Source organism: Poecilia mexicana, unplaced genomic scaffold (assembly GCF_051168715.1).
Source record: "Poecilia mexicana isolate PSO_F unplaced genomic scaffold, ASM5116871v1 scaffold_20, whole genome shotgun sequence".
Classification (NCBI taxonomy): Eukaryota; Metazoa; Chordata; class Actinopteri; order Cyprinodontiformes; family Poeciliidae; genus Poecilia; species Poecilia mexicana.
Genome location: NW_028263389.1, coordinates 10,332,261 through 10,620,618, shown reverse-complemented (window position 1 = coordinate 10,620,618; position 288,358 = coordinate 10,332,261). Strand labels below are relative to the sequence as shown.

The window sequence follows — 288,358 nt, the reverse complement described above, 5'->3', positions numbered from 1 at the left end:
CTCTTCCTGTCCAATTTTTTATGTCATATTTCACCAACACGGGACACTAAAACAATCAGTTTTATGCTGTGGATCATCTTTATAGGAGGCCTTGTTTTTTTATCAGGGCAAAGTTGAGTTTTGAATTTTAACATGCTGTATACAGTACTGTGGCTCTTTTAAAGATAGCTAAAAATGTTGCCGTAACGTTTTGCTTAGAAGTTCTATCTTACCTGCAGTAGAAATCTGTTTTGGCGTCATCGCTTAGCGTAAATGTTGAACATCAAACCTTCCTCCTGGCTCTGATTGGCTGTTTCCTGTGTATTCCTGCAGACAGCTTGTGGCTGCAGGACCACAGGGAGGAGGCAGAGCTTGATTTTGTTCAGACTGTCTGCCTCATGTTATACTGTGATGATATAGTGACAGTTTTTAAACATATTTTTGATACATACTTACAAGTGACATACTGTAGCAATTTTCAAGTTGACATTTAATGTTTTTTAGTAATTTTTTGTAAAAAGAAAAAAAAACATTTTGTTGATCATACTGATCTGAAAAGGCAATAAAATGGATGAAACATGCAAGGGGATGAATACATTTTAAAGGCGCTGGACATAATCTTGTCTAGATTAAATGTGTAAACTCACCAGAGCAGACTACAGCAAATTCAAAAATTTCAAAGAGATACTCTTGGGAAATTTGATAAAGTCTTGTAACAATGAGCTCCTCATAAATGTAAGAAGGTGATGCAGGGGTCAAAGAGAACGGTCGCTGCACTGGGAGACTTGAATTATGTCTGCAGTGTCAGGCTGGGGTGTTTGAAGGAGTTGTAGGAAAGGAAGCTTGAAATATGGAGGAAGGTAAACACAAAGTAAAGGAATAGCACTGAATCCCATAAATGGAGGAAGAAAAGCCAACACATGGCAGACATCTTCACAATGTATTTTTATTCTACATAGTTGACAAATGTTGGTATAAAAATCAGACAGGCTGTGTAGCTACTGGCAGATTACTTGCTGTCTACTAAATCGAGATCATACAATTGTATTTGTGATATATTTTGCATTTTACCATGTGTCGTATTAATTCAGACTGTTGCTATTTGTCTAATGTCATCAATAGCTTAAGACAGTAGAAGGACAATTGTTTTCTGTCTCTCTGTGAAATCAGAACTCTGTCCCTTCCCTCTTTCATCATCTTTTGACAAATATGCAATTATATAACACAAAGTTTGCTTTAGGGAGCAGAAAAGCAGGCAACACAGTAAAAACTGCTGGGTTAAAAATAACCCAATACATAACCCAGCGCTGGGTCAAATATGGACCGACCCAACGCTGGGTTGTTTTAACCCAACTGGGTTGGGTTGAGGGTTTGACCCAGCACATTGGGTCATGGCAACTAACCAAACGTTGGGTTAAATTGACTTGTTTAAATTGGTTAAACTGACCCAAAATTGGGTTGAAATTCATAACCCAACACAAGGGTTATTATACCACTATAGTTGGGTTAAAAAAAATTATTTTAAATTTCACTATATAAAAACAGGATTAAAAGACATATGAATTTAAAGCTTCTTTTATTTCCACATGATACATATATAGAGCCAGCAATTTCATTTACAAAAGTTACAAAACATAAGTAGTTAAATCACTTCAATTCATTTGGCTACAACTCCAGAAGTATCTGTTACTCCATATTAGAAAACATTTAATGAAAAAAAGTCTGTTTTAAAGCAAACTACAAGTAAACCTTTCAGCCATTAAACAAGGAGCATTTTTAACGACACTTTAGCATTTTGCCTGTCTCCCTGCATGAGGACATACAGGTTGTCACATTTTGTAGATGCACCACCAGGTTTGTCCCAACCTGATGGAGAGAGAAGACAGAAAAAACAGGCCATTAGTGATGAACTTATATAAACAGCAAACAATTTGAGCATGATTCAGAGATGAATGTTGACTTACAGGCTGGATATCAATGAAACCCTCTGAACTTCCAGGTTGATGGATCTGAAACTCTTCTCCCAAATGTGTAAGTAGGGAGGAGAACTGGCAGCAGCTGCAGGGCTACATCATCTTGTCTGCATGGGAAACATAAGCTTGTGTTAAAATGTTAAATGTTAACAGTTTATAAACATCTCTTGAGCTTCAATACCTTAAGGGAGAAAATTCATGTTGTTGAGAAGATGGCCGCTCCTTTCTCTTCTTGGCCATACAAAAGATCTTCGTTGAGAACAAGAGAGAGAAGCACAAAAACAGGCCTTTAGTGAATTTAAAGGTAAAGGGCTACATTCTCAAAAACTAATTTCTGACTGATTCTAGTTTAACACAAAACCTCACTATTGAATGTGATGCACTTAAACAATCTGAGCATTATTCAGAGATGAAGGTTGACTTACAGGCTGGATATCAATGAAAACATCTGAATTTCCAGGTTGATGGATCTGAAACTTCTCCCAAATTAGTAAGGTGGAGCAGGAAGGGGTACTGGCAGCAGCTGCAGGACTACATCATCTTCTGTATCAAACATAAGTTAGTGTTAAAATGTTACAGTAACTAAAAAGCATGACAACATTTTAGAGAACATTTCTTCTGAGCTTCAATACCTTGAGGGAGCAGACTCATGTTCTTGGTCATGCAGAAGGTCTTCGTTGAGAACGAGGAGTTTGGGTTTCGCTTAATTCTCCTGAAGATCCTGGATGTAAAATTACAAAATCTATCAGAAAAGACAAAATCACAAATCAAACTTTAATGACTGAATTAAATCTTATAGCTGTCTCAACTGCAAATAACTTGTAATTAGCCAGCAATTTCAAATGTTCAGAGTAATTTTATGTTCCTAAAAATAAATATAGCACTTAATAAAATAAAATGACATATAATTTAATTTAGAAGTAAAACTTAACACAAACTTAGTGCTGAATAACTTTCAGCACCAACTTTAAATAAATGTATTTGTAATTAATACCGTAGTAACAATAATAATAAAATGAGCAAACATTAACATTAGATATTGTCTTAGTTTTGCTTTTAATTCGTTGCCTAAAACCAGCGGGAGTTTGAAAGCAATGTGCCGGGAGACGGTCGTTCTCTCTCGGCTTAACGAGCCGCTCCGCCCGGTCAACTGACAGAGGGCGAGACGAGCCGGCGGCTGGAGGGGAGCGATAAGTGCGAACACGTCCGAGCATGTTTGTAATTAAGCTATATGTTAATAAACCGAGCGCATAATTCAGGTTTACACAACTAATTTATCGCCTAATAACTTTGCAAAAGTTATTTTATTTTCAAAAAGCATAATATACCCACATTATTAAAGCTCTGCTCGCTCTCCTCCGCCATTACTGCTGGTGTTCGAACACGTAGCCTCAGCCCGCTAAGGATGCGCGCGCATATTGCAAAAATCAGGGGACAAACCGTCAACTACCTTTTCTTTTAAAACTAAATCGATTTTTAAAAATTTGACTATGTTAAGTTACGAACAAATATGATTGAGGTTATATTAAAAACTGAATTTAATTTACTTGACAAATTGTGCCCTTCCCCTTCATCTATTTTTTCCCCAACATCCGTATTGTAGCAACACCGAAGCTCTTTGTCAGAGGAACCTACCGTAATAAACATTTTAAATAACCATAAAAATAAATATCAAACATGTTTGAAATAAATTCAATTTATGTATAAAATTCTATAAACGTTGAAACTTTATCTTCTTTTTACTTACCATGTCTTATTTCAAAGTAGAGGAGAAGTCCGTTATGCAATGTTCACAGTCATGTTGAAAATGGAGGCTTGTGAAGAGGGGCGTGGCTTCTTCCAAGTTTCATCTTTAACCCAACCGTTTGGGTAAATCTACCCACCCAACTCCTGGCCCAACAGAAGTGTGCAAGATGTAGACTTCCGATAAATTTCTGACCCAACTCATGAGTTATGAATTTTGACCCAATATTTGGTCAAACTAACCCAACCTATGACCCAACAGCTTCAACCCAGAAATTGGGTTATGAAAATAACCCAGCATTTTTTACTGTGAAGGTTTTGAAATACGGCTGTTTTCTATTGCCCCGCCATGTCAGAGAGAAAAGTGCCTACTGTCAAGATTAAATCTCTGTTTTGCATCTTTAGACGGTACTCTTCTGTTTAAGATCAATAAAGACACATTATGACAAAAGGTCTTGCCGTTATCATGGCCATGTGCAGCGTTTTTGGGAACACAGACAGCTTGTGCAGCAGCGGCAGCCTCTCTTGATGAGTCCCCCGTAGCACTTTGATATTCAAGGGGAAGCAGGGACAGGAAATGTGCATTGGCTTTGGGGAGGCCAGGATGCATTGCTCACACTCGCTGCTGAACAAACCAGAGGTGAAATCCAGCAGCCGGTCAGATTTGTTTTGGCTCAAAGTTGATCAATCTGAGGTCTACCAAGACCCAGACAAATTTCCTGGTTGATAACAAGTGATTCCTGTCAGAGTGAGCGCTGCAGTTTAGGGCAGATAGACCTTAAATTATCCATAGACATATTGTACGAAATTTGACTTGGATTTTGGGATGTTTCATCATTTATAAATTCCTAAAAACACACAGCTTTATGATAAAACTCAATGTGGTCTGATATGTTTCCTTAGGTGTGATTTTATTAAACTACTTTGAATAATTAATGGAGCTTACGCTGCTGTAGGATCAACTGGAATGCATGTTTGATTGGATTGACATACATTTTCTGCAAAGTGCCTCAAGATGATATCCGTTGTGAGTTGGTACTGCTGTAGAAATAAAACTGAATTGAATTGAATAAAAATAATAATAGAACAAGTTGTTCAGGTCAGACTAAAATATAGGAGACATCTTTTGTTACGCAACGCTGATGTAACGCTCCCCTTTTCCGATATAATGAACTTTGGATGTTCTCCTCTACTGCAGAAAAACAGAGGGATATCTGCCTCAGTAGTTTTCTAGTTTCCAAAAGATCCAGATTCTCTGTTGGCTGAAAAGTCTGCTATCTGATTATCTCTACAGGTGCAAATTCAGGACAAACTGAAACAACTCCAACATTTTAAGTCAATTAAGCTCCAGCGTCATTGAAGCCAGGAATACGGTTGGAACCAACGTCAGTATACCTGAATGAATGGAGAAAAATCAAAACAGTCTTATGCAATGCAGCTTGAAACAGCTACAGAAATTCACAGCAGCCGGGACACAACGTCTGCAAGTTCATAGTGGATGGCTTAAAGGGTCATGGAAACAAAGGAAAGGTTTACGATGCGGAGAGGCTGAAAAATAGTAGAATTTCAAAACATTTCATGTGTGACGCCTGATTGTGAATGAGCTTTTGGCAGCACTCGTCGATATAAAAAGCCAAAAGTGAGTTCAAGGAGATGCTGATTGTGCTTTCCTTCAGTGTGCGTTCATTTGGAGACTTATTTTCTTGGAAAAAGTGGGACGTTACAGAGTTAATGCTGGAGGTGATTTGAAAGAGGAACAAAACAACCTGAGATCATTTATCTCACTTTTGTTGAATATGAACTGTTTTGTTTGACCTATTTCTGTTTGAATTAAATTGACCATAAAGGCTAATGTTGGGCAACTACACAGAAGTAAAAAAAAAAAGTGGTCAAAACACATTATTCCAGTTAAAAACCTTGCAGCATTTAACCAACTCTGTGTGTTTAAGTTTGTGAATATATACAGAATAGAACAGAGCATTCCTTTATTACACAGTGGGATTGATCACTTACTATGGCAGCACAGTAAAAAAACAACTAAAAATAACATAAACAACTGTAAATTAATTAAGTGCTTACAGAAAAAGACAATAAAATACAATGAAATAGAAACAAAAAAAAAATCTGGAATTTTTTTGAATACAGATTATCTTATATGTTGCAGAATACAATTTGTGAAAAACGAGACTTAATTATATATAATAATGTTTGTTTATAGAATGCCTTACAAAGAAGAAGTTTGCATCTAGGTAGCAACTTGTGGTTGCCATGGATGCCTGCCCCCCTATTTCAATTATTAGCATGTTCCTAATCAGGTCTAAGTGATGATCTATTTTCTTGCAACAATCTCCTGACTTACAAAGGTCGATTTAATGACTTTTTTCCCTTGTCTTACCCATTTTGAAGTACGACTAAGCAAAAAAAGGCCTGCGTGTTAAGTCACACCTTTGACCTGGAGTGTTTTATAATACTACTTAAAGACTTTTGGACACTATGAGCAAATGTGAAATGTAACGAAGTTCATTTGTAACTATTGTTCTTTTTTAAAGGGGCAGTTTTATGTGTTTTCCAGGCACATTGTGCCATTTTATGTCACAAGCAATATGTTACCTTCAGATGTTTTAAAAATGCTGTACAGATGACTTAAAAGAAATTTGATTTTGCAACGGGGGATAGCAGCTATCCAATGTCTCTTTAAGAACCTCCTGCTCTTTCTGACACATCACAACAATGCTTCTCATTATGCCATTAATCAAGCAATGGACTGGAGAGTTCACGATAAGCTCAGCTGACTCGTAGTTCCATCTAATTGGAGGACCTGAACAGGGAGGCGTCATTTATCTCCTGATGTTTACATGCCTCTACAACTCTCCTGAAATAATCGTAATACGAAGCACATGTGAGTCTCGCAACACGGGACTGAACCGTGGCAAAAAACAGAATGTGATGAGTATTTTGTCTGGATTGAAAAGTAAAAGCTGAAATATGCTTAAGAGGGGAAAATGCATTCTTAAACCGCCACAAGTCATCTGAAGAGATATTTTCTGCCATGTCCTCGTTATTTATCAGCAACACTGAGTAGGCCCTGGCAAGCCTGGTGGGAAATACTCAGAGATTAAGACCAGTCACGACTACCTGGAAGGACCTTGGAGAGTCAAGTGCAGGACTGACGAAGACGTGGGGCTAAAAGAGGGAATTCCCAGAACTCCTCGGAGACCCTTCTTTCGTCTTAACTCAGAATCCGTCATTGGTGTGGATCACAGGCGGCGCGAGAAAGCCTGAGCTGAACTGATAAGTAGGATCCAAGACAAACTCTGATACCATTATAAATATGACCTTGGCAAGAGCCAACTAATGCTGGATTGATGATTCAACGTCACTGATCCGAACTCTCCCAGAGATGAAGGAGATGAAGACGCAAGAAGCCAGTCTAACACTAAACATCCTGTGTTTCTTTTACGGTGCAGAGTTACTCATAAAAATCATAAGAGAGTGAAAAATGTTTTGATTATTTGTAATATCCCTCTTTCGGGAAGCAATATGCTCAAGTCGAGCTGGACTTGGACTTTAAAGATTTTGAATGACTGAATTTATTTGATCAATTTCAAAGCATGAAATTACTGTAAAAATAGACTTCTAAAACAATTTGCCAAGTTATTGCTTTGAGACAAAGCTCTAAAAGCGATTGCCGTTGAGCAGAAGTCAATTAGCACAGAACCTCAGAGTGGAAGGACTGTATTTTCCTAGCAGCTATCCAATGTTTCCATTTAGTCTGATATTAATCAGCTCAAACAATTCATGAAATATGGCAAAGCGTAAGTTTGATCCTCAGCTGCGATCTCTCTGAGTCTACCAAAAATAGTCCAGAAATCCAGACTTAAAGCGACGTACAATCAAAACTTATGAAAGAAACGGTTTCTACCTAGAACATGTGAGAAGTAACCAGCTGTGTAACAATGGTGTCACTCGTGTTATTGTACTTTGTTCCACGGGTTTGCTGGCAGGAAGCTACATGAATGACCTCTAAGAGGATCAAGGAGGTAAGTGTGACATAAAAAAAAAAAATAATCCAACTTTACAATTTGCATAGCCTTTAACAGTGAATGGTACACTTCACCAAATGTCACCGCTGCACTCTGAACACAAGAGCTACAGGTGGCAGGCATCGCCTGTGCTTCCCAGCACTCAAAAGCTCTTAGCATGTGCCAAACAACCAAGGGTCAGGGCTTAAATCGCCCTCACAGAGTTATAGGCTCGGGTTGTTTCTTCTTACCGTTGAACATTAACATATAATTGATTTTACAACAGTAAGCAATTATAAAGATGGCCTGATTGCGTATGAATCAGACATGATCACAAGGTTGGAACATATCTGCAATGCAATTACATATTATAAGAAGTCTGAGTCCCGGAGGCCGAGATCATAAGAGTACCAGCCGGTCTACCAGGACCCAGCTTATCGCTCATCTCCTGTCTAGACTGCCTGTAGGGTCTACGCTGGCACTGCCAATCATAAAGTATCACAACACCCCACCTGGCTTTAAATGGCTTCAAAGAATCAGTTTTTTTGTTGTTGTTGTTATAAAATTACACTGTGCTTACTTTCAGAGAAAAGACTGAGCTTTTGTCAGTACAGCCACCTGCCAAAATGTTAAATATTTATCCAACACAGACATAGTTTCTCAATCCTTTTTTTCTTTTTTCAGGATGAGCTCTACTGAATGCTTCTTTTGGGATCTGTAGGCATTATTTATAAAAGTTAACTGGTACTGGTATGTTGGAAAAGTTTTTGTCACAGAGGCCATTGATTAGCTAAAATATATTTACTTAACTTTCTAGTCCCACTCAAAGAAATACTGCTAATTTTAAATATCCAAAAATATTTCAAATTAGTGGGCAAAAAAACGTCTGTGTATTTTTTTTTTTTTTTTTTTTTTTTTATTAAGGTCCGTATTGCTTATTTTGGCTTCTGCATCTCACTCTGGTTTCCCTGGTGACAGTTTTTGTTTCTCCCTGTTAAAAAAAAAAAAAAAAAAACACATCATAAAAAGTCTTTGCTCCAACGTTAGACCCTGTTGGATTTTTCATGTTTGCCTGTCTCTCTCAGGTGACATCTGAACCTCTTGAGAAACGTCTGAGTGTGACCGCAGCCGCGTCTCTGTCCAGTTTAACAAGGCGCTGGATTCAAAGATGGCCGTAAATGTCTTATAGATGGGTGAGAATATGTGGGAGCAAAGGAATGTAACATGTTAAAAATAGATACGTACACACACCGAGTGACTTATTCCAGAAAAGTAACCTTTTTCTTCCTCACTCTGCCCCACCTAGCGATCCTTTAGTGTTTTCCTCCATATTGTAAACAGCGTTATGAAAGAAAAAAAACAGAAAAAAAAAACTGAGTTTCATTGTGTGTGCTCTGCTGACACTGTGGCTTATGGTTCTCTGAAGTACTTTACAGGTTCTTGTGTGAAATTAATGGCGGAGGGGAATACGTTATTGGTTCACACTTGTAGCCAGAAGACCGGCAGTCTGTACAGGTCGTACCCCAAGTCTTTCCCAATGACAGCTGGAGTTAGCTGTCCTTCAGAGCTTGCCTTTATTGTCTTCAGGCCTGTTTCCTCAATGTGACAAAATGCCGGGGAGAAAGTTGCCCAATCCGAAGAGCAGTCAAACAGCAACCAGGCTCACAGCTTGGTCTCTCCTGACAACAGCACGGAGAAACATCCAGCGCGCAGTACATCTTCGACAATCATGTTTGTGGAAGGTGCTGTTCTTTAAACACCCAAATGGTAGCTCAGAGTTCAAAAAACGCCAGCTGTGGCTAGTCTCTTGCCAATCTAATTTTTTGAAGAAAAAAGTTATCATAGCTTCAATATAATAACCAGCAGCTAGTTGTTAGTAGAAGTGTATCGCTTTATGCACGGCTCAAGCTGAAATAGTATCCAAACTAAGGCTCACAAAGGCTTCAATTAGAGAATGTTTATTGGCCAAATTACTATTATTAATTCTTGGACAGCAGCTTACTACTGAACTTATTTCAGGGATAAAGAGCTGAGCTATTTTCACACAGTTTTTTTTTTTTTTTTTTTCACCGTTCAACCTGCTGTGAACGTAGTGCAGACTGTGTGAAACTTACGGGAGTTGCTGTGTAACTATATATTCAAAAGATAAAATGTTTAACAGATGTGTGTGGATGAAATCAGCCTGGCTGACCTGATGTTAGAAACTGGGCTTCTTACCAATGTAAACCCCTCTGTTAGCCCCTCTGCCAAAACAAAAAGACATCACTATTCCACTGTACTAACCGTGGCTTCGCGGTTACCTTTTAAGAAATCTCAGAACACTAATCAACCCTTTGTTGGAGGTGACAACTGATGCACAAAAATAGTGTATTTAGTAAGTGTACGTCCATCACAATGAGTCGGTTGTTGCATATATGATCTCCTTAAATTATACTACCTTATTGTTGACAGAAATTTAAAAAGACAGGAAACCCCTTAAAGTCTTGACCCATCAAAACAACATTGTGACATAAAAGTTACTATAGTAAAATCAATATTCGAAGCATAAAATACATGGTGTGTGTACTTGGTAGAGAGATAATACCAGCACTATATATCCAACTCTAATAGTCCGTTTTCTCTCGAAAACTGGAGATGATGGATATTTTCTTCTTTCCACTGTCAACATGCAGAAGGGCTGAAACTGTATAAAATTCAGCCCACAAACTCCACATATTAACCTGAAACCTCCATCCAGGTGTCATTTTATAATGCTCATCTGGTCTCATTGAGATCATCAGAAAACAATACTAATATCTTAGAAAGTTAATTATTGTAAAAATCAGTCCCGTCTATACTTTGGTACCGTTCTGTCATCCTTCTGAAGCAAATTCATTTGATACCAAGAAAGTTTGCATTTTTTTCATGACTTCTTTAGGAATGAACAGGATGTTCATAGAAAGTTGAGTGGAAGGAAAAAAAGTGCTCCAGCATCAAGGGATACAGTCTTAAGACAATTGACTGGTAAAATGAATTTAAGACTCTGGGAGACCTTCACAAGGAATGGACTGAGGCTGAAATCAGCTCACCAAGAGCCACATGGGTGACAGATGTCACTTTCTAAAAAAAAATGGTCCAAGTCATTTTGTGCTATTTTTTTGTCCTTTTGACAAAAAAGACTTGAGGATATCCTACCTATACTTTATCTTTATGTACAAAATGCAAACAGTGTCCTATTCTTTTAAAATCTTGTCCATTCCATTTGGTTTAAATCCTTCCTGCATTTCTTTTTTTGTTTGTTTTTTTTAACCACTCTTGCCATCGAGAAAACTCACGCTCACCACTGCACCTCATTCCCTCTGCTGTATTGGCATTGACTCTTGTATTCAGGGAGGCCACTGGAGGGGGGAGAGCGCAGAGGGAGACTTGAAACGATATATTATAGGTAAATAAATGCTCTGTCTGAAAAAGAATGCCTTCTCAAAACACACTCAAGCCTTTTCGGAGAAGCATGCAACCCAAATAATGCTCTAATTACTCCTCTGATAATATGATAACAGCTCTTCGGCCCCTCTTGGAGTCACTGGGTTCACCAGAGAAACGAGGAGCAGCCATCTGAGACAGACGGAGGAGATCATCTGGGGCCTCGGAGAGACTGCACGTGAGGATTTTGTGTGTGTCCATCTGTTGGAACAAAAGAGGGAGAAATGCTCACTTTTGATGTACAGTATTTCTGCTTCCAGCTTTTCCAGCTGTAGGTGAACTTATTTCACAGCTGTTTTAATCTTCAATCTGAAGCCACTGTCTTTGACAAGGGCTGGGAAACAGGTGTCCTTTCAAACTTGCAAAGGAATTCATGCCCTTGAAACTTTTTCTTTTTTTTTTTTTTTTAACCTTTTTGGAACCACTCTGTTTAATACAGGTTATTGTGATTTTAAGCTGTAAATCTCTAAAAAAAATAAATAAATAAATAAATGGGGGAAAACAACCCGACACGGTCTACAAATGAATTCATAAAAGTGTGATATATATCACGAATGGATTAGGCCTGGACTGCGACTAAAAATGATTCGAACTAAGCAGTTCTTTGTAGCTGTGGCTGCGTGTTCAAAGATGTTGCCCACACTGTAAATACAGCTCTGACCAGTTCCCTGTCCCTGCCAAAGAATTAACGTCTCCACAGCATGATACTGCCACTGTCATGTTTTCCCAATTTGGGGATGGTTTCTTATGGAGATAATCAGATTTCCAACAAAGTGTTTCATCAGTCAAGACGTTCAACTCTGGTCTGATCTGAGAAGAACTCTTCTCTCCACACGTTTGCTGTGTCTCCTGCGTCGCTTGACATAAACTAAAACACGTCGTCAGTAAGTAAGACTAGCTTGGTATAGATTTCCATGCGGTGATCAAACTAGTGGGTCAGATTTGTGCATCTGCATATTGGGCTGGTGGTTGATTATTGATCCCAGATGAGAGGACCAGGCAAAGTTCTGAGCAGATGCGGTGTTTGCACAGGTACACAGAGAAACGTGGAAACACAAAGCTCCTTGAGTTGTTGGCAAAAGCTCTTATCAATAAGTAAAAACACTGACAGCTAAGTCTGAAACTTTTACTGTCTGCAATCCATTAAAAACACATTCATCTACTACTATCCTAGTTATCGATATTTTCATAAATAGTTTTAAACGATCTTTGACTAAAGGACATCACTGCATCATATCAAACAAAGTCTTTGGTATTGGTTTTAGGAGTAAGCGTATTCAAAACATTTTGTCATGATTTATGCTCCGTCTGCATGTGAAATTCTTAGCAAAGCCGAGATGTATAGAGGGAGTGAAACCGAGGAGAGAAGTCTTTGCCCTGCTCCACCCTTGAGTGATATATATTCCCCTCCACTGCAAATCCAGCACCTGAAAAGTTCATCACTTCCAAGAAGGTTTTTTTTTTTCTTTATTATTATTTGGGATGGTTTTCTCTGTATCAAGAAAGAAAGAGAAAAGGAGAAAAGAGAGAGCAAAAAAAAAAAAACAGTGGGGAGGGAACGTTGCTTCTGCGTCACGTTACTTTAATTTCTTCTCCAGCTGCCAATGAAAACCATGAGAAGGGTTTTTTTTTTCCTTCTTCTTCTTCTTCTTACTTGGCTTAGCATCCTTGCCTTGGCAAACGGCACAGCTAAAACCACACTTTGAACAAGTGTAATCTTTATACTGTACGGCATGTGACAAAGAGGACTTGCGTTGATTCTACTTGTAAAATAACTTCCTTCCATTTCCACATCCTGATCAATCTAGGTGAAAACACTCACTAATTTATACAAGGAGCTTGTGTGCAAGGACGAAACCTAACCTGCATCTACATGATAAAATGTTGACACGCAGCCTTTTGTGATACCTTATTCACATAAAGTATGGTCAAGATGGTGAGCAGAGTTGCGCCACAATGCAGTTAAAGTAATGTCAGTTGTCCTGTTTGTTTACTTGCATGTTCAGTCAGTGGCAGTCTACCGATGTGGTTTGCACATTCTGAGCACTCTGAGAAATTTATGGCTCTTCACATGTTGGATGACGTTGAAGTAGAGATTCATGGTTCACAGAGCTCATAATTTCCAAATCATTTAATGGGCTACCCCAGTGTTTCTTTTTGGAGTCCAGACTCCATTCGACCTTGTCTGGCTGAAAACTTTAAATGTTGGGAGTCATTTGATTTGTATAATTCTGCATCGGATAGAGTTTCTTAGAACCACTATCCGTTATTTTCCACCAGCCATCCTTTTATTGTCTATACTCACTTATTCTTGGGTTATGGGGGACTTGTCAAGCAACCCTATTTCTTTATCTTAGTCTGTTACTTTAGACAAAAAAAAAATGTTGAGTAATCAGGTTTTTTTACGCTGTACATTATTGGAAATGACCAAATATGTGACCATATTAGTTATCAAGATATAAATATACATATTACTTTAGGGTTTTCAGTCAGAATAGAATCGTTAGTTTGTTAAACCCACACACATGTTCACCTGAGTGAAAATGTGAAACCAAATATATATAAAAAAGGAAGGAAGTAAACTTCATTTCCGTGCCTAACGATGACTGAAAACGCAACAAGAGTTGAAGAAAGGCATTACAAATCAGATTAGTTTAATGTTTCAGTTATAGCTTGTGCCTGTAAACCTAATGAACCAAACCAAAGGATCAAGTTGTGCACTATTAATGTTTGTCTCTGTGAGCTTAAGCAACACCCCTTTTGCTCATTTTCAATAAAATATCATTTCATCACCCAAAACAAGTTTTCTTGGGGAAAAAAAGGAGAAAAACACACACACACACAAAAATGATGTTGCGTCTCATGTGACAAGGAGGGGCTGTGCGTTTTACCACTGAGGCAAGCGCACTTCCTCCACTGTCCACTGCGGGAATCGACTATATAAACCCGCAAAAACGGACTCTTCCTGAAACACTTACAAAGTCTGCAAAGAAGCAATCCATCGCTGCTTTGTCTCTCTACTGCGATCCGTCACAGAAGCTTTAGGAGTGATACTGCCCTGCCAACGCTGGCAAAGCCAACAGGAGGTAGCGACGCTCTTTAAAAGGTAAAAGAGTTTGAGTTTTTTTAATGTTCTTTGCCATATGGCAAAATAAGCTTGTCTGGGTGCCTCAGATTAAAATATTGCTTTGTGGGTTTGTTTTTCAGAAACACTCCATCTGCAGTTCCCTTGAAATCGAACATGAAACTCCAGTTATTTGCCACAGATCTACTACTTCTGTGCATATCTTGGGGAGCAAGTGCGCTGGCAACGAGCGTGCCTGCTCCGTCAGCGTCCGCGCCAGGTGCCAACATCACTGGGCTTGGCGCGGCGCGCGGCCACGGAGAAGGCGAAACAGTTTCCAAAACCAGAAGGAAGCGATATATTAGTCAGAATGACATGATTGCCATCCTCGATTACCACAACAAAGTCAGAGGCAGAGTGTTTCCTCCCGCCTCCAATATGGAATACATGGTGAGTCAAAGCTTTCATTCAAACATTTTTTTTTCTTTCTTTTAGTCGAAACAGGTCCTGCTTGGACAAAACGGCAGTGATAAATTGGACATTACAGTAAAAAACAAAAACAAACAAAAAAAAAGTGTAGTTTCAATGCAGATGTTATCGTACCTGGAAACATTTCTTCACTGTTCCATTGTCTGCAATTGAAATATAACAGTATTTGCCTTTTCCACTGTTTGAAATTCTGGTATGTTCTCCAAATCATTTTTCAGGCACTATGGCATTGCTTTAAGAATGCGTCTAGAGAAAACCCTGCTTGATTATTTTTGGATTTCTATAATTGATTTCTTTGCCTCCAACGTGTGACTCTGTGTTTAGGTGTGGGATGAGACTTTGGCAAAAACAGCAGAGGACTGGGCACATGCTTGCCTTTGGGAACACGGACCTCCTCATCTGCTCAGGTTCCTGGGTCAAAACCTCTCAGTCAGGACAGGACGGTGAGTGACCTTAGACTTCTCTTTGCTCACATCTGCTGCTCCTCTCAGGATGGAACGCTTTCTCAGCAGCAATGGTCATTTTATCGTTGCCTCCTTCTTGGTTCTCCTAAAGGTTTGTGAACTGTGACCTGCAGGCTGCCATAGGAATGCTTCTGCGACCCTTTCTATAAACAATAACAACAACAACAACAAAATGTCATTTTAGCCATGACCCATGAAGACGAAAAGCCCAGGCCTGTAGTAGGTCTTGAGTTTTCATTTGGCTCCCTCCATGTGAGCCTAAACTTTTATATTTTATTGAAATGCAGTCCAGAATTTTAAGTAAAACATAAAGTCAACAACACCTTTGTGCCATCTGTCTCTACACACCAAAACACCAGATAAAATTTAAAGTGACAGTTATCACATAGACTTTCTGAATGATATTTTATTTAAAGAAGTAAAAAAACCCAGAAGCATTTGTATTGTGTTTGGGACACTGGCTGGGGCAGGAGTGGCTAAAGTGTAAAACACACCTGAACTGATTTGGCATCCGACCCAATTTTTAATCGGACAGAATGACATATTAGGACATGTTAGAGTTAAGGCCAAGACACATTGTTTGGATCCAACTCTTCACATTCTGATCTGATTTTTTTTTTCCTAACATGCAGGCTCCGACTTGATCACTGGGGACTGTTTTTGGTTGGACAGTCAGAGACAGAGTTTCGAGGAATCACTAGTGGTCTGCGAACCTCTTTTAACTTGAATGTTTTCTAACTGCTGCATACATCCATAACAATTTTCTTTTGGATGTGGTGCCAAATCAGAAACCAGGTCTATCTTGGTCAGAACTACACAGCAGTTTGACAGGAATGTCATGAGGGTCAAAGGAAGTGAGACAGGTGGAAAAGCAAAATGCATATGCTTTATGTGAATGTACAAAGTCAAATCTTTTACTCCCATAAAATCAGCGTACTGAGTGAGAGGAGCTCAAAAGTACAGAAATAAATTTAGGGGTGAAACGGCGATCTTGCTTGAGGTTGTTCAAATGGCAACTGTTGGACCAGCTTGTATTTATGCTGTCTGGATTTTTGGTATATATTCTTGTGTGAATACTCAATCTTGCAAGTCTGATCAAGAACGCTCCATCAAGTCAGAGCGTTTTTATCAGGATCAGAGCATGGAGAGTCGGATGCAAGTGGTGTATCTTGACCTTAGGCCACATGCTCTCTCCTGTTCGACTTCTTTCCATCAAAGAACATTTAGACATGTTTGCAGTTCAATCATCTCTACTGCATTAACCATAAACATTTGCACAGTTAAGCTAGAGTGTTCTATCACCCCATGACACAAGTTAAACATTGTGAGATGTCAAGGGGACTGACAGCATCTTTTCTAGTTACCAGCAGTCTACACTAGCAGTTCACTTTGTTGTTCATGTTGGACGCATGCGGTGCTGTGATTTGTCTAGGTGGCCAGGAAAACTCAAAGTGGAGTTTTAGCTGGATAAGTATTCGCAAATAAATCAGATCCACTTGATCAATAGAAGCAATAGAAACAGCATGAGGGAAGCTATATTTTATTGTAAATGAGAGGGGCTCCTAAGGTATGCATTTCAGATGTGAAGGGGACACGTCCATGTATTAACCATGAAACCACAAAGTCAGTGTTTGTTGACATGAAAACAATAAGGTAATGTCTCAGATCAGGTCAGATTAGATCATATGTGACAGGATGGGATTAGATGGGATGAGATTAAGTGGTTTGGGAAGAATGGGATCAAGACCACAGAAAACACAGGAACCAAAATATTTGTCATTTACAAACACTCTAAAACGCTAAATGATCACACATTCAGTTTGTCTGTAATCTGCTTGCAGCTATCGGTCCATCCTCCAGCTGGTGAAGCCCTGGTACGATGAAGTGAAAGATTACTCATTTCCATACCCCCGTGACTGCAACCCACGGTGCCCTCTTCGGTGCTATGGGCCCATGTGTACCCACTACACACAGGTACAAAGATATCCATCATTCTTTTTTCTTTTTTTTTTTACTAATAAAACCCCCTTCAGCTATGATTTCACTCAAATTCTTGTTGCTTTTTGCAGATGGTATGGGCAACATCTAACAAAATCGGTTGTGCTGTTCACACGTGCCACAATATGAATGTATGGGGTGCTGTGTGGAAAAGGGCAACATATTTAGTCTGCAACTATTCACCAAAGTAAGTACACTGTACATCAAGTAGGAAAGGGGAGGAGGGTATATTTCATAATCTGATTTAGCGTTTATTCACATGGCAGAAAGTCTTTTTGATTTGTGAAGCATGCCCATTATATTCTGTGCTGCGTTACAAAAATGCCACCCAAGCTGATGAAGGGTAACCTGCATTAGCAGAGGAAAATGAAGGTTCCTGAACAGGATCCTACGCAGGGTCAAACTTGTGACTCACTCATGATCTGGTTTGAAACATACAGTACAGAAGAGCTATTTCATTTAGATGCAATCCCACTTTCCTGTCAGCAGAAGTCACTGTTGTCACCTTTAAAAGGTCCGACGTTTGTGAATAATTCCTGCTTGACATGTATATAATGAATATGAGAGGTATTAGAATACATTTCCATTTTATTTTTAGTTGGGCCTTTTTACTAAATGCATGGGTCTGCAACTCAAGTCCTTGAGAGACACTGTCCTGTGACTTTTGGTTGCTTCCTTGCTCCAAGATGCCTGGATCAAATTAATGTTTCTTAACTAGACCCTTGACAAACTTGCTGACATGTCAAGAAGGTAATTTCGGTTTGCTGAAAAAGTGACGGATCCAGACAGTTACATATTAATTGGGGGAAGGAGGTGGTGTTGCAGCATGGGCTTTCTGATGATTGTAACAACACTGTCAGCAACATAAATCTTCCTAAAAAGATCACAATTATGACTGTTAGAGTTTGCAACAAATAATCTTTCTTTATCAAAACTGCATGAAGAGCAGAACACGTGCAGCATTTCTGCTCACAATAACTGCTAGATTGAGATAACTGATCTAAAATCTTATCTTCTTGTTTTTTAAACAACCTTTTTTTGTATATTTTCTGCTTACATTTTCTGTTCCTTGTAAGCGTTTCATACAGGAAGATCTTTAGTGTTCATCACCTCCTTCCTTTGCTTCTAGCGTAAATACACCTCTGTATCTTTGTAAGACAGATACAGCAGGTAGGATATCATATATTATCAGAACCTCACTAGAAAAACAAAATCAAGTATACATTTTATGAAGATAGGGAACATCTTTTTTGCTACAAAAGGTTCTACTCTTAAAAAAAGGCCTAACTCTTTTGGCAAAATATTAACATTTTTGCTTGTGTATCTAATAAAAATGTAGCTTTTTAAGAATGTTTTCAGTCTTGTTCATTGAACCCTGTCTATTTTAACCATTGACTGTACAGTTGTTTGATTCATTAAAATTATATATTATTCAAACATACTTGCAACAAAGGTGCTATAGGCAACACAAAGCCTTAGGTAGTGGTGATAACTCAATGTCTGATGCAATATCAGCTACTTTTACACACTACTTTTATTGCCTTTTCCTAACTGTGAGTGTTTTTGGTTTTTTAGGGGTAACTGGATTGGAGAAGCTCCTTATAAAGTTGGCGTCCCATGTTCCGCCTGCCCTCCCAGCTACGGGGGATCGTGCAGCAACAATATGTGCTTCCCAGGCATCAAGACCAACTACCTGCACTGGTTCAAATAAACACAAGCTTCCTTACCAACATGAGCCGACAACCCACAGTACCACAAAGACATTGTTTTTTTGTTTTAAATCAAGTAAGGATTTGCACAACAGTTGAGCAAAAATGCTTTTCTGTATATATGGGCTTATTTAAGGAAAGACGTACACAACTGAAGGCACCTGATGATTTTAGTGACTTGTTAATCTGTAAATGAGTCACGCTCTCTTTTTGTCAGTATCCTATGTAAATTAGAAATGACGACATACATAAATATATTTATATGACAAATGGGTCATTTCAACAGTGCTTACTTTATGTGGTATTCAAACCCATTGACAATGTGATAATTAAGGACATAGCAGCCATCACAGCTCCTCATTTCAGTTCACTTTGGTGCTACAGGTATCAAACCTTCACGGTGTGTGCTCTGCCTACACAAAAAAATTGTTTTGATCAAACAGGATCAAAGCGCTTGACCTTAGAGGGGAACCTCCACTTGCAGCGTTTTCATGCCAACTACGACTTGCCAAGTTCACCAATATATCACGACTTGCCGACTTAAGGTTGAGTCGTCTCGGCTGGGCCTGCGTTTTTTGTCACAATCCAGCTCTGGCTTCAGTCTCTTGTGACGATGGTGCATGCATTAAAAATAAAGCTGACTGGAAAGGCATAGTTTTTGTAGGCTGATGTCAGCACAGGAAAACACTTGTGTTTTGAAAGACCTCCTGGAATACCAAGCAGTACGTTTTCGGTTTTAATCTGCACTAATTCACCTCAATGTCATATCAATGACAATCCTTCGGGGCATTTCACAGATTTTATTCACATATTTTGTATTTATGTTAGACATAAGTTTGATACATATCTGCTCTGTGATAACACCTACGTAATTATATCACCATGTAAGTTTACTGGTTTATTACATTCCTTCATGTGTATTGATGTTGCTTATATTTTGATATGATCACTCATTTAGGATTCAGGCACTCAAGTGCACCTTAATTGTTTGTAAATTTCTAAAATAGCAAAAAAAAAAGTGTTTTGTTTTTTTTAATGTGTACATAATCATACCTTGACTATGTTAAAAAAAAAAAAAGTTAAACCGTAAGTTATTCATTTTTGTATGTTTAAGTTATATTAATTTTGTGTTGTTTTGTAAAATGGTAGCATATATTCGACATACTGAAGAGTACAAAAATAGGAAGAATCACATTTTCAGCACTGACAGTTTTGAAATCAGCGATGATATTAATGCTGTAAAGTCCGTTTTAAGTGTTGGACTTGTATTAAAATGTTTAATTTTATTGTTTCATTTCTTGTCTATTTTTAGCAATGCCATAGGGTTCTGGCTTAATGTTTATTATGAAGTGTGTTCAGTATATTTATATTTAAAATTGGGATGATACTGCATTTTGTGTGAGTTTTTCCTGTTTTCCTCTTTTTTTCTATGGAAAGAAAGTTATAGTAAGTTAATAGTTTATAGATTGTTTGAGAGAAATTGATTTAAAAAACAAAACAAATGAAAACCATCTAACACAACAATGTGGATGGGTTTTTTTTATGCCCTTTGCTAGATTTATACTCTTACTAAACTGAATGGCAGCAGACAGATCAAAACCAATAAGAAATCATTTCAGCAACTATGGACACAATTCCTGTTTCTAAGAAACATCAGGATTGCTGGACTGCCATAACATCTTCCGTTCTGTCGTGAAAGTAAATTATCATTGTTATACTCATAACCATCACCATCAACTTTATTTTTATAGCACATTTCAGAAACAAGGCAATTCAAAATGCTTTTTATGATAAAAACAAAAAAAGGAAAAGAAAATAATATTACATTATAGTGGCAAAATAAAGAAGTGACGAAAAGTTGCAATCTTGACTAAAACTATTCATGTTCCACTTACTATTCAAAATCAGCTCTAAGCAAGACTAGATTAGTGATCATCGGCATTGATTTAAACAACTTCGGAGTTCCAGCACCTTTGCATGTTTTTTTCTGGAAGTTGTAGCATATTAGTGGAGCATAAAAACTGAGTCCTGCCTCAGTCCTGGATGAAGAGTAGACTGATCTGTTGAAGGCTGATACAACAACAGTGTATTTTGGTGCTAAGCCATTAAGTGATTTATAAACCACTGAAAGCATTTTTAAAGGCTGTCCTCTGAACTTTAGGGAGACAGTGTAAGGACTTTAGATCTGGGGTGAAGAGGAAACCTCAGGTATCCCGCTGATGAAAAGTTGCCTTCATCAGAAGAAGTCACTGATCTTCTTTGTCCTCTTTTTCCTTCTCCATTTGCCATAGCAAATGGAGAATATCGGTGTTGCTGGTTGGATGATGCCAGGTGGAAGGACGATTACAGCATGACTGCATCCCTTTTCGAATGTCACTAACATTTTGGTTGGTTGGGTGGTGACGATTGGTGGTGTTTGCAACCGGGCTGATGTTGCAGAATCAATGATGTATGTTTTTATGGTGGTAGGGGCGGTTGGACCCTGGGTGCATGCCAGCTGCTTGGGGCTTCTTAGCTGGCAAGTTTATCCTGTTTTTAGTGTTGGGACGGGGATCCAGTGTGCTTCTGTGGCGTGTGTTGTGTTGCATTTGTGTGCAGTGACCGGGGTAATGTCATGCATTACACTGAAAAATCCAACCAAAAGGAATAGCATTTTTGAAGGAACTCACATAAAGACCAAGAAACAGTTAATCACTCAAGGAGAAATGGTGAAATACAGCACATTTCCAGCCGCCAGTACCTGGAGCAATAAATTCAAGTGGACCATGTAGTGCTGTTACCTACTTCCAGCATTTACAGTGGCAACTGTCACACATCTGTACACTCTTGAGGTAAACGTCTTTCCCTGATAGCTCATCTGACTCACTGACCTGTTTTTGTTGAACCAGTTTCCCCTGAAGTAAGAACGTGATGAAATGTTTATTTGAAAAGAAGACCGAGACTTCACATGGGTCATGGCAGACTGACAGACAGCAGTGGGTCATTTTAGGGTGGTTCATTTCCAAGTCTGCAAGGGGTTATTACATTCCAGTTGTGCTGAGAGGACAGAGAAGTATAGTTTCTAGCAAGCAGCGATTAATAACAATGGGATAATAAGTGAGGAGAAGTTTTTCTCTGACTATTTTAGTCAAATGTTTCGAATTTTAAGAACGCTCGAGTATCGTCAGTAATTTCATTTTCAACTTGTGTAACGAAACTTTATCATAGATTGGGAATGACGCACAGCACCATTTTGACGAGGCTGATATTCTGTTATCAACTCGAGAATTCCTAGGATCTAGAAAGAGAGTGGAATGTTTTGTCTACAACATCAATGCAGTGAAGATAGACTTTAAAGTTTGACTAGTGAAAACCAGCAAAATATTCAGAACTTTTGTGTGATAAAAAAAAATACCCTTGTTGCACATGGCCCAGAAACTATCAGAACGTAAATAATGGAAGTTTGTTTTAGATTACTGCTTCCTCTAGATCAGGGGTCCCCAAACTACGGCCCGCGGGCCGCCTCCACATTTGGTCCGGGCCCATGAACAATACCAGAGAGCATCCAGATTTTTTTTATTTTCATTTATTGTATTTTGTGGATTTTTCTTCAACCACCAGGGGGCTCTTTAGCAGGAAGCGTGTCCTGTAAATTGTGGGTGTTTTGTTTTGCACATTGCTGCCATCTGTTGGACTTTAGGGAACTGCTTGACTTTTATGTTATTTAATCAGTACGGTTGTTTGCTAGCGGTAGAGCAGATGTACACACGTGTCTGTTATGAACGCAGCATTCCAGGTTGAATTCTTGGATGCGATGCCTGTAAGTAGCAGCTTATACTTCAAAACGAGCCTTTATGTTAACATATGAGAAATTAATATGTCATATATACTAGTCAGTCCCAGTCACCGTTTCACTCATGGTTTTTGCCCATGTGCTTTCTGGGTAAAAATCAATCCAGAAACGCATCCCCCCGCCCTCCCCCCCCTACCCCACTTCCCGTCAACAATGTCCGGCCCCCCACCAGAGAAGGGAAAAGTTATGTGGCCCTCACAGGAAAAAGTTTGGGGACCACTGCTCTAGATCATACCTGTAGAATATGAAAGACATCAAATATAGAGAATATGAACATATTGGGATAATAAAGAGATGGACATTATCAGACTCAATGCTCAACTGGCTGAGTTGTTTATCTGTGCTGAACTAAGTTGACAGAAAAAAAAAAAACCTCATCTCACCATTTTACCAGGATTAGTTAATGATTTTATGTTGATCATGCCAAATTGTGACCCTTCCTTCTGAGGGTATAGAAGCTGAAATGCAGACTCATCAAAACAGGCAAGATTTCTCCTGTATTTAGCTGACAGAATGGGTTTGATGTGTTTTGTGATGAGTGAATATTTGAGCTGCAACACAAAACCCCCCACCCACCACATAACAATTATAACGCCTAATTATCACAGGGGGCTGCCAACTTCTTATATGGAAAAAAAATGCAACATGAACTCTATCAGGGCGTAACAGTGGACAAAGATTAAAAAAAAAAATAATTGGTGCTTGTGCAACCCTCTCCAAATGCCACCCTTCTCCAAATGCCGCCCTGGGCATCTACCCTTGTTGCCACAGCTGCTCTGCCTCTTTGATAATTCAGCTGTGTTGACACAGAGCAAAGGGCTCCCATAGAAAATGCTGGTGCCCTCAAGACCAGGAATAAATTATGTTGATCTGAGTTAAATGTTTAGGCCATATCATAATAATTACAATGTTTACACATGTTATCAAGTCAGTCAGCATGAACATATGATTTTTTTGTTTGTTTTTGTTTTTGGGGAGGGGCTTAATCTAATAATAGAATTACGACTACCAACATTTCACTTTTACAAATCATTGTTCATGCACTAACAAAAAAACAACATGCTGGCACTTTGGTCACCTACAGTGGGACATTTCTCTGCTGATTGTTGCACAGCTGCATCAATTCTTCTCTTATTCTACTGTAAGTGTACTCCACAACCTCTCTGCCCTCCGTGACTTCACAGAATGCTTCAGAACTTGGCTTCGCTGTGCCTCCGGAGGGTTATTGGAGGAGATTTCTCTCTAATTCATTGTATTTTTTCTCTTTTTTTTATATATATATATATTCAGTCCCCTCTTGGAAGCAACAACAGCAATGTTTGTTTAGCTCCCTCTTGCAGCTCAGCCAGCGGAAATGCACCCAGTACCCTGAGCAAGCCTCACTTTATAACCCTCCCATATCCTTCTTTGGCAAAGCAGCTCTTGCAGCATTAAATAGAGCGATAGCATTCAAAACCTCTCAGTGTTTGGAAAAAAAAAAAAAAAACATATGTTTGCTGTAGAAATATGTTGTATTTGCGTCGTGACACCTTTTCTGACTTCTGCGCAGGTCAGGTTGAGATTAATGTCTCCCAAAATTGGATCTCAGCTTCTTGAATAATGTAATGAGATTTTTGTTAAATAAATGTATGTGCATGTGAAACTTTTACTGCTGTTAATATATAATATATAAATGTACCTTTCAGCAAAAAGTAAGCTGTTTTTTTTTTTTGGTTGGTTTTTTTGTATCTGTTCTTGTAAATTGGGTGCCGTTACCTCAAACAAAGAGTAAAAAATAAAAAATGTTCAACTACACAGATCATCTTGCGGTCTTTCTGGCTCTCCGTTGTCTATTTTAGTTTTTGATGCTGTTTATTTAGGATGAGGTTTTTATAATATGTGGGTAATATGGGTCATTTCGCTGAGCTTATTATGGCTAGATTTATATGGACTCTGTGTGCCTGAAACACGCAAGCATCTGACGGCGTTTCTCGCAATCAGCCACAATGAAATGGGATACAGTTTAAGCTCAATGGCTTATGTTATGGTCTCGTTTCTTGTCTAGTGATTTTCCTTCGAAAATGCTCCAGTAAAATATACATAAAGCATATCTGACATACTTCGGTGTAGATATTGCTTGCTAGAGCAGAGAATGTAAGCTGCTCTTATGTCATAAAGGTGTACAGTTTATAATCGACCTCACATGTGACATTAATGGTAATCGTATGTTGTGAGCCTAACACATTAAGAGAGAGCCTCAGAGGAAAAGAATAAACCTAAAACATGACTTACGCTGAAATAAAACTAGATTTGACCCCCTGTGGTTTATAAGAACCCAAACTAAAGCACATTTGGCCCACGTTCAGTTGTTGCCCTCTTGCAGTGTTTCTTGTGGACGAGCCCATGAGGGGCCTCCTTGCAGGGACTTCGGCAAAGCGACATCCTGCAGCTGCGAGATCCCAGCCAAAATCAATGTCCTCTCAGAAGCACAGTGCTGGGAAACTGGTGCTTAATCAGATGGGCTTCGTCCTTTTTTGCTCTCAACTCAGTTTCATGCCAAGCTCAGAGAGACTTTGAACCTGCTCACTGATTTCAGTGCTCCTATGTCTTGTCCTCGGGACTTGCAAGTGTATGAAGTCTGTTTCCTCGTTCTTCTTTGTCAGCTTGGATCTCTGAGCATCAATTTTCTTCGCAAAGATTCTTCATCAGATTTCTTAGCATGATTTGATTTGAACCAGCCTACTGTAGCTTTTTCCAAAACACTTGGACCTGTCAGAGAGTAAGTTTCTGTCATCAATCACTTGCAAACTAAAAAAAAAAGTCTTCTTCTGGTATGGCTCTGTATTTGCCTTCCCCCACCTTCACATGAATGCTAATCAGCTTCACTGTTTATGCTAAAGTCAAAAAGATCCCCCACTGCATGATCCTGCCACTATCAGCTTTCCTTCTACTTCTACACCTATCTGCCATGTTGTAGGTTGCTGGACCCGATTGCAAGCACAAGGCGGCGGGCAGAGTCATGAGAAAATCCTGGATTTGATAAATACTCCCAAAACATACATAAATAAGAGTGGCAGGAAAGAAATCTAAACCATAAGACAAAGAGCACGGAAACATGACAGAAACAAACGTCTCGCAAGGAATCAAAGAAAGCGGGAGCATAAATATACTGGAAGGATTAATTAGGGGAACAAAGAGCTGGTGAGTCCAATAAACTAAATGACTAACAGCTGTGCGGGAGCATGAACTCATTTACAGAGGGAGAATCGCCAGAGATGAGATGTGAAGACTGTTAAAGCAGAAGATGAGGAAGAAAGATGATAAGCGCAAGAAGGGTGGGTAAAATAATGACTGAACACATGAGGGGAAAAAAAAAACAAAGAACTCATAAATGGCTCAAAGCCATTAATGTGACAAAAAAGTATTTTTAGATCGTGACAAAAGCACCGTGTATGCAGGCCAACAATGTCAACTTTGGCCTCATCTAAAAAGAGCATTGACATTGTTTATTGTCCCATACGTGGCTTGCTGTGGCAAACTATAAACTTCTTGTGGTTTTCTTACAACACTAGCTTTGTCATGCCCATTCTTCCATAAAGGCCAGATTGCGGAGCGCATGACTGGGCTGTTACCCGTCATTCTCCCACCTGAGCCGCGGATCTCAGCAGCAGCTCCAGAATCCTGACTGGAGGATCAACGTGGGTCTGCACTGGTAGTTTTAGGTGGAAGTCTGCGTCTCGGTTGCAGTTTTGCCATTATCTACCCGTGCTTTGATGATGAATTAAACAATGCTACGTGAAATGTTCAAAGTTTTGGAATATTGCTTATAACCCGAGGATGCTTTGACCTCCACGACTTTATCTTTGATATTTCTTGTGTTTTTTGTTTGTTTGTTTGTTTGTGAAGATGCTGTTTGTTAGCTGATGTCTGACAAACCTCAGAGCTTCACACAACAGCTGAATTTTTACTGTAAGTGGCACAGTCGTATAATTGGTGAACTCTATGACTCCTGAAGAGATCTCATTTAGGGTGAAAATGGCTAAATAAGCCGCACATTTCCTAATTTTTGTTTAGAAAAGAAATCGACACCCCCCTGAATCGTTTCCTTCTACTTGCACATATGCGACGTTTTGTGTTGGTCAGTTCAGTCAGTTTTTGTTTATTTTGCGGAGAGATTTTCAGCAAAGAAACACAAGACGGTTCCATTCCACCCAGAATACGTCAAGAGACGTCAAAGGCGTCACGACGAGATTTCTTTGCCTTTCGTCGTTTTGTAAACAAGTTGCAACACTGTCAACGTGCATTTCAGTTCCCCTAAAAGCAAACTGGGATGCAAAATTAAATCTATTGCTGAAGTTTTATGATTTCTCGCATTATGGGAATACACGATTTTTCCCAGGTCCCAAATCTCCGATGGGTTCTGCCTTACTTGGTAAAAAGCTGTGGGAGGGCGGCAGCAGTTTAATTCATCACAATGAACTAATATTGATCTGGAACTCCAGCTTATTCCCATCGTCTGACCTGCTGGTTTCCAGCAGTGTTTTATCGTGAAAGGACACTGACACCTGCTGGTCAGGGGAACCTTTTGTCCCTTTTTGTTCCTATAAAAATCCAGATGTTTTCTGAGAACTTTCCTTGAAAGTTTAAGGTTACAGCAGTGCAGTGTGGAAACAATTAAAGTTATCAACACCATTGTTCAGTAAGTGGAAAAAAAAAAAAAAAAAAAAACCTCACAACTTCAGTTTAAACGCTGTGTGCTACAAGATAAGGTTGGTTGAAACCAAGATGATGAAGCCTGTCTTTTCTGTGAATTTGTAGGATCCGTTTTTGTCCTGGTTTCCTCTCAATTGCTCATAAGTCAACATTTGTATATAATTATGCAATATTATTTTTGAATGGCTACAATAATTAACAACAAACTAGTGAAAAAACATTCAATCCACAAAGGTCTAAAAGGCAATTAAAATGCCTAGAAAACTATCGAGCAACACTTGAGCGACAGTTCTCCATCCACAGCTTTCTTCAGGTTTGACAAGATTCACAGTCCAACTCACAAATAAAATGTCTCTTTAGCTCCAGTTATCAGGCTGACATCTTAAGATTTTTGGGTGAAAACTGGTTAGGTATTAGAAGTACTTATGAATTCATTCAGCTTAGCAAAAACTCTAAATAAAATTAACCCTGAATCACGATGCTTTCACTGGCATATTTTACTGAAAGTACGGTTCCGTTTCGATGATGTTCTGTGGGGCTTTTTGTGCCAAACATGCCTTTTTTCTTTGTGGCCCAGAAGTGCAAGTTCGGGTTAATCAAACTGTGTTATATAGATGGAGGTCCGGATCTTTTCCTTGGAAGAAACAACTCCTGAGCTGAGACATGTGGGGGGTAAAGGAGACTATTCTCACATTCACATCTAGAACAAAACCAGCACCAGAAATTCCAGCAGCTCCTTCGGTGTTGCTGCCAACCAGACTCTTGGCAGACTCTCTGGTCCATTTCCATCTCGTCTTTTCAGCCACGGTGGCGAAACATCTAGTTTAATTATGATCCTATTCTGAATAGGATAGTTTTTATCCTTTGCAACCTGTCTGCATTTTTTTTTTTGTTAAAGGATATACAGTTACCCAAATCCATTTATTTAATCAGATTGACTAAAAACCAATGGCAGATGCTTAAGATGACTGAATGCTAAAAAAAAAGAGAAATAAATAACCAAAAGGTGCTTCATCAAAATATTGTACCCCTGTTATTGCAGTTTCCTTGTGTGTTATTTTCCTCTCCAACAGATTTGCTTGTTTCTTAGTTTAATAATAGGAAAAAAAAGGCTTGCAAACTTTTGGAAATCTGCTGTGTGCAGCCTGTATTTTATTTCACCAGTATTTTATGAAAAATAAAACTCTAACTACAAAGTACAATAACAAATCAAGTAAAAGTGCTGTTAAACATCTGCTGTTTGGAAACATTGAACAGAAACAATGATTACATCTCTGCCTACTAAGACACCGCAGGTTCCTCACCTTTTCTAGCAGATGCACTGGCTTTTTCACACCACGAGGGGGTGCAGGTGAGTAGCCTGTGCTCTGAGATGCCCAGCTCTTAGCGGGCTATGTCAGGCAGCCTTCTGCTGAGCACAGCTGATAGAGTCACAGAAGCAGCGAGGTTTTGAACATCTGCCAGATGAACTCGGTGCTCTTTACTCCCCGTCTTCACCCTGACGCTGTTCCAACAATTTGACCCCGATCCAGCTCTACCAGAACCATTAGGGAGTAATGAGCTGAATAACATTGGCCAACAAAAAGAAAATGTGATTTTGAGTGTTTGTGTGGTTTGCGGCTCTGTCCAAAAGAAGGGCTGTGGATGCAGGGGCCTGGCACCGTTTCTAACATTCTGCCGGTTTTCGTGGGGGATGTCGCAAGACATCACACTGATGAATACAGGAAGTGAAGAATGGAGCGTCCCGGGCTTGGTGCTTAGCCGAGACTGGGTTGGTGAGATATAGGAAGAAAAGCGGAATGAGAAATGACTGTGCACAAGTTTATAACACTATAAGTAACGCAAACCAGACTTCTAAGTAAATAAGTTTGTTGTTTGTTTATTTCCTGGCATTGTGATTCAAGTCAGCAGGGAGTTTGGTGTTACAGAGTGCTTGACTTAAATCACCACTCTGTAAATCACATAAATCCCCTCAGCAGTTGGTCAATTTTTCCTCTAGTTGCTTTTTACATTTCGTTTTTTCTTTTTACTTGGAATTGAAACATTCCTCTCTCATAGTCAGTGTTTGGAATACATATTTTTCTTTACATTCACAGATTTCCAAACCGTCTAACAGTGCTGAGATAATTGTATCTTTTTTTTTTATTTTTTATATCGAGTCAGTACATTTTTGAAGAGCTGTGCAAAAACATTCACTCCTGTAGCCTCTTTCTCATTTTGCAGTCTCACATTGTCACAGACACTTTGTCTAAACGCAGTTGCAGCATTAATTCCACTGCAGTTTGAATGAGTGTTGCTTTCCTCATGGGACGTGTCGGCAAAGGTAGAGTGTTGCTATTTCAGCTGTGTTGAAAGAGGAGGAGTCGGGTTGGGGGTCCTGCCAGGCCTTACCGCAGAGAAAGGAACGGTGCCGGGGCCATGGCCCAGGCCCGTGCTACTGACCCAAAGAGCAGACGGTATAAACACTGGCTTTATGGACATTCTGCATGCGGTGGGTCTCCAAGAGTAAGAGTTCTTGTATTACTAGAACTAGAGAGTAGGTTAAACAGATCAATGACTGGAAGGCAGCAAATATCTTTAGTTTTTCTGTCTTCATACACGAGATTGAGCAGCAGATTCAGGATTTAATGAAGTTTAAAGTTGGACGCATTCTATAAATTTTGTTTTCCTACAGTGCAACCTCCAGTTTTGTCTTGTGAATTCATCTTTTTTTAATTTTTATTAAATCACTTTGTCAATTATCCAGTCTCATCCCTGTGTTTATTTGTGCTCAAATAAGACTTAATATCCAGCAGCATTTATGGCTCAATATTTGCCAAAACTTGTCTCTCATATTTATTTATCAAGGGAACAGAGGCAAAGCTAATGTGTCTGCTTCCAAGTCTCAATCTCTCCTCTTAGAGCGAGCTAGCAGCAAAATACACCACTGCATTTTTGTACTAATCTTCATCCCTTAGAAACAAAGACAGAATGTTTATAACTGCTAGTAAACACACAAACTGCTGTGATTTGTGTTTTGAACAGCTGCAAAAGGAGTGTTTCTTATTTTGGCTGGACACGCTAGCTGTGCTAAAAGCTAACATACTTCTACCCAGACAAAGTGATGGGTCTATCTATTGACACTGAAATGTATTTCCTAGTTACATCATGAAGCTAACAAAAGTGGAAGAGACTATTGTCAACCACCGGATAGAGCAACGATTGGCTACCATGAAAACTTTGACAAAACTCAAGACTTTTGTGCCACATATTGTAAAATAGACCCTTGGCTGACCTGTGGGATAAGTCTTGCGTATGCGCTAATGAGGAATTATGTAAACAACATGAACATTGACCAAAACGCTCATCGTCACTTTGGTCCATGTTTGACTTATGACGTAGCCTAGGTGAAACAACAGTACGCTGGGTTTTCCCCCTTATGGGAGGAGGGAGATGCATTCTGGTGCCCCTCACTTGTTTCTACATGTACCATAGCAACCAGTGAAAGTGACGAAACAACCTGCTTGTTTCCATAACGGAGTTGGGACCACATTACAGCAAAGAGCGGGGAAATAGTGACGACAGAATCAGGTGACAGAAAGACTTGGATTGAATTTTAATACTTCCCAGAACACTTTGGACCAGTGCTTCCCAGGGTAAACTCTTTATAACGTTTCTACTCTGAAAATACTTGGTTCTCCAAGTTCTACAAAGAAGTTACCCAAAACAAATGCACAAATGAAAACATCTATGCGTTTAAGTTTTTTGTTTGTTTGTTTTTGCAATCTGAACTTCTATCCAAGTTCAGAACTAATCTTTTTGACTGCTATCGTTTATCAGGTGTATTGAATGTATTTAGTAAATAACTTATGACTGAAAAAAAACGGCTTGAACTCACAACTCAGTATTTTATTGCTGGGATCTGAACTGGTTCTGTCTCCCTGTGCCATAAAAGTTCAGTTTTGACTTTCTGGGAAGAGAGAATGAAGAGATACTCCTACAATAAACCACTCCATGCACGAATGATATCAGCGCACATGAGCCTTGACAGGAGGCGTGGTCAGGGGCGGCTCTCGTGGAACAGCAATACCGAGGATAAAATGTGGACAAGTGATGCTTTACCGGCTTTGGCGCACAACACCCGCAAGAAGCAAGGCCGGTTTTTATTGCTTTTTTTTTTTTAAGCTGCAGAAAACGAGAGAGGAGACCCTATTGCATACTTCTATTTCGTGCAAAAAAAGAAAGAGGAAAAAAAAAGGGCAACACGTCGGTCCAAGTTACACCTGAGCTGTGCAACTTTGACTTTTTGTTTTCTTCTTGCAGCTGAAGATTTCCTCGGTGCCAAGTTCTTCCCCGAGATTTCAGCAACTGGGCTCCTTTCCAGTTCATTCAAGGTAAATTACCTCCACTGTCTCCATAAATTTATTCCAATCACTTTCTGTTCCAATACGTGTTCACTTCTATTGGCTCTTTATATCGTCATGTTTTCTGCATACTAAAAAGGCTTAAGTTAATAATGGCTTTAGAAGTATACGAGCTTCAGTTTGCTGGACTTTGTTGAAATTACTGCGTGCCTCTTGCAACCAGCATTCCTTCCGAATCGTTTAAGATCATTTAGGTTGTTTGGGATTTAAAAGTCAGTTGTAAAACTTTTCAAGGACAGTTTAAATTACTTTATTCCAGTTATTCTCAGTCTGCCAGTTTACCCTCGCTGAACTCCCATTAGCTTTTTCCACAGCACTTCCCCAGATCGTGTGTCTGCAAGCTAATGCACTGTCCCTACCAAGTTCAATATTGACATAAGTTATTCAGCAACTCTTGTGGAGAGCACTAATTCTTCCAATGCATCTGCACCCTCACCCCTGTGCAGGTAAAGAAAGATTTGTGCTTATTGTCCTCCTCCCGTCCCTCCTGGTGGAGTTTGAGAAGCCCACCGCCTTTCCTTATCACCATTACCTCCAAGGATGAGGTGTCTGAGAGGCGTGTCCGTGCTCCTGCTGGTCCAAGCCTCCATGTCCATGGTGATGCTTCCAAACTCCACAGGATGGGAGCGGATGCTGGGCAAGTATCTGGACGAGGACGGAGACTGGTGGCAAGCCAAGCAGAGGGGGAAGAGGGCCATCACCAGGAGTGACGCTCAGCTCATCTTGGACCTGCACAACAAGCTCCGAGGCCAGGTCTACCCCCCTGCCTCCAACATGGAGCACATGGTAGGTGCATGAAGCAGGCATGGGCGGATATTAGATTCTAACGAAATAAGATTTCTAAAAAGATGTAAAATTAAAATGTATGAATATGTGATTGAAATTGTTTTAAGTCAACATGCAAGATCGCCATTTTCTCTACTTTAGCACCAACAGCTAAACTCAGGAGTGTCTTGGCACTATCAGTCAGCCTCATGTTCTTGCTGCTAAATGAGCAAGTGGCAGAGAAAAAACTAACCGTTGCAAGAAAACAGTTTATATGCTGTCATTAGTACCCATGCTAACTAGCCTGAGCATTAATGATAGGATGTGCCAGCTGCAGTGTACCAGAAAGATTTAAAAACATTTTAAAACCTCAGCGTACCTTGATTCTGGTAATTGGCCAATACCTACTCAGATGTGACATTTCTATGTTTGATATTGTAAAGATGTTTACATATTGGGGGTACGCCAATAAATATGATAGAGGCTGGAATTAGCCAGTATATATATATATATATCTATATATATATCTATATATATATATATATATATATATATATATATATATATATATATATATATATATATAGATATATATAGTGATCAGCAGTGGGGGGAAAAAAAGATTATTTTTGTATTCCGTGAATGCATGTAGTTCTAAAAATAAGGTGTGGAATTTATGCTTTGATGCATAAATATAAATAATCTTGTAAATGTTTTTGTTACGTGCAGCGTCATGATCAGAATCAGCAGAAAATACGCTTTCTGACTGTTGAAAAGCTTTGTAATTTGGTGAGCTTGAAACCAGTCACCAGACCACTTGGCACCACGCAGTCTAACTTTGCTCAAACGTGCAAAGTGCCAGCCTCCAAAGCACCTTTGCACATGAATCCATAACTTTTTACCCCCATGACTTTGCGGGCTGCTTTGCAAAAACAGAAGAATTTCACCAACTTGCCAATAATCACATTTCTGTTGCGTTTCTGCCCCTCCTTTCAACCCCAACACTCATGCCTGGAGATTTGTTTGACTTTATCCTTTGGCCATCACTTGAGGGTGCAGCGCCAGATTGCTTTTCACAGTGCAATTAGAATTAAGAGTGCAGCACAGAGGGCCTTGTTTCACCAGCTGTCTAACTACCCTGGCTAAACACGCAGGCGTACACCACACCTTGGGCGCAGATCTGGATTTTTTCCAAATCACATACTATGTGCGGGCACAGTTTGGCCTCCGCAGCACACGGCCATCGACAAAACATCTCAGGTGGAAGAAAAAAAAAAAAGAGCAAAATCAATACAATGTGGAGACAGTAATGTGGCTTTATCACCTTTTCTTCCTCACTTAAAGAGAAACAGAACAAAAGCTAGCATTATTCTCCAGTAAAATAAAATAAACAGTTCCTGCTGAGGGCATTTGCCGGACTGTGTAATTGTGTAATTGAGAGGTTATGCTCAGGGACCATTCGTACGTCTGTACAGAGGCACACGGGTGTGAACAACTGCTGAGTTAGGCAGAGTGTAGCTCTTTTCACCATCTCCAGTTACAGTAGGCATTTTTTTTTTTTGGCTGGGGGTGGGAGGAGAGGGCACAGTCGGGTTAAGCATGTAGAGGTATGCAACAAGAGGATGTGAGGCGTGAGACAGAGTGAAAGATAACTGGGGATGAAAGGTAAACATTAAGTAGCGGGAATTAAAAAAAGAAAAGGAGGCAAGACGGAAAGGAGAAGAAAATGGTTTGATGAGTGGGAACCCCAGATCAAAGGAGAAAGTTCCTATTTAGATGTTGGCTAGAGCTGGTGAGAGAGTGTTGTTAAAGAAGCGGCTGTCCCTTGATCTGGTGAAACTAAAAGTGAAGCGTTTGGTCAAAAATGACTATCATTGTTACATCGGGAGGAAAATGTTTTGAGTATTCAATCCTAAATGTGAAGCTGTGTTGGATGACGTGTGGACGTATTGCTGCAGAGTTGACCAGTGTACTTTACAAAACAGATGGCATCAATAGAAAATGTCAAAGGACATCAGTCAGCATGCTGCAGCTTGGGCACAAGAAAGTGGCTAAAGGAGAACAAATGCATTTCTTGGTTTTTGCAGAGTACGTGCAGGCTTTAGGTCTGACATCTTTCTTTCCGAGGCGAGTCTCAAGTCAGATCCTAACCATTTAACTTTGAATTTTGAGTTTTGAGTCACGCCACCAAGTATTTAATTTAAGTGAACTTTTAAAAGGATAAGACATTGACATTGCTTTTCAGTGTAAATACTCAGTCTGGCAATTGTTTAGGCATTCCCCATATCTACCAAACTTAACCTGTCTCATTTTGAAATAAATGCTAAAAACAATTTAATATTGATAATCGCCCAATGTGTATTTGAGATAGGCGGACAGAGAAAAGACAATATTCTGTGACTATGGGAAATAATATTTGCAGTTGTAGTTGTCAATATTTGAGGGACTGGTCAGTTTTACAGGTCGTATCCTTTTGTGACTGATTTCTACTTTATTTCAGAATGACTTCCCCCCCCCCCCCAACTGCTGTCACTTTGCAGAAAGCTCAAAGCTTCACTCTGCTGGAAGACTTCGTAGATGTGCTTGGCTGTGCTCCAGTTACACACTCATGCATGCAGAGATGCATAAAACCGCACGCGCAGAGAGAAACGTTTGCCCATCAGCTCTCCTATTGTCCTCCATTGTATTAGACCACAACCCCAGTGACCCTCTGAGGCAATCATTGAAGATAACATCAGTTTAGATCCGCTGCTTTATCTCCCCCTTCATCTGCCTGTTTTTTTTCTACTTTCCCTCCCTCCCTTTCTCTTTTTCTTTCTCCCTGCTTCTCCCTCTTCCATATCCCTGTGGCTCCGTTCCCATTCTGTCATTATGCACCACAGAGGCCCCAAAAATTCCCTGAATAAGCATTTGCGCTTTACAATGGCTTCAACACGGGGACAGCGATTTTGCCTCTCACCCAGATGTTGACCCACATGTATAAAAGGAAAGGTGTCAGTGTTTGAAGCAGGGGAAGACAAACAAGATGGCATCTTGGTGTAGGAATGGGGGGAAAGGGCCCCACGTTTCCTGATGTTTAACTTGGCCTTTGCTGCACCACACTCAGGTCTGTGGTGGTGGTGCTGTTAGTGAATTATGACAAAGCTCTATTGATTTTTTTTTTTTTAGTCTATGTGGAATGCAGTCAAACAATATCTAAGCCCAGGCTTTTAAAGCGATCTGGCAACTACTGATTAACTGTGGCACAGAATATTTCTGCACCCTAAAAGTCAGCTAAGAGATCCAGTAGTTCCAGTATTTTAAGAACTCTGGATTGATGAGTTATACTCAGAAGATCTCCACAGGGGGGTGCCAGAGTGCATTCAGAACAGGTGTTCCCAGTTTATCCACTGACTCCACACCTGGAAACTTTGATTTTAAAGATTACCCACTGTGCACCACCTGGACTCCGCATCACATCTTAGGCTCCACTGAAACCTGAAGGTCTGGATCTTCGTCCCCTTTGACTTGCTGCATCCTCTTTATGCAACAGCTTGTATGACTGCAAAACCTTTATTTCCCTAATTTTGCTTTCGCTCTAAATCCCTGGCCACAGTTCTTATCGTCAGTGTGTCCAGGGATCATCACTGGCACAGATCCTTGAAGAAACACAGTGGGCACAAAAAACACAGAACAGCTCATAATCCCTTTGACATAGCATTTGTTGGCTATGAAAAATCCTGTTGTAAAAAAAAAACATCTTAGTTGACATTATTGCTGGCAAACATTCATTCCGGTCTTTCTTTATAGAACACTTTAGGATGTGAGTAAAAATGTCAGGGTTTCAGGAAGTAAGCAAAAATTAGGAACACGATCTACAGCTGTTTTAGGCATTGCAGCTTGTCTTTGTGTTTCTAATCAACCTTTTCCATACTGCAAAACTACTCAGAATACATCCTTCTTACAGTCTACCACCTTTTTTTGTTTTTTTTCCTGAGATGAGTTGTCATTTCCTCCTGATAAGCAAGCATCGTATTAACTCAGATCAGATAGAATGTTACTGAGACAAACATAAATTTGATTTCCATGTGAAAAGTTTTAAAGTTTGACTGGTTGCGCAATCTTTTCATTTGCCATTTTCAAACCATTTAGTGGAATTTGCTAGAAGATTGTGCTTGAAAAACTTGAATGGAAATTCACACATGTAAATTACTTCACAATATATATGTTTTTTTATTTGTTCTATTTTAATTTCTTCTTTCTTTTAAGGTTCATGACAGAAAGTCAACCATTTTTATCTTTGCATTTTCTCAAACTTTTCTTTGTATCTTTGCGTTATTTTCCCAGTTCCCATATCTTTCCTTCGCCTCTCAGTACGGTCCATTGATTATACACAGGAAACTCATACTTGCAAAGGAAGTATCTTGTGAGGGCAGCCAGACAAACACAAAGTGAAAAAGAAAATACAAGAAATCCAGACCGCAAATGAAGTGTTAAACGAAACAAACAATGCCATGTGAGCGGCGCTGAAAAATGTTCGGAAGGGAGGGGGCACTTATGTGGTTCTTTATGGTTCTGCTGACAGGATCGGGCTTGTGGTTACGAGGTTCCTCCTCCTGTGCAAACAACAGCATCTTGACAGCCTGGCCGTACACTGTACAGATGCAACATCTAAAAGGAGACGTGAAAATAATTTGAATGGCAAATCTGAGTGGTTTCCTCTAGCAGTTTTCCCCTCGTGATGACCATGCACTACTCCTTGCCAAGTAACTAACAGAAAACATTCGCTTTAGACCAATTTCATTTTTAGAAAGCTGTTGGATTCTTGACTGCAAGAAATTGGAAAGCATCTGCTTTTTAAGAGTGTTTGGACAAAGCCAACAGCAATTTGAGCCCCACAAAGCAGAACATTTGTGACAATCTGTCAACCTAATGCCATGAATATATTCAGAGACATGCAGAGAAGTGCTTTTTTTTTATATATCATCAGCATTCAACATTATTCCCTGACACCCCACTGCAAACTACCATCAATGGCATCTGAAGATGACCCTCTTTGAGTAAATAATGCTCCAACATCACATTTCTGCATCTATATGTCACACATTGGTGCCACAGAGGGAGAATTTGAGCAACTCAAAAGTTCAAACCAAATTTGTTAGTTTTAACACCAACTTGCCAGTGAGAATAGAGTTGGTCATTAGCCACATAGTTTTAATTTCATGTATTTAAGTCCTAATGTTTGTTAATATATATTTACCCATTTTTTAAAACAAACTGGTCTTAAAACATTTCATAGCAATGACTAAATGATAAGATTATGTAATCTCATCCTAAACTATGCAGGTGCACTGTCGGCACTGAAGAAGATTCATGCATTTTGAATGGTTGCCAATTCTGCCTTATAACTAGAGAATACTCACAGGGTATTCATGGAGCACAGAGCATTTACCCCCAAAAAATCTGGTGATCAATGAAAATGCTGAAGCAACAATTATTTAATTATTATTATTTATTGTTTACTCGGTTTTGATGGAGTAGCACACTGTACATCTTTCTTCATTCCAATACACAGGCACTAGAGGGCACATCGCAGTTGAATTCATAGGCAGCCCTTCATGTTTCACAAAAATATTTTTAATTTCTTCATGTTTAGACAAACAAAATGTGTTTTTAGATACGGGGGAAAATGTGTCAAGTTGAGAAATTGGTGTGACATTGGCTTTAAAATGCCAAAACAGATGTCAAAGCAGATGATAATGCTGACATTTCAGTCAGCGCACCGCAAATAGAGGTCGTGTCAGGGCAGTGCGGTTTTGAGTTGAACAAATTCTCCTTATTGCTTTAACCAACACTCAGCAAGTCATTATAAAGCATGGAACAGCTCGACCTTATAGGCAACTTTAAATGGCATCAGCTGTGATCTGCTTCCTGCAGGGATACAAGCATTTGGTGGTTCTGCATTTTACGGGCTTGGTATTTACGTCAGCTGTGTCAACAATTAATTTTAGAGCAGGCTTAAAAACACATTTTTGACACCTTTTACTATTTTTTTTTAAAGTAAAAGGTGCACACAACACATGCACACACTCTTGTTGATTTTACAAACACAAGTCACCCTGAATGTAAACAAAAAGGTGTGTAATTAAATTACTTATAATTTCAGACTTATATTTTTTATAAATGTATGCTACTTACAGTTTATATATGTATTTGCTAATATTTAACATTTTGGACAGAGTAGCTTGTCAACAAATAAGCAATTTCCCCTTAAAGTATATTCTGATTCTAACTCTGATTAGAGGAACATACTGTTCTTGAGAGAAATTTGACTATACATATATATATATATATATATTTTTTTTTTTTTTTTTTTTTATTAGAACATGGAGTAGCTGCATGGGGGTTCTCTTCGCATTCCCAGAACTTGACACAGAGTGGAAATCGCAAAGCAGTAAAACGAAAGAAATGCTCCAGCATTCTTTTTTTTTTTTCATTTTTAATTAATTTAGAAACAATTCAGAAAAGGCCTGTTGAGGGTGAAATTGCTGGTTAGCATACATAAAGTGAATAAATCTCCACATTGACATCAGTTTTAAGATACAGCTAACGTGAAGATGATGAAGCTGCTTAGCACTTCATCATTTGGATTTAGCACATCGCTGCCCACAGAAAAAAGCACATATGGCTGTAAATGTCTTTGCTCATTACCAGCTGTCTAACGTGACATTGATAAACCTCATGTTCTATCATCAGCTCTCTGTCTAATTGGCTTTGGATAACGTTTTGTCAACTTTCCAGCTTTTATTCAAAAAATATTCTGCAACCTGATGCTATTTGTTATTGTCTGTCTTGTCCCTCTGGTCAGGTGTGGGACACGGAGCTGGAACGTACTGCTGAGGAGTGGGCAGAGACCTGCCTGTGGGAGCATGGTCCTGCGGGCTTACTCCCACAGATCGGGCAGAACCTGGGTGTGCATTGGGGAAGGTAAATAAACTTTCAATAAAAAGTTAGAGTCTTCTTAACAAGTTAGCAACTTTTTCAGTTTTCTCCTTTCCTTGTCATTCCTCCAGAAGAGAATGAGGACATTGACATTTCTTCTTTTACAGTATATGACGGAATGCTGTCTTACTTCAGCATTTGGATTTGATTGTCCCATTTTCTTCTAAAACACAAAATTTAATAATGCGGGACTTTGAAATAAAACTAACCACCTTATTTCAAGTCCAAACACGGGAGATTCTAACCTTAATTTTGACCAGCTCCTTCTTTGTCCAATGTGCAGCACAAATTACTGGGTTCACAAAAATTGAGTTTTATATATTTTTTTAATTTTAACATGTTTTCTGTGTAAAGTTTGTCAAAGAAGAACTATTCACTTTAGTTTTGACCAGTCTAAATGACTATGAATTGACTCATTTCATTTCCTGACACGAAAGGATCCACGTGCAAGTTTAAATACTGACTTATTATTATTTAGAAAGTCTTCCCTGTCCCAGCCACTGGGGCATAAAACAAAACAACTGCTGGCATTGTTTACCCATTGTGGATGAGTACCTGACCCCACACCGCAGCCCAATAGATTTACACAGCACAGATTCTCTCACTTGGTTCTGTTTTTCCATTTGCTTACTCGCGCCCCTTTCAAAAAAAAAAAAAATCTCTGGAAACGTCAGTGCCTCACATAAGAAAATCTTGTTTTTGCATCTAATCAGTTCACCTCGCCGTCAAGATGCTTAATTTTAATCAAATTATCCTTCAGCTCCTGGTTCCAGGCTTGTGGCCTTGGTAACGTACCAGCGCTTACCAATTAGAGCCATCATAACAGGAGTGCCTAAATTGGCGTGTTTATCAGTGGTTGGCAATTATACATGGTGGAGGTGTATTACTCAGAGCAATGTGTTTCCCTGCTAAGCTTGTAAGTGCATTTAATTAATCATTACAACTTTGAGTATATGTATTTATGGAACTCTTTTGCTTCTTAGACTCACTACAAGACAGAGATCACAGTTTTTTTTTTAGCTTCGTGTGACTTGTAATACTCGCTGCTGTTATTAGGTATCGGCCCCCTACGTCCCATGTGCAGGCCTGGTACGATGAAGTGAAAGATTACTCCTTCCCTTATCCTCAAGAGTGTAATCCCTACTGCCCGTTCAAATGCTCCGGACCCGTTTGCACACATTACACACAGGTAAAAAAAAAAAACTACCTTGACTTTACTTATTTGTCTCAGCTGTTTTCGTTGTGTAGTGAGCTGTATCATCATTTTGTAGCTGGTCTGGGCCACGAGCAGCCGGATTGGCTGTGCCATCAACCTCTGCTACAACATGAATGTGTGGGGACAAATTTGGGAGAAAGCTGTATATCTGGTCTGCAACTATTCACCAAAGTAAGTACAGCAGAATAAAGTCACACTAGGAAATTTAAATAAAAACAAGAACCATGTTTCGTTTTCAATGTTTGATCAGTTTTACTGAATGTCGATTAAAACAGGGGGAATTGGTGGGGACATTCCCCCTACAAACACGGGACTCCATGCTCTTCTTGTCCTCCAAGCTTCGGAGGAGGATGCAAGGATAATCTTTGCTACAAAGGTATCCCACGAGTCGCACTGGAAAAAGGCAAAGAACCCAGACAAAAGTGAAATGAAACGACACATCGTTCTCCTGTTTCTGTATCTCCAGTTGAAGATGACAGATCTAACCCACCGCTGGAGGAAACAGAGGAGAGCAACTTTATTGAGCCAGAGGGCCCTCGAGGAACGAACCCCTGGTCTCGGGCCTCCGAGCCCTCACCTCCCAGCCTTCCTGCCCCTGCCCCGGCCCCCACCGAGCCCCCCACAGAGGACCTGCAGAAGAATGAAGTGGTCATCATTCAGCAGATGTGTAAGTTGCCATTTCACTGTTTGTTCTGGATCAAGTTTCAACTTAAATTCGGGGGCTTTTGGACTTGGTTTAAGGGGTGGGACCAGCAGATCTGGGAAGTGCAGTACGGTATGTACTATAAAGAAAAACGTCTGGAAGCTGGGTTAGAACCAGAGAATCAGATATTTGTGTGTGTGTGTGTGTGTGTGCGTGTGCGTGTGTGTGTGTGTGTGCGTGTGTGTGTGGAAGCAGCGGAATTGGATTATAGAAAGAAAAACAGATCATAACTGAACAATGCTTTACTTACAGTTTATGTAAGATTTCTTTGATGCTTTGTAGCCTTTACTTGTTATCCACTTGATCGACTCTGACAGTCTGTAAACCCGGCCCAATACTGCAAGTCACTCTTTGGAGGAGGGGGTCTTTATTTTAGCGTGATCCCCTGAGGACATGTTTGTTTTTGGCTTGCTGAGTGGGAGTGAAAGGGGCTCGCTGTCGTTTTTGAACGGCTTCCTCCCTGCAGTGCAAGGGCCCTAAGAAATGTAAGATGAGACACTTCCTATAGTACTGCTGACCACCCTGAAATATGTTGTGGCATTTTTTGTTGTTTTTTTGTTGTGTGTGTTTTGTTCTGGAAGCAATGCACCAATCCCTTTCCCTTGGGTTTCTCTCAGCCTGGGATTTTCAAGTCTAGTTATACTCAGTTTAAGGACAGATGATTTATGGATGCAGTTTCGTGCAGGAGCGTTTTCTGAGAAGTCACAATGTTTGTGTTTCAGCTCAGCTCGTCACCTGTGACACCAAGCTGCGAGATCAGTGCAAAGGAACGACGTGTAATAGGTAAAACGGAGATCAAACAGTGACACATAAAGAGGAATGAACAGTGTTTTTAAACTATGGCTTTTTTCCATGTCGACGTACAGGTACGAGTGTCCAGCTGGATGCCTGGATGCAGCAGGAAGAGTGGTTGGAACAGTGTACTACGAAATGGTGGGTAAACAGGTTGATATGCAATTTTAAAGTCTGAACCATGCTAAGATCAAAGTTTGCAATATTTTTGACTGAATACCAATAAAGTCTTTGTGAAGGTATTTTGTTGCCAATATAAACCTTGTGATAATGTATAATTTTGCTATGAGATAAGCCTACTGGCCTTTTTCCATTTGAGTCTACTCATCGTGGCTCGATTATGCTCTACTGGCTTTATAATATCTAAGTGTCGTCTATTGAATGAAGTGGTAGTTTACCAGTGGACCAAAAACAAATATTTAAAACAACAACAAAAAGAACATGTAGCTAGTCTTTCTGTCATTAGGTACCAGTTTTAGCTTGGTCAGTCAACTTTTAAAAAGGTCAAAAAGTAGATCGAAGAAAACTTTATCTACTTGTTAAGAAGATGCCACTGTTTAAGAAAGAAACAGCACAATAAACAGACCGTGTAATATTTATTAACAAGAATAATTGTTGCAGAAAGGAAGAAATAATTAGAAAAAACACAAACTTCCCACATTTTTTCTACCACTGTTTGAAAACTTTTGTAAGTTCTAACTGCTGTGTCAGCAAAATGTGCACAAAAAGTATCTCTGGTTTGTGCAGCAATCGAGTGTGTGCAGAGCCGGTCTGCATGCCGGTGTCATAGATAACGACGGGGGCTGGTTGGACGTGACAAGACGAGGCAGAAAGAACTATTTCATCAAATCCAACAAGAACGGAGTCCAGTCTCTCGGGTGAGGCGGTGATTTTAGAAACAAAATTGCCTTTTATGTATGTAGCACACCTGAGATACTCGGTAGTGACCTCATTACGATCCAATCGAAGCTGAAAGGAAAAGAGGAAATCTAACGGTGTGCAATGCCTTTCCTTTGGACAGAAAATATCACAGTGCTAACTCCTTCACAGTTTCCAGAGTGGCAGGTATGACACACGTTACGTATTATACACATATAGAATCGCTCATTATAATGTGTGCTGCTGCATCAATATTTGTAGACATTTTCTGTGTGTGCTTTTTTTTATATATGCAGTTAAAGCCATTACATGTGATACCACAGTTGAACAACTGTGTCCATATGAAAAGCCTTCGAGACACTGTCCCAGGTTTGAACTTTAATGTACTTACTGTTTGACCACCAAAAACATTTCCAACCTTTGGTATCCAGTATTGTTCTCAAATCCTGAAATGATTGTATTTTTAGATTATATTGCCCAAGGAACTGTTTAGAGGAGAACCCTCGCCTGTGCAGAGTCATTGGTACCAAAATTTACTCCGACGTAAGTTCCTGTTTTTTTTTTTAAAGATGTGCAAAAGCCGACCTTCCGCAAAGTTTTAGTTCATCGTCCTTTTTCTTCTTGCTGGTCCTTGTAGAAGTCCAGCGCATGTCGGGCAGCTGTCCATGCCGGAGTCATTAGGAACGGTGTGGGTGGATACATAGATGTGATGCCAGTGGACAAGCGGAATCACTATATTTCCTCATACCAAAATGGGATTTTCTCTGAGAGGTATGGCAGGAATTATCTGTAAACACGTGTAGTGCGCAGACAAATGTGCATATGTGTGTGTGTAGGTATGTGCATTTTCAGTTGGAGATTTTGTCCTCATGAAGTTAAACTGCATGCTTTATTATTTCACAACATATGATTTTTACTTGCTTTGGACTTTTAGCCCATTATGCTCATTCCAAATATTTTGAAAACCAATCGAAGGGTGACATTTATGTTTTCAGGATTTGTATACTTTCTGGAATTTGCTCTTCAAACAGACGCCTAATTTAACAAGTGGAGCTTTACTGCAGCAACATCCAGAGTGATAGAAAAACCCAATGTAAAGAATTACAGTCGACGTGGTCTCTGTTATTGGACTGAATGAACGGTTCCCAGGTTGAGAGAAATTCAAACGCTCTTTCCTCTTTGAGGCCCTAACCTTTTCATGATACAGACACTTTATTAAAACTCTGATACAGGGTGCCTCAGAGGGCATTTAGCATGATTTGAATTGGACATGATTAAAAGCTGGGCAGTTATTGTTGAGAAGATGAGTGTAGCATCTTCATGTGTCTCTGAGTGAGAGTTACCTTAATTGTTTTTTATTAGTTTTGAGAAAACAGTCAGCATTACCTGAGCAAGATAGCATCCTTTACGTAATCATCCCACAACCTGAAAATACCACTATTTTAAATTTGTAAAGACAAAGCTTTTGAAGTTTGGAGCACATTTGCTAAATTGTCTGGTACATCCTTCCTCATGTCACTACTTACCCCATAGAAAACCCTCATTGCAAGATGCTGTTTAACAACAAAGCATTTCCTCTATCTTGGGACTTGCTGTCGCCCCAAAATGTGAGATATTGTTGAAAAAAAAAAAAAAACTAAAGCATTTCTTTCAGTCTTTACCAAGCGTAAAGTGATAATAATTGTCTCCAGATTGTTTTTCAGTCCTGTGGAGATAGCTCTTATATTGCTCATATTTTTTTTTCTCACGCAGTACTCAGGAACAGACGGTGTAATGCGGTTAGAGCAGCAATAAAGTGTTGGGAAAATTGCAGCTGCTTAAAATGTAGAATCTGAGGTGAATCCTTCATCAACTCATCAAGTTTTTTTTTGTTTTGTTTTGCAGCTTCACACTTTGTTCATTCCCAGCCCTACCTGGAATGTTTGTTGTCAAAAAGCACCAACTTAGTTTTATCTGACCTCTAAACATGCTGGTCATCACCCCAGTTCAAGTTCCATTGAGAAAACTTCGCACATTTTTTTGGTTTGTGATGGTGGGAAGGAAAAAGCTTTTTCTTGCCAACTAGTTGGCAGGTGTATTGCCTCTAAAGTTTGTTTGTGGAATTGAACATACCGCTCTGTGAGTTTTGGATTCATTTAACAGATCTTCATTTTTGCTCAGACTATAGAAATGACCAAATATAGACAGCAGCTATTTCTGACTAATAAAGATCAATACTTTGCCTTACTTCAACAGCATACTCTCTTGTGTTGCATATTTTGATGAGCGACTCAAATAAGTAAGGCTCTGTCATGTGGCATTTCTACCCTAAAGTTTTAATGAATTACTCATTAGAAGTTACTCTGATTAACTGAAAAATATAAATAATAATATAAAAATTATGCAGCTGCATCTATTATGTAGCATTTGCCAAGGTGAGAATTAGAGTGCCGTTGGTGATTTAGTAAGAAAAAGAAAATTAACAACTAAGTAAAAGTATTCAAATTAAACAATTGGATTTTTCAAAAATATATGTAACAGATTATGCTACAACATAATTAGATTTGTTCTTATCTTTAATAGTAATGAGAGTAGACCTCTCATTTTTTCTCATTCTTTAATGTTTTTTAAGGCAAGTGTCAGGTCTGTGTGATATTTTTTCAGTCAGCAGTGGTTACGAACTCTCCCCTGGATGTTTTTTTTTTGTATAAATGGCGATCCACCCGTGAGGTAACTTTTTTTTTTTTGTCGACTTTGTAATCATAATTTTAGACACTTACAGTGTCATACCAACTGTGGTTGAATGGTCCTATCAATTATGTCTAGGTGGATGTTTGAAGAGAGAAAAAAAACACAGCACCAAGACTGATTACTCTTCTTGTCCCTCTCTTCCCCTGCAGCCTTCAAAACCCTCCTGGAGGGAAGGCATTTCGGATCTTCTCTGTGATCTGAGCGGCGAAGGAGGCGGTTTAACCAAACCATTCGAGGCACTTGGGAGCTTTTGACGAGACAAAAATCGAGCCACGTTATCGGAACACAATCGCTGAAATCATTCAGGCTCTGCCGTGTTTCAAGGGTGAGAGGTTGTTACCATTGACAACGCAAACCCAGGAGAAAAAAAAAAAAAACTCAAAAAGATCCCACCTCTTTAAAATGTTGTTTTTCTTTGATGGTAAATTGTAAATATAGCTGATGTTTTTGCTGTACATATTTGTACATATATTTTTTTTTATTTCCATTGACTTACCTGTTTACCAAGTACACTATATTTGTCTAAATATGGATTTTAAAACATGCTCAATCATAATGGCGCATACAAGAGAAATCCCATTTTATTATATTATGTACAGCATATTTTTATTGGTGCTTTGGAGCAGTTCTCTTGGTAGTTTTTTAATAAAGTGAAAATTGATATGTATTTTTTTTTGTACATATTTATCAATATAACTTGTATTGGATGCTGCTGAATGTGTTGTGTGTTGTATTCTTCCACCTGGCTGCTTTTGTTTTTATTTTCCAGAATAAGGAACTTAATCTAAGATTTCCTGCAGGTCAGGATGTCCACCCAACCCACAGAGTGGTCTTATGCTCATCAAAATATTTGTTTCTATATGTTGCATTTCCTTTGGCAGGACTCTTAATAAAATCAGATATAAAGCAATGTAACAGCTTTTGCAGTTTTTACCGTACTGTTATCGATCACGTCGTACATGCATCAAAACGTACACATTTCTTTCCTCTGGAAGAACAACGAGGTTTTATTTTCAATAAAACATATGGAAAAATGTTAAATCTCGATCATGTGTTTGCATTAAAAGTATTCACAACCCTTAAACCTTTCTACATTCTTGTGCCCAGACCAACAGCAGGGCAAAATCGTAAAGGAAAAGGAAAATGACTCCTCAGTTTCAAAATGTTTTGCAAACATTTGTTGTCAATATGTTGACAACATACTCTCAGCTGGGTTTAGGTTTGAACTTTGACTTAGCCATTCTAACACATGGATATGTTGCCAACTAAATTATTCCCTTGCAGCTCTGGTTGCATGTTTTGGGTTGTTACTCTGCTAGAAATTCAACCAGGTTTATGGTCTTTTCTCTTTCCGTTAAACTAAAGCATCCCCACAGCATAATGCTGCCACCACTATGTGTCACTGTGGGAATGGTGTTTTCAGGGTGAGCTTAGCCTCCTCCACACATTTGCTCCATACCCTACTTTACATTTGGAAACTTTACCGCTTCATCTGAACAATGCTCTTTCTGTCACATTTCCATATAAAAAGGTTTGTGGAGTTTATAGCTACTAGTTGTAACGTTGACAGATTGCCCACTCTGAGCTGCGGATCTCTGCATCTTCTCCAAAGTTACCATGGAGCCTTTGGCTGCATTTCTGGTCAAGGCTCTGCTTGGCTGGCCTCTCGGTTTAGGTATACGGTCATGTCTTGTTAGGTTAGCAGTTCTCTCATATTATTCCCAGTCACAGGTGATGGCTTGAACTCTCAGACAGGTCGCCACAACTTATTTGTTTCTGAGCAGCAGTGCAAAAAAAAAAAAAAAAAAAAGCGACCAGTGCATAATGGGTTCCAATATTTACATGTCCATGAGTGTTATGATGTCTGTAAGACTGAAATAAGCTCGGACTCTAGTTGTCATTCTTTGTTATTCCACAGAGAAGTGCTGCTAAATTCGACCATGTAGGCTCAGGGTGTACTAACACCGCTGCAGCAGTATGAGAGAAATATGAAAACTGCCCTGCTGAGTTAATAATCTACATGTTGGAGATTTAGACCTCATAATACTTAATAGATGGGGCTAATGCTCTTTACCTTTACAGACTTTTCTCATTTACTTTTTGACATCCAAACTTGGTTGGAAACCGGAGGTATTCTCCAAATTCAAAAATATACGCACAAATTAGTTTGCATGCATTCCACATTCTTGGAAATGAACAACAAGTACGTACGTATAAAACTTTTTTACAATAATGTTAGCATATAAGTATATCAAGTTTTTATCAAACGGAATCACTTGGCTCATGATTGGCTGTGCTCTGCAGGGCGCTGGGAGACGGATGGGCCATTCCTGCACACCCAAAAGTAAAGAGAGGGATACATGAAACAGGTGTCAAAATTCACAGCAGGGTGAAGGGATAGGTGGTATGAGGCTCTGAGAAATGAAAGGCAAGAAGGTCAGCAGAGATAACTTGAAGGTTAGGGGAAAAACTACAAAGTTTTGATGATCTCTTGGCTTTGTGAGCGTGACTTTGTGTGCTCAGTTCTCCTCTTCAAGATTCTTCAGTTTATAGAAAAAATAATAATTAAAGAAAAAGTGCAACACATCTGTGGTATTAAAAGATTGTTAGATGCTTTTTCACAAAGTCAATAAGACCCTCTGTTGGGAGCTTGCCAGACAGACAAGGATGTATTAGGAGCAAAAGTGACGGAGTGAAAGCCAAGGGGGCCATTAGGACCAAGGAGAGTGAAGGGAGTGAAGACAGATGGGATGAAAGACAAGCTTGTAGCAAGCAGGGTCTGCATGGTGCCACCAGTGTTTTTAGACTGTCGTTTGAAATAAAGAAGGCCATTAATAACCTCCTCACTGTGCTGTGCTCTGCTGCAGTTTGGCGCTTGTTGCAGAGCTAAATGTGGCGTTGCATGGCAGCAGTCTGGCAGGCTGTGTCAAAGGGACCATCTATACCTAAGGAAGACAGAGAGAGAGTGAGCGAGTCGATGTGTCTGGATGTGCTCGTGAATTTGTGAAGTCAATATGGATGTGATTACTCAAATTATTATTAATTTTTTTTTTTTTTTTTTACATTTACTTACCTGTTTGTTTATGGTCTTGGTGCTGTCTGGGGCCGGTGTACAGTTGGATGGGAATCAGATGGAGGTGATACAGTCAGAAGTGAAGTGAGAAGTTATGGTTGCCAGTGCTAATGACTATGTTCCTCCTTGTCAAACCTTTACTTTGGCAGATGAACAAAACATAACACTTGACAGGGAGTGGGTTTGCGCTGCCCTCGTGATCCAAAAATATTGCATGTGCACAGCCACACTGTGAAGAAGGGTTCTTTTTATTTATCTATTTTTTAATTTTTTTTTTTTTGCATTGACGAAGGGAGTACTTTGGTGAGGGAAGAGTAAGCTTTTCTTGAGTGGCAAGGTGACTCATGTAATTATTGAGCTATTTTAAGCCTCCATAAAATCTTGGACACTTGATTTATAGTAACCAGTCATGACAACACACTCAATTTAGAAACATGTAGTGTGTACTAAAATTGCTGCTGCCGCAAACTACTTGAATTTGATGGTGAAAAACAAGTTAATTTGGGTGACTTTTTTAAGCGAATTGGCAGGTGACAAAATTATTAGAACAACATGGGACATTATGACACCGGTTGTTTAACTGCCTTTGTCATGAGCTATTTATTTACTTGACCAAAACGAAGACTCTATGTAAAGAAGCATTGAAGAAAGCCAGCGCAAGTTAGCAAAAAGTTGTCGTAAAGGGATGTTGTTTGGAACGTTTATTGTGGGCACCTGTAATTAATAGACCCTCACACCATCTTCTGGAGAGAAGCAGCGAGGCGCGCACGAAAATGACGTCACAGGAGCGTGCCGCGAAGCCCCTCCTTTGCGAACTGAGGTCTAGGCTGGTCTGGGCTAGTTGCACTGTCCGGCATTTGGGATTGTGTTTTTAAAACCACCACGAGCGTAAAGCAGTGATATCCCGCGACAAAAATGAATAACATTAACATTTTGGAAGCATTCTCAGATAACCGTAATTTCTCCCTGTCCTCTGACCACGTGCTGCGGTTATGAAAGTCTGACTAAACTTTCATGACCGCATAACTAAAATTTAATTACAACAGTAACCCAGCTGTCAAAACTCCACTTTAAATCTACAAGTCAGTCCGCAGTTAGTTTTATTCACATTTGGCCTTGAGTCTTACTTCAACCATGTGGTGGGTGGAAAGGAAATTAAATAGTGATCTACAAACCAACAAACTTTCTGCTCACAAACAATACCCTCTGTCTTCACGGTGGTCCGGACGATTACCCCTGTGTTGAGCTGCATGTAGTACCTGTAGTATAAACTATGTTGTGTCCTCTTTTCTTGGGTTTGGGTTGTGGTATCTCCAGTGCAGAAGCAGTATTTTATGATCGAGGAGAAATCTATCATTTTCATCTGTTTCTTCCCATGGAACTTATACACACTTCCTGCATAGATGATAAAAATTACTTGGTTGTTATGAAAAACAACAGAGGGGCTGATTCTGGTTGCATTTATGTATCAGCCTTTTGAGGTTTTTAGGTTTTCTGTTTCTAAAATATATGTCCACTTTAAGTGCAATTGGAGTACAATTGGAAGGAGCTGACGTCTCAATAGCTGTAATATAAGCAAATCAGAGTCGGCACATGTGTTAGCTAATTGCCGGGGGCTCTTTGATCAAATATTTGTGCTGTTCCAACACAAATAAAACACACCGTTGAGAAGAAAAGTTTCCTCTCTTTGATGAAAATTGTACAATGTTGACTAATGTTGCAGCAGTTAGCCACAATTGGTCAGAAAATATACAAAACGCCATATGATTTATCAAGGTATATTTACAAAATTGGTCTCAGGTGAGTTTCACCTCTCTCGCAGTGCTCGAACAGTGATTAACATCTCACTTAACTACTGGCAAGGCTACAACTATATTTTTGAATATTTCAAGAGCAAAACTAGGAGAGGGGGAGAAATCAGACACGAGATGATTTATTGTCAACAGATTGCGCACATGTACCACCACTGCTGACATTTGTCCCCTGTATAAAAAGGTGTCAGTCAGACTGCTTTTACACCGTGAATACAGATGTGGGCCACATGTCGAAGTCTTCCTAAAACAAGCAAGAGGGGAAAGTTTTGCTTACGGGACCTCTCCAGGAGGGGCTGGCTGCCTCCCAGACTGCACTGCTGTTAGTTCTGCTACTGCAAATAAATAAAGTGAGGTCTGCATCAGATCTAGGCATTAAAAAAAAGAAAAGAAATTATAACATGTTCTTCTCAGTGAGAGGAATTGGAACCATACAGTGCATGGCGATACAAACAAAAAGTATCTTTCTCACTGCAATGGTGTTTGTTTCTGGGTGTTTGTCACTGACCCAACAATCATCCTCCTCTGGCAACTTTTCTTTTATGTCTTCATGTTGCATTTAACAATGGTCAGAATTGTGCTCTAAAGCCAACAAAAATAGCATTTTGCATAGGAAATCATTGTGGTGTGATCTGGGATTTATTACATGCTTGAGGATTAAGGAATAAATCTTCAGCAACATACAGTAGAAATTTGACTTTGTGTCTATAAATGCAGCTTGTCTAAGGTTTGGCATAGTTATCTGAAAATATTTATCTGTACAAATTAAAAATAGAATCTGAAAAGCTAAATACAACCAAGATTGAAAAATATCGCTAAAAATCAGGTCATATGTGGCAAATGGAGACATTCTGCTCTTTGCCTTCACATCGGATGAAACAAAAACAGTGCGACATGCTGATGTCAAATTCTGTTGGTCAGCGATAGAAATGTGACAAAAGCACAACATAAAGGAGTACAAACTTAGAAACTGCAATTGTATTGTTGGTCAATTAAAACAGCCCTAATTTATAGCAATACAAATAAAAAAATTGGATCATTTTCCTGTTTCTTGGAACATAAAGAGCTACAACAAACCTGAGATGATCTGCAGAATCCTGCCGGGCCGGGGCTGGGACAAAAATTGCTGACCTTTCATATATTTATGGAAGAGGTTTGATTTCCACTAGTTTTTCCATGCTCACACACACACGGGACGTTGTGACACCGCCCCGCTGGTAAAAGGAGTAGCTTTGTCCCGACCTGGCCGGTGAGCTCTGGACTCATGTCCCCTTGCCAGTTCTAAAGTAGGACCGAAAAGCCACAGGGGCCGAGAGAAGCACACAAAACCACCTGTTTTATATAAAACCTGTCAGAATAAACACAGAACTCAATAACCCGCAGGGACTCAAGATGCCACCACTGCAACGCTGAATATAGTTTTATTTATTTGAAAAGAGTTCAGCGAGAACCATTTTTATCCAGTGCAGAACCAACTGAATCTAGCCTTCCAAAATCTAGAGTAGGAGAGATTACAAAGAAAATATATTAATAAAATCTTTGCATGCTTTATATTTTTAAGAAGGTTAAAAATGAATTTGACCTAACTTGTTCCGTTTTTTTATGAAAAGGAAAGACGAGAGCGCCTCATTTCAGCTTCACTTGTTTCTCGTCGCACTGCAGACAATGTTGCCCTCTGCAGGGCGTAGGTATTAGTCACGCTTCCCCTGTTGCACTAAAGTAATGCTGTGGCAAGGTATGTTCAAATAAAGAAACAATGTTCACATGCTATGATTTTCTACAGTTTTAGCTCATCTTAATGAGAGCACCATACATTATCCCACCGGTCACAATTGTGACTGGTCATAAAACACACTTTTTCATATATTCTTCCACAGTTTTTTAAATTACTTACCCTTGATTAGTTCAAAGGGCTATCAATGACGTGTGATTTTAATATTTTCATGTCTGAGAAAAAATTGGGATTAAATGGGTTAATTCAGCCATTTGTTCAGCTTACCATTTTGAGTCGATCAGATGTTTATTTACATTTCCCTGATCCTCCAAATTATTCGTGACGCAATGCGATCCAGCAAGGTTCTCAGATACAAGAAATAAACCAACAGCCTCTCGGACCCTCTTCTATACCTTTATATCTGGCATTTACACATATTCGCCCTTTGTTTCAAGTTGAAAACCCCTATGTTTTTATGTTTTATGTTGTTTTTTTTATCCCCAGAAAGTTCAATCTTAACCTCATCTGACAAAATCACACAGTTAAAATCTTAGTAGAGTTCAGCAAGCGAAACTCACTCAAAGACTCCAGAGATCTCGCCTTGGGTTTAGCCTTGTTGTGACGCAGAATGGACCCCAATTTAGGAGACAAAGGCTGGGTCAAACCAACGGGAGGTGTAGCCTTTGCTTTCCTGAGAGTGATCAACTTCTCTTTTGTGTTTCTATACATGATCTTGCCTCTCTGGTTCCTATTTTTTTTCTATTTTCCGCTACACTTCATTCTGGTTTGTGTTTATCCTTTTTTTTTTTGGTCTTCTTTGTCTTGCTACGTGTCAGGCTGTGCTCACTGAGTTTAGCTTTTTTGTCAGACTAATGTGCTCATTTAAAAAGATGGACTTCAGCGTTTTGCATCAAATCAACCATATAATTCTACATTTACAGCTGTGTTTATCTGACAGTGATGAAAGTTTAAATACTTGAGCAATGTGGTCATTACTTAAGTGAGTCATTTTTTAGCTGTTCCCAAAGGTTGCAGTATCATAGTGGAGGGTTGGAGAAGATGTCAATTTGATACCTTTTATCTTACGTTTTGTCTGACACTGTAGCTTCAGCTAGATCATAATCACACAACGTTGTGATTACAAAATCATCTAATAACATAACAAATATTAATCTTCCACAATATATGCTTAAATTGATTTCACGACAAAAGTTGGTTCCTATCATCCTACAGTCCTTAACAGGATAATTTAGACACGTAGAGTGAATTGAGTTTCTTTAAAAAACTAAGCAGTATATTCGGATCCTCAGCAACTTTCAAGAATGACTGTCATGTGATTTTATAGAAAAACTGGCCACGCGTCATGTACCTCTACGGCTTGCTTGCTGCATGAAATCAGTCCTTAAACGCCCATATCCATCATTAAAACAATTGTGTGATCAATGATTGTTTTAGCAGACAATGAAAACAAAACAATTAAAAGGTGGCACAAATTAAGAAAGGTATGTTGAAAAAAGTATTTTGAACATCATGCACCTGTCGTTGTTGTACCATTTGAAACTCTAGCAGACAGAATTCCATCACTACAGATTTTTTTGACATGTAAAGAAAAAAGTAAAACATCCTAAATATAACACAACCCTTTTTACACCGACTAGAATTCATGTGTGTGTGTATCTTTTACATAACGTTAGAGCATTCAAAACCAAGCTCTTTAACGATATGAGGAATCACCTCTGGCTTTATTTGCAACTTGTATAAGTGTGCCCTCCGCAAGAAAAGAAAAAAAAATTGTCAAAAGCGTTCAGGTCCAGAAGCTCAATAATTGATTAAATTGACAGAAAAATGGTCCAAATCATTTTTGAATGCAAATGCGTTCTTTATTTCAACCCTGACGGGATGAAATTGAAAACTGAAGCTCTATCTACTAAATCATCTCGCAAATTAATTCACAGAGGCAGACATGACATGCTGCTACAAATTTAATCAGACCCTTAGTTCTTTTTCTGAGTGTTAATCTGGTAATATGAGGAGCCCTTGTGAAGGCTTATACACTCTGCTCATTCATTGACTGAAGTAAAGGACCCTCTTGGTTCACCCACTCTCATGGTTCACCTTCTGCAGAAGGACAGCGAAGCCCTCCAACCACTTCAACATGTAATGGGGGTGAATGGCACACATACCGTAGCCTGATCCCATGAGACTCCATGCCACGCATGTAACCTGCATCATTCTTGCATGGCTAAGGACCCGCACTGCACAGATCTAACTATTTCTGCTATTTGAAGAAATGTTTTGCCTTTCTCCACTCAAGTTTTCCTCCTCCAGGCTTTGACATTTAATCAACCCCAAGTCCCAGTGTGACTATTAACATATCAGGCTGATACGAGTTGCTCTAAAAAGCTTGAGTACAGGCACCCAAAGCAGAACATTAACATAATGTGTGATCTCTATTTTCTTTTCATCGCCTACATGTAAAAATGCTTACCTGGCACACAGAGTTGAATTTCTCCCTCACTTCTGCTCTCTCTTTTCTTTTTTCTTCCTTGCTTATCTTTTTAGAAAGTGTTAATTATTTAGCTGTTTGTGTTCATGAGCCAAGGAGCGCTCAGGCAAACTAAGCATTTAATGCAAAAGCGGTTTTAATATTTTACCAGGCAATTAAAATCATCTTCGCCCCTGTAGCGACTGAATAAACAGATCAGGTTGTGTGTGTTTTTTTCCTAAAAGGAATGCTTGCTTCTTTAATGGATGGTATGGCTTCTCACTATCAATCATCATAGACAGGAAGGGACTGATACATGATGTGAGACGAGAGTGAAAAATGGCAATGATTATGAGATTCGGGGCTGATAAGTTGCCATATTGGACGTGGATTGGTTTCCACAGCTCAGCAGAAATTGGCTGCTTTGCATGTGTCCTTGGTGAAGGTCTACTTGCTCTTGAGTGAGCCTCAACACATCTGACCCCACTGGCAAGCACCCATGCATGTCAGGGCCATGTGTTGGTTTATGTGTCAAGTCAAGTCAAGTCTAGTCGATTTGTGTAGCACATTTCAGGAGAAAGTGTTTCAAAGTTACATGGTAAACACATATGGTTAGTTATGAAACATGCAACAGACAAATCACCAAGAATAATCATAATCAAATATACACTTCCAGTTATTAATCAAAGGCAACTCTAAAAGTGGATTTTTAGATAATAAAAAAAAAGTTAGTGTTTCGGCTGTTTTGCAGTTTTCTGGAAGCTTTTTCCAGATTTCTGGTGCATAAAAATTGAATGCTGCTTCTCCATGTTTGGTTCTGACTATGGGGAAGCAGAGTAGTCAGTCTACTTGGAGAGTTCAGCTAATTTACCTGAATCCAACAGGAGCCCAAACTGGTTGCTAGGGTTGTTTTCTGGGAGGTAACGACTTTTCTTAAAAACTGGGATGACAAATGGCAGTAGCCAGAACTATGTATTTGGCAAAAATGGATAAAAAAAAAGAGGTTCTTGTCAGCTTTGTTTTCTTCCTGAGAGGATGTCAAGGCAGTAGGAACGGAACAGGGCCATGTTGAACAAAGAGGATTATGGAGACAAAACAACGCTGACAAGTCTGATATTTGAGGACACGTCCAGGGAGATGCGAAAAAGATCAAAGTCAAGCCATTCGTTTCAAAGAGGTTTATTCTTTACACCATGGTGACATTATGAACGCCAACACGAAAACAGAAAGCGAGAGAGAGAGAGAGAGAGAGTGAGATTTACCTGCAGTCTCAAAAGCTGACACTTGGCAGGATAACGCTTCTCAAAGTGGCACCTGTCAGGGGCAGACTGGATAAAGCCTCCTCTCAGCAGGAGGGATTGTATTTTAGTAAAATGAAAAAAAAAAAAAAAGTACACGAATTAGTGAGAGGGAAACAGTAATTGTGGATAGATTGCTCTACTTGCTGAAACAGACGGCAATTAAACTTCCTCCCTTGGTCCTCAAAAGTCAAACTGCCTTCTGTTCAAGAAATTAGAATTACTAAGAAGCTGCACTCATTTAATTGGTTATAAAAAGACAGGGTAAGATGAAAATGAGTTTTCATTGTTTTGTTCAGAGAAAAGTGTCAAAGAAATAGTCAGTTTGATGTCCTGGATTTGAAAATCCTCAGTTATCACTTAGATCCTATAGCTACTGTACTCCAGTACAACATGACACATTTTACTTCAGACAGTGAGGGAAAAAAATGTACAAAGGTCTTTTTATTTGGTGCATGTAAATATCTGGTTTCAACTGCAACATTGAATAGTCATTCATACCCCTGGAAGTTTTAGGTTTAAGGTAGTAGTCTTTAATTTTTAACTAGTTTCCTCTAAAGCCAAGTAATATCACCTTTTTGGGCTCAGCCAGAGGGACGTAATGATTAGGATGATGCCAAGATTCCAACCTTAAATGCTTAAAGTTCTTCAACAAAGATAAATTTTCAAAATGTCAGTGGAAGCGTCACAACAACAATCTCCACTTCCGAAACTAGAATTAGAAATCCTTTTTCCAGAACTGCCTGCTAACGATGAAAAACAAAGCCAAAGTACAGCGGTGGGCTAAAATTGTATTCACTTAGCTGTGTGCTATCTGTCAAAAAAAAAAAAAAAATGCAGAGATAATATCCATGCTCAGACAGGTAGCAACAAAATGGCAAAGAACAAAGCAAGGAATGAAATGTTCCAACCACCATGTTGTTTAAAGTATTTACATCCAACCTATTGTTGAAGAAGAAGGAATGGTTTCTTTAGTTAGAGGATGATGAAAATTCACAGAAGACGTGCCTGACTCAAACCCTCAAAGTGTTGTCAGTGGTGGTTCTTGCATTAATGCTACCCTGGTTGAACCCCTTTGTCTGCCATCTGCCAACCAATCAAAATGTAGGAAATAATCACAGATTTGGGGATAAACGCAGTGCAGTCTAACAGAAAGCTTCCCCATTCGCCGCAGTAAGAAGGGTGCCAACTCCACAGTGACTCCAAATGCACAATAAGCAATATTTGTTCAGGTGCAAGTGACAAATAAGCTACATATTTTTATCTGCTGGCTGTGACATCCTTCCAGGGGAGTTACGGAGTGCTATAAATAATGAAGAGGTACTTGATCAAATATGTTGGCAGGCAAAGAATCTTTTTTTTTTTTTTTTTTCCCAGTGAACTGAGACAGCGCCATGACATAAACTGTTTTGAACATTCACAAAATGAGATTGTGGTAATTCATATTCATCTTTTGGTTCTGGATGAAGGAAACACCCTGGAAGAAGCAGACATTAGCCCCCCATTCAACCATGTTCAATGCATTTTCCAGTGAATATCTCTAGCTGACGCTGAGTCACCAGTCAATGTTTGTGTTTTTGTGGCAAAACAGAGACACACAGAACATACAACAAAACACACATAACTCATAAAGAGGTGGAAGCCTGAATTATTTTGTTTTTCAACTGAGGGAAGAAGAAAGTGTGATAAAACCCAAAGAATAAGGAGAGAACATGCATTTAGAAAGACCTGGCAAACGCAAGGCCTTACTGCTGCAAAGCAAAAATGGTAAAACTACACCACCATCCAAGCATCTTATTGTAACCTTTATGCACATTTGGTCACTGATCACTGAATTAGCTGAAACCAAAATGATTTCACCAAGCAGATAAAATGAGAAATCCACAGACTCTGGACAGAGTGTACCCCTCTCACACTGAGAGATCCACGTAGGTTTCACCTGTGGACTCGGTCCTCATTGCTGGAGACAAAAGCACACACACCTCCAAATTGCACATTAGCTTTTTGGTCTTTTTATGTGTCCTGTCCAGTGGTGTAGCTTTAGTCAGTTGCAACACAGATTTAGAATTTTCTGTGCATGATTCAATCTTCTTGCACACAGTGAGAAAATAGAAGCATCATGTTTGTCTTTACACAGAAATGAGGCTATGAAAAGTATCCACAATCCAGATCAATTGAAATCACATGGAAAACTTGGCGATGTTAAAGCGGTTTAACCTGTATGTTATGTTTCAGTCGGGAGACTAACAAAAACAAAATGTCAAAGGTTGAAAGAGAATGGCTCTCATTAAAGAAAAATAAAGCCAAATGCACCTTATAATCAGTAGTGTTAAGGTTTTAAATGCCATACATGTAACTCAACTGTGCATGCCTTAGAATGCACAAAAAAGAACAAAACTTGTGAAAGTAAAAACTTGGCAGCAGAAATTATTTATAGGCTACAATATCTATTAAAGATGCTGGCACTCATACTAACCATGCATACTGCCCAAAGCGTGAGTCCCTTCTGTTTAAAAGATGAAAATGAAAAAGTAATATTATTTGAAAAATGTATGATACATCCACAACTTATGCCTTCCAAGAATGAGGTCATCTTTTTACGTACTTATCTATTCACTTAAGAGTCCATATAATATTATTATTAGCATGCAGGATGATGAAAAGCAGAAAAATTCTCACATCAAAGAAGCTGAAGGCAGCAAAAAGACCTATTTCTAAGAAGACTTGAGTTATTATTTAAATCAAACTGGGCACAGTTGCTATCCTGCGATTACACTTTTTGAGAAACTATCTTTGCACACTTATGATGAACCAACGTAGCCTCACTGATATCCCTTATGCTGCAATAATTTAAGCAATCACTGGCAGTTGAGCAGAAAACATACATACATAACTAAGACTGGTACTCTAGCCTTCTACTTTGACATTTTGTACAGAGAAACAGACCGCTGACATTCCTTTTTGAGCATTCGACATCAGTCTAGGACCCCCTCGTATGTGCTACTGACACCAGAAAACTCCACAGATTCTCTTCAAGATTTACAAGAAGGTTAATATTATGTCTATCTATTTAAATAGATAATATGATAAAAATCAAAACAGAAATATATTTCTGTTTTGATTTTTATCATATTTTGTTGATCTTAATCCTGTTAAAAACCACAAGACCTTTTTCTTAAAATGTTCACTCTGCATTAAAATGATACAAAAAAGGTATTTTAAAGAGTCAATGATGTCACGCAGCAACTGTGTAAGTTAAACATGTTCAATTTTTGTCTTTGTCAGTCAACTCTTCTTTTTGTGAAAAAGACATATATTTCAGACTTATTTATCATGGGTGTTGTCTATAATATGCTTCTGCGAGATGGATAAGTAAAGGCTCTGTTAAGGCAGACTGAAATAAGTACATATTTATTAAGTAATCCAAAATTTTCAGATTAAGAAAGCCAAAATTTAGGGACTGGTCGCAGGCTCTAAGCCAATAAATATCGCCCCCGAAACTACAAATATTCTGTCTCTTTGTAGAAAGCTGTTCACAGCACATGAACAGCTTTCTATATTTGGGATCATTTATATCACCCATCACTTGTGTACACAAAAAACAAAACAAACAAACAAACAAAAAAACAAACTTGAAACTGATCTTCCCTGGAGCCCATCTCCATACGTCTGCCTGCAGATGTGGAAAGTCTATGTCCCTCCAAGCACAAAGGGTTTCAAGCTTAGATGTGTTAATGTGTTAGCAGGTTTTCAGATACTGTAGTAACTATTAAGTATTTGCATACAACCTAAACTGCTGTTGAATGTAGATTAAACATTTTAAAATGATTTTTAATATTGCCCTTGGCCAGTGGTTTATAAACCTTTTGTCCCATTGGCCAAAATCCTCAAGTTAAAAGTACTTGTAAGCCATGCGTTTTTTGTTGTTGTTGTTGTTTAAATTCAAAATGCTAAACTCATTTACTGTGATTTTCTTAAACTGCTCTGGAGTAAAATCTATGAATGTTCACGACTGCATTTAAATGAAATTGAAAAGAAGAAAAAAAAACATTTGTTAAAGACAAATACCTTGGAAATCTCTTATTGATTGTAGTAGTTGGCCACATAAGATCCCCCTGAAGACTGTAAATACTCCCCAGACTGCACTTAGAAAACCCCTCCACAGTCCTGTTGTTTGAAGTTTTAAGTTGACTTACCTTTTTGTTACTTTGTTGATTTTTTTTTTAAAACAAAGGGCTAATAATGAAAACATCTGTCTGTCTGTCTGTCTTTCTCAAACCTAAACAGAATAGCAGAGCCAGGTTATCCTCGACAGCTATCCTCCCCCCGACCCCCTCCACCCCCTTCGTTCTTCCGGGATGGTGTGGTCCAGGAAGCGCCTCTGCCTCCCACCTCTCCCCGGCTTCAGTGAATCAGCTGACGAATGGTATCTCCCTCCTCTCCCGGATGGATCGCTCCGCTGAGCCCGGCCAGCCTGAGCGCTAGCTGACACTGGAGCAGGTTGCTCGCACCGCTTGCTCTCCTCCTGTTGGATGTCAGACGGACGTAGCCTCAAGTTAAAGCTTTCGCCAAAAGCCAACATACACGACGCTATTTATTTTTCGCCGCATCTTTCGAATAGGAAGCGACCCGCTTCCCCTCACCATGGCTTCCAACTTCAACGACATAGTGAAGCAGGGGTACGTGAGGATACGGAGTAAGAAACTGGGGGTGAGTAGCCACTGTTGCACTGGCTGTCTACCGCGGGCGGAGAAGGAGGTGGAGGGAGAGCAGCTCCATTTGTTGGCACTCAAGGGCAGCTGGATTAAGAAACAGGTCTTAATTGCTCCATAGCAGCCGTCCTGTTGTGGGCTCCTCCAACGGAGCAGATAAGTTTCTTTGGGTGCTGCTTTGTCAACAAAGACATACAGAGAAACCTGTGGAAATGACTGACAGCTGCTGTCATGTGGTTGTAAAAATACATTTGTTTGCAGCTTTTGCTGTTTAGAACTTTTATTTTGCTGGAGAAAGTCAAACTTATTATATCAAAAAGAAAAAAAAAACTACACAGTCTTCACAGTTTAACTGTACACTTTCTGCATCAACGAATTAATCTCAGCATTGAGAGAGACTGCCTGATTCAGAGTGATAGCAGCTCATCATCGCCTTGGTAATGGACTTGCACTGACATCCAGCAAGAAGGAGAGAGAGAGAGAGAGAGAGAGAAAAAAAATGCCCTAAATGCCTAAATTGAAATGAATGATATAAGTTCGGTCACAAGCACCCCATTGTCTGGGTCATAAAGCCATCTGCTTTTGTTCATACTTCCAGCTCATTATGCCTGCAGAGCGGTCACACTTCCTCTCCTCTGATGAAGTGTGATGACGGGGGCTAATGATGTCTTCGCTCTCACACCATCACCTGGCTACATCAACAATATTTTCACTTTTGCAGCAGCATCCGAGGCTAACTTAGAGTAATCATTAACAAAGAGAAGCCTCTAATCTATGTTGAAGAAATTATATGAAGGCAGTAGATACAAGATTACACACCCCTGTAAAAAAAAATAAAAAAAATGATGCCAAGTTTTGGCAACATACAAAAGAGATGGTAGGAATGATAAAAACAACAGCAACAGCTGAAAAATGCCATGCCCATGATGAAATACGGAGGTGGCAGCATCAAGCTTTGGGAGCACTTTTTCTGATCAGGAGCTAGACTGTTAAGTCAAATTAGATTGTGAACCATTCTAAATAAACGTCAATTTTGACCAAAAACCTTTAGGTCTCATGTACAAAGTGTTGGACTGGTCAAGCCAGAAAATCTTTTGGGTCATTGAGAGAGGCTGTGCACAAAACATGTCCCCACAATATGATAGAATTGGAAAATATTTTCAAGGCATAGCAGGTAAATATTTCGAAGTCCGGATGAGGGGTGCTCACAGACTCCTACCAAAGAAATCAGAATGTGGAAATTGAGCTTAAAGGTGGTTCAACAAAGTACAATTTGAATGGTGTGCACACTTTTGCAACCAACTCGTTGCTGCTGCTCTTTGGTTTTCATATATTGTCCTCTCTGGGATCTGTTTGTTTCTCAACTCATTAAAGATTGCGTTGGAATAAGAGTGAAAAAGTTTTTAAAAAGAATTTGTAATGCTATCATTTTTTAATGCTACATTGGGGCTTTTTCACAAATTTATTTCCAGCTATCGTCTCAGAGCTGCTAAACATTTAGGATAAATTCTGATTCTGAAACCATTCTTTTAAGTCTTTTTTTTTTTTTTAATGAGGAAGTGCCGAAGGTTCCACCATTTTTGTCCCATTAATAATAAAAGCAACTTCTCAAGCCTGCTGTGCACTGTAGCTCGTCTGACTGAAAGACATCCCTCTAAACTTTTTTCTTCTCATACAAAATAGACTAATTTGTTTTGATTTGAAAAGCAAAGACCTTTTTGAAGCTCAAAACCAAAATGTGTGGCACCCCTCGCTTATGATGACAAACCTGTAAAATTATAGGACGGAAGATGCAAGTGACAACTTGAGCAGGTAGCCTGACTATCCAGTTAATAATTGCTTTGCATACTTGTATCACTCTATTTAGAAGAGGATATGTTACTTTTTGTGCATTTGAACAACAACCCATGAATTTAGTGTATGCTTCTATATTTTCCTAATATTATATGAAAAACCTCATGGTAACAATCAGAACCAGAATATTAGAAGCAGGGGGAATATTTTTCTGTTTCAAATATAAACATATGCAAATTAATACTGTAATTTTGCAGATTTTTTTTTCTTCTTTTTCCTAAATGCTCTCATAGCAGCCCACAAACACACAAAGAGTTTAGTTGTCAATGTGCGAACCAGCTTGGATCCACTCGAGTCAGTTTATTTGCTTTTTTTGCATAAACTATTTTAACCGTGGATGGCCTATGACTTTCCAAGGCGAGCGAGGAGCCGTGTTGGCTGTGCTTGAGGTGTGGATGCCATATCGCTGCCAGCTCTGCATCTCATCCCTGCTGTTTGCTGAGGAAAAAAAAAAAAACTGTTTGTGTCCTGATCGCCCACTCCCTTCAGCCGCTTGCTGCTGTTTCATCATAGAAAAAGTCATGCTGCGATAGCCTCGGAAGACCCCAGTGTGGGCAGGCTGAAAGGATTTATCTTTACACGGTAGGGTTAGTTATTCCAGCATGATTAACATTCTGATTCAGACAAAATCAAGTGATAACTAGGTAGTTTTAGGCGTCTGTGCGCTGAAATTGGTGTGCAGCCTTTTCTCTCTGTAGGGGGAAAATATATACAATTAAGGTGTTAAATTGGATATATGAAAATCTTCATGTGTGGCACTTATAGGATTACTAGAATAAAATGTGGTGTGGGAGATGATTTGCAACAGGCGTAGAGGAAAAAAAACAAACAAACAAACATACTTGTTTTGGAGTTTATTTTCAACGTAAATCTAAGCATTGCTTTTAAATTCATCATATTTTTCTTAATTATGCAGGGGTTTTTTGTTGTTAATTTCACAGCTCAGTGATGTTCAAGGGTGTGAAGTGAGTCATCCTGTTCCTCATATGCTATATGCAGAGATTCAGACCAGAAGGTTTAATTTATACTTTCAAATATAGCAACACACGCAGAGATGTGACGACTTCTTTGCTGTTTTTCTTGAGACGTTTTTTTTTTCCAAAAGCGGAGCCTGTATATGAAGAACCTCATAATGTTCCTCATATGCATATATGAAGAACATTATATGTAAATATAAGCATAATCTTTAATTACACCTAAAAAAAAGAAATCCCAATAAAAAGCTTTGAGATCCTAACAGATTTGCGCTGTCAGATAACTTCCACCAACAAGTCAGTCAGCTTGTTTTGACTGCCTTATTCAGCAGCAGATAAAGGCCATGCGATGTAAATATCAAAGCTTTATGAATGCTGTGACTCACACCATGTCCTGACAATCAGAGGCCATGGGCGACTCTGAGCAGCTTCGGAGTCCTGGGATAATAAAAATTCATGTCGGCGACGTAAGAGAGCTGCTTAGGAAGAAAGCAAAGTGTTTTTAGCCCGTTGATCTTCTGTTCATGATGTATTTTAGTGGCTGTTAACAGGAACAGCGGAGATCAACTTGATGTCTTCCCAGAAAAATCTGCAGATGGCATTACTAAAAGATAAACAGTGTTGTATTAAAAAAGACATTTACTCATGGAAGAAATGCAGGAGAGTTTGCAAATGATCATTTATTCAACTATTCTGTTGAGTTTTATAAAGTCTTTTGAAACATAACCGAGTTTTAGTAAAGCGCTTGTTTTTGACTCATTTTTGGCTCCAAACTTTAGCTTGACACCTAACAAATGAGGTGCGGGGGGTGGGGGGGAGGGGGGGTGTATTAAAATTTGCCATCATCACTTCCCTTTCTCTTTTTGTCATTTTTAAACACAAAAAAAAAAAAGAAAAAAAAGAAAGTAGTGAAAAAAGCCCAAAACAATCCCATGTGGAGAAATACAAAATGGCGTCCATGTCAACTCCCATAAAATAATTTAAAATATGAGCTTTAACTTTGTTTAGGTTGATTGGTGCATTTTATAAAAAAAATCTATGACTTCTGGTTTCCATGGCAACAAGTAGTTGTGACATGGATCCCCCTGTTCAAAATAAGTAAGACAAGAAAGCAAATTTTGTCGCAGGCTTACCAAGAAATCAGCTGATTAGAACAGAGCCGTTTCCATCCTGACTGACGGGATTTCAAAAATCAATGAATGGATTATACTGAGGAGATATGAGGCCACGCTAACCGCTGGACATTATCTTCACTGTAACAAAGAAACATTGTACAACAAAATTTGGGTGCAATTCTCCAGATAAAAACAATGCCTAAAAAAAAAAGTCTGTAAATAATTACTTGCATTGTACTTATTCCTCGATAAAACGGATATAAAAATAGGCAAGGTCAAATCGACCACTTGGCAACATTGAGCGTGGTGGTGGTGGCTGATGGGTAAAAACTGTTTCTCAGTCTGTGGTTCTGGTCTTTATACGGCTGAAACGTCCTGGGTGCGATGCGTCTTGGAGAATTTTCGTGAAACAGTGAGAACTATTATGTTCTGGTAGTGTTGGCAGATTGTATCGGATTACCCCTTCGGCGACAATATGTGAAGGAAATTGTTACAATGAGAAGAAAAGTCAAAGTCATCCATTTTTAGTGCTAGCAAAGTATTTTACAAGAAGCAGGAAAGGTGTAGGAAGCTATTTAAAAGGAAACTTTTTTTCCCCTTCTGCACCAAAGCATGCTGGTTTTATTCATTATGTCCGCTACACCAGAGTGGGATTTTGGCGTCTGCCTGTTATTTTACTTATTCTCCATTTATTACTTTCCCAGTTTTCCTCCATTTCCTGCCTCACTTTTCAGGGTTTGAATAATCAGGTTAGAAAGATGTCATCTAAAGCCTACCTAGATTTAATGATGTGAACGTGACAGCTCTGAATAATAAGAGTGTAAAAGGCTTCTGTAAGGGTTTATATCTTCAATTCAATACACGTTGAGAAAAACACAAGCTGCTGTGTTTAATTAGTGATTCTGACGGTGATAATCATGCTAATTGTTTAATATGAGATGTTAAGCCAGTTCAAAATGTCAACTCTGCAACTATGTTGTCTTTGTTGAAAATAGTAGTAAATTCTGCTTTATGAGATCATCTCTTTCACATATACAGTGAGACATTGTCCCTGCTCAGTAATACAGTTAAGTAATGACTGCTCCTGGGTGGAGGCTGGAAAATATCTGGACGTTGTTCAGTTTTTGGTCTTCCTATATTGAATTCTTGATCTTGTTCTCTCAAGTCATGAAGGACACCGAGGAAATGGCTACGTGCCTTAGAAGACTGCTCAACATATTGTGAATTTATCATTGTTGTAATGTTATTGCCCGCGGTATTAATATTTCAAGGGACTGTTTTATGACTAATATATTCCAAATGTTGTGAGTTTCCATATTGCATGCTGATGTATCATCCGGCCTGTTGGGTGCCGTCCCACTGCAGTTAATGCTTACAACCGACTGAACCAAGATGCTAAAGGTCGTAGGGAGCCTTGGAATCACCGATGAAAGAGGGACGAGCATGTTGATTTATTTCAGCGGATATCATCACTGCAATATCTGCAGATTTTGCTGTCGTTGCAAAGTGTACATCATGCAGCACTTGCCAAAATCCATGGATACAGCAGTTTGTTCAACCTTTGTGAACAAAGGTTCACAAAGGTTTGTTTGGTCTGTTTGCAAGAAAACAAACCAAACGCCTGTTGCTAGATCATTGCTTCCTTTATTGCTTACTTTAGCAGAAACCTTTACAAAACTCAAATATGCTCTCTTTAACAAATTCTTATAATTGCTCTTTGCCAGTAATGTAGAGTGACCATTTTCAAGTGTGTTTTTTTTTTTTTAAATATATAAATACGAGCATTTACTAAAGATCATCAGCGTACGACCTGATGAGGGCTCTAAAGGTCCCTCAAATCAGGACCTTGGATCTCACTTGACCTTTAGCTGCTCATTCATTTAAAAATGAATTATACATTACTTTTAATAAAATGTAGCACAGTTGACTAGTTTCTCCTTATGCAGAATGCATTAAAGTGGCCGTAGCAACCCAAACCGTTTTGGCCTGAATCTATTTCGTCGTCGTTCGCCGTGACTGGGCTCATTCCCAAACCCCATCATGTGTGAAGGTTTAGGTCATGGGATCAGTTCTGTGTTCGGGACGGTTATCACAATTACCAAACGGGGCACCTTCTTTCTCGGATTCTTTGTTCTGGTATGTTTGTTTTTATTTTTTCCCAGTGACTTGAATGTCAATGATTTCCTATATTAGCCAGATTATTTGTCTCTTTCTTTGTGTGACTGATAGAAAAGAGGCTGCTGTGTTCTAGAATGCACAAGTGCTTTCTTTTCTTTCTCACATTCTCCCCTCCTTCCTTCTCGACTCTAAACCTTCTCTGTCACCTCTCTCCTCCCCCCTGTCTCTCACACACGTAGCAGTGTCACTCTCATCTCTCTTCTCTTTTTATCTTTCTTCCTTTTCTATTTTACCTGGCTATCTACCTAACCTTACCCCCCTTTCTTTCTCACCTTTCTCCCCTTCTGTGGTTTGTAGACAGCTGCGGGAGCGAGCACAAAAGCATCCTATTCATCACCCCACACTGCACCCTCTATAACCCCAACAGGCTATTTCCCCTGACACGCGCACACGCACTCACGCACGCACGCACAAATTGGCGCGGTTCAACACTGAAGGACTGGCACACACATCACACGTACACACAACAAACAAGTAAACAATCTGCTGCCAAAAAAAAAACAACACTGTGGATTTTCAATTAATTTTAACCCTGTTGCGTTCCAACATACGGTAATATTTTTCTTTCTGCACAAAGACAGACTGAACGCTCGCAAGAGCCAAAAACAGAAGTGTCTCTCAGCAGAGCAAAAAAGAAAAGAAAACAGAAAATGCCTCGGAAACAGCAGTAGATGTGATGTTGCTGTGGTCAGTGCAAGCTCCTTTTCTGTCAGTGCAAAAAAAAAGAAAAAAAAAAAAACGGATGCTTATCAGTGGTATGGGGCGTCTCCTGAAAGTCTGAATAACGTGACCTTTGAGTGTGTGTTTCAGTCTCTGAGCAGGTACATGTTTCTCAGGCTTAGGATCACTGCGGTAAACGGAAAAGGTCAGCTGTTGAATATTTTCTGATCTTCTGCCCAGCTTTTCTTCCAGCTTTACCAAAAATCGGTCAATTTTGGCCACTGCTGGTTTGCTGTTGGTTCCTTAATTCTTAGTGGTGTTTTGTCTCGCTAATTGCACCGGAGACTAGATACTGGCTCAAAGGAAGGCGAGTGATAGTTTAAAGAACACGAGAAATCTGAACACGTTGACCTCACACTCGAGAGATGCAACTTATCAGCAAACCGGGACAATTACAGAAACAAATACAATGCTTAATTTTGCTTAATTTTTAGCGACTGAAACTGTACACTGGTAGATCAAATGCAGACGTTAAACTCAGCAGTGGCAGGCATATTTAAAGAAACTTTTTCTACAGGTAAATTTGGATTTTTTTTAAACAGTGGGGCTATATGGTGTCGGAGTTGCCAAATTTGTGCAACAGAGATGAAGAGTTCAGAATTTTAGCTTGTGAGAAGCTATGACCCAGTACTGATTTTATCTGTTTCCGATTTCGCTTTAAGAGCTGTAGGAAGAAATGAGAACAGCAACGGGTTTGACCTGTGATGGGGTTGGGTGGGGTGGTTCGATACTGAGGCCAGACATCATATTAACTAACTTGACAGTTTAAATGCAATTCTGTGCTCTTACAGAGACTTTATGATACCTGAACATAAAGGACAATGTGATTAATAAGAGTTTGGCTTCAAATAAGAGTGCTGCTGAGCATTAGATGTCCTGTGGATACTTAGTTTGTCACAAACAGTTCAGAACAAATGGTGGAAGTCAACAAAAAATATAATTTGATACTTTTCCCTAAGATCCAGTAGCTCAGCAACTTACCCTAACTGTAGGTAGTTTTTCATATTATTAAATATAGAGGTAAAGAGCTCATATGTACTACTGCATATCAATAAATTTGAAAATATTTGAAAAGTTAATCTATTTTAGTTTTACTTAGTTATAATATAGATTCATTACACACTGATATATTTTCAAGGTGTTTTATTTTTTTATGTTTACGGTTTACAGCTAATAACCAACCTCTCTAATTGGAAAAGCTTGACCGTTGTCTTGACGACGGTCATTGAAACTTTCAGAAGGACGTAAGCAGCAAAAGGTCAATGCTAAAGAGTGACCTTTTAAGTCAGAGAGTAGAAGGAAATGGCATGATACAAAAAGTTCCCCAACCAAAGGGGATGACCAAATCTTATTAAAGTTTTTTTTTATTTTTATAGCGACTCAGTGGATCCCACTCACTGTCTGACTTGGCTCGTAACCGTTAAGTCATCGTTGAACGAGATCTGACGTGTCTTACCTGGACTGGGGAGAAAAAGGACGGAGGTTCACTGATCCAAAGTCCTCTTTTCAGATTAAAGTAGGTTTTTGCATTTCACTTGAAAATGTAGGTCACACAGTCTGGAGAGTGGAGAGGCACAATATCCAAGTTGCATCAGGTCTAGTGTGAGGTTTTCACAGTCAAGACTAAAATCAGCATTGCCATCTTTTATAAAATGTGAATCCTGCCCATGAATGCGTAGGCCAAAACAATGGCCATCATGTCACATTTCTGTATTACATCGTTTTCTTTTAGATCTTACGCAATATTCTAATTTTATGCTGAACATCTAAAATAGAAATAAACACTTGAATTGTGTCCCTGTATTCTGTATGTAACGAATCAATACGAGTTTCAGTTTTTTAATTGAGTTCGTGAAATAAACTTTTTAATTATATTCTTATTCATTGAGATCCAAGTATCTACACAGTAATTTTACAATTCTTTAAAGGAATGGTTTCAACACCATTGCTTTCCTTTTTTATTTTTGTGTCATAAGTCTGACGATACGTTTTACTAATTTTACTGAAAATATATTGCAATCTGATGTAATAAATTCTGATTTTCTACTGGGATATTCAAATAGAGAATCGTGTGCTACTTCCTTGGTTTAGCTGTCACTTCACGTAGCTGGCACAAAAATCATTAGCACTACTTGTGTATTTAAAAAAAAAAATTTACATGTAGTGTGTATAGTAAAATTTAAAAATAAGTCACAATAGCAAGTAGCAAGAATGTTTTTGAGAGCTTATTGGCCAACCATAAAATGCTGGAGCTACAAAAACACCAGAGATGGTCTTGGAGGAGGAGTGAAAATATAAGCATGTGTTTGCAAATTAAAAGTCAGCAAACCAATACGCAGGGATCCAGACTAATTCAAGTTATTCATCTTCTCACACCTCGCAGTTCCGTCTGTTAGACTTTAGAGAGATTTAAGGTTTTAAAAATTACTTTTTTATGAGGAAGCCCTTTCACAATAATGTGCAAAGAGCTATTTGTTATTAAAAAAAACAACAGCTGCAGAATATTAGATTTTAAACAGTGTTTGTTACATTATGACATAATAGGAGAGAGGATTTCAGGCACTGAGAAAACACAAGATAAGAAGCGTTTCATGCAAATGCGGTCCAGAGGACTGTAAGCAATAACTGCATCCAATTATGTTGATACCTGCATGTGCTGTTCTCGCGTTGTGGCTGCACACTTAATCATGAATGTTTACCCATAAGACGAAGGATGGGCATTGATTAATCAATGAGTATTTCCATGTTCATTCTGTCAGGGAGGAAATGAAGGTTGTAAATGTACAGATGAGCTACAGTTAAATTTAAAGTTAAGAAGATTATTATGCAATCGTTAAGCAAAGAACTGACTTAACATCTTCCTCATATAATTACTTTTTAGCTTCTCACAGAAGTATTTTGCACTTCTAAAACTGGAAACAAAACATTTATTTATTTCAGAAAATAAGAGGAATGCAGACACTGCAATAAATCGTTTGTTGTTTTAGTAGGCATAAAATAAACCCCCTATGATGCTAAGAACTAAGACATTGCCAGTGTTGAACATCCGACAGCAGGTGGCTCCTTTGGTACCCAAAAAAAGTCATATACTAATCAACCAAATATTGCAAAGTTACAAAAAGGTGCAAAATATCCAGCACCCCTCAGATATAAAGTCTTTTGAAGGAGATTAAACACCTGCTAAACTCAGTAGCAGTTTTAAAAGTTCTTATCCGGGTGAATGTTCACTTGATTTTTTTTTCTTTTTCTCTTCTGCCTTTTATAGATCAGAAGAGAGCTATAAAAAGCATACATATTTTGACATATACCAAAGTTATATCAATGACCTAATTTAGTTAAGTAATCTGCTCCTGTAGCCAGCCTGGAGTCGACTGTACAACCAAAATACTATTCTTAGCTTGCCAAGTGTGCTGATAAAATATTGTTACTTTTATAATAGTATAACTAGCAGAAAAAATTATCATTCTTTTAAGCACAGGAAAGGGACTATTTTCAGCCAGCTGACTGGGAGTTATCAGCAGCTTTTGGATTAACTTTTTCATAGCTGTGGTTTGACATACAGTTTAGCAGATATATAATCTTGGCATACTGGCAACTGGCTAAAACTTGGATTGTAGCTTACAACCCATTACAATGAAGTCAGAAAGCAGGTATCTGGTCTCAGTTCTGCTCTCTACAGTCATTTGTCTCTTAAATACTATACCCACTTGTACCTTTCAACTATTTCATGTCATTTTGGATTCCAAGTTCTTGTTACTTGCATTTTTCAGTTTTGCAACCAGTGGTCTTTAAATGGAGCGTAAGCTCTGTAGTGTTATGTGGCTGTTTTCTACCTTGTCGGCTGACGAGCGCAGGATAAAGCAGACGGAGAGTTAGAAAACAGTGTCTCTATTGTTAAAGGTGGCACAGGCATTTAAGATATTATCTTACCACTTCCATGCACTCACTGTTAACAATGACAGACTGTCGAGAAGTGATTGTCAGCAGATTTTCATTCATCCCGTTTCAAGAACCGAACATTCAGTTTTAAAGCTGACAAAAACACAAAGTGTCAGAGTTTCTGCAAATGAGACGTCCAAACAGCTGATAAACAGGATGAAAACGGATTGAATCGATAAAAAAAAAAAAAAAAAATCACCCGCGTCCTAAATTTGTTTCTTCCCTTTCTTTGCAGCTAGTAAACGGATGCTCAGCTTGAAGCAGGTGGAAAATTTTTAATGTGCCATCATCTGTTTATTACCTTGCTTGTGCCTTGTGGGTGCACTTTAAGCTCCTCCTACTTTTGATGGATGTTCTTGGGTTTTGGGGCATTAATTCACACATATGCAGGGCTTTAAATTGCGTGGTCATTTTCTTTGGTTTTCATCAGTTTCTTCCATCAGACAAAAGACCTCAAGACAAATCACCGAGACTTATTGGCTCTGATGAAATGCATCTCCAGCAGGATATGGGAACAACAGCCCAACAGTCATTATTCATGGTGAAAAATGTGCCTCTATTATTTGGTCACTTTCATGAATAAATCTGTGCTTAGACCGCGCTTAAATATTTTCTGTCAGTGATTCATGCTGTTGCTAATTATAGAAAATGGAAAACATGGATAAATGGGAGTGGCGGTTCACAATGTATTAAAGCTAACTGATAATTATTCACGGTAATGAAATACCGGAAGGTCATAACAGCAACTTTTCTTGCAATATGTGTCGTTTCTGCTTCAGTTATTGGCAGTCTGTCTTTTGAATGTTGTCACCAAATTAAATAAGATTTCTTGAATATTTACGCTCTTGGTGAATCATCATCTAGGAGCCATTTTACATTGAGCTTTTAGCAGACCCATCCTTCACAGCCCTGGTACCTGGATATAGTTGACACAGAAACATGGAGACTGACAATCCACTGACCTTAAATGGCTGCAGTCACAACACCGCTCTGAGCTTTTTTCCCCTCAACTGCTCATTCAATCTTCTTCAAATGTTGTAGTTGTATCTCTGGGGATTCAAGGAAATATTCAGCCTGAGGCTTTCCGTTTCCTTGACATTTGTGAGTTATTATATGATGCCACTTCTCAGTTGTGTCCTCAAAACTTCCAGTGACCTCATTTGTGAACTTTGAATAGCTTGTTTTAAATGTGTATATTGTCCAGGTAATGCTTAGGTGCAGATTTATAATTTTGTAATCATCTACTAAGGATTATTATTTTTTTTTTTACAGGATTTAAAGTGATGCAATGCAACTTCTTCGTTACATATATATATTTTCAGTTCATTTCGTTAAACATTGGGGTCAAGAGAAGTATTTAAATTAAATTAAAGGCTTTAGTTTAGCCAACAAGTGAAGAGAATCAAAGAGACGAGTCGGCTTGTATGTGTGAAGTGAGGGATGTTACAGAATACGCACCACTAAAGCAAACAACGCCGTCACCCTTCTCACACACCGTGATACCTTCCTTTATATCAACACACACCAATGCGACACTGAGTTGAATGTGTGAATGGTTGAGAGGGAAACATCTCTAAATTGAAAAGGATGTCTGTTTTTTATTGTGTTTTACTAATTTGTGACAGGAATTATCAAGAGTTGAGTAATGGAGATTCTGTCAATTCCACGACTTTGGTAACATCAATGGCTAACCCATTGAATCATCCTGTTGAAAAATAAGCAAACAAATAATCAGCAGTGAAGATCAATGCAACTCTTACAATTTTTGTACATTTAATTTAGCCTTTTCTTTACCAGACTTTTTTGGGTTTGAAAAAGAGCCAGTCGATGTTTCCTGTAATTTCTGAGTTAATTTGTACTCACCTTGAAGACGTTTCCCATCGATAACCTTTTATTTAAAAGGGTTTTCCATAATGTAGCAATAGCGACCGTAAGAACATTTGGTTCTGTGTCTTCAAACTGCGTAATCTATCAGCAGAAGGTCACTCATAGACATTATGGTTTGATTAGAGGCTGTAATATGTCATATATCGCTGTAATATATGACAGTATGTGTACCTACATACTTCAAAAGTGACTCTTTTTTTCCTCTCTTTTACATTGATCGGTGTCAGCTAAGCAAAACATGCAATACAGGGTTTCCCCCAGTGAATTATAAGCCTGGCGGCCCGCCATGCTTTACTAGCTACGCTGCCAGGCTAAACGTTGCTTGTTTACATTTCTAGGGAAAAAAAAATAATATATTTTTTTTAAAGCCAGGCTGTAAGCGTCTCTTTTGCTCTTAGCATTTCACTAGCAGAGCAGATTTATTCCTAAAGGATAGATTTATAATAGATAGGTTTATAGTTTATGCATTTAGACAGCCGCTGCTTTACCTCAGCGCAGATCGCGCGTGCCTTGTTTCACTCAAACTGGAGACAGGCTGACCTGTATGGCTATTTACATAAACCTACTGTGAGGAATTATGATCCTTTGGAGAACTCTAGGTAAGAGTTTAAAACCCTTAAACTCTTACTAATTTGTATTTGTAAATTCAAAGATTAAACTCACAGCATCAGATAGTTGCTATGGTAATGAAACAATCTAACTATGAATATTGTTCTTTGAAGTTTTACAAAGTAAACTTGCCAGCTCCTTAAAATCTTGTATTTAAATGTTAAACAATTTTAAATCATTTAATTTATGTATGCCCAAACAATTGAGTAAAATTTAACAGCATTGATAATCTCAATAAAAAAGTATTACATTTATGTATCTGTGATCTGTTTTAAATTATTATTGTTTATGGGGCCCCTGAAGCTCTTGGGGGCCTGACGGAGCTGCTCACTTAATTTGGATTAAACAGAAGTGCACATTTGTTGTTTTTAGACTAGTTGTGGGTTTAAATAGCATTTCAGTGGAGATCTTTTCCCGTAACATAACGCGGTAGACCGCCGGTGGACCGTCTCGACGCCCCGACCACCGGGCTTAGCAAGTTTTCTGGGGGAAACCCTGTATGCACACTCCTCCTAATCATTTGACTTTAGCCAAATCTTGTCCCGTTTGTATAAAATACATACAAAAAATAACTGTCTAGGATGGCAACTTATCACTTTGTTATCTTGACAGTTTGTCGAGGTGTGCAAGTTTCTTTCTGTCCTTGTCACAGTTGAGCGGACCCCACTGCAATCCGGAAACCACAGAACTTCCCAGCAGAACAAATCCCCCATTCAGCGCCTGAGTTTTACCGCTTTTTTTTTTTTTTTATCGAGGTAGTAAGTACTTTTAGGAAGAGACTATTTATATTTAAGACCATCATAATACTGTCATCCCACCTCATTGAGCTTTTTCCTCTCCTGCCTGCAGTCATGAACAAATTGGCTGTTCATGCAGAATCTCTCCAGCTGCCTTCACTGTGTTATCAGAATGTTGGCTTTCCAAGTGTAGGTCTCTCAGCGGTGTGCTACAGAGTTAATCTTGTTTTAGTAGATTTGTTTTGGAGCTAAATCTTTATCGTGTGGATGGGGAAAAGAAGGAAAAAGAAAAAAAAAACATTCAGGCGAATCTTACAGTAATATTGTTCTCTGGCAGTGAACTCATTTCCTCTCTCAGTGATATGAAGTGTATGATATAATTCTGGAGAGTAAAGGTGTTCTGGCTGATCAACATATTTTACCTCCAGTCTGGGCTTTGGCTTTGCAGAGTTTTACTGTGGTTCTACAACATTCAGATACTCTGGGGATTCGCCTACCAAACAACGGGTCTGGAGGAATCTATCATGGGTCCATTAACACTTCAGTTTCATCCTCCTCTCCTTGGCTTCTTCCTCTCATTAATCATCAGACCAGCCCCGGGGGCTCTACTTTGCAGCTAAGCTCTCATTTTTGGTGTGCGTCTTTATGCGTGGGGGTACAGCACCAGGGCATTTTGTTCAACTGTATTAGCATGCGATTGCATGTGCGGAGGAGTCTGTGCATGTGTGTGTTGATAATCAACATGGAAATAATTTAAATTTTTATGTAAGTGAATTCAGTCTATTGACAGTGAACATCAGAACTGTCAGAGATTTCTCGATAGGTCCTTCATCTGACTTCAAAAACCTATTTAGTCATTATTTGATCTTCAAAAACACCCTCTTTTGAGAAGTGTTAAAAAAAACACCTAAAACTAAAAAAAAAACATGTGTGCACGTAGAGGTTTTTGGGGGAGTCAGATTAAGTTATTCTTGGAGAAAAGTCTCACCTAGCTTTTATGTTTGAATCAGTGTCTATAATGAGTTCGTCTCCTGCAGTTACCTTTCATCAGTCTGCTTGCCAGGCACATTCAGTACAGTGTGAGGCCAAAGATAGCTTCAGCTGTGTCTGTGTATGTTAAGGGGCCTGTCTTTGTGTCTGTGTTCTTAATTTACTCTCTGTAGTGCATAGGTAAACACTATTATGGCCTTGCTAAACAAATAACACATCACACCTGCTCTGCATTAAATACAGGAGTAGCCTTGTTGAAGACCTTGCTTATGCTGTCACCTATTCAAGGCTAATAATTGTGAGGTCTTTCTTTGGCTTTAAAAAAAAAAAAAAAGCTTGACCTCAGAGTTATTGGTGCTTGGTACAACAACAAGCAACAGAAACGCTCTGTTTCTGTTTGTTTGGACACTTTTCTCTGCCTCCCTACCTCCTTCTTTCTTAGGGGGCTGCTTTTAATAGTAAGGAGGTGACAGTTTACGTCTCGCTTAGCTCTGGGTGGCGACGGTTTGGTACCTGGCCAACTCAGCTTGAAACACTCATCGCTGACTGGCTCACATTGGCCTCAAAAGATACATGCTCTTTAAATATGCCCTCCATCCTAATGAACCAAAATAGTCTCAAGTGTTAGCCAAGGCAATCTGAGCTTCTTGCCATTTAACAGCTTTTAGTGTTACCGATGAAATACTGCACTGGAAATGAATTTCGGACACATTCTCGCAGGAGAAAATGGAAAGCACAAAAGTAGCTGTAACAGTAAGACTTTTGGTAAATCAATTCATCCAGCTGCTGCCTTAAGCTAACTAAATATCAGGTTGCAGAAGTAAAAGGTTTCTTATTTAACAGGTATAAAAACACAAGAATTTGGATAAACATGCACTGAGATCAACTGATGGCCAGAAGTGGTGGTTTTTACATCAGTTGACTGACCAGTGAGTGACTGAAATTATTATTATTATTTTTTTTTGTCTGAATCAGTGAACACACCAAACCCAGTGACACCAGGTTGCAACCACACCGAACAGCCTGTGGTTGGTGTGGTTGCAATAATTGTTTGAAGATCAGAGTCATTAAATTGCTTAAAAATGCAGTTGCAGAAATCAAAAAGGTGCAAGAAGCTATTAACCCTTTAAAAATTACCCCCCAAAACACTTGCATGTTTGCCAATGGGTCCATTAGTACAGCACTGTTCTCATGACAACCGGATAGGAATTTCAACCACATATTAAAACCTATGCTACTTACCTGTGAGTTATTCATGCTGCTAGAAAGAGAGCAAAACTGCTGGCAGGTAACAGCAAGGCTGAATGAAATATGGTAAAAGTACTCTCTTTTTTTATCTTTTTAAGTTTTCAGTCTGTGTTTGTGATGGAAGTTGCAGGATTTGGAAACATTGGCAGCATTTTTGATACTTTTAGATCAAGTTTTACATGTTATGTGAGTTCTCAATGTCAAAGGAATTATGATAGTAACCTTGTTTTACTATATATTCTGATCAATCCTTGTCGAGGTTTTGGACCCAATTTTGAGAAGAGAAAATACTAAACAGAAAGATGGAAAGTCCTTCTGGAAACTTTTCACTCCTCATGTGAAGTAAAGTTGCCTGCACTTTCGCATTTAGCAGAGTTAACAGAACGAAGTTCGAAGCAGAGCCGGGGCCGAGGTCGGTTAAGCTCCCCCCTCCCTGCTCATACACCCTTTGCCCCTCCTTCCACTTTCCCCTCTCATGCTCCCAATTGTTCACTCTCATTTCAGAGAAATGTCTGTTGGGCAAAGTGATAATTGCATTCCTCCATGATTTCATGCTGAGACACAGAATGACACCGAATCGCTGCCCACTTGTTCCAAGGGAGTGTGTGTTCTTTGGGGGGAATTGAGACAAAAACAATATGACAAACTCCATTGGAGCCTGTTCTTTGACATAAAAGTCTGCATTTGCTTGGCCTTGCACACACATGCACAATTTATTCCCCCACCCACCCTGCATCCCCAAGAAGCTTCGCCTTTGATTTGCAGAGCAAATGTGGCTGAGTCAAGTTAGTTCCAGCAAGCACAAATCTCTGCTTTCTGCTTGTGAGAGGATAGTTATAGCAGACACGGCGCCCGGCGTTTTCCCCAGCTAACCGTATCAGAAGGAGCTGCCCAGAACATCAGTGAGCGGGCGCCTCTTTAGAATTAATCCTCAGGGAGGAGAGGGTGGAGGGCGGCTGATCACTGCACCAGTGCGTACTGCTTTTAGGGGTTTAATGAATTTCAAATAACAAAGTGTCCCAAAATAACGCTTGTTTTGAAACATCCTGCTCAACATGCAAATATTTGCTGGAACACTGAACAGCGGTCTGTGCCTCGTTTGATTTTACAATCTCTATTGATGTGATAATCAAGTGGTCAGCTAATGGAAATTAGGCTCGGAGGAGAAACCTGATGGTGGTTGGGCAAAAAGCTCCTCGCGTGTATCCTGCTCCAACAAGTCGGTCACTTCTAAAGAACGGCGTTTGGTTTTCATGTACCCACCTCCTCACCTGTTGGACTAAATGCTAATTTTCTGGTCAGCAAGCTGCAGGCGATGTGAGGACCAAAATGGAAAAATGGAAGGAAAAAAAAAAGATTTTGCCACCCTAAACCAGAATTTGAATGACTTTTGTTCATTGATTTGCAGCTTATCTTCATTTTTTTTTTTTTTTTGAATGCATATAATAATAAAATAAAACAAATACAATAAAATTGACAAGGAAACTTTAAACGTAAGTTTAAGGAATGCTAAAATGAATGCAGAAACAGGCAGCCAGTTTAGCTCTCCCTATACTGGGCTTGGTAAAATTATGCTTTCAGAAGAAGTACTGCAGTATTTTCAATTAACTGTGAACCATGAAAAAATAATTATTCAATGCTACTACTGCATATAGAGAATTGCACTTGTCTCAATATATGAGGGGGGCAAAAGCAAGAATATAAATTTTCAAGAAAGATGAGCCTTAGCATCGCCAGTCTTTTGACGTTTTGTGCTTACTTGCTTTTCTTATTTAAAAGATCTAAAAATACTTCAAGATTTCCAACTGTGAGGGCACAGAGAAAAACAAAGGGGACAAAAGTATCACTAAACATGAATACATGGTTTTACTAAATATGGGTAAATATGTAGGCCAATAGAAAAGTGCTGCACATGATGGCAAGAAAAATTATTCTGGACTTTAAATTATTAGTATATCAAGATTTGAACTTTATAGCAATTAGTCCAAATGAAATTCTGAATAGCTTTTCATCAGTTTATTGATATTGAACAGCTCTTGCACAGTAAGACAAACATCAAATAAATTTGTTAAAACTTGAAGATCACTCATTTACACTTACTATATATGTTTTTCTTTTTGTTAAGGGTAAACAACAACTCTCAGCTACAGAAAAGTAGCTTATGAAGCTAAAATAAAATGGAAAGAAAAAATATATTTTTCTCCAAGTGCATGGGACAGCAGTAGATGACATCTGGTTGGACAATATAACATCTCTGCTTTGGCTGATTCTAATCAAGTCCTATTCTGTTGTGATCCAATATCGTATCATCAGCACACCAATATTGTACTTTATGGATATTGATCCTAAACTCAGCATTTATAGTAAACTCAAGATAGGACTGGAACCATGCTCTTGAAGAACACCAAAATAATAAATGTCGATTTAATGAAATGTTCTTACAGTGATGGAGAAAAATGACCTCTCTAACTATGAATCGTGATTTATTTTTATTTTTATTTTTTTTAGAAACTAAAATGAACTAAATACAAAATAATTAGGTCATGCAATGTAGTTTCAATATGGGTCAAAACTTACAAAGAAAATTTTCATTGAGGCTTTTCCTTTTTAATAATATACACGATTGTGTTCTTTGTAAACTCTGGGTAGACTACATTGTAAAACAATAGAACCAATGATGTGAAAAATGTCCTAAATTGTAGACCGCATCCATTAAAACAGAAAAAAAATGACAAAATCAGACAATTTTCTGTTTACTCTTTGGATTTAATTTGGATCAATATTCACTCCGGACGAGGAATACAAAGTGGACGTCGGTGTAAAGAAAACGACACGGCGCTGCCTTGGTGCACTTTTTCCTGCGGCCGTCTAAGTGTGCTTGTCAGCGAGGGCATTGTGCCATAGTCAAATTCCTCTTTGTCTGTGTGTTATTGACTGTGAAAGCTTCAGCTTGTACATGGATTAAATGAAAATTGCAGTGTGTGTGTCTTTGTGTGCGCGTACGTGCAGCGGATTGCTGACTAAAGCGGCAATACATAAAGAGCTTTGAAAAGAGGGATGGTTTGAAGAGCGCGCAATTGTCATAATGATGACTTAAACCAGAACAGTCCCGTCATTAAGATGTTTCCCACGTGAGTCCGTCTCAGCCCGGGAACACCGTAACCGACTGTGCCTGCCAACCTGGATGTCAGCCGAATCAATAGTGGCTAAAATTTACAATACAATAACTACACCACAGCAAAGGAAGCAGTGTTATGAAGCTGTATTTGGAGATTATGGGATTATGATTACAGTATAATCCTTTGTCCTCTCTCTTCCTGTAAAATGAGTGTTTACCGTCCTTGTCTAGACGTCCAGCATCCCAGAGCAAAAGCTGATTGAGCTTAAGCCAATGCAAGCAAATGTATCACTTGTTTATAGAATAACAGAAAAAAAAATCCCCCCCCCCCTCCCTCCCTATCCCCAACTCCACTTTACCGCCTCATACCTGAGAGAAAAACTTCAGTTCTGACCCACATCTCCCTCAGAATAATTTGGCTGCTATTTTTGTTCAGTGCTTTAAAAAAAAACTGCTTTGCCACATGCATGATGGCTGGATACACACACAGCATGTGACATTGAAAAAAACCCCCCTCAAAAAAAAAACTGTTTTCCTGCTCAAGGCTGCACAGCCCTGGCTTATGTCAAAAAAGCTCCCTTGTCTCCCCTCAGAAAAGGGAAGCAGTTGATGCAGTTTCCTGGATCTTAACGTTGTTCCTTTAAAGGATTTTCCCTAAAAAGATACTTTGAAAACTAGTGATCTGCACTTTTACATTGTTATGCTGGAAATGTGACTCCTTTGAACTCTAGAGCTTTAAGATTGTCATTACAGTCATTACAGGATTTAGACCTGAATCAAAACATAAACCTTGCTGCCTCTAATGGTTTTCCTGTAAAGGAGTTCCCGATGCCGAACCGGGGCTGGTGGTTCTAGAGGCGGTTCTAGGCTGGTTCTGTAAAAGAAACGTGAGAATCAGTTTGTTTTCCACTTTAGAGGCGTATCTTTATGCCACACTGAGCTCCGATTCTAGTAAACTGTGATCCTCACTTCCTCCAAATCTCAGAATCACAGCACAGGGAGATCGTTTTCTTCTCAAATCAGTTTTCACAGCGCCCGGCAAGCGTCTATACCGCTTGACCTTTTACACAATTTTCAAGTTGCAAACACAAACTTTGAATTGCGTTCTACCAGGACTTGTTGTGACAGACCTACACGGGGAAATGCATAATTGTGAAGCAGAAAGAAAACGATACATCACATCTGAAGACTGGATTCCCCCCTCTCCCCACCTATTCTTCATAAAAAGGCTCAAGCTCAGTCAGAAAAGTTGGTGAATATATATGAACAGCAGCTTTCAAGTGTTGCCATATGTAGTTTTGTAAATGGATTAAGTCTGGACTCTTCTTAGACCATTCTAGAATAGAAATAGGTTTTGATCTAAGCCATTCTATTCTTGTTCTGGCTGTATGTTTAGGGTTTTTATCCTTCTGGGAGGAGGACTTTCACTTCAGTCGACCAGGATCAACTTATATTTAGCTTCGTTCATTTAATTGCCAACACACCACACGTTCTAGATTTTTGAGGTTGTAAATACTTTTTTCAAAATGAGATATAATTTGATATAATTTGTGTTGGTTGATTACATAAAAAAATATATATATATATATTGTGGTTATAATGTGACAAAAGGACAACTTTTGCAACACACCGTGTCTCAGCATCACTTCAAGCTGCAGCAATCTGTGTTTTGAACATGTTTCACGTTATTGGACAGCTGAGCAATTTGCACACACCTTTTTGAAGTATTTTTTTTTTCTTTGGCATTAGCGGCCTTTTGTTGTACATTTATCTGACAAAATAAAGAGTTGAGAGACAAGATCCTGCAGGCCCAAGACCAGGAATTGAACCAAAGACAATTGTGCTGAGGTCTAAAATCTCCATATATGGTGAAGTTCTAAGCAGAATTATTTATTTATTTTTTTACCAATTGATAAAAATACTGCATTTATAAATTGAACTCGAAAAGTTTAAAACTGAAAATTAAGCCAAAAAAAAAAAACCCTGCTATTTGTAAAGCTTGTAATTGATCTACTATGGAACATGCAATGTTAAAGCAAACTACACAAATATTTGTTTCCTGGCCAATGAATGCACCAAACTAAGCTTTACAACAGGGGTCTGTAACTCCAGTCCTCCAGTGCCACTGACCTGCATCTTTTGGATGCACTCCTGCTCCAACACACACCTGAATCAAAAGGCTGACTTACCTCCTTGGCATGGCAGGAACAAAGGCCTGCTCGTCAATTATTTATTCGATTTTGGTGTGTTGGAGCAGAAACACAGCCAGTAGTTGCTAGACGGAAACACTGGAGGATTGGAGTTGCAGGCCTTCGCTCCTGCAAGTTCGTCTTAACAACACTGCTCAGTAGTGAATCCTGTTACCGAGTCATGAAAGCTCAAATTAGTCACGTGCATTCTTCATGCATTTCACGTGTTGCAGGTGTTTATTTTTCAGTGTACGAAACTGAAATTTACATAAATATATGATTTTTCTAAATCGTGTAACAATTATCTTGCAGTCTTTTATTTATGTATTTTATTTTAGCCCAAAGGGAAGGGCAAAAGGCAAATCAGAAGTGGACAGAAAGTGAGAATGGGGTTGTTGCATGCGCCTGTCTACAGGGGTGTGATTACTTGCCGCCGAGGTAGCACTGCGTTACAGATGAGGATTTGAAATGGCCCAGATAAAGTAATCTATGATTAACTGGGGCGAAGCTGGCGTGCAACCCTGCCAACAGCTGTAGTCAGGGGGGGGATTTCAAAATTATGGGATGTCCAAACATTTTAGATGCGGCAGGAAATGTATTTTGGTATACCAGGTGGGAGGCAGTTTGTCGGATGAGAGTCATGCATGAAGTCAAAGGTGACAGCCGGCGATGGAGGAAACAGCGGCGCAATTAGGAGAAACCTGCTCTGATTCGGTTGCTGGATTTGCCTGAGAATTGTCGGAATGGCGAAGCAGCCACGAGCGGATTTGCAGTGGGGGAGAGGGGGGGGCGTAAGCTTGAGGGGGGTCACGGCTTGAGGAGCGATCGCCACAATGATTGCTGTAACAACTGTCCGACGGGATAACAAATCAAATTATAAAGATGGACACCCCAGCGCAGACCCCGTCGCTGTCTGAAATTGATTGCTAGCACCAGGAGCTGATATTGCGGGGTCTGGTCTGTCATAGTCCATCAGACGTCATTATCACCAGGGGAACCCTAAACCGTATGCAGACCTGAATGAGGACGGAGCCCTCGCTCTCCCGCTTGGAAATTGCCAGAAGACAAGACCACAGACAGAACCATGCTTTATAGTGATTCGTATCGCCTCAAGGTCAAGTTATTCTCTCTGAATACTATTAAAAATCAAGATATTAACCAGCCGTGGCGCTTTCCAAGTCCAGCCTGCTACCATTGTGCAGCAATGAATAGGGCTACCTTGATTGAAGTGTTCTCATGTTTTGTACTACGTTTAAGTGCAGCAGCAATCATCTTTAAACCGTCATTTGCTGGACACAAATCTGCAAGAGGGTACTAACCCTCAAACTTCTCCATTTTTTTTTTTTTTTTAAAGGAATCAAATGTATTTGCACCTCTTAAGTGTTATGATTTGTGTTTCATTATTCACTGATTCTCCCATTCTAGCAGACAGCTATTTTTATTCCGCTGCGTGATTAGTCATTAAGCTGAGGCGAGCTGTCAATGGAAATCATTTTCATGTCTTTAGACAGTTCCTCAGTTCATCCAAATGATGAGCGATTTTTTTTGCCTGTAGGGGGAATGGGACCCATATTTTATTGAGAGGCAAGACAGTTCTTCAATAATGCCAGAAGTTTTATAATGTTCCCTGGTGTGAGTGGACTTTGTGTTTTAGGGCCATTTGCAGAAAATGACAATGACTCTAAAGATGGCTCATTATTTTGTCCCACGAGGTGTGTGCATTTCTAAATTTTGCAGCAGTCCTTTCAGGCATCTTGTCACATTGAGTGGTCTTAGATTTCTTTATAGACAGGTGTTTCCTCGAGGGCTCTGTAGTTTAAAAGGGACCTCAGACTTTCTGTTAAGGACACTCAGTGGCAGCCACATTTATTGCCAACCTTGGCAAATGTGGAAAAAATCCTTCAAACTCCTTTACTGCTGTGGCATAATTTCATGCAGAAAATCTTAAAAATACCCAACATTAAATTTGAGAAACTGCCTTTTGCATGAAAAAAAAATTATAAGAAAAGAAAAATTGCTCTCAGTAAAGACTAATTTTTTGTACTATAATTAAAGCACTTTTTTAACTTTGCTTATGTTCCTAAGCTGTTATATTTGTTGCAAGATTCTTTAAACCAGTTTAACACAATAATGAATTTGCATATAAATAATGATTTATTACCAAATTTCCCCCCAGATAAGCTGCAGGTGTGTGGAACAATAATTACTTTTAAGGGAATAAGTAATTAAAGTAATTTCTGTTGATGCCCTCGTATCCAAAAACACAACACAAGTAAAGCAGAAGTGAAGAAATTAAGTTGAGTTTCTGCCCACGTCTGTTAAAATCAGCTCCAAATAAAGTCCATCCAAGACATTAATTTGTCTTCAGATTCCATTTTAGAATATTGAATTGACTTTCTTATAATGTCGAATTGAAGCACCGTGGTTGCTTTTAGCTGTTAGTCATCTAATCGTTCTTCTTGCTTCTCTTATGTCAACGGTCTGCATTTAGTCTCCAGGTTCGAGCCGAAATGTTTTGCTGCCACATAAGGGGAAAAAAAGAATGTTAAAATGCTTGTTTTCTTGCTTTTGCTCCCATCTGTTTTTCGTTTTTCCTGTGTGACAATTCGCTCAATGATTTTAGTAGAATTTTATTTTTGTAATTGTGAATTATTTCTAATTTATAGCGTATCATCAAATACAACATGACTGCTTTTTCCATGTTTGGCTATCATTTCACATTTTCAGGTAAAAATGGTATAGTATATTTGTTAGAATGCAAATGTGTCCATTTTAAGCACAGAGAAGAAGTAAGAACTTTACTTTTATTTTCAGCTAATTCCTTCAGGTAAATTACAAAAATGTACACATACTTAGCTCTGATTATTTTCTCATAATAAGTTAAGAATGACGATTTCTCACTGCTAATACTGGCAATGTAATAACATTCTTAAGTGAATTAAAGTTGATTAGGGAAAAAAAATACTTCAATTAATTAAATTAAATTTAATTTAAATTTAATTTAATTCAATTAATTAAACTTTGATCCAAAGCTTAGATAATAAAAAAAAAAGATAAAGTTAAGACAACAGTATGTAAACTTGGATCAATAGCTTTCGTTTAACTGTCCTATAGGAGAACATCAGATAAAGAAACAGCTTGGCCTAGCTGCTGGTTTTCAGTGCGAGTTTAACTAAACACCTTCTCCTCCTATATAAGTGTGTGCTACTGTGTTGAGTCACTTGCCAGGTCAAGTCAGCAAGCTTCCCTGTACTGACTTCTCATTACTCAGCAGGTCCAGTCAGACAAACTGTTTTTCTCCAACTGGTTGTCTTGCAAAGATAGATGTCCTATCTATTGAAATGTTTGGTCTATACTTTAACAAAAATGGTACTCATAGTTGTGGACAAAAAGTAAAGCATTCCTGCCTTCTAAAAGTGGCTTAGGAGTGGCAGAGTAGTGGGGTCCTGTATCACAAGATCTTATAAAATAACAAGTTATGAAACTTCTACAATTGACGTTTCTTTCAAATTGCTATTCAGGGATGTGACTCCATCCTTTAAAGTGCAGGCAAGCCGTTCTTTGTCTCTTCATTGGGCTGCAAATTTCAAGCTGAAGACCTTCTTTAAGATGGCTGCACAGAGGCGCATACCATTTTCTTCATGTGTTACAGGCTCTCTCAAATTTTCACTCCACACTGATTTTTTTTTTTTTTTTACCGTTGTTTGTTCCTCTGCTTCACATGCATTAATGATTTCGTGGCTACCTCATGCAGAGTTTTATTTTTTCCAGTTTTAGCTTGTGTTGTTTCCTTGCTCTCCTATGACCTCAGCAATGTAACCTCATGAACGCAGCAAATTGTTCTTGTTTTGATTGGGTATTAAATTTCATGTAAGTTTTCACAACAGTCTAGGACTTTTTTCAGATGAACGTTGCCACATATTGAAGGCAGCGGCAGCTTCCTATTGCCGACTGCGTGCACCTGTGAATCAGACTCGCTGAAGTCACTCTCCTAAATACTATAGAGCAAATGATACCAACAGAAATGGTGTGAGACAAAAGTTGAGAGGAAATTCGGTTTCAAGACACAAGAAAGAACAAATGTAATGACTGATGAAGAATATAGCTGTGCTTAATGACCATAAGAGAAATACTATTCCATTTTTAATAGCCCCTATCTACCTTCATATTCTTACCCATATTTTCTTGACATAAATAGGGTTGATGGCATTATCAGAGTTGTCGAAATGACTTGAATTTGCTCAATTCAAATTGAGCAAATTCAAAGGGCCGCTCTTCTTTTTATTGATACATCTTCTCTGACACTGTCGCAGAAGTAACATACACTGTGTGTGCTTATTCGCTGGTATGCGACAGGTCATAGAGACGGATATGCAATTGAAGAAAAACTCGAGGATGGGTTTAATCTTGGGGGCTTATTTTCTCTGTCCCTTTCTTCATCATCCCATTGTTTCTCTCTTGTACTAGTAAATTGACTTGCATAGCCAAACAGTGTGGTTTTCACCCTCGTGGCATCATGAGTCACACCAACCCAATAAAGAGACTGCTTTTCCCTGTGTGTAATTACAATCAGTGTAGAAGTGTCACTGAATAGGACCCAACCAGCAGCTGGAGAATAGGGCTGCATTGACAAAGCACTTGCAACCGTGGAACAAGTAAAATTAAGTCCTTTCTATTCATTCTCCCTTGTTCTTATTATGCAGAAGCTATCTCAGCTTTTGTGCCGCTGTATTGTTGCTTAATCCAAACACTATTTAGCTGAATTACTTTGTAGGCATCGAGCGTTGGTTTGACTCAAGCCTCCTCCACCCCCCCCAAGAGGGAATTGTGGCTACTTTTTAATTTGGTTGTTTTAAAGTTTCGACTGTAGTTTTGTCCATTAGAGAGTCACATATGTGTGCTTTTATTAGGTAAGCAGTTTTGGCGTATGTTTATAGAAACTAGACCAAAGATAAATGGAGGTCATCCCAACTTGTTTCTTTAATTCCTCGGGGCGTTATAATTATGGAGAGAAGAATTATTGGCAGCACATTACAACAAAGTAGACTGTATACTACAAGGGATTTCTATTATGTGCTGCTTATTATGGGCCTGTGCAACACCTAACTAGAACTGAGACCCATTAAGGCAGACCGATAAGAACCTAGGGATCCACTTTAGTCATTTACTGCAAAGTGCCAAGTTCAACTCAGTGGGCCTTTTATAGAGTACACCAGCTGGGTAAACAAATTAATCGTCCAGCCATGGTTTCCCAGCACAACCATGCAGCCCAGGGCAATCATACATCAGACGGAGTGATAGAGACTGTCTCCACCTGGAAATGGAAAGCTTCTACTATTAAAGACAGACAACCGCAGAGGACCCGCTGGTTTGCGCCATTCATACTTATTCTGCCTCTCAACCGTACTTGTTCTGCTTCAGGTAGCTGTGAGAACAATAAAGTAGCTTAACGCGTGACCGTCTGAAGAGTTCTGCACATTGATCGAAGCCAATATCAAAATAATAGGTTTGGACATTCACGTTTTTGTAGGCATGGGACGGTATAAGACAGATTTTGGTAACCTTAGATATGCATACAGGAAGTAGGTGCTTGCTTAAAAAGACAGAAATGCAGCTAACATTACTGCTATTGGGTCTATGTAAAGGTAAATTCAGAGCCTCAAGTTCACGTATTTACCTTTGTTCTCTGCTTAGGTGCCTGCCCTTCAGTAGGTAGGTGAGTTTACTAATAGAAATTTTAAGAAGTAAATGAGTAAATATACATTTATTTCAATAGTCAAACAAAATAAGTAGCTTTTTCTTGAAATATGCAAAATATAGAGGCTTAAGCAGTAGACAGAAAAGAAAGAAACTTGTGATACACAACAATACTGGTCAAAGTTGAAGACTTGTGACAAGTAACTAATAATTCATAGCGCTCACGTCTTTTTCTTTGGGTTGTTGGCAAACATTGATCCCGGACAGAAAGTAGAATATTCATGATATTCAAAATTTCAATCTGTCTGCTGTTTTGGCATTTGCAACATGAATGTAAGTTGTTAATGACTTCATGGCTTTACACCAAATTGCATCCTTCATTAAACAACAAGCTGTGTCGCCAAATATGTGACACCCATACAGTCTGAATGCATGACAATGATGATGATTTGTTAAGTTATAGTAAGACGAGGCGTTTCTTTGCGACATGCATTGTGTACAGTGATATTGCTGTAAATACCACAAACTAGTGATATTTTGTGCAGCCTTGTTCCTGAGGTGAAATACTCTATTTAGTTTGGAACTTTATGAAGATGTGTCACCATACATCCAAACCAGAAGTTTAAACTCCTTCTTTATTGAACGTGGAGCCAGTGCAGCGTGATCAATACAGGCGTCACATGGGAGTGCTTTTAGAATCTAGCCAGAAGCATTGCAGCTGCATTTTGATTAGCTGTTGGCAATTCACATACGTCTTACTGAGGAAAAGTACAAATAGAATTACTGTAATATTCTCCTGTGTTTTCTAATATTTTATTGTCTGAAGTAACCGTAAATAATGCGCAATGTCTAAGGCCAGTAAGACAGCGGATTCTTCTGTATCCTTATACAACATGACTTGTTACCGACTGTTTATGTTTTGTTTGTTTTTTTTTCATTTCTGTTACCTTAAAACAAGCATTATTGAAATTGTCCCAACAGGATAACTTGTAAAATAGCTTTTCTTTTTAATAACTGAAAAAAAAAAATATGAAGGAGATTTCCTCTCCTTTGGTCATACCACCGTTGACTGACAGCTTGCAGCAGCTAGTGTGGTGGAGGAAGCTTTACTTTCCTCTAACATCGCTGTCTGCAGCATCTCATTGAAAATACGGAACACTCTCAGAATTGCATGATGCAAAAACGTTGCCCTTTTGAAACCGCGACTGGCTAAAGCTGCGGTGCTCCTAGAAATCTGAGGCCGACCCATTTCCAGTGTCGAGTGTCCTATTTATGGTTTGATCTTGAAGCAGGTACTCCAAGTTGCACCGGTGTCAGCCACAGTGAGAATATAGGCCAGACCGGTCTAGTAATTACTAAAGTACAGTAATCTTCAGGGTCAAAAAGGGCAAATGTGTGACTGGCTGTTGATGTGTGCGCGCGTGTGTGTGTGTTTCTGTACATAGCTGCACATTACATCATAACAGGCAGGAACAGCGTGTGCAGCTGAGCACCTAAAAATGGAAACCCATTTCCGAAGGTTCAAACTAAGTTATAAAGTTGTTACACTTGTGCAAAAGTGTATTTTCTACAAAGCTTTCAGGTTTAAATTGCCTATTTTGAAGCATTTTGAACACTTAAACACAGATTTTTGCCTTTAAAAGTATCTGTTTTTCCTCCTTCAGTGAAGAAAGCAGACTTTTTTGAGTTTTAAAGACATATTTCCCTGATTTTCAGTGTACTGAAAGAAGGTAAATACAGATCTGAGTAAAGATTAAGTATAGCATATTAATTAACGGCAATCTAAATATTTAAATGTAAGTTTTCATTCCCGGATGACGGAGAAAAAACATAAAGAAAATTGTTCCCTTTTTTTTTTTTTTTTTTGCATTCAAAGGGATTTTTGACAATTCACTTCCAGTCTACAACTGGTGTCCGAATTTGCCTCTGTGTAGCAGCGAAAGCCCCAGAGCGGCACAGAAAAGGCTCGAAAACACCTTTTCTGAATCACCTTCTCTGTGTGTCAGGTTAGAGCTGTTTTGGTTATTTCATCCTTGTTTTGAAGAGGTGGGTGCTCCGCAGGGAAAAGGTTATGTCATGTCTGTGCACCAGTCAGGCTCGAGCAACATGTTAGTCCTGAGTCTTGTGACAGCTGGGGGTTTGTTGTCTTTCGTTTCCAGTCAGCTTCAATTAAATTTGATCAGGACCGCTCCTCTGAAGCAGGGCTAGAGAATTTAAAATAAGATTTAGTTGTACTTCTGTTCAGTCTAATTATATCATTTATCACTGCCCCACAAATGCCAACCCTTAAACACGAGTTGCATAATGAAGGGGTGTTCGGCAGTGGATGGAATTATGCATGGCTCTTTTATTTAAGCTTCTTCTAAAATTCATGTTCATAGTGAAAAAAAAACAAAAAAACAAACACAAACATTAACTTGTTAAACGTACTCCCGCGGGGACATTTTGGATCATGTTTGTGTGTTCACACCAAAAAAAAACTTAAATAAGCAATGCTTAGCCTGGTGGGGGCACAAGTAAAGCCTAGTGGTCCGCCAGGCTTATAATACACTGGTGAAGAATTGGCCAATGGGAGGTGACCACTAGTATTATATCCCATCATCAAAATGTAGACTTTAAATATTTAGTTAATATGCTAAGTAGTTAACATCAGTTATTGTATTTTTAGTCAAAAACATTTAAACCCCTGAATATCAGGAGAATATGGCATATCAAAGGCAAAATGGTGCCAAAAATGATTCCCCTAAGGTGGTGTGTCTTTTTGTGGGGTGCTGCTAGCTTGAGCATGTTACAGAGAGAGTGCTCCGTTTGCTGCAAAAATCAGGAAACTATCAGTTCCAGATAATTGATGAAATTGTGCCTTTTTAGGGGGCACAACATTTTTTAATGACATCATCTATAAACAGTTTAAGGATTAAAGTTGTACAAACATGAGTATGAACGGTTATATCTGAGCTTAACTATTTAATAACTGTATGATTGAGTCATTTGGTCAATGAATAACTTTTTGTTCATAAAAGTATTTTTTTTTTAAAAATGCCTCAATTCTGATAAATTCAGCATAAAACCTTTGTTTTTCTCATGTTTGATGTTAGAGCCTGGCTCAGGGGCTTCAAGAGTCTCAGAGAGAGAACACAGGGTGGTGGTATTTTAAAAAAATAATTTGTTAAACTAAAAACCCAAGACGTAACTTGTTTGAGCCGTTGTCGGTGATATGATATCTGAATGCCTGGTGTGGAAATTTATATGAAGCAAAACTCAAATCAGAAACTAAACCTCAGTGGTGGTCAGTGTGAACTCTCCACTGAGCAGAGGGGCCACCGATGAAGAGCAGGCAGGAACAGCTTTTACAGGGCAGCGGCCCCAGGTGCATCTCTTACCTCTGATGGCAGGGCCAACCCGACAAACAAACAGGAGGAGACTCCCTGGTGGTTGGGTCGTCGCAGTCAACCTCTGTGGACGTTTTGCCTCCAGTGTTTTATTGTTGCTGTTTTTCCAGTAATCATTGTGCACTGCTTGTGTAACTGTGCCTGTGTTATTCTTTGTTGTGGCAGATCTTCAGGAGGTGTTGGCTGGTGTTTAAAAAGGCTTCTAGTAAAGGACCCAGGAGGCTAGAAAAGTATCCCGACGAAAAGGCAGCCTACTTTAGAAGTTTCCACAAGGTAAGATCCTCATCAAAGTCTTGAACGTTTTATTTGTTTAATTCATTCTTGGTAGCCCCGTTTTTGTCTTATTGTTTTTCTAATGTCCCTATCACGCCACTGTATTATCCGTCTTTGTATCTCGTTGGGAGCATGAAGCTGTGCAGCTGCAATAAAATAACTACCTAGCATAACCATTTTTGCCAAATTATGGGTTAAACGTCTCACAGTCCACATCATTAGCCTTTCCTAAACTCTTAAATGGGCATCGCTTCATTTATTTTTTTTTTTTTTTAAGTTTTTGTTATCCCTGTTGCCTGTGGATCTCTGTTAAACCACACTTTTCCCTTCCACTTAACTGCCAATCATATGCTTGAAAAGCAGCTTCTTTAGCAAAGATCTCCCTGTGATTTTATATGCCACAGCGTAGCATCCCTGTATTACTGCATACTGTAATTTTAAGTTGGTCTTATGCAATATGCAACCTTCCTAAGGAGCAAAAGTTTGAGATTTTATTAGTTTTACGCTGATAATCAAATGAACAGAAATGAATTCATGAAAAATGTCACCTTACATTGACGAATATGTTTCACATGTAATGCACCTATTCTGACGTTAGACAATACTAACTAACTGAAATAAGACTTTTTTACTCACAAAACATGGGTTTAGTTTTACGTGAGGACATGAAAGTGGCATTATTATGATTTTCTTATTTCATATGAGTATGCATATTTTGGACCAAACATACCAAACAAATATTTGGTCCAAAAGAAAGAAAACAGATCAAAGAGAAAAAGAGACCAAAAATATAGTATGGTTAAAGTAAATCATTGTTTACATCAACACTTCAATATAAGCAACTATACTATAAAAAAGTACACCTTAGATAGTGATTCCTAAGAAAATAAAAACAAAGTAAAGCATGCTGTCTAGATTATATGTTTCTTCATTGATAGTTTTTGAATGTGCAAACCTCAGACAGTCAAATCTGCAGTTTTGTTTGGAGTGGTGTCGTCTATTATGCTGATGATACTGATCCATTCAATATTCGGGAAGCTGCATCATGTAGCAATTACACAGCCATGAAATTAAGTATTGATATTCTACAAAGTATGATCTGTATTGATTCCGAAATGCTTTGACCTTTTCGTCCGTTGCCATCATTAGATAACCGTCTCTATTTGAGTCTTTGTTAATGTTAGCAGCGTCTGCTGCTTCCCTGCAGCACGCTGTGGGTGCAGGTGGTGCTAATAGGACGTCGGATGCGAATGCCTGTCTGTCCGACGCCGTCTTCTCAAGTACATAAAGCTCCTCAGGCAGCTGCCTCTGGCAAAAAAAAAAAAGTCTAAATGTCTCTGACACAGACATGCAGAGCATAATTACCAGGCAACAGCCAAGAGTTTCATTTTGCAATTTGGCAAACTGCTCAAATTAATTAGCGTCGAGTGATAACATCAGCTGAGACCATCCTTGCCAACAAGTGAGTAACAACATTTAAGCTTAAGATTTGTTATCTTTGAAAAAACACAAGCAAGAAATCCCTTTTCTTAATTTTATATTTGTCTATATATTCTTTGTAATGGTGTTTCTCTCCATACATGTAAAATTATAATGCACACGGCTTACTCCATTCCAAATCATTTCAGCACATCTCAAAATATCAGTGTTCAAAATCTAGCCGTGACTTAATTTTTTCTTAACAAATTCAAACATTTACTGGATAAATAGAAATTCTTCTTCAACATTGAATCTTTTTAGGTATTAACATGTATTCGAACTTTCAGTGTTATTCGAAGCATGCAAACACATCTTTTGGCCCGTTGGATGATAGTTCCCCTGTTTCTTCAACATTTCTCTTCAATTTCCAAGCATTTTGGATCATGTTGGCATAGCTCCGTATCACATTCTCCTCTCTCGTGTCAACATTTTCATTAAATCACACCATTTCTTAGTAGTAGTGTTTTATTAAACATCTCATTTTAGTCAGTTTTTTTCAGTTAGCAATGAACCGTCATTAAACCAACACTGGCTGCCTCCCACCTTAAATAAGGCACCACCTGTTTTTTTTTTTATTTTGTTTTTTTTTTTTTTTTTTTAATTGAATGAAAGCTCTCACTGGTCTAGTTTTCTGTTACTCTGTTACATCTATTAGTAAATCATATGCCACATGGAAAAACATTTTCCACCAAAAAAATATGCTGATCTGGTTATTAATATTGTACTGCTTTTATTGTGGGCACAACCGGAGCACTAGACTGTTTTAAGCATGCAGTGGGAAACCTGTTTTCATCTTTGCATTACAATTCTGTCCAGTGATATCAGATGATGAAGTTAAGGATCTATTAAGGCACATTTTGGGACTTTATCTTGTCCTCCAGGCCTTTCCTCCTCTCTTTGAAAAGTAGTAATCCTCCATATAATATCTCTCTCCGCACCTCGTAAGCCCCTTGAAATGCACCAATTATGATTCATTATCCCGGTAAGTGAGGATGATTTTAAAGGAGCAGCGCCGTGAACAATGTTTTATCCTAATGAGAGGAGATAAGGGGAGATAATGGAGGACTGCGGAGTAAACTTTGTGGCTGTAGTTTGTGGAGGCAATTCAGTTCTTTCTTCTCTCCCGTGATAATGAGGCAAATTGGTGAGGTTTTCTTTTCCAGTTTTGACTTTATCTGTGTCTATTGATGTAGCCGCAAGCCATCTTGATGTTTTGATCCACTCTGTTTGCACCATTTGCTGCCACAGTATCAGTCGTGTATTGTGAATTAGACATATCTCTGCCTACTGCATCATGCTGTCACACGAAGCGGCCCGTGCGGCTGTAAACCGCCCCGCTCTGAGGCGCCGCATGCATCCACGCCGTAGTGAGCGATGGGCGCGCGCATGCACCGCTGAACCTGGTAATGCATTGCCACCGAGATCCAGAAAAGGGTCCCGTCTCGGGGCTTCATTCAACGCTGCAGTGCTGTGGGTGGGAAATAGGCTGCACTGGTGGCTGATTTACACAATCAACACAAAGGGGATTAGATTTTTTATTTATTTTTTTTCCCATTCACATTTTTTTTTCCTTCCCCCTCTCTCTCTCTCTTTTTCATTCTGCAGCATTCTCTCTCTGCAGATCACTGGTCCATGCTTTAAAAAAGATCCTGCATATTTTTGGGTATATTTTTAGCTTCCTGTGGAGTTGTTTTTGAGGCCTCTTGAGCTCTGGCTTGAGTCAGCTACTGCGAAAATGTCAAGCTGCATTGGAGCACCAGTGGATAGATTGATTGCATATTTGTCCTATTAAGAATAATGCAATAAGGCATGGTCGGATTTAGTCACGTATTGAGAGGTTTAGATTCTACATCCAACTCTGGATGGGGAACAAATGAAGAGACCACTGCACCGAATCCCATCGAAAACCTCATGGTTATATTGATTTCTGAACTCCTCCTGAGTTAGAACAGTAGTATTATAGTTTCTAAATGAACATGAACTTGTTTTCTTTGCATTGTTTGAGGTCTGAAAACGCTGCATCTTTTTTGTGATTTTGACAATTTCTCATTTTCTGCAAATAAATTCAACACTTTTGCTTGGAATTTGAGAGACTTCTTGTCAGTAGTTCATAGAATAAAAGAACGATGTTCATTTTAGCCAAACATATACCTATAAAAAGTAAAATCATGAGTCTTAGTTTTTTTCCAGAGCTCTATAAGTTATTGAGCAAAATGGTTTTATTTTTTAAACAGGATTTAAAAATGTGTAATGTAAGAGAGGTGCTTGTGCACAGGGGAAGTTGTCTTATTCAATAGAGTAGAAACGAATGAGTTAGTTTTCTTTATGCTTCAACCTGGATGTGGAAACAGCAACCAATTATTCTACAGACTTTAGTGGTCTAATCGGAGTGCGCAGAGTTAAAGGACCGCTGGTGTAACTACCTCATTTAAAGGTAAAAATAAAATGAACAATAAAATCCTAAAATGAAGTCTAAAATGCACAGTCGTTGCAAAACAAGCTGGCATAGAAGTAATGGTCTTGTTAGTGTGTGCTAGTTACGCTTTACTGCAGCATTTTAGACCAATTGAAGCAGATCAATCTGCAACTGTCCAATATCACCATAAAAACTACTGCAATAGTCCAGGTAGGTTGAGATGAAGGCAAGCATGATGGGGGTTTTTTAGGCGTCTTAACCTTGCAATTATTCTTAACTCAGAAAAGGCATCTTTAAGGAGATCATTTATCTTTTCATATTTAATCTGTTGTCCATAACTTTGAGGTGCTTTTTAATAATTTACACGACTGGAACATATGAAATGCAAATAACATTGGTCTGAGGACTGATCTCCGACGTATGCCACATGATAGGTGAGATTTAAGTAAGAAAATTATGGAAACAATTGAAACACCTGCCAGGAATTTAGATCGCGAAGAAATACAAATGTTCCTTTGCTGCTACATGCGTATAAATGCTTTATTAAATTTTTTAACTACTCTCTGCAGTTACCAGGTTCATTGCAAGATATACCAAGTTGTTCTCTCCTTTATCTGTCATCAGTAGCAATTCAATGTTCATTGGTTAACCTGAGGGAAAATGTCTAATGAATTTGATGCATTCTAAAAACAGACCAGTAAAAGTGGTTGTTTTATATGTTTTTGTTTTTTTTTTTTACCCCAAAGCTTTTGGAAATAAACAGGTGCTTTGAGATTCCAGGATGTAGCCCTGTTTCTTTTTTTTTTTCTCCACACATCTGACATTGAAATCCCACAGCCCAAAAACACCCAGTAGGATGCTGCTGCACATCATTAATCATTCTGGAGGTTATCCAAGAGACATAGTAACCCTGGACAGGTCACTGGTCCATCACAGGGCCAACACAGTCACAGGAGACACATTCTGAAACTCACTCTTAAGGTCGGTTTAGAAGTGCCAATTCACCTGACATGGAAGTTATTGGACTGCAGGGGAAAGCTGGAGAAGTCAAGCAGGCATGGAGACAGCATGCAAACCGAGTCATTCTTGCTGCGATTTTAATCATGACTGCAGAGTTTGATAATCGTGCATTAATCATCGGTAAAAAGCATTTTAAAAAAATGTCTTGTCGTTGACTTGAAAGTTACTGTAAATGATTGTTTAGAGCTTGACAACTCAAACAGTTTTACTCTTGCCAAGGTTTGCTATGTGGCAGGAATAAGAGCCTTATGCAAAACGTCCGAACTACGTAATCACTAAACATCAAGAACAATGTTGTGCACAAGACTGATTCCCTTGAAAACAAAAATAAATTGAATGCAGGAAATAAAATAATAAAAAAAGAAGTTAAATTGTTAAATAGAGAAAATAAGTCAAATGCAAAAAAAACCAAAAAAAACACTTGACTACATTTTCTTATCACAATATGAAACAAGGTAGGTTATAAAAAGGTTTGAAACGGTTTCAGAGCTGAAAGTGATACCCTGAAACACACAACTGTATGTTTCAGCCAAACTGTCACCTTTAGATGAAAATAAATTGGTTAAGATGTTCAGGAATAACCCAGGAACCACCAAAGCCCAAATCCTACCATTTACTAGAAACTGCTGCATCATTAGTGTCGCTGTCTTAATGCAAGTTTCGCATCATCAACCGAAGTAATCAGGAAAGAAGCCACTGCTCCAAAATTAATACCTTTGAGGTGAAGCAGAAATTCTCTGCTTCTTATATGGACAAATGATTTCAGTTCAGACGAGACAATGATGTGTTTTTTTTTGTTTTTTTTTTGGCTACTACAACTAAAACCTGAACCCAGCCTAGAGTGGCAACGGGACGTTGATCCCACACATACACTGTTTCTGGAATGAAAAAAAAAAACTTTTTGTTGATTACAGAACATTCTAAATCTTGCTTTTGAAATTCATTGGAGATGTTGTTCCAATAGTTAACCCCCGGAAAAGAACCGTTCAAATGGATCTCGAATAGCTGAAAAATGTATTTCTAGTTGTATAAACTGAGTATGTGTGGATAGGACAAACCACACAAAATTGCAGCTTGAGTTTGAAAAAAAACAACAAAAACAACAGAGGTTTGTAGAAATCCCTCAGCTGGGCCTGAACGTTGAGCACTGGCTACTTAACTGTAGAGAGAAATTCATTACATGTCACCCCATCGAACAAAGAAATGTGTAGTCCAAATACGGGGTGTGTGTGTGTGCAATAGGGTCTTTAACCTTTAGCAGTCAAGCTTTACTGTATGGGCAATGAGCCCAGCTAATTCATTTGTAACAGCTTGGCAAGAGGCCTATAGTTAGAACACAATAGACTACATTAATGTAATGGGCCTTATCTGCTGGAGACGGCGAGTAGCAGGAAGGCTGTTGAATGAAATGTCCAGTCAATGCTGGTGATATTCAATAAAAAAGTTATCTCCTCCCTTTTTTCCATTCACTACGAGCCACTTGGTGAAGTGATTTTAGATTCTCATCATTGGTTTCCTCTGTATTAACTGGAAGAGTATTTTCAAGGAGGTGCACAACGATGAGGGTTGCCTTGTACGCCGCAAGCCTCTGCAGCTGCATATTAAACACCATACAGGAGTGTGAGCGGCTAGCTGGCGTGTGTGATTTCTCCCTGTTTTAAATGAGATTTTTAAGCCTCATAAAATTGCTCGGTGTGATTTGTTCTTTAGGATCACCTCCTCTGTTTAAGTTTACGGCTCTACGTCGTCATTAACTCCCCGCTGCACTTTCAGCAAAAGCTGTGGAGGATACCAATTAAGCCGCGCCGTTATTGCTGCAGTGTTCATTCATGTGCCGCCGCCGCCGCTGCTGCTTTTCTCTCCCTGACTTCTGTAGATCACCGAGCTCCACAACATCAAGAACGTCACGCGGATGCCACGGGAGACAAAGAAGCACGCCGTCGCCATCATCTTCTGCGATGACACGTCCAAGACGTTTGCCTGCGAGTCAGGTGAGTTGTCCTTTTCTTTGTGCACAAATCTAATTGGTTGCTTTCAACCACAGTAGGAGGAAATAAGGGGAGAAAAGGTATTTTGTTTATCTCCTGAAGATGTTATGTTATGGTAATTTGGTTTTGGGGAAAAACAAAAAAAACAACAGGTGTGGTAGAAGAATGAAGCATGTCGGGTCAAAACAAAACAAAAAAAAAAAAAAACAGAAACAGAAGTGATGGAGGCTGTGGTGGATCCGAGTTTAGCCAAGTGATGCTCATTTGCCGCCATATTAAGAGGTTGGGAGATGGGTTCTGAAATATTGATTTTCATTGTGCAGGTCTGAAAACCAATATTGGGCATAATTTGTGGTGTTTTTTCAACCCTGTTATGCACTGTAACAACAGAGATTGCATCTAGTGCGATGGGTGGAAAGCCTAAAAAAAAACCTCCAGACCTTCCCAAGCAAGTTGAAATAGCTTTATTGAAGCCTAATGCTGGGCAAAGAAAATGAATCCATGTATTTTATTGTGCTGCTTCACGCTAAGCTGATTTGTGGAGTTGGGTTCCCTGGCTTTACAAGGGATATGGATCTAATTCATGAATGTGTTTTTTTCTTTTTCCCCATCCAAATCGGAACGGTTTATTTTTGTTTTGCCTTTTTGCCTTCAGATGTTACGGATTGCTCCTTGCAGAACTTTTAAACGCCATAGTTAACCAGTAGTAGCGAAATCGCAGAACTGACGTCCAATCAAATACAGATACAGATATTTTTCACACCATTGAGTATCGACAAACTCTCAAACTAGAACACACATCACCATTGGAGTGTTATTTGGTTAAACAAGTAGCAACAGCTGTGTTGAATTTAAGCTATTTGTGTTCCAGGTGGTTCTGAAGTGAAACAAAAGTTGAATAACTAGAGAAAGCACCGTTAGCCGTTGCGTACGGTGCATTCACTGATCACAAAAGATTTGTCAGACTGGTTGAGCTGAAAATCAGAAATGACATTTCCCCCCAGCTTTTACACATCATAGAATTAAAAAAAGGTAAACTTGCATTGCATAAGAACTCACTTCATAGGATCCTAATTTGTCCTGCTGCCTTGCAATATCTAATGGCGTGTTAATGCAGCGATGAATATTAACAAGCACTGCGCTGCTGTTTAAATACATCACTTAAATATGCAGGAATAAAAAAGTTTTTGTTGCATGTTTTATTTAGGGGGAAAAAAAAGACTGTTTAGCAGTTATAAATCTCCCCCTATTATGTTACTTTTAAAACACAAAACCTTTGTTGCGTCCTCCCAAGCAGCGTGCTGTCAATGAGGCACGGAACGGAGCGAGCGGAAAAAAATAAAATAAAAAAATAATCGCGCATTTTTGACAGCTCTGGGTGCAACTGTCAAATATGCACATAAAGAAAGATGAGAGTGTGACCTTGAGTTATGACTACCATTGAGAATGTCAGCTCCTTAAATTCCACCGAGGAGTTGCCTCTCTGACAGATATGAATGCGAGCAGATATACATATTGTATCCGTCTGTGTAATGACTGCTGCTCTGCTGCCGCAAAAACAAAAAAAAAAAGTTAACCGTCTCTCCTGCATACCTGACTCTGGCTTGCCGCGTGTTTGCAAACACTCATTAAAACAAAAAGCGGCGCCGTTTTCTTTCTCCCCTCCTTCACTCACCTACACATGCACACGTGTCTTTCTGCCGTGTCTCCTGACGCGCTACACGTAGCGCAGCCTGGACGCCTCTGTGCTGATGAAGTGTTTGTTTGGCTGATTTTCCACTCAGTGGCCTTAAAAAAAAAAAAAAAGTGTGGGAGTTTAGAAACACTTAAAGGCCACAGCGAGGGGAGTTAATGAAAGCACGAGGAAAGAGCCGAATTGCCGGAGCCGCCGTGTTTTCTGCTTCCTCCTGTGTGTGAATAAAGTGCTTCGGATAGCAGCCGACCTTTCCTTAACCCTTCTGTCCAATCTGCATTTTCCGGTTGATCTAACAAACAGGCTGTTGCATAACGCCGCCATTTACGTCAAATGCTCTCCAGTGATTGGATGCCTCTCACACCCGTTCCGTAAGCCTTTGATCTGTATTGATTGACGGAAATAAAAACGGGTCAGTAATGGGTACAGTGCCACTCTTCCAGTTCCTCTTAGACCTTCCACACATATTTTTTTTTCATTCCTTTAATACAAAACTTATTAGAATTTGATATGTTAGGCCATCACAAAGTAGCACATAATTGTGACATAGAAACTGTTTGTAGTTCAACCTTGTGAATATTTTGTAGAAGCATTTTCTGCTTTAATTGTAGCTACAAGTTTTTTGTATGGCACCCACAACTTTGCACATCTGCAAAACATCGTCACTGCCACAGATTCTCAAATGGATTTAGGTCTGCACTTTGACTGGGCCATTTCAACACGTGTTCAAAATGATGCAAGGTGTTAGAATTACGAATTGTGTATGTTTTTGTACACAGATTAAAAGGTTGCACAGTTAATGGTTGTTCTGTCATCAGAATCTTCTGCCTGAGCTGTGGATCTCTGCAGCACCTCCAGAGTTACTGGCTTCTCCTCGGATGTTTGGCTGATTACAAATTGAGACCATTATCAGTTTTTCCTCCCTTAATAGAGAAAAAGCCACTGAAATATCAGACACAGACTTTGAGATTGGAATATTGGAACCATTTTTTTAGTGATTGGCTTCAGATTTTATGTATAAATTATCCACCAGTGAATGATGGCTGTAGCTGTTTTTTTTTTTTTTCATGCATCACTTTATAATGAATACTCACTCAAGGGTTTCATGTTTGTATGAAAGCACCCTGAGGTTGGACCCACACGTTGTTATAATCTTATAAAAAAAAAATATATATATATATATACAGTCTGACATACAACTGCACTGACTCTTTACTGCTGTGTGCAGAGCTGGACGCCGAGGAATGGTGCAAGCTGCTGTGCGTGGAGTGCCTGGGTACCCGTCTCAACGACATCAGCCTCGGAGAGCCGGACCTGTTAGCAGCGGGAGTGCAGCGGGAGCAGAACGGTGAGTGCCCAATTAGTCCCAGCTAACACACGCAGCTATTCGGGGTCAATCCCTCTCAATCAGCCCTCCTCCAAGCACTTATCTGTTGCGCATGCGGCCTGTTTGCGTTAAAGCAGCCGAGACTTCAGAGGGTTAGGGGAGTGAAGCGGACAATGTCCAATTAGGCTCTGCTAATAAGGGCCATTTTTGTCAATATTTGATTTCAAGTCCCCTGTTGGAGAGTTTTGTCGTATGAGCTCACTATCCTCCAGCTTTGGGCTTCAGAGGTTTGTTTTGATGTGGGATGTTAAAGGAAACCTGCGCGCGTGTGTGTGTGTGCGTGTGTGTGTGTGGAAGTACAGGTCACAGGCTCTGGCAGGGGCTCTGTTCCAGGCCTAATGAGAAGTGCTGTGCATTACTGGCTTCCCTCGTAATGAAGCTTGTCATAGAGATGGATGAGATTATGGCTCCTAAAGCCGTGCGAAATAAATGTGCCTCTACACATATTCCACTCTCAGGAAATGGGAATATAAAAAAAAAGAGGAGGCGCTATCGCGGAGCAGCTCATTCACTGTGTATAATTTGTAAAGTTGTGAAGGAAATTGAAAAGGCAACAGTCCAAACGGAGCAGTTTAGAGTTTTAAAAGAGCGAGTAATTGAAAAAAAAGGAGAAGGAAAAAAAAAAACTTGCTTTCATTTTGATGGATTTCATTTCCCTGCAGCTACGAAGCGAAATTGTGCTCCTCAACTATACTTGGCCTCTTTTATGTAAGATATCAGAGTGCAAGGTTTTGACTACAAACCCCTCTTTGGTTCGTTCAAATAAAGTGTTCAAGCAGCGCGAGATTGAAGCGAACCAGCACATTTCTGCTGCTGCTTTGAGTGAACGCAACAAAACTCCAGCTTGTCGTTTAAACTCTCGATGCCTCCTGAACAGCAGGGGGCAGAGTTTATTTTTCCAAACCCCTAGGGTTAGTGAATGCCTAGGGAACATAGATCATGATATTGTCTATAAGTAGGGTGCTATGTTTCTGCTTTCTGGATGGAGAATTAATTGACAAATAAAAGTAGATTCTGGAAGATTTTTGATTTCAGTATTGTCTTGGACTGAATAGGAATGGAAAAAAAAAAGTTTTTATGTCCAGACCTTATTCCTGCTCACCTTGTTTAAATGATCAGTTTGTTCCTTCCTGATTTCCTTCCTTCATTCCCATCTCTTCTTTCCTTGTCTCTTTTGTTACTTTTCTTTCCCCTTCCTCTTTCTTTCTCTTTATTCTTTTTCTTGGGCCCTCACTTGTTTCCCTCATTATGTCTTTGCTCCTTTCTGTCTTTTCTTCCCTTCTTTCCTCATGACCTTCCTCTCTTCCACCTGTCTTTCCTTTGCTCGTCCTTCATCCTATCCTTCCTTGTGTTTTGCCTTTCTGTCTTCTGTACTTTCTTCCTCCCTTGTTTCCTACATTGCTTTTTTCTTCTCTCTGATAGTTTTTTTTTCTCTCTCAGATTGCAGTTCTTGCTATGTCATTATGATGTCACAAAGTTACAATTTTGCGACGAAGAAGAGCACCAAACCCAGTTGAGGAATTTCTTAGCCCTTCCTCATAACCTGGAGGAAAGATTCTCCTCTTAAAAGTGGTTCAAAAATGATTTATTTAGGCAATTAATTCAAAACTTTGTTTTTAGGTCAGCTTCTACAAGCTCCTCCGTCATAGGAAAGTGTGTATTTCAAGAGGTTTGCATTGGGAAAAACAAGCGATTTTAATAAGTGAAACCCATCATTAGTGACTGTTTTGAAGCTCAGACTATATAATTATGCAATAGGAAGGGAATTAAGTCACTTCAGCAAAAACACCTGGGCGACATGCCAGAGCAAGTTGATAAATTTGCAGTTGAAATCAGATATTTACATATTTTGTAAAATCAGTTTTTAGTGTTTGGTGGAATTGCCGCTTCAACTTGCGTGACTAGGGTCAGATGATCCAGTGTCCTTCCATCAGGTTCTCATAATAGTTTGCTGGAGTTTGACCCATTCCTCCTCACCTGAACCGGTGCAACAGTATGGGCGCCCACACACATTTTCAAAAGTTTACTCTGATACTGAGATCAAGACTTCAAGATATCCACTCCAAAACACTGACTTCATTGTCCTTGGGCTTATTGTCCATTTGGAAGATCCACTGCTACCCGCGCTTCAACTTCCTGGTTGATAATTTAAGATGCTGCTTCAACATGTCATTTACCCATTCAGTGAACTATTTTTTTTTTTTTTAAGTTCATAACCACACAACATGAGGTCCCCACACTCATGCTTCATAGTTCAGATGGTGTTCTCAAGATGGCAGCCTTTCCTCTCTTTTCCTCCAACAGCACCAAACACTTCAGCCTTAGTTTCAACAAACCACAGGACACTTTTTTTTTTTTTCCAAAAACAAACGTCCCAAATGCATTTGAAAAATTTAATCTGGCTTTTCATATTTGGAGTAATGGCTTCCTTCTTGCTGAATAGCCTTTCACACCATGTTGGTACAGGACTCTTTTCACTTCACATTGACACGGTGTTCTTGTTTGTGTGTAATTGTGTGAATAGGTGAATGTGTCGCCTTCAGGCATCTGGAAATTGCTTAAAGGCATAAGGCAAAAGACCAGAGACGCTCCGATCACAGTTTAGCGGGCCGATGCCAATTTCTGTTTGTTGCAAAGCGGTTTCTCTGATTGAACTTTAACTGTGGCGTTCAAAACGTGGATTTTCTATTTCATTTTGTTTATCTTCAGAGCGCTTCAACGTGTACCTCATGCCCACGCCGAACCTGGACATCTACGGGGAGTGCACCATGCAGATCACCCACGAAAACATCTACCTGTGGGATATTCACAATGCCCGCCTCAAGCTCGTCATGTGGCCCCTCAGCTCCCTGCGCAGATACGGCCGGGACTCCACCTGGTTCACGTTTGAGTCCGGAAGGTGTGTGTGTGTGTGTGTGTGTGTGTGTGCGTGTGTGTGCGTGTGTGTGTGTGTGTGTGTGTGTGTGCGTGTGTGTGTGTGTGTGTGTGTGTGTGTGTGCTTCTGACTGGCTTGTGTAATTGAAATGCCAGCAGCAAGAGGGAGAAAAAAAACACGGTTATGGAAACGCAGTGACAACTTTTCACAAAGAAGCTTTGAAAACCAAAAACATCCTGGGATATATGCTGCTGAGGCCTTCAGGCGATGATGATGATGTTGATGATGATGATGTGACGGGCTTTTCTCTGAAACTGTCTTGATCTGTGTGTTTTTTGGGGGGGATTTTTTTGCCTTCGGGTGGGGGGAGGAGAGAGGGACCTACTTGCGTTCACGGTCCTCACTGCAGCCTAAACATTCAACCATGCATATTTGTAAATGAGCAATCTGAGAGCGAGCGCGATCAAAGTGTCTCTCTCTCTGTGTGTGTGTGTGTGTGTGTGTGTGTGTGTGTGTGTTCTTGGCACAGGATGTGTGACACAGGAGAGGGTTTGTTTACGTTCCAGACCCGGGAGGGCGAGATGATCTACCAGCGGGTCCACTCGGCCACGCTGGCCATCGCCCAGCAGCACGAGAGGATGATAGAGGAGATGGAAAAGAGCTCCCAGGTACGCTGGTGTGTTTTGGGTTTGTTTATCTCTTATCAGTTGCTGCACATGGCATTACTGTGGTTACATTTCAACAGAGCAAGACCATTTTAGAGTCACTTATTTTATTCCTTACGTTGCATTCGTCACATCAGTCTCAAAGAAACACAGAGAGGTGTGCATACAAGCTGCAAAATGGCTTCGCTCTCTGCTTGGATGATCAGAACCGTGTTTTTTATAGACGCGTGAAGTTAAGAATTCCTGATTTCCGTTCTGAATCGTTCTCAGACGCACCAGAGTCTTGGCCTTCTCTCTGTCTTTCCCACACAATAATCATTCATCACTTCCTTTTTACTTCCTTCCTTTTCACTGTCATCTGCGTTCTTTGTTTACATCGCCATGCCCTGTGTCTGACGAGCCTTGACCATATGGCCATTCTCCTGGACCCTGCAATTTAAGGGAACATTTCCAACAGCAAGAACTGTGTGTACGTTGCAATTTTTTTTTATTTTTTTTTTTAGCATCGGTACATTTTACACCTTCAAAGTTTCTTTCTGGAATGTATGGCGTTTTGAATTGCCTTGTTGCTGAAAATGTGCTATATAAAAAAAATTACCTTACCTTACCGCGCCTTGCAAAAGTGTCCTTACCGCTTTTTCCATATTTTTCTCACACCGCAAACACACAAACTTCACTGTATTTTATTGTAATTTTAAACAAAGTAGGTGCATAATACGTAGTGCACAATTGGGAGGTGGAAATTGGCTATTTGGCTGGATACAAATGCATCCCGCACTTTTCAGATTTATATTTGTAAAATATAAAATAAAACCATCATCCCAGTTGCGCCCTATGTCGTGTTGGTCTGTTACATGCACATTGAAGTTCATTGCATTAGAAAATGTGCAAAAGGTGAAGGGATCCGGATACTTTTTTAAGGGATCAGAATTTGGAAGTTGGAAAGATGAAATCAAATCCACAACATGCCAGACAATAAATAAAAAAAAAAAATAATAATAATAATCCCAAATGAATCCCTGTCTTATCCATCAAACGCTTTCTCAGCCTGGAGATATGCCACTCAGCCTTCAATATGTGCTACTATTCACACCTTTTCATGCGTTGACAAATGCAGATCAGCTTTCCCCCAAAACGTGACAGAAAATTGAGATGCACTGCTGTCTGACTCTTGTCTGTTTCAGTTTCACTCCAGAGAGACGCTAACCAAGTCCATCTCGCTGCCACGCAGCGCCTACTGGCAGCACATCACGCGCCAGGCCAGCGTGGGGGATCTCTACAGTTACCAAGGTACATGGGAGAATTTACTAATTATCAAAATCGGCGTGACGCTCTTCGGCTTTACCTGGATTTACATTGAGACGGAGATCATGACAAACTGAGGATTTTTACAATGACTGACCTTTAGCTGTGCTGTGCAGAGAGTGCACTCGATACATAAAGAAGGTAATAAAAGTAAAAGTATTTTGGCGATACTTTTAACATTTTTATGTAGATTATGACAGGAATGTACTAAAGGGATTTATTTCTGGTAATTTATTTGCTGATGAAAACCCCAAAAATTCAGTTTATCAACAATAATCACATTAGAAAAATAAAAGTAGGATTTAAATATACATAATCGGGGTTCATTTTGTTGTACCCTCAGTCCATGCCAAAAGATTTGCACGGGTTTCCTTCACGTTTCGCTCATGTTATTCCGGTTGCTTGTGCACCATTTTCACCAAAACTTGTTTCCTTTTGCTCAACTTTCACTTAATGTGCTTCAAATAGCACTCTTATTAGTCACTGTCTTTGCACCTTTTGACGCTTAACCTTTTTGGTGAAGGTGTCGGTAAACGTCAACTGACAGCCGTCAAGTCCACCCCATGGTAACACAGGCCCAGCGGTTTCCAACGTTGACGCACATCAGCCAGTCGTGGGTCTTGAGAACCTCTTAAGAAATCAAACTAAAAAAACAAAAAGGGTAAAAAAAAAAAACTAAAAAAAACAACTATATTGTTTCTGATGCTGTTTGTGTTGTCATTATGTTCCTATTTAATTTACTTACTGAAATGTTTTTAACCACTGGTGTAGGCCATAACGAGGTCGTGACATCACATTTCTCATTGAAATTCTTTATGCGATATCCTACGTTTCTGAGAAGTAGAATTGAATTTGGGTTTCGATTAGCTGTAAGCTATAATCACCATAATTGACGGAACTAAAAACATGAAATGCATCACTCCAGCATAATGACTCTTTGAGCTTCGCTCTTCGAAATAAATGCTGGAATTAATCAGCTTTTTATGATAATATAACTAAATGCATTCAGACTAGAAACAACAACAACAACAATGAACAGAAAAGAGAACCTAATATTACAAAGAAGTAGTTGACTTAAGAATTATAACAACTTTTGTTGCTACTTTTTGATCGCTGTTCCTCCCATTGGTTTGAAGCTTTCTAGAGCTGGTTGTCGCCATGGATACTATTTACCGATTTGTCCTGAAGTGCCACACGTGGGAACCCAAGTCATGTTCGCTGCGTTGTGTGCTTGTGCATTTATGCAACACCGTTATTATCAAGAGTTTAATCAAAAATGCTGAATGAAACCAACTGGTTTTCTAACAAAGGCCAATTAGTGTTGAAACATTGTTACAACAGGTAAGCATAGACATTTTAATGCCTGTTTGTTTCAGGAGAGGTTATTCAGTTCATTATCGCTACTTGTTTACCTTGAAGTTAGGGTTGTATTAATTGAAACATAATCCTTTTTACATTACAAGACGATGGAAAATGAAACTTCTGGAGTGGCCTGTAGGGCAGTGTTTAGTTCAAACTGGGTGGGCATTTCTGAAATGTTTGTTGGATTTAAATTAATTTGCCAGGAAACGGTTACGTTCTTGCCGTACGCAGAGCTTACTCACGAGCAAGGGATGTTTGTTTTTCTCTCCCAGTTTCTGTGAAGGTTGGTTTCTGTTTAAAAGAAGGGGAAAAGAGACCCAGCATTTGACATTTTCCTAGATCTCCATCCTATATTGTGCTGCGCCAAACATTGACCCGTGAAAACAATCTGGTTCTGCTCGTGGATCATTTTAAAGCTACGGTGGAGAAAGCCGCGCGGTGGGAGACGTGGGTTACCAGAGGGATCAAATCGCCTCTGTGAAGCCATCGTGTTTGTAAATCTGCCGTGCAGAATCATGCGGCGGGCCGACCCCGGACAAAAAGCAAAGCATTTTCGTAACTTCATCTGAAAACCGTTTGTTGGATATGTCAAGTCCATTTCTTTTTTGTTTTTTTAAAAACAAGGACGTACAACGTCTACTGAGTAAGAAAGCACGGTGAAGGTAGATTGATAATGTGGGCTGCTTGTCAGAGCAGGAATAAAACAAGAACCCCTTTTCCTATGTTTACCTGTAGGTTTGAAGTTGCCTTTGACTATCAACTGAGTAGATTCTACAAAAAATAAAATAAAAAATGCATTCAACTGACCACAAATGCATTAATAATGCAGCAGCTATTCTATAGCATCTGAGGATGGCACCATGTGTCCTTTCCGTGCTCGTTTTCTGCACATGTACTTCAGGAAGTGTAAATGAGTGTTTGCACGTTATATGAGACCAGAGGCAGGAAGGTGATTAGTGAGCTGATGCGCTTATCCTCTGTCCATGGTATTAGTTGATTAGAAGACTTATCTGAGGATTATGGGTCTTTTGGTTTTCACTGATAGAGCAAAAAAAAAAAAAATCGAAAGCCAGGCAAAGATGAAAGTCGCTCTGACGTCATCATTTTCTTTTAAAAAGTGAAGACTGTTATTTCCCCCATCCCTCTCATTATCATTTAATTGTGTCCTGATAAGCTTGAAAGCAAGCTGTGTGCTCTCTCTGTTCCAAACATCAACATGTTTGTGGATCGCAGAAAACCAAATGGTAAAAAAAAAAAAAAAAAAAAAAAAACGTTCACCTCGGGGTTAATTCCTCGCCGGCTCGCTCTTTGCAAAAGTCTGCTGCCAAACTCTCTTGCTCTGTAAACTACGGCGAGCAGACGAGCTTCTCGGTGATCCATCACCTTGGCACCTCGGTCCTCCCACACTTTCCTCGTGTATCCGTCCGGTACGCAGCAACCTTTCCGCAGTCTTCTGCTCATACGGATGCAGCACTGTCGTCGCGTCCCCTCGTTTCCTATGAATAAATTTGAACGCATCAGTGTGTTTGAGGTCCTGTCGAACAAGGAGGTCTGGAAGGTGATTCTTGGGTGGGATGTGGAAGGAAGGGGGGGGGGACGGGGTGGTGCTGAGAGTTTAATTCGAGCTGTGACATGTGTTTGGACTGTAAAAAGGCACGGGAAGACACACAACTCCTTTATCATGGAAACGAGTCATTCTGGGATGAATCCAACCACAGAATTACTGCATCGATTCCTTGTGGACAACAGGTCTCCGGCTTTTGGGAGGGAATTTACATCCTGTTTCTGTAAGTGGACATACAAGATGAACGTATAGCGCAGAGGTTTGTAGCCTTCGCTTCCACGCGTAGAGGTTATTACCCTACAGTCTACCCAGCGTCTTTTACTCTGATACTCGTAAATAAACACCAAAAATTTGGTGATTGATATAATTTTAGTACTCTATTTTCTATTTTCCTTAGAATGTCGGCTTCAGTGTCCTGCGCACGTAGTGGTACCTCTTATAATGATGTGTAAAGAATACTTAAGTTAATCAGAGTCTATGTAGTAACTTTTAGAGATCACATCCCCTTAGCCGCTCCTCAACATGGAACAGACGTGCCATTAAATTAAGGTATTTGTGTGTTTATCTTACCAAAAAAGTGTGCTATTATTACAAATGTAACTTGTCCAATTTGCCAAATGCTACTGGAATTAGGAGCTTTGCTAAGGTGAACCTAACGTTGACCTTTTCAGCTTCGTCCCTACTGCCAGCGGTGGACGATCAGTGATGTTGTGGGACTGTTTTTCGTCCAATGAACCCCCGGTAAAGTGCATGGCATCATAAACTGATTTTAAATCGAATGGTCTTTGTCAAGAAAGTAAAAAAAGGGGTTGTCATTAGGTCTTTCAACAGGATGATAATCCGAAACATCCAGCCAGATGAAGACAGTAGATGCCACTTTTCTGGCCATCTTAGTCCCCAAACATAGATCCTTTTGAAAACCTGCAGGGTGAGCAGAAATGGAGGAGCTGGATCACAATCCAGAGGGATTTTGCTGAGAGGAATCATCAAAGGTCCTTGTGCCTTTGACGATTCCTGTTACAGGAGAAGACTACGCGCTGTCCTACTGGCAGAAGATTGCTATAGAAATAACTTCACTTGAAATAACATATCTAAAATTAAAGGCTAGGCTTTTGGACAATTTTCAGTGTAAGACCGTGCTACTGTGAGAAAAGCTTAATTCTTTAAGTCCAGCTGTTTCAGGGGTGCCAAAAAGTGTAAATGCTGTTGGCACGGTGCATTATATGCTCCTCTTAAACCTAAATGAATCAACATTAATACGTAGACGTGACATTCACTCGCCATGCGCTCTAATCCAGCCCTGCATGATGACTGCTCCTTGCGGCCCAGAGGACGCAGCTCTCAATTCACATTTGGACAACTCAGACCACAGGTTTGTTTCTCTTCTGTACTTCAGGCTCGTTCTGTTTGGGATTACAAATAAAATGACCTCGTATAACTATCCGTCTTCTATTAGAGTTCACTATTTTCTGCATACCTCTTGCACACTGAAAAGTCCTTGGTGCAGAGTCCCGGCCGACTCCATATTTGAATCAACTTAAATGGCTTGAATTAATTTGGAATTTAAGCAATCTCTCCAAGTAAATATGGGTTTTCCCCCGAATGCCAGTGCCGCGCTTAAGTATTCACAACTTAATGAGCCACATTACGAACGCAAACTCGATGTGTTAAAGAACCACATCTTGCTACATCTAAGGGGAGAAGGGTGTTTCTACACCAGCTTTGTACATTTAGAGAAATGTACACTTTGTCTTCACTTCAAAGTAGCTCAGGTTTAGTCAGATTTGATGGATGGCATGTGTCGGAGCAGCAATTTTCTAGTATCACAAAACGTTCTCGATTGTATTTAAGTCTGGGCATTGATTGGGCCGTTTGTAACGCATAAATGTGGTTTGATCTAAACCGTACGTGGCTCTGGCTGCATGTTCAGCGTCGTCGTCCAGCTGAAAGGTGGAGCCTCTGCTGAAGTCTCAAGTCTTTTTCAGCCTCCAGCAGAACCGACTAGTATACATTTCCATTCATCTTCCCATCAGCTCTGACCTGCTTCCCTGTCTCCCTGCTAAAGAAAAGCATCCTCGCAGCATAACGCTGCTAACGTTGACCGAGAATATGGTTTGTTGTTTGTTTTTTTTTTACAGTAAAGGGGTGTAAAGATAACGAGTGCTGCATGCAAATACACTATTTTGGTTTATGTTCCTCCATATGTTGCTACTATGCTGCTTCATTTCACAATAGGTGCCGTTTAGTGTTGGTCAATCACATAAAACCCCCTCAAACTACATTTAAAAAAAAAAAAAAAAAAAAAAGAACAGTAATCACTCAAATCTCTGGGGAAAAAAAAATAAAAGCACAAAATCACTCTAGTTTTACCATTATTGTTGTAGTGTCATTTATTTCTCAATGGCAGTCGGAAAACAGGTTTTCTGGACCGCCGTGGCTGGCTGTGTGTTTGCTCCTTGGCTCTTTCAGCTCACACATGATGAATATCCAATCAGCACAGTCAATTTGCTGAGTCATGCTTGGGTTGCTTTCAAATACCCTGTGGGTATGGAGAAATAATTAAGGAACACGGCTCCTTTTCGCCCTGTTGGGGTTGATTCACCTGTTTGTTTGCTTGAGTTATCGGGGAACCAGGCACTAAAGAAGCAGAACTGATTCATTTTAATATGTTTTTACATCAGTTTTTCTTTTGTTTTTTTGTTTTTCTCCCGTTTCTGTAGCCAAAAAATGCCCTAGAAATACCTCCCACAACTTTTGTTTACTACCATTACAAAGCAGAACAGAGCGTATTAGAAAGATGTCAGATAAATGTTTTATTCCCCCGGAAACTCGCAGTGTATTCTCCATGAATACAATATATCTACTTTCCGCTGTCTTCCACCCCTGCTTTTCCTAATGGGATTCACTCGTTTGCATTTCAGTGAAAAACTGCTATTTTTTCCAGGTTTGCTGATGCAAAGAAATAAGTGCACTTTAGAGTTTTGGAGCCGGAGAAGCAAGGTACCATTGCCTATCAGGAATGGTTCAATTACCAGCTTTCATACTGGAAGGGAAAAGGGACTGTAATCCATGCTTTCTCTTCGTTGCTGTTTTTTTTTTTTTTTTGTTTACCCATTTACAAGTTGTCTCTTCATCCTCCTGCTCGCTCCGTGCTTTATTGCACTCCAAAGTTTACTGCTGGAGCATTAGCAATTCTAATGAAATGGAGCGCTGTACTCTGTTTGATCCGCCCGGGAGTGATACTAAAGGGATTTTTACCAAGAGGTGGGAAGAATCAAAAGACACAATGATGGAAGAACTAGGGTGATGACACTTCCCTGCCTTCCAGCAGGCAGCGTGAACAACATGGAGACGTAGATGCAAAATACCAACTCCTAAATGAAAATTTGCGAATGGTAGATTGTGAGTTCAGCTGTTCTAGTTCTAGATTTATTTATTGTTGTTGTTGACTAAATCAAGTTTTTGATAACCCCACAGCTGTTTAAAGCAGGGTCAGGTTAGAAAACAAAATCCCAAACTTTGCAAAGTTCAATCCATCATCTGACAGTCAAAACGGTGTAGGAATGATGGCCGCAACCAAAACAGGATTTCCCGGCAGGCAAAGTAACCAGAGCGTTAATCAGAGATTAGAAGGGCCATGATGACTCTGGAGGAGCTGCAGGACAGAAACCCATAAAAGTCCCATTCGTAGTTTACCATAAAACCATGCAGGAGATGCAGCAAACAATTGGAAGGAGGTGCTCTGGTCAGGAGAGACTAAATTTAACATTCCTGGCCAACATGCATCACCCAATCTGTGTTGGTCTGTCACATAAAATCCCAGCAAAACAAGGGACAGGAGCTGCTATCTCACATAATCTAGAGCCTGCGTTACATGGAGCGTCTCCTCGGCTGTTGCTAGACTGCCATCTGGGCAGCTACAGTTGGAGGAAGGAAGGTGTGGACAGGTGTGTGTCAACATGCATGCATGAATAGCTGCTTGTGTATCCAGGTCTGCTGTTTCTCCCTCTTAATGTGTGTGTCCGCGTGCGCGCGCGCGTGTGTGCGTGTGTGTTCTCCCTGCCTGTCCTGTCTGCTCTGGCCCAGCAGCTGCCACCCCAGGCCAGATAGGATGACATGACCTTCCCCAGTAATGAAAAGGCACTGACAAATCACTGTCTGCTTCTCATAGTGCGAGCGCAGGAGGAGGGATGCTGACGCCAACATCATCCCGCTCTCCTCCCCTCTCTGCGGCTCTCCGTGGTTTTGTTGTTGTTTTCTCGCAAGTGTGTCTACATGTTTGTCTCTCGTCCAAAAGCAGGGCTCTCGTCGGGGGTCTGTCCCTAGACAGCCGTGTTTATGACTGAGAGGATGATGGGCTCTGCTTCACCCTCTAACTTCCTCTCTGGGCTCCCTGCCTCGCGTCTCTCTCTTTCTCTCTCTCTCTTTTTTTTTTTCTTTTAGCCTTAATTGGCCGTGGTTGAGGAGAGGGATTGTCTTGGCAAAGATGTGAAAAGGATATGCCTGGTTGCACACCAGTCGTTTCAGCGATCTATTAAATACAACTTGCAGGGAAGAGGGGAGCGTTCCTCCATCTTTACCCCCCCCCACCCCCACCCCACCCCTCCGCCTCTGCTTTGGCTTCCTGTAGCATGCGCTGAGCTGCATTTCTGACTTGGTATTTCTCTTTTGTTTCAGGGAGTGGTGGAGAGGAAAGACTAACAGACAGAGGTGTGTATGCATGACTCACCTGCCGCCAAGCATCCCGTTTCGTTCTCATCCTCACACCCACGCCAGCCCCTCTGTGCCTCCTCCCACTAACCGTTCCCTCCGCTCGCACATGAAAATGCTTTTTCTGTGTTTTTCATTCTCACTTTCCCTTTCTCCTTCCATGCATATCACTCCTTCCAACCCCAAACAGCTCTTTTTTATTTTATTTTTAACTAGACTTCTCTCTCCCTGTTGCTCTGACACGCACTCACCCTGTCACTTGACACTGATTACCAGCCTGACTGGGTCATATGTTGTATATTCCAAGTCCCAGTTGGCGGAGTCATGGAAGCAATCCCGGCAAATAAACACCTACAAACCACAAACTTCCAACGTTTTAATTGGGATTTCATGTAATAGGCCAACACAAGTTACTGGTAGTGGAAGGGAAATTATACAGTTTTATAAATAGATGAATGAAGGTACTCTGGTGAGATTAGGCCTACTGCAGAAACACATTTGATATTCAGTTTGGAAAAACAATGTATCTGTAGACGAACAGAAGAGAAGGCCCAAGTAAGTCCTACTTCAAGTCTGCCACAAGCAATGTCAGCATATATGTGGTATAAGGTGCGCTGCACGGTCAGACGAGACCAAAACTACGTAAACAAAAAGGCACCACTGACATATGGTGAAACACGGTGGTGGCAGAATTATGCTGGGGTGATCATCGTCTTAGGTGGGAACAAGAGTCCTGGTCTCAGCGGATGGAAGAATGGATGGAGTTCAGACAGGGGAAAACATGAAAGAGGCTGAAAAGGAGTAGACACTGGGATGGAGGTTCATGACGAAACCCCGGATACACACCCAGAGCAAAGTCACGGCTTAGAACGGTCCAGTCGAAGTCCGGTTCTAAATCCAATCGGTGATATGTGGAAAGACTTGAAAATTGGTGTTTGTTCACATTTCACTGAGCAAAAAGAAAACTGAGTAATTGACCAAGATATCGATTTCCAGGTCCATAAAGCTGCCGTAGAAACATCTTCCAACATGCTTCCAGTGAAAATGTGTTGACTGCAAAACGAAGCATAATTTGCAGATCTTTATCACTACAAAACCATATAGCATCTTTCTCTCATTTCACAGCTGTGAACCCTCTGTGCATAGTTGTGAAGGTTCGCGCAGAAACAACATGAAAGCAGGTTTCATGTTGGTTTATCACATGAAACCTAAGTAGAACACATTGAGGGAGGTCTGCGGTTGTGTTGTGACTGAATGTGTGACTTGTTTGAGAGAACGGGTCACACATTCAGTCACATTTGTGTTTTTGAATTTGCACAGGTTCAAATCAGATTCAGTTATCAGCTCCTTTTTTTTTTTTTTCCTTTTTTTTTTTTGCATCTGCAACAGTTCTGGAGTTAGAGAGTTAACATGAACTCACCAGGTTAAAGTTAATTATAGTGTTGTGTTGCTTTTTTTTATTTGTTTATTTATTTATTTTTGCACCTCCTGAAATATTGATCAGTGGCCACTTCCTCCTTGTTTTCGTGCACGATCAGCAGCTTGCCAGTCGCTTTATCCTCGGCCCACCTCCGTGTGCACACTTCCAAACAGCGCACTAATGTATTATTAATGCTCTCACGGTTAGACAGGAGCAGCCCTTCGCCGTCGAGTATCCATTACTCCCCTCTCGGTGCATTTAACCGATATGAACTGCGGAGCAAATTGGTTCAATTAATTTGAATTAAGGTGCAGACGGAGCCGGCGGGACACGGGCCTAGGAGAATGACGCAGGGAAATGAAGCTGTTTAACCGACAAGCAAATCTGACTTGGACTAAAGCGTCCAACTTATTTCAGTTTTTATTTGTTCTGATAGGAATCTTTCAAAGAGTATTCTTCGGTGTGTTCAGCTGAGTTTTTTTTAAAAATTTTTTTATTTATTTTATTTTCTCCTCCCGAACAGGAGCAGGGTTGTCGAGGACCTTTATCCCCCGGGCACAGACGTTCCCCAGCTTTCTGTCTGATGAGCCCGAGCAGGAGGAGAGGAGCCACCGCCACCAAGAAGAGGCGCCGTCGCCCTCTAGTGGCTGCGAATCCAGTTGCAGCCTCAGACCGCTTCAATGACAGGGAGCAGCTGAAGCGGCTGTGAACACTCAACCCGTGACTGTAGAGAGGATTCAGCAATCTGTATAGTGATACGTGTAATATACCTGTAGAAGCTGTAGAAGGGATCCTGGAGGATCGTCAAGTGTGGCTGCAGAGATAGCTTCTAAAAGTGCACCAAAAATCCTCTGTGTGTTATTTAAAGTGTTTCTCGTCGCCATTGTTCTGTTTAACTCTGCATGACCTGCTACTTTCACAACATTTTTTTTTTATTTTTATGTTTTTAAAGCAAAGCACTTGGAAAGAAGTTAAAGGCACTATTACCTAAATATCTGCTGTAAAACAGCTTTAAGACACTTATTTTTCTTTTCTGAAGTTGATAAAATAACATCAGGCGTAATCCGGCAAGGTGCTGCCTCAGCAGCTGGTCCAAGAGAAACTCCACCAATTTTGACACAAATCCCCCCCTCTCGCCTCCCCACCGCTCCCCCATCAGCTTTGTCGCGAGAATGTGAAATCGATCAATGCCTCACACAACAAAACAGCTTGATGTCCACGGCAGCGATGAATCAGCTAAACTTTTCTAATCGGCTTCAACCAGCGAAGGAAAAAAAAAAAAAGTCATTCATAAATGGGTTGGGGCGGACCGTCGTGTCAGAGATGATAAAAAGCGCAGCCCTCCTGCAGCCTCTGCTTTAAGCTGCTGACATTACTCTCCACTACAGCAAATTGACTTTAATAGCATCTGAGCCCTTCTGAAGCTCTGTCTGTCAGAAGTTACTGATAAGCTGTTCATAAGCAGAAAGGTGTTAAAAAAAAAAAGAAAGAAGGGTCACCTGATGGGATGATGGGTTATGCAAATCAGAGATAAAATTCATATTTGGGGTCCATAATAAGCTAAGAGAATGCTTCTTGAGGAGAAAAATATGACATCAGGCATTCAGTGAAAGTTGCTTTTGAGGTTTTTGTGGAGGTTTAGGAAATATTTGTGATTCAGCAGAACCACAAATGTGAGCCTTCCCGGGGTTCCAACTGGTGAAGTATGGAGTTAGGTTTCATCACTTCGAAGTCCGAAAGGGTACAAAAAAAAAATACATGAAAAAATGTTTACGTTTCCAGAACCTTTTCATCATTCCATTATCAAAAGCCTTTTATCCTCCATACAAAAATTGATGTGCGTCAAAAATTGAACGTCACCGTGAATCTACCGTTCTCTAATGTGAAACGATGTGGTAGCAGCATCATACCGTTGGGATTCCTTGACAATTTTGAACCGCCTCGTGTCAGTCGATCCTATTCCCAATAAATTACATAAAAGTTTGTTGTAGCAACGTGAGAAACGGTGAGCTCTGCTGTTGTGGACTATCTTAGACCAAGGTTTTAAGCAAATATAATAAAGGTCCAGGTGTCTGACAAGCCGTCAAGTCACTTTTTTACTAAAACACAGAATAGCAGCCCCACTTCATGTGTTTTGTGTCATGATTTGTGGAACATAAAACCCAGCTAGGCAGATGTACTCCTCTCAAATAAGCACATCGTTATAAAGATGGCAAAAAACCTTCTTACTCGCTCAATTAACCAACTCCTCTACTAGTAATTACACTGACAGTCGCATCATGTCATTCTAAACTTGATCTGACCATCTGCAGTGTCGCTGCCCCGCTGTTTTGCTCCTACTTCCTGTTCCTGCCTTTCTCGCCATCATTACTGTCAAAAAAAAAAAAAAAACTCCTAAAATATTGGTTAAAAAAAGTTTAGAGAGAACATCATTGATCCAAGAATAAAGTGACAGAAAGGCAGGACAGAGACGGAAAGCTTCAATTACGAATCCATCTGTTCCTGCAGCTTCGCTGACAGTGCGGCAGTATAAACAATACTTGGTAGGTTTCTGGTGTTTTGGCGGCTTGGATCATTCATTTCAACTTTCACAATATGGATGTCAAACAGAGAATCAGTCAGCCAAACTTTTTTTTTTGTGCCCACGGTCTCTGCTAACAAGAGGTCATTGAATCATTGAAGGAGAAACGGTAGGTTAACAAGGCAGCGCTGCATTTTACTAACAAGATGCATTTCCTCTTTCCAGTGTTTTCAGGGGAAAAAAAAAAGATATAATGATTCTGAAAAGTGAGTTTAATGCAAAGTAATGGGAACTTTCTATTGTTTTTTTTTTTTTTATTTTGACCCTTTTTATTTTCCTGTTGAGTTTGAACACTGAGTGTGCCAAGTAGAGACTAATGTACGTCGCAGTGAAGTCTTTACCTTTTGCCGCTAATCTAAACAGAGCAACAACTCTTAATGAGGAGCCCCTTTGTCAGCTACAAGGTACTGAAGGGAGTGAAAAATAGTTCAAAGATACAAACAATAATTCTGAGCTTGTTTATTGGTTTTGCGAACTGCCCAGATGTGGTTTAATGGCCTCCGTGGAGAACAGTTCAGGTTCAATACTAATGCTGCGCACCTACTAGCTAATTACTAGTGTCAGGAACTGAGACTTTCATATATCCCAACTAACCTACGAGTGCCCCATACGGATTTTGCTCTGAGATAATGGGCACTAACCGGACTAGGGCTCACAATAGCTTACTTTGATTTATGAAACAAACCCAGATTTGTAAAAAAATCAGCTACTTCATGTAGCTCTTAGCTGGGTCTTAAGGGAATAAAAAAAAAAAAAAAAAACTATTTCTTACCACAACTATTTCTCATATTGGTTGGCTATCCAGCACAAGGACCTCTAAAGAGGCTCGGAAGGAAGCTAAATGTTGCTCTGGTAGTTCTATAGCTAAAAAAAAACCAGACATGGTATTAATCTCCTTTTAACAACAATATACCGCTTAAAACTTTGCTAAGCTATATTTTAAAACGGTGAATTTAAGTATTTTCATGTGTTTGTGACAGAATGAGCGAGAAAAGGGATATTAACAGTGTAGCTAAAATATGGTAATAATACTAAATCCTTTTTTCTGTTGCATAAATCTAAATATATTTTTTAAAAACACACAACTCCACATGATAAAGACCCTAGTGCCTTCAGATGCTGATCGCAGAACCAAAGCAGACACTGGACTCTCTAAGTTTGCCATTGTTACCTTAGTTTGTGATTTACTTTAAAAACCTAAACGACTTTAGAAGATTCTGGAAATATTGTCGACCCAGTGGTGTGCCATGTGACTAGAGTTGCATTTTCTACTTTGCTGTCCACCATCACCAGAACCTTCCATGACATTAGGCATGGGCTGGTATGAGATTCTCATGATACTCTTAAAGAAATATATTATCTGGTCACTGTGAAAAAAAAACCCCAAATCGTTTCACCCAAATTAACTGCATTTAAAACAGCTCCAGCTTAGTACAGTGGTAACCTTAAAGTGAAGGCTGGCTTTTACATCTGGACTATCAATTATTCTCTCAACCAGAAATATATTTTTAAAAAAATTTAAGTGTCAGAAAAACAACATTTCAGCTTCAGTTTAGCCAGATGACCTAGCATACAGCAACAGCTTTTGCCTCAGACAACTCCAATCACTCCCAAAGATTTTATTGGCTTCTTAAGAAAAAAAAACAAAACAGACTGTGGCAAGACATTTTGGACTCTGGTACCTGGCCCATGCCTATATTTAGTGCAGAGATTGAACGTTTTTCTCCTGCTTTGCACATTTAAGTGGGTGAAAACAAAATGGTTTCCATTGACAATCAAATGTAGGCTGCCAAGCAGTTTTTTTTCTTCCATGTTTTAGTTCTTTTGTTGTTGATGTTGCTGTGCCACCGCTTCATGCCCACTAATTCACTCCTATACCCAATTAGTTGGAAAGTTACAAGCACATTTTGTCTTAAGATACTTTATTATTTATGCTTTAACAAGTATTTCACTTTTAGGAAGACATGTGTTGAAATGTTGGGTCACAGTAGTGCCCTGGTCGTCTTGTTTTAGTTGCAGCGTGGTGAAATGTATGTGGAATAGTCCCTTTCTGTTTGGGGTTGCACTTACCGAATCGCCTGGATAAAAGCTACAGCTGATTGTGCTCATTTGCCATTTTTTCTTTTTTTTTTTTGTTGTCGTTTCCTGTATTCACTTGTTTGTAGAGATGTCGTTATGTTTTGTGTTCTCTAACTTTATATGTTAATAGCACTTTGAATACACTGGTTAGGACTGCAGTTTTCACAAATGTACATATGTAATGTTTTTAATGAACATAAGGGTAATAAATTGAATGTTCATACCATAAGGGGGTTTGGATTTAGGCACAACCTTTGGAATACCTTTTGCGGAAAGTGGTAAAGTTACAACCAGTGGTGGTTTTTGATATGGGCAGTTACCCAGGGTGGTATTAGAACAGGGAGGCCATACCAAAAAGAAAAAAAAAAACTCTGTAGGTTGTGCCTTGGACACATTTTCTATTGCTATTATGGATGGGGAAACATTGGAGAGTTGGTGTCCTATGTGAACTGCTGAAATAAGTTCACATAGGACTGGTACCACATTCTATTCAGCTCCAGAATTGCTACTATTTCTTGTTTCTTTTTGGTGCCAAACATGCCAGAACCGCAGCTAAAAATGTGTAATTAAACGTAAAGTGAGTCACACAAGAGACGGAACAAGCTGGTTTTGTTTCGAACAGAGGCAATATTCTCACACAGTCCGGCCTGCACTCCTTTCCCCAGGCCGATTCATCTACACCTTGATTCATGTGGCCTTTGCAGTTCACGTTTCAAGTAGGTGAACAACCCACAGGAGCGAGCGCCCACTACTGTGGTAAATCGGCCCAGTGACACACGTGCGACCTCAACCTCTCTTAAGGCACGAGTCGAAGGCGCCTCGATCCTAGAAGCGAGAAGCGAGGAAGCTCTGAAAGCAAACGCGTCTCAAATAACCAACAGGAAATACGGTGAGCGCGTCTTTGAATATGAAGGTTTGCCGTTTCTAAAATGTTCTTCTTTCCAGCACCAAGATTAATTCGTTACATGTTAATTGGAAAATATTAACATATAATGAGCAAGCTGTAGTTTTTGTTTGTTTGTTTGTTTTGGTGTAAATCCAAATAATGTTCTTAAACTAGTAACCTGTCCTGACAACTAGATTCTTCTGAGCGTCGCGGTAGTTGCAGCTATTAAGAAAAAAAGATTGGGGGAAGATGGAGCTGGATGCAACCTGACATGACGTCATCCAATTGTTTAACCTTGAACCTGTTTATCTCTGAATTTGAAAGCTGCAGCTCGTGTCTAAACCATAGTTTTTCCATATGACTCACGGCCATACAAGACGAGCACAGACCAGAGTGATCTTACCAAGGTCTGGGCTATTCACCGTTGCAATCTAAACGTTCTTTTTCTGTCTCCTCCAAAGTAAAACCACAAAATCTTCTTGACCCTTACAAGTAATACTTATATATAATTTATAAAGCTTTACAAGTATGCCAGAAAAATGTTTTATGAAATGAACCATTGGTTCCACAGACAAAGGAAAGAAACATATTTACATTGACCAAAACTATTTGAGTCTTTTTCCATATTTGTGGAGAACAAGAAGTAGGTAAACCTACTTAAAAAATAACCCCAAGTTTATAGCCCTATGATACGGCCAAAGGCTTGAATACAAAAAGCATGAGGTACTTTATCATTTAGTCAGGGCTCCTATGCATTTTTCATTTCTCAACACACTCATTTTAATAATAATAAAAAAGTGAACTTGGAGCTTTCCAGTATTTTTTTTAACAAATAGAAAATGAAGCAAATGTCATTTGCTCCATTTGATTAAAAATAATCAACATGACTAAAAAAGGAGAAAGAGACCCCATACCACATGAAGTAGTTCAATTTTCCAAAAGAAGGTGGTTTATGGTTAAAGCTTCAATTTTAATTCTTCTAGACGCTGCATTTTTTTTTTTTTTTGTCATTTCTTTTCACACATTCCCACACCATAAGACAGAGAAACACAGACGCGGTATTATTTCTGTCACAAGGAGTCTTTATCAGTCATGACTATCGGTTTCAATACAGCAAATATCAAGTATCATCAAATGTACATTTACGGTTTCTTCAGAAAACATCACAAAGGGAAAACAAAAACAAAAAAAACAACACATGAACCCAAAACTGTAATGTCCCTTTATGTTCCACATTTGTCTTGCTTCCTAGCAGAATAACCCGCTTATCCATTACTGCCTCTGCCACTGCCTCCACTTCTATGGAGATAAATGAATTAAATTACACAAACAGCACAGAGTTTAATTTTACAGCAGCTGCCATACACCGCAAATACTGATTTACAAAAGCAAACTCATAAAAATAAAAATAAATAAATACAAAAGGGAAATAACATTCAACAATTGATCTTGTTTTTTACATTTTATACACCAAATGAGGGGGTAAAAACAAACAAAAAAAAAAGAACATGGATATTCATCAAAAAGCAGTCAGAGGGGGTAAAAGGAGATATAAACTGCAGCCCAGGATTTGCTAATTAGAGTTCAGCTTTCACACTGAGGGCGTGCCGTAACTAGAATGCAGTCAGAGAGCCTGTTGGGGAAGGGGAAAGAAGCAGTCTCAAGTGACGGTACATTGCTGAGCGACTGCTTTTCTTCCCCATTAGATGATTAGACACTATTGTCAAGCTCTGAATGGAAACCAGGAGGGATGAAAGTGAAAAGAGGGCAATTACACAGGCTTTTGTCAATCGTTTTACTTGGAGAGAGTTAGAGAAGAGAATGATTATACGGGCTTTTGTCTTTCTCCTCTGTGTGATGGTTACTGTCAAATATTGTTTTGCCGAAAAAGCAAACATCCCCTCAACAATAATTACATAGTACATTTAATTAGGGGGGGAGCAAGGCCGGTCCCAAACAGGCCCCGTCAGCTTTTCTGACTCCGAGATGAGCGCCGGCTTGTTAACTCATTTCAAACCGCCGTGTGAATATTAAACAGTGCCGGGCACGATCCCCCCGCATTTGATTAAAAACTCAAATGGATAATTACGGTCTGCGCTTGCTGACATTTATTTATCCTCGCTCTGATGTACAGTGAATGGGGTGTGAATAGCCTGAGAGCGCGATGACAGATGTGAGAAAGCGACACGGAGTTACAGCGCGCCTTTTCTTTTTTTGTCCTGAGGCTGACGTTTGGTTTGGAGCGAGCGCCCGGCCGGCAGGTTGGCATAGATGGGGAAGCTTTTAGTCTGCTTGGATTTCTTCACAATCCTGGGACACAGAGGGACGTTCTCATAGATATTCGGCTGTGAGGAGGTAGTAGTGGATGTTAGTAGACTGTAAGGTAACAGACAGACAAACATGACAGGTTTTCACCAGCAGTGCAGGAAGGAAAAATGCAAAAGCATTCACGCCTCTCAATTTTTTTTTAGCACACGTTGCCACATGATTACTATAAACTTAAAGGTATTTTAGAAAAAATATGTGATGAACCGAAAAAAGTGCTGTGTGACAAAACACACATGGCATTAAAAAAAAAAAAAAAAAAAAGAAAAAAAGTTACATTCTGAAAAGTGTGGCGTGCATTTATTTTCAGCACTTTTGCTGCTGTTACAGCTTTTTTGGAGTATGCGTCTACCAACTTTACACAGTGGGAAGATTCTGTCTTTTCTTCACAAACTCAGACCGGAGTGAACGCGATTTTGAAGTCTTGACACAAATTCTTTTCTCTCCTGACACGTGAATATGATCCGATTAAAACCGCTGCTTTGTAGCTCTGGCTTTATGCTTAGAATTCTCATTTCTGGAGGATAAATGTCCACCCCATTTTGAGACTGATGCGTCCCCCTGTTCCTGCAGAAAGAAGTCTAAAGAAACAAAAGGAAAACATATTTCTCTATTTTTACAGAGTTATGTGAAGGCCTTAAAGGGGGTTGAGTACAAACACACTTTCAGATTTCGGTGCATCACATAATCCCAGTGGAATATATTGAGTTTTGTGATTTTACTGCGGCAACATGTAAAAGTGAAGAGCATGGTAACTTTTTGGAGGTCCTGCAGATGTCAATACAACAAAATTCATGGCTAATGGATGATTGTGTTATTTATTTATTCATTTTAAAATCTGAACGCTTTTGACACCAGCTCTCTTCCAGATTCTTCAAACTGCACAGCTGGGGGTGGCGAGCAACAAGTCAAGCTCTCTGTATCAGATGGGACGTGTGGCTTTAACGTTAGTTGTAAAGTGGAACAGCTTTGTAGTTAAGCGCGTGTCTTATGAGGAGGTGCGGGAGAGCTTTGAAGGAGTCGAGCGTAAAGACGAGAGTCGATACAATGAACAAACTGACGCCTACCTGTCTCTGAGTGGGGTGCAGTTTAACTCGGTACTCCTCCCGCCGCTTTTTTTTCCTGTGATGATTGTCACACAAACAGGTCCACTTATGAGCCAAAAGCAAAAACAAAAAACGCACACACACAAATTTAAAACAATAATATATTGCCTTAACTGACAATACCTTAGCCTCAGGGCAAGTATGAGGAAGGAAATGAATAGAACAAGTCCAGCAGCTCCAGCTCCGATGTAAACATACAGCATGTATAGGGACAGACTGAATCCACCTGGTTGGAGAAGAGAAATAATTTAATATGGAATATCTGCAGGCCCATTCAATAAATTAGAATATTATTGAAAGGTCCATTTATTTCAGGAACTTTATCACTAAACGAAACACATGATGATTAATTACGCACAGATGGATGCTTTAAATAATTTATTTCTGTTAATTATGATAAATTGCAACTTACAGCTAAAAAAAATAAAAAATAAAGCTTGAATATCATATCAGACCAATAAAGATAATTCAGCAATATGCCTAAATGAAAAGTGTATTTAAAGGTTGTCAATTTTCAAAAGGTACTTTTAATCTAACAAATGAGCTTCATCGGAATGCATATTCTAATTTACTGAACATGACTGTAGACAAGATTAGGCAAACCACCTGAAATTCAACTGCATGGATTCTCCCGTATGTAATGACAGATTTTTTTTTTGTTTCTAATGACATGTGAATTTATGTCATGACCCAGCAGCACACCACGTTACAGCTGCTCTAGCATGAGTCAAAACAATGAACAGGAATCTGTGGTTTTCACACCCCTAAATGTGTCATAAGCCATTTTTCTTTCGCCACATGTGCTACATTGCAGCGTACTTGTGCAAATGGCAATAAGCATGGGAAATGATACGGCGTCTGTTTGAGGGGCTGACTTCACATCCGGCGTGTTGCTCTGTGTACCTGGAGGAGCTGTTCTGAGTTGCACAACGGTGGTCTGCACCCCCACGTCCGTGTTGAAGGTGCAGCGATATAAACCGTCGTCCCCTGACGCAACGTCAGTCAGGTGCAGACTGAGATCCAGGCTGTCGGCGCAGTCCACCCTGCCCCTTTCGCTGTAGTCCTCGCCCACCAGACCCCCCTCCACCTTCTTACAGATGCCGATGATGACCCACGGACGGCCGTGCAGCATCTTCTCCAGGATGACCTGGTAGATGGTGCCGTTGTGCGGGTGCTTGCAGCTGATGGTCAGGTTGCTGCTCTCCTCGGCCACCACCTCTGAGTCTACCGTGACTTCCTCTGGGGGAGGGGGCTCTGTGCTGTTGTTATCTTCTGGTGGCTCATCTGCAGAATGAAAGAAAAATACATCTCAGAATGGAAACATTAAAAGACGACCTGTGTTTCTTTCGGGTAGAGAGGCAGATTGGTCTTAGAAAACACGGAGTTTACCTAAATCCTCCACCTGAAAGTCCTTAGTCCAGGGTCCCTGAGGGAAAGTCTGGACAGAGCAGTGATAGAGCCCGATGTCCTGATGCGTGACATTCTTCAAGGCAATGCTTCCATCCATTGGCGTCGTTCTCAGGAAATCTATTCTCTCCCGGTAGGTGTAAGGGACGGAGACTCCGAACTCAGGAGAGAACACAGCAATGGGGTTCTTGTCTGGCACTTTGGTCCAGGACACCATGCTGAGCTGGCCGTCCCAGGGACACACGCAGGCCAGCACCATCCCTTCCTCCAGCCGTACCGTTTCGACGTCTGTCTGTTGGACAGCAACTAGACAAGAGTTTCACTGTTCACATTCTGATTTTGACACAACGTGGTTCAGATTTAAGCATTCACGGCCAAAGGCAAACAAAGTAGAGAGACAGAAAAAAAAAACTTGGTTTGTTAGATTTTCTTGACAGACGTTTCTATGGAACACTGTTTACTAAACACTTCACAAAATTTCAAGGCAGCTCAAATTCATAAGAAACATTTCTCCCCCATGTTTTTCTTGGACGCAAGTCGCTTATTTTCCATCAGGCTGGCCTCCAAAAATATCCATTTCATTATGGCTGCAGAAAAACGTAAACCCGACCACTCTGCAAGCTCTGCAGCTGGTGGCAACTCACTTAGTTGTCCCCTGCTTAGGTTCAAGCACCTGCTGGATTTCCTTGGGCACTCTGAAGTTTTTCTCAAACCTCTCCCTCCAATTAAAGGTTGATTTAGTTCTATCTTACAAGCAGCAAACTTCTTGCCTGTGAAGCTCTTTCGATACCCAGGGCTGATGCCGACACTGATTTTCTTGAAAAGCGGTGTTGGCAAAGAAGCGACACCTACAATCACTTCTCTCTTCCGAAGCAACCATTCTACTCTTCTGTATTAATCAGAATAACAGTGATTGATTTTTGATCATTAAAAATTATGCTAGAAGGTAATTTTGTGCTAAAAGTCAGTAAAAATATGGCTCACATGCTTACAGTTATTGTAACTGATCTGATCAGCTTTCAAAGCAGTCGAGACTCAAAGGTAACCAGCAAAAGGTGAGGCAATCGGTTTTGTCACAAAAGAGACTGTGCAGTCTATGAAAAGGAAACTGTGAATCTCTATATTTTTTTTTAACAAGGTGAATAAGAGTTTGCATTGTTGGAGTGGAAAGAAAATGAGTGCTCATCATAAAGCTTCAGCATTTAAATAGAACATCTAACAATCTTAATGAGACAATATTTTATCACGTGAGTTCAGCAAAATGTCTTAATTCAATAAAGGTTGAACAAAATTAACCAGACTGTTTTATTTTTCCGAATATATAGTTTCTAAACTCATAAAACTACATCATATATTGAATAAATGCAGTTATTTTTACTAAACAAAACACGACTGAGAAAGTAAATTCATGACGTTTGTCATGAATTTACTTCATGACAAACGTAAACAAAAACAAAAAAAATAAAATATATATATATATACAACCTGATCCCATTGAAATATTTGTAGACATAAAGCAAAAAAAAAAATATCCCTACCTTTAAGAAAAGGGAGAAAGAGGAGTACCATGAAGTACCAGTAGTCCTTTTGTACAGCTTCCATCTTGCCCCACCGAGGAAGAATGAAAGCTACATTGATGAGACGAGTGCACAGGCACCCGAGCTGCACTTCCTGCTCCATCTCTGGCTACAGAGAAGCACTTCAGCTACAGGGCCACAATTCATGGCGTCCCACTGCTGGCACGCTCGACACAGAGAGGCTCTTTATCACCAGGGCTGGAGATGGATGGCAAACTTACGACATCATTCTGCATGTTGGGGTTTATAATGAAGTTTTTCCCCACAAGGAATTCAACACTGAAAACTGGTTTTCACATGGATTTTATGCATTTAAAAAAATGATAGAATTGCCATGACTAGAGAAGCGACATTCAGTAATAATAAATGTGAGCGTTTTCTCTAAATGTAGGGTTTCGCCATTTGAAAATGTTTCTATGTTGTGGCTTTCCACAAAAGCTGTTGTGTTTCGCTGTGAATCAGCTGCCGAACACCACCGTCGCCACGGCGACGAGTTCAAAGCCACACGCCAGCTAAGTTCCGATAAATGAGATCTGGCAAGGACGAAAGGTTGACATCACTTTAATATTCAAATGACATATTTCATAGATAACAAAACATGATACAAAACTACACAATTAAAATAGTCAGTTACATTCAACTTTTTAGCAGCTGGGAAAGTTGATCCAGGCACTTCTGCAGGTAGGAGTTCAAAGGTTCCTGCTTCTTCTCTGCATCTACAGAACAGAATAACAAAAACAAAAAGATTAAAAACAAAATAAACTGTTTGTTGCTGATGAATGCATCTTTAAGTAATCGGATTTTCTCAGGAGTAGTGCTAAGCAACAGAAGAAAAAAAAAACACACACACAAGTAACACAAGCGGTTACTTGATTTTTATTTTAAAGTACAATTTAAATGAAAATTGAGCCATTTTCCTTTCTAGTGGAGGAAAAATAAATGAGCAGAAATTTAAATGAGGCTTTTGTTTCATACTCAGAGGAGAAAATGAGACAATTTGATATTTTCTTTTCCCTGACATTTTCCCTCAGCTTGCACTAATAAAATGTAAGTTTTATCCCGTGAAATCGCTGCCCAGGTGAAGGTGAGTTTTTTAACATTGAACTCAATGGAGTAACAAAACTACTCATCCTCTCCCAACTCATCACAACTTTATATAGGTCCTCATTCTGTATGTTTTACTTCATATTCACTTGTGTTGCAGTGAATAGGTCTAAGGAGGAAACAGCGCCTCCAACAGTCGCATTAAAGGATGGCCACAGAATTAGATGGCCGCATGTTGATATGACAAAACGTGATTTTTGTTTTGTTTTTCTCGGTCGATAAGTGCTTTTGTTTTGAAACTGAAAAGGGAATCAAGCCAAATTCTAATTTCTATTCCTCTGTTTCATAAAAAAAAAAGTATTTCATTTCAATGTTATACTATTTATAACATTGTTTTGAAACTGAAAAGGGAATCAAGCCAAATTCTAATTTCTATTCCTCTGTTTCATAAAAAAAGTATTTCATTTCAATGTTATACTATTTATTTCAAAAAGAAAATTAATATTCTGATGGGAATACCCCAATGTTCTAAACATAGGTCCACTGTTTAACAATCTGGTGTGTGGAAGTCGCGTTATTTGGTTGTCAAAATGAAAACACGCCTGCCTTTCTTGGAGACGGTCAGTGCCTCCTGGATTTTTAATCGAACAGATGGACATTTCAGTACAGTCTTCGCCTGTCAAGAGAAAAACAACAACAACAAAAAACTGATTCAGAAAAATAACTTCTGTTTATAATGCTTTATAGAAGCATTATAAATGAGAGGACATAATAGCTGTTAAGGTTTTTCAGGTCGTTGTTAAAGCATAAAAATTAAATGTGAAAACAAATAGATAAATTAGGACTTCACTGGAGAGTAGATGCAACCACCTCAGAGCGTCAGTGAGTGTGTGTTAGTGTGTGTGTACCCTCTGATTGTTGTGGAGTAGAGCCCACAGTGCAGACGCTCCGATACAGCAGGTCTCCAGCTCTTTACTTTCCAAACACCGTAACAAAACTTTCATGGCTTTATCTGGAACACAAACATGTAGACAATCGGTAATCTTCACAACATCATTACCTCATGTAAATGATTGTTTTAAAATGTTTTAATCATCATACTGTTTAAATAAATAGACACACAAAAAATAATAATAGAGAAACAAAGTTAGATGCTGGCATACAGACAAGAGCAATTCAAATGATGTGATCATAAATATGATCACTAAAAAAAAAACCACACAGCTTAAACAGGAAATGTCAAAATTTCCACAGGAAACAAAAAATGTGGTAACATGACATTTTCCACGCAGCTGGTCCTTCAACTATCACCTGCAGTGTACTTTGTGTGGGACACATCTGCCCACCTGCACGAGCTTTTTCAGTCTCAGCAGCTTCCTCCACTTTCATTTTCGCTCAGCATTTGGTTATTTCATCTTCACACAACTGAAACTGCAGCAAAACGCTGCTAAAGTTAGAATTACCTGGTCCGACTTTGCCACCCCAAACTGTTATGCATTGCATTTTTGTCACACGTTGTATACATTATTTTGAAAATACGAGATTGAATGCTATATGCTATAAAAATTAATTTGGTATTTGGTTCTTTCCTTACTTCTGAACACAATTTATCTGTGACTAATTGATTAATTACTTCAGTAATTGATAGCAAAAGCCTAATGTAGCAATGATTTTAGAAACGTGGAGAAATGGCTTTTTATTAAGAAATATTGTTTAGGTTCGGAGAGAAACTTCAATTTAACATACTGGTACAGACCCTACAAAAAATGTTTATTCGCCTTGAACGCTCCAAATGTTTTTATATCAAAACATGTTTATTAGATTAAAATGCTAAAGTCATTTTTCCACCTGAGCTGTGGATCTCTGCAGCTCCTGCTAAGTTATTATAGGCCTCTTGGCTGCTTCTCTTACTGTATATAAGTCACATTTTTTAAATATATCTATTTAGCTTGGCTGGCCCTTCAACTTCTTAGCCACATGCAATTTATATGCATTTTTTTTCTCCCTCTTCAGGACTGATATGAGTTATACTTGTATAAATATGGTACTTTCCAGGGCAGTCAGTTTAGGCGGGAGGTCCTGTCTTTATACATTTGTCATTCATGATTTTATTTGTTCACTAATGATCACAATAAAAGATCTAAGGCCTTCACTGCTGTACTTCTACTGCAATTAATATACATACTGGTATACAATTCCCAAATTGTGTGATGTCTATAGATGAATTTATAGATGAATTATATATATATATATATATATATATATATATATATATATATATATATATATATATATATATATATATATACACATATATATATATATATATATACACATATATATATATATATATATATATATATATATATATATATATATATATATATATATATATATATATATATATATATATATATATATATATATATATATATATATATATATAAATATGCACATTTGGAGGTTTTAGATGACAAAACAAAATGTGGAAATGTATAAGGGGTCTGAGCTGTAAATTCAGTTAATGTCCTCAATTCCTAGACATACAGCTGAAGAGGGGAATGAGAAAACTGAAAGGCATTCATGAAAAACACACTAAAAAGATGACCTTAATCGCCAAAGTGCTTTTTCAACCTCTATGCAATAGTTAAATCTCAAACCCGTCTCCTGCTCCGTACCATTAGTCACGACGTGTGATTTGACGGCGGGGCAGAAGCAGAGGTTGTGAAAGGTGAGCAGTGCGTGTGGTCGATGCGGCGCCAGTTCGGCCAGCAGTTCCAGAACTCCGGACAATTTCAGAATATTCTGCTGCCCGTCCTCTGTGGCGGACAGGCTGACTAGGAATCTCAGCCACAGGCTCAGGAGGTTCCCACCGCCACCGACCGATGAGGCCTTAGCGCCAGCCACCTTAGGGACCGGCACCGACAGGAAGGCTTGAAGGAAATTATTCTGAGAATCACAGGACATGATCACAAAAGAGACAGATTACAGCACAGCATCATGGATCACCTCATTAAATACTACCTTCAGAAACTATATTCTACCAAGTAAGGAGAAAAGCTGTAATTTAAACACGTGTTGCAGTTTGTACAACTTTACATCTAAAAGGGAAGAACTATAACTCAAGTAATCTTTTGGATTTGCTGCTTTTGTTTTAATAATGTACCTTCTGCAGGATGCACCTACAGTCTCGTGACACAACCAGGTTAGTCAGGAGAGAGAAGCATAGATTCTGGATGGGGCTGTTGTCTGGGGCAAGAGAGCTCAGCTTCATGACCGAGTGCATCAGAGAGGCGTTGGAGGAGCCCTTAGATCCTGGCACCCCACTGGGGCTGCTGCCACAGAGGGAACTGCATGCTGGGAACAGAGGAAAAAACAGATACATTTAGCAAACTATGCATCTCCTAACCATAAAACATAGCATTTAAAAGACTTCTTCTCTCTCTCTTCATAAAATGTGAATCGTCAAGTCAGAGCTTCCATGCTAAAAGAGCATTCCAACATTTTAAGTGCCGCATCTCTTCTGAAATGAATCACACTGTACACGTCTTTATGGATAAACTGGTTTGCTAAAAATCAGATCGCGACTATATGGATTTTAAATGACTTTTTTTTGTGTGTGTGTGTCATTTTGTTTTATGTCAATCTGTCGCAATCTGATCTTAAAAAAATAAAAATACTACAGAGTTCTTGAAAATATAACAGAGCACTCAGGCCAATTAACATTCTGAATTGTAATTTCATGCCAGCAACAGGCTTTTTGAGTGTAACTTAAAGCTACCGCTGATAACAGCAGCACAGCTCGTCCCTTGAAAGAATAGTTAAGTGCAACAATGAAACGTTCGTGGAGCCGCTCAGCTCCGCTGCAGCCCGCAGCACCAAGGGAAGCAGAAACGCGGACTGGCCACCTAAACATCACACAGCGTAACAAACTGACACATTTTTTTCCCCTCCCCTTTTTAAAAATAGTATCAACATATATCAGCTAAATGATGAAGAAAAAATGTATAATTTGTTACTTTATTTTAATTGCAGAAATGTAACAGAAGCTCATCACTTCATAAGAGAGCTTTAAAACATTTGTGGCTATTTTAATTTGCTAATTTTGGTTCACCTTGAAACGACTGCCTCATTATGGCAACTGTGGTGCTCTGACTCTTGGTGGGAGGCAAATTATTTTTGCTTAGCAGCCTCAGGCTGTAGATATTTATTATGCAGAAACATCCGGAATGCAAATACCAAAAGGCATCAAGGAAGTAAAAATGATAAATGGAAAAAAAAATAAAAAATCACTCATGACTTTCTGACACTAGTGGATGTTGTTCATTTGAGAACATCCCAACTTGTTGGTTACATTAATCCTGGAACGCGACAGATGGCCTCAGGTTATGCTTACACCTGTCAGGAAGCCATCATGACATCGGCGAGGGTTAACACGGGATCTTTCTGATAAGATCTTAAGCGTCCCAAGTGTTGCCTTAAATCTCATCAAGTACTCTGCAATACAAGGAACGTCTCATCTCAAATAAGAGCAAACAAAAAAAAAAAAATGCAGTTATTTATTGCGTTCTTTGCGTCTGTGAGACCAGGTTTTGAGGCAATTACAAAAATATCTCCTGAAAATAAGCAGGGAGGGAACAGATAAAAAAACCCCCCAAAAAACAACAGTTCCACTTAAACTAGCAATGCTAAAGTTTCGGATGAAGGCGGTAGACAGGAGATGAAAGAGCGAATAGAAACGTAGGCGTCTCAGGAGACTCGGTGGTTGCCTCAGGGTGGATGGTGTAATACTAAGCCAGGCTGCGTGAAGCCCAAATCCAACCTGCTGTTCGGTTAACCTTTAGGGAAACACTGTGCCTGACTTCACTGATTTCTGCAGCTTCCCAGCTTGAGCCGATGTGGGTGTGGTGGGAGGGAGGGAGGAAGGGAGGGGGGTCTAAAGAAAAAGTCAGTTTAGATCCGAGTGCGTGCACACGTCCGCTGAAAAGCTGCTGCCAATCACGTTTAGAGTTACTTACGCAAACCTGTCAACACTTGTGAACTCCGGCTATCAGAAATTGCTCTAAGTGAAGCAAGAGAAATTTCAGTTACTCACAGATGAAACAACTGCAGCGTCTTATAAAAGCTTTCAGGACATGATTGTAAAGTGAAAGGAATAGGTTACAAAAATAGGTAATTTTTTTTGTTTTTATTATACAGTTTACAAATCTGAAAAGTGTGGCTTATATCTGTATCCCCCTAGGAAACACCATTCCTTGTCGTTCCAGTTGAAAGACTTTTGGGATTCAGCTAATCTGGTTTGTACATCTTTAACAGAAAGTTTTGTTGTATTTTCTAATATAGTTCTGGCTGGCACCGTGTCTATGGAAAAATAAATGTTCAAGACTTTCCACTGAAACTTTAAATGGATTTAGGTTTGGACTTTCCACACCACTCTATAGTCTACACAAAAAAAGGTTTTCTTTCAGGTTTGGTCTGCATCTAGCTCCATCCGTCTTTCCAACAATCTAACCAGCTTCACGGTCTTTGCTGCTGAAAAGAATCCCCACAGGATAATGCTTCCACCCCCATCTCTCACTGTGTAGATGGAGCGGCGTTAGCTTTTCACCAATTATATTGTTTCACTTTTTGGCCAAAAAGTGAAATTGTGGTCTTCAACACGACCAGAACACTTCTTCCCCACCTGTTTGTTGTGTTCACTACATGACTACTGAAAAACTGCGGATCGGACTTGTCGTGGGTTGGGTTTCCTTCTTACATTAATACTTACAAAAAATTTGCCACATTTTCCTTCGATTCACAATTAATCTGCTATATAAATTCCTCAACAGTGTAATAAAAATTGTAGTTTTAACATGATAAAATACTTTTGTAAGAAACTTTATATCAATAACAGATAACTGAATACACACACAGAGATCAAGTGACACATGAGTGATTGTTTCCCAGATTGTTTTTCTCTTGAAATTTGTTCTTGTCAACTGTAGTTTTTTTTTTTTTTTCTCTTTTTTTTCTTAACTCTGCTGGTTGGCAAGAACGAACAGAAACGTCTCAGACAAGCCAGAGATGTTCTCTTGTTTTCCACATCATGTCCCTCTGGTCTGAAGCCGCAGTGAGACTGACATGCAGCCTGATCGATTCTGACACGGTGCCCATTGTTACCGGCAAGCAAACCACGCACTGCTCTTACACAGTGAAACACAATGTGGTCGTCGCAGAGGACAATGGGACTTTTAATGCAAAGTGTGTATGACTCAGTGAGATTGCTAATCGCAGAAGGAGGCGACATCACAGGCGCAAACACTCAGAGAGACGCAACATGCGCAACATCTCGTTCCCACCTGGCTGGCTGTCGGCTGTGTACACACACAGGAGCTCCAGGACCGCTTCCATTGTGGGGTCGTCCAATAAGAGCCACGGCCACAGAGCGTAGAGTCTCAGAGCTAAACGGGCATCCATAGCAACCACCTACACACATAAATAGATTAGATTGATGTACTTGTAAAGAGAAAACGCTTTAAGTTAGATGTTCGCAGAGTTAAAGAGGCAAACCAGATTATGGAACACATTTGTTATAACCCGATGCTGACAAAGACACCTGTAATCAGCCTAAAATAGCTCAATATCTTCTAAATGTAAAGGACGAGGAATAAAAAAAATAAAAAAAACAGCTCATTTCCTCTAAAAGTAACAAAACGGAGAAATAAAGAAGCTCAACGAGAGGAAATGTTAGCAGCATCTTGCACATTTGGATCTCATTTGGAGGCACCTGTACGGCGAGGTTCCATTAAAAACCAATTAACTGTGGGGAGTTTAATAGCAGCCATAGAAACTCACTTTGCATTCATCGTTGCAATAAAGAGCGCTCCGCAGGATCCCTGCAGTCAGCTTGACTTCTTTTAAATGGCCCCCGTCCTGAAAATATGAGAACAAACAAAACAAAAGGCAACATGTTTAATTGTTCTGGATTCAAAACAGCATTTTCCTGGCTGCATTAAACACTTGAAAAGGATAATAAGAGAACAGCTGGGACTGTACAATACGTATTCATAGCATTTCTTCTATAATAAAAAAAAAAAAAAAAAAAAAAAAACACAAAACACTTTGGTGTAGCCTCAGTTTGTTATTTAACCCAACTGAGGGGGAAAAAAATGTAAACACACGGAGCTTAAAAATGTGCTGAGATGGGAAGTTTCCCGCCGGCCTGTGCTCACCTTTTTGCGAGTAGAAGCCTTGCTGGGTCGGATGGACTCCAGGTGGAGGCGGGAATGGGTCTGCTTCAGCTGCTCCACACAGCTGTCAATTAAACCAGCTGGAACACAAGACAGCAGGAGCATCAAAGTAGCTAAAAACAATAAGTATTTGTCTCCCTCAAAATTCAGTTGTTTTTTTTCCCCCTTACTTTTTTTGTCGCATTCAAAAATGTCAAAATCATACGATTTTCTTTCTTCGTCCGAGCAATTTAAAAAGTGGTTTCATTTAGAATAAAAATATTAACCATGTTAGTTGCAACCTATCCAAACAACAAGTTGTTTTTCCCTCAACTAAATAATTAGTCATGCTACCCTTGGCCACAACAACTGCCATCAGGCATTTGCAATAACTGGTAAAAAAAATAAAACCATCTTTTTATTTTTGCAGAACTATTATAAATCAGTAATGTTAGAGGGATCGCAACATACGTAGCCTGTTGAGGTAATTCGGCAGCTTGTCGGTCGGATTTAAGTTCAGACTTTTGACTTATTTTTTTTTATCCAATCAGAGGTAGAATGTGGAAGCTAACTTTTGCATTTACTCAGATAATTCTCATTCTGTAACGCGAACATTTGAGTGTGAAAGAAGAAACGTGTGGAGGAAAATCTTTTTTTTTCCAATGTATATGTGCTCAAATATAAGAAAAGCATGCAATATGTATTAGTACTGGTAAATGTTGCAATAACAGCATGACTTGCAATAAATGTAATGATGTCTTTAGGCTTCGATTTTATAGCAGACTTCAGAAAATGAGAAAGTCTATCCAGCTAATCTTTGTTTCCGTCTTACTAATTTGACAACCTTACCACTTTCTTCCATCCCTAAAAATATTTATGCTGCTACAAACAAAAAGTGCCACATAATATATTACAGCCATAGACAGCCTGAGTGGTTGGTACCTAAATTATTTGCATAATTTATTGCCTTATTGTAGTTCAGGCAGTTCTCTGCAACACGCATACACTAATACTGCAATAAGACAAAATTGGTGGTACATTTTTGCAGCTAAAACACATTTTCACAAACATAAACAGCCAGTGAGCTGTCTGGAGTTTAATTTAGGAAGACGTGCCACAGGCTGCTGCACAGTTTATTTGTGCGGTTTTAGAATCAGTCGCAGAGGTGACAGCTGTGTTTTTGGGGAATTACCAGTGGCTGCGTGGTTTTGAGCTGTGGGACTGCAGGCCAGAAGCGTCATCAGAGCTCTGGCTGTGAGCTTCTTTAAAGGGTCCTGAAGGGTCCTTTTCTCAAAGCTCTGAGAACAACAACAATCAGGTTAGTGTTGCTGTACAGTCAAACACCTTCCTTGAAGTTTAAAACTCTGGCCACGAACACACAGGCAATCCTGGGATTTAAAAGCACCTCCAATAACTGAGCAGACTATCACACGGCTGCAACATTCGCACCTACCTGCAATAGCAGTTCACACAGCTCACTGGCAGAGGGACCATTTAGGATATCTGACAGAGTGCTGCTGTGCTTGGATGTGGAGCTTTTGAGTTCTGTGCCGCAGAGCCTCGTCTCCTCTGTGAAAACTGTGGAGAGGAACTGCAGAGCTGCTGTGTGGAGCAGCAAATCTGCCCTTTTCTCATCCAGACACTGGGATAATGTTCCTGCAGACAAAAATGTAAAAAAATAAAATAAATTGCTGACTGTAATGAATGACAAATGCTTTCTGAGACAACAACAACAACAAGAAAAGCAAATCAAAACTTTAAAACCAGTGACAGCTGGATATTTGACTATGACTGAGGCAGCTTGTGCAAACTAATCATCTAAATTCGTCTGAACGCCCAGATGTCATAAACATCGTTGCTGACAAAAACACACATGAGCACAAAGGCCCAGCATTCATCTTTTACTGGACTCATTAAACGTCCTTGCTGCGTCATTAATCTGGGAGGAAGATATGAGTAGGAGGGGTAGAGGTGGTTTAATTATCCTACCCTCACATCTGTTACAGAAAGTTTATACAACAGCAAGGATGCAGCTAGCATGCTTAATATTTTTTTTATTCTTTTATTTGTTTGCCAAGATGAAGATGTAAATTTCACTAAAGAGACAGAAACTTGAGGGGCGATCCATAACATGATCACACAAATAATTTCGCCCTCTAAACCAGCAAAATTATGTTCGTCACTTAAACTCCCTCTCAGAGAGGGGCATCCGTGTACCTGCGAATGTCCGCCAGCATCTGCCCAGCACGGCGGAGATAGATGAGTGAGCTGCCGAGCCGCCTCTCCTCACCAGAGTAGCCAGCAGCGTAAACACGTCTGTCCAGCACGCGCAAACCGCGTCCCACGTACCTGCGTCTGAGGAGGGGAAGGAGTGACTCACAAATTTTATGACAGCGGACGACCACAAAGAGGTAAGCAAATCAGAGCTACGGTTGAACTGCAGAGTGAGCTGAGAAAACGGCTAAACAGAACGCGACTGATCTGCATAGGCCATTGTAGAAGCGTACAGAGCCTCATGAAAGGGTTCGCACCGGTTTAGCCTCTCCGCATTTTGCAGTGCTACAACCACAAACATCAATGCATTCAACTGAGATGTTATGTGGCAGCCAAACACAGTTAGCAAGACGTGCTCATGCGTTTATCTTTAGTGGCACTGATTACTGCACCAGAATCAAGTGTCTGAACCAGAAAGCTGCTGCTGCTCGTCTTCTCATTAAAATCAGGAAGACAAGAGCACATCACCCAAGTTCTAAAGTCCATAGATTTTAAAATAAGACACTTTTGTCAGCTTATGAATCACTGACTGGATTAGTACCAAAATACATTTAAGATCTGTTGTTGTTGTATCAACTTTCCAGGCCACTAAGGTCTTCAGGTAATATCCATTTATGTTTACAGATACTCCCCCATTCCAACCCAGCAGAGCTTTTTGTATTCTCCAATGAAGTACAGTTAAAAAAATTCAGGGTAAAGATGTGCAAAGCTGCCAGCTGACATACCCAGAAACACTTGCGGTTCTTTAAAATTCACCCTGGGGAGGGCAGGATTTGACATTAAATTCACATTTTATTAGCGAAAAGATTTAAGGACATTTTCTTTCCTTTTCAGAAAAAAAAAAGAAAATCGATTTGGCCTATCACATAAAATCCCAGAAAAGGTTGATGTTTGTGGTTATAACAATAAAAAATGTAAAAATGTTTATGGGGTATCATTACTACTGTATGCAATCTATTTAATCACAGCATGAGAGTCCCACCTAATAATTTGGCATCCAGCATAAGTGCAGCCACCAGATTAGGCAACAGCAGCTTCAGAAAGTCCATCTGGCCAATCAGCTCCTTGCTTGCCACGACACAAGACTGCAGCAGTTTGCAAAAGCTCGACAGGAACCGAAGAGCCGTGACAAACTGAGAAGCCACACACAAATGAACACAGATTAACAAAGTGCAGGTAAAATAATAACACCCTCCTACAGCACAAAAATCATTTGTTAAGTTGTCAAAGTTGGAGAGAAAAAAACAAGAAAAAGGTAACTATGCTGAAAAACAAAACAAAACAAAAAAAAAAAACAATTGTATGCTTCCAGCATAAGCTTATTAAGTATTCCACCCACACTGAATATGTGGAGGTGCACTTAGATAACCTGTTCTGAAACTGGCACAGAGTTCCAACCCACGTATTTTGTGGCGGATCATGATAATAAAGAAACAACAACTGGAAAACTTCCCGAAACGCTGAGCCGATCCGTGCTGTTTTACCTGACGCTTGACATCTTCTCTGATTCCGGGAAGGATGCCGGGAGACCTGAGCTCGCTGAGACATTTCTCCATGAGTTCGACATCGACCACACTGAAAGGGGGAAAGAAATATGATGGGATAAGACTGTCTGCAAAGATGTGAATGGAGAACCAATAGCATTCATATTATAGTTTCATCAGTGTGAACGGTGAAATAAAGGTACAGCGTGGTACGCTGAACACACCAGCCAGAAAGATGTTGCGTAGGACGAACAAAACCTGTGGCCTTTTACCTGCTCAGAACCGGCAGTAGCTGGTTTTCTTGGATGGCAGAGAGGGTGAAGTCTGGCAGGACAGCCAGCAGATTATACAGCAGGCCGCAGTGGGCCGTCAAGAGGTCAGGAGTTACTATGACAACCGCTTCCATGCCTGAGGGCTTGACTGGTTGGGAGTCCTGTGAGGCACTTGAGTTGCTTGTGTCTCTATCACTCTGACCTGCGAGACACGTCAAAAGCCACTGAATCACATCCTGGTCTGTCTCTTGGGCCGAGGTGAAATTACGAGAAGTAAAAGCTTCACTCTCGGAATTGTATACGTTACAGCGGTTTTGGTTTTATGACTGTTCCCGAACACACCACGGGTTACATTTTCCGAAGGCAGACAATATCCAAAGGTCTATGTGGAGAGTTTAAGTCCAGACAGATTTTTCTCTTTGTAGTACCTTGAGCCATCAGTCTGGCAGGAGTATAGTCTGGGATGTCGACTGGGGAGGAAACTTTGAGAGTGTTCAGCCTTGAACTTTTACTCTGCAAGCAACAGAAAACAGGAGAGCATGAGGATTCAATTCACTTGAAATATTCTGGGGGGAAATTTCCTCTAATTCACATGATCTGTCAGAACAATCTGTTAGAGGTGAAACTAGCTAGTGTAAACCAAACAAAAACAGAAAATCAACAAAACTGCGCTCAAAGAATATATGATTAGAACTCCTAAACACAGATATATCTAAGCTGAAAACTTCATCTCCGAGGAGGAACCACAAGAAATTATTATTTCATAGAGTTACACGTGGGTAAAAGCTCATTCCTGAACTTTTCCTAATAGGAGGCACTTGTGTAGATCAAAAAGCCCCTTTCTGAATAATAATAATAATAATAATAATAGTAATAATAATAATAATAATAAATGTGCAATCAGTACATTCAGTATGCCTACCTAATGAGGGGAGATGAAATAGAATCACAGATTTCACTGTTGAGGTTAAAGTTGAGTATCAATAGTTACTGAAATAAGTAAATTAACTTTTCATTAATATTCAAATGTACTGAATATGACTCTAGTATATAAAAAAGTAAAAACACCAACCATAAAACAAAACTATGAAAAAGGCACGGTTACTGTATTGAATGCAATACCTTCTTGTATTGAACAGAACCCATTTTAGTCGTCCTGTCGGTTTTCTCACCCAATGTTCAATGAATTATAAATGTCTCATTTCCTGGTAAGATATTAGACTCTAAAAATGGGTAAAATAAGCCCCCATTTCAAAATCTATTACTTTTACTGCCTCAAATGCTCTGAGTTCTTACTTCTTTTTATCCAATTTCCTAAACATAAGAAGAAAATAAAAAGAAAAATGAATTAATGGTACAGATTTTTACTATGGTTAGAACGTGAATATAGAACCTGTGAAGCTTTCAGTGTGAAGAAGAGGAGGGAAAAAAGTGGGGTTGAAAAACTAAAGATGGATGGATGGATGCACCAATGAATACATGCAAGGTTTCCCTCAGTGTATCACAAGCCTGGCGGGCCACCAGGCTTTACTTGTGGCCCCACCAGGCTTAGCAACATTAATTTATATTTTTTTATTATTATTATTGCCTTTTCTTAAGACTTTATAGTTGATGTTTAAGTATTAATCTTCCAGTCTTCCAAAAATGTAGAACTATCAAGTGATATTTGGAAATTTCCTGTCAACTTTAAACATTTTTTAACTCAAAAACACAGCAGCCGGCTGGATGACTGCCCTAACGCCCCTGGCACCAGGCTTAGCAAGTTTTCTGGGGGAAGCCCTGAGATGAGTGGACGGACAACAAACGAATGAATAAATGAATCAACAAACAAACAAACAAACTAATGAGTGGATGGTTTTACGTACTAGAGCATTGCTGACTGCAGTGCTTAAAGTAGAAAGGGAGCTGAAACTCCTTCCAGAGTTGACACTAGGTGCGGGGTCACATCTCCAAGGCAGCAGGGAATTTTCTGAATCTAAGTCAGCGTACACACAGAATTAAACACAACAACACACAAATGTGACACATAGTTATCAAAGTTTCGGGCATTAACAAGCATAATCCTTTTCTTTGCTCGTAATCCATCATGACGACTGTAAGGAAATCGGGGTTTACCAGCTAAAGAGCTTTCCTGAAGGCTGGGATTATCGCTCCCACCAGGCCGTGGCAGCAGGTCGAAGGTGTACCTGCCACAGTAGCAAGTCGAGGCAGAGAGAGCCACACTGTGGAAATACTGACAGTGGTAAAGCAGAGCCTGCAGTGCCGGAAGACCCACCAAAGACACACCGGAAACCTCATCATGGACACATGGGTGCTGAAGGGGGGGAAAAAAAATTAAAGAAAGAAAAAAAATAACTTTAGTTTGAGTTCTCTTACATTTTTGACATAAGGAAAAAAAATCTTGTCAGAGATGAAAGATATCAGTTAAGTTGCAATATGGATATAGATGACATTTCAAAAATGTCTAAGAGATGACATTGTGTGTCCTAGATTTTTAGTTCCTCTTTCCCCAAATGCTTCCCACACAGCTACTCACAAAACTCAATCCTTTCAGACTCCCCTCCCGGCCCCCCACAAACTCTTTCGAGAACTTCCATCTGCGCCGTCTTTAGAAACCGCCTCACACATACAGGTCTCTATCCGAGTACCTGCATCCTTTTTTTAGAATGCCTTTGGAGTTTTGACTGAGCGCTTAATTAATCTGGATGTGAATTCTCTATGCGTGCACCTAAATCTAAATTAATATTTAACTCAGCAACATGCCTGATCTGAACTCCAAAGCAGTTTTCTCTATAAACAAGAGATCTGGGGAGGGTAAGAGAGCAGATCCAGATGGAAGAAAACAGAAAGAAAATGGGGTAGAAAAAGGTTTATGGTCTGTAAAAGGGCTTTGAACTGGCAGGCAGATCTGCTGACCTGCCAGTGGGAGTCCTTGGCCTCCTCTGCGTTGGCAGGCATAGGCATCACCAGCAAGTTCTGCAAGATAAACACAGCCTGGACACACAAACCAAGGAGAGGGAGAAACACACACACATACAGTCTGGGTTAAGGTGAACTGCACCAGCAACAGTGCCATCTGCCTGTATTTGGTTGGTAATACATTGTTCTGAGCACTTGAGTGGTTTTGCTTATTTAAGGTGGCAAATCATAAGTTGCATTAACCTGAAATAAAAGCGATAAATACTCAAATAGCTTCATTTTGACACATTGTGAAAAGTCATGTAATGCAGTAAAAACGTAACAAAAGAGCTCTTTCATCGCAAGGGAGTTTTTCCAACGCACCTCTCTGCGAACCATGCTGCTCTCCTGTTGATCCAAGAGGATGTTGAGCAGCGTGCCCCACAGACCTCCGCTGATGTTCTGACAGCTGGCACACAGAATCTGGCAGCCACTGGGCATGGAGGAGAGAGCAGCGCCTAAACTCAGACTGGCAAACCTCACCTGACAGAAAAGGAGAAAACACATGCTAAAATGGTGCATCGAAGCCCGCTGGCTCCTCATAAGTCAGGGAAATCACCTTACTTTGCAATGCGTTTGGGATGAGTTTCAAAATGTCCAAAATGTCAAACATGCAAAAGTTGAGGGTTCATGAAGGCAAGGTGAAAAATGACTGCTTTACCTCTTGATCTCGGTCCACCCAGAGCGGGATAAGCCACGCCAAACCAAGCTGAGAGCCGCTACTCTCCTCTGTGGTGCCATTAGCCCCAAAAGACCACTGGCTTATGAAGTCCTAATGTTGGAATAAAGCTCAATTTAAATGCAACATTCAGTTATCTATTCGTCCATAGAGCCATAAAAAAGTGCCTTGCAAAGGTATTCATACTTCTTAAACTGTAACAATTTTGTTATAGTGGGAGCAGACTCTGTTGACTATATTACTTCTGAAGGCAACTTGCTGAATCTTATTCAGGGGTATCAGAGTAAAGAGGATGGATATAAACACTCTATTCTTTTCACATTTCTAAAACATTTTTAAAATCATTTTCTGTCCACCTTACAACTATGTCGTAATTTGTGGTGGTTCGTCACATAAAAATACAATGAGTTGTGTCATTACAATGTAGCTACAATGTAACAGAATTATTCCAGTTACATCAGGTTATAATGGTAAAACGTTACAATGACACTTGCCTTATCCTTGTTTTCCATCATCATCTCATGGGACAGGTGAAGCAAGCAAATAATGGCGTTCTTTGTCACACCTTTCCCCATGAATGACAAGGAGTTCCCTCTCCACTCAACGTAAAATGAAGAAATCACCTGTGTGAGTGATACAGAAATGTCTTCCTAAAAATTACACGTCATACAAAACTATGATTCAAAGACAGATTTGGCTAGCGTGCATTGGCTGTGCCATTAACTTGACAGTACAAAGCAAACTCGAAAGCCTGAGCTTACAGTACGTTCTGTTTTTATTCAGAGCCAATCGTATGCTCGTCGAGCACTGCATCCAAATGAAACTTTAATACAGCTGAGAGACTAATTAGTTTGTTTTTGTGTGCCATCAGTATGTGGAGTCTGCACAGAAGAGCAGATGAGGAGAGAGGAGCCAAAGGCCTGCAGAGCTCTAGGACCCCACGCTGCCAGAAAAGTCAGTGGAGAGGCCAGTCAGACAATTAAAAAAGAGGATAACTCTGTGGTTTTAGATTAATTAAGTAAATTGAAAAAAAAAATCTTTAAATATGCACTTTTGTTTCATTATTATACATTTGTATTAGAACAAAACAAGAATGCGTATTTATGATGTAAACAGAGCGAGTCCAGTGGGTGCCAACGAACTTTTGACACCTTTGTGCCGATGACTGTTGTACAGGCTGGTCTTCACTTTGTTAGTCGATTGTTTTACGCACTGCTGCACAACTGAACAGATGGAAAATGCGAGGGTGATTAATCTCATCAGCATCTTCTCGGGGTGGCACGTCTGATCACCGAGGTTTTTGTCAATTGCAATTCATGTCTCACAAGTCCGCTTTGCTGCATTTTTTGCTCATTCCTCGGAAATTTCCATGTTTTACCATTTTAACATTTCCGCAGGCACTTTAATATCTGCATAACAAGTGGGAGGTTGGCACAAGCCCCTTCCAAACTCGAGCATATGAGCGCACACACACACACAAATACGAGACGTGGGGGGGGGGGCATTCACACTCACCTCTAATAATCCACTGAGATATTTGGAGCAGAGGGAGCTGGGCTCCAGGTCAGGGCAGTGGGAGCTCCAGCCAGGCTGGGCAGTCAGGCTGACCATGCCCTGCAGTGCCCTCTCCAGGCTGGGAAGGCCATAGAAACGCGGGGCATCAGACAACCGCAAGCTCTGCAGCAAGCGCAGCGCCAGCTGGCTCTTAAAGGGACCTGCTAATGCCAAACATAGCCTGGACAGACAGGAAAGGAGACAGCGAGAAAAGAAGCAAAGCAGACAGGCAGAGGAGAAAGAAAAATAGACGACAGAAATAAAGTGGAAGGAAAATTAGGAATTGATGTTAGTACGCTTTCCCTTTTTTTAAATTATTATTACTATTCTTACACAGCAGGTAAGCTGAAAAACATTACAGGATGGTTCATTGTTCAAGCTTTACTATTTTGATCGTTTTATATCTGAAACAAACAGTGATGGACTAACACTCTAGGGAGTTAAAGTAAAAGATAACAGATTTATGTCTGATATTAACCTACCTGTCAGTTGTGTTCGACAGCCTGATCAGAAGCGTGTTAAAGAACTTTATGAGTTCTCTCTGCAGCCTCTGGTTTACGTGGCTCTTAATCTCCTCAGGATTTTCTAAACTCTGAGTCAACATCTGCGACTCCATACCAAGAAGCAAATGAAGAAGAGCAGCAGTCTCCTAGGAAATTAGTGGATAAACAGAATGAATTTGTAGGATTTGATTAAATTTGATGTTGTGCTTAATATTTAAATGTCTCCTAACTCATTTTCATTTATCCAAATTAATTATTTATTCAAGCAGATTACTAGTGTGTTTATTAGTTTGCTTACTCAACTTAAATATTTTAAAATACATTAGCAGGGTGAAAATTTTGCCATGGAAAAGAAACTGAAAAATGAATTAAGTGGCTTGTCTGCAAATCTGCAGATTCAAAAAAATTATTCAAAATAATATAATTCAGGCTTTTTTTTTCAGTAATTAAAACTCTAAGCATTACATGATGATGAAGGAAAGTGGAAACACTGTCAGTGACAATAGTTATGACTTACGTGACATATTATTTTTCTATATTAATGAATCTTATAAGAGTATCTTTGATGCCTAAAGGAAACATCTTTAAAGATAGAGTGATACTGTAAACTACACTAATCTTTGGAGAATATTTAGAGTGTTGTGAATTGGCATTTTACTTGCTAATGTATTTTTTATGCAGTTAGGAATAGTTTCACAGCAGCATATGCTCACAATGGACACAAATTAGTGCCTAAACTGGCACTAGTCGCAGAATGATGGAAAATAGTCATATTGGACTATTTCAGACTATTTTATGAAGACTGATGAAGTCAATATTCATCAATGTTGTCACCATTGCAAGATTTTCTGTCATGCTGCCCGACTTGATCAGAGATGGAACTGTAAAAAGGCGGACTTCGAATAAGGGTCTGTATTCTTTTTAATATGTCATGGAGGTAATGTTAACAAATTTTCTTCCTTCCAGAAACACAAGTTATAAACTGATATTCCCCTGGGGTTTCTGGAAAATCCAATAAGCTCATGAGAGTTCTTAAATTTATAATTAGTTTTAATCAACTCAGATTGTTTGTCTGAATTATTAGCATCGAGATCAGAGTTAGTTTTACCTTTTGGCTCTTGTTTTGAAGTTAATCATTAGTGAGTGACAGTGGCCGAGAGGTAAATTTGAGTCTTAATTTTCTCACCAATTTTGACATTTTTAATAAAAAAGTATTAATTTTTGTGTCGTTTTTGAAAATGTCTGAATCCTAAGGAACATACTGGAATCTCCTCTTTCTTCTTCTTGATTTGATACAAGTAGCTCTTTTTTTAAAGTAAGCACAGCTTCTCCAAACACTTGTATTTCTTTAAAAGAGAAAAAAAAAAAAATCTGTTGGCTGCCACATGGCAAAAAAAATAAATAAATTACTGATCAGTGCACACTTCACGAGGGTATATGAGGCGACAGATGTTCCTGAAACAGCTCAGTAATTACAGAAAAACAGAGGAGAGCAGCGAGGCTAACCCCTACTAGGCATTAAATCTGAGTCTTCTTTAGCCACCGGGGAAGGACTTATTGTTTACACACATATTAATGAGAAAACCAAGGTGAGACTGATTGAAGACAGAAAGTAGCTCTCCTTACTATAACAGACGGGTAATTCGAAATAAGAGCCCCGACATTTTTTTAAGAGCTTAGGAAATAATATCTGCCATGTCTAAGGGGAAAAGCTGTTTTTCTGTTGTTTTGAGACCGTAATGTGTTCAGGGTGTTTTATCAATCTGCCTGATTTATTCAGGGTTTGATTGCTGCTATATACTGTAAGCAGCTGCATTGAGGAACTTATTTAGAAAACTACTTTGTGGAGATGTGATGCACATATGGTTCAGATGGCTGAGACTGATGAGAAATGACTCATTTATATTCGCATATTAAAGCTAACAGTTCCATATCACATCTATCGCATCACTTAAACAACATGATGCAAAAAAAAAAAAAAAAAAAAATTGTGACTATTTCTTTGCACCATAATCCTAAGCAGAGAAGTACGCTGGTGCAGCAGGTTTTACTTTAATGCTTGTCCATAAAGTGTCAATGATCTGGACCTGGTTGAGAAGCAGCTCCAGTATCCAGCGTAGGTCCTGGTCCCCTTGGTCAGAGGTACACTCTGTGGGAATTTGTTTGAAGTAGGCATTCAAAAATGTCACAATTCCCACCAGCAACCTTTCATCCTCAACAGAGGCCGGGCGCACCTGGAGAAACCTGCAGGGAGGAAGAGACAGAGCGTGTGACAATCCTGGCAAGAGAGGCACTGCTGAAAGGCTTTTCGCATATTCCATGCACGTACTATGCAACACATTTTCCTGTTGTGTTTGTTTACACTTTTCTTTATGATGGAACATAACAAAGTAACTTTATTAACTAGAAAAACCAAGAACTGATTTTGGAAAGACACAGGAGGGAGAGAAACACGAAAACAAGATAAATATTGGAAACGGCTGAGTAAAGTGAAAGATAACTGATGTACAAGAAGTGCCTTGCAAAAATATTCATACCCCTTAAACTCAGGGTTTCCCCCAGTGTATGATAAGCCTGGCGGGCCACCAGGCTTTACTTGTGACTTATCAAAGATTTTTGATAAAAACAAAAAGATTTAGTACTTGTTCAAACATGCAACTTAATCAGCGTTCTATAGGACTCCCAAACATAATCATTCCCACAGTTTTGATCATTACTGTCATGGGCATTCGCAAGTACTGTATATCAAATATGAATATTTTTTGAATGCATGTGCAGAATACCTGGTCAACACTGTCTGCCAGCCGAGCAACTGGAGGATGTCTCTGCAGCTGTGGGTGGGAACATGTGGGAGAGCCAGTCTGTTAAACAACAAGTAGAGGCTGAGCCTGGACAGGGCAGAGGCCACGGATTTGTGTCCCGCTGCAGTCTCGATGGCCTGTATGCAGTCGCGGAGCGCAGCTGGGGGGTGCGCTGCCCGAAGCAACAAGAGCTGCGACTTCGACAGCTTCAAGTCAGGGTGAAAGCTGTTGGAGAGGTTAAAAAAAGTAAGTTGTGGCCAGATTGTATAGCTGTAACAACCCACAGGAAACAATAATTTGCAAACCATCAGAAGATAAGACAGATTTCTTTTTTTCCTAGTAAGTCACACTAGTTACAATCAAGTAGCACAAAGTAGGAGCCAATACATAATTAAACCATAATGCTACAGAGCAGCCCATGCAAATATTAAGAGTAATGCATGTTAAGCATCTGCTCTTCACCCAGTCGCAGCACCACACAGGATCTCAGATGGATTGAACCACCAATGGTGTGTTTCAAATGTCTTAATCAAGCTGGTTAAAACTGTAGAGAGACATTCTCATTTGTTTGAATTAGGTCACATTAAGAGGAAACGAAGATGGATGAACACAATATGCCACAACTCTGGTGCTAATACGCTGCTGAACTCCCCGCTGGAGACGGTGTTGTTCAAGAGTAATACGTGGAAGGATCTCTGTTCGCATGAAAATCATGTTACAGACTTATTGTTCTGATCCTTTGATCCAACATTAGCATTCTTTTTTTCAAACTAGTGTATTTGAAATATTACTATATCAGTAAACATACTGAATATGACGGTATTACTATATGTTATGCAACTTACAAAAGCGTTGCCTGAAATAATACCAAACTATTATGTTTGGTATCTGCTAGCTGGTTTACTCTCCGATCGGAGGCTGTTTATTTTATACATAGTTAGAGAATGGTGAATTGACAATGACTAATAACGGTTATCTAACACTTAAATGCTGTTGTCATTAACCTTACCTTTTATCATATCCTTAAGATAATGAGTATCCGTGAATTTTTCAGTCAGGTTTCCCGAGGCAAAATCACACCAGAAGTAAAGATACACCCCATCGAGTCAGAATGGAACTTTGTGACGTCATGTGAAAAGGGTCTATAGGTCACTTTTAAATATCCCTTAGCAAGATGGAAAATTGCAGATTGTAATTATTTATGCTATTGTAGGATTTTTGAGATTTCTTGTCATGTTTTCAGGGTAAGGTTGCTTTGAAAGTCAGACTTTGACATGGAGGCTGCTGTTTTTTTGTTTTTAGTTCTTACCCAATTTAAAATCTGATTACCAGCTCTTTAAGACTTTACATAAAATTTTAACAGCTTTTAAACCTCGTCTATCATTAGATTCTGAAGGGACCACCTACTCCCTCCACCCTGGCGATCTTTCAGATGGACCTGTGGTGCCACCTCAGTGCCCCCAAGAGGTTCTTCATGAAGATTGCCAAACCTTTCACCAAAGACTCGGTGGAGGGAGCTCAGACCACGATATACTGCGCCGTGGAGCATGTTGCACAGTAAACCTGGATGCTTGTTTAAAAGATCCAGCTTTGTAAACTTTATCATAGGAACACCTGCTGATAACTGGATTCATTTGGTTCTGGTGTATTTATCCAGGCCCATTATGTACAATTTTCTACATGTCATTTTTGGGCACTTTTATAAATTAAAGACTTAAAACCTTAAAACTTTGTGTGTTTGAGTCAATTGACTCATTTATATTTGCATATAAATGAGCTGCGCAAGGCAGTTCACTGTCCTGAGGAAAAAAAAAGATAATAAAGGCTAATATTATTGCACCGCCATAGGCGGTGCACTCACATGGGAGGAATGCTGAGACTTTTATTTTGAAACGTTCAGTAAGCTTCATTTTAAATTACCACACTAATTCAATGTGTAACAGTGGTTTGTTTAAACCAGTCACATTAAGCACAAACCAGCAATTTACTGATGTGAAATCAGGAAATTCTGAAAAAAATAATATTCTGAGAGGAATATTCAGGCTTTTATTTTGAAATTTTCAGTAAGCTTAATTTTAAATGGCTACACTAATCCTATGAGTAACAGTGGTTTGGTTAAACCAATTATATAATGCCCAGAACATTCTGCCCTGTCTGTAGTTATAACATTCTGCTCACCCTCCTTCTGTAGTAACTCAGAGTTCCATTATGCAGTTCTTAACTATAATAATTGAGTGTTCCACCATGTTGTAGTTCTGACCTTCTGCTCTGCCCTCTGTATTAAAGTGTTCCGCCATGAGATGGCGTCTTTGTAGTTCAAACCAGCAGCTCTGCCTTTCTCTGTATTCTGTTGCTATAGTGATTAAGCCTCTGCTAACTGTCCTGTGTGTGAGACAGAGGTGGGGAAAGATTTCTATCTTTATTAGACACCCAGTCAGTTTTGACGAAAAAAGCAGTCCAAACAACTGCTTCCCATTCAGGAACCGTGAGACGTATTTGAAAACCGTTTGAAATGTATGAGAGGGCTATTTGTCGTCTCCGATACTTCCACGATTCATATCTGTAGCTCATTCACAGAAATAGCAGCAATGAGAGAAAAATGGCTTGCACTGAGCTCTGAAATTTTTCAGAAAAGTCTGAAAATGAATGGCTGAGAGCCTGACTTTACCCTGTCACATGATTTTGCTCTGAAGCACCTTGACAGTAAGCTTCACTACTGTCAAGTACTGTCACTACTGTCCTAGTCCAAGTAAGGACTAGGACTGACTAGGACCGTCAGTCCTAGTCCGTCTCTAGGACTGACGGTCCTAGAGAACCGTCAGTCCTAGAGAAATTTTGAAAACATTTTACGGGAGCAGGCATGTGTATCAATGTCATAACCGACTTTCATACAAATAGAGCAATTTTTGCAGCCATGAGAGAGATTTCAAAATTGTTTTGGGGTCAAAAATCTACAAATTTTCTCACTCTATAACAGCGGCAGTTGGTGTCAGTTACACTCTAAGGTTCGGCAGTTGGAAATTTCGCTCGTTTTTAACTTTTTACGTCACCATTTTTACTCAAAACCCCAATAAAAATAATAGCCCTCATGCCGGGAATGATACCTTTTTTTGTGGGGTTTCTCGAAGCGGTACGAGCCGCATTAACAGTGATGGAAGAAAAATAAAGAAGAAGAAGAAAGAGACATTCTATTAGGTGTAGAACAACAGGTGCCTGCCATGCATTATATGGGAGGCAGTGACTCACTGCTCTTCCCTATGTAATGCTATGGGCAGGTCCCAAAAAACGATTGGGTAACACTTTATTTGAAGGGGGTTGAATAAGACTGACATGACACTGTCATAAACATGACATAACACCTGTCATGAACATAACATTACTGTTTAAACTTTACCTTTAATAACATAAAGTTACCTAATTTTTAAAGTGCAATCAGTAATACTTTTATAACAAATTTATATCAGTAATAATTTCTTGATTAATGTCAAGTTGTCATAACAAAGACATTTTGAATAACGTCAACTTTGTATTAAAAGTGTCATAATTCACCGAATGACGCTTTATGACAACAGTCAAATATTCATGAAGGCTTATTCATGTTCATGACAGGTGTTTATGACAGTGTCATGTCAGTCTTATTCAACTCCTTTCAAATAAAGTGTTACCAATGATTGTTTATTAAAACTGTGGCATGTCTTTAACTTGTCACCAGTTGCTATGGTTACCAACCATTATCTTGCTGTCTTAAGATTTGTTAGAATTTTGTTAGCAACCAGTAATTCCAGAACCACCAGCTAAACCAGAACCACCACTAACTCAAGAACCACCAGTTAAACCAGAACAACCAGTTAAACCAGAACAACCAGTACCTCAAGAACCACCAGTTAAACCAGAACTACCAGTTAAACCAGAACAACCAGTACCTCAAGAACCACCAGTTAAACCAGAACTACCAGTAACTCAAGAACCACCAGTTAAACCAGAACCACCAGTAATGAAGGAGCCAGCAGTTAGAGCAAGCACCAGTTTTACAGACCAACCAGTGGAACTAGTAGATCCATGATGGGACCCAGTATCTCAGAGTTCCACTCTGGTACATGGTCTTTAAAATGTTCCCTGCCCATGTGCCGACTTTTCTCACAAGTGACTGTGGTTCCGGGTTCTCCTGTTCCGATTTAGCCAGCCTTTCTCGAAGCAGAGCATTTTCATGAATCAACTCCTTGTTCTTCCTGTACAGGTCCTCGATTCTTTGGCGGTTTGTCACCTGCTGGCTTCGCAGATTATCCAGTTCTTTCCAGAGATCGTCCTTTTCTCTGGTCTGATGATCCAAAGTCTCCTGTGCTGTTTTCAGCTCTGTCAGTAGCTCCTGGACTTCTCCTCTGAGACTTCTTCTCTGAGTTTGGATGGCTTCTGATGATTCCACTTCTTCTCTCACTTCCTTGTACTTGGGCTCTCTGTCATTAAGTTCTGCACAAACCGACACTTGCTGCGCACGCAGAGCATTGGTTTGACTGTGTGCTGAAAAGTAAAACTTGTTCGTATGTGGAATCAAGTGTTCTTCTGAAATGTACAGCAAATGAGTTAGGATTAAAGGAAGATGGATTTAAGTCATCAGTGATGTCATAGCGCATGAGTGACATCACTGGCTCATCGAAGCCACTAGAAGCCTGTTGTGTGTGGGTGTGTATTCTGTATTTGATGCCTTGTGGGGACCATTTTACTGGATGAAGCAGCTTGTCAATTAATAAGCAATCTCATTTTTGCTGATTAGTAAAGTATATTCTATAATAGTATCAACTGTGGCTTTTGCATCGTTTTATGGAAGTATTCATAAGTCTACATATTTCAAGTGATTGGTTTAAAAATATTTTTACAGCTGGAATTTTTCTACAAAAATAAATATTAATGCAGACATTTTTGGGAAACAATGTATTTACAAATAATTACTTTATAAGGCAGCTTATCAGCTAATAACCAATTTCCACTTTGGAATCAATAAAGTATATTCTATTAAAATAATTTATTATTACTGTAGGACTTTTACATCTTTTACTTTTTTAAGGAAGTATATTTTTCCACATATTCCAAGTTATTGGTTTTGTTTAAAAACAAGTAGACTGAATTGAAAAGTGAGTTTTTATAGCAGGAATTTGTCTATTAAAAATAAATATTAAAGCAGCCATTTTTGTCAAACAAGGCAATTAGCAATAATTAATTTATAAGGCAGAAACTCATAAAAACAAAGATTTTAATGTAAAAATGAAAAACAAGATGATTCTTTGTTTATAGTATTTACTACGTTTTTTTAATTCAGTCATATTTGAATTACATGACTCTTAAAATATGTATTGTATACATGTATAAATATTTATATTTTTAACACAACACATTGGACGGAGCAGTTTATCATTAAAGTATATTCTGTTCTGTTACAGCAGGTTTAAGTAAAACACAGCCTCTCTATTGTATAACATGTTGATTAAACTTGGCCTAATCACTTGCAGGCTGTCATAAATGTGTTTACTGGACCCTTCATCACCATGGAAACATATACAATCAGTCATTAATGTTTCATAAAGTAGCTGCTATATGAGTGAGCCGTGATAACATCTCCAGAGGGACGGATGCTGAGGCGCATCCAGGCGTTAATAAACCGAACGTTTAACCGTGACTTTAAACACAGAGTTAAAACAGACGGCTGGTTTAATGCTTTGGATGATAAAAACGTAATTTAGGATTTAATTTGTTTTACTTTCTGAAGTTTTTTTAGGATGGAAGAAGCAGAGGATGGAGTCGCTGTGGTGGGAATAGGTTGCAACTTTCCAGGAGGTAAAGATAATTTCAGAACTTCTTTAAATTTAGTTTTCTCCTTTAGTAATAATATTTAGGTTTATTAAACATAAATAATTAACCAGCATCATGAAATAATATATATTTTTGTTTTTCTTACGATTGTATTTTTACACTAATCACAGAATCACTAGACATTAGGTCTATATTGACTATGTTTATTTATGTTTATTTAAAATTATTTGGTTTTGTTATTCTTTTTGTCATCTTTTTTATTTCAGCACAAGCTTAGTCTAAATATTTGAATATTACTCAGCAACATGTAAACAAAATGAAAAATGATCCAAGTTTTTTTTTTATTTAGAAAGAAAAACAAAATCTTTTTGTACATCTTGAGGTTGAAGTGTTTGTCCACACTTCTTTACAAAATAATAAATTTTTTGATTCCTTTCATATATTTTTTAAGGTGTTTTAGGTCTGTACTTTGACTCGGCCATTGATATGTTTTGATTGAAACAACTCCATTGTAGTTCTGGCTTTTATTTAAGAGTCTTTTTCCTATTAGAAAATTAACCGTTAAGTCTTTTTATAGTCTCTTAACAGATTAATTGCACGATATTTACTTTTAGTCACAGAAACTGTAATTTAGCTTTAAAGTAATCATTTGATTTTACAAGTATGTTTCTTCTGACTTGAAGAAACAAGTCCAGTGAATATTCTATATACTTAATATTAGCTGTATTATCTATTGATACTGATCATCTCTTTATTGTGATATGTATTGTTATTGATTTATTGTGTTAGATGTGCAATGTAAAGACATACGAGTATGTAACTGAAAATTAAAACAGTATTTTCTCTCCACATATTGTGTTTTTTTTACCCACAGGAGAGGGACTTGAAAATTTCTGGAAGGTTCTGGTGGAAGGGAGGAACTTTTCTGTTTCAATCCCCAGAGAGAGGTTTGACGTTGGGAGCTGGTTTGACCCAGATGACACCAAACCGGGGAAAACCCGCACAGCCACGGCCGCTCTGATCGACGGGTACGAACCTCAGCAAAAGTTCTTTAAGTCTGTTTGTTCTTGATTCAGCCTCACGTTTAATGGAGTCTTATTCAAGTAAAGTTACACTGTAAAAAATAATTTCACCCATCATAAAAACGTCATACTTTCACCATGTTATTCCTATATTTACAAGTTAAAACTATATATGTAATTTTGAGCTAAATATTTAACTTTCAAAATAAATATTTAGATGGAAATCTAAATACTTAGTTTGATTGCTAAATATTAAGTTTGGAAAATAAATATTTAGTTTGAAAATTAAACATTTAGTTTGCAAACTAAATATTTAATTTAAAGATTAAATGTCTACTTAGACATAAATATTTTGTATGGAACTCAATATTTAGATAGAAATATAAATACTGATTTTGGAGCTAATAAATATTAAATTTGAAACCTAAATATTTAGTTTGTAAACTTGTATTCACCGGCTTATCACTTTAAATATTTAGATTGCAAACTAAGTATTCACAAGCTAAATATTCAGTTTGTAAACTAAATATTTAGTTTGTAAACTTGTATTTACTGACATAGCACTTTGAATATGTAGATTGTAAATATAAACATTTAATTTTGAATTCTGATATTTGTAAATGTAGGAATAACATGGCGAAAACTTGACTTTGAAAAATTAACATCCATATTTTTTTCTCAATGATTGGCTAAACAAATCAAATTAATCTCAATTACAACAGCAATCATAACAATTTGGAAATCTTAACTTGTACTGCTTAGGTCCAGATTATATGTAAAGTAATTCAACTTGTTTAAACAGTTCTAAATATTAGATTTTTATATACTTTTCCAGGTTCAATGAATTTGACCACAAGTTTTTCGGCATCAGTGACAGTGAAGTGGAGCAAATGGATCCTCAGCAGAAACAGCTCCTCCATTGTGTCTACAGAGCTCTGGAAAACGCCGGCATTCCCATGGAGAGAGCCAGCGGGACCAGGACAGGAGTGTTTATTGGTAAACACAGAAAACATACGACCCTTAGTTCCATGTTAAAGTTAACCTACTATGCTTATTGAACAGGTTCGGATAGGTTTTTATGTGCTGTACAAAACATTTTCATTACATTTTTGCAATAAATCATCTTAGATAGTGAGATTTTAATCTGGTCAGTTCTGAATATTTTGAGCTGTTTTACGGCGTCTTGTCACTTTAAATCCAAATAAGCTGCTGCTGGCAATGCCCCCAAACTCAACGTTTACACTCGCTCATGAAAACGGCTGCAAACCGATACGCAGTTATATAATTGTACATCTTTGAAAAGCAGAAGTAGAGCCTCCCACACAACCAACAAGGATCCAGAAAGTGGTTTCTGGATAAAAAGTCAACAATAAAACACTTGTCTTTTCCAGTAGATGTTGCACAGCAGTAAAACCAGTTGACCAAATGTGCTGGAGTTCCTCTTGGGTTGCTAGGTAACGGACTGAGTTCCACCTGGGTTGCTAGGTAACGGTGCATTGTGATTTAACCGGAAGGTTTTGGGAGGGAAAAAGTACCAAAAAACATTCATTTATTGCTTAAAAAAAAACAAAAAACACCCGAGTGGTGTTTTTTCAAGTATTTGGGGTGTTTGTAGAAGCATAGAAATGTGCATGGTATTAGTTTTGAATAACTGTCCCCCTTTAAAAATTATTCAGATGCTGAGATAATTCTTTTTCTTCTTCTATGGTAGGAATAATGAACAGAGACTACGAGACTAATGCTGCACACGTGCACCCAACTGTGATCAACCATTTTACCGGAACCGGACTCGCCATGAGCATCGCAGCCAACAGAGTCTCCTACATCTTTAACTTCACCGGACCGTCACTCGCCATAGACTGCGCCTGCTCTTCCTCACTTGTGGCTCTTCATCTTGCCTGCCAGGCCATTAAACAAGGTCTGTCCTGCAGCAGTGGTTTACCTGCCAAATCAACAGGCAGCTTTATTATTGATGCTATTTATAAGATTTATCTTATCTAGGTGATTGTGAAATGGCTGTTTGTGGAGGGGTTAACTGCATCATTGAGCCAAGAGTGTTTGTGGCGCTCAGCAAGGCCAAGATGATTTCACCTCAAGGGATGAGCAAGCCATTCTCCAGCAGAGCAGATGGCTACGGGAGAGGAGAGGGCTGTGGGGTGGTTCTCCTGAAGCAACTGAAAAAGGTGAAGGTTTGCAGAGTGATTAAAGAAACAGATTCTATTTTACCAATGTCCAATAATATTAAGTTCTGATTTTAAGATTCCTATGTTTAAGATTTTTGATAGTTTTATAAATGCACCCAATGTTCCTATCCTTTGACAATTAATTATTTATAGTGAATGAGATATGCAACCTATCTAACTACATGTCAACTTTAGTCCACTGGACTAGCTAACACATTATACAAGTTGTGTTGGATTTGAAAATTACAGCTAGCAATTTTCCTAATCCCACGAATATTTGACCCTATAAAACATTTACACAATGTTCTTTTCCTCATTTTTTGTTTCATCCTGGTCCCGTTTTCAATTTGCAGGCTCTTCAAGACCATGACCACATCTGGGGAATCATCAGTAAAACCGCAGTCAACCAAGATGGACACTCTGTCAGTCCGATTACTAAACCCTCCATGACTCAACAAGAGGAACTGCTGCGCAGAACCTACTCAGACACTGACATTGCAAATGTCCAATACATTGAGGCTCATGGGACTGGAACCCCAGTGGGAGACCCGACAGAGGCAGGAAGCATCTCCAACGTCATTGCCAAAGTCAGACCTTCCGGGTCGGGGACTCTGTGGATCGGCTCGGTGAAGAGCAACATTGGACACACGGAATCAGCAGCAGGAGTGGCCGGACTAATTAAAGTTCTGCTGATGATGAAGCATGAAACTATCGTCCCATCTGTTTTCTACTCTGATGAAACTTCCAGTGTCGATACCAAATCCCTGAATATTAAAATTCCCACGAACATTGAGAAATGGGAATCTACCGCAGCGAGGGTTGCAGGGGTGAACAACTTTGGTTTTGGGGGAACGAATGCACATGCCATCGTCAAACAGCACATGCAGACAAGCTTAAAAAAACATAGCAGGGAGAAGCAGGTGAAATACTTTGTCCTGTCAGCAAATTCACAGAAATCTCTGACTCTGACGATAGAAGACACCATAAAACAGTTGGAGGATGGCATCACCGTAGATCTTGGTTCTGTTTTGTACACATCAGCCTGCAGGAGAAGTCACCAAAAGCATAAATACAGAAAGGCCATTGCGGTTTCATCTGTAGGTGATCTAAAGGAGAAGCTCATAGCCAGTGTTGGCAAAAATGTCAGCTTGGCTCTCTCAGATCCAAGATTAGTGTTTGTCTTCTGCGGAAATGGTGTCACTTACCACGGCATGTGTAAGCAGCTGTTGAAAAGCCAGCCTGTATTCAGAGAAAAAATCAAAGAAATCACTCACATTTTCCAAAGGATGAGCTCCCTAAACATCCTGGACACACTTGAGAGTGAGTTTGAAAGGAGTGACATCAAAAACCCAGACGTTGTCCAGCCTCTCCTCTTTGCCATTCAGGTTGGGATTAACACCCTTCTCAAGCACTGTGGTGTCAAACCTGATGTTGTGCTCGGTCATTCGGTTGGTGAAGTCACTGCTGCTCACTGCTCCGGCCTCTTGTCTCTCGAAGACGCTGTGAAAGTCATATTCTTCCGCAGCTCCCTTCAAGGGAAAGTTCCTGGTGGTAAAATGCTTGTGGTCAGCAACATGGCTGTATCAGATGTGGCTTCGATTCTCCCTAAATATTCTGGAAGACTTGGCATTGCAGCCTTCAACAGCCCACAGTCCTGCACTCTCTCAGGAGAAGCAGATGCAATCGAGAGCCTCCTAAAAGAGCTAAGCAACTCATCAAACAATCAGAATCTCTTCCTCCGTGTGCTCGATGTCCCTGTTGCTTACCATAGCCACATGATGGACCCAATTCTCCAGGAAATCAGGGACACAATTGGCACCTTGCATAAGAATGAGCTTGACACAGAGTTGTTCTCGACAGTTACAGGAAGGGAAGCCAATATCAGAGATTTCTGCACGGGTGAATACTGGGCGAGGAACATCCGTGAGCCCGTTGCTTTTGAGCAAGCTTTGAGGTCAGCAGCTAAAGGGAAGAAAGGTGTAGTATTTGTAGAGATAGGGCCAAGAAGAGCACTGCAAAGAAACATTATGGAAACTCTTGGAAACAACGTAGCAGTTGTTGCCTCAGTGGAACCTAAGAAAGATCATGAATCAGTCATCTCAGTTGTTTCCAAGTTGTTCGAACTGGGCATTCAGGTAGATTGGACCGCCTTCTACAAAGGCTATGAGACAACACCACTGTTTTTCCCAAAGTACCAGTTTGACTGTTCTGATAGAGACGTGATCATCGGAGCTGCCCAGATCAGTAAAGCAAGTTTTCATCCTGTTCTCTGTCAGACTGGAAGTGAAAGCAACATTTTCAGCTGTGCCTTAACATCTGACTCAACCTTCTACCTGAAGGAGCACAGGCACAATAACATACCCATCATCCCCGGCGCCTTCTACACAGAGTTGGGTCTGGCGTCGGTCATGGCCACCACTAAACCAAAAGTGCCCCTGAGCTCGCTGCACGTCAGTGTCAAGTTTCACAGCCCATTTATTTTGACACAGAACTCTACTGAAATGAGGGTCCAAGTAGAGCAGAAAGGAAAAGAAACTGGCTTCAAAGTGTTTTCTTCTTCTACGGTGTATGCTTCAGGGACAGTGGTTCAAAAGGGAGAGAGGCAGTCTGAGGAACAAGCAATTTCGGTAAGCTCGATCTCCAAAAGATGCACCTCTGTTGTGAGTTTTCAGGAGTTTTATGGATATCTCTCTCAAGGCGGCTTCCAGTATGGCGATGTCTTCCAGAATAAAGCAATTGTGCACTATGGTGAGGATCTAAAAGAGGCCTTTGCAGCTGTTTCAGTTCCAGAAGAGCTCCGACCACATTTGCATGACTACTGCATTCATCCTGTTGTGTTGGATTACTTGATGCAGCTTCTCCCTGTCACTGTTGAGCATATATTTGAAGGCAGGCTGGGGTTTCCTGCCAAAATAGGGAGCCTTGCTGTGTTTGAACCCTTGCAGAACGAGATGATTATCTACCTGAGAGCAACTGATGTGGGTGTAGATCACTTTGAGGTTTGTGGCTGCTTTGCAGATAAGGAAGGCAGAGTGTTGGTTGAGGTGAAACACGTGATAATCCAGTATCTCGGCAATCGATGTCAGGTGGTTGAAGAGTACTTCTACCATAATGACTTCAGTATTGTCCCTGAAAGCTCCACTTCTTCAAAGCCTCCAAGGGCTTTGGTGTTCTCTGATCATTTAGGCATCTCAAAAGCTCTACAACCGCATTTAGACCAAAAATCTAGATGTGTTTCCTTCACACATGCAAAAGATATTTTAAGCAATGGATTCCCATCTCTTCTTTCAAACCTCAGCATTCCGGATATTAAGAAAAACTTTGATGAAGTGTTATTTTTGTGGGGCAAAGAAGATCTTACATCACAATCACCAGATGTCATCTTGCATAATCTTGCAAGTTGCTGTGAGATTTTCCGGCAAATTGTCCAGGAGCTGAAGTGGATTCAGTTCCCCAAAGCCATCAGAGCAGTGACCTATCGCTCATCTGACATCACTGTGGATCACATAAGTCCAGGTTTTGCTCTGGCTGGAATGGTCAGGTCTTTTGCAGCAGAGATCCCTGATCTTTCGTTTCAACTGATTGACATAGGCTCAATTTTTACTGAGGATATTAAAGCTCTCTCTGAGGTCCTGAGATCACATCCTTGTGAAAAGTACCCAGAATTGGTCATAAAGGACGGGCTGATCTTAAAACCGTCAATAGTCCGAACCCCACTGGAAGACAATGACCATACAGAAAGTAGTTACACCTCCACAACTTCTAAACTGTGCATCTTTCAGACGGCTGACGCACATACAGTGACTCAACTGAATGCCATTCCTAGCGACGAGGAAACGGATCCAATCAACGGCACATCAGTTGAAATTCGACTAAGTAAAATATGCGTTCATTCATCTGATTACTTTCCAGTCAGTGCCTCACATCTAAACTTTGGTCAGACACTCTACTGGAACAAGCATTCATCTCAGAAGCATGAGCTAATCGCGCTCGACTTTAGTGGTACTGTCACTGCAGTCGGAAAAGATGTCAGAAAACTCAAAGTTGGGGATCACATTGCCTCTTGTTATCCAGTTGTGGCAGCTAGTAAGGTCCATGTGCCAGAGGACGTGTGCTACAGCATCAAGAGGTTCCGACATTTTCAAGAAACGCCTTGTGTTTCCTATTTTGTGTTGGCTTGGGAGATGCTTCATCGAGTCTTGCCTAAACCCAAAAAGAATTTGGGGATCATTTGCCCCAACACTGATTCAGCTCTTGTGAAAGTTTTTGCACTTACTTCGCATAAATCTGGTTGGAATGTGATTTTAAGCACACAGTGTAACGGATCTTTTGCAGATGTCAATCAATTGGATGCATTTGTCATCCTGCCACTATTCGATGAGTCTCTCATTGTGAAAACTTGCGATTTCCCAGGTGCTCGGCATGTCGTAGTACTCTGTGAATCTCAAATGCAAACCCTCCTTGTTCAGGACCTGTGCCAAAATATAAAGGAAAGTGTTCATGTGCAAACAGTTCAGATACAAACTGTTTTGCAGAAGGGTTATCTGAGAGCACACACACCTCACATTTATCACTGGCTGAAGTCTCTGAACTTCAGCAGGAAGTTTGTTATCGAAAACTTCACTTTTCAAAATGTGAAATCTAAAAGTAATGATGTAAAACCACAGATATCATCATATTTCAGTTCAAAGAAACTGGCTGTGATTGCTTTGGAAAAAGAGGACAAGACCGCACTGACTGAAATTCAGCTGCTGCCAGTGAAGAAGCAGTTGTTCAGAAAGAGAGCAGTGTACCTTGTGACAGGCGGTCTCTCTGGCCTGGGCTTTGAAACGGTCAAGTTTATCTCAGAAAGGGGAGGGGAGTACATTGTGATTCTCTCCAGGAGCAAGCCCACAGCAGAAATACAGCAAGAAATACTCAATATTCAGCAGCAATGTGGAAACATCATCACCAGCATGGTGTGTGACATCTCTGTCTCTGAGAGCGTGCACAAGGTCATCCTTGAAATCCAGCAGAAGTTTAGGGGTTTCCCAATCAAAGGGGTGTTTCACAGTGCGGTTGTCCTCCATGACGGTCTGATTGAGACCCTTAACAGAACCCTTTACGAGAAGGTTTTTAAACCCAAAGTCAGTGGGGTGTTAAATTTACACCATGCTACAAAGCACTGCCATCTGGACCACTTTGTGTGTTTCTCCTCCATCTCAGCATTCCTTGGAAATGCATCCCAAACAAACTACGCAGCAGCCAACTCTTTTCTTGACTTGTTCTGCCACTTCAGGTGCAAACTCGGGCTGCCTGGGCAGTCCATCAACTGGGGGGCTCTGAATCTCGGTCTGCTCCTCAACAAGAAACACATCCATCGCTTTCTGGAGGCAAAGGGGATGATGGTGTTGGGTGTTGCAGAAGTCCATAAATGCTTGGAGCAATGCCTCATCCTGAATCGGCCCCAGCAGGCTGTCTGCAGGTTTCATTTCAGGAACATCAGATACAACATCCTCTCTAAAAATAAAACCTTGACCTTACGTCTTTCTGCGTTAGTCAATGAGGCTTTCCAAAGATCCAAAGAGGAACAGTCTAAAACCGAACAAAGTGATTCTGTCTCACCAAAAGAATATGTTTTCTCTTTGCTCAGCGAGACAATAGGCACTGATCAGAGTGAGCTGAGTGATGACTACCCTCTGTCATCCTTAGGCATGGACTCCATGCAGGCAATGACTCTGCAGAATATGATGTTTCAGGAGAGAGGAGTGAATGTGCCTCTGGTGAAGCTGTTGGATCCCAATGCCACAATATCGACAGTGGTAACCATATTGAGTGAAGCAAACATCAACGAAAAGTCTCCCACAGACGAAGACAAGAACGACATTGATGTTTTAACAAGATTATAAAAAATAAAACTAAATAATCAGCTACATGTGTTGATGGATAATAATTATTCTGTTATCAGCTTTTTTGTACACATTTTTATGAAAAATCTCCATGTTTTTAGTGCATTTTAGATTAAGTGAAGTGTAAGGTTTCCCCTGATTCCCTGTTTGTTTTGTAAAATGCTTCAAATCATCAGGCAAATAATATCACACATTTTGAATGCCTACTTCTTCGAGTTTTTACTACTGTTTGTTTTATTCTCCATTTGTGAATCCTAACTGGTTGTTTAGAAATGAAATTTTGTAACAAACTTGGTCTGTAATAACATGACACACCACACATCTGCGATTATTCTGCTACATCAGATAATTCAAATATTGTTATTAACACAGCATTTTTGTTAAAATAGAGGTTTAATGCGATCCACAAGCTTACGCTCAGAGCAAGCTTCCCAATGTGCTCTTCGCCCGCTCACTGGCCAAAAGACTGGAAGGTCTGTCACAACCTCATCTCTGCCATTTAAGTTATACAGTTCATTTAAAATTGTTGTTGGAAATTTACATGTTTGGAGCTTTATTTTATTTCCCAGGAATAAAATTATAGGAATAAAGTAATGGGAAAATAATTCTTAAAAATAATGGTTTGCGAAAGAATTAGAAGTTGGTGAGAATAAAAACAAGCTCTAGCAAATTCAGAGATACTGATTATGCTAAATTCACACAGTTTTTTGTTGTTGTTTTTTTTTTGTACTTCCATTTGAAACATCCCAAATGCTTAAATGTATTTGCCAATAAATGACAGTTTCCGAGTGTCTGTAAAACAGGCAGTTTCAAAAAGCTCCTGAGAAGTCGCACTTTGCCGTTACCTAGCAACCCCAGTGGCACTCTGCCCCTCCCCCCCACACCCTCGTCACCTAGCAACCCAGGAGAGTTCCAGCACTTTGGTTGATTGATTTTCCCGCTTCAAGAAAATGGGACCCTTTTCACAGTGATGTCACAAGGTGTATCTTTAGTTCCAGTGTGTGGCTTTAATGCTGTTTCTGGACTCTAAAGCAGCTGCCACAAATACGATTTGAAGGTATATCACTATTTGCAAACATTTTATCTTCATCAACATAATCTAAACTGGACAAATTCCTCTCTGAATAATGCCAGTTTGACTACAAAGGTACGTGTTTTGGTTTATTTCTAGCTGTTAGTTGATATGCTAGGATAGCAATAGCAATTTGTTAGCTGGCTAACATTGCGTAGCCTCTTTCTGTTTTGGAAATAAAACGTATTTAGGCTCTAATCTTAATCAGATGTTTATGGTATAGACTGGGGTTGCCACCCGTCACTTAAAATGCATGATTGTAAAGATCCCGTATTAACCCCTCCTCACGTCATACGCTAGTTTCACCACCCACTCAGTAGCAACATTTCCCGTAGTCTCAAGTCCAAAACTTGACAGTTACACCAAACACCCACTACTCCATCACATCCTGAGAAGATAGACATGAGTAGGTAGGTAGGTGGGTAGGTGGGTGGATGGCCCGGTGGAGTGCATCAGATATAGAAATGTGCCGTTCTAGGCACAGCCAAGATACTACGCAGAACCCTTTACACCCTTGTCCCTTAGTGGACTCGGGAGGGTTGCTATCTCCAGCTAAGGTTCCGGGCAAGAGGCAGGGTACACCCTGGACAGGTCACCAGTCTCTCGCAGGGCAACACAGAGACAAACAGGAGAAACAACCATGCACAAACACACTCACACCTAGGGACAATTTGCCAATTAACCTGACAGTCATGTTTTTTGGACTGTGGGAGGAAACCGGAGTACCCGGAGAAAACCCTCGCACAGGGAGAACAAGCAAACAATGCAGAAAGACCCGGGCCGGGAATCGAACCCAGAACCTTCTTGCTGCAAGGCAACAGCTCTACCAACTGCGCCACTGTGCAGCCTACTGCAGACATTAGTACACTGAAAATAATTTTAAAATATTCCACAGTATAAGTTAAAGGCAGAGCCTTACCCATCAGCATCACAGGCAACACTGTTTGATTTTTCCAGGAGATTATCTATCCCAGAATGCCATGCAGCATTCCAGGCCACCTGCAAGGCTTGGCGGGCAAGACTCAGGGACAAAAGGTCAGAGGAAGGAGCCAAGATGCAGCAGTACGGGCTGACCGCATGGTGAGTTGCTGTCTTGAAGGGAATGTTGTACCTTTAGGAAACAACGGTGAAATATTAGAGATCTTTGGGTATTATCCTTTGTTAGATGATATCATGAGCTAAAGCTAAGAAAAGTGATTTTTTTTTTTGTTTCACATCTCTTGATGAGGCCTACCTCCGTACTGCAGCTACTGGCAGAGAAAATGGTGAAAGAGTCGCATCTGAAGTGGATTTATCTGACCTGATAAATGACAAATATATATTTTTAAAGTAAAATCGAGTGGCGTTTTGTTCACAAACAATTGTACAATTCAAATAAAACACAGTTCATAAATGTTGATTGGCACATCAAAATTTCACAAAGTTCATAAAAGGCAAAGAAAAAAGCACTCTGACTTGTATTTGGAATAAAAGGAAACCTAAAAATGGTTTTTAAGCTAACATCAGGTGGAAGAAAACCATAAAATATGCTATTTATTTATTTAGTCTAAACAGAGAACATTAAAAAAAAAAAAAAAAAAAAAAAACAGTTGCCTGTTTTTGGCATTTTCCATGAATCCAAATCTGAAGAGTTTTCATTAGATTTTGGAGATCCAGCTGTCAGTTCAGGTTTATACAAGTATGGCTGTATGTCATTGAAGCTTGTTTGTGGAGGTGTTGCATTTTTCTTGAATAAATAATGATTGATAACAATTGTAATAATAAAAATAAAAAAAATTGTCCATTAAATGTTGTACTACAGGAGCCAAACTATATTTAAAATTTGTTGAACTTAATTCACAGAAAACCCTGCTATGTAACTGTGATACAGGAAAATGTGTTGTTGTAATGTAATTGTGAGAAAACATGAACCAACCATGTTTCAATGCAGGCGATCTCATCAAAAAGCAGCAAACACATGAGGACGGCCACCTCAGCGTTATTGCCTTTGATCTCCTTCAATATCAAGGAAGCTACAAGGAAGAAAACATCCATATAATAACCAAAGTTAATGAATGCATATTTTAACATATGAATCTGAAACCCAATTCACACCTTTAGGCTTAAAACTGAAGTTTAAAAAAATTTAATTTAGCATGTATAAAACTTTGCACATATTTAGCTGAAATCTCTCTTTTCCAAATCAGACTTAAAACTCAAGTCAACAGCTCGTATAAGTGAATTTTCATATTATATAAAGAAAACAAGAACTGAGCTACAAATTATAAGATACATTTTTTAGCTGCACTACTTTTCAGCAACTCTTGTTTAAAAAAAATCAAGCTGTTAGCACTAAAGCTGAGCAACACATCAACAAGTTGCATCATAGATATATACTCATACTTCATATTATATGCCACTTACTGAAGCACAACAACATGTCTAAAAACAAACACACAAGTGGACGACTTGGGGATTTTTGTTCACGAGGCACTCGACACAGAGTGTGTGGCTGGTACTAAATGAGGTGTGTTGCTCTGCGTACCCCTGAGCAGTGTGAGGAGCAGGCGGTTGTGTTGCGCCAGGCTGTGCCTCAGAGACGGATCGGCATACACCAGTTTTCTCAAGATGCATACACACGGCTCCAGAAGACAATCGAGGCTCTGGGGAGCAGCAACGCATTCATAAGTACAAGATTAATAACATATGAAGCTGCAGAATGTAGATGCACTGTCAATTTTTTTTTTTTAAGCTAAGCCACAATTTACTGACTGGTGCATCTCCTGTAAACAGTCTCTTTTATGATAGCTTAGTTAAGTTTATGCCGTCATTATCCACTCTCCGACATGTTAGCTAGACTTGTTGAACAATCACCTGCGGCGCTTTCTGATTCCAGAACTGGAAATGATCAGCGGACTGAAGTAATTTTGGGCTGAGGGCAGAAATCACTGTTGAGCACGGCCTGTCTGACACTATTAGCATAGGCCATTTCATTCTCCAATCATCCACGCCTCAGTGGCTTTAGTCCACACAAGCACAAACACATACACTTCAACCAAACACACATACACTGGTTTGTTTTACTCGACTTGACTCAAAGGATTTATTCAACAATCATTATTTACTTTCTTGCCAAAGGTGTAAGTTTTGTATTTTTTTTTTTTTACCTTGTTGCCATTTACATTGTCTGTGATAAGAGAAATGACTCTCTCTGTGATGCCGAGACTCGTCAGTACCGAGTGCATTGATTTGTCTGTGAGACAGAAAGAGATCAAATTTCAGCAACAAACATTTGTCTACGTTTTCTGTTTGCCTAAACATATTGCAGCGGTAAGGAAGAAATGCAGCAGAAGCATCTGCCAATTGCACTTTTCACAAGAGGAAATACACACAGTCATCAAACTTTTAAACTTTTCTTCTCAATTTATAATGAGCATAACACTTTCGACTAAAATTACAAAAAAAGCTAGCAACTACTTTCTGTCTGCATGCAAGAAAGAGACGATGTGGGTCACTCAAAAAGTATGCAAGGATATAAATCATATAAACAATACTGTTCTTTTAGTTGTTTTTTTTAATCTAATCTAATAAGATTTTGTAGGCTTCTCACCTTGTAGCACGACAAAAAGCTGCTCTGCTGCCGATCTTCGGAGAGAGATGTCTACTGTCTCTGAGTCCAGGATGCAAAACAGCTTTTCTACTGATTCCACCTAAGAAAGAAAGAAAAAAAAACATAAACAAACACACAAAATAACTGTCTTGCCTCCTAAATTTATTTTTTTTTTGTCATTTTTTTTCTATATGTGGCTTTGTACCTTTAGAATGGACTTATTGATGGTGTCCAGAGTGACATCTACAGGGTCTCTGAGGCAGAAGAGGTTGGGAAGAGACGCGGCCACTGATTGATCTGTGAATACGCTGCTGGGGTTTGCATCAGCGTGGCTGGTTAGGTGGGGCAGGATGTGATGCACTGCAGCTACTCTGACACTGTCAAGAGCAAGTTTTAGGTGACCTTAACAAACCCTTAGAGGTAAATTGCTTGAAATTAGTAATACGTGAAATTTTTGCAACGTCACACCTCTCTGTCTGTTAAAATTATACCAACATTACAAGCCATCCACATTAAAAATGCCTAGAGGTGGAAATAAAAACATGATCTAAAATGTATCTGATATTTACTGGTGTTAACTACAAACAACATACGTAGGACAGAAAAACAATCATGCATATCTAATAGAGGATTTGGTGGATTTATTGACCTCAAAATTAGATTTTATAATACTTCAGTAAAACAATAATTGCATTCCAAACAGTAATTTGTGTTATTTCCTATTGCGATGAGGCGATGCATTGTGCAGGCTTAGCCAGCATGCGAAGTAACAGGAGATCATGGGGGCTCAAGTTTCACTGAAAATCCCAATAAAATACACAAAAGCTTGCTGTGACAAAATGTGAAAAAAAAAAAAAAAAGTTGAAGGAGTGTGAATATTTTGCAGATTGCTATATGTGAAGTTAAAAACGTGAAGCTAAATGTGTCAAACAGCAAAACGGTCACCTTTTACCATTTGTTTTTGTCCTCAACCAAAAACACTCAGATCAGAAAAAATCAGACTAACAACCCTTCACAGAAAGATGCAGAAGAATCATACCAGACAAACATATGCATGCATGAAGGGGAAAAAAAAACAAAAACACCTACACATGTCTGAGCACTTAACAATCAAACGAGCTCAGACAATGGGAAGACCCAGAGCTCCGACTTACGTGGGCTGTTTAGAGAAGAGGAGTCGGAGCGCTGCTTTCAGCTTGTCTGTGGTGGGGAAAACATCGTCTCCTGTCACATCCGACATGTCACTTATCAGCAGGACACACTTTCCAAGTGACTCCTCCGTGCTGGCATAGCCCTGCCAATACAGCCACAAACACATAACACAAGTAATTGTCAGGCTGGGTTGGAAGACAAAGTAGTGAACAGAGGGGGAATTCCTGATAAGCATGGCAACAGTAAGTAAAATCTGCATCACTTTGATTAGGGGTAGTTTCATTTCATCTCTTGTTGACACAGAGGGCCCAACCTACAATGGCCTGTTTGAATTAAATCACACTTGACAGCCTAGTCAAACGCTCATGTATATTCATGAGGAGGCTGCTTCCGTTGCCTGAAACTGAGCAAGTAATAAAAGTTTGTTACTGCCACCCAAAAAAGGAAACAATATAGCATAAAGCATGTAAATGAGGGAATGACCATGTTTTTCCCCTTACAGGCGGCATGATAAGCAGTTTTTTTTTTTTATGCTCTGAGAATATTAACATTCCCCTACAGATGACAGCTTCTTCGAACGCGCACTGTCATATCCCTATGTAAATAGTGCAATGAGTTCCAAACAGGAGGCTGGTTTAAGAGCCCAGCAGTGAAATAACTCTGTAATCTCCGCAAAGTGAACAACACCTGTAATATGGGTATGACCGGGTAAAGTGCCTCGTTGAATCTGTCCCAGGCTCGAGCCGTCATCATTAATCGTCCCTTGAGGAGGAATAGCAGGATATCCTTGGCAGCAATGTTCACCTATAGATCACAGGTAAAGAGCTGAGTTCACAAAGCAAGCACAAGTCAAACAGATGCGATCAGGTACTAAACGTGATTAAATTATCCGGATAGATGGTGTCTTGCCAAAAGGATTTGTACCATCTTGAACATTTTCAGATTTTGCAATGTTACAACTCCATTCATCTGAATTTTATGTTTTAGTCTAACACAAAATAGCATGTAATTATGAAGAGGAAACAAAAGTATACATAGCTTTCTTAAAATCTTGGTGTAGAACTTAAAATCCTGACATTTTTAACAGAAGAAGAAAGTCGTTGTTGAAACAAAGTCATAAGAAGCAACAATCACTTAACACACAAAGCTGAACAAAAAATACACAAAAAACCCCTTCCTACATCTAAAACATAGAACACAAACATAGATCCAAATACCATTTGAGCAGAGTCCTGCAGTCCAAAAACACTCATTTCATACAGGACCCTGTGGTGGAGAAGGAAGTTAACACCGGCGCATGCCGCTGCTTCCTGTCTCGATAGACTCTGGATGCCAAGGCAGTCCTGGGGGTACATGTAATCACATCATAAATTAGCACTATCCTCTCACTTGTGCTCGCATTCATGAAATACAATTCCCTCTCAATTCTAGACTCTGATTTGCAAAATGAAAAGAGAGACTGATTCAAAATGTCAAGCAGGGCTTTTATAGCATGCTGTCAAAGAGCTCTACCTCATTTGTCTCCATTTTACTTATTTAGGTACCGGAGAACGAGCAGGCACAGCTCCCCTTTTCAAGCAACATACGGCTGGCATGTTTCAGCCATGACCCTTTATGCTCATTTAAACAACAGCCACCTATAAAACATCATGCTCTGACCTTGACCAGGTTTAAAGTACACTCGTATGTTTCCGTTTTGACAGGCGGCGAGGGATGGGACAGCAGCTTGAGGAAGAGTTTCTGGCTCTCAGTCTGGAGGAGGGGGCTGGGCTGATCAAACTTCCACCTCATCAAAGAAAGTCAAATTATTTCAAAGCATCTCATGAAACATCAAAATGGACTAACATATAGATGATTGCCTTACAAGTAAGAGCACATGTGAACACATTCCTTGACGATTGGTAGGTGCTGGTGAAATGGAAGACCGTCTATGGCGTGGTCTGCAAGTTCTACTAGGTCCAACCAGTTCTTTTCCCCCTTCAGAACGAAAAATGTGATCGATTACAGACTCAAGAGATGCTTCCATAATTGCAATGATTATTAGCTTGGGCTTATGCGTTCTGCAGCTCATACTTCAGCTTGTGCCTCCTTCACAAAGTTACAAGTCGATTCCATCCAAAACGCAGCTCTGTTCACCCTCCGGTAGAGGTCGTGGCTGTCTGAGTTCACTTGCTCCAAGTAGGCCACAGCTGTCTCTTGCATGCTGGGTAATAGACTTCCCAGCGACGAGTCCAAGCATAAGTGGAAAATAGCTGTTGCTGCATTTTCGGGGAGGTTTTCACTGGCCTGTTCGGAGGTCACGAAAACAATAACTTTCAGACAAACAGCAATGAACTGGTGATTTGGTGGCACGAGCACAAAACTGTTGATTCTGGTTTTTGTTAATATTTTGTGGTGTCGCGACCTAAAGCTACCAAGTATCTTCTTAGAATCTTGTGTGACAGACCAACACAAAATATTGCAGAGAAATTTATTGCTGAACAGATTTAGGACTTTGACTGTGACAGTCTAGCAGATGATATGCTCAGATGTGAACCAGACTGGTCCACCTCCAGCTGTATGTTTTGGGTTAGAGACGATCCTCGGCCACAGACTTAAAGCTTTGGAAGCATCAAAAGATCCAAGTACCGTGTTTTTCGGACTTTAAGCCGCTACTTTTTTCCCCACGCTTTGAACCATGCGGCTTGTAGCCCAGTGCGGCTTTTCTGTGGATTTTTCTTCAACCACCAGGGGGCTCTTTAGCAGGAAGTGAATCGTTGGAAGTCAAAATTGGAAATCAAAGAAGAAAGCGCTGATTTTCATTTAGAACAAGCACATGCAGGCTTATGACGATAATAGGTAACTTTTGAAAGCAACTAGCTGTCCAGGGTTTTATTTAGGGCATTTAGAGTAAAGGGGGCTGAATAAAAAAGCATGCCACACTTTTAAGATTGCTTGTTGTGTAGCAATTTGTAAACCTTATATCATTTTCCTCCTACCTCCAATTCAGGACCATTCATGTTGGTCTATCACAAAAATCCCAACTAAAACGAATTAAAGAGTATAGTTGTAACATAAACATGAACATAAAAAACTGGCAAGGCACTGCACACACCTTCTCTGGAGGGAGTATGGTCTGTAAAAGTCTAATGGTAAACATGGCAGTCCCTAAATAGGCCATTCTGTGGGAAACCTGGGAACTGTGAGGGGCCTCTGCTGAATGGTCCTGGTGAAAGAAGAGTATATCCCCCAGTTGCTCCATGCAGGCTTGCAGCTTCTCCTTCTGAAACAAACAGAGAGAGAAATGTAAACCAAAGCATAAACTGACAGAAAAGTAGATAAAAGCCACGCATGCAACAAACGCACACCAACACACCAGCGAGCGCATTTTCTCAGATTCAAACAGCGCTCCTGGCAAGGAGCCAGTAGAGGGGGAAAAAAAAGGGAAAAAAAATTGTTCATTCCCGGGTTTGAGGAATTGAATGTAATCAGATTTCAGGGTTATTTTGGGACGAGATACAGATCCGCCCTATCTCAGTATGAATAAATTGGAACAATCTATTCTCAGTCACTTTGTTCTGGATGCAGACACAGAACAATAGAGCGGATACGCCAGCAGGGGGCAGTGCAGGTCCTGTGCATCGCTCGCTCGATCCCACAGGGAAACGGAGGGGTCTGGCAAACAAAAGCTGCTCCCCACCTAAAGATAACAAAATAGTTCTTAGGTTGCACGACTCTGAGTATGTATTAAACAGCAGAGGGCCGCGGGGGCCCCGGCTTGACAAGTGCGTAAATCCCACAGCAGAAAACATACTCCATAGGCTGCCAGCGAATATAATAAATAACCCTGTGTGGTTAAAAGGCACAAGCCTTTTTAACACGATCTATTGTCTTGACTTAACATACATAATGAATGAAGACGTTTTCTAAACCAGCAGTTATGATGCTTGATTAACCCAGGTGCTGCAGACAATAAGTTTGCGCGTGCAGCTCTTTGCAAGCGAGTATAATTCATTCAGCTCGCTCACATGCCCACGGTTCTCCTTGACAGTTGAGCACCGTATGCTTGTGTGTCTGTGACAAACTGTCTGGTGGCCAAGCCAACTCCCCGTTTCAGTGAAGTGTATCCATTCATCTACATAAGAGGCTGTCATGAGTTGTGTTGACTTGCCAGCTCCATCCCCACCAGGCTGCGATCGTCCCAGACCAGCTCGCAAACGCTGTCCCCGAGCAGGAGGAGAGCATCACACAGCAGCTCCAGAACACGGTGGAATGCATGCAAACCTTCTGAGAGGAGGAGAGAAGCAGAACAAAAGCAGAGGAAGGGGGTTCTTTTTTTTCTTTTCTTTTTTTTCTTCTTTTTTTTTTTTGACAAGATCAAATAACACCGGATAGAATCTAGTTGATGTAGGGAAGCAGGACTGGGGATATTTACACTATCTCAAGTTTATTCAAGCAGAGAAGAAAGCAAAAATAACAGACTCCCACCTGTCTTCAGCAGCGGTATGGCGTGCTGCATGGTGGCAACAGCAAACTGGGCCACGCTGAGCTGCTGCAACTGAAGCTCCAGAACGTCTTCCACGCTCATGTCGGGAAGCTCCAGGTGAGCTGCGTCTACAGGGGAACGGGGCGTCTGTTGCGGGGTTGGGGCCCTTGCCCCGCCTCCGTGTGAGCTGCCACTGGATTAATCACACACGTAATCTTTTGATATCCCTTCGGATCAAGCTAATTAAAGAATTACAGAATTACAGGCTGGGTCGGGCAACAGAATTTGCCATCATAAATGAAACGAAAACGAGCTCTGAGAGGGCTTCCGTTGCTGATAATGCTGGAAAAGCAGAAAATATTCTTAGTCATACTTGACTATTTTACTTATGCATCAAAAAAAAAAAAAAAAAAAAAACGCTGTAAAGTTAAAAACATGAGGATCTTAGTTAGAGGCACACCTGTTAGAGGCTGCGTCTCCGTCCTGACCGTCTCCCCTGGCTCTCTGGCCTGTGCGACCCACCACAGAGGGCCGAGGAGAGCACTCGGCCGCAGGAGAGGAGGCCTGTGAGCGCTGGTTCCCCCGAACCTCCTGGGTGTAAGAGAAGGACGAGTTCTGCGACACCGGATCTAAACAGTCACAGAGAAATTTGACATTATTGTTCCTGTCATCTGATGGGTTTTTTTCTATGTAAAAAGCATACTTGGAAAAATAGAATAATAATATGGCAACATGTTCCACTAAATTGTCTTTATACTTCTGGGCAAGTTTGCATAAACCCTGGTCAATAATAAGATTAATTTTGGGTTTTTATGGCTGTACTGTAAATGGGTTTTTTCTTAATTGATCATACAAGATTAGTGTCTATAAAAGTAGGAATTATGCTCTATTATGAATTATAATAAATAAAAAGAGAAATATTGCGTGACTGACATTTTTCATTTCATTACAATTTAAAATGTTAAAGAATGAATAAATAAATAAATAAAGTCACCTACATCAACCGACTACGAATTATGGTCATTAGCTGCACAAGATCATTCCAAGGGCCTCGTATGACCCCCAGACCACACTTTGGAAACCACAAATCTAAACCTCTTAAAAGGTGATGCAAAGGGTTCCAGAATAAATAAGTCCCAAAATATTTTGACGAGTGAACATTTAATTTTCTTTCTGCATTGTAGAATACAACAAAGGCAATGAATGTCTTATTAAAACTAACAACAACATGGCAAGGAGCAGACAAACAGAAGGGCTTATACATAGAGCCAGTTAATCAGGACCTTTACCCTGTTTTGCTGAGTAGAAGCCTGGATCTTGATGAAAGCGCAGCCTCCTCTTCAGTCCCACACAAAGCTGCCGCAGGCAGGACAGAGCAGATGAGTGGAGGTAGCTGACCTCACCTTTACCTGAACCCACCCTGAGCAGCAACAAAAGGTTCTGGGAAAAAAAAAAAAAAAAAAAAAAGAATAGATAAAAAGGAAGCATCAGTTGTCATCGTACTTTATTGCTGGATAACTAATGAAAAAAATATATCTAATTTATTCATGTATAGATTTGTATTAGTTTGTGTAATCCATGAAGCAATGATATACATCTTTTAATACATAATCTTGGTCCAGACAATGAGAGTGAATATATAGGAGGAATCAATAAACAAAAAGGGCAACTGGAAATTGAATTACTAAAGCAGTAATTTGTTCACACTTCTAATTTCCTGTCGTCTGTTGCTAATGAAGACATGCGTCTAAGTTTAAGTCGTTTTTTTTTTGTTGTTGTTGTTTTTTGTCTTCCTTAACTGAAGTAAGAACTCAAAAGGGGAAAGCAACACAAAGAAAAGCATTTCTCAGATATGACTGCTGGGTGACAGTGTGTTAATGCTGCCCTGAGACCGATGTAATTTTAAGCCCTACTTTATTAACCAAATTGCAACACTGATAGTTGCTCATTTGGGCAAAATGATATTCCCTCAAACACTCAGACGAAGTCCCAGTCAACAAGTCACTCTGATGCCACCAAGCTACAATCTATACTTCTCAATATGTCAAAAATAACAGATAAATAACAGATAAATGAAGAGGCATCTGTAAACGAGGAACGTCTGAACCTGTCACAGAATGAAGCGTCCCTTGTTGACACGTCTCCACAGTAGAGTCCAAAAGGTCAGTGGCTATTCAAAGTGTGAACGGCTGTTTCTTGGTAGGAGTAAGGCAACAGAACGCCCCAGCAGCACTGACCTTCACACCTTCCACGATGTACATGGTAGCCAATATGTATCCTCACAGCAATCTTCTACCCACAAGAAAAAGAAACCTCGAGAGAACTGCAACCCCACAAGCTCCAACAGGATCGAGGACACGGTATCCAAAGCTGACGTTTTCCAAAAGAAAGCCGTTTTTTGGTTTGATTTTTTTTTTTTTTTTTTTTTTTCTTACAGTGAAGCAGCAATCACATAAATCTAACAGAAATTAGGTCATTCTAGCAACTTCAGAAAAAGAAGAAGAAGTCTTGCATTTCTTCTCCAGTATGTCTAAATGTCGCTTTCGGTTTAAGAATATTCTCAAAGCATTTAAAAGCGGTGCAAATTTCTAGATTAACAATTTTAAATACATAATGTCTTTTACTGTACACCCAGCCATTTCTTCATCAACTTTTCTGCTTTTCTGACCCTGCTCAAGAAAAGCATTCCCACTGTATGATGCTGCCATCACCAAGCTTCGAAGAAATGGTGTGCAGATGATTAGACTCTCAATGCAGATTTTAAAAAGCTGTAAATATCTATATATTTCTTTTAAACTCCATACACATTTCTTAATACATTTTGTATGAACTTTTTTCAACTTTACATTGATTTTAAGTTCTTTTTTTTTTTTTTAATTTTGTTTTGCAATTATTCATGTTTTAATTGGAATACTGAATGCAGACATTTCATTTTTAGATGATGACCTTCTTTACCCTTGATTTGTAAAGTTATTTGCCAGGTGTATCAATACATACGGTGCAGCAACACGGTATTTCTGTTGAGATTTAATTAAATACAACAAAGCATTTGATGTCACTTGGTTTCATTAAAGGCATTCCAGCAAAAGGGGTTGAGATCTGTTACAAGACAATTAGTACAATTTTTTTGGAAACCCCAATTCGGTCTCTGCCCAATTTACACAGCCATGTCTTTAAATTTGTGTTGTCCAATCACATAAAATCCCCCAACATACATTAATGTGTTTAGTTGCAATCTGACAAAAATCTTAAAAAGCTTAAGATGTACAAATACTTTTTGCAAAGCATGTATGTTTAAACATGATAATGCAAACTACCTTAACGATTCCAGGCCTTTGCAGGAAGATTTCTGCTGGAAAGTCCTGCAGAATCACGTCACACAGAAGTTCACAGGTTGTCCTCACCATGTTAGGGTTGCTGCTCCCCAGAGAGCTGCATCAAATTAATGAGTGTGGATATATTTAATATACGCAAAAAAAAAAAAAAAAAAAAAAACTTTGAATATGAACATTATATAACCAAGTAATTGAAATAAAAAAAGAACAGCAGAAAATAAATGTGATCCTGTTAGCAGAGCTGGGCATAAATTCAAAAGTTTCTGGAACTTAAAAACTGAAGCGTGCCAGGAGCTGAATAAACAACAAGAAAAATAAAAGCTGTGTTAAGTCTTACCTCTCATTGGAAGAAAGTATGTGTCGGTCCGTGTTTGTTAAAGTCAGCCATGGAAATACAGAAAATTTCAGACATCTCACAGATTCACGCACTGCATGCATAAAAGGAGGGGGAAAAAAATAAAATTACAAATCAATCTTTATATTAAAAATAGGACACGCCATTAGAAAAAGCAGTGGTATATCTCAGTAAAGATTACCTGCAATCTTCTGAGGTGGTACATTTGTATTGTGGTGCATACTGTTGTGGAAATAACCCATTTTAGGCACATTATCGTCAACTGGAACAAGTGTCGGGGCTGCAGAGGAGACAGGACATTTGTTACCGCACATCTTAGACACAGAACATCTATTTTCCACTAAACAGAGAAGGTAAAAAGACAACTTGCCAGCTGCAATTTAGCACAGTGAAATAAAAATCAAGTAAAAGAAATGTTTGGTTCAGCTTGTGACACCTGTTGTAGTTGCGCTGCACGGTCCATGAGAGTAGACAGCTGAATGACTGGGGACTAGCTCAGGAAGCTGGAACAGCTGGTCCAGGGTTCCATCGATGACAGCTCGCAGTCTGGGCTCGATTGTAGGAGAAAGCTGAGAGAGAAAGTCCACCGCCCCGACATCCCTCAGCATCTGCGCTGAACTAGGATGCTTTGAACACAAAAACAACAAAATAAACACTGGCAAAATGAGAGAAAAAAAATTGTAACATGTGACGCTCTAAAGTTTTTGATCCATTTGTATTCAAGGTAATCACTGGAAAACTTGGAAGATAGATATTTGTTTATTTTGAACTTTATGAACAGACATGAATTAAACACACAAAAACACAATTCATCTTTGATCTTCCAATACTTGAAGTTTTTTATAAATTTGACTGAAATGTATAAATGATGTAATCTTGTGGTTTTGAAACTGAAGAACACAAGACTATGTTGATGGTGGACTATGTACACTAAATGTGTACAAATGCATTTTACAGCTTTTATAATATGGCCTTTTAGGTTAAAAAAAAAGTTTAATAATCTGATTCACATTTACAATTAAAATCTAGATATTTTTTGTTTGTTTTTGCAATAGGGTTAACCTGTCAATTCGGATATGCATGTGCTGTGTGTAAAATTTGTTTACTAAAATTACTTTCATAAACAAAACCACTCTTCCAAATAATTACTGTATCATTAAAGCTATGCATCAAATGTGGGCATAAAGGGCAAGTCTATTGAAGAGGCTAAATATATAGAGGAATGCAAAATATGCATGCCATTATATGTCATAACTGACGCATCAAGATATGCGTCAGTTATGTTTGTCAGTTCTTTTTTTTTTTCTGTAAGTAAAACAAATGTATGTTTTTTTGTTGTTGCTGTTGACTGGCTGAAAATTATAGGATTTATTTTAGTCTTTATGCACTAAAATGTTAGGATATAAAATGTTTCTGTTACAGAGTTTGACCTGTAAATCACTAAAAATGGTCAATTCTAGTGTCTGACTGGATAACTGACGAGTTCAGTTGTTAACTACAGTGGTTCAGTGAGAAGAAATTGACAATAACATATAATGTACTGACTGTACAGCCTTTGTCAGTAGCTTTTATTCTAGATAAATTGTACTTCTGTTCTCAAGAAGCTAATGGAGCACTTCCAGCTGGATATAGGAACATGGGAAAAATGTCTAATATAAAATATATTTGTATTACACATACCAGAAATAGAGCGCACTAAAGACTTGCAGGAAACTGTTGACAAGAATCAAATACTATTCAGTCCAACTGATACATTTAGTTCAAAAGTGACAAACTAGTCATCTTTCAAATCTAGCGATGTTTTTCTTCAGCCAAAGTCACAACATACTGAGTTGAAACATACTGCATTGTGTACCTTTGCTAATGTTAAAAGCAATTCAAGGACTTCCTCCTTCATTGGAACCTCCGGGAAATTGAACCACTCAAGCAGATAGACAAACAGCATCTTCTCTTGAACAATGTCAGTCACAGTGATGAGGGAATGGTCCAGCTTACTTAAGATGCTCTTCAGCGCTCGAACTCTAATTTCCACTAAAGAGTGACCTGAGATTTAAGGAAAGCAGTAAAGTGAGTTCAAAATAGACAGTTGGAAAGGAGTTTAAGCAAAGTTATGCACGTAAAGTTACGCGAAATTAGCAGAAATGCTAACGGTTTCATCGCTAGGGTTGTGTTAGCGATAAGTTGAGCAAAACTCAGCTAGCGGTTCGGCTTACCTATTTTCTTTATAAGCGGAGATAACTCCATGTTTAGCTTTATGATGCCTCACGGCTTTCCGTTCAAAAACCGTGTATTAGAAGTTCTGCAGCGGTTTGAGTGTCTGAACTCTCTATCTTTAAGCAACATGTCAACAACAACTTCCCCGGGTTTGTTTTCAACAACCGCGCCAGCGTCACCGCGCTTCCTGTACAAGTCAGAACTAAGGCGCATTCAGGTACACCAACGGCGTAGGAAATTTATTATTTTCAGAATATCAGAAGGAAAAATTTGCCTACCGCCAAGACATATATTCAAAATTTTAGCAGCCAGGACAAGATATTTTTTTTAAGTGACAACATAAAATTGCACATTGACAAAAATGTAGAAATTATGCATAGGTAACCATTCTTACATACGTAACAGACTGTTACTTTCTATTAAATGTTATTATGTCTATTAAATCTTTTTGTTATTCAGAAGCCAAATAGATATGGAGTCCTCCATAAACAGATGCCATTTTCAATGTATGTCACAAATACATCAAACATTTCTAATTAAGTCAATACATTTGAACATTGGAAAGTCATACAGTTTATTTTCTAGTTTATTTTAGTTAACATTTATTTACCTGTAAGTAAATAAATGCATCCATAATTATTTAAACATTTCAGTGAGTTGTTAAATACATAATTGATATCAAAAGCTTTTTCAAAAATTCATGAAAACTTAATTACATGTTAAAAGCAGCCATAGTTGTTTTAGTAGTTTTGTTTAATAATGTCCTGTGTTGCAACACATCATCAACTTAAAAAGCAGGTTTGAAAGGTTAAATGGTATTTACATTGTAATTTGCAGTTCTTTTGTACAGGTGACCAAGCTATAGTCTTTGTGACCAGCCATTGTGACAATTTGAATGTTTTCAGTACATTTGTTTGAAAATGTCACAATAAATATGTCACAATTAAATGAAAACAAAAATAAATATAGTTTACACAGTTCATACAGAGGTTTAATGGATTTAGACATTTCATCAATTGATTAAATATTATTTCTATTATCTACAACACATATTGCTTACACAAAGCTTTAATATTATATATGTTTTTAATTTTGATTTCATGTGTTAAAATTTTATTTCAAGTATTTCACATGGAACGTTTGCCCTCAACTGTTCACCCCGACTCAAAGTTTACAGATGAGTCACATATTTGTTCACTAAACCCCGTCAACAGTAATTCTCAGAAGCATAAAAGTCTGTATACATTACTTTTTTAAGCATTCGGCTGAAATTCACTGTGTAAAAATTAATCCAACTGCATGAGATCTCACACTTGAAATGTGACACTGATAAGTTCAGTCAGCAGGGTGATAATTAATATGCTTAGCAAAAGATTTGATGTCATTATAATGTAATCACACTTTTAAAGAATTCCACTGGGATTTAGGCTCTATAATTAATTTGAGCCTTGCAGTGAATGTTCTACAAACATATTAAGACAGTGATGCTTTGGGAACTTGAGGGGACGGAAACTACAAAATGATTTCTAGTGATTTAAGCATATGTTTTTGACATTTTCTAAAGTCAAATGAACTATTTCCAAGTTATTTCCAGTATACCATATTCAGTAGTATGCTGAATGATCAAAGTCACATGAGTTTTTTTCACACAGAAAAATCTTTGCCATCGTTTGGACCGAAGTGTGTACACTGAAATACACTTGCTGGACTTGTCTTGCTGACTTATAGACTTTACAGTATCTCTCCTTTTCCTGAGAATAACATACATGTCTTTTTTTTAATCATTTTGCAGTTTTACAATGAAGTCTAAGAGGTTATGGAGGACTGGCAATGGTTCTACCATGTAAGATGCATGGTGCAGGGAAGACCAGCAGCATGAAATGAAATAAATGTTTATTTATTTTTTTTATTTCAACATTGGTTCCAAAATGTTCAAGTACAACAACCTTCCTTTGGTCATATGCATAATGGGTTTCCTCAGCTCCTAACATAATGGTTGCCTCTAATGAGCATATGGCCTCCAGGCAAAGATTATATATGTAATAACTCAGAGAAAATTGTGGGTATGCTTTCATCAAGGACTAACAAAGAACTATGCTACTTTTGAGATTGTTTTTTTTTTTCTATCCTCATAATTTTTGTTAAGTTTTTCATCCTGAGCTGTTTTCAGGGGAACTATTACTTATCCCTATCTTTGAATGAAGGAAAGTGATGGAAAGGTTTAAAAAAATAATGCTGCAATCGCTTAAAGATGTAAAATTTCAGAATTATTTTCAGAAAACTGTTTTTTTTATGTAAAAGAAAAATAATAATTTAAAAAAAATCTCCAGGAGACAGATGCTAAAGGAGCAATATAAAAATCAGCAGAAATTAGTTTAGAAAAAAAAAACCTTCATTTTCTCTTCCCCCCTATGCTCAACCTTTGGGTCATACTGCTCTTGTCAAATAAAGATAAATACTTCTCAATTGTTAGTCTTAAGAGAAAAGAGCCATTACAGTCATAAAATGTTAGTCATTAAATTTTGTTAAATTTAATATTCAGTAATAATCCTAATTTTGGTAACAATTAATGATACTACTACTACTACTACTACTACTACTACTACTACTACTAATAATAATAATAATAATAATAATAATAATAATAATAATAATAAAACCCATCCATTTCTATTGGTTGTGTATAGTGTCCAGGAGAAGGCAATAATTTTGTAAAGTTGACGTGGGTTATTTTCAAAACAAATATGTCAGCATAATAAGAGTTAAGAATTTTCTTATGATATGTAAGCAATAGTTTCTGTGTTGGAGCAACAAAAAAAAAGAAGAAAGTTTTCGCTAACTACTAATAGCACTAATGCTAAAGGTAAAGTTACTAACAAATAGAGCTTCTTAATCTTTGTTCTTTTTTTGTAATATATTGACAAGCTACCTTCTGGGAATTATGTTAAAAAGTTTGCGCTTTAGCTTGGTGTACAGCGGCTAAGGCAGTTTCTGTATTAGAGTACAACAGTGTAGGCTTGTGTCCAACTTTGACTAGTTTAGCAACAATACTGGTGCTAGTCAAAGTTACTAGCTTGGCTGTTAGTTCTTTAATTCTCTGCCCTGCCTTCTGATGGACTGGCAACCTGTTCACAGTGCACACCGTCTGCCAGGCTCCTAAGAAGCTGCGTAAGTAGGTATAGACATCAAACAATATATGCTTTTTTTAAAGCGGGAGCACAAACCAGATGAAAGAATATATGTTATTAATTAGCTATAATTGAACAATTTTAATTCTTTAAGCCCAATTCAAAAACTTACTGAAATCTAACAATTCATTAAATGTTTTTTAACTTTTAAATATCATGATTTCTGTTCAAGAAATGGTGGTTAAAAATCTATGCACAGATAAAAGGTATGCACCTGCTAATATCAATTTTATTCATTTATTTTGTTGGTGTAAGAATATCTTCAAGGAGCTAAAATGTGATCATTATTGCAAAAGCCTTGTTACTATAAAATGTTTTTGGCCGTCCAGAATTTAACACTCTACATAGTAATAAAATCACATCTCCCAAATAGAATGATGTAAAAATGAAACGTGTATATTACGGCCAAACAAACTGTCTTTTCAACAACCAGTGTCATAAATAATAAAGCGCATCCCCATAGTCATTTTTACAAACTTCTGTTTTGAAAGAAAGCTGCATACTTGACATGCCTGCATTACCAGTCTTAACACTCTGCTAGGAGTGTTGAGGAAATGAAGATGGGTGTACATCCCCCAACAACAGCTCCACTCCAACAAACCTCCCACCAGCAAAGTAGTCGAGTCAAAGGCCTCAGCCACGCAGTAGCAAGCGCAGACATATTGTGCAAATAATTTATGGCTGATGCAGCGTTCATTTGAAATTAAGATGAAAACACTAGGAGCTTCCTCACATGGAGTGGTATCTCATTAAACGGTGTAGCCCAATCTTTGTGTACGCTGTTCATCTTGACTTGCTATTCAGAATATTCAGTCAATTTTTGGGTGAAACGGGCATTTTTAGGCCCTCATATGCTGTCATAAATCCCTTTTCAGACAAACAGTTTTATGTTTTTTTTTTAAATAAAAAGTTTAAGCAGTCCAGATATTAGAAACTGTTTGATCTGTTTACCCTGTCATGATAAGAAAGGCTCGGTTATTCCCACAGCGGCATATTTACTTCCTTTTTTACGCTCCACTAACAAATATCAACCACACTAAAGTTTGTTTGTCAGGTCTAATTTGGCTTGTTCAAACACTGCATTCTGTACTTCTCAGTGTCCTTGGTTTTATATCTAATAGCTGCAGCCCCTCCTTCCTCACCCCCACTCGACAAGCCCACCCTTCCTGCGCCGACACATCAAGAGGAGGCAGCTTGATCAACCCTAATAGGGCCTGGTAATTAGAGTCTTTGCATGGAACCTGTCTGTGTGCAGCTACTAAGCAGGTTGGGGAAGGACTGCCATGCACTTGACAGCGTGGAAAAAACAATGTAATGTTTGGTATATGGACCAAATTAGCCAGGCAGCGGTAAACACATTCCACTTCTAAAACAATGGTGACACTAATTAGGGAACCAATGTTTCATTTCAGAGTTCAAGTTTTGCCGTTGTGTGAAACACTTGCAGGTCGTTAGAGAGCCATCTTGAGGTTTTGTGAATGCAAATTTAAGAGACCTTCCCGAATAAAGGCTGTGGGCTGCAGAGAAATAAGATTGCAAAATGAAATCTGGAAGATCACCAAGGAGCATTCAATAAGTTATAAAATAAAAAAATCAACACCACTTGATATCGCCTAAACCGATGTGCTTTTTGACATTTTTGCTTCTTCTGCTTGGACTCCACACTTCAGTTTACAAAAAAAATAAAAAATCAACACCTATTTGGAGTCATCATTGCATTGTGGATCTAGTATGATTCAGAAAGAAGAAGCTGTTTTTAGGGGTAGTTTGTTTCATAATTTGTTTTCACATAAAATTGTATTATTGCAAAAAATCACATTTTAAAACCAGTCTCTAAGAAGAAGAAGCCAGATGAATCCATGAAAAATGATCTTGAGTCTTTCCTATCCTTTGGGGCAAATACTGAAATGTATACCCTTTCTTCTTCACAAAACAGCTCAATCTTGGATATTATCTGCGAATATACATTTTGAAGATGTTTTACAAAACTTCAACTGATTGATTTTGACGGATTGATATTCTATCTAAACAGTTAGTTGTAAGGGATATCGCAAGCTACGTATCACTTTCATTCAATTCAATTCAAATTAAATTCAAAAATATTTGATTAATCCTAGAGGGAAAACAAATGTAGAAGTCAATGTTACAGTGAATCTGAAGAAGCCTCTGACTGAAGACTCTTGTTGTAAAGTGTTCTCAGAAAGAGGATGCTCAGGGCTGTCTGTAATTGTCTTGATTTCCACAAACACATTCACAACACTGAGAGACCACTTACTGTTGGTCTGTCAGAGGGAATCAAAATAAAATATATTTGTATAAGATGATATCATATACTTTAGTATTAGACGGTAATTAATCTTTTATCTAAGCTATAAACACTATGATAGAAAATAGAATACATTTATTTCATAAAAATATTTTAAACAAATTCATGTAACAAAGGTTCTAGATAACCCACATGAGGCCGACATACAGAACTGTCGATCACCACTAATAAATTTGTTTCCCTTCTTTGTAGGCAAGTGATGAAAACCCTGTCTTAGTTTGTATCCATTAACGGTCTGATTTGAGAGGATTCAGAACATAGAGAGGTCTCAGTTTCAGCGGATAAACACTTGTTGAGGCTTAAATTATTTTTTTGGGAAGCTTTCATCCCGTACTTCTGTCTCCACTCCGTGCTGTGCTTGTGTTTGTCTTTGTACGGAGCTCCCCTGGTGACATCAGTGGGAAAAACACTATGACACGGGAATTGAGTTATCAAGCTGTGGCCAAAACATCACAACTGATTGGCAGACACTTTTAAGATGAAATCAAGCCATCATGAAGAGCAGCTTGCTCAATGTCTGAACGTTGTTTGCGTTTCAAGCTGTGTATTTTAGACAGACAAATCAAGTTTCTTCAGCTAATGATGATACTGTGCTTAACCGCATGGGGTTGGTCGACTTCACTGGGATTCATTCCAAGATTAAAATAAAATTTGATCGAATCAAGTTTATCCATGCTTTATGAATGACAATAGACATATAGGGCAGAGCGCTTGCCTCCTTTGGTTTCTCAACAAGGAACACAATAAAGTGGAGGATTTATTCCACAAGTTTCAAATAATCACAGTGTAAATGGAAAATAGATGTTCTCACGGTTGTGCATATTAAGTCTTCCAACAGTCACAATGCTGTAAGTCATCATTTGATCATTTGTCTTTTGCTTCCATGAAGCAAGCCTTTCCTAAAATATATTTTAATTATCTTGTGCAAAATATCTTACGTTTTTTTTGGACAATAGTAAATGTTAATTTTTAGAAGACAAATGCATTTGTAAATCGTTTAGATCTTTTAGGCTCTAAAACTCAAATTATCAACCAATGCTGCATGAGCAACTAAAGCAAATAAAGCAAATAAAATAACTGGTGTGAAATGTTATTTATTTTCATTGTAGTCTTTAAAATATTGGAATTTCCAAATAACTTTATATTTTCTGTTTGGACTGATCATATCATTGTAAAATATTGAATCAGATGTTATTATCAGCTACTCAATAATTAAGTGACTTTTTTTTGCAGAATAATGTTTTACTCTTACTTGAGTATTGTCTTTGATGGCTACTTTTTTACTTTTTTAACCATTTTACCGTTTTCCTTTATTTTAGTGAAGATATGGTGAAATAGTGCTAGTTTTACTTGTTAAAGTCTGGTAAGTACTATAAACTAAATGGGTTTACATCAGTGTTTAAGAAAGTCATAAATGGATGTGACAATGATACATTGCAGAGACTTTTTGTGTTTGTAGGAAATTCCATATACTTGAAGAGGTTTCATCTCTCATTTAAAACCCTACTAATTTCAAAACATATCTTGAGGTATTAATATATGATATATGATGCAGTCAGAACAAACAATAGGGCTATTCAGGTTGCATACGTGGCTGCCAAAATCCCATGACTCACCGGGTTTTACAATGCATTTGATTCAGTTTTTGGCTTATTGTCACTTAATGACCCAAACATGTCACCTAATGATGTCAAGTGAATTGTTTCCATCATGTCTCAAGGTCTGATTGAGTCGACTGGGAATATTAATGAAGGCTGCACTGTAGGTGTTAGAAAGATGAACCCATAAGTCACATCTGTTTATTGTTGTTTTTTAATGTTTAACATAGATAGCCTTATATCTTCAAAAGAGTGTCCCTTGTACTTGAGATAAAAGTGAACCACTGGATATTGACCCAATGAGCTGGCTCTTCTGTACTGGATGGCTTGATTTGTGGTACTACCAAATCTACCTTCTGGTTCCTGCTCTAGAAGTGCTAAGTCATTGGAAGTTGAATAATTTAAATGTCAATCATTCGTTTGGATGGGTTTCAAAATATGTCAAAATAAAATCATTATTTCCAGGTATTTAACATGGCAACCCTGTTTTAGTGAGTCAAATAGGGCTACAAGCACAAGGTAAGTCCTTAAGAGATTTTAGTTATAGGTTTAGCATAAAGCGGATTGCTGGCCCTCAAATGTTTTTATATTTAGTACCACATAAGTAAATATTGTTTCATACTTTCACACAAAAAGTGACTTTAAACTGACTAAATTAGATTGTTAATTGATTTCGAGTGGTAACTATAATAATTTAAGAAGATATTACAGAAAACATTATTATTTGCAGCTGGTTGATGTTGATTGAAATCTTTCTTTTTAATTTTCTTTTTACTGACACATCATGAATAGATAGGCCAAATAAGAATTTTATCTTGAACCCAACTAAATGAATACGAATCAAATTATTATTATTATTATTATGGGATTGATGTTTCCACTGCGCCTGCCTGCAGGATGTGGCGATTGCTGCCTTTTGATTCGCTGCATGTGTACACACACCGACTCAGCTCCCACAATTCAACAGGCAACAAAGGAAGAAAGGAAGAGGCCGTGAGCTATAAAGAGTTAGCTGACCTAGGTTAAAAGATGTACCATTAATTATGCCGTTGTTAGCCGCCAATAGTACCCGTGTGTAAAGAAAATTACTAAGTCCGGCCATGTTTGTGTTTTTGTGCTTTATTTTTCCACAGAAGTGAACTAAAGGGACGGTGGCGGTGATGTTTTCGACATAAAACGCTAACAAAGCTAACTGACTTAGGTAGTAAGGTAGCAGTAGCTACGCTAACGTTAGCCAACAATCGCCTAGGAGCATATCTTTTGCCAGTGAGTTTTCACTGACAGATAACTAAACATTAATACACTGCTTACGACAAAAATAAAGCTGGGAGCGACAAGGTAAGGAACAGTGTTGTATTCTTCCTTAGACAAGTTTAAACGTATACTTTTCACAGGTCTGCTAACAGCAGTTTCGTGTTGGCTTCCACGCAGTCTTAACATTTATGACATAATGGGCGTCTCTGTTGGATATTTTTAGGAGAAATGTGATATCTTTATATTAAAAAGCGACAGAACGGATTCGGAGTATTCACACTTAAAGCATAAAAGTAGAATGCTAACACGTAGCTAACCTCCAAGCATGCTCTTGTGTCCGTAGGCCTTTCCAGGTCAGGGCATACCTGGCTAATTTTAGTGTTTAGCACAAGGCGTTCATGACTTTTGCATATCTTTAGGTGTTGTGTTTTTTTTTTTCATAGTGCCTTTTATTTGTGAATTTTATCGGCAGACCTTTGCATATCAACTTGCTTTTGCTCATTTCAACAGTAAATGAAAGGTGGTGGAAGTGGAATTTGACCCAACTGACTCATCATTTTCCTGCAGATAATGGTGAGTAATCAGATTGCAGCTTGATTATCTTGATCATCAAAAAGCTCTGTTTGAGAGCTTTACGTGGTCCTGATTTACGAAAACAATTCTGAATGTTGAAAAAACATACAGGGATTCCCCCACTGTATTATAAGCCTGGCAGCCTACCATGCTTTACTAGCTCTGCCACCAGGCTAAGCATAGCTTGTTTATGTTTCTAGAAAAATAATAATAATAATAATAATAATAATAATAATAAAAAAAAATCAAACCGCTTTTTTTTTTAAAGCCAGGCTGCAAGCGTCTCTGTTGCTCTTAGCATTTCACTAGCAGAGCAGATTTATTCCTAAAGGATAGGTTTATAATAGATAGGTTTATAGTTTATGCATTTGAAGCCGACAGTGCGCGGACTAATCACACAGCTGGCGCCTCTGCGCTTTGCCTCTGCGCTTTGCCTCGCGCGCTGCTGCTGTTTTACCTCAGCGGGATTGCACATGCCTCCTTTCACTCAAACTGGACACAGGCTGACGTGTATGGATATTTACATCAACTTACTGTGAGGAATTATGAACCTTTGGAGAACTCTAGATAAGAGTTTAACCCCTGCCGCGTTAGCTCTGGTTACGCAGCTCTACATGAACCGCAGGAATAACTTGTAGTCGCTCTTTCAGTGGTGCTTTGAGCGAGCGGTGAGAATGATGTATATTTGTGAACAAAACATTATGCAGCATTTACATCTCAACACGCTGCCCAGCGTTTGGCTTTGTCTTCCCTGTGAAGTTTATGTCTATGTTCCCGGTTGGCCAGTGCGTTAGTGGTTAACGACCCAGTGCTAATCACTCATCGTGCAGGTTTAACCCGGTGAGGAGCTTTCGCGCTCTCCTCGCAGTCACACATCACGCTGATTTTATATTATAATATTATTATTACTAGTATTATTTTTACGGTTACACTAAGCACCAAACCATATCAAATGCTTTGTCCACTTAGTCAGAGTTAATGTGCGTGGCCACCGGACATCTGAAAAACTCGTCCAGAAACTCGACCAACCAAAATAGTTTCTGTGTCCCTTTGTTAAAAACTCTAAGAGACACAAAATGAAAGAGCTACTAAAGCCACATTAGCAGCATTGAATTAAATCTCCTGTTTGTTGCGCATCTCTCCGCAGTACAGCGGGTTTAACTCATCATACAGGGCAAGAGTTCTTTTTGGAACTATAGATGAACAGATTATAATATTTTATTGCTGAATCCAGGTGATCTGATTTGGAAAGTGAAACATGATGATTGGCATTTATTTTAATGTTTAAGCAAGACTACGTTGTTTTTATATTCATGTCCAAACAAACTAATCCTATCCATGAACACAAAAGTAGGACAATCCAAGCATATAGATTGATTCAAATGAAGTTACACACATTCTGCAACTACATGGAATGTGTGTTTGCATTTCCTTTTAAATCCTGTAAAGCACTTGGTATTGCCTTGTTGCTGAAAATGTGCTATATACCTTTACCATTCCAGTTGAATCTTTAACTTAATACAGTGCAATGCTGTTAAATTTATTAGGTCAATTAGTAAAACAATTTTATAAGTAAAGTCAGCTTATTGCATTAACATACCTAATCATTTGAAGAGTATTCAGTAAAAGGAAATGTTTTACTCATCTCCCATATACATTTTTACATGTTTAAAGCATGGGGAGGGGTTGGTTTTGTAAAATTAAGTTTTCGAGCTCTATGCAATTGTATTACTTCAACAAAAACATACCTGGAGTGTTTGCTTTGATTCTTTCATGCTTGTTTGTGGAGTCCTTGAATATCCTGTGGCAGCCATTTTGGGGTGTCTAAAAGTTGCTCTCACAAAGTGGCGCCTGTTTACGCAAAGCTCCCTCTCTGAACTGCGGTTCCCAGCCAAGACTCAGCATCACAGAGCAAAACTACCAACGGTTTCACCACTCAGTTCCTCCAGACTAGCGACAGCAGCAATTAGCAAACACCTGGTGCGGGTCTGTTGAGCTTACCAACAACTTCTCAGTTAAATGCTCCTAAAAACGGCTGTAAACGGCATCATAAAGGAGCATTGTTCTGATGACTTGCTGAGTGTTGAAAAGAGTAGGTCAATATCAAGGCATCACATTTCTTTGAAGTCATGTTCGACATCGACATATCCAGCATTTTTATAACAACTGAAGGTAACATAGTTACTAATTGTGGTGAAGTTGTTTTTATTTGTGGGGATTTCTGCCAATTCTTTGGGCAAAAATGCCACAGTAAGATTTTTTTTCTTTAAACTCTCTGGCTTAATTTCTCAATCTAAGCTTCATCTAAGTTTTTCCATGAGTGTTCAGATAGGCAATGTGAGGGTTTTAGCAGCTCTTACCATAAATGCTTGTTTTGTGGCTTTGTGCATTTGCTGTTGGTTACAGTCTTCCCACTCCATGTGGATAACCTGTTCTTTTCATCTCTGACTAGACCCATAACATTTTCTGTCTGTCTCCTTATTTTAGCAAATGATAAATTGCTTGTGACCCCCACCTTTATTTTGCAGTTAAACTTTGATTTTAAGAAAAAAAAAGTCCTGTTTTTATAGATTGATATCATGTTTTTAATAATGACAGAATGTCAATGCAGGCAGGGAAAAAAAAAATCAAAATCCTTGGATTACAGTCATTCATGCATCGATCGCCCCAATTTCCTTAATTTTGAATGATCAGTGATCGTCGATGCTTGCATGTGAAACCAATTTTGTTCACAAATCTTATCTACCTCTGCAAAGGTCTGAAAATCAGCTCTGTCGCCTCATTTTTTTCAGTAAAAAATGAAAGTTTTGATAATTTAGTGGTTTGGGCAACAAGTACTGGGTTTTCTAGTTTGACAAGCGTGATTTACAGCTTCTATTGATTTGATTTTGAATCATTTTTTGCAGGAGGAATGATTGAAATAAACTTAATTTTAAAAAAATATTCTCATTAATTTGAAATGTCTTTTTAAGAAAAGAAAGCAAGGGGGAAAAATGATCATAAGTGTATTTAATGTAAGAATATATACAATTGTATTTTTAAGTGTTATTGGCACTGACACTTCTGACACTGTTATAGAAAGAGAATCTGAATTTGCCCAAATTAGAATCATCAGGTAAACCTTTTTTTAAGATCGGTGATCAGCCAGAAAACTGCAATCGGTGCACCCCTACTGAAAGCCTTTCAATATTTTAATAATTTCGATAATTAACTTTTGCCTTTGTATTTTGAGTTTTGTGTAAATCAACATTTTTTGACTTTCCTGTAACTTTGCTGGTGACACATCTGAATTTCCCCACTGAGGGACAATATTTGAAAATACCACGCAGTAAAGTTGTGTAATGTTAGAAAACCACACAGTGTGAGTAGAGTGAAATACCATATTTTTCTCCCTTTACTCTTTGTCATTATAATACCTACAATGTTGACCTTATATAATTTATTTGTGATCCAACCTTCTTTTTTGAGAGGTCATCTGATCTGTGTTGCATCAAATCTAACTGCTTAATAGTGAATGTATACTTTACAATAACAGGTGGGGAAAAAAAGTCTTTATCTTATTCAACTACATAGACTTTATTGCCAATAGTTTAACCATGATATGGATAGAAATATTCTAAAGCATTATTTCACTTGGTTTTGAAAGTAATCTTATCTTACGTAGCAAAGTATCTCTGGCACCTTAGGGAAATTATGCGAGTGCTCCAAATCTTGTTTTTTTGTGAACTTTGAAATGATATTTCTGTTATTAATTATAAAAGGAAACGAAAAAATATGTAACCAGAAAATGTATTACTTTAGAATCTATTATTATCAAACCGACTAAGATGTGTCTTTTTCTGTCTTCAGGGATTTTTGGATCCACTGTATGGATGACTTGTTTCATGTGGCCTGATGGAAGGACATTGTGGATAGTGCTTTCATCAGGATATCAGGAGAGCCGTCCCATGCCCCCACATTGGAGGGCCTGTCAGAATGAAGAAGATAAGCCTTAAGACGATCCGCAAGTCCCTCAGCATAAAGGGCAAAGAAGAGGGTGACTTTGTCATGCTCCAGCAGCCTTCAGTGACAACAGAGTTTTCTAAGGAGGAATCACTTTTTGGAGGGTGCTACACCAAAGACCTTTCAGGGTGTGATCTTGGTTGTGAGGACGAGAAAGGAGGCCAAAATAAAAGTCGATCAAAGAGTGAGGGCCTAATGGGTTCGTTAAAGAGGAGGCTGTCTGCCAAACAAAAGGCAAAAGCAAAAGGTGGCTCTTCAGCTTTGTGTTCGACAGATGACGATGACAACTTTTCGTCGTCTTCTGTGCCCATCAGCAATGAAGTAAAAGCCCAGAGACCCCTCAGATCCGCATCCTTGCGGAGTCACCATTACAGCCCCTCGCCGTGGCCTCTGCGACCGGTCAACTCGGACGAAGCGTGCATCAAGATGGAGGTAAAGGTTAAAGCCATGGTCCACTCTCCTTGTGCGAGTCCCAACTTAAATGGTGTTCATAAAGAATTTCATAACTTCCAGATGGAAGGGCTCTTTCAGGATCAAGCAGAGTCCATAAAGTATCTCCAACAACCACAAAATGGTGAGCTGCATCTAAACATCGACGAAAATGATGTGCCTGTGGAGCTGGGGTTGACGCCCCAGGACTATATCCAGTACACAATGCCTTCAGATGATGGAATGTACCCAGAAGGGTCCCACTCCTTTTGCCTCGATGGTTCTACTCCCATGGAAGTAGTGACAGAGGCAGATAGCAGGTCCCTCCACACCGAGCAGGGACAGGAGGAGCATGAACTGGTTAATGGGATGCCTGCGGACCTCTTTATGGAAACCTCAGTTAATAGTATTCTTTTAGGTTCTGCTGGTATGGTGCTCCAAAGCTCTCGGGTGGAAGTCCCACCTCCCCTCAGCCCCCTTCTGCCACCCATGACAAGTAACGGACACATCCCTAGGACTTTTTCCAGCTTCAGCTCTACAGACAGCCAGGTAGCTGAGAGGGTAAGACACCACCTCAACTTTGACCCAAATTCAGCTCCTGGAGTCAGTCGAGTGTACGATTCAGTCCAGAGCAGCGGGCCGATGGTCGTGACCAGTCTGACCGAGGAGCTTAAGAAGCTCGCAAGGCAGGGCTGGTACTGGGGTCCAATCACACGGTGGGAGGCGGAAGAGAAGCTGATCAACTTGGCCGATGGTTCGTTCCTGGTCAGAGACAGCTCAGACGACAGGTACCTGCTCAGCCTGAGCTTCCGATCGCAGAGCAAAACCCTTCACACACGCATCGAACACTCCAACGGACGCTTCAGCTTCTACGAGCAGCCTGATGTCGAGGGTCACACATCAATCGTTGATTTAATTGAACACTCCATCAGAGACTCAGAAAACGGAGCCTTTTGTTATTCCAGGTCTCGCCTTCCAGGGTCTGCAACCTACCCTGTCAGACTAACCAACCCAGTATCTCGGTTTATGCAAGTGCGCTCCCTGCAGTATCTTTGCCGCTTTGTCATTAGGCAATACACAAGGATAGACCTCATCCAGAAACTGCCCTTACCCAACAAGATGAAAGATTACCTACAGGAGAAGCACTACTGAGGACACAGACAGGGCAGTGGTAGCAGTTTGCACTTTTGTGTTCAGTTAAGATTTTTACACAAGGTTTACAGACAACCACAGTTTGAGACGACCGGTTCTGGTAGCTCCTGATTTATGTTTAAGTGATCCCGTCGTTGTCCATTCCACTCTTCTGTGAGGTTTTATTTTTCTGGTGTTCAGAAGGTTCTGCATCTAGTAATACTTACTCTATTGCAAAAATGTGGCTGAGGTGAAAAGCAAAGTAAGCTTAGTTGGAAACAATGAAGAGCAGACATTTGGCAGTTGTGATGGATGTATGCTGTTTGGCTGTGAACATAGAAGTTTCTTAATTATACGCAGTAAAGTTGAGCAAGTGGGGGAAAATAAAGTTCCTCTTTGAATTGAAAATGTGTTGCATTATCAACTGGATTGTACATTACAGATATGAATGTTTGCTACAATTGGTTTTTCATCTCTGCAGGCTGACTACTTTTGCACATCTTTTGCCTATCAGTTTTCTAGATGTTGAAATGTCTTTTTTTTTCTACTTTAGGCATGATCAAATTGCAACTTAAGATTTTGGATAGTGAAACTTTGCATTTAGAATAACAATGTTAAAGTCTGATGTACAAACATAGATATTAAATGACATTAATATGTGTTTGTCATAAATTCTTAGGCTAACTAAAGTACTAAGCCAAGGACAAACTGTGTAAAGCTGAACAGCAAAAGATGTTCAGATTTTGTCAGCCACTAGGATGTTTTCAATAGCTGGGGCTGAGAATTAGCTTTAAAATTGTAAGGCTGCATTTTGTCATTATGCATTTTTCAAGCCTAATGGTACTTCTAATGCTGGATGCAGGTGCTTTTTTCTAGAAATGGCATCAACTAAATGTATGGACTAAAAAAAAAAAAAAAAATGTAACATTAAAATGACAATTGTGCATTTGAAATCTTGCAAAATCTCCACTGCAGGTTTATGTTTTTTTCACTAATGCTTGTGTTGTCTGCATGTAGTAAAGGCTTTAAGATGGTCAGACTACATGGGAGAAGGTGTTGAACATTCTGCAACTTAAAGACATGTGAAATCTCGACTAAGTTACCTTTAGAGATGCACCGAGAATAATCAATTTCCAATTGGTGGTTTTTCGAAAGCTTTTGTCCGCTGATTATGTCTAAGTACTAAAATAGAGGAAAAAGTAAGAACAGCTAGAAGAGCTTTCAAACACTTCCTCCCACCCTCCTAGCTTTCCTGCCATGAGGGGTAATAAGTATTTTTTTAGTAAAAGAGGTGATACCACATTGTGTTTGTGACAGAGAGAATCATCTTTGTACAACAGGGTTTTACTAATAATTTTAAAACGGTATTACTGAGTTGAAGTTTAAATTGCCTTTAGCCTGTTAGTAGAAATGAGCACAGGTAGCATAACGGTCTGGATCAAGACAATGTAAGATCTTCAGAGTTATGAAAGGCTGCCATGATTTATAGATTCAACAAGTTCCATGACAGATGGAAGCAAAAAAAAAAAAAAAGTTAAAGCAGTTTTGCTTTTATCTTGCTCTCCATGATTTTTAGTGAACATGGTTCGACATGTTCTGCAACTGACTGTTTCCTGCTAATCAACCAGTAGCATCTCTGTGCTTCCTGTTGCTTCTTTTTGAACACCTTCTTCCATCAGCAATGACTTCCACACCGATCACTGTGGTTAACACCATCTGGTTACGCTTGGGTATATTTCAGCTGATCAGAAAAATCTAAATTTGCATTTCTGGCCATTTAGTTTCCAGAACCAGAATATCGGGGGATTTGCTGACTTCTCGGTGCATCTCTAATCTATTTGTAGTACTAGTGGTAACATTATGCTGGAAAGAAGACATGGACCTAGGAAAGATGGTGCAGGGCTTTGGGAAATACAGATTTGGGAAACATTGGTCAAGGAGTCTTCTCCACCTTGGAAGGGTTGTCAGGGTCTTGGGGTGTGATAAAAGTTGAATCAAACCTGTATGCCAACGTTGGTGTTCTAAAATGAAGAGTTTTATTTATTTATTTTTTTTTGCTGTTTTTCATATTGTCTCGAGTCTGTCCTTTCAGAGCTGCACTACCACAAGTTGTCCTGAGCTGATGGCGTCAGAATAAAGGGAAGAGCACACAGTATGCTACGCAAGTGCTTTATTTAGATAATTGACAGGGAATTGTCTCCTCACAATATGAATGGTCATCTTTTTTTAACATCAGTGTCCTTAAAAGTATTGCGAAATGGTCTTTGGCAACTTTGGTAGGTCTTTAGGGTGTAGTTTTAGTTGTAGTTAGCTGGAGACGTTGTCTGAGGAAGCACAGTGGAAACTAGATAGGATCTTTGAACGGTGTTTGCATGTTTAAACACTTAGTTTTAAAGCTTTGAGTTGTACAGGAATGAAGGATTTAAGATGTGTTTCGGCTGTATAGAGATGTTTTTTTTTTTGTTTGTTTGTTTTTGTTTCTTAATGTCACAAACTGGCTGGACGTTTTTTTTTTTTTTGGTTTGTTTTTTTTTATATACAAGAAATGTATTTTTCTTTTAACTGTTTGAGTTGTTTTTGTTGTCGTTTGAGACATTTGCCATCTGGGGGATGGGGCCGTACAAAAGGAATGTACGCTTGTTTGAGGTATCCTGTTATCTGCCTGCAGACCCGTTTCTGAAAGCATGGGGAACATAAGGACTACAATGACACATAATTTGCACTTGAACATTCATTGAACCTCTCTTTGCCTCAAGTTTTCCCTCAGATGGTGATTTATAAAGAAAAGTCACAGATTTGTCATGATGTATTCATATAACTGTAAGAGTAAAATTGTTTTTTTTTTTTTTTTCTTTGGGGGGATGGGGGGGTCACATGCCAGCATAATTTCAAAGCTATTCCTAATTGGCTGTTAAGATATGGGATCATAGCAAGAATGTGGATGTAAATTTCTTTTTACCCTTTTGTGTATGTGAGGATGTTTTTCAGTCAAAATGTGAAGACAAAATGTTAGTCTCTTTTTCTTATACAGTGTTTAATCCATCTTAATTATAATTCCATTTTAATTTTGAAATAATCATTTGATTTCGACACGCAAATCCTTTTCAGACGGTATGCTTGTGCATTAAAGCCTTCATTGTTCGATTCCAGAGGTTGACGCTTGTTCAGACTGCTGATTTGAATTAGTAACAGCTGTTAAGCACTTAACATACTCCAGTTTCTTTCTTTTCTCTCTCTCTTTTTCCTTTGTGCATCTCAGTCATTGAAGGTAATTGTTTATGACAAGATGTTTGTACAAAACCTTCCACTTTCTTTTCCTCACATTAACATCTTGGTACAATTTTGATAATTCCTTTAATGTGTTCTACACATTCGTGCTGCTTTGGGATATTATTGCCTTTCTTGTATTTAACAATGGTGGAACTAGAATGTTGCCACTCTAGATGTATGTACACGTAATGACTCGGTTGTCATCTTGGGAGAGCAAAGCAAAACTTGCAATTTGTTAATGACTGTAGTCGGTTAAAAGAGAATTAGTATTAATTAGTAGAGCCTCTGTAGAATTACCAGTTCACTCCAGTTTACATTGGTTGTCAACTTTCCAAAGTAGATAGTCTTTTTGTATTTTCTTTTGGAGAAAAAAAAAAATCAATGATTTATTGCACATTTTGGATACAGTTAGAGTTTTTTGTATCTGCCGATTATAAATTATAAATAAAAACTATATTCTAAAAAAAAAGGAGGAATTGTGTGTAGTCTTAATAAAATTATTATTTACATGTATACATCAATAACTGTCAAAAATCATGCATACTCATGTTTTTTTTTCTAACAGAAACAATTGAATTACTGAGATAACTATTCTGTTTTGAATTAAAAAAAATAAATCTAAGTATTGTTTTTTTTCTATCTAGTTAACTGAAAGTTTAGTGGAGGGGAGAAAAAGTATGATGGAAACAACACAGATATGAGAGATTTGTGACGTAAACCTCATTGAAGAGTTCGGCTAAGATTTTCAAGGTTTTGTCACAATCATTGTGTTTCGCCACTCCTGAAGCAGCGATGACATCAGAAGCGTCCATACCGGGCAAATCAGAAACGGGAACGGACAAACGGCCAGTGGTCCAAGAATTCATCTTTTCAAAGAAAGTGGAATTCTGCATTTCAGTAAGACAAGTTCCCAGAGTCCAGAGGAAAAGTGAAGACAAAATGAAAAGTCCCCGAGGAAGCTGGTGTTTCCCGGTGTTGACCCACTGCATTTTATGAAGTCCAAAAATCAGTGCTGTGGTTTACCAGGGAACTTTTACAACTTTCATCTGCTGACAAACTCTTTTATGATTATGATCTTCTATTAGCAGAAAAATTGGCATCTGGCTACACTGCCAAAAGCACCAATACCTACTTTTAATGACCCTGGTGTTATTGTGCTGGAATGCCCAACAAATTTGCCTGAACAAAACCCCGCAGAGTGTCGAGTATCGTCAAAAGCAAAATGCGACACGCCAGACTCAGCAATTTAGACGAGCTGAACGCTGCTTTAAAAGAACCCTGCCTTCCCTAAAGCCTCAGAGTGAATGTACTCTGCATTAAATGGATACTTTTCAGCAAGCAGACGTTTCTATATTAAAATCCTTTTTGTTGACCTTATGTAATACCATTTCTGAGAAACATGAGTTTTTTTTATTAGCTGTAGACATAATTAACTGAAAGAAATGCTTAAAATATACATTATTTATGTGTGTGATCAACATTAACAATGTTGATCACACACTGAATCTCTAAAAGCTTCAGTTTTTCACTTCGACGACTGAAATACCCTTTTTGACAATATGCTAATTTTATTGAGATCCAACTGCAATTTTACATTCACAGGAGAGTCTAGAGACGGTTTGCATCAGAGCAAAGCTTGGATGCAGCAACACCCGTTAGGAGCCGAGTCATGCCTGCAGCTGTGTTAACAGGTGATATTATGGAGGTCTGAACGAGTCTATCTGCAGTAAGTACAAATTGGCAGCTAAACCTTGAGCTCTGGCTGTGTAAGTTACAGAGGCAATCTGGGTGCTCTTTAAACACATCAGAGTGGAGCCGACGCAGGGCAAAAACGAGCCGCAGTGTTGCCACGCTTTTCTTTAACTTGCCTGTTGAAAGTGTGAGATCTTCGGAGAAACGGCGGAGAAGGTTTGTGAGCGTGGTGTCAGGATTGGACTTTGGTTCACTGAAATGTGCTTTGCATGCTGATGAGGAGGTAGACTTTGTTAACTTCTTTGTCTGACAGGCCTCTCCAGGCATCTGAGGTGAAGATGCATAACTGTTTACTCTCTCTGCCCGGTTCAGTATGATTTATTCATGGCACGCACTGGTGGTTGCATGTCATATTGAGATGCCTTCATCATCACAAAAGGACTCCTCTCTGTTTTTGCTGTTTACTTTTTTTTCTAATTTGCAACTTTTCAAACTCTTTTTTTTTCTTTCTTTTTTTTTTTTACCGTGCTCTCAGTTTAACTGGGAAGGGTTTGCTTTCAAAGAGATGAACTTGACATGAGGTGACACGCCATCTTTTCAGTGTTGAATTTTGTCTAGATAATGTGATGTTTGTCCCTCTAACCTTGCTGCTTCTTCCACTTAATGTTGCCTCCCTTCAGTGCTTCGCTTCTGTGTGGCTGTTTGGAGGACACGTTGTCGCTACGTGTGTTTCTGAGTGAAATATCGAAACGGCAGAAGAAAAATGTCAGCTATTAACACTTATTGAGGCTTGTTAAATAGATAGTACATCTCGTTTAAATTCTAAGGCTTTACATATAGGGACAAATTAAAATTCCCCCAGCAATGTGATAGCCTGAATCCATTTTACCAAATGCAAATAATTAGTTATTACTTATACTCTGGCTTAGAGTGAATGCTGTAATATTAAAAATGAGCCAGAGAGTGGATGGCCTCTGCAGGATTTTGGAGAGCACAACTGCAATTAACAAAGCTTTTTTTTTTTTATAGACCCGTGTGCACTGATTGGCTCAAGTACAGTTAAAGAGTTTATTAAAAGGTAAAACAAAGGAAAATGTACTTGTAGGGTTTTTTGTTGTTGTTGTTGTTGCTTGTTATGTTGCACCAGCTGACCTAATCCATCATTCATTAAGAACATAAATGACAGCAAAAAAAAAAAAAGAGCATGTTAGCCAGAATTTTAAGGGGGTGCAGTAAAGGGGGCTTTTTATTACACTTTAATTTGAATTATTATGCATGATACATAAAGTAAATCTATGACTACATCTATATATATATATATATATATATATATATATATATATATATATATATATATATATATATAGTTACCTTCTGCATATTTAACCAAAACAGTAATAACAGTAATACTGATAACAGATGCTGACCACACCACCTTCTCTAGATCTGTTTAGGCTGTACAAAGCAACATTCCTTTAATTACCACCCAATGGACATCAGCTTGAAACAAAAGATTAATCTGTTATTCTGCAAAAATGCTAGGTTTAAAAGCACTAGACTGGTAGTGAAAAGAACCGTGAATTGTCAAGTCTCGAAGTTTTTAACATCACCCTGAAAAGGTAGGGGAAGGTGTCAAATTTACACAAAACAAATCATATATTTGGTGTTTATCAATTATATTCAGTCAATAAATTTGTTAATATTTAAGTTAAGTTTCCAATTTATGTCATTGCAATGACTTGCTCAGATACATAAGTTCTTTTTTCACAACTTCATCACTTTCTGCAAGCATCCCTAAAGTTTTAAATTTAGCAATGTTGGTTTGCAGCGATCATTTTTATATTTTTCACACCCCTCGATTCATGCCATCTGCTGCTCCTATGAAAAAAAAAGACGCGTTAGTATTAAGCTTATTTCACTTGCAGTTATCCATAAAACTCCTTCCCTAAAAAATTAAAGCGTTGATCAAAGAGGCATATAAAGAAAATACAATGTTGTGAAATAGCTCAACATTTTTGTCACTGACAACAAAGATAATTGCAGATTTGAGAAGATTTTCAAACAAAAACTATTGGATAATTTGTGGTAGAATCATAAGAAGTGCACTGAGGCTCAAATTGGCGCTATCAAAACCTGTTACAAACAGACGGATTCTACAAATGCACTGCAAATGTTGGACTCCTTGTGTTAAGCAAACTCACCTGACCTGAGGCCTGCAGAGAATCTACGGGGTGTTAGAGGAAGGTGAGAAAAAGGCCGCTTCACGTGTTCTTAGAAATGAACATAGTTTTCAGAAGCTTGACATTTCTGCTTAAAATAACCGTTTCATTGATCTTATGTAATATTCTCGCTACCTGGGACGCCGAGTTTTTGGTTCTCATCTTCACTAAGACATAATTATCAAAAGCCGAAGAAATAAAGGCTTGAAATATTTCACTCTGTGAAACAAAAGTTACATATGAGTTTTCACAAACTTGAAAGGAGTTATTTTTAATGAGCTTTTTACACAGTAGTTCAACTTTTTTTTTTTTTTTTTAGTTGCACCTGGAAGTGACCTACTGTAACTGTGGAGGAGCTGCAAAGCTGTGCGATTCAGGTGGAATGTACTAATATTTGTTGTTCGACTGATTCGACTTCTGGATGCCTTTTTTTAAAAATCATTTTACAAGGTCATTTAAATCTCAAAAGGTGAACAGCTTGAATGTGTTTATGTATTTCTTTTAGTGCATAGCATGGACACAAAACCGCTGGTTTGCGAGCAAAATGTCTTCCCAAAGTGGCTCATACTCTGAAAGTGTTTCCTCTGGGGGAATCCATACATCACGCGTCTCCTGTTTCAGACTGATGATCCATTCCTGCCATCTGCTGCGCAGTGTGGTGCACCCATTTTTCACCTCCTAACAGGGAATATGTTGACAGTCTAAACTGGCCAGCAAACATATATATTGCTTAAAACTGGCACGCACAAAAACAACAACAACAAAAAACCAACAGCAAGAAAATGATGCTTGAGTCTGAGCTTGTAATGCTAAAGCAAAGTTACCTGCTGGCAAAAGATGACTTTGAGGCCTGAGTGAAAGGGTTCAGCTCTTTTCATGCCTCTGATCTTCTGCCAGCAGTTTCAGGCACCGCTGAGTTGCCGTCCTTTTCCATCTATCATTACATTCGATTTCTCTGAATCCCAATTAGTCCCGTTAGAGATGTGACTGCCTTCATCATTAGCAGGTCCCCTCAGATGCAACACCTCGTCGTGGTCGTCATTGTGATCATCCTTCACACTTTCCCTTATGTATGTGTGAGATAGAGAGAGAGAGAGAGAGAGAGAGAGAGAGAGAGTATGTTTACTGAAGTTCGGCTTTTGCAGCTATGCGGCTCACGCCATCATGCTGTACGGTGCCCAGATCAAGATGCCTTTTATCGCGGTCCATTTCCAAAAGCGGCGTCTCTCCTGCACCGTGCAACAGACAGAATTTAGCAAACAAAGAGGCGGAGGCTGTAAAGACTGAGTTAGCCAGCTTCATTTGCACCGAGAGAGCAAGAAATCGAACATCCTGGAGATGCGAGCGTGGTTAATGACCAGAAAATGGCCGATCCAGATGGCCTCAGCTCCAGGGTGTCAGGGAAGACGGATTTGGCCACTTTGATATCTGACTGATAATCTGTCAAGGAAGTAACTCCTCATGTGCAAGCTTTTCCTTGTGTAAGATTTACTTTTTTTTTCTTCTTTTGTGTAGTACATGATTGTTTATTATCTTATTCTACGGCAAGAGATGATGCAACTGAGATTCTTGAGTGTTACAAGACTTCCTGTTTGGAAGGATCAGCGATGCAGAGTTATGATGACATGCTACATACAACTTTGCATTTGCAAGGTTTTTAAAAAGATGTGTTTCAGATCATTGAACTAATTTTAATATCAGACAAAGATGGTAGAGGGGAGTAGAACTGGATTTACTTGAGTAACCTATTGAAAAAAAAAGGGTAGCTTTAATGCATCATACTTAAATTCTGCATAAGTAATGTTACTTGAAGTAATGCTACTCTGTCCAACTCTAGTTGCTTCACTGAATGAAGAACAAACATGTTTTAATCCCAAATTCACCAGACACAAAATGAATATTGCTATACAGACTGAAGGCCAAAAGGGAGTTGCAAGATGATCATAATTCAAAATCGAGGCATCTGAAAATAGAGGATCATCGACTCGCCTCCCTTCTTTACCCCAGCGTGACTCCAACAGTAGAACATTTCCTTTGGAAAGTCTTCCCATTGCTCAAACGAGAGCAAGGTGTGTGTGCAGTGAGATAGTGGTGGGGAAGGGGTGGAAGAAGGTGAACAGGTGGCAGCCATCAGGTAATAGACAGGGGGAGATTTCTGAATAGGAAACCTGCCTCCATTCCTCACGGAGTACCTGGGTGTCTGCCCTTCACCGGTGGTCCAACAGGCACAGCGAGCATGCAAGAGAGATGAAATGAGAACAGGTGGCGGCTCGTCATTTAACCGGGAATGGAGTTCCCCCCGGTAGGTCTGAGGCAACATGGCCAAAAGTGATGTTATAGACCATGTTTTTCTTCTACACTAACAACAGGATCCCCACAGCGTGTACGTCGTGGCAGATCTTTGTATCTGACGCAAAGCAAGAGCTCTGTAATGCTAAAGCTTTACTGGAAACAGACCACGATGTTGGGTGGAATCCGTCTGGGCGTTTGAAAACGGAACATTTCCAGGAGACAAAAAGTGCAATGCCAGAAGAACATGAAAAATGTGTAATTAATGAGATACCTGCCACCAATTTGTTATTGGTCAAGGGCCAGGCTGCTATCATCGTGCTCTTGATTGAATTGCAGTCACATTCGTCACTCTTTGAACCGCTACTGTCCCGATAGAGCTTTACACTCCTTCTTCTGCAGGGTTACAATTGACGGTTCAACCCCGCCCCCACCTACCCGTCTAACCTGTAGCCACAGACTGCTGAAAACACAGCACACCTTTTTTTATTTCATTCCTAAATACAACAACAATGCAGAGCTGCTACTTTGTAACATAAAATCTCTTAAATCTTAAAATCAAAACAGTGCTTTATTTGATTTTGTCCCCAAATAAAGCAGCGGTTTTACCATCTATTCTTCTATACTTCAGTGATGCTCAAATGTTTGTATCAGATCATCACAGTTAATAGGGCTAGTTTAATTGTGCTTCTTGATACGACTGATTAAAAGTTTCTTAAAATTAAAAACAAAAAACAAAGTAAAGTTAACTGATTCAACAAAAAGGTTGTGAAGGCTTTGTTTGCCTTTTGGTGTTCTTGCATACAGTTTCATTTAAATTACACACAAAGGAAATTTATTCTTTAGGTGTAAAAAAAAAAAAAAATTATTTCAAAATTATTTTTATTATTTTGTGTTGTTTTATCTCATTAATCCCCCCCCCCAAAAAAAAAATACACTGAAGTCTGAGGTTGTGTCATGACAAAGTGTGATAAAGGTCGAGGAAAGTGAATACTTTTGCAGGAAACTGTAAGAGTAACTGATGTTGTCAGGGCAACATTTCTTATAAAAATGACAAAAAAAGACATTTATGAGCTATATAAAGAGTTCTCACATCTTTTTAGACTGACTCATCCTTTCTGGAGAATGATTCATCCAGATTTTGATAAACGTAGACAGTTTTTTATCATCTGATATGAAATTCCCTCCATTTGTGGGAGAGCGCCTCACATCTCTATCTATCTGTCTGTCTGTCTGTCTGTCTGTCTATCTTAGCTAGTTAGCTATAAGTAGCTAACTAGCTGTCTATCAATCAGCGTTTTGGGTTCACAAGCCCTTCAAAGTGTGGTGTTTATCATCTGCATGCTCCCTCTCTTTTGCAGTGATGGAGGAGATCAGAGGAATGGGTCCTATCTCTAACATTGATATAGATCTGAACAAACAGCCGGAGTAGCCAGCTTGAAAGTGGACCTGGAGGGAAGTCTTTTTTTAAAAAAAAGAAGATCCAAACTGAAGGGAATGTGAGGGATATTGGACACCACTTAGAGGAGAGTAGCATCAGTGTATCAATCTTTCACTCGGATTTCAGGCTTGGTTGAAAGTCACGAGTCAAGAAGAAAATGGCAAGTGGTTATGATTAACATCAGAACTGCTTAAGAAGTGTGTGAATGAGAGTCATTTGTTATCTTCATTCTTACTATATCCCCTGTTGCTTGGGACTTTCTGATGATTGTACCGGTGTTTTGTCTCTCCAGTTTCTCTATTCATCCTTTTTTTTTCTGTCCCTGAGATCATGAAGAGAAAAAACTGATTCTTTCCCTTCTTACAGAAACAGACAGCAGTGTGGGGCATGTCTCCTTTGATAACACCTGCTTCCTCACCACATAAAGGACCTTAATGTAACAAAGCATAGAAAGTGAAATACTTATTCATAATTCACTGTTAATTTGTGACTCCCTGTCCTGTAGTACAGTGTTTGTCAAATTGTTTCCAGTTTGTAAATAATGTAATGCAGTTTTATGAGTAAAAGTGGCCATGGGCCATGAAATAGTAATGAACTGAGGGAGCGGGCTTAAGCAGAACTAAGGAGATATCCGCAGCTGTGATTAGACACATAAAAGAATGCGTTTCTTTATTTATTAATGTGACAAACTGTTGAGTGGTCTGTAGACATTTTGCTTATCAACACAAGGAAAATAAATGGGGATGTTTCAATAAAGCAGATGTCCCTTTATTGAATATTACTGGGGTTTATGGAAAACTGGTGTGAAAATCCTGAACATATAAATGAATCTGCTGTTGCTGCATTTCTGTAGCAGTGAAATTTGAAGACTGTTGTGTACTTTACCATCCACTCTGTCGCTACGTTTGCACATATGGGCACATTTAGGTGATTATCTGCTTCTTGTTACTGTAATATCTAACTCATGAAGATCAGCACACATCTGCCTTATTTGAAAAAGCATGTTCTTGTGCCTTTTCCACTTTGAAGTGTGGTAAAGTCTCTGCCATGACATCTGGATCAAACAGAGGAAACGGTAAGTCGTAGGTTGTCAAATAATTGTCCTTTCAACACGCTAGTAATCTTTAAATAAGTAAAGTATACACTTACAAATAATTAATTTACCATGAACTATAATGGCTTTTAACATGATTTTATATGGCAGAGCAATACAAAGTGAAGTGGACCAAGAAGGATTTACGCTTTACAAGATTTACAGAAATAAAGGTCCAGAAAGAATGCAGGGCTTTTGTATGTAGCCTCCTTTACTTTAACACCCATAAATAAAATCCAGCGCAACCTTTAAATAGTTAATGAAGTCTACCTACGTGGACGTTATTCTCTGCATGAACACGTCTGTTCTGTGAAGGACTTATAGGAACCACTGGTCACACGTTACTGCTTTGTGTGACGGTGTGCTCAGCACTCTGAGTCGATGAGAAGATGGACTGAGTTCAGGACAATCTTGCATGAAGGCAGAAAAAGACTTGAGTCCGTAGCAGGGTTTTCATGATCAACCGAGGGCAATAGATGTTTTGAATGTGTACAAGTCATAATTTTTTTACAATAACTGCTTAAAAAAAAGAAGAAAATCTGTCCTAAACATAACTAAAATGTATACAAAATGTTGAAAGCTTTACAATTCTTATTATAATTAGATCCTAACAGTGTATGCCAGATACTGTCAGAAATGCTTTTTTTTTTTTTCCCAATCAAGCGATCACAAGTAGTGCTTTCCGGTTGTTATTTAGAATGCAATAAATTGACCACAAAAGAAAAGTAATAATGAAAACATCCAACAAAAAACAAGCAAACAAAAAAACCCACTTTGCCAGCAGCAAGATTGTCCTGCATGTAGAAAACATAACTTTTTTTGTGTGTGTGTGTGAAATAACAGAAGTTAACAGAGGCAAATCTGGAAGACCAAAGCAAGTTCTTCAATCAAAATCAAAATCAGTGCTCATGATGAGGCAAATGTCTATTTCTGGGAAATAAAGTGTTCTCAATGTTACCAGTTTAATTAGAGTCTATAGAGAAATCAAGTGTTCTTTGTTGAGAGTGAAGTCATTTGTGACACACATCCACACGCATGCACACGCACACACACACACACCCACAAACACACAGAAAAACAAATTTACCGTAGAGCACTCTCTATATATCTACACAAGAAGCAAACAATGAAATCAATGCTGTGTACAAAATTGAATTCTATTCAAGAGATTTAAAAAAATAAACCCTCATTTTCAATTTAGTGTGTCATTTCCACTAAGTAGCTTTAGTCAATGCATGTCTGCTCCTCCTTCTGAAGTGTGCCACTTAGTTCTAAGTATAAAAATCCTTCCAAATCCCCTCGAGAAAACGGCAGCTTAAGTACTGTAGGTTAATGTTTGCCATACTTGCTTCCCCCACTCTGGGCAAGATTATGTTAGAGAACATGAATCATCACCAGTGGTGAGTCATGGGGGGATAGTTGGTTTGGCTATGTATGCAATAAAGCAGAATGTGATTTCTTTCTTAGCTTACATTTTATTAGTTTAAATACAATAGGATGCGTCTTTAGGATTTATTTATATTCAACCTGGTTTTTGCTGTGATAAAACCAAAAAATAATAAAAAAGTTGGATCAGAATGTCATTCTTTTTTGAGTTCCCTGCTTAAATTACCCATATATTTTATAGCATAACTTATTACATTTTATTTACCTAGATTTTCTTGTGCCACAACAGAAAGGGAGAATGTGCTGATTGCTGCAATACTTAATTTGACCCATAGATGTCCTCATTCAGCAAGTGGTTCTGCTGTGATTCTGTTCTAAAATTAAGCTACCTCAGTAAACCCAATCTGGGAAAAACAAAAAACAACAAAAAAACTAATTTCTATAAAAAAAAAAAACAAACAAAAAAAAAAAAACATTTTTGATGTTATACCTGAAAAACAAATCTTTCATGTCACTTTTTTTGATTGTTGCATATATAGATAAACATAACACGTGAGCCTCTTTTTTTTATTGTCTTTAAACATCACTTCCTCTCTCGTAAGTTGCTGCAGAGTTCTTGCATGTCTAAATAAAGATGTGCTCCAGAGGGAGACCTATTGGAAGCTGCAGTGCAGGCTCATCTCCTCTGTCGCCTCCACAAAAGGTTTCTTTAAGTCGGCATCTGAGACACAAGTTGATCCAAGAAAGTTGAGACACGTGTCTGCAAAGAGTATGATTCACACGTTAAATAGACAAAAAACACTGTCAGTCAAAAACTCAGCTTTCTGTTTTTGACACGACTTAACCTTGAGACAGGTTTAGTTAGTGAGTAAACTTGATCTATTCAGCACCTTTAGATTTAGACAAAAATAAAGTGCTTCACAGATATATTGATATAAAACAAAGACAGAAAGAACAACTGATAAAAACAATAACACTGAACTAATAGCTTGTCTGAATAAAAGTACCTTAATCTGCTTTTTGAAGGAATCGACTGAGTCGGCCACAAGGAGAGACGGGGAAGGGCATTCCACAGACTGGGGGTTACTGCCTGAAAGGACAGGTCACCTGGAGTTTTAATATGGGCTGTAGGGACCTTCAGAAAATCAAAGAGCGCAATCTGAAGAATAAGAGGTCAACATTTCTGTGAGGTATTGAAGGTGGAGCTGTCCATTAGAAGCTCTAAAAGTTGAGATTAGAAGTCTGAAATAAATTCTACATTTGTTAATGTAGCCAATGAGGAGAAGATACAACTGGTGAGATGTTTGCCTTTCTGTCAGGTTTTGTTAAAAGCCTCGCTGCGGCACTCTGAACTAACTGGACATAAGTAACAGCAGACAAGGAAATGAAAACATGAATAATCATCTTAATCACCAGATTTGGGCAACGTCGCAGTCAATTTAGAAATATCTCTCAACTGATAAAAGCAACTTGTTTCCAGAAGTATCAGTCTGGAGAAACCGACCGGTCAAACAGAACACTGAGCTTGTTTGGCCCAAGGGACTTTCTGTGCAGGAGCAATGATAAAGGTTTCAGAAATTACCTGCAGACTATTGAATTTAATATCATCAGCACACAAATGGAAAGACACTTTATTAAAGCCACTGCTAATCTCATCAAGGGAGATGATGTGTAAAAGGAACAAAACAGGACCCAGGATTGAACCCTGAGGAACAACCATCCAACAGCACATTATGTTATTTGCAAACATGGAAAAAAAGTTCTGCTGCTCTGATAAGTGGAAAATCACTTAGGAACACTTCCAGGATTTCTTACGGGAGGTGCTCTTCAGTTCTGTCGGAATCCACAAGTAGAAGACCCCAACGCACGTCCGTTCGAAGCAATGGGCCGTCTCCTTCCGGCGATTGGGAATTCACCATTCCAGAGCTTTGCTACAAACCCTACAAGGCAATCATGGAAGACAAGCATCAGCCTTACCCATGCTACGTGGGTATTCTTGATTACTGGTAAGTTGACTGCAATTGGATTTGTTCAATTTCTAAATTACACATTTCACCCTAAAATAAACTGATTTTACAAACAAGCCTCCTGCTTAGACTGGCATGTGTACAAAAACCCTCACTAGCAGATGAAAAAAAGGCACTAAGCAATGCTTTAGAATCTCTGAATCACAAAGCAAAAAGACTGTCAGCTCCACTGCTGCAGTGCCTAGATCTTAAGCAGTGAGGAGACAAGAAGAATGTGGAGCAGACGTGGGTGGTATTTAAAACTACATATAAATAAATAAAAGGTGTAAATAAATAAATAAGTAAGTAAGTAAAATCCCAGCTACATCGCTGAGCTGATCGTTATCTCATGTGGGATGAATCAAAACAGATCAAATGGAGGACAAGCTGCTTAATTTTCTTGATTTAGCCTTGAATCTTTAGGCTTCGACTCAGAACTCGATTTATATTCAGCTCATGTGTACATATTTAACCTTATCAATGCACTGAGTTCGATTGCACTTGACACTCATATAGGACTCATATGCCTGTGTACAATGCTTCTCATTCAAGCAAAGAAGAAGAAGAAGGGCTTTTTTTTAGGAGTGTTACCTCTGCAGACATTTAGCTTTCTTTTCTGTCTTCAGAGAACGAATAATATAAAAGCCAGTCATCAATGAGCATTTTTTTTTAGAATATTATTCAAATTAGGCTTTCTAAATTATAAAAGGACCAAAAGTACTTAGTTTCAGATCCGCTATCACCTGACAACCCCTCAAGAACAGGAAAAAAAAACCTTTTTTGTTCATTTTTCAAGAACTTTCTTTCTTGAAAGTAGGTAGCATAGGCTTGTATTCAGCTGCAGCAGCTAATGGAGGAGTATTCACAGGACAGCTGCCAGATTAGCACCATTCAAAGCAAAAAAAAAAAAAAAAAAACTAACCAATGCTTGACACCTATAATTTTTGCTTTTGAACAAAATTAAACGTCAGAGAGTTCAGACCCAGCAAGTCAAGTGTGACAGACTCTGTAGCTTTAATTTTGACAAAAGTGATTGTTGTTATCCAATGTCTGAAGTTACCTCAAGGTCCTTTAATAGTAAAAGACATTATTGAACACAAAACTTGGCAGAAACTTAGTTGAAATGCACTGGGGTCCTTTTACGGCACTATAGATATACAGTGCAGAGAAAAGGAACTGGTTCTTCTACACATTTTGCCTATTTTGCTTTTTTCCCTCACTGTTAAATATTTCAAATCATCAGTAGTAATTTCAGACAAAGACAATCTGAGTACACACAAATAAATTGATCAACTGTATGTTTCCATTTAATATCAGTCACCGAACGCAGACCTGATAACTACCAGGCATATGGGACAATAATAATAATAATAATAATAATAATAATAATAATAATAATAATAATAATAATAATAATGATAATAATAATAATAATACACTTAATTCTTAAAGATATTAAAAAGCAACACATCATACCATAGTAAAGAAATCCAAAACGAATTGATGAGACACAGAAATCTACGTGCCATGATGACAAAACACCTTACGGATCCACGCTGACTGCATTTAATGTGAACATTTTGTCTTGTATTTTTCACCAACTTTATTGAATTTTTCTTATCCCCATTGTCATATTTGCCCTTTTCCTCATTTCGAAGTATATCCACATTTTACACATTCTAGTCAGAACATTTATTTTGTTTGCAACATGCTGTTCTTCAATTTCTGGGTTGGAATAGTGAAAAAAAAATATTAGTAAAAGACAGTCTGAGTGATACATTCTGAAGTAAACCGACCCATTAATGATTTTTAAAAAATTTTTTTTTTATTGGAGCGAACACTGGTTGTTAATAAAGACGATTCCTTTTATTGGGTACCTTTTTTCAGTCACACATTAACCTGCGATTGACAAAAAGTGAGTGATGACTGACAACTGTGCTCCCACACACAAATCTCTACGTTCACAAGGCCTCAGCTTGTTTTTCCGTGTCTATACAAAACAAGTGGGAACGTGTCAACCAACTTGTACTCATGTTAATTCTATTTTTTGGGTTCATGTGACTCACTGGTTTTTAGTTACATATTGTAGCCCGACAAGGCTAGAATCAAACTTCTCAAAATGAAAGTTTGAATTATTTAGTACCAGGGATTTAAAACCATTTCATTCTCTTTTCTAAACGCCAGCTCATACTAGAGACACAACGCTTAAACATTTTGTCAAAGATCTCAGTGATTTTGCACAGCTCTGACCTGCAAATTTTGATTTCTCTTTATGTACTCTGCATGTATACCAAGCTATTTTCATTTTTTGTTTTTGTTTTAGAGGCTCTTTGCTTCTTTTCAGTTTGGTAAATCATTTATACCTTTATTTTGGCCACAGATTATTTTTTTTAAAACTATACTAAAATGTTTGCATTGCTGATTTTTTTAAGCAGTCTTTGTTGCCTTATGTTAGTGATTAACACAAGTAGCAAACATGATGACATGAACACGGATTTTGTGTTTCTGATTAAGTCTCTCTATGAATAGTATGTGCATATTGGGATCAACAGCGTGGAATTCAGTGTTCTGCTGCATCAATCCCAGGCATTTGTTCTTCTGATGCCTATCGAAGAACGAACAATAATAATAATAATAATAATAATAATAATAATAATAAAAACAGTGTCTTAAAAGATTTAAAATGGTGAAAAAAACAAAACAAAACTCACTCACTGTTGGTTTCAAGCTCACACTTTTTGTCTTCACTAGAGCCAAATGCTGACTGTGACGAAGCTGATAAAAATCAAGCTGAAACTGAGGGAATGATGTACTTTATAAGCTAGCAAAGACATTACTTAGTTATGATTGTTCAGTACAGCACATTCCACACTTATCGGCAACCTTGAGAAAGATGTGTAAAAAAAAAAAAAAAAAAACTTAAAATAATTTTAAATCTTAATGCAGGTCTATAATCCTCTGCAATTATTTAAAAAAAACAACAACAATAAAAACAAAAACAAAAAAAATAAATAAACTTTAATTGGTAACAGTTTCCACTGGGGAAAAAAAGTCTCAAGCTGAAAACTGACTGATTTGGGCAAATTCTTCAGTGACACAGTAATTGTTTTTCAAATGTATGTTTTACTTTTTAAGTTGATTCGGGTGAAATGGACTTTAATTAGTAAGCCACAACTTCTTTCTGTTTGCTGGGAGTAGAAATAAATGACACGTGTGCCCATTTCTTCTCAAAACGGCAGAGACAAAACAACACAGCTTTCATTTGCTATCTTAACTTAGAAATGACTGCAAACATTTTTCTACGCTGCTGTAATGAAGGATGGCTTTATAAACACCAGAGCAACCAAAATGTGTAGCGAGTGCTCTGACTCTACCAACAAAGTTTCTTAAAAAAAAAGATAAAGATTAATAAATGTGAATCTGCCTGCAGTTCATCACTAAGTCAATTAAAAATGCATTTATTAAAAAAAAAAGTATGCATTCATTTTTCTTAACTATTGTTTGGAGCTTTTTTTTTTATATTTCACCATTTTCACGGGTGGCAGATATACACGTTGAACTGAACAGGGGAGCTCCAGCAGAAAGCAGCCATGTGAAATATTGATCAAACCATTCCTGACTGGTCAAACTGACAGTGCTGCAACAAGCCCGGGCCTCCTTTGTGTCAACCAGAGGGAGTTTTCATTTTTGGTTGCTGCCTTCCTCACAACAGGGCAGGTGAAGGGTCACCGATACAACATTGTCCATGGAGCTGGCTGAGATTCAAAGTGTTTTCGGGGGAAACTTCAAAAGCGCCGGGGCAAATCAGATCTTGAATCTGGGTTCACTGCCCTGAGGACAGTGTCCCTGCCACCTGCTGCAGGCTATACTCATGTACTTGTTAAAATGGGCAGCACATATCCTCGTAGTAATGCTTTGCAGCGCCTTGCAATAGTATTCATAACCCCTGGAACTTGTTAACATTTTGTCATATTGCAACACAAACTAAAATATATTTCATTGTGTGGTTTGCACATGTATCCAGCCCCCTTTAATTTGATATCTCTAAATAAAATCTGGTACGATCAAAATTACTGAAGAAGTCAATCAGTTATTTTAATCTAGTTCAAATAAAATTCAATTAAAATATTGAATTGATCCTAAAGTGAATTTAAATGTTGTTGTAACTCATATTATTCAAGGTTCTTCAGAGAGTTGTTGATGGCTGTGGGCAGGAAGGAGCTCCTGTAGCAGTCTGTATTACAGCAGTTCCCAAGAAGCCTCTGAATGAACACACTTTTTTGCTATGAGGCAGTCTCATGAAGAGGATACTTTGGGATTCTCTTGATTTTGTGAAGAATTTTTCTTTCTCCAAATCTCCCACAGTGGCCTTAGAACAGAACCGGCCTTATTTAACAGCTTGTTGAGCCTTCGTTTAGTCCTCGGCTCTGATGCTGCTAGACTAACAGATTATGTGAGAGGAGATGATACTCTCCACAACAGACTTATAGAAGATGTGCAGCATCTTGGTGTGAACACTGAAGGACCAAAGCTTCCTCAAAAAAATCCAGTCTATTCTCTCTCATCTTAGATGGCTTCACTGCTGAGAGTCTGTTGTCCAGGTGAACACCAGCGGTGTTTTTGAGTAAAAACACAGCCATCATGTGAAGACAGAAGTGTGTTAGAAGTCAATAGTAAAATGCCGCATTATGAGGACCAAGGAAAACATCAGGCAGGTCAGGGATGAAGGTGTGGAGAAGTTTGCAAAGACCTAGGCTATAAAGCAAAATTCTAAGCTTTGAACATTTCACAGTTAGTCATGTTATTATTGGCTGCAAACCTACAAGGACATGACTGTCCAAGGAGATACGCTCTTGGTGGAATGCTGCCTTGGGCGATCTCTGCTGTCAGTATCATCAGAAAAGCAAGAAAGGGGACAAAGACAAAGTCGTTGTTTCCACAAATCTGGGCTTCAAGGAGGAATGGAAGACAACTGTTGGAAGAAAGCTATATGAAATCTCTCATTAAAGAGTCGAACACATCCACATGTCAACACAATTACAATACCTAATCAATAATCAAAATATCGACAAGGATTAAAATCTCTAAAACATGCCAAGATTGAGCTTTCATTGTTCTTGGATCATAATTATGTTTGTACCAGTTGTTCTTTGTAGTTCCTTCAACCTAAGGCAAGAACAAATTCCTCTAAAAAAAGGGGGATGTTCTCTGCTGTCTAGAATAGTTTTGGCCTTTTTCACCATGTGCCTGTTCCAGGTATCTGTCGCGGTGCTCTGTAGAATGTCAATTCAACTATGTCTACCGTGGCAGAATCATATTCTGGGAATGTTTTTTTTTTTTCTTTATCAGAAACAGCGTAGTTTCCGATCTGGGATAAATATCTCAGAAAAAGGCCTAATTACAAATGCAGGCCCCAAGTTTCAGATATTTATCTGCAAAAAACAACAAAAAAACTTTAAAAACCACATTTCTATGTAAGTATCTATTATAATATTTAACTTTAGTTCCACAGTTTAGTTATGTACAAGACATGATATTTTTTAAAAACTTCTAGTTTCTTCATACAATTAGGATTTGACATTTTCAGTGTATTCAGACAGGAAATCTCCTACTTTCACATTATAAGCCCCCTTTTTTTTCATACAGTACTTAAATTATACTTAAATTATATTTAAGCTGTGTCTTAGCTAAGATTTCCTACCACCTGACTGTATCTCTGTGCCAGTATATTTACCCAGCTTGAGTCTTATGTACAGTGCTGTGCGATATTTGTTCAAGTGTGCTGATAGACATCCAAAAAGAGCAAGGGAGGGTAAAGAAAATATAATAGGCCATTCAAGCAACTGACACTGAGCCTCTTGAGAACAAGCAATGGTAACCTAATTACGGCAGGGAGACAGAAAGCCGTAGTGCTGTTATACCTAAGCTCGCCAAATAGAGAGCATGTTCATTTACATTTTGATATAGAAAAGCAACAACTAAACAACGTATCCATAGAATTACACAGATATATGATATGGTTCTTCAAAAATTTGCATGCATACAACCCAAAACAGAGTTTAGCTCATAAAAAAAGAAAAAAAAATGTGTTTATGCCTTTCTCCTGTGGAAAATGACAGCAGTTAATTTCGTATGACAGCTTTTTAGCGAAGCTTTTCAGTTGTTTCCAAGCTGCCACATGATGACAAAGCAGCTGAAAGCACCTCAAACAAGAATCCGACACCTTCTACCTTCCTCTTCCTTCCCGTTACTCGTCTTTGTCGCTAACAGCCTTGCTAATCCTTTGACCTGTGGGGTGCTACGTCAGTCTTTTTGCAGCGAGAATGAAGGTATTCTCCACGGAACCAGCTGGTGCACCACTTGTGCCCGTTTGATCCTTTGGCAGACTCCCAATCCCGCTTCAAGTATATTTTTAGGATATTAGAAAACTGAAGAAGCGTTGTGTTCCCTGCAGTAATGTTGGGTAGATGTGTCTTTTTTGCTTTCAGTAGTTGTCAAGCAACTTCTCATTAGTTTCTCATGGAATGTCGAAAAAAAAAAAGCAGGCAGAATGCTTCCTCTTTTTCTTTTTTTTTTTTGGAAGAGTCTTGTTTTTGTTCTCTGTTTTTGCCACTCGGTAAAAGTGGCAAAGTCCAGCTAGGATTTTAGCAGTAACAACTACAGGTCGTTTGTTGCACATCCAGAAACTGAATTCGGTTGACATGGTACATTATTATTAAAGGTTAATATTTGACATTCTCACAAAAAGAAAATACAGACACTTTGAGGTGTTTCTTGCTTGGAGTGCTTCCCAGGATAATGTTTGCTTTCTACATCATATGTATAAATCGATACAGACTTGCGTAAATTTAGGTTGTCTTATTGTCAAAGTAATACAAAAATGCTCTCTTTGTGATTTAGCAAATATGGTAAACACTTTCATATTTTGTAAATAAGCTTTTAAATCTCAGAGTCTCTATTTAGTGTAGAGTAATTAAGATGTGCTCCGACCAACCTAAGAATTTAACATTGTGAATTAACAATAATGTACAGAAGCACTTTGCTGCAACATTTATACTCATCACAATATGACAAGAACCTTTCATGTTTCTACAATATAATTTCTCTATTGTAAGATAATGATAATTTACTATGCAAATGTCATATAAATGTTAGAATAGTACGTTTTTGTAGTTCAAACATAAAAGATTTCACGTTCAGAAATTCCAGAAATCTCTCCATCTACGCAAAATGAAAAGGGTTCAATTTGTCGTAGAAATAAAGCTTGGCACATGAACGTATTTGAAATAATCTTTGGCCAACTCTGTCTTCGGTCAACCCTGCGTGCGTCCAGATGTAGCTGGGACTATCTCACAGTACTCTACTCGACAATAAAGCTTGCCTGAACGTGGCTCAGGAGGAGTAGCTTGTATCCATGGAGCCTCCCATTCAGCTCCGATTGATTAATTGGCTGCCACCTCAATCAGATCAGACTCATTATTCCTCCTGTAACGTGTTTTAAGTTTGTTCTCAGCACACCCAAAATAATCACAGTACTGTCTGAGCTGCTGAATAAAAGCAAATCGATGCAGGTAAACACATCAGCTATCTGCATCTCATCAAAGTTATGATATAAGCTAAACATTATATTCCAACATTAGATGCTATCATGTTTTAACGTAAAAACGTCATTGTTGTAACAATATATTTTTTAATATTCACACAATATATTATCACATCACTGGAAAAATAATATTTGACTTGGACCTCCCCTGACAGAATGCCCCCCTGGGTGGTGAACCAAATTGTAAAAAAAACAACCATTGCAGCCATTTTAACTTAACATTTTACATATTACATAATAAGTCAGTACAGGTTTAACTACTACTACTAATGAGTATTTAATAGATAGAAAAAAGTACTAAAAAGTACATAATACTAATTCAAAAATAGTTAGTAAAATCCAGACAGTTAAAAATCAATTTAATTAAAGACAAATATGATTAATAAGCTGTTCTAATATTCCCTCTGATCTTGTACAGTATTTATAAACACCTTGTGCCGTTCAGTTTCTCAACACTGTCAGCGCTTTGAGGCAAAAACAAAACTTGTATTTATACATCCTGTTTGAAAGTTTGGTGTCTGAGGTGTTGGCCACTTATCAAAACTAAAATAATTTCATTATTATTATTATTATTATTATTATTATTATTATTATTATTATTATTATTATTATTATTTTCCATTTACTTTCCAGTGTCAACCTCCTCGTAGTTGTTAGGATGATTTTAGCCAAAACTTTAGTCAAAAACACCAATCTTGAGGGCGTTGGTTAGAGCGGATGTCCCATATTTTCACATTTTCTCTGAACCTTTCCTGTTGGATTATTGTCAAATAAAGGCCACCAGTGCCAAAAAAAAAAAAATCCTTAAAAGAACATCAATCTTCTACTCATATTCTTACGTAAAAGCTCATGTTCGACCCCTATTGTCTAATATTAACAGCTATGTTGATCTAAATGTTTGTTAATCAGGAGATTTTTTTTTTCTTTGACGATAATATCTGCATTTGGAAAAAAAAAATCCTGATTAAGTAGTTGATTTAATCAATGTCACGTCAGTATAATTAAAGTGAAAAATGGATTTAGACAAGGAAAATATTTGCTGTAATGCCTAAATTAACAGATTTATTTCTATCCTTGTATGATCAATAAACTTTAATGAATTCCAACCTGCTCCTGTTTGCTAACCATGAATAATTTTGGAGCTTGAGCATAAAAAAGCAGACTTTACATGCAGAACAATAATGATAAGCAAGATATTGATCTGAGTCTGGAAATCAGACTCAAAAGCTGTGCTTTTGCACTCGACATGATCTCTTTTTGTACACCGGCAGCAGCTTTTATTCAACAACAGATAAGACACGTTCAACCTCCGTCTTTTGTATCTGATTATCAGGAGCAATTTAAAGGAACACTTCCCAGCTACTCTTTAAGTATTTTTCATTAAAAGGTTTGGCAGCAAGGATTATTAGGACACATCACTCTCTCTCTCTCTGATCCACTTCCTTCCCCTTGTTATTTCCGCTGTGTTAAATTTTAGCTCTTTATTTCCTCTCCTGTGCCTCCGTACGTCTCCTGGGCTTTGAATTTCTTACTGTGTTTCTGTTGTGGTATTGTGACACCTCCTTCACAGTACCTGGTGCCACAGTCTTGACTTCCATTCTCTTTGTTAATCGGCAGTAAACAACACAGCTGTCTGGGGACTCCACACTCCTTGCATGGAATGGGATTGTGTTTTTACACCCAATAAAGAAGTGTGTGTGTGTGTGGGGGGGGAGAACTAAACAAGAAAACATTGCATGATTAAGGATGATGTCTTTCACACTTTGTGTATCATAAACAGTGGGGCTGTACCCCGGTTAATTTACCGCAACTAATTGACGCTGCCTCAGATATTTAAACATTGCTTTATTCGTTGGCAGGCAGAGTTATTCTCGAAATTGTATGGGTTCTGATTTTCGAGCTTCGGATAGCACTCACCGGCAGCTGTTTGATATTTATGTGCTATGTTTGATGCCAGAAGAGATAATAGTTGTTGGTCATCAAAACTATTAAACTTAATAATTACTTAATTACTTCATAATTGTGTATACCTTCTAACTTCTGGAAAAGTAACCAGAAGAAAGTCATTGTAGAAAGAAAGTCCGGATTAAAACTTGTGAAACGTTACCTTGAGTATATAAAACATTTTAAAAGAATGAAGATTAATACTTTTTCCATTTGTGCTTTCATCTGTAAGGATTGTTTGCAATGCTCATTACCTAGAGATGCTTTAGGTCAAACAGACTTTTCAGCCAAATACCATCCTTAAAACTGTGAAAGAATTGGTAATCTCTGGTAGTTTTTAAGGGATTTTGAGTCTGTTGCACTATGCTAGGATCAAACATTACCTACTTCATGCAAGTCTGAATGCAGCCGTTGTTTTGCTGTCTCAACGCTCCCACACAATTCTTTTGAAACTGTGACATTTGTCAGTCTAATCCTGTTCCGTGTCAGCTAAACCTGCAGAGAGAACAAACACAAAAGCATAGAGGCAGATTAGCAACCTGAAGGTTAGAGGCATTAGCATCTGAGATTTCTAATGATTCCAGGAAGAATTTCAGGCAGTGATGTCAGGCGAGTGGATTTAGTTGGTTTGTGTGAAAAAAATAAAAAAATAAAAAAATCAACCTGTTGGAGAATAAAACAAGAATGCAAATAGTTACAGTTCTTCTGGATAAACCTACATAACGCCCGAATCTTACTGTGTTTGATCAAAAGAGCCTCTTACCAATATGAACATATTTCTCGCTAAAACAGATCTCTTTCTTTGCAGCAGTGTGTGTGTATGTGTGTGTGTGTGTGTGTGCGTTCTCCAAGAGCTCTTTTCAGCTGATTAAATATTTGAATATTTAAAAATGACAATCCTCAGCACAGCTGCACGTAGTCGGCAGGTTTGTTCCTGAGGGAGCCGGCAAGCTGTTCCTCCTGCATTCAGCACCACGCGCCCGCACTGCACGAGGAGTCTCCAGCGCCACTGGAGGGGACTCCATGTTATTTGTAGAATCTGATTTTCCACCATAAATACAGAGCACTCGGCACGCTCCTTGTACAAAAAAAAAAAGAAAAAAAGACGAACCCAGAGGGCTGTGGAGTGGCGTGTTTTCAATTTGGCAGACCCTCCCCTTCTCTGGCTCCACCGCTTGCCTCTGTTTCATTGTGGCGAGCGTGACAGAGTGGCCGTGGCTAAAGCCCGGCTGCGACTATTTGCGGAGGAAGACAAGGTGGCGACACGTTTGGTCTGCATGCAAATATGACCCTATCTATATATATGACAAAGATTACAAGCTTACAGCAAATAGGTGATCATTTAGAAACTTTGGAATGATGTTCGCACTAATCTCACGAGGTCTATAACGACCAACTTAATTGAAAAGCAATGATTTCTGTCGTCTTTTTAAACCTTCACTGACCTTTTTGCGTTCCATTTGCATAAACTATTTATGGTAGCAACCGTGTCACCTGTGCCTTTGCTGTCATAAGCAATTACAAAGTGAGAAGATGGAGACCTTGCCCTGAGCGCTTTGTGTACGCCGGACATTTGTCAATTACAGTACTGGAAAAAAATGACTTGGAGTTTTTAGCATTAAATGAAGTAATACCAGGACACGTCTCCTGAACTTGGCCCACCTTTACATTATGCTACGTCACGTATTTTATTTGGCTATTGTGTTGAAGACCAACACAAAGGGAGTTATGCATTTCAGTAATAGGAATGTACTAATCACCAAGATTAAAAAAAAAACAAAAAATAGACTTGAAATATACCACTCCATGTATAATGAATATGTATAATATATGACTTTCACTTCCTGGAATAATTAAACAATATTGCATTTTTTAAGGTTTTGTTGCCTCTATTGGTCTCTATTTGATAGTGAATTGACAGAAAAGTGGGTAAAACATGCAGCAAGGGTCACCGGGCCGGGACTCGAACCTGTGACATTCGTGTTGAGGACTAAGACCTATATGTGTGGGGTATGCTTTACCCACCACAGCAACCCGTACTGAATGTTTTTCATGATGTCTAAAATGTTTTCATTAAAACTTTTTGACACAAACTTCTTTTATGCTATTTTACAAGCAACAATAAAGATAAAACAAATTCTTAACTCCTATCACTTAGAGCCTACGCTGTCTAAGTCTTAGACAATTTTCAGTTTTACAAACTCATTTTCACATCATTTCAGATAGAGTTTGCACATTTTGGTTATTCTCATTCTATTTCATGTTTTTCTCGGCGAAACCCAAATATTCTGTTCAAAATTTATATTGTTGCCAACAAAGTAGCAATCTCCGACATACAAGTTGGTTGTTAATACAATCCAGCCTGGACTGCATTAATTTCTAAGAAACACACTCTTCTTTCTCCAGGAAGAAGAAGTAGTTTATAATTGGTGCAATTATTATACAAATGTTACTTTGCATTTTTGAACTATCAATGTTAACTGCATTGATAGTTCAAAACTACATAAAACCCACATAAAGCCACCAAACCTGCTTTGGTTCATGTTTGGTGGCTTTATGTGGGTTTTTTTATGCACCCACTTTTATTATTCCATTGTTTTTATTGATTAGTGCTATAGTTGTTGTTTTTTTTACTATGTTTATAAAACCAAATTACCGCTTCGAGGGCCAATAAAGGTTTACTGAATTAAAGTCTCTGAGCTACAATATATACATTTTTGTTACTGAGGAATGTTTGATACTATGAATAACAAATCTGTTTTCTGTGTTCAGGCTTAGTTAATTATTAAGCAGCAGTGATGTCTTATTTTATTATAGACTTCTTCTTATACACGAATACTTTTTATGCAGTTTCTCCCACTATCAGCATTTTGTGATTTGTTTGCAACTGGGTTATTTGCAGTTGTTTAAAAAAACAAAAAAGAAACAACAAAAAAACAAAAACAAAACAACTCTACCTCAGATGTAAGAACTGTAAAATCACAAAGTTTGAAATACATAATCCATCTGCCTACCTGCATTTTTCAAACAGACAAAATAGTGCATGGATTAACTTCTAAACACTGATAGAAATTATTAACTAAGAAAACAAACACAAGATGATATAAATATTTTCTTAAATAAATCAAGAATATTGGACAGGGAATGAGGAAATTAGGAAATACACTTGTGCATCTGACTAAACTACACAATAACAAATATAACAACATAAAAATAGAAAAAAACAACAACAAATGAAAAAAGATAATGCAAAATACTGTAAAAATTGTACAATAATGTTAAATAGGTGTTTAAGCATCTAAAACAAAAAATAAGATAATGAGTGTAATAATAAATAATGAACTTTAAGCCAAACTGAACAGATGCTTGCCTTCCCTCATATCCTCATGAAAATTGCTCCACAGGTGCGGGTCATAATACAAAATGAATGCCTGTTATTTGGTTCCCTGTCTAGGTGTAAAAAAAACCCCAAAACAAAACAAAACAAACAAAAAAAACATTTTCAAAAGACCTGAGGAGTCTGAAGGGCCTTCGGAAAATCCAATAAAGAGGATGGACATTTTCAGCAAGAGCACTTTAGTATCTCTTTTAAACTTTGTTAATGGCTCTGGATGAGCACAACCCAGAAACTTTAGTGTCAAAGAATTCAACCCCTAATTTGCTTCTAAGCAACCCAGGCTCTCTACTGAAATGTTGTAATTAAAACAGCACACCCCTAGATTGGTTTGAGTTGTACACAAATTCAGCATGTAAAACACATGATCTTGAATTTTGAATTGAACACATGTACTGTAGGTAAAACTGGATTTGCCCCTAATCTTGTAGGAGCAGAGTGCCACTGATACATCCTTCTAGTAGTTCAGACTTTATTTTGTACAAAACCAAAACATATTTCAAACAATTATTTCAAAGACACATCTTCACAAATGACTAGAACAGAGAATAACAAACAACAATAGTGGCCACTTTTTTTTTTTTTTTTTTTTTTTTACTTACTACCAAAATAGAAATAGTACTGTGCCGAGGAGTATGAAGGGTTTGTACAATTACAGAAAATCCAATAAAAAGCGTGAATTTTAAGACTATTAAGTCAAGACAAAGTACATTTTTTTTTGCAGAAGTCTTTGGTATGGCCTAGTTAAAGTCTGAACTAAATCTGATTACAATGATGTAGCAGCAAACCGTTTGTGCCCCAAAATTTGATTTGAAGAAATAAATAAATAAAAAAAATCACATTCTGCAAAGGAGGATGGACTAAAATTCCTTCAACGCAATGAAAGACTCACCTCTAGTTATCACAAAAGTCTGATTAAAATTACATATTTAGATAGAGCCAGGAAGGACGGCTTATTTTTCTTCATAAATCAAACAACAATTTGAAAACTGCCTTTTGTATTGAATCAGGTTAGAGCTGTTGGATATTAAAACTTGTTTGAAAATCTGAAACATTTGTGAGATGTTTTTTTTTTTTTGTGAGAAGAAAACAAAAAAACAAAAAACCTTGAAGAAATATCATGTAACAGCGCTGAAGGAAACATAAGAGCTGAAGTGTCACAGTTCACAGATTATTCCTCCAAGAAAACACAGTTTGAAACTCACAAACAGCAGGTCAATATTTGTTGTACAGACTTGTCCAGCATTACAGAATTTTTTTTTTTTTTTTTTGTTAACAAGCACTAGAATCCATTCCCTGCGGTTTTGCAGTTCAGTTTGCATGCACCGTCTGTCTACATATTGTGAAAGACAAAAAGACGTGTGAATCAGACCACTCCTAAGACACCCCCACCAAAAAAAAAAACAACAATTTGAATTCTATTTAATTTGGCCAAAGATAGAAAAAGAAAAACATGGGAAGAGAGTTGCAGCAAATAATTGCTGCAGATATTGTGCCAGAAATCATACCGATGGTTTAATTGATCCACACTATCATAATTCATCCATTCATTATCTTACACTCGCTATCCCTATTGGGGTAGCGAGGGACGACGGTGTCTATCTCCAGCGGTCAATGGGCGAGAGGTGGAGTACACCCTGGACAGGTCGCAAGTCCACTGCAGCAATCATAACTAAATGTCCACAAAAAACAAGGACATCCATTTATTTTTCTACCTAATTCTGTTGAGCTTCAAGGGTAACCGCCGCATGTAACCAGGCATCAGACGACAGAAACCCTAGATCTGTTGCCAGTTGAGACAAACAACCACAAAGCCAATTTTTAGGACAACACATTGTGATGGTGATTCTTTGAATTTGAGAGACCTTCGAACGTAGAAAGAGACACCAAGGAAGGAGGATGCAGAACTTGCTCAAATTATGTTTTGACCATTCAGATCACTATAGGGGACAGTAGGAACTGACATTAAACAGTAAGAATTGTAAAAACAAACAAACAAACAAAAAAAACATACAAACTTGGATCAACACAAAGAAGCAGGTTTCTGGATAATTTGTTGGTTTTTAGCAAACACCGTGCTCAAAAAGCCGCTATAAACAGATTGCAACATAAATTCTAGGGCAATTTCACCAAGTCAAATGATCTATTCCACTGACACATACGACTTGATTAGTGAGGGCTGCAAGGACAATGATAATGATTGGAAAAACAAATCTTTTTAAATGTCCCATTGAAGTTTTCTGTCTAATTTACCTGCCGCATTCAGGCAACGCCGAAATCACCGAGTATCACCTCAGCTAGATATGTGACATGCCAGAGCAGTCTAGCAAATGACACAAATTCAACATGATATGCAAAAATGACCCTGATCGCAGCATAAACAGAGTCGAGGACTCAATCGTGTGACTTTTGCATAACTGAATCAGAATCTTGGCGATCACTCATGGCGGTTATAGTGGATGATGCAGGAGTTTTGCAAGTCAGCAGGATAAATAGTCTGCACATGAAAATAAATTCTGTCCGTTTTTAACGGTTTAAGGAACTTAAAATATTGCTTTGTATTGAGCTGGAATGTGAAACACTGGCTTGTTTTTGAAATCATTTGCCGCTGCCTTGTTATTAAACTTCATTTCCTCTGCGTTGCTTTAAATAATCTGAGAATACTGCATGACCTTGCAATTTTCTTACAAGCCATCAAGCTTAAAATGAGACTTTCATTTTTCTTGAGCTTATTTTTTTCTTTTTTAGGGATCATCACTCCAGATTGATTTCTCTGTGGATTTTTCTTTTCTTTTCCCCGCTCCAATATTCCAATTAAAATTTTTAGTTCCCTTAAAAAAAAAAAAAAAGTCTTAATCTCCAGAAATACATTAATACAAAAAAGTTCTCAATTTCTCCTCTCTCACATATGCTTGGTGATCACATAAGTCTGACTTTAATTAAATATTCCAAGTAAAAGGGTTTATGAGCTGCATACTTGTGATTATTCTTGCTAATGATCAACCAATCTAAAAAACAGATGTGTTTGTCATCATAAACCACAGAAAAAGACAAGAATACCATTAACTCTGGGATGTGACAAATGGTCGTAGTTGAGTTTTAGCAAACAAAATACGTCATCGAATGGCTTCCTTCATGACAATATATTATTCTTAAAGCCACAAGACATGACACTAAAGAGAAACTTTCAAATAATTTGAACCAGGATGTTCTGAAACAAATACAGCCAATTTGGAAAGAACCTGTAATAAAATTAATGTTTTTGGAATAGGGCACTTTGGTATGTTCATTGTGTAGTATAGTTTATATCCTGTGCTCTAGGTAAGAAAAGTTAAAGATATTTCAAATGTTCAACGATGGTTTTTTCAATCAGATAAATTTTGAATTTGTTTCAGGAATATGAATATCCTGTAAAATACCTTGTACCTATATATATATATATATATTATATATACTTTATTATAGCAAACTGTGTGAAAGACGATGCTACCGAAGTGAATCTGCAATATAGAAATCCAAAAGAAACCTCCAAAAAACTCCAAACCTTTCATTGCTGCAAACATTTCATTACAGAAAATAATAATAATAATAATAATAATAATAACAATAATAATAAAGCAACTTATAAAGAAGCAGATGAGAGACTAGAGAAATATTACATTTCCATTTCAAATAGCATCTAAAGAATTTTTAAAAGTGACTTTTTGACATAAACTGTAAAAAAAACAACTTAGTGAATGGAAGGTGTTTGTTTTAGGGGGAACTCTTTTTTTTTGTTAACTGAGATCTTTGAATTTTTTTTTGAGTTTTATTTATTTATATTTTTAACCTGCTTCTGGGCCAACTGTAAAGTCTGAAATACTGAAAAACAAATGGAGGATAAATAAAGAAAATGGCTTGGTCCTTTGAGTGGAATCCAGTTGATAAACAAAAAATAAAACGATAAAATCAGCGTAGTTGTATCCATCCCTTTTCAAGCGAGAAAGCTGCAGAAATTAAAGGAGAACGTGACAATTAGACATCAATAGACATCTTTAACTGATCCCCCTTTCAACTTTAAAGTTTTCAATCATGTTTTTATCGTGTTTGTTTGTCATGTTTTTGATGTCTTTCCAATAAAATCATACTAACGGAGCAGGATGGAGATATTCTTGCCAGGTTTGCTTTATGCATTCTTACATTATAGGTTTGGACCAGCTCTGACCTATTGGTCAGTAAAATAAAGACTGCTAGGAAATATTACAGCACATAAGTTAGGTTTTAGGAACCTCCCTCCCTCGTCAAAAGGCAAAAACTTAAAAAAGTAAAAACCTAAACATACAAACACAATCCTACAACAACCGTGAAAGGCAGATTTGGTTGCTAGCATAAAAAGAACAGAGGAATCTCAACAGAGTTTCTCATATGCTCCTGTCCTCTGTGACTTTTATCAGATCAGAAATTGATAAGTGCAGCTGTGGGGGGTGACAACTAAATACTACCATATCCCAGCATCGCTAGAAAACCTGAAGTCTTTCTTGATAAAACACCAGATATGACCAGCAGCAATCTGTAACATCCATAAAACAGAAAAAAAATAAAAAATAAAAATGCGTGAGCCCTCACAGAAGCACCCACACTTTCACACAGTGGTGGTCTGATATGGCATATCACCCACTCACACTACAGTTTATTTGCACTCTGAATGCAGATTTTTTTCAGCTCCCTCTGAGGTTTACTGGAGTCGTGCTTCAGAGTTCTCAGCTCTCCTACTGCTCACACACATTCCCTGCTGAGCCCATCTGCAGGCTCAGCCTCCGCCGGGCCCCCTCTGGCCCCCCTGCTTGCGTCAGGCGTGCCCCTGAATTGCCCCACTCACTCTCTACTTGAGTGTGCCGCTGATGCCCGATCGCGCCTCGGACACACACTCGCACGCCAACGCACGTCCACACCGCTGCACCCACACACCCAGAAGAACAAGGGAGAGGAAAGGGGTCGGTGGGTCTCTTTAAACACAAATAACCTCTCGAAGAGCACTGAGAAGTTTGCGCTGCACTAAATTACCCTTATTTGATTTTTTGACTTCTTTGGTGATTGGCTTATTCAAGTGTTGCTGGTTAATGACAACATAAACTCAAATGCTTCTTCTTGAAGCTGGTTGCTCCACCGTAATGTTGTTTGTCAAAATTATGGATACTTGTCTCCTCATCTTTTTGCCTGTCACTATTACTTGGCAATGGCCATCCATCTTTTCTTCATTTTAGCTCGACTTCTTTTTATCAGCTTTTTCTTTTTTCTTCTTCTTCCTCCTGCCACCTCTAATATCTGGCACCTTTCCTGGCATACCCAATCGAAGCTAGTTCTTTTGCAGAATTATGAGAGGAAAATACATCCGTGATGTGATGACAGGAGTCGCTGAAATATTCCTAGCACAAATCTGGAGCAACTGTTTTAGATGATTTCAGATACTACTGAACCTCCTAGATTATAGTTTGAGCACATAGTATTTTTATACTGCAAATTAATACAGAATTAATAATTCACTGCAGGACGATGTGCAACAGTGCACCTTTGATGGTATATTATAGAAACTGTAAAAATATTAAAAATACATAAATTATATTTGGCCTTTCCACAGTTTCTCACAGCTAATAAGTAATTTTAAAAAGAACATTTTATGCTTTTTTCCCCCACAATTTACACAGGTATGGATAAATTAGACAAGTTACCCGGTGTCATGCATCTTGGAAAAGTCAGTTCATTTCCAAAGTTCAGAAGCTCTAAGACATCTTGACAAAAAAGGAGATCCAGCTGTAGATTCAGGGTTGTAGTGACAAGCAGCCACCTTCTATTCATCAAGGGTGTCAAGATGCATTCTGAGCAAAATGTGAGGTTCATTATAGGGAACCTATGGCCACCAGCTGCTGACTTTAACGGCTGGTAAAATCTGCAGATGATTTGAGCAGGTGGAGTGTCAAAAGACTGCGACCAAGTTGTGAGCGAACTCACAGCAATGGATTATTTCACGGTCGTAGCAGTCATCGGAAACTTTTAAAGAGAACACTTTCTTTCTGTTTTTTTTTTTTTTTTTTTAACTGAAGCAATATTGAATAAGATAATATTTGTAATTGGTTATGTTAACCCATTTTTAAAAACTAGAAATCTAAATCGGTGTAATGAATAATTTTAGGCCTGCAAACTGGCCAGCACAAAAATATTTATTTCCCCTTTTTTTTGGTCTGAGTCCCTTTTAAAATAACTATTTACTTGAAGCCGATGCTCACTTTTCTTTCCCATTTTTAGGAGTTTAAATAGATATGGTTTTCTCTATACGAGGAAGGATAGAAATAATGAATTGCATATACTCCAAATAAAAAGTGCACAATAAAAAGACTTTAAATATATTTTGAAGAATTGGGTCAAAAACTTTAATAATTAGGAAGTACAATTATTAGCACAAATTGTACTTAGTGTCCGCTATTATGGAATACCGTCCTGAAGTATAATTATATTGTGAAAACATTTGCCTGTCTTTTAGTAGTGAAAGCTCTCTAAAAGCATTTCTTTTGTTTAGACTCTTGCTATGACTCATTTTAGTTGCAGAGTCAAATAAGATTACTCATTAACTTACACAACATTGCATCATTTTGTCATCTTAAAATCCAAGCAATCCACGTTTTAGTGTTTGTGACACAACTTAGTCTCATTGTAAACAATTTAAAAGGTTTAGTGATACAGATTTCACTTTAGACGTACCTAAACGTACATTTAGCAAAGTATGTTTTCAAGGCAAAACGTACATTACCGCATGAAGTCAGTATTCTGTGTTGCATTCCATCTTAAAGTAAATTACATTACAAGGTTAGAAATAATAACCAGACGACAGAAGCACCTTAACTGGCCTACTAAAGCATTAGTGTTGATTGGCAATGAGTCTTTTACAACGTGGATCAGTTTTGGCTGATCTTCTGCGAAAGAAATGTAGCCATAATTGAGATTTTTTTGATTATGAATCGCCTGTTTGGTTCAACAAAATAACATATTGTCACTAGATTGCTGAAGATATTACAATGCATTAACAAAAGACTAAATCTGGCCGTGTCACAGAATCAAAAAATGAACAAGCATTTGCCGGGTCATGCAAAATGTAAATATATTTGTAACTGGAGACCAGAGGCTAAATCGGGGCATTCTGGCAGAGTTGGTCCTTCTTAATATGCCATTCGATGATAAGTAAGGCAAAGTGTGGAACATTTCCTTGCTCATAAATTATAATCTAGTTGACAGCTGCAGAGCAACACGGCGATGATGTGAATCTGCCGGGTCTCGGAATATTTTCATAGCAAATGAAACAGTATTACTCAGACATTAGACAGCAGTTTGTGGGCCATGCTTTATTAAAATCCTCCCAAATGTGATAAAAATTCTTGGAAGGAGAGAAGTGACAATATATTCCAAGTTAGAGCAAATGGTTCCTTTATTATTCATCCACAAAGTGAGGTCTTTTATTTAAATCATTTTTGCGTCTTTTTTTTTTTTGTTTGTTTGTTTGTTTCATCTGTCATTGTTTCGCAAGTGATTTGATTAAAAGTATGCCATTCCGTTTGAAATACCGGAGGCACAAAGTTGGCGGTAGACTGAGGGTATGGGTGCCTGCTGGGGCCCCATCCCCAGGTTGAGTGCCTCTCTCACTCAGGCGCCGTTCATGCTGGATGTTTGTCCTGAGCAGGGGATGGAAAGTCATGAGTTTGGCTTCAAATGCAGCTGTGCTCTGCTCTGAGGGGGGTGTGGCACCATCAAAGGCATCCTAACTATCTTCTGTGGCAGGGGGAAAAAAAAAAATAGATCCACTATCACTTATCACATGCCTAACACCAGATATCCATGGACATCCACCCCCACCTCTGATCTTTTTTTTTTTTTGTCAGGTCGTCTCCACCTTCGGTAAGCCGTTGTGTCTGCCACTCACTCTCTAACTCTCTCTGCCCTCCGAACTCTCTTCTTCCCTCGCTTTTCTCTTTCTCATACTGTCACCTGCCTTCACCACCTACACAGCAGGCAGGTGTACGTAGCAGCTTCAAGATACCGCTGTAGCCCAGACAGTCAGACACCTCATTTATCGGCTCATACTCCAGTTATTCACTGTAGAGTCAGGAGGCATTCCTGCCCCTTTCCCCCCTTAATTATCTCGCATTAGAAATTAGAAAGCGGAATCCGTCGACGCAGCCCAAATAATCACCACTGAAACGCATTTTTTTCGGGGGGTTTACAGAAACTTTGTACGTTTAAAGGAAAAGAGAAACGCTGTCGTTTGAAGTCAGTTTCTGTCACATCGCATCACACAAATGAATACATTTGTGCGGTTATAGTCTAGGAAGCCTAATAGTTTGCTTCATCACCTCACTTTTCACTTTTCACATTTGGAGCCACACATGCGACGGGGAGCTGCGACAGACACAAAGAATCTTGTGTGTCATGCATTTTGTTCTCACATTCCTGAATGGCCTTTTGATATTTAAATGAAGTCGGTTAGCCGCGGGTTTCAGTAATTACAGAGACAGGGACACTTGAGCTCAGGTGTTCTTGTGAGAATTAAATATATTTTGCTTTTTGAAGACTGACAGCTCTTACTGTAACCTCACGTCGTAAAGATTGCGATCTGTTTGAAAAATAATCAAGGTGTTCTTCTTTTATTGAAAAAAAAAAAAGAAGTTAAATGAAAGAGGTTGCTGTCTGCTTTGCTCACTATGGAGATCTCCTGGTCGCTTTCTTGGAACTGAAAAGCTGTCTTGTTTATGCATTCCTTCATGTCTTGTCATGCATGTGTTGACAGCCAAAGACTTAAAGCAATCTTCCGCAATCCATTATATGCAGGTGTGATTATGAGCGTCTAACAAATAATGTCTAAAAGTAGGAGGTGGTTTATTTTGGTTCGTATTCTCTCATATTTTCAATCCAAAAGGGATTAGAACCACAATGGATGAATTAAGACACGTGATAACTTTTTTTTTTTCTCACTGTCTGCCGAGATCATTTTTAAGAGTTTGTTTATTGTCTTCAAACTCAGAAGGTATATATAATCACATGAATCTGTCTTTAAAGAATTTGGGAACGCTCAGATGATGATGTGTATTATAGGGCAGCACCTCAAACACACTGCTTCATGGAAAAAATCAAAAGGAATCAACCCGGCTGTCAGGAACAGAACAATCCCTGTACCAACGCGAGCCCAAAGGCCACACAGCAAGGAAGAAATCATTTCTCAGGGACAACAACCTTAATGTTTTGGACAGATATAGCTTGGTCTATCGAAACTAAAATTAGAGCATTAATTAAAGCATAATTATCAGTGTTACATTTGGAAGAGAAGTGGGTGCTTGCAAGCCTGAGAACACCATCTGAGTCGTGAAGTATGGCAGCGACGGCATCGTTTCATTCAATTTATTAATATAACACCATTCACAGCGCATCTCGAAGCACTTTATATATATAAAAAAAAGAGTCAATTCAGTCCAATCATCCATTCATTCGAATTGATCCTAGCTTTCAAACAATGCAGTCGAATTCAGATTATTATTCAAATTCTTAAAAAAAAGTTTATATCCCAAGGAAATCCAGCAGGTTGCATCAAGTTATTGACTTGGACCTTTCACTCCTCCTGGAAGAGCACTTAGCGAGAAGACAACTTGGATTGTCATTGACTTTGCAGCAATGCCTCATACAAAGCATACATGTAGTGACTGGACAAAAACCTTCAGTAGGACCTAGAATAGTGCGACAAACAGAGGATATAGACAAAAAAGAAACAGAATCACCGATTCGTAGTTTTTGCCAGTAGCAACATCCGCTCGGACATAGTGTGATACAAAAAGAAGTGTTTCCGTTGCCGTTTTATGAAATACATCTGTTCTGATATGGCCAAAAAAAAAAAAAACCCACCTCATGCCAGCGCAAAAGCTTTTTTGTGATTTTTCGAAATTGCAGCGTTTCCACTTACTTCCATTAAATTTGCCTAATTCTATGGTTAATACAAACGCAGCTCCTGGTAGCAGTAGAGAATAAGTAGCAACCCATTGGTGTATGTGCTCTGCAAAATCTAATAGGGGGGGAGAAAAAAAACAAGCAGTTAGCCTTTTTTTTTTTACATTTGGAAAGTCTTAGATTAACGAATGCTTTATTTAGAACACAATAAATAAAAATGGATTCATTACCTTAATTGTCTTCAGAGTTGTAGCTTCTTCTGTTTGTGACGTTCTGCATGTTCTCCCTATGTCTGTGTGGGTTTCTTCTTCTGGATAGGCATGCCCTGGTTATTCCAACAGTCCTCTGACATGCATGTCAAACTAATTGGTGAGTAGTCATGATTTTCTGTCTCCTTATTTTCCCAAAAGCAACTCAGAGTTCATTCTCCATACTTGCAAATGCTATTTTTAATGCTAAATAAAAATGAAAACAAACGAATTGACAACCATCATTCTCTGTAAATCAGCCATTTCCAGATTGTTAACAATACCCAAGCATTTTAGGGCATCTTCTGCCTGTGCTTTCATAAGCACAAACCGGAGAAGATAAATTGAATATTTGTCCTTGAGACAGATGTCTGGCAGATCTGTGCAACTACAAGTGCTCTTATTAAATCCAACATTACCTGAGATAAAATTAAAGGATTTATGTCCTTTGGAATCTCTAAGTTAGTTGGTAGCTTGAATTTTTTCTTTTTATTAAAAAAAAAAATCTAACATTTATGGATACTAGCAAGCAAATAAATAAATAAACATCAATAAAACAGATTTTCACATTCTTACTAATTTTGTAGAAATGTGGAAACTTTGTTGTGCATAATGACTGGTCTTATTGCTAAACTCCAGAAAGCTGATTGGTCTGGAAATCCACTCTTACATACAGAATAATTATCCTCAAACGAAGAGCTGAATAAGAGCTTTTGTTAATTAATTTTTTTTTTTTAGAGATGTTTAGTTTTTATCAGGTGCAAACTTTCCCATTGGAAATCAGCTGATCCAAACAGCCAGAAACATTAAGGACTATTGCTGAGCTCTAGCCTGCTATTAGACTCTCAATATGATAACTGCATGGTGTTCATGCAAATTTTAAAAATGTAACTGACTTAACTTAAAATTGAAAGAAAATGTGAATGTTGCTAAATCTAAGATGGACTATTCGTGTAAAAATGGTTTATTTAATTTTTTTTATTTGGATTTTATTAGTTTAGTAGTTTTTAAGTGAACTTGCTCAGTGCATAGAATTGTGTTCCTTATTGCTAATCTGTATTTTATTAACAAGCTTCCACTAGCTTGATGAGTTCAGAGTTGCCTGCCAAAGAAATGTTATCTTAACACAAACGATGGCTTCTTTAGTTCCCACAGTAGAACTATTCATATTTTTCATGACACTGTATAAATTTCTAAACACTCAAACTTTGTCAAAACCTTCCTTCAGTCAGTTGACTGGTTGGACATGATAACATGTAGGGGGTAGGGCAGCACTGCCAAAATTTATTCTTCTTTCACAAAACTCACATCATCTGACACCTTAAAAATGTGTCTGTTGTAAACCGCTTAAAAACCATGTTTCTGCAGAAATCGGTAAACAGATCAAGTCTACTCTATACTTATAATGTCAGCGTGGTTCACTTATATTATTTAACAGGAGTGGGATAAACAAAAAAGAAAAAAAAAACATTTCTGCCTTTAGGAGCTGAAGGTGTTTTTCTGACATGTGCTTTGGTGGTGTTTAGGACAGTTTAATGGCTGTTTTCACTGCCGGTGACGCTGAGAAACGCAGTCTGTCCAAACCATGAAAGACTGGTGCCGTGTCAAGCAGTTGTGCAGCCTTTCACTCAGAATCACCCTGGTAACATCCTCCTCATTACACAGAGAATGAGTTCATTTAAAAGCTTGAACTCTCACAATACACAACTCCCTTGACAATAAATGGTTTCCGTTTGACATCTGTTTTATGTTGGTAATGTGTGTAATATGACTTAATTAAAAAGAAAAAAAATCAATGTTCTAGTGCAGGTGGTTGAAGCAACAATAACATTTTGCATTAGATTATTTACACGGCAAATTCTGCAGAGTTAAATCGACACTATGCCGAGTCTATTTGGTCCTTATCGGAATTGGTGTTAATTTAACTCTTTCAGAGTTATTTCAACAGGAAATTGAATAATTTTAACACTTGAAGTAGTTATAACAACTTAAACTATTGTTGAAATAACGCTGTAATAGTTAATGCCAGTCCTGAAAAGGACCAAATAGGCTCGGCATAGTGTCGATTTAACTCTGCAGAATTTGTCGTGTACAGAAAAGCCAATAATTATTACAACGGTAACGATATAAGAGGCTAATAATTACACTGATGATACTGTGGTAAACTAAAACTGAATTTTAAGTCAATTGCAAATGCAAGGAAAGGCGCAAGTCAATTTAAAAACGACTTTCTTGCCTTTTAGACATATTTGCTTTTATGCAGAACAACAAAATATCACAAAACAGATTCTGATATTGTTGCTCAATGATGCAAACAATATAGATTGCTATGAGATTTTGGCCACTGACATCTACATCAGATGTCAGATGTGGGCCAAGAAGACAATGAAAGGGTGTACAACTGCTCTAACATAATATTAGAAACCCAGGCCTTGTTTCAATGCAAAGCACGTGAAAAGCAACAGCCAGGCAAATAATGTATCCAAGCAGTGCTTTGTGAATTCGTAATTACACACCTTGAAACTGTGCTAACAATGGAACATCAAAATCTTGTGCTTCCCTACTTTAATACCAGGGAGTTGAAAAAAGTATGAAATATTTTCAAATTTTGTTTCATACATAATATTCTTATGAAGTCAAAACACAGCTTATGCAAATCAAGAGCCAGGCTGAAGGTTACCTCCGTTTGTCTCGGCAATCGTGTGACAGATTGGCTAAACGGACGCCCTGCACCTGCCACACACTCCATCACGTGGCTTTGTCCGTCCTGCATTCTCAGTCCCCACTCCCTGCTGTGCCGCCTTGTCCATCCGTCCATCCATCTGATTGACAGGTTATGAGCCAGCCCTGGCATAAATGACTCTGACACAACGGTAATCCAGACCGGCTGGTCTCAATCAATCTCAGTTAAAGAATTTTCCATCACACCGACGCTCACTAATACAGCAGAGAAGCCAGTTCCACCATAATACCGTCGGGTCTGTGCGGTAGGGCTGTGAAGACCTTTTAACTTTGTAAATGGGAGGAGTAGGATAATGACAATTTGTGTAAAAAGCAGAACGAGAAATGCGTGCAAACGGTTTTATTCTTTTTGTTTTTTTGTTTTGTTTTTGGTTGCGAACTTCAGCAAATCCTGAAAAAAGTTCAAAGACACGGTTTTGTGCATCAGGTAGAGTTGAGAACAGAGTGATAACAGCAGCTCCACCTCTGTAAATATGGGTGATAATATTGGATGAATGATGTGAAACTAATGAAGTCCTAAGGGTTCTGTGACTGAAAACTGTGAGGATAAACACTGGGAAAGATTCCTCCAGACTGTACTGACTTTTGTTCGCCATGCCCAGGGTTCACTCCCTTTGTTCCAGGTCTGCTGCCACGGGGAAGGTAAATTTAAACTCAAATCCTCGGTGGTGAACAAGTGAACTTTCATTATTGCAAATTCTGTTGACCAACAAATAACTTCACTCGAGAGACAGAATGATTGATATTCTTCATCATCTCCGCCTCCCCCCTCGCGCCCCCCCCCCCAATTCAATTCCACATAACGGCGAGGTTGTGTCACCCATACCAAAGAACTCACCAATGTAGCAATATTATCGATCCACAAACCACCACAGAACCTGAGGCGTTTTCCCAGAACAAAAAAAAAAAAAAAAAAAATATATATATATATATATATATATATACAGCTTAATTCTTGATATCTTGATATATTTTGTTTCAAGCTCAAAAGAGGGAGTCATTTTAATAACGAGGACTTTGATGACAATTAAAATAAAAACATTCAACAAAATCAAGAGACATTTTCTTTTATATAATTCAAGTGTCCAATTTACTGAGTCTAATCTGCAGAGCAGGATATTCTAAAACAACAGCCAATCAAAAATGCTTCTAGTATTTTTAAAATTATTATTATTATTTTTTTGCATTTAGTCACTTTTGGTGGAAACAGCTATTATTACCAGAGGTAACTGAGATATTATGTGGGTAATGGAGTCAAACTAAACACAAAGGCTACGGATGTGCTAATGCTAGTTATCACTTATATGGGATGCAAAACAATCACACTATTTAATCATTTTGTCTTTGTTTTAAAATAATTGTAAAACCCTGTTTTACTAATAATTTTACTGTTTGCTATATTATAGTTCTTAAAGTTATACAAAAAAAATCTGTAGAAAAAGAAGTCTTTGATTGATGCCTTTCAATTCACATCTAATCATTTTTATCCAACCAGGACTCGCTGGAGGAGGGCAGTGAAGTCGATCTTTGGTGGTTTTGACTATGCTGTATGCTTTGACAGCTAATCCTGAATCAGATCTTCTACTGTATATTTCTCATTCTAGTTCTCTTGTTTTCTGACCAGAAAATGACTTTTAGTGCTTTGTTTTACATTTACAGTTTTTTTTTTTTACTATCTAAAAAGGTTAATTTGCAACTAAAGTGGAAGAAGAGCGAAGCGTTGCTCTTTCTCGTTGAGATCCAGGCACCACTTTGCTTGCAAACACGCGTGAGAACTAGTAACATTGAAACATATCTCTTATGAAATAGTGAACATATTGTATTGACATTGTACCATAAGCATTTATTCTCACAGACAAGCACTGCTGAGTTCAAATCTCAGCCATCGTCTTTCTGCGTCATGCTTTTGTGCTCTTCTTCTGCATATGTTGGTTTCCTCTGCGTACTCCGGTCTCTTTCTCCAATCCAGATCAAATACTACAATTCTGCACTTTTGGAGAAATGTTCAGTTTTTGGGAAATGCCTGTTGTCCAACATTTTTTCCAGTTAGCACTGACAACTTTACTGGATGCTGCTATTATAACTCACATGCAAGCAACAATGACACAATGTGCAGTTCCTATTAATCAGAACCATCATTTATTAAGAATCTATTGAAGTGAAAGTAGCACTTCAGCTAGAATGGACAAAATTGGTAGCCATTTGAGGAACTATTAATAAACTACCAAATAAAGACTATTACAGGGACTATTGTTTCAAGAAGGCCCCAGAAGATTGTGGCTGATTCAAGACTCAATCATGGGACAACACACACACACACACACGCACACACACGCACACACACACACACACACACACACACACACACACACACGCACACACACACACACACACTCCACTGTGCACACATGCACAGACCACACTCCAACACACACACAGTACCACACATATGCACAAAGCCTCACACAGCAACACGTTTCAGCCTTCATTTCACTGTCCTTTTCCTGAGGTTACTACCAGTCAGCATCCTTCTCTATTCCAAGTCATCATATTTCAAGCCACAGCGGTATAATCGGCCGCGATCAGGAAGCCCCCCGGACTCTGAATGAAGCACTTTTATGCAAAGAAGCCCAGCAGCTACAATCTCATCATTCTGTTTTCAAGGTGGAAGAGGAAAGGAAGGGCTGGCACGCGGGGTTGGGGGATGGGGGGCGGGGGGGTTTGAACCACACGCAAATAGCACAAACTGCGTTATTGGCAAAAATCTCTCGTCTGTGTGTACTTGAGTCTGGACTTGGAATTTATCACATCAAAGACATGGCAAGTTGCTACATACTGTAATTCAGTTCAGACGATGTCTGGCGAGACTGCTGAAAAAAACAAAACAGTTTTAATTAAGCAAGAGCACATTCATTTTATCAAACAAGATTGTTTTGTTTCATTTTTGTTCAAGAGGATGAAAGTTATCAGTGATTTTATTTATTTGTTTTTATTTTTTATTTGCATGTGTGTGTTGACCATCTAATTTCATTGGCTGCACTGCAGAAATCACAGCTCCCACAATGCTTTGCGCTCAAACAGCTTAGCTCAGCAACCACACACACAAAAAAAAAAAAAAAATCATTGACAAGGCTCCAAATGGGGGAATACAACATCTGCCTTATTTTTGGTTTCCTTATCTGTCCCGCAGTATTCATCGACACAAGCACCAGCAGCCCCCATGACTTGGAGTTTGTTTTTCTCCCTTGGCATCAGTGTACAAAGTTAGTTTATGACAGAGCCTCGTGTGATTTAATATTACTGGATGACATAATGCATTTAACAATGCACCTGGGTGAATAATATCAGCAAGGAATGGCTCATATAGTGCCATCGGTCTCTGCGAGGGATGCACAAGTGTGAGATTGCGTGATGTCGGCGATGAGAAACTGACCTGATTAGAACACTTTGATAAACACTGAGAGGATTGTCTCTCGCTCGTCTCCGGCTCTAACTACCTCACTCGTTAGCAGCCCGAATGGCACCGCAGCAGAGCTTATATTTCCACATCATCTCCGCCTTCCACCAGCAGAAGAATACAGCCCTGATAAAAAACAACAGATGCACCGCATTTTCACGCCGTCCTCCAGGAATCATCTAATTTCAGACCTCTGTGTTTATACATCCCACTGTCTCTTAATGCCCCTAGCATACTGTAGTATAAGGGCGAATGTAAATGAAAAATACATTATTCATATTCCCAAGCAAAGGCAAGAAAGAGAGTGTTGCCTGTGCCATGGTGTCTCAACCTCAGAGGGAGAAAAAAAAAAGCCCCCCCCCCAAAAAAAAAAAAAAAAAAAAACACAAAGCTCGCCTATACAATCTGTTTTTGACTTCATTGATTTTCTTTGTCTTTTAGGTGGGTTGTAGATGTCAGCAACTAAATTGTACCTTAAATCAATTTTGTGTGCTCCTGAAGTAAGCTATGTGCATAAAGTCTGACTTAAACAATGTTCTTCCTCCTTTTATTTTAAAGGGGATGCACTTGAATAGCAATGAGGAAAGAAGTGACATTGGCAAAGACTAAATTGTAAAAAAAGATGTAGGAGAGAGAAACAAAAGGGAAAGAAGCTGCAAAACCCTTCCTTCCAAGCATGATTTATGACTCAGCTTGAAAATTACCCATCATGATTCAGCATGTTGATCAAGGGTTTGTACAACAGTGCATGATCCAGAAATATTGCAGTGAAACCCCGAGCAGACAGCCACTCAGATCAATTACCCCACGGGTTTCACATTGTGCGTGCTGGCATTCTACCTGTTTCTGCAGTCTCGCTCCATCAAAGGGAAATTTACCCAGAAATTCCCTGCAGCACGCAACGAACATATGCATTTTCCCCCCTCACACAATTAACCCTCTCCTTGTGTCTTAAAGTGGAAAAATCATTGTCTTGGCTTGCAGCAGGAATGCTGTATGCTGGCTTAGCTCAAGTTGGCTGAAAAATGATAGAAATACTCTTTAATGTTCCACGGTGTGAGTTAGTTTTGTGACAAACGTTTTAATGCTGTTTCTTCCAGGAACAAGCACGTTTCCTCGTCCTGGTATAAAAAATGTGGCCTCAGCACCAAGTTGTAAGCATTGATGGCCGCTCTGGTTTTTATTTGGTGTTCTACAGGAAAGAAAAGAGAATTTTCCAGATTAACCATGTAATTCATTTTTTCAAATGTAATTTGAAAGAATTTGAAAAGGGAAAACATTGCAAAACAAAAAGCCATTTTACATGTGTTGATTAACTACTTTGTCAAAAGTGTGAAAGCAGGAAGAATTTGTTTGCAATAGTTGTGGGATGTAGAAACTCACAGTAGGAGTAGATTGGGTGATGCCGTTATCGGCGAGTTAGACTGATCAAAAACCTACCAAAATGTTGTAAAAAAATAATAAAACATTTTAAAAAGTTGAATCATTTAGTAACATCCAAACATAATTTTATGAACTTGAGGTAGCATTCTCTTAGATGAAAAGCAGTTGGCGTTAAAAGAGAAAAGCTTGCTCCATCCAGTCACTGTCGGAACAATAATTTTGGAAAGAAATAAGTATTAAAAACCAGAAGCCAACTCACGCATCTGCTGAATGAGTTGAATTTTGCTGAAATTGATCATTTTGTCAAGAGTCGGTGACCAATAAATTCTAACAGGATCACAGAAGTGTAATGATTTATATCACTTACACAATTCACACAAGTAACTTTTTGTCCAATCCCATGTGGCGTTTCTGCATAAATGTTTGATGCGGTACCTCTCACAAGTACATGCGTCTCTGTTAAAATGACAGTGTTGTTGTAATCTTAAAAATTAGACTTTTATAAATTCTTAATTTTTTTAATGTGCAATGTGAGATATATCCTGAACAATTCAAATGAAAAAAAGGATAGGGTAAGAAACAACAACAACAACAAACAAATCCATTAATTCCTGGGTGATAACCCCAGGTGGCGTTGTTGGCAACAAACAAAATTAATTGTATGGTCAAACCACTGAATGCCACACAAACTTAAACTTTTGGACCACTGTTCCAAAGTGTTGGTTTGACACAAAACAATTTTTCCAAGTCTACCTTCATGAAGAAGGAACATATCTATAATAAAAGATGGAGATGCATCATGCTCTTACGTCTCAATTGAAACTGATGCATTTGTCAAAGTGGGCACAGTAACAGTCATCCTTGGCCCAAAACTTTGAGTTTTCTGCTTGAAAGCTAAGGATAAGAAAATAGTTCCTCCTTTAGCATTATTTTGAGTCTAAGCATGCATTCAAAACCAGCAAAATAATGAAATCAAGAGAAAATGGGTTATCGGTGCCGGTACAAAACAAGAGTTCTTCACCCAGTTGTTAAATTATAGATTTCCGTTAATTTCTTTTTGCAGACCATTTCAATGTTTTTTTTTTTCCAAGACAACAGGTAGTCAATTCTGACTCCTAAACAGAAAAGTACCTGATTGATTTCGTCATTATGGATGGCAAAGAGAACCTTAACATTTAAGTATTAATCCAAAGACACTTTCTGCAGTTTCTGTTGTATTTATTTTAAGCATTTTCATTCGTCTGTTGAATAACTTCCTTAACGCCAGGTTGTTACAGTCCTGGGTTGTCAGAGGCATGAGGGTATTTTAATATGTGTTGATTTGCTGCATTTATATGGCAGCCTTTTGGTGTGAAGTGTGAACAAAAACAGCTGAACTCACAAATCTGCTGGGAGTCCTGACATGAATTCAATCAAATATATTGAAATATATATACAAAATATTTTGTTTAATTCAGACCAAGTAAACTTTACGAGGAACAGTTAAAACATCAAATTTGACCCAAGTGCTGTGGGTGGGCATTGTTATGTAATCAAGTTAATACAGCTGTCTGACTTTTATATAAAGAAAAATAATAATAAAAAAAATATATATATATATATATTACTGCCACCAATGTAATTTTACAGATTACGTCACATTAATCTGTGATTACGCCTACCTTTTTTTTTTTTTGCAACACATAAAGATGCCATTTTAACAGGGATGTGTTAAAATTTAGGGAGCAACAGTGTTGAAATGAGGCAGCAGAAGTGCATGTAAATTATTGAGCAGTGACTTGGTCACGTGGTACTGCATCTACAGAATGAGCAATCACTTTGTTCCTCCTGAGACCAGAGGCTGCTTATGGTGCAGGGTGAGAGGTGAGGTGAAACTCCACGGGGTAAACTAGAATCAAATCCCCCCCATTACTGATTTATCATATGCTGCCTGGGCTGAAATGGGACAGACATATTTGTATTAGCAGTGTAATTTTATCTCACAAAACTGCGGGCATCCAAGACATAAAAAGGTTGTTGGGATGAAATCCCAAAATTAAACAAACAAACAAACAAAAAGAAATAATCTAAAAGATATCTAATAATTGTGACAAATCCTGAAACTTGTTTATTTCTTGCATATTTAACTAATTTCTCTCTCTATTCTGTAAGAATGGACTCGTCAACAATGCGTACTTACAATAATTTTCATTTAAATTCTCCAGCCAGCCTTCTTTGTTTTGCCTCCAAGCACAGTTGAGTATCAGGTGGCAACTGCAAAAGGTCACCTATTTATCCTGTGATGAGTGGAGTTGATGGAGAGGAATGGCATTTACATTTTAGGCAAGAATAACGCACGCAACGCTAATTTCAAAACACGAAGACTCCCCGTATTCATTGGAAACTGATTTTTTTGATGACACATTTTCAAATATGTTTCCAGACTAAACAGGATTAGGGTGTTTTGGTTTGACACTCACATAGATCTGAAAGGATGCTACATAGATTTGCAAACAATCCCCCACAGTTACAGCTTTGGCTCGCGTTATGAATCATGACTTCAGTCACAGACTTGATGGCATTGGATTTGACATAAATAATCTCCATCAATCCACAGTCGTACAATGTTTGAAATGCAAAATTACCCCTATCCTCCCAAGAAGTCCGTAATATATTCAAGATCGTTTTCTTTCAAGGGCAAAGTGTATAAAAGTCAATGAAGGCCGCTGCAGTTTCTTGGAAAAAAGTACTCACATTTCTGTATTTGTCTCATATTTGACTCACATTTGAATATTGATTAGGGCGATTACAAATTTCGACGCACTTTACTGGACTAAATAATTTGTAGAACCACCTTTTGCTGTACCTCACAGCTGCAAGTCCGTGTTGGTTGTGCCTCCACCAGCTTTTGCAGATCTGCAGATGGAAATTTGTGCCTATTTTTTTGTCATATTGTACCAAAAACAGTTCAAGAAACCAAAGAAATCAGAAAACTGGAGAGTGTTTGGCAAATGTTTAAATTCAGCTCTTGAAGTTGCCGCAAATCAATCCAGAAACACAGCTCCATTCCTTTTGTGTCGTTATAGCAGACCTTGTTAGAACATGGATCTGTTTCGTTAATAGGCTTAAGGAGGAAACACCTTGGGCCATCTGCATCCGCTGAGCCTCCGCTGCACCAAACCTCAGGTGTTTTGGAGCGTGTCAGAGTCTCCGCAGCAACAACAGTGATCTGCTACCCTTAATCAGAGGCAAATCTCATTTTCAATAATTAGCAGACGGATAAAGGAAAAAGAAGAGAGAAACCTCTTTTTCCTACAAGACCGGACGCTGATAACAGATCAATGTAATGACTGTCTGATGGCGGTCCTGATTTGCAGCAACAGGGGGATTTCTATGTGGAATTAAAACGTGTCAAGAGTTGTTGCACGTTACGCCACTGGTTTGCGTTAAATCCGTACCGGCTACACCACTGGTAATTGATTTGCTGTGACGAATTAGCAGAGGAGTATTAATTGTGCCGTTTTCTTAACGCTCCTTGCCGGATATGTACGGATTTTTAAATTATTCTCGTGTCACTATCAATCCAGCGGATTTCAGTGGATCTTCCACAGCCTCGACTGCGACTGACTCTGAATTCCCCACTACGTTTCACACGGCGTCCTTTCAGTGGTTCCCCGTTTCATCATTCCATCCAGCTCCACGGTACCTGCTGCACTTTTACCCACAACAAATGTGCTGAGTGCAGATAACCCGCAGTGACAGAAGCCCCTGGAATTGGGCGTACGAGACAGATCATAAAGGGTTATACACCTTTGGAGGATATCAACTTCTGATTAATGCAGTCTCCTCGCAGCACGCTGACAAGATTGTGTGGGGGGATCTAGGATAAAAAAAAAGTGATAAAGAACTAATTAAAGATGGTAAAAGGTGAATATAATTTTGCAGATCTGTCAGTAATTGGGCAAATGAAAGATACTGGCGGGGTGCAGAAGCCACTGCTGCTCTCCCTGATTAGGCTCTGATGTGAAAGGTAATGTGTTTTGGGCTTAGGCCCAAGCTTGTGGAGGACGGTTGTGGCATGGCCAGCTGTGTGCCTCACAAGGTGGGAGCACCACAGAACCCATTAAAAAAAAGTAAAAACTGCTGCAATATTTACAGTGGCTTCTACAAAATCCTAAACATATGTGGAGATGCCTTTACACTACAGCATGTTTGCATAAAAATATTAAATGCCTTATGTCGTAATAAAAAATAGTTACAGTTTTCACATAATTCATCTTCATTTACTGTGAAAAGAAGACACTGAATACACTGACAGCTTAGCAAAAGGCTGGAGGATAACAATACATCCTTTTATCTATGCTTTCTGCCATTTATTTGCTGCTCTGCATTTAATCTTTAATGTCTAAATCTATTAAAAATTACATATAAACAAAATTGATCTGCTTTTTGCTGTCAGACAGAGTCTAAATTAAGTACAGGTTGTCTACTTAGATATAACAGCCAATAAATTTGGATGTTCAAGGTACAAATTAGCTAAATTAGGCATAATTGAGCGTAACTCTGGCCACTTGATAAAAACAAAAGTGCTGTTGAGAAACAATTCATTTTGGCATTTTTTTCCTCGATGAGAGAAAACATCCTTCTTTTGTGAGCCTTCGGAAAATAAAAACGTATCACATCTAGACAACACAGACGTCTGACAAATATCTTCAACCTGGAGGGTCTGGAAACTGAAAGCTGATGGCCGCCGGATTATGTGCTGTATGGATAAATGTTTCTTGAATGTACCATCAGAGGGAATCCAGTGACTTCATCCAGGCATTTAATACAACAGAAGCTGCTCTTCTCGTTTTATCTCCCTATTCCTCCAGTAATGAAAAGGTTGTGTGTGGAGGCGCTTTCAGGGTTGCATTGCTTCTACAGAAGTCTGAAAAAGTGCAGACTGTTTTAATTCAGCTGCTCTGCTGCTGATTTAAATTCACAGGTGGAAGCAGAAAGTGTGAGCATCTCGCCGCAGCAGCGTGAAACGTCTCTAATGTGAAAACCTATGGCTTGTTTAACGCCCGTGCTTGATTTAATTATGTGGGCAGAGAAGATGTGTATTTGAAAAAAGGGACATTGTGTCATTCTCACTTGTAAAGAAAAGTGTGTATCATAGCTTCTTCAAAAATAGACACAGCTCAACAATGTTGATTCACTCTCAGGGAGACGTTCTCCTGTGTTTAATAGCAGTAAACAAAGCGACTGCTAATTACTGTTTTTATTTCACTCAAGATAAAGCTGCTTTTTGATTTACCTTAAGCTCAGCCAACCAGTAGCTGCTTTCATATTCGTTGAATGCATGGTCCTGTTCCTACCCATTGTTGCTTAGCTGCTTAGTTTTGAACCCTTTACCTTTTGAGGTGTGCAAAGGATTCATTTACAATTCATCTTCACCCAATAGGCAAGAAAATGTGGGACCCAGAAAAGGACACACATTCACATAATTTCATGGAAATTTGTGAAAACATCCCTGGATAAATCGACAAAAGCTGCACCTTTTGGTCCGTAAGAAAAAAAAAAAAAAAAAGCTTTATGTGATGGAAACTCTTTACGTTAATCTGAACACACCATTCTCCAGGGTGGTGGCAACATCATGATATGAGACACTTTTTAAAAAAATATTTTTATTGCCAACAACCTGAATATAGGGCAGATATTCCCATTCCAGCTTACAGACTTGAATTCAACTGAGAGACTGTGGTAAGATTTCAACGCTGATGTTCACAGGTGATCTCCATCCAGTTAGGCTGAGCCTGAGCTAGCTTTCAATAAGGAACGGGGAAATATTTCAATCTCAACATGTGCAAAAACGTGGTAGATAAATGCAAAGTGAACCTCATCTGCAATGGCAAGGAAAGCAGATTATACTAAGTGTTTTTTTTTTTTTCTACTGTGATCAAGTGATTTTTAAAATTAAACATATTTCAAATGATTATTTTCCTTCCACTTTGCAGTTTGCTCACTCCTATCGCAATCAAAACTCCAGAAAAAGTACAGGGAGGTGTACAGATTTAACATGACAAAATGTGAAAAGGCTCGGGATAAGAGCACTTTTGAAAGCACTGTTGTCTCTCATTATTTACAAATCAACCAGCGGTGACTCTTCTCACAGCATTCTCAGACTGTACGGCTTTTATTGCACTGAGCACGTTGCTACATCTATAAGCTGCTTCAGCAGAGTCTCTGACCCTTTTTCCCCCAGCTGAGTTTCATAAAAACCATTTTAATAAAGCTAGACATCATCCTAGAAGAAATGAAGGTGGGGGGCAGGGGGATGTAATGAATGAAGTTTGTATACCGGAAAACAAAAGATAACAATAAAACACACCACCAAATTGTGTGATTGGATTATTTTCTGCAAGTGGATTTTCACTGTAGGGTTGCTTATTGCAGCCTTCTAGCATAAACAAAAACTCAGCAAAGTTTTGAGCTGCTGAGTGGGAAACTTGGAGCTGGTCCGAAATCCAAACGTTGAAAACTTAAAGCAGATGGGGCAAGTGGCGTTGCAAACGTTTGATTCCCCCGGTTTTGCTGCTTTTTTTTCTCCGGTTTGCTAAAGCCAGCAATTTGAGGGAAGTGTCATATACGGATAGTGAGCACATCAGGAAGGATGTAGAACAAAGACTCACAATTCAGTGCGAATCGAATTTTCCCTTTGGGCCAGCATGAAAGGAATTTGCACCTAACTTAGCAGTTTTTCTTAGCATGTGGTCGCCTTCCTTCACAGATCAAACGATTGAGCCCAAATGTGGATGAAGCAACACAAGGAAGCCTTGAGGCCATGCCACCCGCAAGCTCTTTGCTAAATGGAGAGAAGATGCAGAGATTTCGTTGTTGGTTTATTCTGCAACATTTTCAGCATCCGACGACGACTGTGCTGTCATATATACAGTTATTTCAGCTGAACATTGAATATACCTGCATGGAAAAGAGTAAGGGGGGGTAGCAGATAAAGCCTTACTGTTCTGAGGAGTTGAATCATCCGGTCGATATTTTGGGATTTCATCTGTGGGAGGGGGTCCTCCATTGTTCTGTTTTGCACTACTGACTCACAGTGTGTGTATGGAACGCTGCTAACTTTATACTTGTGTATGTTTTCTCCACAAACAAATCTAGCTCATAATTGGCAGATGCAAGGGGCGAAATATTGACTAGGGTTGTGTGTGCGCATGCAGTTCGCTGCAAGCTGGTGTCTGCGTGTGTGCATGTGTGTTTGTTTTTGGCTGCTATCCTGGTTTCATCTCAGTGTGCTACCAAGGAGACATAAGCCACTTCCATCTGCCTCATGTTCCAAGTTTCTTTTTGTTCCTAATAAAAGACAGGAAGTGGAGTTTAAATCCAGTTTTTGACACCACACCAGTCTCTAATTAAAGGCTAAATAAAATGTGAGAAAATAACTTTTTTTTTTTCTATTTTATCTCACAGAGTGATTTTATTTTATGGGTTAAAGTTATGTTTTTTTTTTTTTTATTCTTATGGTTATGTGCTGTAATAGAGTTTGTTTTACTGGCTGTGTTAACTGTGCACATCTGGCTTTGTCTTACAATGATTTTTTGTTGCAATGGCATAATCACTTAGAAATGTAGAAAAATCAAATTTGGATAATTGCATCCATTAGGATCTGGACTGTGCTTCCCATACAAGACAGTGGATTTTGTGTCTGGGAATCCAGCTGAGTCACCAACGAGACACCAAATTGGTAATTTGGTGATGTGTTTTCAGATAAAGTTAGACTGAGTTTGAGTCCTACAAGTGACCTGCGACGACTGTTGATAAGCGTCTTGGTGCTTAGATACGAATGACCCAATGAAGTCATGTTCTTTCCCAAAATTTCGGGTCAGGATATAAATCTGAACTCTGCTTTATTTTACTGCATAGTGTCTGTTCTGCGTCCATCCAGGACACGTCCTGGGAGTTACGTTTTAACCATTTCGAGATGTACGGTGACAAACTATTTTTAGTTAATATCAGAGCCACAAGATGTTGTTTCAACGTTTATGGTACCATGAACTCTACGGATGGATCTCAGGATATTTAAAAGAGAAACAGAATTACTTTATCGCGTATCTTTTGCCATTCTTTACCAAACAAACCAATTCCAGCCCACCAGTGCTTCCTGTGAGGCCCTCTAGACTCTTTAGAACCTCCAAACAATTGTGTGCTTAAATATTATTTCATCAATCAAATCATTGCAGTTTTTATCCATATACTGCCAAATTACATCAATGTGACAAGATGTTCAATTAAAGTTAATTTAGGTGGAGTGGTCAAATTGCTATCAGGTGAATTTAACCAAAAATAAGACCAATTTCCCTACGTTATCTGCATCGAATATTTGGAAGGCTTAGATAAGTAAATCTTTATCAGTGCAGAGAAAATTGCTGCACAGCATAGAATGGCCTCAAAAAATAATACCGGATTCTTTCTGCAACATTTAGAGTGGCAACTATATGGTACATTTAAACTGTAAAGAGTGATATAGATGTAAATGTGCTTAACTGGGCACTTTAGTTGATTAAACCTCATTTAAATTTTCCAGAGTTTCGTTGTTGACTACGTCAATCCAGTTGTGACCACAGTGTACCTGTTGTCTTACTGCTGCTTCCAACGGGATCACGTGCGTCATCACAACGCTCAAATCATCCCAACATGGAACATGACAATGAGCTTACCATACTCCAATGGCCACTACAATCACCAGACTCTAATTCAACAATTGTAATTTTGTGATGTGGTAGGATAAGAGGTCCACTTAGTAGACGTGCAACCAAAAAAGAAAAAAAACAAAACTGTACTGAGTCATTTTTTCTAAATATGGACAAAAATCATCTCTATCTCATGACAGTCACATGTAGGCGTATTCCAGCCTTGTATTAAACAGGCATTTAATACCGAACAAATTTCACTAAGAAATTTCATATCCACTTGGATTACTACAATAAAGATAAATAGAAAAATATATTGTTTCATTATTATTATTTAAACAGCAAAAACACGGGGGCACAGGGTACTGATAATGCTAGAAGTGATTGACAGAAGGGGCTTTGGATCCTTGTATTTCAAACATAGAAATTATTGGCTAAATCCTTTCTTGGCTTGTTTCTGAGTGGATATAATAATTCTGCCTGACACCTGAAAGAAACTGTGTTAATTGGACTTCGATTCATCTCAAACATGGCCTTGAATTTTCTTTTTTTGACAACATGACAGCGGTGCCTCAGTTCAAATAGCGCTACACTTAGTGCGCGTGTTCGAAGACGTCCTTGACGATAGTACAGCAATATTGCTGCGCAGATAAGCATTTTTATTGTTCATTTTCACAGAGACAAAGTTTTTAAAACATAATGCACAAAACCTAATGTTTTGTTAATTAACTTACAAGGAATCTTTACTGTCTTGATATTTTAGTAATTTAAATGTTTTAGTTTTAATTTCCCTATTATTGAAAAGAATTGTATGACAGTGGTGATACTTAAATTTTCTATTGTGATACAGTGATATATCTAAGTTTATTTCTGATCATCTTTACAACTATGGATTACAATTTAAAACTAATATAAACTGAAAATATGTTTTTCAATCAGAATATTATTACACAAACGTCTAAAAATATCAAGTGTGATGTGATTTTGAATGAAACTATTTGGATATTGAGCCAGGACTTTTTGTCCAACATTAATTTTTCCTCTGGAGGAATGGTGAGAAATTTCCATGACCACATTTCTAATGTTTGTCTAAAAAGCCATCTAAGCATTCAAAGAACTGTTGGAGCTGTAATAGTAGGTTAAAAATCGACATTTCACTCAATATAGTTCATCATCAATCCTTATGACATAGGTTCCAGTTTTTGAAAATAAATTACAGACATAAATATCTTTTTGATGATACAGACCCATCTAATTTTTTGAGAAGCATCTGTATGTGTTTTTATGTCTAGCAGTAAACTAACTTTCTCTCGGAGTGTCACCGTTTAATACCTACAGGAAACGGAGACAGGAGAGACATAAAATATGGCCAGAAGAAAACAACAAAGGCTTCTAGATCCATTGAATAAAAAGATTTGTTGTTGACAATATGACCCGATCAGAAAGTGCCACATGTCAATGCCGTTATATACTTACGACTGCAGATGAAACGGAGCCTGACGTTTTGCCATTTGAGCAGTGCCACTGCTTCTCTGGTGGTGTTTTGATTCAGAATGACCAGATGTGATCTGACAGACTTTGAGGGCTGGAAGGAATTGTTATCGTCTCTGGATGTCGTGTAAGGTTGTAATGTTTCACTGTGCTTTTGGTCACTGGGATGAATCTTTCTGCAATGAGAGGAATCAAAGTCCAATTAACTGACCAACCACTATCCTCGCTCTTTAAGCCAGTAAGATGGTCCGAAAATCCTTGACTTCTTGACACTTTAAGATCAATTATTTATGAGAAAAGTTTATATTCACACCTGAAAGTCAAACTGAAGGATCATGTAACTGTTGCACTTAATTACCCCCAGTATGAAGTGATAAAAAATGCCTATCTGGTTATTGTAAAAATAATTAAGAAACACAGCAAAGACAAGAGACATTTTACTTTGCACTTTAACATAGTTAATGCCATTATGGGGGAGTAGCTTTATCACAGATCCCATAACACCACAGGGAGTGTTTCCATGTTTTAATCAGGTGCTAAGTGGCTGAAGCTCAACGGTGCATGACTGTACCTGGAAAGAGTCTTGGTTGGCATCTAATGAGGAATTACATTTAGCTCTGCCTCCAAGTGTGAATATCAAACACCTCTCATCTCTTCTTTTTTCTTTGCATCACGTCTTCATTTTTTCTTCTTAAAGCCTGGAGGTTTATATATTTGATGGTGGAGCTATAAGAAGAGAAGACAGACAAGGTTGGAGCTCATTCAAAAGGGCTTGTGTGTACTTGCGTAGATGGCTCTGTGTCTGCGTACGAGAGCCTCGGCATTTATAGATTATCGGTTTGATGGAAATTATTCTGACTGACTGGAGTTTTCAACATAACACCTTTTTTTTATGGATGCTGCAGAAACTGATTAAATGGGTGTCTGAGTAGCCTAAAGGATGAAATGAGAATGATGAAGCCAAGAACATAAAGAACAAGAATATCCTTTATCGGTATCAGTGTAAAATGCTATGTGTCTAATCCTATTCACAAAGTATGATCCACTTCGTTTTCAATGAACAGCATTTGCATTTCCGCCTTGTTATATGCTGGAGCAACGCCGGCAGCGTTTGCATTTCCTTCTATCTTTAAGATCCTAGCATGCCCTGTGCTAATACCATTGGGGCAAGCAACAAGAGTTAAATTATCCACTATATATCCAAAATAGGAAGTACTCTAAAATACTCCATTTGTGGCCCTCAGTTCCTAAAAATATCTTCATCATAGGAAGAAGCTGTTGGCTGTTTGCTGCAAATATAGTCCATTTAAACAGATTGTCAAAACCTTACAGTCCCCCCAACTAAAAATATTGAACATTAAATAGATCTAGCAAATCTGCTAGCGTCCGTAATGCAAGTGTGTTAAATAGGGCAAATTTGTAATATCTTCAAAATGTAGTATGACATTTTCTTGCATTTTAAAATTGTGGAGGTTTTAAGCACAAACGTCACATTGATTTAGTCGCATGCCGGACTGTTAACTTCGCCGATGACCGAGTGACTCAGACAGGAAATGAGGACAAAAAAAAAAAAAATCCCAAATAGAATGTTACTAATTCTGTTTCAATTATTTTGAAATACACTGCAGCTCCAATACATTTTAAACCACAGGCATACATTTTTTATGCAATGGATGTCTTATTCAGCGTAATAACTGTGTACCTTTCCACAGTGACATCTCTATTTCTGTTCCCTACATGTGTTTCAACAGATTTTCAGGCAATGTTTGCGAAGCAGCAATGTATTCAGTAATAATGATGTCAATAGACTCACCTCTACCGATATGTGGGCCAGATGGCCGGCCAGGTTACTCTTTCAGATCACTGATATGCACAGTAACCTCCACGGTGCGTCTTCATATGCGTGTGCTGTTCTTTAGGGCTGAAACGATTCCTCGAATGATTCGAGTACCTCGATTACTAAAATTCCTCGAGGAAAATTTACCTGCCTCGAAGCTTCGTTAATTTATGTTAGCGCACCGTGTTCCGGCCGGGACTTCATTTGCGTTGCGCGGAGCTCTCACTTCCGCCTCTAAGTTGTTGACAAAAGCTAAGTCTCAGCGGCATAAAGTCCAATCTTCAAGATTGGCCCGTGGGGATTTTATTGATTGATGATAATGCCCGACTTTTTATCGTTTTTGGGGAACCGATAAGCATCCTTAAAATGACTGGAATGCCTGGAGTACGGCAGCATTTCTCCTCCGTGGCTGCTGGTTGAAAGCGAACGGCGGGAAGAGCGCTGAGGTGAGCGGATAGACTGAACAGGGCGGGCGGCTGAGTAGCTGATGCTTACCGTGTAAATGTAGCTTTACCGACGAACCACACAATAAATTTCATATCCCGGTCTGAAAAAACGGGTGGCGGAGCGCATCGTACATGGCTGGTAGATGAGTTTCTGAGTGTAAATATCCCGTATTGCTTCCCCCGTGTTCGTCCCCCGGTCTAACTGTTCGTCAGTCCGCTGGTCTATTTCCTCCCCTCCACCCCATCTTACGTTCGTTCATTCGCCCTCTCCTCCCACTCCAGGCGGCATTTCCAGTATTTTCAAACCCAAAGCGTGACAGGTTAGGTGGCAAGGTGAGTTTAATTAATCTATTAAACTCACTGAAGATGAATACATAAACTAAAAGCTGGATTGTAGACATTTTTATAAGCATATTTGTGAGCCTGCCTCTTTATTAAATTCAATATAATTTCAGATTTTTCTATAACTTTTCTTTTGGTTAACTTAGAAAGTGAGCTATTATTGTTACAGGTTAGTTTTCTAAACTACAAAAAAGCAACTGTTAGGGATGCTCAAATATGAACAATTGGACTGATATTGATATCTGATAGTAACCGGTATTATGCCAGATTTACCAATATTTCATTTTAGAATTTTTTTTTATCCGATTACTCGATTAATCGTAAGAATAATCGATAGATTACTCGATTACTAAAATATTCGTTTACAACAGCCCTACTGTTCTTACATAATATATTTGCCATGATAGATTACAGATCCAATCAAAACCAGTAACACATTAGTGTGTCTTATTTCATAGCTTCTCTTCTTTATCGATAAAGTCCAGCCACACATGTAATTGTCTATAAGTCATTTTCTGAAGCAGAGTCACATTGTAATTATATTTTACTCAAACAGGAGCAAGTAGTCTATTTGTTGGCATAATTTATCACGGGGAGGTTGCGGGTGTGAGAGGGGGCATGGGCAGAGACATTGCACTGAGGAAAAAATGAATCACTTTATTCAAATGTACCAGTGTTGCTGTATCTGTGCTGCAATACTGAGGTATAGTAGGTAAGGATTCTTGCAATGAAATCCATGACTTGACAAGAGGTGTTGGCAGATTCTCTCTATGCAGTTCCAGCTATTTGGTAAAGATAAATTGATAACAATTTTTTTTTTAAATTAAAGGATTCTGAACACTTGGTGGGATAGGCACTAAAAGCCCATCCCACCATTTCTGTTAACTGTTGCTGTAATTGCTTTGCAGGTATATATAATTTTGACTCTCAGTTGACTTATTTGTGCCAATGACAATGCTTCGATGCATTCTAAAAAAAAATGCTTTTCCATTATAGTTTAGTTACAAAATATAACAAATAGTGTCATCAGAAGGTGTCTATTCTGGAACTATTTATGAATGTAAAACTAGCTGAAAAGTGAAAACCTTTAAAGAGGAAAATAAACATTCACTTCAGTGAAATGGAAGAATGACAAAGAAGGAAAAATACTATAAAGCCAATAAAAATAATGTAACAGTGTGCTAACAATGCAAGAAAGAGCAAACAATGAAAAAAGAAAAAAGATTTGTTGCAGAAATAATGAACATTGCTGCCCGTATTGACAATGCTGAAAATGATCATCACCCAGAGCAACAGTGTGGCCTAGTAATTAATTTTTAATACTTACTAACAACAGTGGAGCAACAGTATAATCAGCTGTAAGATGCCGTGGCCAATTCGGATGATTCAGAAGAACAGAAGATTAGTGGAAGAGTCATCTCTGATCTTTTGGAGGACAATCAGACAAACTACTAACCGCTAGACATATGAGTGATCATTTTTGAAGTTGCTCTCATCATTTTCGAACAATAAACATTCACTCTCAAAGGCACATTTTCATAGTTATATTGTGGCCAGCAGGAGACATATTCTCACTTTTTTTTGAGTCGGTTAGTAAACTCCCAGAAAGCTCATTGGCATCTTAGCTCATCAGAGGTAATCCAGGTCCACCTCTAACAGGCTGCTGGCTGCTGACATTTTCCCTGCAATTTGTTTTGGGAGTGAGTTTACATGTTGATTTAATAAGGCCCATAGGTATGGCTCCGAACAAGAATCAGTCATCAGGCTGGAGAAAATGAGGTTTTGGCCAGCGGAGAACAAGACGGCTGAAATCAGTGGAGCTGGAACTAACTCACTTTATCTGCTTCTGCACTCTTTTCCCTCTCCCTTTTTCCTCCGTCTTCACAGACGCGCATTATGCCAGAGTTGTTCTGGTTCACATCAGTCATAAAGGAGGCAGTTTTCATCTAACCAAGAATCAAAGGTTTTGTCTAACCGCATGATTGTCAGAGGAGCATAAAGGGAAGTCGTTTCATTCCCACAAAATATGGCCTTACTGCAATTTAAACGGATGCGCGTGTATTTAAACCAGCGAATCGCTCATCGCCTGCAGACATCAGAGTCTGCAGGGGCCACGCTTCTCCGTGTTCCATTTCTCATTACTGTCTAATACCTGGCTCCCTTGATATGGCCCCTCCGAAGCCTCCTGATGGAACATTCATAATTGATTCTGATTTGAGACCCTCATTAGCAACAAGTGACTCTGTATTGGTGTGTGCTTATTCAGCTCCACAGGGCAGATCCTTCAGAGCGCAAGTTTTACCTTCACTTTCAGACTCGCCTGCGTACGTGGTTCTCTCATGTCGAATGCACACACAAAAGCAAAAAAAAAAAAAAAAAAAAGAATGTGTGTGAGGGGAGAAGAAGCGTTGACATCCTTTGTAGTGTGAATCTTAGCTGTTTTTCGCTCTGTTCCGTTTCCTTTGTTGCACGCATATGGAATGAACCCACACGCAAACACACACTCTCTCTCACGCGCACACACAAACAGTATGTCTTTCTATCTTCACAAGGACTTTGCATTGACTTAGCCTAACCCTGACACCTAAACATTGTTACTAATACGTACGTTCCTAACCCTAAACTCAATTCACACCTTCGACCTAAACCCAACCCCTAACCTCTAACCCAAAAGCAGCATGTCTTCATATAGGGAGTAAACTTTTGCCTTGTAAGGAGCAGACGGTCCCATAAGTGTAGTACGTGTTAGGGAAATAGTCCTTACAATGTATCAAATACAAGGGAACACACACACGCACACCTGTGTGTGAGCTGAATAAGCACACACACACGGGTATCTGCCTCCTGCTTTTTTCCTCTGCATTTTGCACACAACAGAAGCAGCCAGACGGTTTTGCAGAAGTAGACAAAATGATAATGCTATGAAAACTGCCAGGGTGACACTTGCAGAGGTAAATGCTTTGCACCGTTTGTCAAAAAGATACAACAATTAAACAGCATTCCTACCTGCCTGAATAAATGAAATATGCACAATAAACAGTGTTTGATAGATTTCTTTTTCTTTTTTTTTTTTTTTTTTTTTTGCCACTGTGGTTAGAGTACCGGTTGAAAATAAGTTCCTCTCCTTTTAGCAGGTGAAGAGGCCAGGGACTGATCTCTCAGCACTGAAACCACTACACCCATATGATGAGATAACAAGCCAAGTGGCCTCGACCTTGTCTAATGGCACCTATGTCATATTTACCAAATGGTATTTGGAGCAATCACCACCACTCAGATGGAGCGACTGACAACAAAGCAATCACAGCAGGAGTGTGTGTACGTGTAGCTGGGATAAGCAAAATACAACCTGTTTAGGATGCAGGCTGGACAAGACGGATTCTGTCACTGACATAAAAAAAAACAAAACAATTTTCCCGTTCCCCCAGAGGAGCAAGGGTACTATCAGCTCCTGGTTCTGATTTGATCACAAGCACAATTAAATTAGAGAGATTAAATGTTTAGCAACAAGGTGCAGGCTCTCCATCTTTTATATTTTGGCTTTCCTTTCTGTGCTGCGTGGCACACAAATACCTAATATTGAATTTGCTCTTTAAATGGAATGCTAATCTCAGTCTCTGATATTTAATTATCTGACGAGGAGATCAGGATGCGGCTAGTGCAAAAGGCTGAAGGCATGAAAATTCAGAGCGATTCCTCCTGGGCCTCCCTCCTTGGACAACAACTTAGAAATGGCTCCTGGTCTTGTCAGCCATGGTAATACAGTGTGAGACACTAACGGGATAAACACCTGGCTGACAAATAAATGTGTTGTAAAAGGGGCATTAATCGCCAGCTTTGTGGGACGTGTGTCCTTATGACAAAGGAGGGAGACATTTGTCAGTCTGTTCCACAGATGGCCTCTCAGAGCCCTTGATGAATCACCTCCACCTTGCCTTAACTGTCCGCAGAGCCAGCAGCACCACAGTGGCTCATTTTACAGCTGTCTCCAAGGTACTATGAGCTGGGTGAAAAAACGCCAGAAGCATACTCTGTACGGGAAACCGTTCTGTCTAACCATTTTTGTCAAAATTTGTACTTTAGACATAAGAAAAAAGCTCGTTTTGTGCACCTAATTATTTGGTAGATTGGGGATCAACATTAGCAGTAAGCAAATGAATTCGAAGCTTTTTGAAACCATTTTGCTTTACCTAATCTGGTGCTGCTTGTAGACTGACATACTGTTTTATTGCATTCTAAGGCATAAAAAGGCTAAAAGAAATTTGTTATGATAGAAATAATATCAAATTTGATACAAACTTCTATTCTTTCTTAATCTATCAGACTACATTGCAGTGAGTTTAAGACTGTTTTATTTGAAATAAAGACTTTATAAAATTCTACAGTTACAGGCTTTTAAAAAAAAATCCATTATCTGTATAGATTTTGTGACAAACACATACAAAACTGTTGGTACCCCTCTCTTAATAAACAAAAAGCCTACAATTATCACTATAATAACTTGATACTGACAAAAGTAATTGATTGTAAGTAAAAGATGACTGACAACTAGCCAATGAAAATCAGACATTGCCTGTCCAATTCAGTTTGTGGCACAGGAGAATGCAAAGTAAATATACTTTATCTTTAACAAGATAGTATTTTGAGCGAAAATTCTTTTAAAATTACATTTAATGATAGGAACCCATGAAGCAGTCAGTTATTTTAAAGAGTAAGTGAATACTTTGGACAATAAAATGTACTTCCACAAAAAATGTGGATACTTGTTCAAATTAGAACCAGAAATATGTTATTAACACCCAGAGAGAAATTCTAAATATTGCAAACCACGCAGACGCCTAATTAGAAGTGAAGAAAATAAAATAAAAAACGTCAAAGAAAAAACACCACCTACTTTAAAAAGAAAGAATAAAACGATTTTCTAAATCAAAAGAAAACTTTAGAATGTCTCACACATGAGAACTACTAACGCAATCATAATTGATCCAAGTATGACATTTATAATTACTTAGGGACATCATGGTTTTTTTTAAAAGGTCAAAACAATAACTATTCATAGTTAGATTCCCTGAAAACCGGAAATGGCCTGGAGAAAAGGAGAAAAGTTGAAATGTCACATCTGACGTTTGCATAAACGCCACAAAAATTAGGCTCATTTAACAGCTTTGGCTTATCCAAGTGTTGCCCTGGAAAAAGTTGAATAATTCTTATTACTGCATTTTGTGGCCATGAATGGTTACAGTGAAAACACTTAGAATCTATTCCTCACTAGGGTAGTATAAACTTGATAGGGATACGTTCAAGCCCCGTATTGGGTTTACATGTTAACGGGGCTAGATCTCATATGCAGAAACGTCTGTTCCAGTAAGCCTCATTTACACATTTTCACACATCCTTGGAGAATAGTCCTGCCCTATTAACAAAGAACATATAAATTGAAACCAATTAGATTCTAGGTTTGAGCCAGGCAGGTATTTTTCCTGTTCATCACTACATGTCTTCTCACTTTGAGTGGTCTTCTGACTCTGTCAATGCCAGCCCTCTGATTTTTGTTGTTTGTTTTTTTTTTTTCTTTCTTTTGTGTGTGTGTGTGGGCTATTGTGTAGCATATCCATAGAGTAAAACCTGCTCAGTCTCTCAGAGGAGAGTGACCCCGACTCCCCTCCTTGTTCGCAGAGTTCACAGAGGATGTGATTAATCGCAGACCAATTAGCCACTGGCACCTGTGCCAGCACCGGCTGAGGAGTGTGAGCAAGTTAAGTGAGAGCCAGTAGCACTCCGCTCACCAATTCTCTAAAACAGTTTTAAAGACTTTCCCTGCTTTGTGTTTTATTTTTATTTCTCCAGTGCTCAGCGCAAAGGACTCCCTGCGAGCAAAAACGATCAATTATGCATGCCATTAAATATGTATATCTCTGCCTTTGTTTATTCGATTGCCGTACTGTGATATCTTTCTCTCTTGCTCGTGATTTACAAAGAAAGTTAAACCAGACTCTTTCATACTTTTAAAGCTGCCTAAAGCTGTTGAGCTTTGACAAGCGCTGATAAATATGACCTGCTGATAACTTCCTGTGTGACATCACTGCAGATCTTTTGTCTGCATCTGCCAATCCATACTGTCTTCCTCTACCTACCAGGCCTTCAGGGGACGGCTCCTTCGGCATCTCACGGCAACCGAGTCCTTTTACGTTAAAACCTTGTTTTCCGTCTCACAGCTGACGGATGATCCTGCATTATACATTAAACTGGCAATAAGACGAGACACTTTGTGGATATGCTTCGGCAAAACAAAGGAGCTTCTTAATAGTGGCATTGGGCACAGACTTAACCTACTCATGACTGAAACACATGTGTTGGGGCTGGATTTCAGTGGGATTAAAGTGCATAATAGATTTCAGAGCAAGAGAGCACTGATAGAGCCCAAATTCAAACAGTGCCTGGGGCCTATAAGCCCTCCTCACAAAAGGATTGCAGGAGAAATAACAGTAAGTCTGCAGCTGGGTAGGAGCTAATAGCCTCTTAGGAAAATCCAAGACTAGTGTCAAACAGGCAATTTTTGATTTAGTGGGAAAGCTGCAAGAAATCCTTGAAAGTGCTTTCTTCAGATCTCCTCAGTTCTCCTTAAGTCCCCATTCAATAACAACTGCGAGGGAATGTCAAGTCTTCATCCTAAACACTTCCAGATTTTGAATTTGAAGTCTGAATCGCCCAGATTCAAAATTCTGCTACTTTCTATTTAGGAAAACTAGTTGCACACAGTTGACGTTTAAGTCTATTTGAATACTGTTTGTTTGTTTCAGTGTTGACAACCTGCTGTGGGTTAATATGCTATGAGCAGAAACACTGGGCCCTGACCGCTGACCCTAAACACCGCTAAGCTGCATGGAGACAGATAGGGCTATTAAAGTACCATAATGGAGGGAGAAAAGTGACACCAATTAGATTAAATGTGTTAGATATTCAGCAGGCCTTTTTCCCCCCCCCATCTTCTAATTTCTGTTGCCAGAGAACCAGAGAGCAACTCAGACTGGATAACAGAGGATAATGATCTCATTACAGTACACACTTCTTGCTCACGTGGAACCTGAGCGAAAAGGACCGTCAGCCATAACCGATGACCAGATAACATGCGCATGTGTTGGCCAGACTGTGTGCTCAGCTAAGGTTTCCATGACAAATCTAGCATGTTGCATGAGCAAATATATATTTTTAAAGTCTAATGAGGGTGTCTCAGAGAATGTAGCATGCCGCAACTCATTCTCCTTGAATCATTAAGAGCTCGAAATTTTTACCAACCTCCAAAGTTCCCTTGGTTTTAATTAAAGACGTTCAGCTGCAAAACTTTCCCCTTGTCGAATTTAGACAAGGTACAACAGTTGCATGGTACTTTGGGAAGCAGTTGTGATAGAACTGTGCACAGTCATGTAGTCTTTTTAGTAATGTTTAAACATGTAGTTAAAAAAAATAAATAAATTTCAAGTTACAGGTATGACGATTGTTGTGATTGGACAAAAACAATAGCTGCCCAAGACTAGCATAAATACTTCTGAAATTGGTCTGTCAGAATAATACAAATGACATCCATTGTCCGTACAAACTTGTCCTGGTGGGCTTGCGGCAGAGAAGTGGGCCTGATGTTTAGAAATATGTAGTTCTAGAACCATAAATCTTTTGAAATTTGCATCAAAATCAATATAAACTGGGCTGTTTTTCCCTGTGCACCACATCACACCACAGCGCTGCAGATACACAGCTGCTCAGCTCCTGCTTACTTAGGCAGCAGCTGATTGCTGCCATTTAAAAAAGTCTGGTGGTGCTGGATGTTTTAAAACTATCATGATAAATAGGACCTTTGCAACTTGCTTTTGCTGTGTCAGATCAAACAAAACCCTCATAAGAGGATCAGGTTTCCAAAAAAATGTTTAACAACTGGATCCAAAATTAACAGTATTGGCAAGTGATGTCTTGTCATATGTTTTGCTCCACAAGTCAGTTTTTCTTTTCTTGGTTAAAAAGTTAATTTATTATAATGTTCCATTATAGCTGTCTATCTTTTTTTTTTTTTTTTTTTTAAGAAATTCAACATACACTGATAGCTTTTTAAGTGAGATTTTGTCAAGTTATATTGCAATTTATCTGAAATGTGCAAAGTTATGTTCATCTAAGGTTGGATGAACTTCACACCGCCATCGCTGTTGTATTAGATGGATGATTTATAAAGACATTTATTCTTATACTAAGGAAATGTACTGAAAATGACATATCTTTGTCAGATTATGTAAGCTACAGTTGGAGACTGTGTGCTTGAGTGACAACTATGTGCATGCATCTGTAAAAATCTGTAAGTGGAAACCTGACCGTGATGAATTTTCCACGACCAGCCCATGGCAGTAAAATGTGTTAGTCCATGGAGTTCAGTACTTAATGTTAAATTCACAAATTGACTTTGTCTGTGTATTCTTGTGTCTTCTGCCTTTGCCTCCTAGTGTATACTGTTAAAATGCCTTTTCTTATGTTACGTTTATGTCCATACACAGTGTTGTTAATTGATTTTAATGTTGCTGTCTCTTTTAATTTTGAATGTTCTGATGGTTTTGTAAAAGGACACCATTGCAATAGTGTAAGACTCTAGCAAACATAATAATTACAAATCCTATTTGTTATGTGCGTTACAATTTAGAAACTAGCAATGTGAATTTTATAGAATTAAAAGCCATTTTATTCACATTTTTAGAACAATATTGGCAACGAAAGTGTTAAGATTTGGCCATTCTACATCCATCGTCGTCTTACAGACCAGCTACAGTTTATTTTTTGCCTCTATTTATATTGAGCTGCATTAATTTGCCCCTCAGTAGTTCATGCACTTTTCATGTTGAACCCTCACCACGGAAACAGAAGAAAAGGTAATGCGAATAAAACTTTTTTACCTTGACTAAAAGCCACTTGGCCGGATAAAACATGCAAACTGATCCAGCTCGTTTTCAAAGTTTCATCTTGTGAAAACAAACGCTTAACTTCCCGTGTCAAATACTGTGAAGCAACCTTTTGTGTTTTGTGCCCTCTATTCTTTGAATAGGACAGACTTTGAAGCAGATGCCACAAGTTAAAAGACAGACGTCATGAGTCACATTTGGTCCGATGAGTTACTGGGGCACCGTGGTCCATCTGCTCTCATAAGACATTTGCTTTCTTGTTGCCAGCCTCCCGCTGGTCCAAATGTACTCTGTTGTGGCATTGTCTGGATTGCACTTACTAGGTTGTATAGGGGGTTCATAAAGTAATAAACTATCATTCACTAATGATATATTAAAAATAAACTAAGATTACAAATCTAATCCAGACTTACTTTGTAAGAAAGCTTTGATTGCAGTCAGTTTTTACTTTTATTTTGTAGTTGCTCTGTTTTTAAAGTGGTTCATGTTGTGATTTTAACATTACACTGGCAGCTCTAAGCCCCAACATCACATTTTGCAAATAAATTTTAGCTTCAATATATTTTAAAAAAAATACATATTTCAGCGGCACCTTAATAACTATAAACAACTTGCAAAGTGAATTTTAAATAACATGATTTTAACTTGAATTAATGTAAACATATCCCTTGATTTTATGCAATTCAAAGCTCGCTGGCATCTTTTCGTTTTTCAGCCTGAGCCAAATGCCTTTCTGTAGCCAGTTATTGACTATGCAATTTTCAAGACATCTTCTGAAAGTTATTTGGCATACTTCTTAGATAATTTTGTCTGAGATAGCACATAGAAACACACTGATGAGTGATTAAATTAAATAAAAAATTATGTAATAACTTCAGCAGCAAAAAAAAAAAAATGGTTCTACAAAGAAATTTTACTCCTGGGTGCTGATCCAAATGCAAGTTGACACCACACGGTACAAATTTATTTGCAAAAATGTAGAACACGTAGAATTTCCTGATACAAGTCGTCAAGGCTTTATTTTGATGCCTGAAAAATCCCATTAAAACATAATGAAATGTGCAGTTCTTTGCTCTTTTTTTTTTTTTTTTTTTGCAAAATGCTAAAAGATTTCAATGGGTATGAATAGTTTTATAACAACCCGTTTCACCAGGTTCCCCTCTGTCATGGACCGACCGGTGGATCAGCGGTTGTTGTCCAGCTATTTTTTTGCAATTCATTAAAACGGGAAAGATAAGAAAACAAATAAATCAAAGTAAATCAAATGTCTTCTGACATTCACAAGTCAGGAAATAGGTTCAAGAAAATTGCCACTCCTCTATGTTTGCCTACTTCTAACTTCAGAGTAATATATATATGATAAAAGTGAAAACTTTGACCAAAGGCTAAGGACTCAAGCTCATCTTGTCAGTAAGGGAGGACGTTGAGGAAGGTAAATGTAGTTAATTTTTTTGAACATATATTCAAGGAGTACATAATTGTAGAGGGTGTTATGTTTTATAATGTAAGTTTTAAGGGTTTGAATTTCCCATAAAGGACCTTTTAATCCCCTGAGTTTTACATTTCATGAAAATCAAAAGTGGTTGAATAAGTTATTTCTCCCTCAGAAAGCTAAATAAATCTGATAATTTAAAAAGACAGACTGTGATAATTATAGTAAAAGGTCTATATAGATACTAAGAACTGTAACATTTACATTGTCAAATTTGAATATTCAGTCCTGTCTTATGTGAGAAGAAGTCATACATTGGACTTTATTTTGCTGGAAGTGACTCGTCAAATGTTTCAAATTGTAGATCAATCATATTCCAGTATTCTTTCTAATGACAGGTCTTGCATAAGAGCAGTCATTGACAGAAAACACAGGACTGATGTTGACGCACTGGTAGGATGCAAAGTACAAATGCCAGTTCTAACATTCTTCGTTGACTGAGCTCTTACAAATGCTATCAACTTTCTTTTCTCCTCCCCAATCACACAAAGTGCTCATATCATTAGTCACCCTTTTATTCAGTGGCCTCAGATTACCTTCCTCTTTTCGTTTTTTATTCTCTTCTTTCTCACATTTTTTTTTCCTATTTCTTCTGCTCTACCTTTGGATTGACAGCAAGAAAGGAGCTAAGTGCAGGTTGCCATTGGTTTCAGCCCTCAAATTTCATGCTAATCATGGCAGAGAATAAAAAAAGATGGTCAAGGAGGGGGAAAAAAAATTGTGATTCTGACCTAATCTTGTGACTTGGTGTGGCAGCTTTCTGGTTAGATATTATGACTTTGATTTGACTCCCAGTTCCTTCTCTCAACTTCATCTTCATGACTCGAAAGTAGTTGAATTAGAAATTTCACCCATACACATGTTGGTGCTGACATTTTTGTTAAAACATTTGGGTGTAGCTATACATAATTTCATGGCTGTGGTTTGATTTCTGGCCTTGGGGCATCGACTTCAGTGTCCGAAATAAAACATGCTGCTTATTATCAGAAAAATGTAAATGTTTTATTCCAAAAGATCAAGAGCTTTTCTTCGTTTAGCACCAAAGGGGCCATTGAAGAGCTTGATTGACAACGCTAAGCCCCTCCTGCTGACTCTGATTGTGTGTATTTGACAGGGACCGGTGCGTTTTCGTAGACTGCCGTAGCAACAGGCATGAGGTGGAGGAGCTTGATTATACTCACTGAGTGAGTACCTGTCTCATACCATACTGTCATGACATAGTGACAGTTCTTACAAACATGTAAAAACCATACACTTTTAAAAAAGTGGCAAAATGAAGCTTTTAAGTTAATATATAACATCTCACACCAATGTCAATAAGTCTTTATATGACATTTGTACTTTGTTCATTCCAACATGTTTACTCAAACTGCATTTTAATGTAACCTAATTCTGTCAAAAAAAATTGTGGTTTTTAGTCTTAAGCGTGGGCAACAATTACAGACAGCCAAGGTGAAAAGAAAGAGTTTTTATTTTTCACTTCACAAAAGGTTTTTTTTGACAAGTTCTCAGAAGGACTGCTGGAGGACGACCTATCTAGGACCCCACTGAGGAGAAAGGTAACATTTATCAGGATATGATGGTGAATCAAAATTTGAATCAATGTTTTGCTCATGCAATTAATGATAATTATGATCATTTTATGTCCATTAAATTATCGATAAAGTTAAAGTTTCTTTAACTTTAGTGTATTAACTTACTCAATAATTTTCATATATTTCATTTTTGTATAACTCTCCTCATTACAAGATGACAACGTTGAATAAATGTAGACAGAATTATTGTCAGCATCCAATTACCTCTTTCTGAACGTCTTCAGTGATTATCTCCAGACAAACTCCCAAAGGTGGAAAGGAGCCTTGACCTCTACGTTCAAGCAAAATCCCACAGGAAAATAAAATAGACTAAGAATATATTACTCTGAAGCACTCTATGGAAATGTAGAAATGGAGAGAAAAAAAAATCATTCACCTAATTTCCTTGTTCAGAGCCTCTATGGATTTTTTTTGAATGATACCTGAAACAAATTTAGTTCCTTCATTGCCTTCACCTTAAATGTGCTTTGAGCTGAACACAATAAGAGAGAAGGGGCCTGAACGCCATTAGATACTCTGGAGTCTATTGATAAGGAGCCGAATGTGTGTGTGTGTGTGTGTGTGTGTGTGTGTGTGTGTGCATACTGAGGATTGAAGTGTTCTCAACCTCTGAGGACTTGTGGTCATAAAGGCTGACTGAGGTTAGAAATTCCTGCAGAAACTCATATGAATAATTTCAATCACCTTGCAGACATTTTTTTTAAAAGCCTTGATTTTCTTGTACTGTCTGTCCCATTAATCACTTAATATTAGCAACACTGAACAGGGTCTTAACATTTATGTAATCAACAGATTATGTTTGTGAAATGAAGATATAAAAGTAAGATATTAAAACATTTTTATTGGGAAACACGTTTTTGTACAATGGTATCAGTCAGGAGAAGAGGTCCCAAAAAATCCACCCTATTATACCAATGAAAATAATTAGAAATTCTGTGCTTCACCAAAATAATAATAATAAAACTAGAAAATTCCGCAGAAATTTTAAGGGGCATGCCAAAGTGTGCCCGTCGGTTTTTAATCAAGCGTTCTAATGCAAAAAATTAGCATTAATGCTAAAGAAAGCTTCAATGTAGTCAATAACCTGTGGTGAGTCAGAAACATGTTGACTAAACTGCACCTGTACCATTCAGTATGTTGAAATTAATGCATAAGCCAAAATGCTAATATTAGCGTGAAGACTAATATTCATGTAGGATGTTAGGATGTGCACTGCCTTGCGCAGCAAGGCAGTGCACTAGTGGGGGCAGTAAAATGCTAAACTTGTGCTAATGTTAATGAACTGCCTTGCTGCGCAAGGCAGTTCACTATCCTGAGGAAAAAAAATGCGAAAAAAGCTTAATATTATTGCAACGCCTACGGCGTTGCACTAGCATGAGAGGAATATGCAGACTTTTATTTTGAAACTTTCAGTAGGCTTCATTTTAACCACCACACCAATTCAATGTGTAAAAGTAGTTTGTTTAAACATTTCACATAAAGCCCAAAGCTGATGTGAAAAATATCAAGGCTTTTATTTTGAAATTTTCATTAAGCTTCATTTTAATTGACCACAGCAATAAAATGTGTAACAGTGGTTGGGTTAATCCAACTATATAATGCCCAAAACAGCAAGTAGTTCTAAATGCCAGTTCAGCTCTAATCTGTGGTATCTGAAAGTTCCGCCATGTTGTAGTTCTGACCTTCAGTCATTGTAGTTCTAAAGAGCAGCTCAACTATCATGTTAGTGAGACACACAGGGAGAGAGAATTCTAACTGTTTGAAGCAGTTAGTTTTTCTGATCAAAGCGGCTTACTGTTCAGCATCCATAAGAGCAATCCGAAAACTTTTTGAAGCATATAAGAGGGCAATTTCTTGTCTCCGATGGAAACACGATTTAAATCTGTAGTTGTCTCTGCACTAACCTGAGAGAAAAACATAATAAAGGCCCAAGAGGAATATTCAGGCTTTTATTTTGAAATTTTCAGTAAGCTTCATTTTAAATGGCCACACTAATCCAATATCTAACAGTGGTTGGGTTAAACCAGTTTATATATAATGCCCAGAACATTCTGCCCTGTCTGTAGTTATAACATTCTGCTCACCTTCTTTCTGTAATAAGTCAGAGTTCCACCATTATTTACTTCTTAACTGCCAGCTCAGCCCTCCTTTGTAATGATTGAGGGTTCCACCATGTTGACCTTCCGACCTTCTGCTCAGGCCTCTGTAGTAAAGTGTTCCATCGTGTTTAGAACTACAAAGATGGTGTTTTTGTAGTCCTAAGGAGCAGTTTGGCTTTTGTCTGTGTTCTGTTGCTATAGTGACCAAGCCTCCCCCTGTGTTTCTCCAGACAGGGGGAGAAACAATTCTATCTGTTTGAGCCAGCCAGTTTCACTCCAAAAAGCTGTTCGAACAACTCCTTTCCATTCGGGAACCGTGATACGTATTCGAAAACCGTTTGAAGCGTATGAGAGGGCTATTTGTCGTCTCATTTAGTACCGCGATTCATATCTGTAGCTCATTCACAGTAATTGCAGTGATGAGAGAAAAATGGTGTGCGCTGAGCTCAGAACTTTTTGCAGAAATGTATGTAAAAAGAGCAATTACATGATGTAAAAATTGTCAAGGCTTTTATTTTGAAAAATTTCAATAAGCTTCATTTGAAATTGCCACACTAATTTCATGTGTAATAGTGATCAGGTTAAATCAGTTATATAATGCTCAAAGCACAAGTTGTTTATAATACCAGCCAACTCCTCCTCTGTAATAATTGAGTGTTCCGCCATGTTGTAGTTCTGACATGCTGGTCAGGCCTCTATTTTAACTGAGTCTTGGCCATAGATAGAACTACAGTTATGGCAGTTATGGCTGCTGGTTTGTAGTCCAAACCAGCAGCCTTTCTCTGGATTCTGTTGCAATCTTTAAGACAACCATGAAATGCTAATGTTAATGAACTGCCTTGCTGCGCAAGGCAGTTCACTATCCTGAGAAAAAAAACATAAAAAAAAGATTTTCATTTTTGCATCGCCTACGGCGATGCACTTTTGTCAGTGCAATTTTCAGAGTTTTATTTTGAAACTTTCAGTAAACTTAATTTTCATAACCACACTAATCCAATGTGTAACAGTGGTTTGGTTAATCCACCTGTATAATGCCCAAAACAGGAAGTAGTTCTAACTGCCAGCTCAGGCCTCCTCTGTAATAATTGAGTGTTCCGCCATGTTGTAGTTCTGACCTTCTGCTCTGCCCTCTGCATTAAAGTGTTCCGCCATATTTAGAACTACAGAGTCTTTGTAGTCCAAACCCCAGCAGTTCTCCCTCTCTGCATTCTGTTGCTATAGTGATGAAAGTGCCCTGTGTGTGTCAGACTTATCTATCTTTATGAGACACCCAGTCAGTTTTAATGGAAAAAGCAGTCCGAACGACTGCTTCCCGTTCGGGTTCCGTAAGTCCGATCCAAAAACCGTTTGAAGCATATGAGAGGGCTATTTCTCATCTCATCTATTACCGCGATTCATATCTGTAGCTCAATCACAGTAATTGCAGTGATGAGAGAAAAATGGTGTGCGCTGAGCTCAGAGATTTTTCAGAAATGTATGTAAAACACTGGAGAGGAGCGTCAGTTATCCTGTCCCAAAACTTTGCTCTGAAGCACCTGGACCGAAAACCATAAGCCCTAGGGAAATTTTGAAAACATTTTACCGGAGCAGGCATTCGTATCAATGTCATGACCGACTTTCATACCAATAGAGCAATTTTTGCACCCATGAGAGCGATTTCAAAATTATTTTGGGGTCAAAATTCCACTCTTTTTCTCACTCTAAAAAGCGGCAGTTGGTTTCAGTTACACTCTAAGGTTTTGGCAGTTGGAAATTTCGCTCGTTTTTCGCTTTTTACGTCGCCGTCGTAACTCCGATCCCCAATAAAAGTAATAGCTCCAATGCCGGGATCGAGACACACGTTTTGATACCACTTTTGTGGGTGGGCACGCAGCGGTACGAGCCGCATTAACGGTAATGGAAGAAGTTGTTATAATAACTAGAAAATTCCGCAGAAATTTTAAGGGGCATGCCAAAGTGTGCCCGTCGGTTTTTAATCAAGCGTTCTAATGCAAAAAATTAGCATTAATGCTAAAGAAAGCTTCAATGTAGTCAATAACCTGTGGTGAGTCAGAAACATGTTGACTAAACTGCACCTGTACCATTCAGTATGTTGAAATTAATGCATAAGCCAAAATGCTAATATTAGCGTGAAGACTAATATTCATGTAGGATGTTAGGATGTGCACTGCCTTGCTGCGCAAGGCAGTGCACTAGTGGGGGCAGTAAAATGCTAAACTTGTGCTAATGTTAATGAACTGCCTTGCTGCGCAAGGCAGTTCACTATCCTGAGGAAAAAAAATGCGAAAAAAGCTTAATATTATTGCAACGCCTACGGCGTTGCACTAGCATGAGAGGAATATGCAGACTTTTATTTTGAAACTTTCAGTAGGCTTCATTTTAACCACCACACCAATTCAATGTGTAAAAGTAGTTTGTTTAAACATTTCACATAAAGCCCAAAGCTGATGTGAAAAATATCAAGGCTTTTATTTTGAAATTTTCATTAAGCTTCATTTTAATTGACCACAGCAATAAAATGTGTAACAGTGGTTGGGTTAATCCAACTATATAATGCCCAAAACAGCAAGTAGTTCTAAATGCCAGTTCAGCCCTAATCTGTGGTATCTGAAAGTTCCGCCATGTTGTAGTTCTGACCTTCAGTCATTGTAGTTCTAAAGAGCAGCTCAACTATCATGTTAGTGAGACACACAGGGAGAGAGAATTCTAACTGTTTGAAGCAGTTAGTTTTTCTGATCAAAGCGGCTTACTGTTCAGCATCCATAAGAGCAATCCGAAAACTTTTTGAAGCATATAAGAGGGCAATTTCTTGTCTCCGATGGAAACACGATTTAAATCTGTAGTTGTCTCTGCACTAACCTGAGAGAAAAACATAATAAAGGCCCAAGAGGAATATTCAGGCTTTTATTTTGAAATTTTCAGTAAGCTTCATTTTAAATGGCCACACTAATCCAATATCTAACAGTGGTTGGGTTAAACCAGTTTATATATAATGCCCAGAACATTCTGCCCTGTCTGTAGTTATAACATTCTGCTCACCTTCTTTCTGTAATAAGTCAGAGTTCCACCATTATTTACTTCTTAACTGCCAGCTCAGCCCTCCTTTGTAATGATTGAGGGTTCCACCATGTTGACCTTCCGACCTTCTGCTCAGGCCTCTGTAGTAAAGTGTTCCATCGTGTTTAGAACTACAAAGATGGTGTTTTTGTAGTCCTAAGGAGCAGTTTGGCTTTTGTCTGTGTTCTGTTGCTATAGTGACCAAGCCTCCCCCTGTGTTTCTCCAGACAGGGGGAGAAACAATTCTATCTGTTTGAGCCAGCCAGTTTCACTCCAAAAAGCTGTTCGAACAACTCCTTTCCATTCGGGAACCGTGATACGTATTCGAAAACCGTTTGAAGCGTATGAGAGGGCTATTTGTCGTCTCATTTAGTACCGCGATTCATATCTGTAGCTCATTCACAGTAATTGCAGTGATGAGAGAAAAATGGTGTGCGCTGAGCTCAGAACTTTTTGCAGAAATGTATGTAAAAAGAGCAATTACATGATGTAAAAATTGTCAAGGCTTTTATTTTGAAAAATTTCAATAAGCTTCATTTGAAATTGCCACACTAATTTCATGTGTAATAGTGATCAGGTTAAATCAGTTATATAATGCTCAAAGCACAAGTTGTTTATAATACCAGCCAACTCCTCCTCTGTAATAATTGAGTGTTCCGCCATGTTGTAGTTCTGACATGCTGGTCAGGCCTCTATTTTAACTGAGTCTTGGCCATAGATAGAACTACAGTTATGGCAGTTATGGCTGCTGGTTTGTAGTCCAAACCAGCAGCCTTTCTCTGGATTCTGTTGCAATCTTTAAGACAACCATGAAATGCTAATGTTAATGAACTGCCTTGCTGCGCAAGGCAGTTCACTATCCTGAGAAAAAAAACATAAAAAAAAGATTTTCATTTTTGCATCGCCTACGGCGATGCACTTTTGTCAGTGCAATTTTCAGAGTTTTATTTTGAAACTTTCAGTAAACTTAATTTTCATAACCACACTAATCCAATGTGTAACAGTGGTTTGGTTAATCCACCTGTATAATGCCCAAAACAGGAAGTAGTTCTAACTGCCAGCTCAGGCCTCCTCTGTAATAATTGAGTGTTCCGCCATGTTGTAGTTCTGACCTTCTGCTCTGCCCTCTGCATTAAAGTGTTCCGCCATATTTAGAACTACAGAGTCTTTGTAGTCCAAACCCCAGCAGTTCTCCCTCTCTGCATTCTGTTGCTATAGTGATGAAAGTGCCCTGTGTGTGTCAGACTTATCTATCTTTATGAGACACCCAGTCAGTTTTAATGGAAAAAGCAGTCCGAACGACTGCTTCCCGTTCGGGTTCCGTAAGTCCGATCCAAAAACCGTTTGAAGCATATGAGAGGGCTATTTCTCATCTCATCTATTACCGCGATTCATATCTGTAGCTCAATCACAGTAATTGCAGTGATGAGAGAAAAATGGTGTGCGCTGAGCTCAGAGATTTTTCAGAAATGTATGTAAAACACTGGAGAGGAGCGTCAGTTATCCTGTCCCAAAACTTTGCTCTGAAGCACCTGGACCGAAAACCATAAGCCCTAGGGAAATTTTGAAAACATTTTACCGGAGCAGGCATTCGTATCAATGTCATGACCGACTTTCATACCAATAGAGCAATTTTTGCACCCATGAGAGCGATTTCAAAATTATTTTGGGGTCAAAATTCCACTCTTTTTCTCACTCTAAAAAGCGGCAGTTGGTTTCAGTTACACTCTAAGGTTTCGGCAGTTGGAAATTTCGCTCGTTTTTCGCTTTTTACGTCGCCGTCGTAACTCCGATCCCCAATAAAAGTAATAGCTCCAATGCCGGGATCGAGACACACGTTTTGATACCACTTTTGTGGGTGGGCACGCAGCGGTACGAGCCGCATTAACGGTAATGGAAGAAGTTGTTATAATAACTAGAAAATTCCACAGAAATTTTAAGGGGCCTGCCAAGTGTGCCCTCCGCTTTAACCCCAGCGTTTCAAATTAGCCGTGAAAAAAACATAAAAGCATGTCTGACATACTTATCCCACCACTAGAACACAGTAACTGTAAATATTGTCAGGTGTGTTATGAAAATATGAGTTACCATTGGGAAGCAGAATATAAACCCCAAGTCAGTGAAATTCAATCTGAGACCGACGACTATAAGCTTCGCACATGTGGTTCTTACTCATGGTCCAAAATAAAAAACATGAATAAAGTTGGTAATAGTTAATTTCTAAAAACTATTTCAATTTTCTTAGTAAAGATTTTAATTTACACTCAAAAATTCAGACAAGTATTAATTTTATGTAAGCAAAACATGAATAGTCACACGAAATATGTATTCTTCCCACAATGCATTGTGAGATCTGATTCAGCGCTGTGGGAATACTCACTGCCTCTGTCTAGGGCCCGTTGCTATGGTAATTAATGATCTGCACCTGGGCTGGCTCTCTCCCTGGTTTCTATACTTGTGAGACACCCAGCGTCAGTCTCCAGGACCCTGACAAAAAACCATAAGCCCTAGGAAAATTTTGAAAATATTTTACAGGAGCAGGCATGTGTATCTATGTCATGACCAACTTTGAGATAAATAGGCCTCTATTTATGCCTGTGAGGGGGAGTTAAACAGAGTTTTGGAGTCAGACCTCCACTTTCCTGTGTGTGTGTTTCAGAGAGAAATCTTAGTGATGCTGTGAGACATTCAGCCTAAACTTTTGTCGTTTTTCTCAATTTATGTCGTCATTTTTACACAGAATCCCAATAAAAGTAATAGCTCACTTCTCGGCATCGAGCCGCACGATTTGATACCACTTTTGTGGGGGTACACGCAGGGCTCCGAGCCGCATTAACGGTGACGGAAGAATAATAAATAATAACTAGAAAATTCCACAGAAATTTTAAGGGGCCTGCCAAGTGTGCCCTCCGCTTTAACCCCAGCGTTTCAAATTAGCCGTGAAAAAAACATAAAAGCATGTCTGACATACTTATCCCACCACTAGAACACAGTAACTGTAAATATTGTCAGGTGTGTTATGAAAATATGAGTTACCATTGGGAAGCAGAATATAAACCCCAAGTCAGTGAAATTCAATCTGAGACCGACGACTATAAGCTTCGCACATGTGGTTCTTACTCATGGTCCAAAATAAAAAACATGAATAAAGTTGGTAATAGTTAATTTCTAAAAACTATTTCAATTTTCTTAGTAAAGATTTTAATTTACACTCAAAAATTCAGACAAGTATTAATTTTATGTAAGCAAAACATGAATAGTCACACGAAATATGTATTCTTCCCACAATGCATTGTGAGATCTGATTCAGCGCTGTGGGAATACTCACTGCCTCTGTCTAGGGCCCGTTGCTATGGTAATTAATGATCTGCACCTGGGCTGGCTCTCTCCCTGGTTTCTATACTTGTGAGACACCCAGCGTCAGTCTCCAGGACCCTGACAAAAAACCATAAGCCCTAGGAAAATTTTGAAAATATTTTACAGGAGCAGGCATGTGTATCTATGTCATGACCAACTTTGAGATAAATAGGCCTCTATTTATGCCTGTGAGGGGGAGTTAAACAGAGTTTTGGAGTCAGACCTCCACTTTCCTGTGTGTGTGTTTCAGAGAGAAATCTTAGTGATGCTGTGAGACATTCAGCCTAAACTTTTGTCGTTTTTCTCAATTTATGTCGTCATTTTTACACAGAATCCCAATAAAAGTAATAGCTCACTTCTCGGCATCGAGCCGCACGATTTGATACCACTTTTGTGGGGGTACACGCAGGGCTCCGAGCCGCATTAACGGTGACGGAAGAATAATAAATAACTAGAAAATTCCGCAGAAATTTTGAGGGGCATGCCAAAGTGTGCCCGTCGCTTTTTAATCAAGCCTTCTGATGCAAAAAATTAGCATTAATGCTAAAGAAAGCTGCAATGTAGTCAATAACCTGTGGTGAGTCAGAAACATGTTGACTAAACTGTACCTGTACCATTCAGTATGTTGAAATTAATGCATAAGCCAAAATGCTAATATTAGCATGAAGACTAATATTCATGTAGGATGTGTGGCATCACTAGCATGTTTTCTGTCATTGATTTACTCCATTCAGTATACTGAACATCGCTAATAAGTAAGAAAATTATCTAATAGCTACCTTTAGGGAAAAGGCTAATGCTAATGCTAATGCACTGCCTTGCTGCGCAAGGCAGTGCACTAGTGGGGGCAGTAAAATGCTAAACTTGTGCTAATGTTAATGAACTGCCTTGCTGCGCAAGGCAGTTCACTATCCTGAGGAAAAAAAATGCGAAAAAAGCTTAATATTATTGCAACGCCTACGGCGTTGCACTACCATGAGAGGAATATGCAGACTTTTATTTTGAAACTTTCAGTAGGCTTCATTTTAACCACCACACCAATTCAATGTGTAACAGTAGTTTGTTTAAACATTTCACATAAAGCCCAAAGCTGATGTGAAAAATATGAAGGCTTTTATTTTGAAATTTTCATTAAGCTTTATTTTAATTGACCACAGCAATAAAATGTGTAACAGTGGTTGGGTTAATCCAACTATATAATGCCCAAAACAGCAAGTAGTTCTAAATGCCAGTTCAGCCCTAATCTGTGGTATCTGAGAGTTCCGCCATGTTGTAGTTCTGACCTTCAGTCATTGTAGTTCTAAAGAGCAGCTCAACTATCATGTTAGTGAGACACACAGGGAGAGAGAATTCTAACTGTTTGAAGCAGTTAGTTTTTCTGATCAAAGCGGCTTACTGTTCAGCATCCATAAGAGCAATCCGAAAACTTTTTGAAGCATATAAGAGGGCAATTTCTTGTCTCCGATGGAACCGCGATTTAAATCTGTAGTTCTCTCTGCACTAACCTGAGAGAAAAACATTGCTAAAATGCTTATTTTAAGAAAGTTTGATATAAATGTACAGCCTTGCTTCGCAAGGCTGTCAATTAACAAGAGTGAAAGAATTGCTAAAATGCTTATTTTAACAAAGTTTGATGTCAATGTACAGCCTTGCTTCGCAAGGCTGTCCACTAACCTGAGAGGAAAACATTGCTAAAATGCTTATTTTAAGAAAGTTTGATATAAATGTACAGCCTTGCTTCGCAAGGCTGTCAATTAACCTGAGTGAAAGAATTGCTAAAATGCTTATTTTAAGAAAGTTTGATATAAATGTACAGGCTGTCAATTAACCTGAGTGAAAGAATTGCTAAAATGCTTATTTTAAGAAAGTTTGATATAAACGTACAGCCTTGCTTCGCAAGGCTGTACAGTTAGAACAAAAACTGTTTGAAGCATATGAGAGGGCTGTTTGTCGTCTGATGCAGTTCACTATCCTGAGAAAAAAAACATAAAATAAGATTTATATTATTTTATTGCACTCACTTTTGTGAGTGCAATTTTCAGAGTTTTATTTTGAAACTTTCAGTAAACTTAATTTTCATAACCACACTAATCCAATGTGTAACAGTGGTTTGGTTAATCTAGCTGTATAATGCCCAAAACAGGAAGTAGTTCTAACTGCCAGCTGAGGCCTCCTCTGTAATAATTGAGTGTTCCACCATGTTGTAGTTCTGACCTTCTGCTCTGCCCTCTGTATTAAAGTGTTCCGCCATTCTTAGGACTACAGAGTCTTTGTAGTCCAAACCCCAGCAGTTCTCCCTCTCTGCATTCTGTTGCTATAGTGATGAAAGTGCCCTGTGTGTGTCAGACTTATCTATCTTTATGAGACACCCAGTCAGTTTTAATGAAAAAAGCAGTCCGAACAACTGCTTCCCGTTCAGGATCCGTAAGGCCGATCCAAAAACCGTTTGAAGCAAATGAGAGGGCTATTTGTCGTCTCATTTAGTACCGCGATTCATATCTGTAGCTCATTCACAGTAATTGCAGTGTTGAGAGGAAAATGTTGTGCGCTGAGCTCAGAGATTTTTCAGAAATGTATGTAAAACACTGGGGAGGAGCGTCAGTTATCCTGTCCCAAAACTTTGCTCTGAAGCACCTAGACCGAAAACCGTAAGCCCTAGGGAAATTTTGAAAACATTTTACCGGAGCAGGCATTCGTATCAATGTCATGACCGACTTTCATACCAATAGAGCAATTTTTGCACCCATGAGAGCGATTTCAAAATTATTTTGGGGTCAAAATTCCACCCTGTTTCTCACTCTAAAAAAGCGGCAGTTGGTGTCAGTTACACTCTGCGTTTCGGCAGTTGGAAATTTCGCTCGTTTTTCGCTTTTTACGTCGCCATCGTAACTCCGATCCCCAATAAAAATAATAGCTCCCTTCTCGGCATCGAGCCGCACGATTTGATACCACTTTTGTGGGTGGGCACGCAGCGGTACGAGCCGCATTAACGGTAATGGAAGAAAAATAAAGATATATATAAATAAAGAGACATTCTATTAGGTGAAGAACAATAGGTGCCTGCCATGCAATGCATGGAGGCAGTGACTGACCTGCTTCGCAGGTCAGTCACTGCTCTCCTTATGCATTGCTAATGGCATGCCCCAATAATAAAGAGACATTCTATTGGGTGTAGAACAATAGGTGCCTGCCATGCAATGCATGGAGGCAGTGTCTGACCTGCTTTGCAGGTCAGTCACTGCTCTCCCTATGCATTGCTGGCAGGCCCCAATAAAGAGACATTCTATTGGGTGTAGAACAATAGGTGCCTGCCATGCAATGCATGGAGGCAGTGTCTGACCTGCTTTGCAGGTCAGTCACTGCTCTCCCTATGCATTGCTGGCAGGCCCCAATAATAATATCCAGGCGTTCTATTGGGTGTAGAACAATAGGTGCCTGCCATGCAATGCATGGAGGCAGTGACTGACCTGCTTCGCAGGTCAGTCACTGCTCTCCTTATGCATTGCTAATGGCATGCCCCAATAATAATATCCAGGCGTTCTATTGGGTGTAGAACAATAGGTGCCTGCCATGCAATGCATGGAGGCAGTGACTGACCTGCTTCGCAGGTCAGTCACTGCTCTCCTTATGCATTGCTAATGGCATGCCCCAATAAACCAAGTCAGATTTCATAATGAAGCTGTCACCTGAGGGATTTCTGGAATCCCTCAGAAATCAGAGAGAGGCAGTTTGAGTGATTAAAACATATCATTGTGCATTTACTTTGTAGAGAGAGGGACAGAGGAGCTGAACAAATATGAAGCTGATTTCATTGGAGGCTGAAATGGGATATTTGCAGTTTTCAGGTGGTTTGAGGTCTTGAGGAAGAAGTTAATTGGACTCAAGATTCTTCAGAAACTGGTAAATAACCCCAAGACCTATAAATAATCCTCTGCAAAGTAGCCTGGAAAGGACACTGAGCATAGATGTAAATTCCCTGAGGGAAATCATAACTACCGTTAGAACTTGGCTGGTGATACCACCAGCAAGGTTGACTATCAGGCAATGAGTGATTGTCAGAAATGTCCTCCAGCAGCTGATGAGGAGATTCCTGACAGGTGTTAGCACTGCACAAATCCTTGTCCAGACTGAGAAGAGGAAAAAGTGCAGTTTCAGTTTTCAGTTTCAGGAGGATGAAACACAGTCAGCCAAACACACCCAGACACCATTCATGAGACTTTTGGTCCAAAAGGAAAGTTTGAAGATTACCAAACAATCCCTGTAGTGAGACTTTCATTGTGGCTGGACCATGATGAGGGGTTACTGTTTTTTCAGAATTGGAAATTTTGTCAAATGGATGAACGCATGAAGGTCAACAGTTCCAGCAGTCACCCAGCACTTACCAAAACCCTTCTGCTAGAAAGCTGAAGAGAGATTTAGTTTTTCACAATCACAGTGATTCCAATCTAACATTCAAATCATCAAAAGTAATGACCTCAAGAATGGAAACCTAAAGTTTCGGAATGCTCAAGACACATCAACATTTGAAAGACGGGTCACTTGAAGAAAGGTTTGAACAGACCACACACTCTGAGTCGCAGGCCAGAGTGAATGAATATGACACACTCTTACGAAAGAAGACTGAATGCTGCAAATTGAATCAGAAGGTGTTTCAATAAATCTAAAGTGCTTAGACCTGGATCTTAGAAGTCTCTGCTTTGCAAGCTTCTGATATGTTTGGATCCATGACACTGGATTCTGCATTACCTTGTCATCATGCTGTGAAGCACATGCATTTAAAAAATGCTATGTAGCAACAAGGGACGAGCTTAAACATGGGAATTCAGTTTTGTGCATTGGTGTTATTGTACATTATTTTCTTGTATTAAATTGGTTTCTTTAACAATTGTTTATCACTGTCCATTTTTTCGCATCACAAAAATATGTGCTACTATTATTGATCTCTATTTACAAATTAAATTAGGTATATTTCAAATTCTTACTAGTAAATGCTATCACCATTGGTGCCTCATATTCATGTTTTGTCTTGAATGTATGTGTTTTGATGACAATCTGCAGCTTACCAAGTTTTAAATCTTCTGATTATCACTATTCAGGGTAAAACTAGAGATGAACTATTTATGTTTCAATGTTTTTATGCTTGAGGTGTTGCACCATCATTCACCTTAATTTCACTTTTTTTTTTTTTGTACCTTGAGGCATCTCTAAATTACTTCCTGCATGTGTCTAGAGTGTTGTGCAGAATAAAACAAAGCAATAACATCTTCAACAGACAACGCAGACTTTGCAATGTCGTTTCTTGGGGCGTGTGAATTTGTTTATATTCCACGCACACAAAGCATGGACTTGCATTCAGTAATCTAAAATAAACTACAAAAGCCTGTTTGAAAATTTATCTGCGGCTACAAGCCGCCTCCTTTCTCCCTCTATATTCAATTATTATTAAGAAGACTGCAAATTGTAATACTTACCCCACAGATCATTCACACCTCTTAGGCATGTCAAGTGTAATTAATGGTTTTTAATAAAGAAAAAGAGGCATCTCATAAGTGAAGAGAAGCAGAAAGACGCGTAAAGCTGCACTGTATTGAAACATATTGGAATGCTGAGAAACAGGGAAGTCGCCACTCATCATGCCATGCAAATGCCAAGCAACGACTGTCTGCCTGTGTGACTGTGCTTGTGCACGTGCATAGACACATGAGCATGCCTCTTAGTTACTGAGAGTGTTGCTAGCTACGGTGTAAGCTAAGGGTAAATCACTTAATATAACCTGAGAGAATACAGAGTCAAACTGAAGGCAATGCTTATTTAAACATCAACTACACATACAACGGATGAATTCTTACCTTTAGCTTTTTGAAAAATACAAGCGATTCTTGTATTTATCAGAAATGCGTTATTTATCCATTCGTTTTACTTGCCTACTTAATCGTGTTCAGGGCGATGTTGGGGGGCCGGAGCCAACAAACACAGTAGTCACTGGGTGGGAGATGGAGTGGCCTCTAAGCAGGCTGCCAGTCAAAAATGTTATCATTTAACATTTATCTTCTTGCTCATTCTGACTCTTAATAGCACTTGGGAATTATATAAAACAGACTGAAGCCACACAGATTCTACAGCGCTTCTAGGTTCGATCGATACTCATTTGCAAATGTTTATACTGCAAAGCCGCATATCTGACCTCAAAGAAAGTGTATTTTTAGTTTTGTTCTCCTCTGTCATAAATTCTGTATTAGGGCAGCTGCAGAAGGTGAGGAAAGTTTACTTTTGGGACAAAATCTCATTTTATTTATAAAGTGCCAATGAAATGTATTCATCCCTTTGGATTTTTTTTATTGCTTTGACAAATTATCAACAAAATTTTGTGAAATTTGTACAATTCTGTTCAAATTATTTATTAATCCAGAAGGAAAATTACATCAATCAAGTTTATTCGTATAACACATTTCAGCAACAAGGCAATTCAAAGTGCTTCACATCATAAAAACACAAAAAGTAAAAACTCATAAAAACGACATAGTCAGCAATTGAGAAGTCACTAACAAACATTACATTTTGACAAGAGCCATCAACAAAATTATAGATCAAATATGTTAGCCAATATTATATTTATTATGGTTTGAAAGCAACCCTGAACAGGTGGGTTTTAGCCTTGATTTGTTGCTGTAACTCATGTTGTCAGGGGTTTTTAAAGAGTTATTGTCGTAGATGCTGATGTTTGTGGTCGAGAACGATGTCCTATACCAGTCTGTATTACAGCGGGTCTAAAAAAGTCTCTGACTAAACACACTGTTGTTGTAAAGCATTTCTACGAGGAAGATTCTCACGCACCAACGCTTTCTTGATTTTATGAAAAAACCTTCTTTGTACCATCATCTCTAGCGGTTCCACAACATTTGCATCAGGTATAATTACCTTTTGTTTGATTCAGACTTTAGTTGCACCAGAGCTGCTTTCAAAGTTTTCACACAAATAATATATTGATTCATTTTCATATGAATAATTTTCTTTACAAATAAATAAACAGGAAGTCTTAAACGCCAAGAGCTGCTCTAAAGCAACACAGCAAATATGAAAAACTTGAATGCTAAATTTGCACTAATCTGATGATTATTCAGCCTGACCGAAACAGATTCGAAAAATAAACACTGTTTTCAATAATTTATAAGCAAAAAAAATCCAATGTTGCTTATTTTTTCGACATTTGGTTCTCTTGAACTGTATTGCCGTTAGACAAGAGCAATTTTGGTTTCAAAAAAGAAAAAAACAAAAACAATTGCTATCATAGAGTCGGCTTTGTTTGGATTCATTAAGAACATGACAATTTGCCAAAAAACAGAAACATTGCGTCACTGATTGAAGATTAGAGACAAAGGTAAACACTTAATGGGAGCGGACCCAAACAGGCATGAATGCACTAAAAGGGAAACATGTTACAGACTATAATTACCCTCCTGTCACAACGTAAATCGTAGGTTGTAAACTTGACAAAGTGACAATTTAATCTGGCTGTGTGGCTTTTGTAAAAATATCAACATTCATATTTAGTTTAAGGAGCCAACTCATATGCTTTAATGCACAGTATATATGGAGAAGATGCCCATACTTCTTGTATGATGATCTCACATACTTTTTGTGAGATGTTCGAGGAGGAAGTGGGGTTTGTAATCAATTTCACCTGGTGAAAGTCATTAGGACTGATGACGTGTCATCAAAGCGGCTAAGAAACATGAGTCTGCTTTAAAGGACAACCCAGATGTTTCTGTTTAATTTAACTACATTGCTTTTGTTCCAGGTTGCATCGTGCCAATCTAATTTCCTAAATGTGCAAGAAGCAGGGGCTTATCTGTAGAGACAAACTTCCTTTTGATGGGAAGAGACGTGGCGCAAAACTCTACCCAGTGGCTGTCGGTTGATGAAGTGAAAGAACAGTATAGATACGTAGACAAACACAAACTCCCAAGGGCCAATAGACAGGAAAAACAAGGTTATCGACAGCAATGATTATCAGCTGTACAGGTCAAATTTAGACCACAGAGATGTCATCCATCCTGGGTGACGTAGTTGTACCTTGACAGCGCCGACAACGATGGTGAATGCACTCAGGATGGTGACCTTCAGTGATCCTCTGGGACACTTGTGTCTGCATTAGCTAGCAGTATGACTGCAATCCATCCTGGAAAACACGGTAAGGCTGCTGATTAACTTAATACAACTCCTCTTAAGTAGCTGAGTTACCTGGGTGACCCTCACCTAAAATACCTTCTGCGTATTGTTAAGACACAGACATTGTTAATGTGTGTAGTGAGATTTATGTGGTAAAACAGCTTTGAAGTTTACTCTAAAATGCAAAGCTCTTAAATTCTAGTCCACAGAGGCCAGTGCCCTGAAACCGTTAGATGTCCATTCACTTCACCTGAATCAAATAACTCCATCATTAGCATGAAGCTTCTGAGGAGGTAATTCGACCCTTTAATTCGGCTGTGTTGGACTGGCTATGTATCTAAAAGTTGCAGGATTTTTTCCAGTCACTGGTTATAATCAACTTCACTGAAAAACAACATCCTTAAAGTGTTACTGATCAGTATTTGACTCTGTAGATTATTCTTATATTTTCTTTTAGAGCCGCTGTAGTCACCGCATTGTAAATGACTCACCAGGACCACATTTAATTCCCCCATTTATGCAAAGCTGTGTGCGTGGGGTAATAACGGTGAGCCAACTATCCGTCAGATAATACTGCTGTGATATTTTTGCTTAATTTACATAGCTCCAATTCAAAACTAATTTAATCTTAAAGCACTGTAATAGATAAACTGGTCCAATTCATATTCAGACATGTAGATTTTAATCAGACAGATTCAAATGCAATTACATAGCTTACATTTCAGTCCTAGTCATAATACAATGCTGTGAAATTCAGTTCATAATGCCAATTGGCAAAATGTTATTTTCCAGCCAGTTGCACCATGATGTTTTCTCTCCTCCTGAGCAAGAACCAGCGTCGCTGCACTGACGCTGAACTTTCTAAATTCCTGGGTTATTTACTCCGTTTCCTCTTTCATCATGCATCCATTCAGCTAGACAAGCAAGTTTATAAGATGCTTGTGGTTTGTAAAGACAACATAAAATACCATGTATGTGATTTTTAACTGCGCTGAAATCTGAACAAATCCGTTTATTAAATGAACGTATCGGTTAATGTCTAGTTTACTGCCAACCTTACAGCACACGCTTTGTGATGTGACTACATGTATTTTTTGGCAAATAACTGAGTGAACAGAAACCTTAATGGCAGGCGTGCGTGGCCTATACTTTGTCTACTAGTACTAAATCACGAAGGAATCATCCTTAGTGTGAGCTGTACTAGCATGGACACTCGATGTACTTTTAATGTTAAACACTGTGATTTGGGTAGTCGCTCAAAGTTTTAGGATAAATGTCAAATAAGACACCCACATAAAAAATAGAGTAGAATTTAAATTACAAGTTGTTTGCATCCCCCCATGAAACTTGCTGTATAGTTGACATGGGAATAATATTGCTCTATTTGTATCTTGACCGAAGCATAATTGGTCAAAATGCTTTTTTTTTTTTTCCAATCCTATTTCTTAGTTTAAAACAGATTTACCTGACATCTTGAACTTTCTTATGACAAGTCATGGAAAAATCCTGATTGTCGCAGTTTATTGTACTTATCCACCTACTATAGCCATGAGTTAATTAAAACCAAACTTTCAATGACATTCTACACATGTTGAACCCTCATGAGATCCTTAAAAACTGAACAGATTGTGGTTCAGACACAATGGGTGTTTGTTACCGGTCATCGTATCCTTCCTGTGCCTCAATTGGCCTCCCCTTGGTGCTGAACCCCTTGCGAAAGAGCAGACTTCATCTGCAGCAGGTGCAAGTCTAATGATGCTTTGATGCCATATGTCAAATCTCATCACTTGCTGAGTCGACTGACATTTCTGTTTATGGCTCCTAGCAACAGCATTGCAAGTGCCCGACACTCACCTCGCCTTCGACGAAGAAACTGCTAAGTGCTAATGAAAATAAACACTTATGCTGAACCACTTTGCACTTTGTTCAGATTGACATTTATATCATTGCTTTCACATCGCAGATTAATTTTAACAAATTATTCTGAATGCGAGTCGAGACAAGTTCTAGAACATTGTCTAGAAGACAAATCTACGTTTTTATTAGCTGTTTTTTTCCTTCGTATTTTTACGTTATAATATTTTGCAACTGTTAAATGTCTGCAAGCACGTGCGCTGTTTGTGTACATCAGCGTCTGTCACCTCGTGACTTCGGCAGACAACTTCTGATTATTGCATCAACAGCAGTCATCTCCTTAACGTCTCCCCAAATTGTGCTTTTTGTCAAATCATAGCTCCGCGGCCCACACATGGCTGGCTGGGTAACTAGTAATCATTCCACTTTGGTTTGATGTGTGGGGCGCTGTCTAGTCAGAGGCAGCCCATCACAGTGAAGTGGTATGGAGGGCTTGCCTGCATTGTGTCAGTGATTGAGGTAGAAGACGCTGTTTGTCCATGTGTGGTGTGCCTACTAAAATAACCAAGACACGGATTAGAAAAAAAAACAAAAAACAAAAGAGTTTTCTTGTGAGAACTTTACGTTGTCTTACAATCTGTGGTCTTTGGGCTCCCAGAGATATATATAAAAGAGGAAAAGTAATTCTAAATCACAGATAAATACTACTGTTTTAGAGCTTTTAAATTGTGTCCACTAAACTCTTTTATCATTCATTGACCCTGGGAGATGTAATCTTTTAAATTAGCCTACATGTGTTTTTTGACTTTAAGTAATATTAACGTTTTAGATGTGTTGAAGTCAAGACCCAATTTGAGTCTGATAATCTTGATTTAAATCCCTGGATTGAGTTTAGGGTGAGGGTGATGAGAAGGAGGCCTTTCACCCTCAAATATCATCAGGAGTTCATCACAACTGATCAATCATCAAGTGAAAACACCCAAAAACCAAAAGAAGCGTTTGATGGATGTAACACCAGTAAATATTTTTGACTATAGAGAAATGTTTTTCTACATTTTTTAAGAAAATGTAAGAACGACTGTTTTTATTAAACCATTTCTTTACCCAATATAACAATACAATTTTTAAGTTAGAAGCACTCTCTCTGCCTCTCTCTCTCTCTCACACACACACACACACACACGCCTGCACACACACCATCAGTAGAAAGTTCAAAGGTTCACCTCTTTTTATATTTATAACCACTCGGATTTGAAATACAACCTCTTTTATTTCTAAGAAGGCACATCATTTTTTATTTTTATTTTTTACTGCTTTCATTAACAGATTGTAACTGCAAATCTGTGGCGTTTTGTGTGTGTGTGTGTGTGTGTTTTTTAAAACTGGTTATGTAATATTACAATGTACATCTAATTTACTATTTTTTAAATAATCTATCCTAATCCTAAAGTGGATTGCTTCCAGGATAACAGAGCAAACCACTCCGATTTGAAAAATACACAAAACATAATATGTAATTATTTCTTTCAATGGATGAAAATTAAGGCTGCATGTTTTCAAAACTTCTATTTTCTTGAATTGACATTTGTTGAAGCTTCAAACCAAAAGATATTAAGATCTAATTCTAAATGTTATATATTAGTGCATATGGGTCATTACTATGGGCTACATTTAAAATCACAAAGCAACATCATTTGTAGGACCTAGAGGAGGCTAAAACAAAAGTCAGTTTGTCTTTTAACGCAGATCTAATCATTAATGAAATGTGTTCAGCACTATAGTTCAATTAATTGCTGTTAGATTTTAGAAAATATATCTAAATGACCCATACTCTGGATCCTGGAAGAAATAGAACTTTTAATACTGTAGATTTGATCAATTAAATATTTTTCTAAGATACTAACCTTGATTTCTGCTTCATAGGCTTTTGACTAAGTCAGTGTGCTGGATGACTGAAGAGCAAAGAACCAACTACCCATTTCTCAGACAGTTTCAGGACCTTGAGTTAGCGTTTGTGAATTTCGTTGAAGGTTGGAGACCACAGTGCGAAACAAAGCAGTTTAACTCAAAGGTTTAAAAATGTGGAGTAAATTCACTAAACATTTATGGCAACAGCATCATGACATTCTTGGGGTTTTTTATGTCCCAACAAGGCTGCAGTTTGCATTACAACATAAGTGTGTTCATATTTTAAACATAGTTTGATGCTGCAGGAAAGGTGCAATTTGAAAAGAAAGATAAAGTATTTGAACAAGTCCTGTTTTATTTTTCTTGACCCCCTCAAAATGCTTTTCAAGCCACAGTCAGACAAAATGTTTATTCCGTTTAACATGTTTTGTCTTACAAACAGCAATGAATGCATTAGCAGTTTACTGAATTCAAGTGTCTCATTCAAGGGCGCTTCAGAATGAAAGCGTGATAAAGCCACGGGGCTGAAACACGTAGCATTAAAAACAGACGGAGACAGAATTTTTTCCATCCACTTTACCTCCACCGGCTTCCCTTTGAAACTAAATAAGGAATGTGAGAAGCAGCAAAGGGTCAGATAAACAAGCTGCATCAGGGGAAATGTTAGCCTAGAAGCTGGGTCGACTGCTAATCAAGAGTCATGGTCGAAAGCATCAAGTTTGATTCTTAACTGTCTTTTCCCTGATCTGTCTATCCAAAGTTTCCTACTTTCAGTTACACAAACATTCCTGTAAAGATTTTTCTGCTATCCAGGTCATTGTAATCCTGAGGGCTTGTGTAGAAAGCAATTGGAATTCCTTTCTGGTTCTTCAAGACATTATACCTCTCATCTGATAGACTGCTTTTTAACAGACTGGTGGGGACTTTCAGGCTTAGAAGCTGCTGTTGGGAGGCTCCCCGGCTCACAGTAATGACAGTTTGTGAATTTCAATGTTAACGTCAATGCCAGTGTTATTTGTCATGCACTTGACGACAAACAAAAAATTGAACCAAACGGATTTTGAGCAATTATTAAAGTAAGCTAGGAATAAAAGCGTGGTACGTTATAAAATAATAAAAGCACGCATTCTTTCACAGTTTGTTTCTAGCAGCCTGTGAAAAATGTTGTATTTGTGTAGCGGAATCTGGGACAAAAAAAAACAACTTTACCACAGTTTAGAGCATACAACAACATTTTTTCACCAGTACCTAACAGTTATTAGCACTGAAATAATGGCTTAGATATTTTTTTTAAAATGTGTTTTGATTTGGTCTATTCTGGAAAAATTTTCCTATTTCATAGACATGAATTTAAAATGAAAAGATGGCCAGCTCAACCCTGATTAACAGAGGATCTGACATCGAGTAACTGGACCAAGGAGTGTCTAATCCCGGGATCTTTGATTACAGATGGGAAACAGCTGTGGAAGAGCAGGAAACTGAACTGAATTAAACTGAAGCCGAGGCATCCGTATTCGAAAAGAGCAACAAGATGAAATACAGGGTTCTGCAAGAGAATTAAAAAAACAATTAAACTAAACTTAAAGTCTAATTAATCGTGACACTTTATTCAACTTCATCTTGCCAGACAGGTTCCGTTTAAGTGATTTCTTAAAATTACAGGCCTGGTTTTGGCTAGCCGTTTTGAAACAACAAGGTGGCTAAAGGGGGTAATTCGTATTTCCCTTAAGGTCACGCAGGTTCGGAGTGCCTTTTCTCTTAATTAAACAAAAGAGCAACACATGCTCTTAACCGATTTCTAGCTGTTTTTGTATAATTGACTCCTAAACAATTTCTTCCAAACAAATAGGAGGACGCGCATGCCCCATTGCTGAGATATATGCTAATAGAGCTCTTTTCTAACAGTTCATGCCAATGTTGTTAAAGGTGTATTCTCTCCCTTGATGGCCTCTAATAAGCTCAAGTCAGCCAAGCTTACTTCACCTGGAGGACTGGCTACTGATTTTCTGTCAGAAGGAAAAGCACACCATAATTATGCTGCCATTTGAAATTCCATCACTCTCCTTGTGCAGCAGAAATAAGATGCATCTCATTGAAATGTATGTGGAAGGCTGGAGGGATATATTCTTGGGTAAACCTTGTCTTTTTAATTAAATACGCGGTGGCCTTGGCGGATTGCTTGTGACACAGGGAATGATCGGGGCACTTAAAGGGCTGGAGTTCAGGTAAATATGCTTTTAATGTCCCACAGGGGCAGCTGGAGGGGCACGACTTGGCATGTTTATGGAAGTGTGCAGTGTGAAAACATTTTCAACACACTCGGTGTAATAACGAATTAGCAGTCTCTTAAACCTCAAAGTTAAAAATCTCCTCACAAAAGACAATAAATAAGCAGTATGACATAGAATTTAAACTCACTAGGAAAGTCTTAATGACGCTCGCATATACGAGTAACACAAACAACTGGTGTGTAAATGGCGACAGTAATGCTTCAAAAATGATGAGTAATGACCCAAGGTCACGTTCTTCCGTGGACTGGCAACATGCTGGGATTTTCAAATCCCAATCTCAATTGCAAAAATAATTTAAGCCGCCATTTATATTCTGCCCTCTTTATTTAAACGCACCTGTGCAAAGTCGGTGTTTTTAACGATTGCCGTTTTAATCTCAAAAAGTGAAACTAGTCCAGTTTCTCACACGAAGAAGCAAAATGTGACACTACGATTTCTGATTTTGAATGACAAAGCTGACCTTGACATTTTCCTTTGCAGAATGCCAGCTGAAGAGGAAGAGACAGACAGTAGTAGGAGAGGGGAGAGGAGAGGAGAGGAGGGTGAAGGAAAAACAAAAATAGAACAATTCTGGAG

The 288,358-nt window shown here is 38.8% G+C and overlaps 7 protein-coding genes and 1 long non-coding RNA gene across 14 annotated transcripts; 5 read left to right on the top strand and 3 right to left on the bottom strand.

Annotated features, from left to right (window-relative positions):
- Nucleotides 1–1,538: 1,538 nt before the first annotated feature.
- LOC148153378 (uncharacterized) lies at nt 1,539–3,997 on the bottom strand. Of its 4 annotated transcripts, none has more exons than XR_015761679.1 (6): nt 3,700–3,997; nt 2,585–2,673; nt 2,378–2,495; nt 2,134–2,201; nt 1,944–2,059; nt 1,539–1,845 (listed from the first exon to the last, which is right to left on the bottom strand). It is a non-coding gene; the product is annotated as an uncharacterized LOC148153378 (long non-coding RNA). The 4 variants fall into 4 exon arrangements; XR_015761677.1 differs by lacking the exon at nt 3,700–3,997 and adding an exon at nt 3,285–3,690 and having other exon boundaries at nt 2,585–2,694; XR_015761678.1 differs by lacking the exon at nt 3,700–3,997 and adding an exon at nt 3,285–3,689.
- Nucleotides 3,998–14,134: 10,137 nt separating this feature from the next.
- On the top strand, nt 14,135–20,189 carry LOC106925719 (peptidase inhibitor 15-A-like). The gene is made up of 6 exons (XM_015000182.2): nt 14,135–14,285; nt 14,387–14,693; nt 15,057–15,175; nt 17,038–17,170; nt 17,266–17,381; nt 18,770–20,189. Exons 2-6 carry the CDS (start codon nt 14,421–14,423, stop codon nt 18,903–18,905), a joined length of 777 nt encoding a protein of 258 aa, XP_014855668.1. The 5' UTR covers nt 14,135–14,285; nt 14,387–14,420; the 3' UTR covers nt 18,906–20,189.
- An 11,112-nt stretch (nt 20,190–31,301) lies between these two features.
- Nucleotides 31,302–46,980, top strand: crispld1a (cysteine-rich secretory protein LCCL domain containing 1a). The gene is made up of 15 exons (XM_015000183.2): nt 31,302–31,800; nt 32,277–32,616; nt 39,443–39,561; nt 40,633–40,765; nt 40,848–40,963; nt 41,068–41,168; nt 41,259–41,459; nt 42,218–42,278; nt 42,362–42,428; nt 43,035–43,165; nt 43,309–43,352; nt 43,463–43,535; nt 43,634–43,709; nt 43,804–43,937; nt 46,046–46,980. The coding sequence occupies exons 2-15, from the start codon at nt 32,371–32,373 to the stop codon at nt 46,095–46,097; spliced, it is 1,554 nt and encodes a 517-aa protein (XP_014855669.1). The 5' UTR covers nt 31,302–31,800; nt 32,277–32,370; the 3' UTR covers nt 46,098–46,980.
- Nucleotides 46,981–60,666: 13,686 nt separating this feature from the next.
- On the top strand, nt 60,667–120,679 carry dok6 (docking protein 6). 2 transcript variants are annotated; one of them, XM_015000184.2, is made up of 9 exons: nt 60,667–60,987; nt 91,799–91,906; nt 98,698–98,812; nt 101,731–101,850; nt 104,599–104,788; nt 105,294–105,432; nt 106,614–106,719; nt 114,338–114,370; nt 116,314–120,679. In XM_015000184.2, the coding sequence occupies exons 1-9, from the start codon at nt 60,922–60,924 to the stop codon at nt 116,472–116,474; spliced, it is 1,038 nt and encodes a 345-aa protein (XP_014855670.1). In that variant the 5' UTR covers nt 60,667–60,921; the 3' UTR covers nt 116,475–120,679. The 2 variants fall into 2 exon arrangements, with proteins under 2 accessions (XP_014855670.1, XP_014855671.1); XM_015000185.2 differs by lacking the exon at nt 114,338–114,370.
- A 1,718-nt stretch (nt 120,680–122,397) lies between these two features.
- Nucleotides 122,398–128,115, bottom strand: cd226 (CD226 molecule). 2 transcript variants are annotated; one of them, XM_015000192.2, is made up of 6 exons: nt 127,713–128,110; nt 126,157–126,480; nt 125,671–126,051; nt 124,891–124,993; nt 124,729–124,783; nt 122,398–123,681 (listed from the first exon to the last, which is right to left on the bottom strand). In XM_015000192.2, exons 1-6 carry the CDS (start codon nt 127,852–127,854, stop codon nt 123,529–123,531), a joined length of 1,158 nt encoding a protein of 385 aa, XP_014855678.2. In that variant the 5' UTR covers nt 127,855–128,110; the 3' UTR covers nt 122,398–123,528. The 2 variants fall into 2 exon arrangements, with proteins under 2 accessions (XP_014855678.2, XP_014855679.2); XM_015000193.2 differs by having other exon boundaries at nt 123,528–123,712; nt 127,713–128,115.
- A 181-nt stretch (nt 128,116–128,296) lies between these two features.
- Nucleotides 128,297–179,780, bottom strand: rttn (rotatin). 2 transcript variants are annotated; one of them, XM_015000186.2, is made up of 49 exons: nt 179,611–179,780; nt 179,253–179,440; nt 177,834–178,023; nt 177,579–177,677; nt 177,380–177,470; nt 177,025–177,139; nt 174,997–175,147; nt 174,168–174,336; nt 173,710–173,900; nt 173,393–173,508; nt 172,337–172,504; nt 171,316–171,528; nt 171,107–171,219; nt 170,902–171,028; nt 170,460–170,585; nt 169,930–170,046; nt 169,245–169,384; nt 168,296–168,467; nt 168,091–168,190; nt 167,648–167,733; nt 167,026–167,143; nt 166,417–166,513; nt 165,736–165,801; nt 165,421–165,612; nt 148,514–148,756; nt 147,818–147,974; nt 145,710–145,876; nt 145,189–145,408; nt 144,168–144,296; nt 143,656–143,766; nt 143,319–143,477; nt 142,953–143,030; nt 142,152–142,350; nt 141,902–142,011; nt 140,465–140,549; nt 140,037–140,238; nt 139,765–139,855; nt 139,263–139,413; nt 138,224–138,361; nt 137,460–137,662; nt 137,199–137,304; nt 136,010–136,107; nt 135,633–135,710; nt 135,137–135,263; nt 131,962–132,152; nt 131,474–131,744; nt 129,704–129,807; nt 129,402–129,471; nt 128,297–128,467 (listed from the first exon to the last, which is right to left on the bottom strand). In XM_015000186.2, exons 1-49 carry the CDS (start codon nt 179,639–179,641, stop codon nt 128,388–128,390), a joined length of 6,744 nt encoding a protein of 2,247 aa, XP_014855672.2. In that variant the 5' UTR covers nt 179,642–179,780; the 3' UTR covers nt 128,297–128,387. The 2 variants fall into 2 exon arrangements, with proteins under 2 accessions (XP_014855672.2, XP_014855676.2); XM_015000190.2 differs by lacking the exons at nt 173,393–173,508; nt 173,710–173,900; nt 174,168–174,336; ... (5 more) ...; nt 179,253–179,440; nt 179,611–179,780 and having other exon boundaries at nt 142,953–143,012; nt 172,337–173,352.
- fasn2 (fatty acid synthase 2) lies at nt 154,303–164,240 on the top strand. The gene is made up of 6 exons (XM_015000191.2): nt 154,303–154,360; nt 155,211–155,364; nt 156,194–156,354; nt 157,070–157,276; nt 157,360–157,541; nt 157,895–164,240. The coding sequence occupies exons 1-6, from the start codon at nt 154,303–154,305 to the stop codon at nt 163,427–163,429; spliced, it is 6,297 nt and encodes a 2,098-aa protein (XP_014855677.2). The 3' UTR covers nt 163,430–164,240.
- Nucleotides 179,781–187,654: 7,874 nt separating the features above from the next.
- Nucleotides 187,655–197,851, top strand: socs6a (suppressor of cytokine signaling 6a). The gene is made up of 3 exons (XM_015000196.2): nt 187,655–188,061; nt 188,488–188,550; nt 192,400–197,851. Exon 3 carries the CDS (start codon nt 192,526–192,528, stop codon nt 194,131–194,133), a length of 1,608 nt encoding a protein of 535 aa, XP_014855682.2. The 5' UTR covers nt 187,655–188,061; nt 188,488–188,550; nt 192,400–192,525; the 3' UTR covers nt 194,134–197,851.
- The last annotated feature ends 90,507 nt before the right edge of the window (nt 197,852–288,358 follow it).

Excerpts from the sequence above, each read along its gene's own strand:
- LOC106925719 (XM_015000182.2), top strand. The coding sequence starts at position 14,421 with ATGAAACTCCAGTTATTTGCCACAGATCTACTACTTCTGTGCATATCT. Across the intron at positions 17,171-17,265 it reads TGTGTACCCACTACACACAG|ATGGTATGGGCAACATCTAA; the intron begins GTACAAAGATAT and ends TGCTTTTTGCAG. Across the intron at positions 17,382-18,769 it reads GTCTGCAACTATTCACCAAA|GGGTAACTGGATTGGAGAAG; the intron begins GTAAGTACACTG and ends TTGGTTTTTTAG.
- dok6 (XM_015000184.2), top strand. The coding sequence starts at position 60,922 with ATGGCTTCCAACTTCAACGACATAGTGAAGCAGGGGTACGTGAGGATA. Across the intron at positions 91,907-98,697 it reads ACTTTAGAAGTTTCCACAAG|ATCACCGAGCTCCACAACAT; the intron begins GTAAGATCCTCA and ends TGACTTCTGTAG. Across the intron at positions 106,720-114,337 it reads GGATCTCTACAGTTACCAAG|GGAGTGGTGGAGAGGAAAGA; the intron begins GTACATGGGAGA and ends CTTTTGTTTCAG.
- rttn (XM_015000186.2), bottom strand. The coding sequence starts at position 179,641 with ATGGAGTTATCTCCGCTTATAAAGAAAATAG. Across the intron at positions 172,505-173,392 it reads GCCTGGTGGGGATGGAGCTG|AAGGAGAAGCTGCAAGCCTG; the intron begins GCAAGTCAACAC and ends TGTTTGTTTCAG. Across the intron at positions 165,613-165,735 it reads CCAGTAGCTGCAGTACGGAG|GTACAACATTCCCTTCAAGA; the intron begins GTAGGCCTCATC and ends TGTTTCCTAAAG.
- socs6a (XM_015000196.2), top strand. The coding sequence starts at position 192,526 with ATGAAGAAGATAAGCCTTAAGACGATCCGCAAGTCCCTCAGCATAAAG.
- fasn2 (XM_015000191.2), top strand. The coding sequence starts at position 154,303 with ATGGAAGAAGCAGAGGATGGAGTCGCTGTGGTGGGAATAGGTTGCAAC. Across the intron at positions 154,361-155,210 it reads AGGTTGCAACTTTCCAGGAG|GAGAGGGACTTGAAAATTTC; the intron begins GTAAAGATAATT and ends TTTTACCCACAG. Across the intron at positions 157,277-157,359 it reads CTGCCAGGCCATTAAACAAG|GTGATTGTGAAATGGCTGTT; the intron begins GTCTGTCCTGCA and ends TATCTTATCTAG.
- crispld1a (XM_015000183.2), top strand. The coding sequence starts at position 32,371 with ATGAGGTGTCTGAGAGGCGTGTCCGTGCTCCTGCTGGTCCAAGCCTCC. Across the intron at positions 42,279-42,361 it reads AAAGGAACGACGTGTAATAG|GTACGAGTGTCCAGCTGGAT; the intron begins GTAAAACGGAGA and ends GTCGACGTACAG. Across the intron at positions 43,710-43,803 it reads GTACCAAAATTTACTCCGAC|AAGTCCAGCGCATGTCGGGC; the intron begins GTAAGTTCCTGT and ends TGGTCCTTGTAG.
- cd226 (XM_015000192.2), bottom strand. The coding sequence starts at position 127,854 with ATGGAGCAGGAAGTGCAGCTCGGGTGCCTGTGCACTCGTCTCATCAAT. Across the intron at positions 124,784-124,890 it reads ATACTTGCCCTGAGGCTAAG|GAAAAAAAAGCGGCGGGAGG; the intron begins GTATTGTCAGTT and ends CAATCATCACAG. Across the intron at positions 123,682-124,728 it reads TGCACCCCACTCAGAGACAG|CCGAATATCTATGAGAACGT; the intron begins GTAGGCGTCAGT and ends ACCTCCTCACAG.